Below are 243793 nucleotides of genomic sequence, written 5' to 3'. Positions count from 1 at the left end.
TAGGAAGCCAAGTGGGATGAACTTCCGGTTTCCTTGGGCCTTGAGGTACTCCACTTACCTCTCCTTGACAAACACAGAGAAAACCTGCAACACCCAGGCCAGGCCCCTACTCCTCAGTTCTTCCCAAAACTCCCCTGCTCAGCCGCCTATCTGGTTTCCGGCTACCCCCCACCCCTCCACCCCCGCAACTCCTGCAGGGGCAGTCCCCCAGCCTCCTTTCTGGTCCATCTTGGCTCTCCCAGCCCCCATCTCCTGGTGCAGTGTTGTTCCTTCATGCTATTCCATCTCCCACCCACCTTGCATGTGAGTAAAGAGATGAAATAAAGCTAAGGCTGATGCTCGTTCAGCTGCGGGACCCCTCCTCAGCATTCTCAGGACCATTCAAGCCCCCTGCACTCCAGTGGCTGGCACGCCAGCTGGGAGAGTGCCATTGGTGTTCCTCACAGGGCACAAGAGGGGTCTTCCCTTAGTCCCCACTGGAAAGTCACCCTTGGGTCAGGCGCAGGGGAGTAGGGCCTGGAGCCCACACCTTACCCCACTGCCCCCTGGTGTCACCACGCACCCCTCCGTGCTCGAGCCTGGCGTCGGCTCTTGACCTGCGCCCAACAGAACACAATCAATTTCTTCCAGGGCAGTGGCCCAAGGTCAACGTCACCCTCCTTCCAAAGCAAACAAAACAACCAAACCACAAAGCAAATGGTACAATTTTAATTCATCCACAAGTCAAATAGAAAGAAGGTAGAAGAGTGTTTTGCACAAACACAAGGGAGGGGTGAGGCCGATGGGAAAGTGGTGGGTGGGGGCGGGGGATTGGGTGGGGGGGGGTTGAGGTGGGGGAGAGAAGGGGAAGTAAGAAAAGAGGGAGAGAAGGAAGGGGCCAAGTCAGGGAAGAGAGAAAGGGCACAGGGAAGAGAGCAGATTGTGGTCCGAGTCCTGTTTTGGCCTCGTCTCTCCCCTTCCCCCGCAACGCTTGGCGTGTAGACCACACAGCGTCTTGTGCCCAGACTCCCAATAGCTTGTTCCTGGACTGGGTCCCAGGTCCCCCCTCAGAGGGGGCACATGGCTGTTAGTCCAGTCCACACTCACATTAAATAAATTCCAATATACACTGTACAAGAAAGCCAGGCCCATCCCTCATCTCGCAAGCCGCCCAGCCCCAAAGGAAAGCCCCTCCCGAGTCCCTCGGTCCATCCGTCCATCCGAGGACCTCCGTGGGCGGAACAAGAAGGAATAGCTTGGCTCCAATAGACCTGCCATGTCCTTGCAGAAAGCCATCGTGACCACTAGGGGCACCAGTGTGACCACAGCGGAGCAGGTGGGTGTGAGGAGGGAGTGGCCAGCCGCAGCAGGGCTCCCTCTGAGCCCTCTTGGTCACACACCCCTGCCCCGCCCCTCCGGCATCTAGAGCCCTGAGTCCCCTCTGTCCAGCTGCAGCCTGAGCAGCACAGTCTGGGGTTGGGTGGGGGGAGGGGGTCGTGCAAAGTGGCAAGGGGAGGCCTCCCCACAGCCTTCCCCCAGAAGACCCACATTACCGAAGGCAAGGCGGGGGCCAGGGGGAGGCAGGGGAGGGAACACTACAGGCAGGGGCAGAAGATGCAGGCAGGTGGCGCCCACCCTCCATCACTCTGCGGGCGGGTGGGCCAGATTGGCCAGAACTTTGGCCTGGTCTACTGCATCCAGCAGGTTCTTGGCGTCCACGGCCAGAGTGTGGGAGGCCGTGAGCATCTGCCGCTTGCACTCCTCACTCAGGGAGGTCACGGCGTTTTGCTGGGCCAGGCGCATCTTATTGATGAGCTCTGCTAGGTCCTTGTTGAGCAGTTTCTGGGTCCCCTCGATCTGTAAGAAAAGAATGCTTGAGAGGCTGGAAGCCTGAGCTGCGGTGACGTTTAAGCTTGGAGAGTAGGGAAGCCATGCAAGTATCCTGTTTGGGCTTGGCCGAGGCAGTCACAAGCTTTCTGGGGGACAAGTTTGATCCAAGGCCCTATGTGACCTGGAGACAGACATTGCAGATGCCCCAGACCCTAGCCCACTCCATCCTAGCTCTGCCTGACACAGCCCCACAGACTGTCCCTTCACTGCTGTACCCCCTCCTGCTGACCCAAGGGTAGAGTGAACGTCGGACAACAGGTGCCCTTATTCATTAGTTAGCTGTCTACCTTCAACTCAAGAGCCCGGGGACCGTGGCTTGAGCTGTAGGGTTTGGCTTACCACCACTTCCCAGTGCCTAGCACACTGCTAAGAGCGCAGATTCAGCACCCAAGGTACTCCCCAGTGCAATGAATGACGGAGCCATCACCTGGAGGGGAAGGACCTCTAACAGGGAAGGGACAGCACCAGCTGGGGCTCCTCTATGGGCTGCTACTGTCACCCAGAGGAAGGCTGGGAAATGCCCAGGTCCTCCTGCATCCTGTCTCGGACAGTCACATGTGGGGACAGTGATGTCATGCGGCCATCCCCCCTGAGCTGTGTCGCTGGGAGTCGGTGGCTGACACAGCCTGGCGGGAGGGCGTGGGTTCTGCTGAGCCCCATGATTGGTTTCCCAGGCAGACAACCAACCCATGTTCCGAGATGCTAGTGTTCAGCTTTTGACTATGGTCAGAGTCTCCTATGGCTGTGGTAACAGCCCATGACCAGTGCGGTGGCTCAAAACAACACAAATTAGTCTCTTCTGCTCCTGGAGGTCAGAAGGCTGGAAATGGGTCCTATGGGGTTAAAGTCAAGGGGATGGCTGGGCCACGCTCCTCCTACACTCAAGGGGGGAATCTGTTCCCTGCCATTTCTAGCTTCTAAAGGTAGCTGCCTTCCTTGGCTTGTGGATCCTTCCAGCAGCGATGTTATCCCAACCTCTGCTTCTGTCATTCCATCTCCTTCTCTGACTCTTAAAGGATGTCCGCTTCTGACACCCTCTTACAAGGACTCTTGGGCCTCATTGCACCCACATGGATAAGGCAGCATAATCCGATTGCCCCATCTCAGGATCCTTAAATTAATCCCTCCTGCAAAGTGCAGGACCCCAGTTCTGTAGACACTTAGCCTTAGTGTGGCAGGTGATAAGATAAAGGGTCATGGGAAGGGAAAAGGTAAAGGGAAGATCTGTCCTCCCTTGCACACCCTCGTGCGTTACGGAATCACGGCAACTGTCTAAGACTTAAAGAGGGAGACTCCCCCTAGGAGGCTGGCTGGGTTCCTGGGCACCGGCTCTGCACCCTTCCCTCTCCCCCGCCCTCCTCGTGGTCCAGATTTGCTGGGCAGAGCCACGTGTACGGAAGGTGGGGAGACAGACAGGAGGCCGCCCTGGGGTCCTCCTGAGTGTTCTGTGTGAAACGCAGCTGGCGCAGGTGAAGGTGAAGGGCAGAAGTGACATCCGACAACGCTGTCTGGAAGAAGCACACCCACCTCTGTCCGAGAGGATGACGGCAAGGAGGGCAGGAGATCATCCACGCTCCCAATGAGCTTCCGCAGGGTCAGGCCCACGTTCTGTGGGAGAGAGGGGTGGGGGTACTATCACCTCTTGTTTTCGGAGAAAGCTGTGTTTCCCCAGGGAGAAGCCCTCCTGGGACGGCAGCTGCCCCCGTCAACTCCCTGGCACTAAATTCCCACCAGCCACTTTGCATTAAAGGGAGACTTTCTGGGAAAGGCACCTGCAGGGCAGACAAGGGAGCCCAGCGCCACCCCCTCCCATTCAGGGCCAGAAGGGGCAGCCTCCACCCGCCCTGTCCACGACTGTCACCTTCACCACCACCACATAGCCCTCAGGAGGCAGCTGACAGAGCTCGTTCTTGAGGTCCAGCACAGCCCGCACTAGCTCCATGACATTGAGGTACACCAGATCATCGGTCCGGTCCAGGTTGGCTGTGGGCTGGATGGACTGGGGGGAGGGGAAAGCAAGGGGCCAGAGGGGAGGGTCGTGAGTCTGGGGGACACTGAGATTCTTTCTTGGGCAGACACTACTGGTGCCAACACAGCCACCAGCTCAATCTGAAAAGACTCTTCTCTGAAATAATGATGCCCTGTCCTGCAGGGGGTGGGGGGTGCATCCCTCCCTTCTGCATTCAGGGCAGTGGTTCTCAGACAAGTCAGCCAGAAAGCCTTGAAATGGTACCAGTGGCTGGTCTCACACCAGACCAATGAGACCATCACCTGGGTTCCTGAGTTCGGGGGCCAGGCGGTTTTCGAAGCCTCTTGGATGATTCTAATGGGAGCCCACGCTCACAACCACTGTTCCAGAGTAAGAAAAGCCAGCACCTGGTCCCAGGCTACTGCAAGAACAGTGTGGGTGCAGGAATCCAAGGGGGCAGCCTGAGACAGGAAGGGAGTCCAGACTTCCTGCTCCTAGGGCTGGGTCAGTGAGGTTTCTTCCAGGTCAGGGAGGGGACACAGGAGATGAGGAGACTGGGCTTCCCCTTGCCTTTTCACGAATTCACTATATGCCCTTAAACAAGGTATTTCTATCTGGCCTCAGCTATGTATTGTGGGTGCTGGACTGGATTATTTCTTAGGGCCTCTGAAATCTTCACAGCCCCTGGCCTTGTGTCTTGGGGAGCCCTGGTTCAAAGTCATTACCAGCTTTGGCCCCGCCAACACATACCTGCGCGCCCAGCCGTGGTGGCTTCTGTGGGGGGCCCGTGAACTCCGCTGCAAGGGGAGGGAGAGTGAGTGTGGCGGGGAGGTCTGGGCACCCAGGCCCTTTTCTTCCTGCCCGCTGATAACCAAACCAACCCCTTCTCCTAAGTTACCAGGAGACCCAGGGAAACCAAGTTTAAAGGTGTTTCCGGAAAATAACCTCTGGGCTCCCTGCCCTCCCCGCCCCCACAGTTAAGCACTGCCGTCCATCTGATAGACAAAAAAAGCCACAGTTGCAGTGGAGATGGGATGATTACAGGAGGTGCTCCAGCTTCTGCAGGGTTCATAGTGGCCCCCAAGCACACACTCTGGCCTTGACACTGGTGAAGGAACTTCACCGGTGCCAGAGCAGCTAAGGGGGCTGATGGTCCACTTGGAGCATCTGGGGGTCCGGGAAGTGAAACAGCAGAGAAGCCATGCTATTCACTCCACATTTTGAAAAGCAAAGGCACGTGCAAGCCCTGTGGAGTTGCTGGAAGACTGAGCGGGAATGGAAGCCGGAAGACTGGTTCGACTTTCTAACCTTCTGCCACCAGACAGCCGTGTGACCTGGGGCAGCTCACTTACACTCCCTGGCCCACCCTTTTCATCTGTTAAACAGCAGGGTTCACTCAGAAGGGACCCTAGAACCAGAAGGCCTGGGCTCTAATCACAGCTCTGTTCTTTTCTAGCTGTGTGACTTTGGATTAGTTACTTGACCTTTCTGTGCCTTAGTTTCACGTCCTTTGTAAAATGGACATGATTCATTGTATCTACCCGATCAAGTTGCCGTGAGGTTGGAGCTGACATTTGCAAGCAACCTGGGCCCATGCTTGTCTAGTGTTCAGTTTCCTGTGACTGTTGTCACTGTCACTGGCCACTGTTCTTGTCATCACTGTCATCATCCCCATCGCCAACATCATCAGCTGCACCCTCCCTACAGGGAGGGTGGTGAGCCTGGCTCACCGCTGGCTTTTCCTGCTCCCCCTTTAGCAGCAGTTTCTGGAAAGGCCCTGTGGTCTCAGCTGCCCCTGCCTGCCCTCTCTCCCCCATCCCCGGGGCATAGGGAAGACAGGCCCTGGGAGAGGCGGGTGGAGCTACTGTCCCCCACAGACGGCCTTCGACAGAGGGAGGGAGGACAGGAAGGAAGAGCCACCAAGGTCTCCAAAGGCAACAGGAGATACACTTAAGCAAAGGCTGCAGACCCGGCAAGAGGGAGAGATGAGAGATAGGTGGAGGGAGCGAGAGGACGGGGTTGGCAGACGGAGCAGAGGGTAGCTATCCTTTCCCAAAAGGGCCCTCCCTGCACCCTCTGAACTGGAACAGGCAGTTTCTGAAAACGGCTAACAGACGCTGCAGCCTCTGTGATGGGCAATGAGTGAGCTCCGCAGGAGAGGTCAAGGGGAAGCTCCCGCCAAAAGGGAGGGCACAGACACTTACTGTAGCCGGCCTCCTTCTCTGGGGTCTGGAAGGCAGGAAAGAGAACTTGTCACCAGCCCGCCCCTGGAGGCACCCCGCTCCCCACCCTGACCTGATCCCCGAGAGTTCAGCTGCGCACTCGGAGGTCAGGGGGCCAGTGGGGCACCCCGTCTCAGAGCCTGAAGGGCCCTGTGGCAGAGGGGGCATGCACTATGGGTGGAGATCCAGCGGGAGCTCAGGAACCAGGAGCGGAGCTTCGTGGAGCTCAAAGTAAAAGGAGAAGTCTAGCTCCCGGGGGAGAGGCAAAAAGGGAAGGAATGGGCGGGCAGGTCGCCCAGTGCAAGGGTCCTGCTGTCTCCAACGCCTTCCCAGGCCTTGACTTTAAGGCAGAGGTCTTTCCCGATGACTTACCAGCGGGGACTTGTCATTCATGTACAGCATGGGGTCCTGCAGGGGAGGAAATTGAAGCAAATGGCTTAGCATTCTAGAACTGAAAACCTTAAGGACGCACGGAGAGCATTCCCTCTCATCATCTGGGGACACAAGAGGACACAGTGGTGTGGACATCTCTCCCATTCAAGCACTTTTACCACACAGTGCTGGGCAGCGCTGCAGAGTGGGGTCCCCTCGTACCCAAGGGCTCAGGGCTGCTCACCAAGGATTTCTCCTCCTGCCTCAGCCACTGGTAATCTTCCACCATCTGCTTCTGCTGCTTGTCCAGGATCTGCCGCATCTTGAGCCTCTCGGCCTCCCACAGCTGCTGGGCCTCCTCTCGGCTGCTGGGTCGGATGAAGTCCTCCTCCTGAGAGGACCACGGGGAGAGAGAAGAGGGCACGATGAGTCCAGGGCCCAGATCCTGGTGGGCACTCCTCTAAAGAGGCTGGGGAGCCATGGGCCTCGGCCTCCATGGGCCGCTTGGTTTCTCGCGAGGTTTGTTCCAAAATTCGCAGCCCTGTACACAGATGGTTACGGAGTCCCCCAGCCCTGAGCACGTGGCTATGCTGCACTGTCGTGTCAAACCCGAGAGCACAGCATTGAACATGCATCGTATTTAAGCCATTCCAGGATCTGCTCCTACGATTTCATTTTCAAATTCCTGCCCTAACAGTATTTTCTCAGTTGGCACGTCACGGTTATGGTCACTTCATACATTTAAAAATGCAAAGCCAGCCCCCCGGGAAAGCCTGGGGTGTTTATTGCCACCGGAACCCCGCGGTAGGGTGTCTGGGAGCGTTGAGGAGTGCGGTGCTCCCTCTAGCCTCCTGGTGTGCCATCCTGCAGAGCTGTCCACGGAAGGACGGGACACAGGCTGAGGGAAGGGGTGACAGCACGTACCCATGTGATGGAGCCTTTTTATGAAAACGTACTCTTTATTAAGCTAGTAGGAGCTTCCGTGATTGAACCAAAGGCTAAAAGAAAAATGCACAAGCTAAGAGCAGAGTGAAGAATGAAATTTAAAGCCATATGGATCTATAGATGTGCAGTATACACTCGCCTTCCCTTGCTTTATTTAACTTAACCCTCCTTTTAACTCATTTGAAGGGCTCTGGAGCTATAGTTTCCTCTGGGGCGTTCTGAAACAGAAGGTGTTACATGTTTTCTTACTCCTCCTTTCCCTTCAGTCTTCCCCAGAGTTCATTTATATCAGTATCTGCTTGTCCCATCAAACTCTTTGGCTTTTTTTTTCTGCAGCACACGATCATCTTGGCCTCCTGGACTCAAGAGGGATGTTGTCATTCTTTAGATGGCATAAAGCCCTGTGTGACCTTTGTCAGGGGCAGCACCCTTCTGTGACATCCAGACCAGCAGCCTCTTCAGATCCTTGCTTTTAAAATGGGCATTTTATATACAAGTCACTAGCACAGAATGCTAAAAATTATTCTCTCTCTACTTTAGCAAGCCATAATCTCTGCCAAGCCTCTAAAAAAGATTTTCCCCACCAAACCCTTTAAAACACACTTGGCTATAACAACACCGTTCCAAATTAGTTATATTGGGCTGTTTTGCCTAGTGCTCACTGAGCTTCAATCACGGCTCTCGATTTCTAACAATAAACCCCACCCCCCCACCCCCCCACCCCCCGTTAGATTTCTTGCTGAAATATTCTTTGTTACTCTGTTCAACACCTACTTCTTAGCAGCTACCATGTGGCAGGCATAGGGCTGGATGCTGGGAAGGCACTGATGACAAAATAGGCAATATCCCTGTTCTCATGGGGTGAAGAAAGCAACAATTAGACCAGGTTTCTCAGCCTCAGCACCATGAACATGTGGGACCCGATCATTCTGTATTGGGGGAGATGTCCTGTAAATTGTAGGATACTCAGCAGCAGGTCCACAAACAGAGGCTTTTAGTATCTCCCTAGTTGTAACAAATGCCTCCAGACGTCAGCAAATGTCCTCTCTGAGGCAAGATCTTCTCAGCTGAAGGCTACTGAGTTAGATCTCATTAAAAAAAAAAAAAAAAGTTGCAGGACATAAGAGTCTTTTACAACCATAGAATTTATGGAACAAGATATATTTCCCAGAGGCTGATGCTCCAAAATGAGGGCATTTGAGGATTATAAGTATCTGCTGCTGAATGTTGATAACCTCCAAACACAATGGTATGGCTAACCCGGGCTACTGACAAATAGCGACACTCGAGAACTAAGGGTCAAATATTCTGAATACCGAGCTAGGAATCTCCAGGTGAGACTAGACTGGACTGAGAAGATTTAACACTGGTAGAAGAAGTTATTAGACTCAAGAAAACACTGATATGGGGCACCTGGGTGGCTCGGTCATTAAGCATCTGCCTTTGGCTCAGGTCCTGGCCCCAGGGTCCTGGACTCAAGCACCGCATTGGGCTCTTTGCTCGGCAGGAAGCCTGCTACTCCCTCTCCCACTCCCTCCTGCTTGTGTTCCCTCTCTCACTGTCTGTCTCTCTCTCTCTCTCTCTGTCAAATAAATAAGTAAATAAATAAATAAAATCTTTAAAAAAGAAAAGAAAACACTGTCTTGTTTTGTAAGTGTTAAAGGAAAATTCCGGCTACTCAACTGTCTAGGATGCCCCAGGCCCAATCACCATCTCACCAAACCTTTTAACATTTATTGGGTGGGGAATGTTTTCCTATGTCTTACAATTTCATATTAAAACTCAAGGAGAAATTAAGACTTTAAAAAATTGATTACTTTAGGGCTTACTTGTCTACAAGTTACCTCAGATATTCCTATCAGGCAATGGATATTTAGATTGTCGGTCACTTTAAAAAGGAATCGACTTTCTGTGGTGTCTTAAAATGACTCTCGCAAGCTGTGACTCCTTCCATAATTTGAGTATCCCGCTCCCATCTTGCCAGCTCTGTTTCCACCTCCAAATGCATCCTGCTAGCCAAACAGCTCCTACACTTGCCCTGTGGTTTCCTGTCACTCAGTCTTGGCTCCGACTAATGCCTCTGTCTCTTTTATCCCCTACACCCCAGTTTCTTCCTGTCCAAATCTTCCCCATCCTTTGAGGCCCTGCTGAAAAAACAGAAGCTAGAAAGAGCTATTCTTCTCTCTGAACTTCCATCGCACCCTCGCATTACCTCCGTGTGCCACTCACAGCTCTACGGCTTGCACTACAGGTGAGTGCACACCTGCCCTTTTCCTTCTAGCTGCCTGAAGCTCTCTGGAAACAGAACCTCATTGTTCTCTCTTCAGCACCTAGGACAGTGCCCGGGAAAAGCATTCCTGCACAAGGTCATTCACTAAATTTTATTATTATTTTAAAACTCAGTTGTGAGGTCTTCAAGAGGGAGATTGCTGTCATCCTGACTCTTGTGTGGAATGCAGATTCCCAGATGAGTCAGGCAAGAGAGTCAGTCAGTAGAAAAATTGTTTTTGCGGGGAAACCATTTCTGATTTTTGTTAAATGCTTTCAAATGCTTTGTAGGAAGCCTATTATACCTCTCCTCAGCATTTTACCTGAAAGAGGTTTTCTCAGTCTTTCTGATGTACATCATAAAATGGATTTTATATTTTTTTTTTACCATTTTTTTGTTTACTTAAAGAAACATTCATTATATTCTTTTAGGCAGGCCTTCCTTACGACAAGTACTTCTAAATCCCTGACACAAAAGATCCTTTTTTCCTGCTGCACAGTATGTCTTTATGGAACTGAACAAAGTCTTATGGTGAAGCAGGGATTAGACAAAGGCAGTGCCACCCTGGAATTGTGCAAAATTGCTTTTTTTCTAAAAGGACACATTTTAAAGCAAAACTCACTAAAACTCAATTATGAACAGAGTCAAAGACAGGAAGGTGGAGGAAGTGCACGTTGCCTAAATTATAGTGCGTCCTTTACAATGCAGTTTTATTATTGTTAAGTATATGTTAAGATATAAATTGGTTAAATTAATTTGAAAGAGGAAAATGAACTAGGTTAGGGGAAATTTTAGCCCACAATAGATCTCACTGCCTAGAATTCTAAGTTACCTTACACATTTCAAAATTTTGCTAAATTAAAAATAATGGTACAGAATATATCAACACAACTTTCCCATATTTTCCAAATCTATTATAATACACATGGAGTTTTTCCAAAAGCTTTTAGAGTCCTGTATACTGAGCCTGAAATATCATGCATATATACTAGAGTTAGTATATTAGAGTTATATATATTTATATATAAATATATATTATATATTTAGAGTTAGAACTAAAATAATGCCTTTGGTTTGTTTTGGCACATATTAAGACTCAGTTTAGTAAAGTATATCAGATATTCATGCCAGATGACCACTGCTCCATTGAAAGAGAAGATGGGTGCTGAGAAGTGACAAGTGGGCAACTCTTTTACAAGAAAAGCTGCCTTTTTTCTCCCCCCATAAAACTTGACAATGAGAAGCTAGTCCATGAAGTACTCAGGGCCTCACTGGCAGTTACGCAAAGACATGACTGGGAAGAGTGGCTTAGCCCCACACTAGCCCCAAAGCTACTTCCCACACAACATCAGCTTTTACAATAGCAGCAGGAGTCCAGACACAAGGAAACCTTTCCTTTGACTGTGGAGGCATTTAGCAACTGAAACAATCAGGCAGGAAGGGAAGAACTGGGCAGAGCCTCCAGGATCTATTATTCTCTGGCACCATCAAGCTTGGATGCCCTCTGCCCACAAGCTGCCACATTACCTGCCCAGGGTTCAGGAAACATAGGACCAAAGTATGGACAGGGAAGGTCCAGGTCCAACCAATGTCCTTGGGAGCACAGCCTGACATGGCCCCCAACTTCCAGTGGGTTTGCAAAGGAGAGGAAGTTACAGAGCCTCCTAATGGGCTGATTGGTGTATTAAAGCATGAAGGGTCCCTCCTGAGCTGGAGGATGTGGGGTTCCTGGTGTCCCAGACACCTCCCTCTAGCAGCCTTCTGAGTTCGGGCTAGGACCCAGCATGCAGAGCCCTCTTACCCGCATGCTGTGGCGCTTGAAGACATTGTGCCGGTGGAGAGGTGGGGTGTGCAGCGAATTTACAGGAGATGGATACTCCATAGGGCTGGTGAGCGTAGGTGAGCTGGCACACAGACCCTCGGGGACCTATTCAGGAGAAGCAAAGAAGCACCAGCACAGGGACAAGACAAGAAGGTGGACAATTAGCTGCCACAAACATGAGCACAGAGAAACAATAATGGGCACCACTGGAGACATTGCACTTGCTCTTCAGGAGCTCACAAAGAATGTGATGTGGGTGTTTCATTGGTCTTGTTTGGGAGACACAGCAGAGAGACACACATGACTCTTGGCTGGGAGTCAGAGCAGCCCCTGTAGGGGCCTGTGGGTCCTGTGGCCTCTCATTCATCTGACAGCCAGCCAGATGAAGCTCTGCATACAATGGGGTCCACATAGGTTACTGACTCACTGAGTCCATGTCTCCTCCGTCAGGACTCTTCAGAAAGGAGTTCCATGTCATAAGCATATTGCAAACTGACAGATATGATTAGCCCACAGAAATATGGGTGTGTTTGTATTTAATCACTGTTTTAAACATCACAGAAAGGTATGATTCTTCTTAGGAATATTGCTTCTATCTTCTGCATCAAGGTTTTCTTCTTCACACACACAAGGATTTAGCTCTTAGTTCTTGATTATCCTTATTTTGGTACTGGAGCATTTCCTTGAGAAATATATGACCATGGGACACCACCTTTCTGTAAGGAGTACCAGATGAACAGATATTGTGTCTGTTGGTTGAGATGCTCCACTGTTGAACACTGACTCTGAGCTGAGGGTTGTAAGGGAAAAGAGATGGGCCTTGGCTCCCTATGATTGAGACATAGGACAGAAACACATGACAGAGACGTTCTCAGAGAGGGACCAACATCTTGGGAAGATCCCATGGTTGGTAACGATGGAGGCACAAGGAAAGCTCTGATGGAAACTTGTTTTCAGCTTCTGGCCAGCTGGGTCCTGCCTAAAGTCTCCATGGGGAGCAGCTCTATTCTCTGGAGAACATCAACTGTCCCCAACTGCCTGAAATTCCTTCTCAGAAAGTTCTGCTCTTGGTAGGGGGCCAGGAAGACCTTTGGCATAGAGAAGTAGCTATAGGCAGGCACACGGAGCAACAAACACTATGGACAGATGGACTGAGCTTAAGGTGAGTCTTAGCTGAGGACAGCCTGGTAGATTACATTTTGTTTCTTTCGCTCTCTGGGCACTCTGAGTTCAAATTCTCTTGTAGGTACCAAGAAAGAGTCAATGTAGACCATCTCCATAAGCCAAGCAGGTCATTGCTAGTCCTCAAAGGCACAAGAATGGAAATTCAGGAAGGTCTGAGATGAGGAATGGCCCCAAACTTTCCCAGCCCTCTGGTCACATGTTTACCTGGAACTGCAGCTTGGGAGCCAGAAGGTTGGTCTGTGGAGGGGGTCTGTACTTGGGCCGGCTGGGCTGAAGAGAAAACACAGAGATGAGTCAGGCCATGCCTCTCTCCTTGAGTGAGCATAGCTCACCAAGGGGAATCCTTGGTTGGACACAGGTCAGGCTTATTCAGAATGAAGGAGAGAGGAGGGGCAAAGTGATCATTGAAATCATTTGCATTCACTTACTGAGCACCCATTATATGCTGAGTGATGAGAAGGTACAGGAAGCCAGTCTCTCTGGCTTCCAGAGGGACATCATCAATGGAGGGGTTTACTGGTCTTTGGTGTGTAACCTCTTTAGATACGGGAACACCTGTCAAATCAGCTGTCAAGAGCCACATACTTCCAGAGGTAACAAGTCACCGAGGGCTCAGGCACGTGTAGAGGTTTCGTGGAGGAGGTGAAAACTGAGGTGGGCCCTGACTGAGGGAAGGATCGGGGCATGCCAAGCAAGGAGAGACAGTGAGAAAAGGCCTTGGAGAAGATAGGAATTTGTTATGAACTGTCTTTGTACTCCCACCTCCCAAATTTGTACGTTGAAGCTCCAACTCTTATTAGTATGATGGCATATGGAGGTAGGACCTTCCTTCGCCAGATCATTAGGGTTAGATGAGGTCATGGGGCTGGGGTCCTCATCATGGGATTAGTGTCCTTATAAGAAGAGACACCAGAGCTCTTGCTCTCTCTGCTGTTCTAAGACACAGTTGGAAGGTGGCCATCTGCAAGCCAAGAAGAGAGTCCTCCCAGACAATGAATCTGCCAGTGCCTTGATCTTGGTCTTCCAAGCCTCCACACTCAGTCTATGGGATTTTGCTATGGCAGTCTGAGCTGCCTAATATGGATATGGTCCCACCCACCTAATGGCATGGTAGCAGGGCACTGGATTCTGAGTCCAGAGATGCCAGGGAGGGTGTGGACATAGAGGCTGGGCATAAGAGATTGTGAGACACTCCCCATTCATGTGCCCTCAGGGACATCTAATTTGTTCGTGAAAAATACCAGAAAGAAAAGTGTTCCAGATCCTTAAGGGAAGAGTTTTCAGGGTGATTCCCTGCCCTAGCTGCCATCTAGGGTCTGCTCTCTTGGGGCCTCAGATCACACCTGCCAGAGCACCCAGGTGATAGGGCCTGAATTCAGTGCTGAAGGACAGTTGGGTTGAGGGCCAAGAGGACCACAGGAACACATCCTGCCTATGCTGGAGGAAGAGGGAGGAGTTCCATAGTCCGGCCGGGAGGGGGCCACATGGAGGCCCAGCTCTGTTTGACTCATAGGATCCTTGAGACCAGGGGTTGGCTTACCTTGGGTGGGGGTTCCTGGTAGGCTGTGGGCTCCAAGATTTTGGGAGGTCGATAGCGAGCATTCCTCTCCTGCTCTATGGCGATGTCCTTCTCCATCTGATAAATGTCACTGCCAAGGAGTCAGGTCAGGAACAAAGTTAAAGATGCTCCTGGAGCCTCTTTTCTGTACTCCTTCCTCTGAAGCCTGGAGAGGCCCAAAGAAGGACCGCTGGGTCCCATTTCTGTCTCCTCGGAAGAGTGGCTGGAAAGACTCCCCTGAGAGGCTAAAAGATGGACCCTGAGGCTGCTTCCCCAACAGTAAAGTTGGGAGAATCACAGGAATGGATGTATGGTGGGGAAAAAGTCCTTGGAGAGTTAGTCCTACAGGGTAGTGTAAGTGTGTCCCCCACCACCTCCCCATGCATCTTGCCTTCCTGCACCTGCTATTGGCACCATCCCCCTATGGAGATAACTGAAATCCCAGCCAACTTCATGACCAAGGCCTGTGTTCTGCATCTCCTATTTTTCATTAAACCACCCACCAACACACTCCTCATGTGTACTAATGAGTAATGGTTGTGGATTCAACTCCCGGGTTAGCTATGTTTGTGCTTCTTGCCTTTCTTATTCAACCCAATGTTTCCCACCTTGGGAATCACAGACCCTAGAGAACTCTGGAATGATCACAGGAGGTCCCTGAATTCACTTATTCATAGTCTATATTTATTCATTGTCTGTGTATTCATTGTGTATTCATTGTCTGTGTATTCACTGTGTATTCATTGTCACATGTATTCATTGTCTGTGGACCGAGTATTTTATGCTACCAAACATACGATATTTGTGTTGGATTTTCAAGTGCACATGAATTACACTGTACATCATATAAAAAAGTCACTATATAGCTTAATATATTTTGCCAGTCAATAAATTCTGAAAAGGTAACTATTGTTACAGGGAGGAATTTTCAAAGTTTGATATTAAAAGGGCCCTTCTTTTGCCTACATGATTAGGAAATACTCATCAAATCCTGTCTTAGCTCTAATGGAGGACTGCCAGGCTGTAGCTTGAGGGGGATATCCTGGGCTCCTTGGGGGTCTTTGGATATTTTTACAATTACACAGAAAGCCTGCTCCTAACTCCATCCATGGTGGGGGCTGGTCTGGTCCCTCTAAAGGGTCATCCTTCTCAGCCCACAGACAAGCATCTGTCACAACTCCCCATGTTTCTTAAGCCCCTTGAATGAATTAAGGTCCCCCCTCTTCCCCTTAGCACCCCAGAGCTTTGGCCCTTTCAAATTACATCTTTCAAATACTTTTCCTGGAACCCTTTGGCTTCTCAAATTTCCCATACGAAGGACCAAAGATGAGACTAGAGTTAATCGGGGGCCAACAAAGGGATAGACAGGAACAGAAAGGTCTTCTAAGCTGGAAGCCTTGCAGATTGTGTTGGAACCCTGGCTCCACAAGCACATTCAGTATTATTCTCACTGCCCCAGCGTGGTCAGTTCCAGCTTGCCCCTTGGGGTACCTCCTGCAAAGCAGTTGCCAGGGACTCTTTTCTTTCTTTAAAAAAATGCTAACACATTGACTGCAGTGTTTAAAGTCAGTGTTTTTAACATTAAATAAGCACTCGGTTCCCTAATGCAGGGGTCAGTCAACTATTGCCCACAGGCCAAATCCAGCCTCCCGCCTATTTTTATGTGGCTCCAAACTAGGAGTATTTTTTTTTTGCATTTTCTTAACGATTGAAGAAAATGAAAAGAAGAAATTTCATGACATGTGAACATTATAAAAATTCAAATTCTATTGCCCCCAATAGTCCTAAATAGTCCTACTGAAACCCAGCAACACACACATTGGTTGACGCATTGTCTATGGATATTTCTTAACTTGTACAGCAGAGTTGAGTCGTTTTAACAAGAGACCATATATGGCTTGCAAAACCCCAAATATTTACTAGCGGCCCTTTACAGAAAAAGTTTGTTGATTCCTGCCCTAAAGGAGGCCAAAAGAAAGTCAGACTACCCGAGGAGGAGCTGTTGGCACGCAAGCCACCAAGGAAACAGGGGGACTGTCTAAAATGTGATCTGACAGTACCCAGGAGAGAACAATGGCTCTTGGATGAAACATCAGAACTTCAGGCTGCCTATGTTTCATTCAGAAGGAAGAGGTGGCCCCTGGGTCGCTGTCTTAATGGTCAAACATCAATCACCCTTTCCCTGCTATCTGGGAGAAGGATCAAAGAAAGGCACAGAGGCTCAAGGGTCCTGCTGGGAATTCGGGTCCCATGCCCGAGCTGGCCATCCTGTAAGGCACACCCCCAATCTCTGTGGAAAGAGCACAGGCACATCGGTGAAAGTCTGCTTTAGACTTTGGGCTCTAACCTAAAAAATATTTCTGGAGTGCATACTAGGAGCAACACTTCAAGCTCTGGGTTGACAGATACCAAGATGGTGAGGCTTACGCAGGCTCACTGTATGTTCTTATGTGACAGTGAGCTCGGTTTTAATCCCCTGTCTTCTGACCGAGCCACTGAGCCTCTGTGACATGCAGGGTACCGTGCTTCTGCTCGGAGGACCAGCCAGTTCCACTGGGACACATGGCTCTGTGTTGGTCAGAGGGGAGGTCCCGGTGCAAGGCCCATCCCCCCACCCCGTCACAGCCACAGCTCTGAGCCTGAATTCTCCCATCGCTATGGTGGCCACGAGGACACCAACTGCATCCCTTTCAGGGATGTACACTTGTTGTAAGCCCCTAAGAGCAGTGGGAGAAGAGACTTGCTGCCTGGGGTCTTGGTGCCGGCAGCCCCCCACCCCTGCTCCATGGTCACCTGAGGTTGCACACGAGCTCAGTGAAGCGGGGCCGCTCACTGGGGTCGTAGTCCCAACAGCGAGTCATGAGGGTGTAGAGGATAGGTGGGCAGAGGTCGGGCTTGGGCAGCCGGTCCCCCTTCTCCAGCACCCCAATGACGTCCTTGTTCTCCAGCCAGAAGAAGGGCTGCTTGCCAAAGCTCAGGATCTCCCACATGCAGACAGCTGAGGGCAGGAAGAGAGGGCTCAGGACCTGCACTGGGGAGGACACCTGCGTGGAGACGCCAGCCCACCCTCCCTGGTGAAAACCCTGCCAGGAACCTCTCGAGTTCTCCAGCCTTCACCCCTACCGTCCCTGGGGACTTGCCCACTTCAGTGGGGGCGGGGGGGGAGCGGTCCACCAAGGGACTCATCACCTGCATCTACAAGTGAATGGAGGTTCCCCTCCCTAGACCTCTTCCACATGGAGCTGTTAGGTTTTGTGCAATGAGGAGGAGGGGGCTGTCAAAGGCATGTTGTTGGGACCACCAGGGCCTTCCCTCAAGAGGGGGTGAAGACCATGGGAAAGCTGGGGTTTGAAGCCTAGCACCAACAACTTGCTGCCTACACAAGCCCCTGGCTTGCCAGAGCCTCAGTGTCCTTATCTGGAAAATGGGCGTAATAATAATGAGTTTTTATTGGGCTGGCTGTGGAGAACAGAAGGGTGTAATCTACATGGCTGTGTGCTCTATAAGGGGCTGTCCATCTATTACTTGTCATCTATTCCTATGCCTCCTTCTCAGAACCAACCTCAGAGTTTGATCCCCTCTAGGGCGGGGGACCCCACATCAGTCCCCGGGACTGGTTGCTGGAATGCATGCCCCCCTCAGGAGCCTTTGCTGGGAAGATTAACCAATACTGCTCTGGCGGGCCCTTAGCCCATGTTGTCCCCAACTCACCACCAGCCCCCCTACTTCTGGGACTGCTCAGTGGCTAGAGCAAAACAGAACACTTGCCACCAAGGGGTGGGTTCCAGAATCAGAACCCTTTCCCATGCTCTCGGGAAACTCCACTCACCAAACATCCAGACGTCACTGGCTGTCGTAAAGCGGCGGAAGTTGATGGACTCAGGGGACATCCACTTGATGGGGAGACGGGTGACAGAGGCTTAGGGTGGGCAAAGAGATTTACAGGGGTTATTTAGCGAAGAAAGATCCAGAATTATGCAGAATTACAGCCTATTCTCCAGAGACTTTTGGCCTGAACTTGACCAACTGTAGTGTTTTCTTCTTTCTTTGTGGGAGTGGGGTGAGGCTGCAGTGACCCCTCCAGGGACAGGTCCTCGGCTGAACATCCCTCACCTTTGTAATACTCTTCATCCTCAATGTACCGGGAAAGGCCAAAGTCCCCTAACTTCACACACTCAGAGGAGGCCACCAGGATGTTTCGGACAGCGATGTCCCTGGGAGAGAAATGAGAAGGTTCAGAATGTTTTGTTCTGGCAGACAAATGGACAGAGAAATAAAGAAGAAGAGTGCTGGCCAGGGCCCCAGGAGGCTGGGCTGGCCGTCTAGGTCTCCCTACCCCAGGCCCTCGGCCACCTTCTTGCACCTTCCTGGGGAGCTCTATCTCCCATCACCCCTTCTCCAATGTGAAGCCAACTTCAGGTTCCCAGGACTCATTCCACATGCTTGCCCTGTGGGCTGTATCCTCCCCTCTGCCAGGCATGCTGTCACCCTGCCGATTCTTCAAGGGACAGCCCCAACAACTTTCCCAGTCACTATTCTTGCCTGCTTCTGCAACTCCACTGGACTGTAGGCTTCTGTCATGGCCAAGAGCAACAGCTCCCAGAAACCCTCCAGGGGGCACTAGGATGGTCAGGATCACCCAAATACCTTACACACTCTGCCTTGTGACATGAGAGACCCTCAGTCTCCCACAGAAGAGGAGACGGGAGCACAGAGAACTGAAGGAGATTGTCCAGTAGGTTTCCCTGGGGTGGGGACGGGGGTTGGGGTCAACCCAGGCAGCCTAAATCCAGAGCTGAGCTCTCACTCCTCTCTGGGGAAGTGCTCACTGACTCAGTTTACCTCATGTTCCTGGCATCATTTCTAACACCAGGCTCGTCAGCTCGCTTCTCACAGGCAGGTTCCATTCCCTATCATTTGTCTTTATTACTGAAAAAGCTGACTTCAGAGCAAGACAACTTTACCCAAACAGATAAGAGAAACAGATTATCCAACCACCTTCTCCTCATGACTGTTTATATCTTGAATTTTACCCCGATGCTTGAAATAAGCTCCATAAGGAAAGGGTGTTTGGGTCTGTTTTGACTACGACTTGATCCCAGAGCCGAGGACAGCACTTGGAAACACAGGATAGAAGTTCCAGATGTGCTGACTGAGTGACTGGGACGAATGAATGAACATTTATATCCCCACCCACGGCTTTGCTAGTATCGCCCACAAGGCTACATAACCAATGTCCCTGGTGCTGGATGGAAGCATTCACCCGTCACCCCAATATTCTGGGAGCACCCCTTTGTCTCCTCCAGGGGATCCCATTCCTTGTGGCTGGAACCTTCTTTCAAGGGAACAAAGCCAGGTGGAGAAGGGGCCCACTCCACAGCCAGGGGGAAGAGAGGATTTGAGAGTTCAGGGGTGCTGGGGACAAGTGGGGGGCCAGCTGCTCACGCCGGGAAGGGCCCAGCTCCCAGGATGTTCCCGGCACACCCCAGTCCAGTCCGCCAGCCTGGGCTGTGTGCCACCAAATGGGTGAGCCTGAGGAGAGCCAGGTCCGTGAAAATGGGGGACCCCACTGCGAAGCAGGCTGGACCGCCCTGGGCTACAATCAGATGCCCCACACTTTGGATTTAGTTTTAATAACAGCGCCGTGAGGTATGTATGGCGAGTCCACCTTTCAGATGAAGCAATGGGCTCCTAGCAGGTGCTCGAGTGGTCACAGGAGCCAGGACCAACGCTAGGGTCTCAACACTCGTCTGTGCCACTCTGAGACCTGCACGATCCCAGCCTCTGCATGGTCAGGGTCAGCTCAAGGAGCCCAGCGTCCTCCCCAGCCCCACCTGTGGACACAGTTGATGCTCTCCAGGTAGGCCATGGCCTTGCAGATCTGCAGCGAGTACAGGACGAGAGTGAGCACCTTCAAGGAGTTCTTGTTTCTCTCCAGGTAGTGGCCCAGCTGCAAGAAGGGGGAAGATGCCTTCAAGACCCTGGCATGGCTCCTGCAGGCAGCTGCCAAGCCCTTCCCGGCAAACTCAGGTTGGCAAGATGTTCCAGAAATATCCCCCACGACCGATCTCGGGATTGTTTGGGCTGAATACAGGGGGCGGGAAGCTGGGAGTTAAGGGCCCATGCTCTGAAGTCATCCCAGCCAGAGGCCCTGCTCAACCGTGGCCTAGCTGCCGCCACGGGGCTCCCCTTCTGCCGTCCCCAGCTTACCTCGCCATAGGGATACAATTCCATGATGATCCATGTGGGCTCCTCTTCGATGATGCCGATCAGCTTCACGATATGCGGGTGGTCGAGATTCTTCATGATCACTGAAATTGGGGGCAAGAGGGAGGCAGGCCCAAGTGGCTCTAAGGTCCAACATGGGGGAAACAGGCTGGGCTGTCCCCCGTGGGAGAGACATGGAGGGAAACCCCTTCTCCTGACGGGGCTCCCTGCGCTGTTGGCACCCTCCCATCCCGGCGTCCAAACCCCTCTCCCATCTCGGAGGTCCGTGTCGTCCCGGGGGGTCTTCTCCCACTCACAGAGGCCGGGTCCCTTCCCAGGGGCCACGCACCTGCCTCACTCAGGAACTTCTCCTTGTTGTCCAGAGTGCAGTCCTTCTTACAGGTCTTTACGGCGACGTTGAATTTCTCCCCTTTCTGCAACGAAAGTCTCTTCAGAGCCCCTGGGGCCAGCCCGGGGCTCAAAAGAAAGGGTCCCCTGGCTGGCATTGCCACGGTCACCCCACAGGCGTGGCTCACAGTTGAGGGAAGACAGGCGACATCTGGGCCTCCTGGTCTCTACAAGGCACCTCCCGCCCTTTCCTCCTACTTTCCCCCACTCTTTCTCCACTCCTCTCTGGCTCCTGATTTCACTGTTTTTTTCTTTTTCTTTTTTAAAAAAAAAGATTTATTTATTTATTTTAGACAGAAAGAGAGAGAGTGCGCATGAGCAGGAGGAGCAGAGGGAGAGCAAGAGAGAATCTCAAGCAGACTCCACGCTGGGTGCACAGCCCAACACAGGCCTTGTGTGGAGCCGAAACCAAGAGTTGAGACACTGAACCGACTGTGCCACCCAGGCGCCCCCTGTCTCTATTGCTTCTTGACTGGGGTATGTCAGGACCAGAAGGGACCTTTGCGACGAAAGCCTCTGGCCTTCCAGATCGGGACACTGAGGCTCGGGGCCTGTGCTCTCTGCCCATTGTTCGTGGACATGGCGGAGTGGGTGCAAAGGCATCCAACGCGGCGTTCTGGTCTCTTTCTCTCTTTTTATTATTGTCCTCCGTTTTTACTGTTGGCTTTTACATTTTTGCTGCCTCTTTTCTCCGGCTCTACCCTTTCTGTGGGTCCTGCCCCTACTGGGGCCTCAAAACCCGTCCCTGCCCCAGATCCTGCTCATCCTCATCTCAGAGCTGCATTTTCTCACACTTCTCCGCGTTCCTGCCCTCCAAGATTCAGCCAGCCCTTCCCCAGGTCCTGCCTCTATTTTACTCCCTGGGCTCGCTAGCCTTCCGGGCAATAATTCGTGCTTCCGTCACTCCCTGGGTATTTCATAAATACCGCAAATGCCAAGTGGGGGAAGAGCCACTTATCATGGTGGCTGCTTCAAACCCAGAATATATGAACTCCCCTTTTGTCCTATGGAAAAGCAGGAGAGGAATTTCCGCGAAGAGTCTGGAACTCACGTGATTGGTGTAGACACCTTCATAGACCTCCCCAAAAAAGCCTTCACCAAGAATCCGATTCAGGACCACATCTCCCCGTGCGACGCCATACTGTGGGCCTGGGCAGATGGAGAGAGCGGATAGTCTCAGGGCACAGAAGCCACTGCTGCCCCTGAGCATCTGGGTATTTGCATGCCCCAGTGCTAGGCTCTGCTCCCCTCCTGCCCAGGCACCACCAGACCCCTCAACAACATCTCAGCTAAAATCTAAGTGTTGGCCTGGAGAAGAGGTTCTAGAAGTTTCCATCATCTCAGACCTGGGGGAAAACCATCACCCTCTTCCCTCGGAAGGCCGGGCCTCATATCCAAACTCTTAGGATCCCCCCCACAACACAGGCACACAAAAGGTCCATAGTGTGGGGATAAAAGAATGGTCTCAGCTTTCAAATCAAAGGTGGTTTGCTTCGGGTTGTCCCTGTCTGAGGCACACATGGGAGAGGACGAAGGAAGGCAACAAAGTCTCCCCAGGGTGTCACAGGTGTCCCCACAATGTCACTTCATAGGGCCTTAGCTGTGGCCATCGTGGTGGGGCCAGAGGTCTACCTCCGGGCCTTCGCAGGGTCTCATCGGGAATCTCAGCATAGATGTCTGATTCTGGAATGACAGAAAGAGAACATCCTATGGGTAAGATGCCTCAGTGGGCACTTCTAGGAACTGGGAATGGGGCTCCCACATGTAGGCCAGCAAAACCAAGCCTGATGTCCTGGGGAGGGGAGTGGGGGTGCGGGGGAGCCAGGCAAGAACAGGGTTCCCATCCCACGTTCTGGCGTGGCCACAGAGCCTAGGGCACCTTGACTGGAATTCCTGCTTACTACCTCCTGGTTGCATCATTTAGGGCAAGTTCCTTAGTCTCCCTTAACCTCAGTTTTTCTTTCTGTGAAGTGAATGTTTCCAGGGAATGTCATAAAGATCAAATAAAAGAATTCCTATTATATATCTGACCCTGCTGTGGACTGAATGTTTGTATCTCCCCCATATTCCTATGTGGAAATCCCAGCCCCCCCATTCCCCTCCCTCCTGTGGGAAGGTATCTGGAGGCCTGTCCTCTGGGGGTACCTGATTAGGGTTAGATGAGGTCAGGAGTAGGGCGCCCCCTGGCTGTGGTGTTTGTTAGGGTGGCCCAAGCTCAGATAAACATGGCGCCCAGCATTACAACTGGCGAATACACGTTAGCTATTAGGATTAATGACGCTTTAAGCTGTCACAGCCAAGCCACAGGGGAAATCTGTCTTTGCGTAGCTTTGAGGGCATCCTTGACAACGGCACAAGAGCGGGCAGAAAGGAGACTCTGGACACGGGCAGGCTTACCTATGCTGCAGCTCTCTGAGAGGTGGGGCCGCTGGGCCTCTAGGTTGCTGTAGAAGGAGATGAAAGGGCAGGAGCCTGGTGAACTCAGAACCTGGCAGTGTGGCCCCGAGATGCCTTGGCAGCCCACCCTCTCCCACCCGCCTCTCCCGGAGGCCAGCTGCCCTGGTACCCCTGCCTGCCCCAGGGAGGAGCAGACAGTCCCGATGATACCAGCCTGGGAGCATAGCCCACGCTGCCAGGGGGCAGGGAAGAGTGGACATCAGCCATTCTCCCTAAGATGAGGCCAGATGGCATTAGGACACCGGACTGCCCTTGCAGGAACTGATGGGGTGAAAGTTACTGGTGAGAAATTGCCACTTGTGAAATGCCAGTGTTCCCGTGTTCTCCCCGGGGAGCCTGGAAACCAGGAACCATGGTGGTGGGGTTCCCTATTCATTCTGTCTCCTCCCAGGAAGACATAGGCTGAGTGCAGTCCTTGTTCCCCGTCTTCCCGCTGTACTCACAGCATGGGGATCTGGGGCAGGCTGTTCCGCTTCTCACCATCTGGGGAGAGAGCAGAAAGAGGGGGATCTGGAGCCAGGGGACACAGAGTCCTGGATGGATGGCTGACCTCACACCTCCTGCGAGCCAACACAAGGGAGACCCCCTTCCCGCTATGTATCCTCTGAAATACGGAGTGGAAGCTGGCCTGAATTAGAGTCCTCTCAGTGGAAGAAATTCTCAAGTTTCTTTTTGCTACCACCCACGTGTTCCAACCTGGACCTCTGCTTCCTGATCCCATCATGTTAACAGGAAGGACCAGTTGTGTTCTAGCACTAGCTTTGCTCTTCCTGGGGCTACAAACACCACCACTCCAGAAGCCAGCTCCCCCAGCTGCCTTCAGCCAAGGCCTGCAGTGAAGGACCCAGGACAGGTCCCCAAGGAGTACCCAAGAAAGGCTGGGCAAGCACCTGGTCCCACTTCCAGAGCCTCTTCCTTTCCATCTCGGTCAATGGTTTCGCTTCTTCCGCTCGGCCTCTGGGGGCTTGTGCCACATCTGCCCATTGGGACCGTGTGCCTTTAAATGGAAACTCACCTTTCTTGGGATGAATGATGAGAGAGCCTTTGTGCTCCCCCTGCAGCCGGCAGTAACCGTCCACCAGGTCAGCCATGTTCTCGGCCTCTGCCAGAGAGGAGGTTTTGATGGACAAGGACTGCAGAGAAGAGACCAGCCAAGGATGAGACCCAAGAGCCTTGGCTAGAGTCTGCCCCACAAGACCTGAGAAGAAACTGCCTCAGAAGGGGCTGACATCGCCACCCATCCCCACCCTGGAATCCATCAGCTCCTGTCCTGGGGCTTGGCTTGCCTTCCCCCACGACCACCAGGGGGCGCACTTGTCATCCCTCCCCGCTGGCGACCCTAAACCCTAGGAAGGCCAGTTTCTGCTGGGACTTATTTTGGTCTCTGAGTGTATAGCACAATGCCTTGTACCTCACAGGTGCCCCATAGGTAAGAGCAGAAACTAGGAGAAGAGGCAGTGCTCAGGGGACAGACAGATAAAAGGGGAGAGAGACAATCGGTTTCTGTCTGAGTGCTATCTGATTCTTCCACCTACAAAAAGCCCACCCAGGTCCCCAGAGATCCTGTTACTGAGTCATTATTCACTTGTTCAAAGCTAGACCTCTCCTATGTACCTTGAATCAAGGGCACTTCACTCACCCTAAAAACACCCCCCAACTTATTTCTTGACATTTTTAAACAGCTTTGCTTCCTGATGCATTTCCCTTACAATTTTATTGTCAACCCGGTACCTTGTCTGAGAAATAGGTGCAGTTTTCTTAGCAAGATCCCCAAAGCCAGGCTGGCCTAAGCAAGAAAGACTGTCCTTTGGTGGGCTGGCTGTTTCCGAGCTCCCAGGTGCCCAGAGATGCTCACCTGGGGGGCGCCTTCGATGCCCAGCTGCAAAACCGCCTGGCCCTCCTCCAGGGGCAGGCACCGAATGGACCTGATCTGCTTGAATTCGGCCAGGCAGGTGGGCTGTAAGAAAGGAGGGGGCCCTTCAGACATTCCCACTCCTGGAGTGGGGTCGTGAAGATTGGTCAGTCTGGGGTTGCAAGGAAGCACCGACAGCCTCTCCGTGGGAGGAAGACAGAATCAAAGACAGTGAAGACTGAAAGCATCGTCTGGTCTAAGCTCCTCACTTTGCAGAAGATAAGATGAGTCTAGGAATGGGGACTGGCCCGAAGTCATATGCCACAATGGTGACAGAGCCAGGACTCGACCCAGGTCTTCTGACTCCCAGGGGAATGATTGCCCCATCTTGCCATTACAAGAGCAACAATTTTATCTAAGCCAGAAGTGCAGTGATAGTGTCCTGTCTTCTCTCTCCACCCCAACTCCCCAGCCTCTGTGGAGGGGATCGCCACAGGAAAGTAAAGAACCATCTGCCCCAGGCTCCAAAAACTCTCTCCACGGCTTCTCATACTAAGGGCCTCTCTGCTCTCAGCAAGGGGCAGGAGCAACTGAAACACAGGGAAAGGTAGGAGGCAGCAGAGAGAGGAAGACTGCTTAGCCCGGGGCTGGGTGCAGCCTGCCCCCTGCCTCCCTCTACCTTGGCATCTTGACTCGTCAGCTGGCGGATGCCCTTAGGGCCGATGACTAGGTCCACAGTAATGTTCCATCCTTGCTGGAATAAAAGGAGAGAGAAGATTGCTGCTTCAGTTCTGTCTCCCTCCTATTTCAGAAATCTGCAAACAGCTCACTGAGTCAGACACAGGCCAGTGTTTCCTGGGTCCTCCAGCTCCTTCAGTCTTAAAACCCTACCAACAGATTACCCTCCTCCCTGCCTACCCTGCCTACTCTGCCCACCTCCAAGATCTGTGGCCAAGATTTCCACTCCCTGCCTCCGGCAAGTAGGTCAACATTGGTTGTGTTTGATGGTATGTTGGTGAGGCCCAGCTGCCTGAGGAGCTTGGCTTATGTGGGCTGCTATAAGCAAGCACACCCCTCCCAGCCCCCCATGTTGGCCTCATGGGTCCGTTCCCTGAAAGGCCTGGAATTCGGGTCAGGGAGAGAATAAAAAGGACGTGTCATTACAATGAGTTCACAGCGATAGGTCTCCTGGTCGATGTTGGCAAAGCCCGCGAGGGTGTTGAAGAACTTCATGACGCACTCCTCCTCCTTAAGCGAGGCGTACTGCTGGAATGTCTGCTGGATCATCTTCCGGAACTGCTTGGGCTGCGGGAGGGGGGCGGGGATGGCCGGTGATGAGCAGGCCCTGCTCGTCCAGGTTCTGATGCCTTCCCTGATCTCACCAAGAGCCTGTCTGCTGCTAGAGGATGGTCCTCAGGCCTTTGCCATGAGAGCAGCAGCGATCTATGACTAAGACACACACCTGCTGTGTCAAGGGAGGCTCACCGTAGCCCTGGCAGGGAAGCATGGGAAGTAGATCCCCAGGCCACAAAGCTAATTAGCCTCGGATGTGGAAACAGAGCCCGGTTTCCTAATGGCCAGCCACAGAAAGGACCCACTAGGTGCTTTTAGTGGCCCTATGCCCAGATGGCCCAAGACAGCCCAGATACCCTGGCTTTCCCAAGTACCCCCAGTCTGGTGCCATTGGCTCCAGTTCTGGAGGCCAACACAAAGGGGGTTGCTCTGGGCCCCTTGTCCAGTGGTTGCCTCACCTTTAAGTTCTCCTGCATCTGCTTTGGGAAAAACAGGTCCAGCCCCACTTCTTTCCTGAAAGAAGGAGGGAAAAGGTGACATCTGACTCCCCCTCACCCCCAACTCAGGACTTTAGTCCAATCAGGAAGAGGCAAGATGGCTTGAAGACCAGGGAGATGGGTCCTGCTTGGTCTGGTCTGGGGATGAACAAGGTAGGGATTGAACAGGAAGAGCAGGGCAGCAAGGAAGGAAGACAAGAGAGGCAAGGGCCAATGTCCAACTTACTCCAAGAGCTCGAAGTTGGACTTTTTGTCAAGTGCATTGTGCGGCATGTCCTTGAAGAACCGCCTGGAGAGAGAGAAGTCATAAATAGGTTGATGGCTGGAGTACAAGGCCATCCAATGCCACACATTGGTTCTAGAAGCTCTCTTTCCCCTGCCAAATGTGGTAAACAATGGGAAGGAGAATATTATGAGAATAAAAAAAATGTTATTTACTAAATCATGAAGAAAAGGAAAACCCACAAATTCCATTCCTAAGAAGAGACATGTCTCCTAAGAAGGGCTCCTGCCTTATGTTTTGGGAGACCCAGCTCTGGGACTGCCCAGTTTTGGGGCAGAGGAGGAAGATGGCAGTTCTATCTGTGTCCTCTAAAAATAAATGACCCAAGGCAGCCAACACTGATTGTTGGAATGTCTAGCATTCAGTGGCTCGGGTATATGGCCCAGTTCAGTGGTCCTCAACCAGGAGCAATTTGACACCTCCCTCTCCAGCCTGGAAGCCTTTGGCAATGTCTGGAAATCTTTGGTTGTCACATCTGCTTAGGAGGAGGATGGTCCCACCAGCATCTAGTGTGTAGAGGCCAGGAATGCTGTTAAATATATTATAATTCACAGGATGGCCCCCCAACCAAAGAATTATCCAGCCCCAAATGTCCCTAGTGCTAAGATGGAGAAATCCTGCAAACTTTAAACAAGGAGAGAAATATTTGGCACCTATTTCATTCTGTATTATAAGCAACCGTGGACACACCTGTCACTTCCTGGACCAGACCCAGAAGTCTGAGGGCACCTCTGCATGGCTTGCTAATTCTATACATATTTATCAGTGCTTACTGCCACTGAGGTCATAGCAGTGAACAACACAGATGGAAACCCAACATTAGAATATCTCCCAGGACCTTGCCTAGTGCTCAAAGAAACATTTACTGAATCACTGGAATGGCAGATAGATGGAAGAAACAGGCAGCCTGGAGGCAAGAGCAGTGGCAGCCAAAGGAAGCAGGGGACCCTGACCAGAGATGGGACTGGCCCTTCTATTCTAAGGACAAGACAGTGAGCACTTTACCCTATGTCAGCCACCATTTGTCACCCCACCCCCATGTACCCACTCTTGTTTCCCAAACTGGATGTAAGACAAAGATGGCCAAGAACTCCAGTCCCTGGGGGATCCTTGAGGCCACATACCTGAGCTCCAGGCAGCCTAGCTGCAGGGCCATGCCCTCACTGACCTTGCTGGCATAGCGTTGCATGTAGTCATTCCGTAGCTGGTGAGGGGAAAGGCCAAAGTTGAGAGTTATGCTCTCCTTCCCTGTTTCCCTGAACAGAGACCCCAGGAGATGGTGGGGGCTTTGAATACAATCCTGCAGTCCCAAGTTGTCACTCTCTCTCTCACACCGCCCCCTCCACCATGCACAAATGTGTAGCCTCTGCATCCCTCCAGAGCCCTCCAGAATCATGCCCCCACAGGCCAAGGCCTTCTGATTTTTGAAAGCATTTCCAGACACATGCTCTCATGACTTTATGAGGCTGGAGTTCAAATTCTCCTCTCCACTCTTAACTTTAGAGATAAAGAAACTGGAATTCAGGCATGAGCCAATCATTTATTCCAGGACTTGTTGGTAAATAGTGACAGATGTCATCCACTCTACAATCAGGGTCTGGCTTTGTGTCCAGCAAACTAGGGACCAGACAGACGACGGTGGCAGCAGGCTCACACATCCTCAGTGCTCACTGTGACCCGTCCTGTGCTAGGCACGCTACCTGCATTATTACAGGCAGTGGCATGTTACAGCAGCTCCAAACAGCCCATGAAAGCCAGGTATTAAAGCTTCTGAAGTTTTGCAAGCTGTATGATCATACCGGTAGCTTCAAAATGCCACCCATGGTGGGGCAATATTTGTACCATGGAAATTGGCACGTGCTATAAATCAGAGATTCTTTTCTGCAAAGAACTGGTACACTAGCACCCTGATAATGATACCATTTGGCCCTCCCCACAACCCTATAAAGCAAATGTTATTCTTATCACCTCCATTTTCTAGAAAAGGAAACAGCTTCAGGCAGGTAAGTTAAACCCTCGGAGGATCCTGGGTTAGTAGATGGCAGAACTGGGCTAGAAGCCAGGTGTGCGAGAGTCTGCGTTCTAAGACTACCCCTTCTCTTTGGACCTACACTGTCTGCTCACCACCAGGTCTCCTGGGCAGTAAATAATGACCATCAAAGTCCAAAAGGAGCTGTGCACATGGGGAGGGGTAAGCCAGCCCTCAAGGAGCCATGAGAGAACTAGGGTTGGAACTGCTGACCAGGGACCAAGGCATGTATGTCTCCACGAGAAGTTTCCTAGACTGGGACCTCCCAAATCTGTGCTTTGTTCTTCTATCTCCCGAAGAGATGATGAGATAGGACCCTAGGAGCAAAAAGATAAAATACTTCTACCTGTTGGTAAAAATAAAGTAGCGTTGTCCTGTCTTCTTTTAGGCTTTCCATGAAGTCCTCTGGCAAGTAGCGGATTTGTAGGTCATACCTGGGACGGGAAGTTCAGACTCTCTGGTTGACACAGGGAAGCTGGTCATGTATGGGTCTGCCCATGAGGCTGATGGCCACCCATTCAGGACTTGCTTCTTCTTTCACTCCTCTGTGGTTGGGTGGAGGAGCGTGGAGGACCATGGAGCCCAGCAGGTGGTAGTCAATGCTAGTCCTGACTCTCCAACTCTTCCCCCTCGTGGCAATTATTTTCCTTAGGTTTGCAGATCAGCACTTGACCTGGTTCTCTATCCTCCCTGCCCTACTGCTCCTCCTTCTCCATAGTTCCAAGAGCATCCTGCCTGGGGTTGTTCCTGATACCTGCCCGGTAAGTGCTATGAGTCTATGTTAGGCCTTGGCCAATACATGCATTGGAGGCTGCAAGAGGACTAGGCCTAAAATGCCACTCAGATTTTCTAGAAGATTCTTAGAGGTTGGGAAGTGCTCTGAGGAAGGACTTCCCAGGGCCTCCCCACTCTGTACTCCTCTTTCCCCATTTGAGAACCCAGGGCTCTTCTCCTACCTCCATTCGGCTTCCACGTGCAGACACTCGTACTTGTCCTGCACCTCCCCCACTGTCATCTGCGGGTGCAGCCAATGGATCTCATCTGACTTCATGTGCTTTAGCCTTAGCCCATAGCACTCAGCCAGCTGGATGTTGGGCCCGATCCGTCCGCTCATCAGGATGGAGGCGATGACATCCTGGGGAGGAGAACAGAGAGACATGATTCAGGGATGCCCCCTGCTAGGTTCCCACAGTCCTCATGCAGTCCCCGGAAGTATGATTCTCTAGGGTGGGAGAAAATGCAGCTGAGGCAAAGAGCACAGACTCTGTGCTTCTGCAGCCCACTCCAACCAAACTGATGATTAATTAATGAGTATCTGCCATGTAAAATCACCCTCAGAATGGCTTCCGATTTAGCCAGCATAATTGAGGGTCTGTGGTAGGTACTCCAGACCTCTTGCATACATTATTGTTTCATGAAATCCCATACAACACAGGGAAGTAGGTGTTACATCTCCATTTGGCTGATGATCAAACCAATGTGGGTTACACAGCTCATGGAATTAACCTGGGGTTTTGAACCCAGGGCCAGTGGACTCTGAGGATTTCTACTAAGCCAGGCTGCTTCACGGGGTGCTGGGGCTGGGCAAGCCAGAACATGAGACTCCCATTAATGGATTAAGTGGCCCAGTTTACACATAAGAAGCATGGCCACAGGAAACAGAGTGTTGGGAAGAAATTGGGAAGCCTACTATTCTTGCTTTCCTGTTGGTAGAAGTCAGCCTGCCCATAGCCTGAGGCCATCATTTCCTGGCCTCAACACAGAGCTGGATCAAGAAGAAGCCCACTGGGCAGCCGCCCAGAAGCCCATCTATAAGGTCCCGCCTCATTCTGAAATCACATTAGTTTCAGTTTAATTCAGGTTTCTCGTATGGTTGCACATGTAACTGGTGAATTGAGCCCATTCCCAATGGAGCAGAAAGTACCATCAAAGGCAGATTTTTTAAAAACTCTTCGAATTTTCACTAATAAAATGTTAAACTCATATTTAAATAGTACTGTTTTGAAGGAATGACAAATTATTAGTCTGATTGGGCACCAACATGCCTTGGTCCTGCCAGCCCTCTTCAACTTTATGCAGTGGTAAAGCTAAATGACCCCAAGCTAAAAGATCCCTTCCCCATTAGGGAAACAAATGACCATCAGAGCAGTCAGCTCTTACTCTGTGGGATAGATAAGGAAACTGAGTCACAGAAAGCACACGGTAACAGTTATTACAAGTCAGTGCAGGAATCAGAACTGTGGTCTTGGGATGGGGAAGAAGGCTGTGATCAATGGGACCTATAGCAAGAGAGACAAAGGCAAAGAGCTCACAGATGGAAAGTTGACCATTTTGTCATTACTTCCACCTGTTTCTCCTGCCATTCACCCTCTGTACTGCTCTGTCCACTCATATGGTTATATTATCCAGAGCCTCTATGTCATTCCCGAGCCCAACCTGGAGTCCCAACCTCTGCTGTTTTTAAATGTAGAGCCTTCCCTGCCCCACATGAAACTTACTGGCCTATGTCTAATTTCTCCAGGACTGGGAACCCCTGCAATTATTGGAAATTTTAAGTATACTGAAGTCGAAAGAAAAGTATAATAAATCTCAATGTACACAACACCCAGCTTCAACAATTATCAACATTCAACCATTCTTGCTTCATCTATTCCACCTCTGACACCCAACCGCCAGTCAACTATTACCACTTTTTACAGTTCTTTTAAGGTAAAATTTATGGACATTAAAATGCACACATGTCAATTATACAGTTTATGTGTAATCCACATGCCAGTAATTAAGATACAGACCTTTCCAAGACACCGAGAAAGTTCCCTCTTATCCCTTCTCAGTCACTCTCATGCCCATGCCCACCCCAATTCCAGGCAACCAATTTTCCTCCAGGTTTTGCCTATTCTAGAACTTCATATGATGGAAACATTTAGTATATATAATTCATTCCTCTGTTTCTAGATACTGGGGCTATTTCTTATTTTTTGCTACTGTGAATGAAAGTGCTATGAACATTATTATACAGGATTTTTGGTGTACGTTTGCTGTCATCTCCTCTGGATAAATACCTAGAAGTATAAATTACTGTGTCAAAGGTAGATGTATGTTTAACATTCTAAGAAGCTGCTATGATCATTCTGTTCAATATTCATTACACAAAATCCTCACCAACATTTGGTGTTGGATGTCTTTTTAATATTAGTCACCTTGATGGTTATGTATGGTATCTCATTGTTCTTTTAATTTTCATCTCCCTGATGACTAATGATATTGAACACGTTTTCATCAGGCCATTCATGTATCTTCTTTTGTGAAGTGTTTGTTCCAAACCTTTGTCCATTTTTCTGTGTTGTCTTTTTATTATTGAGTTGTAGGTGATTCTTATAGATTCTACATCAAAGTACTTTGTATGTGTTTCATAAATATTTTTTCCAGGTCTGTATTGTGCCTATTATTAACTTCTTTGTCACTTTCTTTTGGTAAAGTCTTATCAAAATTTTCTTCAATGGTCAGTGCTTTCTGCATATTGTCTAAGAAATCTTTGCTTGCCTCTAAATCATGAAGCTATTCTCCTATTTTTTTAATGAACTTTATAGTTTTCACTTTTCCTTTTAGGTCTGTGATCCATCTTGAATTAATTTTTATATGTGGTGTGAGGTAGGGGTCAACATTTATTTTTTCCTTAAAGATCTATGATTGTTCAGCAGTGGTTGTTGACTTTCATTTTCCAATCAAATTGTTTTGCTGCCTTTGTCAAAACCAGCTGGCCATATAAGTTTAGATTTATTTCTAGACCCTCACTCCTGATCTACTAATCTTTGTTTTTACTCTGCCACTACCAGACTGCCTGCATTACTGTAGCTTTAGAGGATATCTTAAAGTCAAATAGCACAAAACTTTTATGATCTCCTCTACCAGATTATTGTGCTATTCTGGGTCTCTGCACTTCCATATACATTTTTTAATCAGTTTGTCACTTTCTATTTAAAATGCCTGCTGAGGGGTGCCTGGGTGGCTCAGTGGGTTAAAGCCTCTGCTTTCAGCTCAGGTCATGATCCCAGGGTCCTGGGATTGAGCCCCACATCAGGCTCTCTGTTCAGCAGGGAGCCTGCTTCCCCCCTCTCTCTCTGCCTGCCTCTCTGTCTACTAGTGAGCTCTCGCTGTCAAATAAATAAATAAAATCTTAAAAAAATAAAATAAAATGCCTGCTGAATCATGATTGAGATTGTGTTAAATCTATAGCTTAACAGGGAAGAACTGACATCTTAGAGTAGAGTCTTCCAAACCACAAACATGGTATACCTCTCCACTTAATTTTACTCTTCTTTAATTTTTCTCAGCAGCGTTTTGCACTTTTCAGTGTATAGTTTTGCAGGTCTTTTGTTACATTTATTTCTAAATAGTTTGTGTATTTTGATATTTTTGAAAATTTTAAAAATTAAAATTAATTTTCTATTTCAGGGTTCACTCCTTTGGCGGCTCCCTCGTCTCCAGGAATTTCCTACATCCTCTGGTTGCTCAGTCAGCCCTAAATTATATCCTCTGATGCCTCAAGCCCATAAGGCTGAAGCTTTCTGCCCTCCCAACCCTCCCAGACTGGAAAGTGCCCTCAGGCAAAAAGCCAGACATTCTGCTCTCAAGAGCAGTCTTCCCTCTAGTCTCAGCTGGTTATGGTCACTTTTCAGGGCTTTCAAGATCATTGCCTTGTTATTTTGTCCAGATTTCATCATTGTCATCTTCAGGAATATCAGTCCAGTCAAGTGCTTCCACCATTTTTGAAGTATCCGTACAAAATAGTGAATAAATGAATACCATAAAATAAATGAATTTAAAAAATCAAATGAATGAATAAATCTGTATTTTCTGCAAACAAAAGAGAGTTAGGAGGCAGAGAGCTCCCTTTAGACCTCCACTGGTGATTCTGGTGCTTTTGTAAAGACAAAGAAAGCTTTAAAGAACAAAGCCCTGATGTCCTCTTCTACTTTTTTGTCTCTTTTACTTTTTCCTCCTCTTGGAACACATGGTATGACCAAGGCCAAAGTCAAGAGGCAGAGGGGCTGGCAGTGGCTACAAAGCCAGGAACAGAGTAAAGGAGGAGGTGGAGCCAGGGGAAGAGATGCTGGTGCAGTGAAGATCATGTTTACCTATAGGGGGATCCAGCAAAAGAGTAAATATATTAAAGATAATGGGAAACGGACTTCTTAATGTTGGAGAAAGTACTTCAAATATGGAGAGGAGAAGGCTAAAGTGGACCATTTCAATTGGAATTGAAAGGCTTGGTGAGGACTCACGGTTTTAGAGGGCTGGAGACAGAGAGCACGTGAGCATGCACTATTCAGAGTCTTATGTGTACTGAAAGGGCTTGAAGTCAATGACACCCAGATGGTCATTTGCAGACCAAACTTTGAGTCTTAGTTTCCAAATACCCTTCTCCACTACAATGACAGTGAAGGTGTGGGGGCTCTTGGGAGCTTGGTTGGTTAAGCATCTGACTCTGTATCTTGCCTCAGGTCATGATCTCAGGGTCTGGAGCTGGAACCAAGTGTCAGGCTCTGCACTCAGTGAGGGGTGTGCCCCTCCCCTCTGTGTGCATTCTCTCCTTCCCTCTCTCTCAAATAAATTAATAAATGTTTAAAAAAATAAAAAGAAGATCCAGGTATCCTTGGAGAAATGGCTGATTCCAGGGCTGAGGCAAAGAAAGTACAAAATAAGCCTGGAATATCTTTTTGTTCTAGAAAAAAGGGAAGTATTTAGAGAATGTTGGGATATTTAACAAGGAAACAGTATTAACTTAAAGGGGCTGGCATAGGACAGATCTGGGACACCTAAGTATAAAAATATCTAATGATAGGAATACAAAGGAAACAAACTGAAGGCTGTTGGAGGGGAATGGGGTAACTGGGTGATGGATGTTAAGGAGGGCATGTGATGTCATGAACACTGGGTGTTATATAAGATTGACGAATCACTGAACTCTACCTCTGAAACTAATAGTACACTATATGTTAATTAATTGAATTTAAATAAAGAACAGTAAAAAAATAAAACTAAAACCAAAAATATATAGTATAATATAATATAATATAATATAATATAATATAATGATAGGAATGGATTACATCCCACTGAATAAAACAGAATCTGAGGCAGACAAATAAATAAATGAGGCAGAAGGGACTATTCTTCATTAAAGTAGAATGCCAACTACTAAAAATGTAGTAGAAGAAAGGATGGAAATGGGAAATCACCATTTGACCACAAATAGTGTTGGTTGGTTTAGGCATGATTCATTAATGTATGACAGAGCTGGAGGGTGGAGATCTGATGATGAATAGGATATTGACATAGTCTCGGTGTATCTTCCCTCAGACTCTAGTCACACACACACACACACACACACACACACACACACACACCTGGAAGATGCAAATGACCAGGTTATCAAGGTTAACATCATTGGTAGGACAGGTAAACAAAGCATGCCTCCCACCCTGATGCACCAAGAAGAGTGCAGAATCATTTCTGAGATTCCTGACAAGGGTTCCTGGCCAAGTCTAGTTATACGACCCGAGGTAAGGGGTCTTCCCGTCTTCCCAGAGACCTCTAGAATAAAAAGTCTGTATTTTTTTTTGGTAACTGTTACCTTTTTTTTCCCTGAGGTGTAATTGACATAACACTATATTAGTTTCAGGCATATAGATGATTCAGTATTTGTTCACACTGCAAAATAATCACCACAAAAGTGGTGTTACCACATATAGTTACCACAATATCACAGATCATCAAGAATTTTTTTTCTCGTGATCAGAATTTTTAAGATTTAATCTCTTAGTGACTTTCAAACATACAATACTATATTATGGACTATAATCATCATGCTGTATCTTATATCCTATGACTTATTTATTTTATAGCTGGAAGTTTGTACCTTTTGACCCCCTTCACCCATTCTGCCCACTCTCCACTGCATCTCCCCTCTGGAAACCATCAGTCCGTTCTCTGTATCTATAAGCTTGACCTTTTGTTTTGGTTTGGTTTGTTAGATTTGTTAGATTCTACATATGAGAGAAACCACATAGTATTTGTCTTTCTCTGACTTATTTCACTCAACCCAATACACTCCAGGTCCATCCAGGTCATTGCAAATGGCAAGATTTCATTTTTTACAGCTAAGTAATATTCCATTGTATATATATACCACAATATTCTTCATCCATTCATCTATGGACAGACACTTGGGTTGCTTCCATATCTTGACTATTGTAAATCATGCTGCCATGAACATGGGGATGAATATATCTTTTTGAGTTAGTGTTTTCATTTCCTTCTGATAAATGCCCAGAAGTGGAATTGCTGGATCATAGGGTAGTTCTATTTTTAACTTTTTGAGGAAGCTCCATATTGTTTTCTCCAGAATGGCTGCACCGGCTTGCATTCCTGTCAATAGTGCTACGGAGGGCGGGGGGGGTTCCCCTTTGTTCCATCCTCTTGAAAAGGCCTGCCATCTTTCAGACCAAGGAACTCTTTGGCACTGGAGGAGACCACAGAGACGTGACGACTAAATGCGGCGTGTGCTTCTGGGCTAGGTAGGAAAAATGGACACTGGGAGGACAGGTGGTGAAATCTGAACAGATATTCTGATACAAAGGCAAGTATCCCAGCAGTCTTGGCTTTCTCCTTTGGATGGCTGCAGGCTAGTTCTGTGGGAGAGTGTCCTTGTGGGGAAACAAATACTGGGTATTTGGGGTGAGGCAGTAGTGTTGCTGCGACTTGCTTTCAAATAAATCAGAAAAAGAATAACGACAATGGACATGTGTGTGTCGGAAAAGTCAGAGCTACTAAATAAGGCATGTGGTAGATCTGAACTGAGAGAGGACTTCCTTCTTTGTGACTCCAGACTTTTTAATTAAGTCCTTCTTCCCAGCTGATCTGGACCCACAGCCCCCCCCCACCCCCACCCCAGCGTTATCTCTTAACTCAGGCAAAAGACTCTGTGGGCAAAGCATTCTTTGATGGGAAGAGAAACTACCTCCTTTAAGCAATAGGACCTGCCCTGAGCCAGCCAGACCCTTAACTGACCCCACGACAGTGATCCACTTGACCTTCACTGTCTGCCTGCACAGTCCCCACTCACCTTGCACCACATTTTCCTTACATCAACCCCAAAGTATTTTCAGCACTTTGGAGGGCAGTCTGAGAGACGCTAGTCCACTGTCTTCCCAGTGTTGTCCTCCTTGAAATAAAACCCTTCCTCGTTTCGCCACCACTGTTTCTCCACCTTTGGGTACTGTCCGTGGTGGGGAAGGACCAAACCTGGTCTGTGTGGGGCCCCTGGGGCAGGTGCTCCTGCTGCCAGGCATGCCAGCTACACAACTCCTGTGGGAATTTGTGTGAAGGCACTATGGGAGATCTTTGTACTGTTCTTTCAACATTTTTTAAAGTTTGAAATAATTTCAGACTAAACAGAGAAGTTCTGGTGAGGGCGACCCCCAGGCAGACGAGAAGTAAAGGGACCACATCAAATAAATGAGTAAGATTTCTTTCAGCCCAGACAAGGTCTCACGCCTCCTCTTGCACTTACAGTCTCTGAGAGGGGCCGGACTGAATCCTGCTCTTTGCTCTGTGGTGGGTGAAACTCTCCAGGACACAGCATGTCGAGACATTTGCCTACCTTCCTTTCTAAAAAGCAGCAAATTTCTGTTGTAAGGGTGGTGGGGTCATTTTAGGTCCTTGGGGTAGAAATTCACTGAGGCTCTGTCCAACAGATTTTCACAGGAATTTAGATTTCCTCTTGTGGTAAGGAAGAAGTTGGATGTTTTCTAAACATAAAGTGCATTATTTGTGAGGCTGCCTGGTGCTGGCAGATGCCTATGGTGGGAGCAGTTTTCCCGGGGGGCAAACCAGAAGGTCCTAGAGAGAGGCACCTCCATCGACTACCACCATCACCTCCTTGGTTACTAATGAAAGTATGTTAGATAACAAAGAACTTGGCTGATCTTTGTCCCTGTTTCTGGGATTTTCTCAGTGGTAGAGTCTTTGCTGTTCATGGTGGGCCTCTTGGACCACACCTGAGTTTACGCTAATGAGGTGAGTCAAGGGGGGGTGCCTAGATAGTCTCAGGATGGGGACCCGCTTTGCTGGAAGGACCAACTATATGATTAGAGGTTTGGAACTTTGAGCCACATATCAGCCTAGTTTCCAGGGACAAGAGGAGACCTGGAGAGTCCAATTATGGTTCAACCAATCCATCCATCAACTGACTGCCTACGTAACAAAGCCCCAATAAAAACTCCAGTTCACATGAGCTTCCTTCCTGGTTTGTGATGCACATTGACATGCCCGGAGGGTGACGCTTAATCCTAAGGACATGGAAACTTCATGTTTGGGATCCTCTTACAATCCGTCCCATGAATCTCTTCATTTAACCGATCCTGGTTTGCATCTTTTATAATAAAGCTGTCATCATTAGGATAGCAATTTCCTAAGTTCTGCAAGTCATTCTAGCAAATTAACAAACCCGGGGCAGGGTGGGAAGCAGGAACCCCCAAACTGGTAGCCGGTTGGTCCAAAGTGCGGGTGGTCTGGGGAGCCAGGAGCTTGTGACTGGGTTTTGAGGAGGGGTGACGGGTAGGGGCACTGGGCTCTCAACCTGCCAAGTCTGTGCCAGGTCCAGAATTGCCTTGTGTCAAAACTGCACTGCGAAGTGTGCAGATCTGTCAGGCAGGAGAAACACGGCTGCCCACCCTGGGGGGACACAGAGCATGCATTCTGAAGTCACAACAACCCAGTTCTGACATACACTTTCTGGAAGAATGACAAGCTCCCCGAGCCGGTCTCCTTCCTGCTTTTCACTACCCTCGTCATATGAAGCCACAGAATGCTTCCTTCATTCAAACCATCAGCAACTTCCTATAACGTACTCACTTTGCAAAGCATTGTGGGGAGCCCCAGTGCACACACAGAGCACCCTCCAACTCCGGACTCAAGGAGCTTGTTTTTCTTTAGGGTAAGAGGAAGAAAGCAGCTTCACTTGAGGGGACCCAGAGTGGGGGTGGGGAATCAGTGTAAAAGAAGAGTAAACTCAAGTTCTGACATGATCTCACACTGGGGGCCTTTCTATCAGCCCTGCCCTCCCCATTACGGCCTCTCCTCTGCCCTTCACATGGTTTCTCCAGCAAACGGTGGGAGCGGCAAAAGCAACCCTCTGCCCACAGCTCATAAATTGCCCTTAATGAGTCAGTATTTTTTTCTCTATCAATAAATCACTTTTTAGGAACAAGAGTTTGAGATGTTTGCCTAGTCACTAAATTGCCATATGTAACTTAACAGGAAAAAAAAGCTGCCTTAATTTTATCACTTATTATTGATGTAAGCCCAGGATGTATTTATACACACACACACACACACACACACACACACACACACACATATTTTTTTTGAGATAGGGAAAACATTACCTCTGCTCTTCTGAGTGTGACTGAGAAACAAGCCCTCGGACCACCGCTGGCTCACACCTTCTTGCACACAGTGGAATTGCTAAGGCTTTTCTTCCCGCCTGGTTGCCATTGACTTATTTGCTTTATCAAATAGGTGTGAAGACCCCAAATCACCTTTGCCTCTCGATTCTCTGGCATTTCTTCTTATAAGTCATCAACAAAGCAGGGACAGGACTGAATGCTGTCCCATGTCCAGGAGCATTTATATCCCCAGAGAAAAAGTCACCCAAGCAATCGAGTACTCGGACCACTTTCTCTCTTCTTTTTTGGTCCTTGGTCACAATTTTTTTTTTTCTATCTGAAACAGATTTTTGTATATAGTGTGAGGTACACAGCTTGAAGTTAACTTGTTTTCACAAGGGTGTCTAATATTAAGTGGTTGTATGTGCTGGGCTGTTTCTTGTGTCTTTTTCTGTTCCTTTCATCTAAAGGTCTATCTTTATACCTCAGTCACGGTTTTTATTACTTCTTTAGTAGTCCCATGACTTTCTCAGGTTCACCTTTTTCTTTTTTTTTTTTTACACAAAACACCTACTTTTGTTGTTGTTGTTGTTTGAGCTTATTAAATATATTCATGTTAGTGGCTGGGTTTTTAGAAACAACTGAGCAGACAGCCTGGTGCCCCCATCCAAAGCACCCACACCCCATCTGGGGTCACAGCCCTTACTAGGAGCAGCCCATATCTGGTGACTGGTCACTTCAGGGACTTCAAGGCCCTGTCTTTTCATCTGACCACCAGAGCTCCCTGGACGGTGGCCACCTCGCAGCCCATCCTCTCTCCTTCTGCCCAATCCAGTTTCAGTCACTTCCCCAGATGAGTTTCACGAGAGCACACACTGACTCACCTCCTGCGTGCAAGTGCACAAGGCACACTCGGTTTCACGGGACCCCACCTGGGGCCCTGGCCTCCAAGCTGCTTTCCCACCTTGACCTCACTTATTCTCCTTACTCTTTGTTCTAAGGAAGGCACAATGCTCCTCTTTTTTTTTTTTTCCCCTAAATATTTTATTTATTATTTGAGAGAGAGAGAGAGACAGCACAAGCTGGGGGGGGGGGCAAAGGGAGAGGGAGAAGCAGACTCCCACTGAGCAGGGAGCCCAACGTGGGGCTCAATCCCAGGACCCTGGGATCATGACCTGAGCTGAAGGCAGACACTTAACCTACTGAGACACCCAGGCTTTCCTAAGGAAGGCACAGTGTTCCTCTTTTTAAAGATGGCTGAATTTACAGTTTTAATAAATTAAAGCCTTAGTTTGGAAAAATCCTGCTTAAATTCTATTTATAAAGTCTCCACTTTGAGACTGAGGGCAGAGTTTAACAGATGACTTTGGTTTAAAACCAAACTCTTTAGCCTGAGGCATAGAAGTCTCATCTCGCTCCCTCACCCAGGACATGCTGTCAGCTCCAGTCTCCTTTGCCAAGCACAGCACGCTCTTCCTATCTGGAGGACCCCTTACTCCCCTGTCTCCGTGTCTCCTCCCGGCAAGCTTTTGGGGACAGCCAGCACTGTGAGGTCTTCCCTGACTTGCATTGATAGGGCTTGTTTCCTTCCCTGGGTCCTCAAAGAACTGTGCACACACATATAGTCAGATACTGTTACAGGTTGAATTGTGTGGCCCCCAAAAGATATGTTGAAATCCTAACCACCATACCTTAGAATGTGACTTTATTTGAAAATAGGGTCTTTACAGACTGACCAAGTTTAAAATGAGGTCATTCGGGTGAGCCCTAATCCAACAGGACTGGTGTCTTTATAAGAAGGTGAATTTTGGACAGAGAGGGAGGCATGCGCACAGGGAGACGGGTCATATGAAGGGGGAGGATTTGAGTGATATGTCTATGGGCCAAGGAATGCCAGAAGATGGCCCACAAACCACTAGGAACTAAAAAGAGGAACATGCAAGTTTCAGAGGGAGCATGGCTCTGCCAGCATCTTGACTGTGGACTTCTAGCCTCCAAAACTGTAAGATGATGACTTTTTGATGTTTTAGGTCACCACACTTGTGGGACTTCATTATGGCAGTCCTAAGAAACTGACACCGACATTTACTAGTTACAACTCAAACACTTGTCCATGTTGGCCTTCCTAGCCTTTCAAGTCCAAGGTCAGAAGCCAAATCTGACATGCAATCTCATCCCCTGCTTTGAGCCCATTGCTTGGCACAGATAGTTGAAGAAAGGACGGATGAGTAAATGAACAGGAGTCAGCTTTCTGGATAACAACCTGGGGTTACAAAGGACAGTGACCCATGGTTAAAAATGTTTGAGAGATCAGGAGCATGGTCTGGATCAGGCCATGGATCCCGCCATGGCTGTGTGGTCTTAACCAGGTCGCCTAACCTCATTTCCTCATCTGTAAAATGGGAAAGTACCCCTTCCATTGGGATTTTGGGTGGGACTAGATAAGATAGAAAGTGGTATAAATAAAAAGAGCAGATATTAAATTATAAGCATGCTAACTGTCCCTTCCTTCCTCTTCTAAGGGGTTTCTGTGCATCACCCAACTCTTGCACCTTTGTAGCATAAACTTGGTGATGGGGAGGGTAAAAGTGAAGAGTCAATCCATTTGGATTTGACTTACACTGAAAGAAGCAGAGAATGACTGAAGGAAGAACAAGAACAGATCTTGAAATGAACAACAAAGGGGAGGAAGAGAAGAGCCTGCATGGGTCAGAATTCAGGAATCCGAAAATGCAAGTAAAGGTATTTCTGGACAGCAGACAACCAAATGGATATTAAGAAATAAGTGTTAGAATTTTAAGAAATTTTGCTATCTTGAAGTTGAAACCCCAGTGATTTCTCTCCTGAAGAGAATAAAATTTTTACTTGATTTTCAATTCTTTTCAGAGGACAGACTAATATTGTTTGGAATGTGACACTGCACTGAGCCTGGCCTCAAGGAAAAAGCAAGCTGGCCAGCTTTATGTGGATTAAAGAGCTTGGCAGAGCGGTTGGCACATAGTAGGTCTTAATAGATGGTGACCATGATCATGATGGGCAGGCAAAGGAGAAGGGAGAGGCATGGGATCAGAAGAGGCAAGCCAACCTGGAGAGTTGGGTTACTGAACTCAGGAAGTCTGTAACTGAGATATAAATTGGAGAGCCTGAACTGGAGTCCAAAGATGCATGGGTCAGAGGCTCCTCAGATCCCCCCTGCCTGAATGGGAACTGGGACCTCCGGAAACCCACCTCCACGGTAATGGCGGAGGGAAGAGAAGGATGCCATGGTTGCCACTATGCCAACAGTGATTGAGCTCTGTACAAGGAGCACAGGTGACTGAAGAAAGTCATTTCTGGAAAAGGGACCTGATTCTTTTTCCAAGCCGAAGCCAGTATTAGCAGCAGCCAGAGGCTGATGTGTGATAAATGAGCCTTGAAGGATGTCAGGTCATGGCCATGAAGAAGTTGGCTGGGAAGAAGTAATACAGAGAAAAATGACTTCCTTCTGCTTGGAGCAAGAAAGCCACGGACCGTTTTACATTTCCAGGGGTGAGAGCTCACTACAGCGGGCTCCTTCCTTTTCCCTGCCTGCTCCATGTAGAGCCGGAAGTAAAGCTCTGGGGAAGTGCACAGAACAGGTCAAAAGGGCAACTAGAGACCTTCTCTTTAAATGACTTGAACAGAACATAAGAGGTGTCTCTGAGCAATGAAAACATTCTGTTAAAAAGAAGACTGTTGGGTCAAATGTTTGGATTTACTAATAAGCCACAAGGGAGGAAGGGCTCTTGGTGCCCAGCTGAGGTCCAGGAGGAGTGAAGAGCGTGACAGGAAAGGACCAGGAGTACTTCATGTACTTCCCCAAAAACATCCCCCTTAAAATGCCTCTTTAAGGAATGATTTACGATTCACGTCTGTGGCATGTAGTGTCACGCAGGTCACTTCAGCATGACTGATGACATTTTACTTCTCACACAGGGGGACGGGCCCCAGGCGTTCACGTCACCGTAATGCCTCATAGCTCACATCCGTGAGTCTCAGCGGGCGCAGCTGGCCCTCGGGCCGGGATGGTTCTGGGCGGTTGTGGTACCATTCATCACCCGTGGCTGCCTCCCAGCGCACGCCTCCCTACCATGGCCCGGACATCCTGACAATGATGACAGTGTGACACTCCAAAAAGGATTCTGTTCCTGAAAACCCTCATGAATGAGATGAATGCCCTTAAAGAGACAAAAGGGAGACAAGATCTCTCTATCTCTCTCTGGCATGTAAGGACGCAGCAAGACAATGGCCTTCCGCAGGTCTGGAAGAGGGCCCTCAGGAGAGCCCAACCACAGGCTTGGACTTCCAGCGTCCAGAACTGTGAGAAATGAAGTTCCAGTTGTTTAAGCCTCCCAGTCTGTGGTATTTTGTTACTGTAGCTAGAGCAGATCAGGACAAACCAGGTACTGAAGACATGACTCAAAATACAAAAAAACCCTGGGCGCCTGGGTGGCTCAGTGGGTTAAGCCGCTGCCTTCGGCTCAGGTCATGATCTCGGAGTCCTGGGATTGAGTCCCGCATCGGGCTCTCTGCTCAGCGGAGAGCCTGCTTCCCTCTCTCTCTCTCTGCCTGCCTCTCCATCTACTTGTGATTTCTCTCTGTCAAATAAATAAATAAAAATCTTTAAAAAAAAATACAGAAAAACCCTGTTGCACCAAGAAACTCACTGTGGACATTTTTTAAGTAGCAAAATCCTCCCAGCGAGCAGCCAGTGGAAATAATTTAAAAGAGCTCTGGAAATAATGGGAGGACCACAGAGGGTTTATTTGCTGGTTTTCAAAATTGTCTAAGGAGGGTCACCTGAGTGGCTCAGATGTTAAGCGTCTGCCTTCAGCTCAGGTCATGATCCCAGAGTCCTGTGTGGGGTTCCCTGCTTGGCAGGAAGGCTGCTTATCCCTCTCCCACACCCCCTGCTTGTGTTCCTGCTCTCGCTGTGTCTCTCTCTGTCAAGTAAATAAATAAAATCTTTAAAAGAATTGTCTAAAGAGCTTGGAAAACTTTTGGAAAATGTTTCCATTGTAATAAAAGGGAGGTCTAAGATATGAAATCACATACAAAGAATGGTAGCAGCTAGAAACTAAAATAAATTCAGAATGAGGTACATCAAAATGTGAACAGTGCTGTCTTGGGGTGAGACATATCAGCATGTCCATACGTATGTTTTTATTCTTCCAGGTTTCCTGTGTTTGAACTTTTGTATGCAATGTAGTGGTTCAGAGGATGGCCTTAGGAGTGTCAGAAACTGTTTCATTTCTGACTCGCTTTGCTACTTTGGACAAATTAATTTCTTTGCTCTGGATTCCCATTTGTAAAATGTAAACATTTTCCTGTCTCTTGGAGTTTTTGTGAGGATTAAACAAGGCAATATATATGAAAAGTTTAGCGTAGTGCCTGTGCATGGTAGTGTTAAATAAAAAGCTATTATTAATATTGGATGAATGTGCATTCACTTTATAAATTGTTGGATTCCATCTGTGAACATTTTGTTGAAAATGTTTGCATTTATGTTCATGAGAGGTGCTGGTCAGTGGCTTTCATTTCATATATATTGTTCGAAAATTCATTATAGAGTTGTAAAAAAAGTCTCTTAAAAAATAAATGTTTTAGTTCCACTATTATAATAGACTTGGTCGTGCAGATTAGGCATAACAAAGTCCTACTTAATTGGTGAGAGCAAACATCATCTTCTAGCCTGAGACAAATGCCGCAGTGTATACCTATGTGCTTGGCACATGCATTACCAAGTGGAGACCTCATGCCCTATGTATAAACTCTTGTAAAATATAAAACTCTAAAATTAAAATGCTGGCTAGACAGTAAATGCCACAGAGCCAGACTGAAGAAGAATGACCAAAATTCACTCAGGGCTTGATGAAAATGAATTTGAATAGGTATTTTGGCTTCTAGATCCTAGAAAGCAGACCTCACTGATGTAGCCACAAAAATATAATGTCCAATTATATAGACACTCAAACGTTGAAATGATGATTAAGCTTATAAATCTTACGCTGGAACTCTGCAGCCGTAGGCAATTTAGAGATCACTTATTTTGTGTATAAATGAAGAAAGTGAGACATAGAGAGGTCAAGAGACTTGCCCAAGATGATACAGGGAAGCCAGCTGAAATTCTATTACCCCTCCTACACATTACTATTTACGAATGCCAATCTTCCTTCTAGTCTACTTCCTACTTGGTCTCTATGTCAAGTGATCTGGAAGATTATGGATCTCATCTGAGTACTCTCTAGGCATTAGTTCATTCGTTCCTTCCTTCATTCATTCCACAAACAATTACTTTGTATTAGGCTCTGTTTAGGCACTGGGGATAAAATGGTGAATAAGGCATAGTCCCTGCTCTTCAAGAGGCTACCTTTCCTTAGGGATGGACAAGAGGCAGTTACTATATAGCCTGTCAAGTGTGGATAGAGGAAATGGGTGCTTTGGGGCCACCTCCAGCCACCTGATGCGCACTCACCGGCTTTCTCTTCTCTTTTGCCCCACCCAGCTGTCTCCTGTCACTCTTTCATAGACCCTTCAACACGCTGAGTATCTCATGAATTCTCAAACCCTGTAACATGACCTCATACCCTGGGGCTCACCACCATCCAAGTGATTTTGATAATCCTCCTTTAGGGAATGAGAGCAAGATGGGTATTCTGCTGGCAGAGGTCCTCTGAGGCTGTGGCCAGTCCCAGTACCCCAAGATTCTAATTCAGTGAATTTGGGATGGGATTTGGAAAACTGGTACTTAAAAACTCCCTTGTGACTCAGATCATCTCTCACGTAGGAAGATCGTGGTAGTGGTTATATAAACCAGACTTCCAGCCCTATTTACAGGACCTCTTGGGCATTTACTGCCACAGACCAAAGACATTACCCCCTGTAGATACCAGATCAATGAGAAACTCTCTCTCCTCTGCTGGAATTTGGAAGTGAGATGTGGAATTCTAGCCAGTAAATCTCTGTTGGCTTTATAACTGGAATCCATCATCCATCCATCCACACATCCATCCATCCATTGTTAAACAACTACACATTAATTAATTCTATTTGGGGAAACAAAAGCAAGTCCCCCTCTCCTGGAGCTTATTTTCTACTGGGGGGGCAGTGTTAAACAAAAAGTACATATAATAATATCTCAGATTCTACTAAGTGCTAAGAAGACAGACAGCAGATACAGGCACCAGAATGAGAGGGGGCTGCTATTTTACCTGGGGATGGCCAGCAAAGCCCTCTTTGATAAAGAGCATTTGAATGATCCCCAAAGGAAATAAGAGAGAGAGAGGGGTGGCCCGAGAAACCATACCACATGGAGCCTCCCTAAGGTGTGCAGCCCCAGAGTGCTTTGCATTTGAGGAACTGTGAAGAGGCGAGGAGGCTGGGGTGAAGAGGCCCGAAGAAAGTGACAGGAGGAAAGGCCTGAGAGAGCGAGGCCAGGTCTTGGCAAACCTTTTCTGTTCAAGTCCAGGTTGTAAATATTTTAGGCTTGAGGGCTACGTGGTCTCTATCGCACCTTCTCAACTCTGCTGTTGTAGCTCAAAAGCTGTAGACACTATGTAAACAAGTGAGTGTGGCTGTGTCCCGATAATACTTTATTTACAAAAATGGGTGGTGGGCCCTATTTGGCCTGCAGGTCGTCACCTGCCAACATCTGTTGTAGGCTGATGTAAGACTATGGATTCTACTATGAGCGAGAAGGTAAAGTTGGAGAGCCCAGGGACTGGACAGTTTAAGGGAGAGCGGTGGGGGGACCCGGTGGCTCAGTTGGTTAAGCACCGGACTCATGATTTTGACTCCGGTCATGATTTCCGGGTTATAAGATCGATTCCCCCATCAGGCTCTGCACTCAGCAGGGAATCTGCTTGACATTCTCTCCCTCCTGCTCTGGTCTCCCCTCCCCCCACACATGCTTTCACTCTCTCTCTCTCTCAAAAAGAAACAAATCTTTAAAGGAGAGCGGTGGGAAAAAAATTAAGGAGAGCAGTGAAGATGGTCTAACTTAGATCTCAAATATATCTCTCTAGCTGAGCGATGTTTTAAAGACTCCCCGCTGTCACTCTTGGCAGAATGGACCACAACGGGCTACGGGCAGAAGCAGACAGGAGCCAAGTGTGTCACTCCAGGTGACAGGTGTTGGGAAGGAAGTGGTCGGAGCCGGATGTGTTTTGATAGCAGGGTTGACAGGACTTCCTGATGGACTAAATACAGAGGGTGAGACAAAGAAAGAATTCAAGAATGACTCTGAGATCTACAGCCCGAGACACGGTCAACTAAGAGAACAGAGTAGCAGTTACAGGGGCTGGGAATGACAGGAAGGGAAGCAGAGTTTGAGGAGGAGATTATGAGTGTGAGCCTCCACACGGGAGTCAGCTGTCTGGGGAGACAGCAAGGAGCCAGGTGGATACTGTGCTGGAGGCACAGGAGGAGGTCATGGAGCTAGTGCTACAAAGTTGGTCCCCAATTTCAAGTTATGTGACTGGGTGAGATCTGGGGGAGGGACAGACCAGCCTGTGGTGTCACATAGCCTGACAGTGTCACAGGAAATATCCCACCAGGGCACAGGCTGGCCACAGGGTGCCCAGAGATTGAGGACCCCGGACAGCAGTGGGGACAGGTGGCATCAGTCCATGTTCTGTGTCATTTCCTGACAACTAGCCTTGCTTCTGCATGGGTGTGCATATGCGTGCTAAGTGCTCTCAGTCAACAACGTACTGTACACATGGGTCAGAGGTACCAGTGACAGACATTATGATCCTACCTGATGCATAAGGTTGAATGATGACCCCCCAAAAGATATGTCCCTGCTCTGCTCCCCAGAACCTGGGAATGGAACCTCATTTGGAAAAGAGGGGCTTTGCAGAGGTACTTAAGTTAAGGATCTCAAGAGGAGACCATTCTAGACTCTCTGGGTGGCTCCTAAATTCAATGACAGGTGTCCTTCTAAAAGGCACACAGTTGAGAAGCACACAGAGAGGAGAGCAGAAGGATAAAGGCCAGAGCAGGCACTGGAGTGCTCTAGCCCCAAGCCAAGGAAGCCTGGAGCCCCAGAATCTCCAATAGGCGAGGGAAGGGTCTGCCTTCGAGTCCCACCAACCCTTTGATATGGGCCTTCCTGCCTCCAGAGAGAGAATACATTTCTGTTGTTTAAAGCCCCCCAGAGTTTGCGGTGATCTGTTGCCTAGGCCCTTGGGAACAAATACAATAGCTCTACAAGTCCCAAGTTCTCAATACACCTAAGGGATAATTTTAAAAGAGGGACTGAAGAACAAAATAACGAAAGTTAGCATTACTTATCACTCTGAGAGCGTTCATTCTGATGCGATAAAAGCCTCTCTCTAACAGGGACATTCAGCAGCACAACTGCAGATTAAAAATAGAAACGTAAGCACAGGCACCTGCCTGCTAATTTGTCGATATAATGAATGTAGGCCTGCGGATAAATACAGAGAGGCTGAGAACTCCGTGTGTTGGCCCGGCGCTCACTTCTGCAGGCATCTGTGGGTGGGGGGGCGGGCCGCCGGTAGGCCTGCTGCACAGGAAATGGGGAGGGGGTGCACAGAGGGGGGGGGCTTGTCCAACTGCCTTCTTTCTTCCTTTTTTTTTTTTTTTTTATAAAAGAGGCAAATTTGTTCTTTCTTCTTCTTCTTCTTTTTTTTTTTTTTTAAGATTTTATTTTTTTATTTGACAGAGAGAGAAAGAGCACAAGCAGGGGGAGTAGTGGAGGGAGAGCAAGTAGCAGGCTCCCTGTCGAGCAGGGAGCCCGATATGGGACTTGATCCTAGGACCCTGGGATCAAGACCTGAACCAAAGGCAGAGGCTTAACCATCTGAGCCACTCAGGTGTCCCCTGCCTTCTTTCTTATAGCACCATGAGTGGCTCTGTGGGAAGCATCTGTGGTCTCCCAGCTGAACTCCTTCCCCTCAGGTTTTCAGGGACAGTCCTCACACGTGACAGGCTCGCCTTGCATGGCTTCATTCCTTCTTCTTAGGGCAACCTTTCTTTGAGAAATGGCAACTTCCCAGGACAGGTAATCATGCCTTCCCTTCCTCTCTCATGTCAACTTTGTGGTCTTGCCTCTAGAGACATCTGAAGGAGGGCAGCAGGGATTGTTCTGGAAACGAAGAACCGAGACCATGAGCTTTCGGCTGCATGGAGCGGCTGGCTCCGTGTGGTAGTCATTGTGGGCTGATGTCACCGAGTGCTGTAGACCACAGACATTTAGGTCTCACAGTTCCAGGGGCTGGAAGTCCAAGATCAAGGTGTGAGCAGATTTGGTTCTTGGTGAGAGCTCTCTTCCTGGTTCGAAGACGGAGGGCAGAATCCTCACATGGTGGGCAGAGCTCTGCCCTCTTCCAGTTCTTGATCTCATCCTGGAGCCCCACCTTCCTGACTTCATCTGAACCTAATCACCTCCCCAGGGCCTCATCTCCTAATATCACCCTGCTGGAGGTAAGGGCTTCCACATATGGATGTGTGGAGGGCAGCGGAGCCCAAACATTCAGTCCACAACACTGCGTGTCTGGTTAAAGGATGGGTTTAAACTTGAAACTAACAAGTGTCAGCGGGGACAATGGGTCTCAATATCTGAAATGTGCCTTTCTGGGAATATTCTTGAATGTATCATATATACGATGACCGCTGTTGGGGTGCCTGGGTGGCTCAGTTGGTTAAGCATCTGCTCAGGGCATGATCCTAGGGTCCTGGGATCAAGCCCCACAGGGGGTTCGCTGCTCAGTGGGGAGCCTGCTTCTCTCTCTGCCTCTGCCCCTCCTCCCCCTGCTTATGTACACACACATTCTCTCCCTCTCAAATAAATAAAATCTTAAAAAAAAATGAGTCCTGGATTTCTAGCAGAGGTCAGTGAGTACAAGTGTGTGCAGAGCAGGCTGCACTTGGGGTTGGATTCTGCCTTGCTCACACACCAGGCAAGAAGCACCACCGGCTGACTCAACAGCCCGGAAGCCTTGCTTTGAAGAGACAAGACTCAGCCGGACCAGGTGCAAAGGGCAGGGCAAAGGTTGCCTCAGGCTCTCTCCTTCCTGGGGATGTCAATGTGAATTCTGAGTAGAGGGACATTTCAGGACAGAACAAGGATGAAACTTGAACATGGCTTTTCAGCAGGATGAAGTCCAGCTGAGGAAGAGGGTTTTGGATGTGGGGTTCTCTTCCCCCCAACACTCTTAAACACACCCCATCACAGACTAGTGCCCAATTCTCTGCTTGAGGCCCTCTTGTGTGAGACACAGAAATCCCAGGATGAGTAGATAGCCCATGAACAGAATGGGTCAGCTGACATCAGCCAGAGAGAGAAAAACACCATGAGCCAGCAAGTCAGGATGTCGGGCAAAGAGAGGAGGGAATATGGCACCTATAAGTAGGTGACCATGTAATTTATCCTCTGAATCATGATGCTCTTAAGATTGGCAGGGGAACGGTCCTTAATCATCTCTGGACAGGGTGTGTAAACCAGGACTATCTGACAAATCAGCATGTAAGGTCAACCTACACAGAAAAGAATGAGGGGGGGGGGAGGAGAATGGGGAAGGGAAGGGGAGAGCAGAGAAGAGAGAGAGAGAGGGAGAGGGAGAGGGAGAATGGGAATGAAGGAGAAGCTATTAAGAGTCAAAGAGAGACGCCCTGTGTGGGCACGTCTGGGTGGCACTCTGCTAAGTTGTTTACGAAGTGTTATCTTAACCTCTTTCCCAGACAAGCAAATTAGCATGTTAGAGAAGGATATAATGATATAAGCCTCCACTTGCAACAGAGATTCAGAGCTCCCAAACAAACACAATTTCCTATGAATATCAAACAAAAGGGAAATGGAAAATCAAGAAGAGCAAAATACATTTCTCATCCAGCACTTGCTCAGTTCCCTTCAACATCTGCCTGATTTCTGTGGGATCCTCGGCCCAAGGGCCAGTGTTCTTTACAGGGCTTTTAACAGCCTGGAGAACACATCACAAGGCAATTACAGTCTCAGAGAAAGCCGTTGAGAATAAGAAGGAAAACATGAAATCAGCAAGTGCCCATGCAGTAACTCCGTTTGGGAGGGGTGTTACCATCTCTGGACTGTGCCAGAGTGATTCTCCGTTGCTTCTCCTGAATCAGACACAGCTAAGTGGGGGGTGTCGGCGTTTCAGACGTGTTCTTATAGAAGGACAAGTGCTTGGCTAGCTGAGCACAGGGAGGCTGGTGTAAGAAGAAGGAGCTGGAAGTAGAAAAACCCTTCAAAGCACAAAGACCCGCTAGGGAAGGAGGGTGCAGGAAGGAGTCGGAGCAGAGGGTAGAGGGGCCCAAGAGTCTCAGGCAGGAAAGCTGGGTCTGGACCTGTATGCAGCTGGAAACAGAGTCCACAAACGGGCCTTGAAGAGCAAGGCTGTTCCTGGACGTCTAGACCAAACTGTTCTGTATTTTATGCTCTCCCAGGCCCTCCTTCTTCCTGTCAGAGCACTTGCCTCTTGTAAAGGTTCATTCATTAGTGTGAGTCAATGTTAAGCTTATTCTGTTTTGAGTATGATGATAACCCCAGGCCATACCCAGCATGGTGCCAGGTACATGGGGAACTCCACAAATATTTGTGGAATGGACCATGACATTATTCGGGATGCTGAATTAATGATCTCACCCATAGCTGGGGCTCCAACCCCCACCCAGAGGCTGACCATACTCAAATGTCCATCTCCATCCCTGTTCTCTCTTCCAGAATTGTGTATCAAGAAGTCTACTCCATGTTTTCAAGTAAAAATGTTAGAGCATCTCCACTGTACTTGACAGGTCCAAAACTGAACTTGTGAACTACCCCCTCTGCAACTGGTTTTTCCTCAAATATTCTTCATCTTAGGGAGTGAGACCCTGTTTGACTGACCAGGGCTGCCCAGTTCTTGACACCTCCCTCCTCTTCATTCCTGCATCTCCAGTCCATCAGCAAAACCTTTCATTTACACCTCCCAAATTCTCTGGATTATAATCATTCTGTCCATTGATCATGATGGTTAGGAGAACAGGCTCTGAAGGTGGGGTGACTGGGTTTGAATATAGCTTCCACTACGTACTAGCAATTTGATGAACTACTTGGCACCTTGTTTCCTTAAATACAAGCTGGAGATAATTTAGTATGTGCTTCCTAGAGTCCTTTTGAGAAGTCACTGACATAGTACATGTGATGTGCTTTCAAAAGTTCTAGCTGCTATCACTACCACCATTCATCATCACCACCACCACCATCATCATCATTATCATTACCACCACCATCATCATCATCAGTCCTCTCTGTCACCACCACCCTCACCATTGATACCATCACCACCATCATCATCAATCCTCCCTGTCACCAGCACCATCACCATCAATACCATCATCACTGTCATCATCAACCCTCACTGTCATCACCACCATCACCATCAATGCCATCACCACCATCATCATCAGTCCTCACCATCACCACCATCATCACCATCAATATCATCATCACTATCATCATTATCACTATCAACACTACCGTCACCACCACCACTGTCATCATCAATCCTATCATCTCCATTATCATTACCACCACCCTCCTCACCACCAATCTCAGCACCAATACTATTACAAACATCACCACCACTACCAACACTATCATCACCATCACCACCACCATCATCGTCATCATTACCACCACCGTCATCATCAATCCTCACCATCACCACCACCCTCACCATTGATACCATCACCACTATCATCATCAATCCTCACTGTCACCACCACCATCATCATCACTATCAACACTACCATCACCGCCATCACTGTCATCATCAATCCTATCATCTCCATTATCATTGTCACCACCATTATCATCAATCCTCACCCTCACCACCACTCTCAGCACTAATACTATCACAAACATCACAACCACTATCAACACTACCTTCATCACCACCACCATCATCATTGTCATTACCACCACCATCATCATCAGTCCTCACCATCACCACCACCCTCACCATTGATACCATCACCACCACCATCATAAATCCTCATTGTCACCAGCACCATCAATATCACTGTCACCGTCATCACCATCAACACATCATCGCTAAGATCATCATTATCATTACCTTCATGTCTAAGTTACCATCATCTCTTATCTGGATCACCACAACAGCCACCTAACATCTCTCCACAATCATTCTAGCCTTCTTCTAAACTATTTTCCACTCTGTAGCTCAAGTGATCTTTTAAAAATGCAGTCTCATGTCACTCATATGTTTAAACTATGTCACTGGCTTCCCACAAAAGATGGGATAAAACCAAAAATTTTTAGCTTAGTTTAAATAGCCAACTTTGGCATCTCTTGGTTATCTACCTATATATTCCTTTGCTGTTCCCTCTGCCGCTAACACTGTTCCTCTTGCCTTCTCTTCTTTCCTTCCCTTTATGATCAAAACCTCTCTGGAGTGTTGGTTATACTCTCCATCTCCACTGTCCAACCAACTTTACAATGGCTTCTGTCCCCCTCCCCCATCTTTTCACTGAAATTGTTCAGCAAAAGATCATGGCACCTGTTACTGAAGCCAATGAACCTATTTTTAGCCTTATCTCACTTGACCTTTCTGAGTGTCTGACACTACTAACCACCCTTACCTCAAAATTTCCTCTGCCGTTGTGTCGCTGCCTATTCTCTTGGTTCTTTTCATCTTTCCCTGGATAATTCTTCTTTTTCTTTCATCCGCCCCTTTTTCTCTATCATCCTTTTAGAAGATGCTTTCCCAGGGTTTCCAAACTGCAACTCCTTTTCATTTGCTCTATTCATGCTTCTATGGGTGATCCCATCCATTCACATGGTATCCATTGTATAATGGCTCCAAATCCTTCTCACTGGGTCCTTCCTCCCTTCTGAGCTCCAGGCTTATGCGCCTCCAAGGTGGTGTTTCACAAACACTTCAAACACAACACTTGTAAAGCTGAAATCTCACAACGCCCTTCCTGTCTCTGTTGGTATCTCAGTGAGTGGCCCCAAACCCAGACAGTTACCCCAGCAAAAGCTTGAGTCATTCTTGTCTCCTTCCTTTCTCTCCCTCCCTACCTCCAGTTAATCATCAAATTCTCTTAACTCTGCCTCCTTAGATGCACTCAGATGTGTTGACTTGTCTTTGTTCCAATGCCACTCCCTTAGTTCAGGCCCTCATCATTTCCCGCCTGCACTATGGCCACAGCTCCCTAATCCATCTCCTGTCTCCAGCCTTTCCTCTCTCCTGCCCTTTCTGTACAGCTATCAGAGTTTAGGGAAAACAGAGTCTTGAATGATTTTCCAGAGGACTAGTGGTCCACCTTTCAAAAGAAGGGTTTCTTAGGCAAATAAGAAACGGCTTAGTTCTGAAAACATCCCCTTTGTAGCCCTTTCTTAGTGATCCCCCACACATATCAGCATATTTAAGGCTCTGAGAAGTCTTGTCATAAAGGATCTGTATGGAATTGTTTAAGCACGTATTTCCCAAACTCCTTGACCCTAAAACCCATTCTCCTGGACATGCTTCTTAATATCTTGCAGAACATTATATACTGTTTGAAAACTCCAGTCTGATCATCTTACTGCTCTATTTGAAAATAGGACAGATATGTGGTTAAACACTAATGGAAGACAATTTGAACTTTATTCTATGAGCAATGAAAAATCCTTGGAGATTCCTAAGTGGGGAAATGACCCAGCATTCAGGCAATCAATAGATTTCAATGATCCAGCTCCTACGATCAGCTAGGTGCTTCTCACCTCTAACCCTTACAACATGGCTACGGGTGGGCATAATCCCCAAGTGAGGGGACTGAAGCCAGGGTGGTCAAATATTGGTCTTACAGTCATGTAGCCAATGAGGGTAGAGCAGTATCCAGCTCAAGGTCTAGGTGACTCTAGAGCCATGGCTGTTTGCCTGCAGGACAGATAGGAAGTAGGAAAGTCTAAGGCTTGGACATAAATTCTTAGAAGGCTATCATTTCTTTTTTTGTTCTTCTTCACCTTTGTTCTCATGCCCAGATAATGCCTTGAGTATAGCCATTCTTCCTAAGCTTGGGTCTCATTGCCTTTTCTGGAGGCCCACTGTATTTTTTCCCCCTTATGCATTGAGCAAGTCATCAGTTCCAGAAAAGCCTCTCTCCTGCTTAAAAACTATGTCTTTCCCAAGTGCCTGTCCAGGGCCAAATTTCTTAACTTAATCTTCTAGGCCTTCTCCTATCTGCCCTCAACGTTCCCTTCTGACCTTGACGTTGAGGCTTCTCTAAATATTACTCATATTACCCCACCTGAACTACTCAGCATTTAAGCAGCCTCCCTTCTTTTGTTCCTGCTGTTCCCCCCTCTTGGAAAGGACCTATCCTTTAGGGTCCCTTCACACTGTAATTCCGTTGAACAACTCCTGATCTGGACCAAGCGCATGCTCGCAGGTTTTTAGCAGAAAAGGTCAGGGAGGTGCCACCAAACTTGGAAAGCAGGTTAACTTCTGAAAATGAAACTAGTAAAACCCACAGTGGATGGCATCAGCTATCTGTGAAGATGATACACTCGAAGTCAGTCTCAAGAAGAAGAGAGCTAAGAAGATATGAAAACACCTCCCTGGAAGGGAGGAAGAAGGTGTCCAGAGCTCACCCTCAGGGCACAACTCTACCTACACATCTGGAACCATAAGATACACAAATAAGACCCTTATCAAATCAGTGACAGGAAACAGAGGGAGTAACCAAACCATGATCAATTGTGATGACCGGCCAAGGCGGTGACATAACCAACAACATTCTGCTCTGGTGTACTGAATGAAGCCCAGCATGCACTCTAATAGATGGAAGACGGCTAAGGAGACAAATGGACAGGTGGAGAGGCTGCTGCCAGCACCAACTAGAAGAGACACTCACTCAGTTTGAGGAATACTGACTTTTGGGACAGGGGAAGGATCGGTGATGAAGGGATTGGAAATGGTTCATCCAGCTTTCTCAAATGTGGTGAGTTTTCCCAAAAGTCCCCTCCTTCTTTGTCCAAATGAAAAAGCCACCCTTTGAAATCCAGTTTGGGTTTCTTGGACATCATCAGAAAGGGATACTCTGGGCAGTGGAAAAGGATATCCTCATTGTATCTATCTCATGGGGCTGTTGGGAGGAGTCAAGGAGGTAATGTGTGCTGAGGGATGGATCTAGGCTATACAGAGTAATTGTTCAAGAAGTGTTTAAAATCAATCAGTATAGCAGCGCCTGGGCAGCTCAGTCGGTTAAGCGTCTGCCTTCAGCTCAGGTCATGATCTCAGGGTCCTGGGATTGAGCCCCATGTTGGACTCCCTGCTCTACAGGGAGTCTGCTTGTCTCTCTCCCTCTGTTCCTCCCTCCCACCCATGCTCTCTCTCTCTCTCAAATAAATAATAATAAAAATAATCAGTGTATTGTAACTCTGCTTTTAATGGCAAGCTCTTACACAACTGCTTAAAGTGAACTGGCTTCCTGGTGTCTGGGTGCTGGGATGATACTGACCACCCAAACCTACAAAACAGATTCCATAGTCTTGGACGAGAAAAAGGCAATGGAAGTATTGCCTCATAAAGGACTTGGCGACCATCCACCTGGTCTAGGGCATCTCTAGTTCATTATCATCTTCCCACCTCCTTTCTCTAAGTACCAAGCACATGTCTTACAGCATTTTTTGCGCTGTTTTCCATGCAATGACTTGTATTTATCTCGAATCCCAATTCTATCAGAGCATATACTCCTTGAGGGTGAAGGCTCTTTCATCCCTCATGGAGCTCCAAAGGCCATAAATCTTTAATGAGATGAAATGAATTGAATCCAAGACAAAGCAAATGATCTGGGGTTCACATGAAGCCCCTAAAATCTGTCCCTCCCCCCACCCTCTAGGAGGTTGGTTGCAGAGCCCTGGAGAGGAGGCCTGGCCCAGCAGGCTGAGAACACCTTCCCAGGAGTCCCCAGCCCAGGGAGGGGCTACAGGAGAACCTGGTGGGCTGAAGGAGGGCTGCTCAGCTGCCCAGGAAGGAGAGGGAGAGACAAACACATGAAGAGAGCAGGTCCTGCCTGCCACACTCACCTGGATCTCTGTCTGCACAGTGCATTTAACCAGTTTAAAGTTCTTCCCAGGGTTGAAGCTGTTGCTGTAGAAGCAGACCTTGAGGATCCGCACGTCTTCCTTTTCCACATCTACCGGCACCACCACCATGGGCTCTGGGGGGCCTTCAGGCCGACGTAACGTGCCCACCTTCACTCGGCTCAGGGGCTCGGACACCCCAGACATCCTCTCGGGCGGCAGCTAGGACCGGCACATCGCAGTCCTGTGGAGACAGCAGAGAGATAGCCCAGAAATGAGTCCGAGGAGGCCCACATGCCTCGTGCCCCAGGGACGGCTCCCACTGAGCTCCAGGACCTAGCAAACCACATATCCCCCCATTCTCAAAAACTCCCCTTCAAGGCATCCAGCTTTATGGACTGGGAGAAGCAGAAACACAAAGGAGCAGTTCGTATAAACATCCGGGTCTGAAACCCGGCCCTCGAGCTCCCAGGCTGTGAGCTTTCTCTTCTAGAAGCCCCCTCTCTCCATCACATTTCTCCTCCCACACTGGGCTCCGAGGCAAGAGGCCCACACTTTGCAAAGGCAGCTGTGAGAGGGGGCGGCCGCAGCATGGTTCCAAGGCACAGCTGAGCAGAAAAAGTGAAGAGTTAGACACTAGAAAATAGCAGGAGAGAAACAGGGACAAGGGAAGAAGCAGAAGGGGAGAATGGGTGGCCTGGAGGGAGCTGGAACAGACAAGGCAGGAAAGGGCCCAGGTGGGGGGCCAGTCCATCAGCTGATGGTTTTGTCTGCCCCCACCTGCCGCTGCCAGCCCTAACTTTTGGGTAGGAGGCCTCAGTCACACAGGAACTCATCATATGGCACATTGTTCATGGTGCACAGGAGAATTCGAGAAGAACAGCACTCTCACAGCCCAGTTGGGAGGTCTTTCTGCCAGGTGGGAGAGGGCTGGGCTGGGCCCCTAGAACACCCAGCCCAGTTTGGATGACAGTTTGATCGACACTCACATAGACTCTAAGAATCCCAGGAGACTTCAGTTCTCCTTGAGTCTCCACAAATTGGGTCCCGTCTTCTTGATCCAACACAACCCCATTTACTTCCCACTGGTCTGAAGCAGGAGCACCCCAAGGAAACAGCAGGAAGTTTTATCTGATGACTTGTGGTGTCAACCTTGGCTCCACTAGAACCCCCTGGGAAGCTTTTAAGAAAGCATAAATCTAGGCCCTGTGCCAAGAGATGGCCTCTGACTTGGCCTATGGGGAGGCTTGGTATTGGTATTTTTAAGTTTCCAAGGATTTTTCTAACATACAGCCATGGCCTGGGGGCCACCTTTCTAGGCTAACCTTATCTCTCATTCTGAGTCCATTCTTACAGGAAAATGATCTCCTTTCTTCTTCTTTTTTTTTTTTTATAAACATATATTTTTATCCCCAGGGGTACAGGTCTGTGAATCACCAGGTTTACACACTTCACAGCACTCACCAAAGCACATACCCTCCCCAATGTCCATAATCCCACCTCCTTCTCCCATACCCCCTCCCCCCAGCAACCCTCAGTTTGTTTTGTGAGATTAAGAGTCACTTATGGTTTGTCTCCCTCCCAATCCCATCTTGTTTCATTGATTCTTCTCGTACCCACTTAAGCCCCCATGTTGCATCACCACTTCCTCATATCAGGGAGATCATATGATAGTTGTCTTTCTCTGCTTGACTTATTTCGCTAAGCATGATACGCTCTAGTTCCATCCATGTTGTCGCAAATGGCAAGATTTCATTTCTTTTGATGGCTGCATAGTATTCCATTGTGTATATATACCACATCTTCTTGATCCATTCATCTGTTGATGGACATCTAGGTTCTTTCCATAGTTTGGCTATTGTGGACATTGCTGCTATAAACATTCGAGTACACGTGCCCCTTTGGATCACTACGTTTGTATCTTTAGGGTAAATACCCAATAGTGCAATTGCTGGGTCATAGGGCAGTTCTATTTTCAACATTTTGAGGAACCTCCATGCTGTTTTCCAGAGTGGCTGCACCAGCTTGCATTCCCACCAACAGTGTAGGAGGGTTCCCCTTTCTCCGCATCCTCGCCAGCATCTGTCATTTCCTGACTTGTTTATTTTAGCCATTCTGACTGGTGTGAGGTGATATCTCATTGTGGTTTTGATTTGCATTTCCCTGATGCCGAGTGATATGGAGCACTTTTTCATGTGTCTGTTGGTCATCTGGATGTCTTCTTTGCAGAAATGTCTGTTCATGTCCTCTGCCCATTTCTTGATTGGATTATTTGTAAATGATCTCCTTTCTAACAAGAGGCTCAGATTCTAGGGGCCACTGTTAGACCAGGAGTTGGGAGCAAAAAGGATGGAACTGGCTATTATAGAGGCAAATATTTTAGAAGTGGAACCAAAGTTACGTTTACCCATTCACACTGTGCTGGACACTAGAAGGGAAGATGGAGACAGTCATTGGCCTAAAGGAGCTGTTCCTTTTCTAGAAGCAGTATGTATTAAGAGGGCAAGAAGGAAATGCTGTGAGGGCCAGGGAAGGAGCAAGCCCCTTCCATCAGGGGCAGGCAGACAAGGGGCACAGCACCAGTCTGAGTCCAGAATTTGGGACAAGACAGATGGAGAAAAGAATATCTAGCTTGCTTTAGTTTAGAGGCTAATATGTATATTCTAGAAGCATCCATGCCATTTTCCCATAAATATCACCTGAACATGTCCCGTGCGCCAATACTCTGCTATGTGCTGAGCGCTTACCTCAGTTTCCCCACACCTTCAAAAAGGAGTCTAGAGGAAAGAGCTTGAGAAGCAAGCCCAGGAAGCCCAGCGAGGGAGGGGGAGATGTGTGATGGGGAAGGGAAGACAGCCTAAGGAGGGGTATCAATAGACTTATTGCTTGGGCAGCTATAGGGCCATCCTGCTGGGAACTCTGGGAATCAGGATGTGCTGCGTGCCAGGGTATTTACACAGCCCCTCTTACAGCCACCATTCCCAGCACTACGCACAAAGGCAGACTGGACTCAGGAGCCAGGGAAAGTCCTCAGGCACAAAGATGATGATTCTGGTAGGTAGAAATAAGCAGGAGAATATTGGAATGTTAAGGCCCCAAGGGTAATGGATGGGACAATGACAGATCTGCTATAGGATATGAATGAAGATGAGGGTAGGGTGTCTTACTCCTAAATAGTATACACTCCGGTGTAGAGATAGGCATGCATGCACACACACACACACACACACACACACACTCGTGTGTGTGTGTGGGCATTGCACCAGTCATACACATAAATTGGTCCCAGATTTAGGAATTGCTGTGTCTATTGAGCCAAGGGTCCATGACCCCTGGGGATATGTTGGTATAAACTAGTTTTCAGGCAGGGGATTCATGAAACAGTTTTATAAACAGGTGTTGGGGTAGGAAGGAAATGGAGTAGCACATGACATCTGTCCCCATATATCAGATGGAAGTCACAGGGCCCATCATTCCAAAGGCATGTAGAAACCAGGGGCACAATCGGTGTTGTCATGCTGACCAGCGGGGATGTGGACTCAGAGCTGGGAAGAAGAGCTATGCCCACATCTATAGGTTACATCACATGGCTTCTGGGCATCCATGATGAAGGGGATGGGGTGAAATGCTGCCCACCCAGACTGCGTTCTCATCCGAAGGTGAGCACACACGGGACGCCCCACACACACTGGGGAAGAGTTTGAAAGAGAAGAGTTAAGTAGAAATGACATGTCAATAAAAGTTAAAAGATCTGGGGCAACCCAAGAGCCCTCATCTGCCCAAATTCTGTGTGCCATTGGCTGAAGTTAGGAGTGAAGCAGGTAAGCCCTTTCTGGCAGGCAGAGCAAGGGACAGAGATAGAGCAGGTGAGTTAAAAATCTTTGCTGGGGACAGAGACCAGGGCCAAGTCTGGCAGGGGGAAAGGAATTAGGTCCCCATGGTACTTTCAGCAGCTTCAGCTGGTGGCACCACGAAACGTGGCGCTTTCAGATTTGAGCAGCCAAGAGGATGTAAGCACGTGATGAGGACACGGAGCGAGAGGAACTCTCGTTCATTGTTGGTGCAAACTTTGGAAGACAGTTGGACGGTTTCTTACAAAACGAGACATATTCTTACCATACGATCCAGCAATAGTGCTCCTTCGTATTTACCCAAAGGAGCTGAAAACTTATGTCCACACAAAAACCTACACATGGATGTTTATAGCAGCTTTATTCATAACACCAAAACTTAGAAGCAACCAAGATGTCCTTCAGTAGGTGAATGGGTAAATAATCTGTGGTACATCCAGACGACAGAATATTATTCAGTGCTAAAAAGATATGCTCTATCAAGCCACGAAAAGACGGGGAGGAAACTTAAATGCATCTAACTGAAAGAAGCCAATCTGAAAAGGCAACACACGATATGGTTCCAACTACATGACATTCCGGAAAAACTACAGAGACGGTAGAAATATCAGTGGTTTCCAAGCACTGGGGGGGGGGGGGGGGGGGAAGAAGTGACAAATAGGCAGAGCACAGAGGACTTTTAGGGCACTGTAATTGCTCCCTATATAATATTATACTGATGGATACCTGTCATTACACATTTGTCCAAATTCATGGAGGGTATAACATCAAGACTGAACACTAACGTTAACTATGGATTCTGGGTGATAGCGATGTGAAATGTAGGTTCATAGTAAATATACCACTCTGATGGGGGGAGGTGTCCCAGTGTGGGGGGGCATGCATGTGGGCGGGTGGGAGTATATGGGAAAGCTCCAGACTTTCCTCTGGATTTTGCTGTGAACAGAACACTGAGCCAAAAAATAAAGTCTATTAAGAAAAAAAAATAACATAATAAAAAATAATAATTAAAAAAAAAAAGAAAAAAATGTAATGAGAAACCACAGTGGGATCATCGATCCCCTCTCCAGCCCACTCAGGAACTCAGGAGCCAGCACCCACCTCTACCCTGGGCAAATAAAGCATTCATAATCTACGTCAGGTAGAGAACAGCCCAGCCAAACTGATGCATTGGCCATTGTCAACATGCCTGGCAGACGCTGGTTTCTTATCTTCATCAGTTTTTCTAGGCCCTTGGTTCGGGGACCATTATTCCTAGTGGTCAACATGACCAACTCCAGTTGAAATATTTTTGCAAAACCATTTTGCTCACTCAGGATCTACTTTTTTTTCTTTTTTCTTTTTTTATTTTTTATTTTTTTTTAAGATTTTATTTATTTATTTATTTGACAGAGAGAAATCACAAGTAGACGGAGAGGCAGGCAGAGAGAGAGAGAGAGAGGGAAGCAGGCTTCCCCGCTGAGCAGAGAGCCCAATGCGGGACTCGATCCCAGGACCCTGAGATCATGACCTGAGCCGAAGGCAGCGGCTTAACCCATTGAGCCACCCAGGCGCACTTTTTTTTTTTTTCTTTTTTAAAGATTTATTTATTTCCTTTAGAGAGAGAGAGAAAAAGTGCATGTGTGGGGGTGGGGGTGGGGAGAGCAGAAAGAGAGAGAGACTCTTAAGCAGGTTCCATGCTGAGTGTGGAGCCCAACAGAAGGCTCGATCTCATGACCCTGAGATGACAACATGAGTCAAAGCCAATTGTTGGTTGCTTAATGAACTGCACCACCCAGGCACCCCAGCTAGACTTCCACCTTCAGCCTGAGGTAAGACCTGTAGATCTGTCTTTAATCCTTTGCAGCAGTAACCTCTGGCTATTTATTCCAAAAACCTAAGTGCTTTGTACCACCATCCTTGGAGATGGGCAGGGATGAGTATGCCCATTATACAGATGAGAAAACAAGGTTTAAGCCATCTGGTCAAGGATTCCTGCTTGTCGAGTAGTCAGCTTGGATCCCAGAGCAGATCTGAATCCAAGTGCCAAGTTTTTCCCACTTTCCCATCTGCCTTCAAAGAAGGTGGTATCTCTTGATACTACTGACATAGACTCTGCGGAAGGAGGAAAATGTCAACTTGGCATTGACTGTCCCCAGTCTGTGAAGAATCCTAAGATCTTCTGGTTTAGGGAGTGTGACTCTCTCCATGCTAAGACTTGGTCATGGGAGGGAGGGTGCTGGTGGGGAGGGATTCATGTGTTTGATTAAAAGATGAGGGCCCACCAAAGACAAGGGCCCAGAAAGGTAGGCTGTTGGATACATAGCAACTTCCTCAAGGGCACTCCCAAACTCCCACCTGTCAGCACTGGTCTGCCATGGACTGCCAAGGGATTCCCCTCCCCCCAACTCTCTGGAGCAGAGTAACTGAAAGGTGTGATGTAAGGAGTACACAGCCCTTGACCTCACTCACAGGCTTCTCTCACTGTCCCTCTGCCAGCTCATTTTCTGACTAGCTCTAAAACCTTGGGCCAGTTACTTAACCTCTGTTGGCCTCATCTGCCTCACCTATAAAATAGGGGTAATGATACTTGCCCTGTTTTCCTTATAGAAGGTTTGTGAGGATGAAGGGCAAAAATGCAAGTGAAAATTCATTGTAAGCAATAAAGCTGAACACCAACAAAAGGCTTTATCATCATGGTTAGCACTTGCTTATTTTCCAAAATCTTGTCTGACCATCTATAGTCCCCATATCTTGTGCCCCCTGCCAGTGGCCCTCTGGAGGAGGGGGTGGGGCAGGGGAAGGTCGGATTTGCAGCATTTGCCAATTTCTGTGGTGTAAATGTTCCCACTATGGCTGATTTCAAACTGCCAACACCCATCACTGAACACAGAGACAGGCGGATAGGGGAACAATCTGCTGCCTCTAGCTCCTCTTTCTGACAACAGAACTTGTCTGTTTCTCCATATTTTGCTGGATGACTTGATTTTCTCATCACTGGCTTGTCTCTGTATTTTGATGATCCCTAAATCTTTTGACTCTCAACCTGTGAGTCAAGTGTACTGCCCCTTTTTCCAGTCAAGACCATGACTCCTAGCCCAGGGATCCCTCCCTACATCCCAGCATGCACCAGCCCCTTCGAACAGTGTCAGAGGAGAGAAGGTCTCACAGCGCCAGTGGAAATCCTGGCCCTGAGCCATCGTGGGCTCCAGCTTGCTTCCCAATCCAGGTCTGCCCAAGTCCAAATCAAAGAACAACAAACACAAGGAAATGGGCTTAAATTAAAACAGGAAGAGTTTTGATTGGCTATAAGAATGTCTCAGCCAAAACCTGGAAAGGGTAATAAGGGAGGTTGTACAATCTCGGAGTCCCTGAGGTCTTCAGGAAGAAAATAAATGACACTCTTCCTGAATGGCAAGATGTTCACCTGCTGAAAGGAGGGGGCCCTAAAACAGAATTAAGGCCCATTCGGATCCTCTGGGTTACCACTGGGCCTAGGGCTGGGTTCCCGGCAGAGGAAGATTACAGGGTCACGGGCGTCGACATCACAGAAAAGTACAATCTTGCACTTGAAGACAATGTCGGGTAATGTTATGTCTTAACGGAACACATCCTTTGTGTCAGGAATTTGCGTAAGCAATTGCCAAAGACAAGGTGGCTGGTGATGTGTCCTGCCACCATGCTTAGGGGCTCGTGCCGAGTTCTGCCATCAACCGGCTCTGAGGCCTAGAGACATCGGGCCAGGCGGGTCAGAGCTCCCCAACAGCGGCTGGTATGTGGATGATGGCGTCTGATATTTTCCAGTGACTGCGGCAAAATGGGAAAAATACAGACGCTACAGGGAATTTGTCATTAAGCTCAATGTATTCTTTTTGAAGGGCAGGCTTTTACTCTAACATTATGTCTTTCGACCTTGGTTGGTTTTCCAGCACTCATTTGTTTATCAAGCGACAATGACTGTCTTTGGCAAATGACCTTGAAGCTGGGCCTCTGGGAGAGTCAGATGTGGAAGCGGAGGTGGGCATCCTGGGCATAAAACACACTGTCTCGAGGGCTGAAAGTTCCACCCATGATCTGAGGGAGCCTGGGGAGGGACCATTACTCAGAGAGGTGGCACTGTCAGGGAGAAGGTGCGCTCACCTGAGTGACGAGGTCAGTCACCTGACTCATCAAACCCAGGTTTCAAACCGTGTCCTCGGGCTGCCCTGTCACGTAAGTCTGGGGCCTTCCCCACCGTGCGCTTCAGGGTCAGGCAACGTGGTGGCCTTCAAGCCTCGGCCGCTGACTGTTCGTGTGACCTGGACAAGTTCACCGTGCTAAGCTTCAGGTTCCTCTCTCAGGAGACTGGGGCTAACATTATCTAGCCTGCAGATTTTTCTGGAGAATCAGAGATTACTTCTGTAAACTCCCTGGCACATGTATTTTTTAAGTGCCTGTGACTTGGCAGAAGAAAGAACCAGGAACTCCCTACCAGTCCCTACTTGCCAAACATTAGACCGGCCCAGTGAGTCCGGGATTGGCTCCTTCCGTCCCCGCTTCTCTGATGCCACCTTTGGGCCCACACCCACCTTCCTCCACCCGCCTGCCCACCGGGAAAGCTCAGCCCTATCTCCCACTCTGGACACACACAGACACAGGGCCATCATCTGTCCTGAGAATATCACAGAAGCATGGAAGGAAGCCTCACGCGAGACAGCCACAATATAAGCCCTTTGGATCTAGCAGAAGCCGGCATGTCACGAGACACGCGCTTTATTTCCACTCTGTCTCTGACTCACTTCCTCTTGCCGTTTCCACACCAACGAAATGGGGAACACATGCCTTTCCTCTGCAAAGGCCTGCTGGGAGCAGCCACTTAACTAATTGGCAGTGACTGCCGTCTCAGGGAGCCAGGCCCGTGTTTCTGGGCGAGCTGTGCCCTGCTGGGGTCACGCGGTGTACCCCACCCCCCAGCCCAAGCCTTCTCAGCCCCAGTTCCCATAGGGCCAGCATGGTGCCCGCCCCAGGCCCCCCAGTCCATCACTGGGTTAATCCCTCCCCATTACCTCTGGAAGGAAGGAACCAGAAAGGTGGTGATTATCCCCCAGCCAGAATTCAATGTAATTCAAAAAGCATTTATTGAGGCTCTAGCACATTTTCAGCTCGCCACGCCCACACACATCACCCACTCAGGATCATTCTTTTGCCAGCACCTACCAACCCGGAGGCCGGCTGACATGGGGCTGGCTGGCGGGGGGGGGGGGGGGGAAGCAACGTAGATGTGTGAGCCCGTTCTTCCTTGTTCCTCTTCTCGCTAGTTCAAGGACTTTGATTACTAGAGCTAGGCAGACTTCCTGCGTGCCCTCTGGGCTGCACTGTTCCCCCAACCCTTGAACAAACCCCCGGAACCTTGCTCCCTATTTGCCAGTTCATGAGTGATTTCTGCTAACCTGCTTTTTCCCCTCCTTCCTCCCTTCTTTCCCAGCTCTCCTTCCTTCCTCCTCCCCTCCCCTGTTCTTCCCTTCTTCTCCTTCCCGCGCCCCTGCCTTTCTGACTTCTTCTGTTTCAGGAGGCATGCCAGACTCCAGAGATAGGCAGCTAAACAGAAGAGGGAAGAGGGTCCCTGTCCAGCAGAGACTCATAATTCAGTCAAGAAGAAGAAGATGAGGGGCACCTGGGTGGCTCAGTTGGTTGAGCATCTGTTTTTGGCTCGGGTCATGGTCTCTAGGGTCCTGGGATTAAGCCCCACATCAGGCTCCCAGCTCGGCATGGAGTCTGTTTCTCCCTCTTCCTCTGCCTCTCCCCCTGCTTGTGCGCTCTCTCTCTCAAATGGATGAATAAAATCTTTAAAAAAAAAAAAAAAAGAGAGAGAGAGGAAAAAGATGAACGTAATCTAGCCACAGCATGAGATGAGATCTAACAGGGGTCCACGCTTGGTGCTTGAGGAGCATGGAAGAGCACTGATGTAGGGGGCCCCAGAATCTCAGGAGAAGGTGACACAGCAAGATCAGAAACCACATGACGTGGCATGAGGCTGGTGAGGAGGGTGGTGAGGGGTGTTGGGCAATGAGAAGACAGTGGCAACACACTAAGGAATTTGAACATCACCCTGTGGGGAAGCAGATTTTCATTTAAAAGATATAATTCGGGGCACCTGGGTGGTTCAGTGGTTGGGCATCTGCCTTCGGCTCAGGTCATGATCCCAGCGTCCTGGGATCGAGCCCCACATCAGGCTTCTTGCTCAGCAGCAAGCCACCTTCTCCCTCTCCCTACCACTCCCCCTACTTGTGCTTTTTCTCTCTGACAAATAAATAAATAAAATCTTAAAACAAAAACAAACAAAAAAAACGATCTAATTCAGGCTAGAGGACAGATCGCAGGTGTGAGCTGGGAGGCTCCGGGGCAGTTCTGATGATGCAGTTCCTGGGCCGTGACCCCCAACTGGTGACGCAGGGGAAGGGGGACCCGATTCGCAGGCTTTGCTAATGCTGGTGTAAATGCTTCCAAGGCTGATTTCAAGCTACCGATGTGACTTTGCTGAAAGTGCCTTTGGGGGAGAAAGGGCTGCCATCAGCTTGTGAGAGCTGGTTGGGCAGGGGCTGGGAGGGCACATTTCTGAGGACCTGCCTCCAGCCCGGCTCTGACCTGACCCTCAACCCTCCACATCTGGCCCTGCAGGCTTCCCCCACCCACATCCAGCACTTGAAGATGGCAACATACAAGGTGCCCAGAAGCCTGGAGTTTTAAGATGTGCTTCTCCCTCCAAGGAGCTTCTGTTATTCTCTAATCTCCTAAAGGTTGTAATTTTCAAAACCACATTCTTTGTCATCTCTAACCCCAAACTAAATTCTTTCCCAGCTTCTCTACTTTTGAGTCATGATCTCAACTCATTCCTTTTCTCCCAGCCTATGACTCCAGCTAATCTCATTTCCCTGGCTGGGTGCATTACAGAGTTGGTTGTTGAGCAGGGAAATTTGGTGCCGTGACGAATCGATGCTTCAGTTATAGGCATTTGACTGAGTTCTTCCCCATTTTCTTGAGAGGTTAATGAGGGGGGCAGATGACAAGCAGCTGAATTCATAAGCGGTTTCTCCATCGACTGCTGATCGAGTGTTTGTATTCACTTGGGGACTGACTGCTATTTTAATTGGCCTTTGTTCAAACCTGTTAATTTGGCATTAAAGAGTTTGTGGTTATCAGGTGAGAAGCTCCAAGTGAAGCACAGGATGGGGAGAGACCATGACTACAAATGCTGGCCACAAAAGACTCCTGAAATCTGCAACAGGTTGGTAAGACACGCCAAGTGTAACAAAACACAAGTGGCGAAATGGGATAAACGTGAGGTTCTTTACGTAGATTAAAAAAAAAAAAACCATAAAACTTCCCCAATCTGGGGTGAGGAAGATGTGGTTTAGCAACGGCATGGGTTAAACAAAAATGGGGTTTAAGCTGTCTGTGAGCTCATGGTTAGTCACTATGATACATACGGCTGCCAGAAAGATCAATGCAATTTTGGGGCTACTAGAAAAACCCCTAAAATAGGGACGGTGATTTTCCCCGGGGCTCTGCATAGACATGACCACATCAACAGCACTACTGGCCCAGAGACCCTGAGGTTTGACAGGCTGCCACATTCTAGAAGGAGGACATTCAGAGTCCTGGGAGCCTGGGAATTCTGTCTCATGACACAGGAGGGGCAGGGGAGAGAAGTCCTGGGAAGTGAGGACAGGACTGCTGGTTTCAAATGGTTGTAGGGCTGCCAGAGCAAAAGAGGGACCCCACTCTTTTATCCAAGTCAAGGATTAAAAAACGTGCAACAGAGAGACAGGAGGGAAAAGGGTCTTTGTGTGTGCAGAGGACATACTTTCCAGGGTATTTGCACTCTTGCTATCTTGTTGACATCTCGCAAGGCAGAAGTCATTCCCATTCTGAGGATGAGGAAAAGCGACTGGGCAGCTTGCCTCGGCTCACCCTTATTAAGTGGCAAAGGCAGGACCAGATCTCGGATTTCCCATTTTAACCCAACAAATGCAAGTTGGCGCTGACAGCTCCAATCCCACCTGGGAGCCCACCCTCCCCCAACCCCACTCTGGCGTTGTCTCCTCACATCCAGGGTATTTCTGTGCCAGAGAGGACAGCTCCAATGAACCCTGCTTTTCTGTGTGACCCAAACAGAAACTTACATGTAAGCTTATCACCTTCTAGCCAGGCAGCACTAAAAGGAACACCAGCATTTGATATATTAATATGTGTAATAATGATGGTGACATCCACTTTTATTTTTAAGTTATCTCTTAGGACCCATTTAATAAACAGGAAAAAAAAATCGACCATAAACATCGATAATAAAAAAAATTGACATTATTTTCCAGTGGGAAAGTACAAAGTCAGTGCTAACAGTTGGCCCCCTCGTCTAGTACCACCTTGAGAACAGCTAAAACATCCTTTTGAAAAAGCTTCCCCACCTGCCAATCCCCGATCTTCCCCTCTTCGCAAATCTGGGACACAAATTTGCTTTATGTAAACAGATATCAAAGCCATTAAACATGACACGGGCCCCCACATGCACCCTGCAGCCATCAGCTTTCGTTTTAATGCGGATTGGATGAAACGGCAATTTAGACGCCCCGTCAAGCAAACAGGATGCCACCTGTGTGTGAGGCTCTAGGAAATTAAAAATAGATGGAAAAATCCTCAGCAGTGAAAAACGCTAATGACAACAACTTTGAGGCACCACTACAAATCGTCTATATAAGCCAAGAAGCCAAGAGAAAAAGAATAAAATCTTATGCTTACGGCCTTGAAAGGAAACCGGGACAATTGCCAGGTGATTCAGAACTGGCTTTCTAAAGGCAAGCTGGTTAAAATATAAAGCAAGTCCCATGTACGGACCTGGTCCCCCAACTTGGGGAAACACCCCATACCTCCAACGGGGGAAAGCATGGATCATGTGCACAAAGATGTTCACACCTGTACTATTTATAGCAGGGAGATCCTAAAATCAGAACAAAATCATCAGAGCGCTGCCTGGGGGGTGCAGGGATTCCAGGCACTATCGATAATGATAAACTCGATTAAAATATGAGCACTGGTTACATGAAAACATTTGTATAAAGATGCGAAGTGACAAGGAACGAAGTTCACATCCTGATTACAACGACATAAAAACGCATCTACATTTAGAATGACATACAGATAAAGGATCCTAAGTTCTTCGACCTTTCAATTGGTTAACTATATGAAAAAAATCAGTGACTTCCACAGGAGAGGGGCCAGCCCTCTCTCCGTTGTCCACCTCAACCTGCCTTTGTGACACAACCCTCCTTTCTGGGCTCTGCATGTAGCCCCGAAGGAGGGGCCAATCCCTGGCCTCAAAAGCAAGACTAGAGAGAGCAAACAGGCCCTGGAAATCCAGATTTCTGGATCTTCTCTACACTCAGGATCAGGGGTGAATAGGGAGGAGAGGTAGCCCAGTATGATCTGCAGAGAGCCCCAGGACTAGACAGTTCTCTGTGACTGCAGACAGTCCTCTGAGAAAGCAGAGCGTGGGCAGCACGGCAGGGAGCCCCATGCCCCTGGGACCCTGACTGCGTGTCCTCTTCCTTCCTCCACCGCTGCATGCACACCAAGGGGCTCATTTCCTAGAACGAATAGCATTTCCTTAGGTTGACCCTAGGCCCACACCTCACATGCACAGTGAGCCCATTCGGTGCTCATAACACACTGCTATACATTCATAACATACTGTGTCATCTATCCCACGGATGAAGGAGGTGAGGCTGAGCTGAGTGACTTCTGGAAGGCCACAGAGCAAGTAGAGAGCAGAGCTGGGCTCTTTACCCCCACACCCTGCAGAGATGCAGGGCCCTGGGCTGCCCGTGAAGGCAGCCGTGCTCGGCCCACAGACACCTCCTGGTACTGTCCTTTGGGTTCTATATCCTAAATCGTGACAAGGCCAGACTGCTGGACCTATAATACCAATACGGTCTCAGACAGCACCTGGTCCCACAGCTGCGTCACCCTGGCTCTGTGCACACGTGTCAGTATACATACTGTACACTGACAGACTCTCTCCTTGACCACATTTCAGCCGGCTTCCTTTAAGCCCTCCGCTCGGCCAGCCCCGAGCTTCAGCTTCCGTCTCTGTCCTCATGGAGTCGGTCTTCAGCAAGACTCCTGCTAGGTGGCCTTAACCAGAATCCCCCACCTTCCACAGCTGATTTTTCTTGATATCTGGTTCAATTTCCCACCGCCCCCCTTCCATCCGCATCGCCTAGGTAATATCAGATTGCCCTGGCCCGCCTTCAGCAGCAATCCTATTACGTTCCTTCAGAAAAGAATTACCCTACACTCTTAGCAATTTTTCCATCCACGGATTCCCTACCCTGCTTCTTAGCTATCAATCCCTACTCTTCCTCGTTTTATTTTCATGACTTTCCCCTCCAGCAAAACCCCATTGCTCTATCCTCCCAAATAAAGTCCTCCTTACCATCTTTAACAAGGATCTGAATAATTTTTTGGTAACAATGTAGACATAAACAGATGGACACATTGCAAGGCTCCGTCCCTAGTGAGTGGAGACCTCTGGGGCTGGATCCAGCCACGTGTACATTTTACTGGCATCCCAGGTGACTCTGATACTCACCCACAGGCAGCAGAGGTGCAGGTGGGGCAGCGGTTTTGGCCCTTGTCTCGGAAGGGAGAGCTGAGTTTCAAAGAGGCTGACACATGAGGACTCTTGGCTGGGACCGTGGTCTCCTGATTCCCTGTCTGGAGGCCTCTCATTACCAGGCCAGGTCCTATCGTTAGAACTCGTTCTCAAACATGCGAACTTCCTGGGTGTCTCTGAGCCTTTACTTCAGAGCACAGGAGCGGTTTCTGTTTCAGTCTCTTGTTACCCAAGCCCATTATTGGGAAATGGACAGAAAGAGAAGAAATAGGTGGTTTTGGTTATTCAGAGCTCAGAAAATTTGAGGGAACCCTGGTCTTTTAAAACTCCAGTCATAGTTGGGAATGCCGAGTGCGGCGGTGAGAAAAACCCCCAGCCTAGAGTCATCTTCCCAAACACTACTCCAACTGGGGGAGGATCTTTTTCTTCCCTGGTTAGAAGAACAAAATAAAACACAAAGGGAAAAACCCAACCCCAAATTTTCTGAGCCCAAAGGAAGGCAAAATTACCATTACCTTTTTTAAAGGGCTATGGAAGGGAAAGATCTCATGGATCCATGTCAGGCATAGAAACTAAGCCAGGTGTCCTGGCTAGGCCAAGAAAGAACTGACCCATAGGGTCTGCTGTGGGACACTGTTTTTGAATACGAGGCTCTGAGAATGGGGGTTTATGGGCTCAGCAATGTGTCATCAAAAAAAAAAAAAATAGACACCTGCTCAGTTGGTTAAGTAAGTGTCTGCTGCCTCGGGTTAGGGTCATGATCCCAGGGTTCTGGGATGGAGCCCCACATGGGGCTCCCAGCTCGGCGGGAGCCCTCCACCTGCTGCTCCCCCTGCTTGTGCTCTGTCTCTCTCTCTGACAAATAAACAAATCTTTAAAAAGGAAAAAAAAAAAAAGGAATAGAAAGAGAAAAGAAATGCAGGGTGTTTCCCCATAGCTCTGTCCTTCTCACAGAGGTACAGAGCTGCACTCATTCATTGACTCCTGTCTGCCCGGAAAGGTAACTGATAAGGAGCCCACTTAGGCTTCTGCAATCAAGGTCGTATTAAAAACTCGAAAGACTATACACATACCCACTATACAAACATGCTGTCATGGTTGCAAGGAGGTTGTAGGCAGAAAGGGAGACACGGAGAAAATGCACTAGCTGTTCTGGAAAGGTAATTGAGTTTTCCTTTTTAATGGGTTTGGCCTCAATGATGAATAGTTCTTAAAGAAATCACTTGGGCTATCTGTATAGCTATACTGGAGCCACGACTGAAAAGAGTGAGGTGCCCACCTCCTACTTCCAGCCCCAGGTGACTTCCCTAGCAGCCCGGTGGGGAGCCCAGGGGCTACAGTCCTGGGCTCTGGTCTGTGAAAATCACAAATCTGCCCCCCCACCCCCCATGCCAGGGATAAGTCTATGTTTGACATAACAGTCCTTGGCCCTTTCTGCCTTTAGCTCTTATTTCATTGAGATTTCCGAAGCACACAGGAAGTCAGAAAAAAGAACAGCAACCTACTTCTCCACAGCTTCACCACAGACTTGAAGCGGGAGGGAGAGAGAGCACAGCAGAACCCAGAAAGTGCTCTGTGGCAGGGGGTGAGAGGAGCCAGCCCTGGGGCCCTTCCCCTCACGGTGGCTGTTCTGTCCACACTGAGGTCTTCAAGAGCCTCCAGTGCTCCCCCACCACCCCTCATTCTATTCTTTCCTTCTGTTGACTGAGAATTTTCTCATCCTTTACATGCACACACAAAAAACAATAATGTTTAAGTCTTTTGAATCACATTCAACTTCAGCGCCAGAATGATCCTTTGATAATGTGGCCAACTCACCTCACCTGTGGAGACCTCAGGCTTCTCATCAGAGAAAGTGAAGAGATTAGGGGACAGGAACATGTTTCCAACAAAGTCTAAAGCATGAATATTTCAAACTGTTAAAAGTGATAGCCCGATTCCTGAGACGGTTTAACTCCTCACTGTCTGGCGGAAAATGCTTCAGTGTTGGCGGAACCCCCAAAATACTTCTCAGGGGCCCTGAACTCCAGGGTAAAGCTGCAGGATCAGATTAGATGCTTCTCAAAGTGCCCTCTTGGATCTAAAATTCTGAGAGCTAAAATCATTACCTACAGGAAATCTCCTAGGATTTTTCAGGAGAAATGCTTGCCTGAGAAAAAAAAATGTGAGGGGTGGGAAAATAGAGAGACAAAAAAAAAAAAAAAAAAAAAAGAGTAATGACTTGGGATATTGATATCAGGGAAAACAGATCAACTAAAATGATAAACTCACCAGTGATGAGAATCAGCTCTGAAGGGCCTTATAACTAATTGGGTTTTTACCTCCTTTGTTTTGTAGATGAGGCCAGAGATGATGAGTGACTTCCCCAAAGACACAGAGCTGGACTCTTGATTGTGGGAACAAGCACAGAGGCCCTCTGAAGGGTAAAACCACTGAAACCTTTGTTGGGAGGCCCCTGTCACCGGGGTGAATGCCCTGGCAAGTACAAGAGACCAAGCGATCCCTTACAGACCAACCATGCAGATGACACCAGCCAGGTCAGGTACAGAGTCACACAGGGGTGGAAGCTTTTGTTCTCTAGAACCTTCCACAACCATACCCAATACCTCTCTGATGGTTACCTCACCCTGCCCACCATGAGGGAGAAGCTTCTTCCAACCCGAGCCTAGGTGCTTGCCTGCCCAGAATGAGGTAGACAGGGCATTTAATTTCAAAGGTGACCTTACACAGGGACTTTTTCCTCACACACAGAGGACTGAGTGGCAGTTCACAAAGCACTTGCCCAGTCTCCTTTCTCTTCTCTCTAGAGGGGATGCTGGCTCCGAAAAGGTGCAGGCCCACACTCAACAGAATGCAGAAAAAGGGTCAGAACAATGGCCTCCCAACTGGCAGCCAAAGGAGGTTTCCAGGAGGGGCAGGTTTGTGCCACATTAGGGAGCAGAAGAAGCACAACTTCCAGGTCTCCCCTGCCTAGTCAACACATCTGGAACAAATCCTGTTACCAACCTGAACCTCAGCAAGCTCACCCACCCAAGCTGGACGTGAGAACACGATCTTCCCTAGAACTGTTATGAATATTAACAAATAACGTATAGAACCACACTTGGTGAACCTGGAACCCCTGATGTCAAGGGTTGGTCACAATCACAACTCATCTGTGTTCCTCTGGTTCAAGCGTCTACGCAAACATTTCGAAGGCAGAGACTCAGTCTTGTCAAAGGCAACCCGCTGGTTCCAGTTTGGGGCTGTTTTTAGTACCGGAGAGTCCCTTTCTATGATGTGGTCAAGGAATTTTCCTACAGCTGTTCCTGGGAGGTGCCGGCGCTGCCTGGGGAGCTGCCTCACCTGAGCCGCGCTGCCTCCCTTCTTTGCACGGCCAGTCCTGGTTCTCAACACAGGACTGCAGACACATGACAATTTGAGGTAGGGTGGGCTGTTCCTAGATCATTTCATACCAAGACTGCCTGCTGTCCATACACATTTTAATGCCCACCTCAATGGATGAGTTTGGACAAGCCAGGCTGACATCAGTGATGGCAAGCAGACACCCCCAGAGGCCACTCAGTCTTTCGGCAGGGGCACTGGGTAGGGGGGCAGTCAAGCTGGCCAGGTCGGCCCTGAAGTTCCCAGCTCTCTGGCTCTGGTCTCAGGTTCCTCGGACTTTAGAGCTGTACACAGGCTTTGAAGAAGCATCCCCTAAGATGTTCTCCCAGAGTCTTCTAATCACCACTGTGCCTCCTGTTTGGCCACTGAGTCTACTCTGACCTCTAGTCCCTGCTCATCCCTGTGCTAAGCTGGCTGGTCCCCATAGTGTGGGCGGAGCAGACTAACATCCCACTCCGGGGTTCTATTCTCAGCTCTCAACATCACTGCCATCAGCATCGCCATTGTTTGTCATGTGTCTAATTGCACATGGCCGTGTGCCAGGTGAGGGGAATGTACCCCAAACACAGGCTGCCCCGCTCACTGCCATGGCCCACGGCCCTGCTGGGAACCAACAGGTCATATGGGTAGAACACGGCCCTGGATGTGGATGGGCATGGTACACTCAGTAAATGCAGGGCTCACCCATGGTGGGGAGCAGCGCTGAGTGCATCCCATGGAGTGGGGGAGAAGAGGCCCACTAGGGGAGAGGTATGAGGAGCAGAGGAAAGAATGCCGCCCCACCAGGCAGGCTTCCAGGCTTTGCATGTTCAAGTTCCAACTCCCAAGGCCACAGAATTGACTGCATTTGGAGATAGGACCTTTAAAGAGGTGATTCAGGTCAATGGAGGCCTTGTAAAAAGAGGAAATCTGGACTCACAGAGAAACATCAGCTGTCTACAGAGAAAAGACCGGGGTGAGGACACAGTGAGAGGACCGCCATCTGTGCACCAAGAGAAAGGCCTCTTGAGAAACCAACCCTATGGACATCTTGATCTTGCACTTCCAGTTTCTGGAACAGTGAGAAACAAAGGTCTGCTGTTGAAGTCACTGAGGTGGTAGTATCTTGTCAGGAGATCTGGCTTCTGGTTCCTCCTCTCCCCTAACTGGTAGCTGTGAACTCCGAGAAGTCATTTCTGCTCCACTGCCTCCCCGGTATGACCCCACAGGGACCAGCCCAGAGGATCAGGATGGTGTGGGATCTTGCGTTGGAGGGGGTCTAGGAGATCTCCCAGTCTGGTGGTTTCCAAACCCTGGTTGCTTTACAGGGGTATGCAAATACAGGAGGCCTATTTGAGATCTACCCATCAGAATAAATGATGAGTGTGTTGGGGCAGTGAGGGCACAATGGAACAGGAATCTTCATTCCAGCAGGAAGGGTGTTATATTGCAGTTTGAGAAGGAATGCATCACAGCCAATGAGGCTGATGCCAGGAGGGAAATGAGCTGCTCAAGTCCGATGCTCCGTGCCAGGCAGACAAAGCTGGGACTGAGCTGTGGTGTCTTTGTCCAGGCTGCTTCTGGCTCTAAGTCTTCCTTGTGCATCTGGGGCAGGGTACGGGGAACCAGGAGAACTGACCCGGTAGGGACTGCAGTGCTCCCCTCTTTTCACTATCCCCAATGGAACCCCAATGATGCAGGCCATGTCACCCTGTCCTGGATGCTCAGAATGAAGACTCAGCCTGCTTCTTCCAGCCCCTTCCTCCTCACAGGACAGCCATGCTCCACTAACCCTGAGACTGTTAACAAATTTGCTCACCTCTCTGAGCCTAGAGTCCCCTATATACAGACAGAGAGAAAGCCTGGACTCTCAGGGTGTTTCTGGCTGGAGGTGCTGACCATAGCACCTTGGGGCTGGAAGGCCATGGAAACTTCTTCCTGGTGCACCTGAAGAAAAGGATCCCCTCAGGACTTGTGGGCTGGGCCTTGTCCTAACCATGTTTCCTAGTTTCTGTGCTTGGCGCTTTGACCTCTGGGGCCCTGCTGACTCTGGAAGGATTTGTGCTAGCCAGTTCTCCAGAGCATGCCTTTCATTCATAAACCAACCAATCTGGAGCTCCACCACCCATCACCTCGTTTATTGGACTCTCACTCCTTGGGCCAAGCCACCTGCTCTAATCACCCCGGGGACAGGTAGCACACAACTAGGGACAGTCCCTGTGCCCCCAGAGCCTGCTGAAATTACTCTAACCAGCTAATAATTCTAGACCTGCTTGCCCTGCTTCACCATCCCTTCCCAAGGAAAACACCTGAGAGGCTCATGGCCACATTTCTCCCCTCTCCCTGTGCCCCCTGACTTACACTGGGGCTTCTCAATGGGATCCCTCTGCTTGGCATACTCTGCCTCCTGTTTCTTGGGACTAGTGAGTATAAACTTCCTCCAAGAATCATTTCGTGTCTTCCCGCTGTACCAAACAAATTCTGCTTAAAATAAATCCTGAGTCTCCTCAAATTGGATCTGCCGTGGTCTTTACCTCCAGGCCCGGGGGCCACCCCTTCTGGGGTTCACATCCCCGGCAGTCTATCTCCCATGTAAGATACAGATATGTTCATTGTCTATGTGTACCTCCCACAGGAAAGGTTTGGAACCCCTGACCTGGTCAACTTCCAGTCTGGCAAAGGAATGCCCCTCAAGATCCCCATGGCCCCCTCAGCCCATGGGGTCTTACTGCCTTAGGCACCAGTCTTCTCTGCTTCTAAGGAGCTAGAAAAGTCTGTGTTATGCTCACCACAAACCTGACTTCTCTCAGCTATTGGCCCCTGGTTGGAATATTGGCCTCTGGGGACATTCAAAATGAGCTCAGACCTTCCTTCTTCAATATGACAACCCTTCAGCTATTTTCAAAGCAGTTCTCAATTCCCTTAGGGGCATGTCTTCTCCTGTCTAAACACTTCCAGTTCCTTCCTTGTGCCCCAGAAGTCGAGAATTAAGCTTTTTGCGATTCCATGGCTCTAGCAGATCTCATTTAAGGCCCATCTCTGACAGTCAAGCTTGAAGAAGATAGGACCTGGACCTAAAAAGATGCCTGAACTCCATGTGACCACTTCTAGTTCTTCAGGAGATTTTGAATCTCAGAAAGGTGAAATCTCAGAAAGGTGAGCCTTGGTCACAGTCTTGGGGTTAGTGGAGCATGGCTGTCCTGTGAGGGGGAAGGGGCTGGAGGAGCAGGCTGAGTCTTCATTCTAAGTGTCCAGGACAGGGTGACATGGTCTAAGAAGTGCCTCCCTCGCTGGAGGGGAATGAGTTTTCCTACCAGGACTCAAGGCACCTCTGCTGATGGTTGCCATGGAAAAATGGATGCCTGAGCCCCACAGGCCCGCTTCTAGTGTTTCATGAGAAGCTGGATATTCAGATTTCTTATGTGAACTTTTTAACCTTTAAATGTTGGCATAAATTTACAAAACATTGTGTAAACTAACAAAGACGTGTCTTTGGAATGGCTTGAGCCCCGGGACAACTATTTGCATTCCATCAGGAGGGCCAACCCCAGCCAGGGTTCCTCTCCCCTTCAGGATAGGGTGGTCACTCAGTACCCTGGCAACCCAAGGGCTTTCTCAGCTATAGCATTCTGTAGCCATGGCTCCCTGTGCTACTTAATTTTATGTGTCAGCTAGACTGGGCTATGGGATGTCCAGATATTTGGTCAAAGATTATTTTGGGTGTTTCTGTAAAGTTTTTGGATTAGATTAACATTTGAGTTAGTACATTGAGTAAAGCAGATTGCTCTCTCTAATGTGGGTGGGCCTCATGCAATCAGGTGAAAGTCTTCTAGAATTAAAAAGGTTCACCTCCTTCTGAACATGAAAGAGTTCTTTTTTAAAAAAAGATTTTATTTTATTTATTTATTTTTTAAAATTTATTTATTTGACAGACAGAGATCACAAGTAGGCAGAGAGGCAGGCAGAGAGAGGAGGAAGCAGGCTCCCCGATGAGCAGAGAGCCTGATCTGGGGCTCGATCCCAGGACCCTGGGATCATGATCTGAGCCAAAGGCAGAGGCTTTAACCCACTGAGCCACCCAGGCACCCCGAAAGAGTTCTTCTTGCCTGCCACCCTTTCAAGTGCGGCATTGAACAGATTCCTGCCTTTTGAACTCAAATGTAAACTTCAGCTCTTCCTGAGTCTTAGGCCTGTTGGCCTTCATTCTGGAACTATCCTGTGGATAGTTCTGGGTCTCCAGCTTGCTGTTGCTGATCCATATATACTATTGGTTCTGTTTCTTCAGGAGAGTAAGACACTCTCTTTAACCGAAAGAAAAGACAGCTACAAATCTCAGGAAGAAACTAAACACTGTATTATATGAAAACCACTTTTTTTGTTCTTGCTTGATCATTTATACCATATTTCCAGTGTTGAATGTAATAACAATAACAACTACCATTTATCAAGCACTTTTTGTGTTTCAAGCATGGCCCACCAGGGGGCCTGGGTGGCTCAGTCTGTTAAGCATCTGCCTTTGGCTCAGGTCATGATCTCAGGGTCCTGGGATCAAGCCCCACTTCTCCCTCTACCTCTGCCTCTCTCACCCCTGTTCCTGCTCTCTCTTTCATTCTGCTCTCTCTCTCAAATAAAAAAATATTTAAAAAAAGAAAAATAGTGTACATAAATTTTTATATATTTTTATTTATATTTGTTTATATATTATTTATATATATGAAAATTGCATAAATTTATATGTTCTTATATATAACATAACACAAATATATGTATTAATAAATATTCAACATATATTTATAAATTTTATATATTTATATATAAGTTCATTAAAATATACTTGAAATTATTTATATTTATATATATATTTTTAAAAATGTTTTTCCCTATATAATCGATATACCAGAAGACATGAGTGTCATGAGGACAGAGGCCTTCCCACCACTATAGTTTGTACCAGGTCCAGTGTTTACAAAGAGGAGGTGTTCAGTAATTTATACCTTGAATTAAGGAATGAATTTTTTTTAAATAGATCTATTAATAGCCCCTTGTTACACATGAGGAAATGGAATCTCCATGGCACTAAATCAGCAGCCCAAGGTCACAGGATGAGGAAATGGTGGAGCTGAGACACAACCCCAAGTTCACTTCAGCTCAAAACCCAAATTCCTGATCCTTGGGCCCCTCTAACTACACATGGAAGACACAGGACCCTCTCCAGTGCTTGACTTTGACCTTCGCACCACAGCTCCTCTCAACCCACAGGGATGCCCCCGAGGGCAGCTCCTTCATGGCCCAGTACCCCTCACCCAGCCCCACACTGACAGCTTTGCCACCAAGCCATCCACCAAGGTTTCTAAAAACTAATTTGAGAGTCTAACCACAGCTTCGTCTTTAAAAATAAAGACAAAAGCAAGAGAGGAAACCTGCTGCAGCAGTCTTGGTTCACTCGGTTTTCCCCAGGGCTGCTTCAGGTAACACAACACACGGGCTGGTCTGGCACCTACACAGCGAGGCCAGTGGAACGGAGGTGAGGCTGACCGCTCTGCACCCTGAGTAGGAAGAACTTCGGAGGAGACCTGTACAATTTGCAGAGACTACCACCTCCTTAGGGTCTGTCTCTGTAACCCCATGTGGTCAAACCCCACATAGCGGGCCAACAGATAAATGCAGGTGGTGAAGGAAGCGCTCCAGACAGACCAAAACGAGGCCAGAGCTCGCACAATCATGGGGGCGCTGTCAGACCCACTCGGCTGGAAAGCACAGCAACAGACAATGAGTAACTTGGCCTCGAATGGGGCCACATACACAAATCTCTTCATCTGCTCCTTAACAACCAGACCCTCCCAAACCCAAGTAACTGGAAAACATCCCTGATTGCTTGCTCCCTCATGGAAGCCATTTCAGTCCAAAAAATACACAAGGGAACCCCTACATCTGTTTTGTCCAAAATCAACAATATCTGACTTCTCCTGTCCCTAAAGCACCAAGCTCCCTTGTCAATGACCATAGTACAACACAACCATCCGCACCACAACACATTAAGGTAAGCGGAAGGGTGCACGGTCAGCATGTTCCAGCTCCTTCCTTGAGCCCCAGGATCTCTGAGACCCAGAGCACAGCACATCCCCGGTGAGGACCTCAGTTGCTCCAGCAAAACCCTGAAGGCTGGATCAGCTCTTATGCTCTTTGGAGGAAGTCCCTACTCTACGAACTCTGTGTTGCTTGACATTGAGTTCTTGGCAGGCCCTACAGCCCCTGAGCCTCACACAGAGACTGGGGAGAACAGGGGCCCCTATGTGCTTGGGAGGGGACATGTGATTACAAGATTGCAGTATGGAAGCTACAGGGCAGGGAGTGAGAGGCAAGGGGTCTTAGGGCAGGGCCTTTGAGAAGAGGGAAGTGCAGGTTGGAAACCACTGAGAAGAGGGAGGGCGTAAAGAGAAGTTACTCCGTTCTTCTTTTATCCCAATATCACAGCTCTGTTTATTCTGAGAAGCAACCAGCTGCAGCTCCAAAATAGATATGCTGAGAACCGCCTCTAATGACAGAGAGTGCTTCTGCAGGAACCAAGGTTAGAACAGTCCTTTCCAAGGGAAAAGAGCAGAGCCTAGAAGGGAGACACTCCCGGGGGCCTTTCTCCTGCTGCCCTGCTAGCTCCCCTCCTCCCTCCCAGCCAGAGGCAGTAGTGGCTCCTTCCAGAATCCCCAGGACATAATACACAGCTGACCAGCTGCAGAGCAAAGAGAGGGGTCCCTCAGTCACTTTCAGCCCCAGGGACCGTGTTCAACTCTTTCCTGACAGGGGGTCCCATGGCCAGGGGTGACTGATGGCTCTCTTGTCCCCAGACCTGAACAGCCTTTCCCAGCAGCTTCTCTGAGCACAGGAGAGATAATGAAACAACCCAACAGAACAAATGCAGATTGGTTACGTATGCTCTGTTAAGAGTTTGCATGTATACAGGTGCGGTCACAAAGAAAAGCAATGGAGCAGATGTTGCTGACCCAATAAGGAAGACTTTATCCACTGCAATGGGGAGAGAGTGTAGACTCATCTCCAGACCTAGCAGGGCCAGCTGGGGATTTATAGCCAAGGGGCAAGGTGAGGGAATCAGTGGATGGAAAGCAGGAGGTTGGTTGGGTGTCAAGGATAGGTGATTCCTGCGGAACGGAGCATGGCAGACCAAGGGCAAAAGGCTAAGAGTGAAGCCTCATTGCGAAGCGGGCTCAGTGGGAAGGGAGCAGAGAGACAAGCAGTTTGGGGAAAAAGCTCTTCCCCTCCATTACCTCCCTTGGAAAGAAGTCAACATGGGCATTAGCCCTCAAAATAACCACCAGAGTGAGACTATGCTCCCCAGCTCCCTAGAACCAGTAATGAGAACAGTGTGAGTTTGGGCCCACAGAAAGGTCAATCCCACCTACAAAGTAGGCCTGACCGGGGCCTGACTCCACCACGTCCCATTCAGTAGGACTTGCTTTTGTCCCCTCTCTTCAGAGGAGAACTCAATAAGACTCTGATGAGAGATTCCCCACCAATGCCTACAGCACGTGTCGGGGTGAGTGTTCCTGCCTAGCTAGATCTTTGGCCGAGCAGGGACACCCAGACAAGCCCAGACACTCACAAGGTTGATTTGTCCCGTGCCTCCCCATCTCCACCTTCCAGGGTACATGCTCTGCACTTCGTAACTGCCCAGAATTACGGGACCTCCACCTGTCTCCCCTCGCTCCCTCCGAAGGGGAGGGCGATCTCTCAGGGAGGGCTGGGCCACTTCCAAAGCCAAGAGGGCCTCTGGGCTCAGGCCACACAGGATAAACAGCCCCTGATATTACTTCCAAATAGTCCATTCTTGAAGTCCCTCTGTGTGTGTGTGTGTGTGTGTGTGTGTGTGTGTGTGTGTGCATGCTCGTGCATACATGTGTGTCTAAAACTAATAATTAGTGAAGGTAAATACTTAAAATACATCCAGATATTTGTTGCCTTATTTTGATATTTCTTCTCTTTTAACCCAGAGAACCTCCAAAAATGGGAAAGGCCCAGACCTTTCTAGAATTTTGGAGAACTTGTTTTCAGCAAACTCCTACCTCTTTGAGCTGAGGCTTCAAATGGCAGTAAGCCCGCATCCAGCCTCCCCTTTCCTCTCCTCTGCACCCAGTGTCACTTCTTAGGTTGCCGCCTGCCAGTCCCCTGGGCACAGTCCCTGACCTCCCTTCCTGCCCAGCAGTATCCCTTCCTCTCCACAAACTCAGACCCACAAACACCAAAGCCCTGACAGACTAGAGCTGGAGCCCCCAAGCTGGCAAGATCTTCTCCTGGCCTCAGCTCTACAAACTGAGAAGTTTAAAATGGGGACTTCCTGACTGCCCAAGGGACCCGGGCTCAGTCACAAGCTATTTGCATATTGCATAGGCTGAATGGCACAAGAACCCCACTGAGGAACTCTCTCCCCAGGAGTGTGATTAGGTAACCTAGAGGAAATGCAGGAGCTAGAAACCTCTGCCTCCTCTGATCTTGACCTAGAATGATCTAACGAACCCTGCAGGATTTCTGGCAGATCCTGGTCTAGGCAGCCAAAAGACTTCCTCAGCTTAACTAGGCAAGGACTGGCCCACCACCTTGAGACCCGGGGCACCCAAATCTAGAAGTCGGATGTTGTCTGCAGAGACTGTTAACTTTACTAGGAAATAAACTAGATTAGCATAAAACTTGCAAGCTGGGAAGGAGGAGGCGTGGGAATTCGTCCAAAGCCCTGGACAAAGCAGACAGCCTCCCCACTGAGGGCAGGTGACTTGCACTGGGGGCACACTGGATTGGTGTTTCAGTCTGGTAGGGATGCTCTAATGAAATCCAACGACTGGGTGGCTTATAAATGACAGACATTTATTTCTCACTGAAGGCTGGAAGTCTGAGATTGGGGTGCCACCACAGTTAGTGAGGGCCCCCTTCCAGGGGTACAGATTTCTTACTGTGTCTTACGTTATGGAGGGGAGCCTGCTCGCCTGTCTTTTGTAAGAGCACTGATCCCATTCTCGAGGGTTTGTTATTGTGACCTAGTCACCTCCCAAAGGGCCCCCCATCCTAACACCATCACCCTGGTGGGGGCAGGGTTTCAGCATATGAGTTCATGGGGGTACATATTCAGATTGTGGCAGATGGAGAGATTGATGGGGTAGAAGGTGCTGAGAGGGGGCCTGTCCTCAGGCAGGTTGAACTAAGCCTCGGGTCAGGGATGGGATGGAGTACCCCGAGATATTCTAGAATAGGATTCGGGTCATCGTAAGACTCAAGTACCTAGTCTTGACTTGCCTTTGGGTTCCACATTTTCTGTGGATCGTAGGAAGTGGGTATCAGGTGGGTCACTGTTGTATTTGAAAAAGCATTTGAGAAGCTCTGTCGGTACGTCTGGAATGTGGCAGTGTAAGGAAGACATACGGGAAGTATTGCTGGGACTGAGGGCCAGACTTCTCATACTTCTGGGGCAGGATCAATGGGAGGTGCTGTAAAAATGGAAGGCATGTTTGGGGTGGTTGTTTGGGATCTGTCTCTCTGGACTCCGCAGTCTCTCATTACCTTTTCCCATATTTCAACCCTCCAGGGGTTTGTTTGGTGGCCTTGGACAGGAAGGTCGATTTCCAACCACTCTGCCCAACAGTCCCCATCCTGAGCGGCATCTCTGGCCTCCCTCATTCAAAGATGTGTTTCTTGCCTTCGGGGAGGCACAGACTACTACTAGTGATAACTTTAAAATAACAGACATCTATTAGGACTTTTTAATCTGCCAGCCACAAATAGGAACTTAATTCTCAAAACAAAGCAGAAAGGTTGGAACTACCGTCCTCCTGCCGTGTTATATGTGGGGTAACGGAGGCACACAGAGGTTACAATCACTCTCTCGATGACATAGAGCTAGGGCACGGCAGCTCCGTCTCCTTCCCAAACCAGTACACCACACCAACTTTCACGGAAGCATATAGGACTTCGTTACATTGAGGAGAAATCCACCCGGGCTTCTGCTGGTCCCTGCTCTTGGAAAACTGTTTTATTTCCTTTCCCCCATAGACAGTGTGTGCTTTTCCACACCAGGGGCCAGTTCTGTGCGCAGCTGCTTTCCCAGGGTCTCCTCTGGTCTCCCTCGGCCTGGGGCTGGGCCCCAGGAACTGTGATTGTCATCAGTCAGCAAAGATCATGGAGTGCCTGCCGCGTGGGCAGACAGGACAGAGAATAGAAAGGCAAGCGAAGTGTGAGGCAGGAACTTAACGACCTAGTTGGACAGGCAGACGCGTCTGTGGATGAATTCCACAGGGTGGAGTGTAGTAAGTGCTACAAGAGAGGCACAGATCAAATCAGACTCGGGAGCGGCCAAAGAGAAAGGGGTACCCTCACCTGACCGGGGAGGGCAGCGTGGGTGTTGGATAGCTCTGTTTGTATGCTTGTTTTAAGATTTTATTTATTTATTTGAGGGAGAGAGAGAGAATGAATTGGCAGGGGGAGGGGGCAGGGGAAGAGGGAAAAGCAGGCTTCCCGCTGTGCAGGGAGCCAGACCCAGGAACCTGGGATCATGACCTGAGCCCGAAGCAGAAGCTTAACAGGATGAGCCACCCAGGCAACAAAGGAGGTGGGCGGGGAGCGTGCTCAGCAAAACTCACAAGGAATGCAGGCGAACAGCTAAAAAGTGAAGTCTTGCTCAGGATTGAGAGAGAGTGCCAAGGTTTATAAAGGTGACTCTACCCGACAGTTGTGCAGAGACAGACCTGGGGGCAGCCACTGGGAGGCTGATGCATCCATTAGGGTAAGAAGAAGTAGAGTCTCGCCCAGGACGGGAAGTAACAATGAAGGGAGATAAAAGGAGATTTCAGAAGCAGAATCCACAGGGAATTGGTAGCCACTGGAAAGGGAACCTGTGTCGCCTGCAACCTTCTCCAGGCAACGGGAGCCTGCTGGGGCTATTCATCTAGTTGAAAGATGAGAAGGTTGGGCTGGAGAGTTCTATTTGGGACTGGGGCCATGCCTGGATGGGTAGAGTTAGTGGGAGGGCTAATCACGCTTGCTTAACAATAGCTCAAGAATTTATGGGCTCAATTCCGTTTGATGCTTATGGCATGGAATGCAATGATTCTCATCTCCATGTTCCCCGTGTCTGCCTCTCTGAGGCTCTTTTTTGCAAAGCCCCATTCCAGTTCCATCTCTGCCATAAAGTTTCCTTCTCATCCCTCAATAGGACGAGCTCTTCCTCCCTAAGGCACGTCTTGTTTCTTATGACCATGCTATGCTCCCTCTTTTGGACTGTAGGTTTCTTGTAGACTGGGAATAGTACCTTATACACTCCCCCCTGCCCTGGGCCCGGGTGTATCTAGCACAGGACTGGACTATAAGGAGTTGACCATCATTCACCTAGGAGCATGGAACTGAAAGGCCATGGGGCAGTCCCTCAGGTTATACACTCTGCAGCTACACAGGGCCCCTCCTTGCATGCCTGTGGGATGCCCCTTGAAGCTCACAGTGGAAGAGCTACAGGATGGCTCTGCCCCTTCCTAGTGTGTCACAGACACTGTTCTCAGCAAAGGAAACTGAAGGACTCCACAAAAATCTCCCCTTTGCTCCATTTCCTGCTCCTATTCTTGTTAGGACATGCTCCCCCACTTTATACATGCCTCATAATGCAAACAGTGTATGTCGTCCTTGTAAGAGAGGACAAGAGTTAACGATTTCTCTAGGACAGAGAGCATCTAAGGAAGGACCAAGGGAGAATGACCAGAAGAAGCCATCATATGCCTGTTCCAGACGACTGGCACAGATGTCTCAACACCAAGACCACCACGCTCCAAGGAATAACCCCTGGGCCCTTGTCTTTGCTCGAACTGGTTCTGGAGGCCTGAGAAGGTGTGGACACCGGACCACAATCCTCAGTAAAAATCCCAGACTCCAAAGATGAGACTCCCTCTGTCCTTTCTGAGTCTCCCGGCCACCCCGTACCTGCGTTCTCTCTCTCTCCTCTCAGTCAACTCTGCTCTCACCTCCTGCTGGCTCGAGTTTGGTTTCTATCCTTTGCATAGCCACTGGGAACTCTTGCCTGGTTCTGCGGGAACCCCTGTGGGTCCTTGGACCCAGCCTGCCAGCATTAGTTACAGCGATTCTGCGCCTTGGCTTCCTCCTCTGTAAAATGGGACAATGATGGGCAGCTATTTGAGTTGCCTGAAGGATTCAGCTCGAGGCCACCCGTCTGGGGACGTGGGACTGGCTCCCAGACGCTCCATGCCTGGGAACAGGAAGGCAGCCTCTGGGTCTAATCTTTGCCCTGCAGTGGCGTGGGTATTTCCTTACTTCCTCCTCCACAGCACGAGGGAGAGTAATCTTGACCTGCAGGACTGGGGGTGGGTGGAGGGACCAGTAAGAGTCCACAGAAACATGTAACAGAAACACTTCCCCAGTGGCTGTACCAGCTCAGCATGTGGTAGAAGTTTCTGGAACTCCTTTTTTTTTTTTTTTTTTTTTTTAAGATTTCAAGTGATCTCTACACCCAACATGAGTCTCAAACTCACAGCCCTGAGATCAAGAGTCTCACGCTCTTCTGACTGAGCCAGCCAGGCATCCCTTTGGGTGTGTGATGAGAAAGGTGAAGATGTGCTCCGGGAACACTATGGCCTTGGGAGAGAGGGCAGCACTCACTGGGAATCAGAGACTCCACAGGCTTAGTTGGTGGGGGAAGAGCTGTCAGAGGCCAGGGGGGTCCAGACTTGAGCAGTGTGCAGGAGAGGCCCTCTCGGCCACTTTCTGCCTGAATTCTTTAGTGATAAGGCACTCGCTACCTCAGAATGCTAGCAGCCTGCTCCATTGCACAGAGCTCCAATTATAAGAAAGCCTTTTATATTCAGCCCCAATACACTCTGTAATGTTCTGGGACTGCCTTCTGACACACAAATAACAAAATACCTCTCTCTTTCACCTGAGAGCCCCTCAATGTGAGGAAACAGCTTTGCTGCTCCTTCTTGTTTTTTCCAACTCTAAAGCGTGTCAGCCCTTCAAACAGTTCTCACAAGACAAAATCTTCCGATCTTTCACTCCCTAGATACTTCCAGCAAGGTTTGTCCCACTAGTTCAAGACAGGGTGCTCAGAGTGGGGTCCGAGCCCACAGGAGGACCATGGTCTGACGGGATGAGCTGGCCCTTATCCAGTCCCTACCCCAGCAGGGAGGTCTCCCAGGGCCAGCGCGGTACTCTGTACTTTTCCCCATTTGCCACCACTAGGGGAGCAGGAGAGGCTGCTACCTATCCTTGGATGAGTTGCCTCAGCAGCTGATATCACAAAGATTCCCAGCCAAACTCTGGCCATGCGGGCATTGTGGGTGTGTTGTCACAAAGAAGTGGGTCAGTGCCGGCACTTACTGAACCTCATTTCCACCTAGAGGTTCTAGATTTCACAAGGGGATGGCTCTGCTTGCCACTGGTCTGACAGAGAAACACTGACCTGGATGGCAGTGATGTGGGGCCCTTGCAAAGTGGGTCCCTCCTGCCTCAGCCCAGGGCCCAGCCTCCTCCCACCAGGCTCCCCAGGGAGGGGCAGGTTGCCGCAAAGGGGTGACCTGCAAGGCCAAAGCATCCTATGGAAGCATTGATGGTGGGGGAGGGGGGAGGGGAGGGCAGAACCGTTCTGGGGGACAGTGGTGGGGTGGAAAAAAAACAGGACAACACAGGCAGCCCGAGGCTCCAGCTCCTCCCAAATCTCTCTGAAGACACAGACCGCCTCCCACAGGTGATACATCCACCCAACAACAAACCCCTAATGGGATGCTGCAGTGGGCTCGAGGGTCCAACCCTCTCAGTCACACGGCTGAAAGAGGGGGTGCATTGCAAGTCTGGGTCTCCCCAGCATAAGGAAATGACACATACCTACCATGCTGACAGGGAGCCGAGGGTGAATCACGCCCAGGAAGTGGAGAGGAGAGATCAGGTGGGCCCAGAGGAGGGTGGAAGAGGGGGAGGAGGGACAAGACCCTGGGAAAGGCAAGCTCCCAGCCCGGCCACAGGCTCTGACTTCCCAACTCCACGGGCCCTGCCTCCAGGATGATGAGCTGGGTCAGTGAATCCACAGGAGGCTCAGGGCCTGACCTGGATGAGAACAGGACTGCCAGGCACTGGACAGCAATCCATGTCCATAAAAGGAAGTTCCAAAGAGAGACCAGGGCCTCCCCTTTGCCACCCCCTCCCACCCCGGCAGGTTAGTGAATTTTTGTGAGCAGAGACTGCATTTTCTTGGCACAACTGGGCAGAGCTGGCTACAGAGATGGATGTGAGGAGGAGGAGGAGAATTCTGAGGGAGGGTGCTGGATTCTGGGTATTATCAGTGGCAGGAAGTGGGAGTGGGGGGTGGGGAGGTGAAGAGGGGGCTGCTCCAAAGCCCCAGGAATCTGGGTATGGAGGCCCAAGGGACTATAGCTCATTGGGAACCCTGGAAATGCAGGGGAGCTGGGGCCTCATCAGCAGCCCATCTCCCCTGGGGAGCCCATTTTAGAGGCCAGAGATAGAAGGGTCCCTTAAAGCAACCTCCTAATTTTACAGAGCAAGGGCCTGTCTACCCCACGCCCCTTACGCACAGTCCCACGGGGCAATGGGAGACAGAGAGGGCACCCCGGCCCTCCCAGCCCAGGGCTCCTCCCTTAAATAGCCCAATCCTCATCACCCTTCCCTTCATCCCTCCACTGGCTATGAGAACGACCAGAAGTTTTATCTAGGGAATAAGCAAGGACCCTTTTTCCTGGTTATCATCTGGAAGAAGAAATCCCCAGCTCTAGACCCAGAGGGCAAAAGAAACACAGTTCTGACCTTTTTTTCCTCCCTCCTTCCTGCTAGTCCAAATATACCAGACACGATGGTCTTCACACAAGTTTTTCACATCCTTTTTTTTCTTGTCATTCACAGCATATATGGCACAATTTTGAGGTAGTTCCCAGCACTTTAGGACACCTTGCCAGGGGAAATCCTGCCCCTACCACCCCCCTCCCATTTACCCCCACCTCTGTAGCCTGTACCTGTAGGGTTTAATCACCCTGAGCTCCTGCCACCCGTCAGAGAGAAAGTGGACTCCCAGATCACCCGATGACACAGCAATGGCAGGGCAGGGGGTTTAGGGAGGGCCCTCGGGACAACCTTGCGCCTTGCACTGAACTCCTCCTTAGGCTGTTTTCTGGCCTTTGTGATATCTTGGCTTCTTCTTTCCTTACCGCTGGCAGTCAGGCCCCCCGGAGCTTCCACTGCCTTAGAACAACGTGCCTGTCCTTAGCAACATCTGCCAGAACTGCACATTTACATGGACTCCTTAGATCACCTGATTTAAGTCAGCCTAGCTCTTTGGATGCTAAGTTCTGGGAGGGCAGGGAAGATGGAGTTTCTTCACTCAGCCCTGTGGCCCTGGACTTGATGACATCTGCTGATGGATAAAGTGTTGGCCGGCCACCTGTGTAGGAAGGTGTGAGCATGTGGTTTACAGTAACTGTGAGAAACAGACCTAATGTGGTGAGGCCCATCCCACTCCAAATCCAGTGATGCTGGATAAAATGTATCAAATGGGATCTCACCAAAGCTGAAAAGAAGAAATTGGCAGGTATCAGAAATAGAGGGGGCTCATGTCCAGAGCATTGAGGGGAAACTGAGGCTGTGGACACCTCAGGAGCTGGGGCGGAGTGGGGGATGGGGTTGATGTTTGCGTGAGTGGTGTCATCACACTGCAGAGGCTGGAAGGTGGGGACTGAGCACAGAGAATGAACAGCTGCTTTAATGATTTGACGATGAGAGAGGCACCAGAAACTGCTCACCAGGGCGCCTGGGTGGCTCAGTGGGTTAAGCCGCTGCCTTCGGCTCAGGTCATGATCTCAGGGTCCTGGGATCGAGTCCCGCATCGGGCTCTCTGCTCGGCAGGGAGCCTGCTTCCTCCTCTCCTCTCTCTGCCTGCCTCTCTGCCTACTTGTGATCTCTCTCTCTCTCTGTCAAATAAATAAATAAAAAATCTTAAAAAAAAAAAAAAAAGAAAAGAAAAGAAACTGCTCACCAGCCCGCGGAGGTGAGAGAGCTTGACTTCTGCCTGGGCCCGGTTAAAGAAAGAAAGAAACGAAAAATCCCCAAACCTGTGCCATTCTACCTAAGTGGGATGCGAAGTCCAATCCAAGGAATTAAACTAAAAACAAAGCCAGAAGTGGTGACGAGTGATTCAGATGTTTCCTCTGAAAAAGCATACCTCTGCAGGACCCTTGCGGAATCAGAAATACACAGGACTCCCTTCCCCACTCACACACACACACACACACACACACACACCAAACAGATAAGCTATGCAGGCAGACAACCAACACTGAGGGAGGCTCAGCAGATGCAAATTATGGCCTAGACAATCAAGACTGTAGTTAATAGAAAAATTCAGGACTATACGGAGTATACTTGAAATCTTTAAATAGGAAAAAAAATATTATGACAAGTCCAAGTGAATGAGCCTAATGGCCACATCGGGAAGGAGGACATTGAAAAGCTGGAAACACGAAAACATGAGTTAACAGTAGTTTGGAAAATGGAAGGAAAAAGATTACAGTCAGAGCCTCATAAGGTCTTTCCACTTTGGGGAGAAGGGCAGCAATATTGGCCAATGGGAGATTTTCAAGTCATGTGCCAAAAGTGAGCAAAACAATTAGGATAATTGAATTGTAATATGTAACTTCTAAATCAGGATGGTGAAAAAGAAGGGATTAAAAGAAACACTGTCAATCTTCTGAGAGGCAATAAGGTAGGAAAAAAAGCAAATGTGAAATAATACAGCAGAAATGTCTTAGTAAACAGAGCTCTTAACAAATTTTAAAAAGCCTGAATTGACTCTTAAAAGACAAAGACCTTCAGACTCAATTAAAAAAAAAAAAAATCCAGCTCTACGTAGTTCACAAAAGACAAACCTAAAACATTAAGACACAGAACAGTTGAAAATAAGGGGGTAGAAAAGTATCAACCAGACAATCACTAAATCAAAGTGAGTTGATGCAGAGATAGAAAACAAACTCAATTTGAAAGAAAAAAATTAAAAAATACAATTATAGGGAAATGACTCTAAAAAGGAAAAATTAACCCAAATGGAAAGAATTCAAAATATAAAGCAAAAGATTAACAGAAGCAAGCAAGAAGTTTCTCTTTCCCAACTTCACTTGGCCTGCACTCCACAGAATTGTAGAGTAAATTCAATTCAACTGAAACTACAAGACTGAGCTATGCCTACAGTCCTAGGAGGGCCTGGTGGGACTCAGTCCCTATAGAATGTGAGCAAAGAGGGAGAACAGTGAGAACTAATGCAAAAACTGAAAGCCCACTGCATTTAAGATCTTGTGCTATGCACTTACACACATCTTATGCAACCTCACAGAAATCCAAAGAGGTTGGATTAGTAACGCAATCTACAGAAGAAAAACTCAAAATTCAGACACATTTAGGAATTTTTCAGAGGTCACAAGACTAGTGAGTGATAGAGATTGAGTTCAGACTGTTGATATAATCTCTGTGAAGCCAGGGACCCTTCTTCACCCTGTCAACCCAATACATCAAACCAGGCCTAGCATAGATTGGGTACTTGATAAATGTACTCTAGACTGAATGTTTGAGTTCCCTTCCAACCAATTCATGCATTGAAATCCTAACCCCCAATGTGAAGGTATTATGAGGTGGGGCCTTTGGGAATGATCGGGTCACAAAGGTGGAGCCCTCATGAATGGGGTTAGTGCTCTTATAGAGAAGACCCCAGAGAGCTCCCTCAGCCCTTCCACCCCACGAGGATGCAGCCAAATAAGATTGTCTATGAACCAGGAAGTAGGCTCTTCCCAGACACAGAATTTTCTGGAGCCTTGTTCTTGGACTTCCAGTCTCCAGCATTGTGAGAGATAAATGTCTGTTGTTTAAGCCATGTGTCTGGTATTTTGGTTACAGCAGCCTGAAGAGACAAAGACACGTGCTGATTGAGTGAATGAATTCAGATACTCCTGGCCTATGTGTTCTGATTAGGGCCAGAGCACCTACTCTACCAATTCCCTTAATCTTGGCGATCTCTCTTCACTCCACCCTGAGATCCCCTCCAAAAAAGCCTCCTCCTTTCTCCAGCCTGTTCACTGGCCAGCTCCCCCTTTCTCATCCAGAGTTGGCAAAAGAGAGAAAAGAAAGCCAGGCTCTCACAACATATCCAGATTGTCTCACAAACATGGACAATTTCCTCACAGGCTGGTGGTTGGGAAGTGATGTTCCTGACAGTTGCTGAGGGAGAAGGCAGGCACAGGGTGGTCCAAGGCACTGGAGATTTGGGGGAGAATCGTCTGCTGTCAGTGACTTGCTTTACCTCCCTATACCACGTGGCCACTACAGGTGTCTAGAATGCTGGGGACAACTGAGGTCTTCAAACACCAATTGAAGTTGACCTGGAACTATTGAATGGTGAAAAAATTCCTGGGGACAAAAAAGTGTCATCAGGCAGAGGAATTTTTGTCTGTGGCTATTTTAACTTCTTATTTTGAAATAATTATAAGCTCATAGGAAGTTGCGAAAATAGCACACAGAGTGCCCTGTGCTCTTGACCCACCATTCCCTAGTGGTACCGTGTAATATCAAAATCAGGAAACTGACATCCCTATAATACTGGGACGAGATGGCACACCTAAGTCCATTTTCACCATCTTTTACATGGACGTGTGTGTGTGTGTGTGTGTGTAGTCCTATGCCATCTTACCTCATCTTACCTCCACATTTAAGATACAGAATAGTTCCATCACAACGAAAGAAGCCTTTGATAGTCACAAAGATAGTCACAAGGACCCCCACCTCTGCAACCACTAATGTGTTCCTCATCTCTGTAGTTTTGCTTTATGAATATTAGTTTTTAATTTTTAAATTATTAACATATAATGTGTTATTTGTTTCAGGGTACAGGTCTGTGAATCATCGGTCTTACACAATTCACAGCACTCACCATAGCATATACCCTCCCCAATGTCCATAACCCAACCACCCTATCCCTACCCCCTACCCCTCAGCAACCCTCAGTTTATTTTGTGAGATTAAGAGTCTCTTATGGTTTGTCTTCCTCCTGATCCCATCTTGTTTCATTTTTTCCTTCACTATCCCCCAAGCTCCCCACGCTGCCGCTCAGATTCCTCATATCAGAGAGATCATATGATAATTGTCTTTCTCTGATTCACTTATTTCGCTTAGCATAGTACCCTCTAGTTCCATCCACGTCTTTGCAAATGGCAAGATTTCATTTCTTGTGATAGCTGCATAGTATTCCATTGTGTGTGTGTGTATACATATATATGTATATGTATATATATATATATATATATATATATATATATATATATCACATCACATCTTCTTTATCCATTCATCTGTTGATGGACATCCAGGTTTTTTCCATAGTTTGGCTATTGTGGACATTGCTGCTATAAACATTCAGGTGCACCTGCCCCTTTGGATCACTACGTTTGTATCTTTAGGGTACATGCCCAGTAGTGCAATTTCTGGGTCGCAGAGTAGCTCTATTTTCAACTTTTTGAGGAACCGCCATGCTGTTTTCCAGAGTGGCTGCACCAGCTTGCATTCCCACCAACAGTGTAGGTGGATTCTCCTTTCTCCGCATCCTCGCCAACATCTGTCATTTCCTGACTTAATTTTAGCCCAAGAATGTTATTTAATAGATGGAAACCTTCTGAGACTGACTTTTTTTCACGACGCATAATGCCCTTGAGAACCATCCATCCATAGTCTGTTCCTTTTTATCGCCGAGTAATATTTCATTGTATGGATATACCAGTCCCTCACTGCAGGACATCTGGGTTGTTTCCAGTTCTTGGCTGTTGATTATAGCTCTTTCACAAGAGGGTGGCTAGACCTTCAGAATTCCTGGTGAGCACCAGGCTCTACCTCCACTTTCAGTGATGTGCCTGCCCAGATTGGGGGAAGAGCTGCATTCCATGAATTGGTTCTTCTGCCATGGCTCATTCCTACTGATCCTTCAAGTTTTAAGTGGAACATCACCTTTTCTGAAAAGTTTTTGTGTTGAAAACCATCTCCTGGGCCAGGCTCCTGCAGCTCTCCAAAAGCCCTATGTGTCCTTTGCCTCTGTACCCTCAGCTGTGGCTCAGGACCAGCATGCTCAAAGAGCATTGTTGAATCAGTAGATTGACCGCAAGGCTATCACCATGGTCTGTTCCTTCCTTCCTTCCTCCCTCCCTCCCTTTTTTCCCTTTCCTTCTTTCTTTCTTCTTTTTTTTTTTTTTTTTTTTTTTTTTTTGGTCTTTATTCACAACTATGGTCATTTTCTAACACAGGCCAGCCCTTCTTGTGATTGCAACATATTCCTGAAACTACAACACAAAGGAGGACGGTCATCACCGGGTGGGCCGTATTCCTCACTCAAACACTGTTGAACCGTAGTAAAGACAAGGCCACCAGAAGGGCCCTCAGGTAGTTCCAAGGTTTCGCTACTAGAGATAATCCTGTAATGGACATCTTAATATGTAAGGACATTTCTGCATATCTGATCATTTCATCAGAGACAATCCTAAAAGTAGAATGGCTGAGTCAGAAGGCATCAACTCTTTTCTATTTCTCAGTGCATGCTGCCAAATTGCTTTCCAGAAAGGTAGTTGTGTTAAGTTCCCTATTGCTGCTGTAACAAATGACCAGAGACTTAGTGGCTTAAAATAACACAAATGTATCCTATAGTTCAGGAGGTCAGAAGACTTAGTGGCTTAAAATAACACAAATGTATCCTATAGTTCAGGAGGTCAGAAGGCCTAAGGTATGAGCAGGGCTATGTTCCTTCAGGATGCTCTAGGGAAGAATACTTTTCCTTGTCTTTTGCAGCTTCTAGAAACTGCATTCATCAGCTCCTGGTCTCTTCTTCTGCCTTCAAAGTGAGCAGCATAGCACTTTCAACTCTTTTTCTCTTTCTGACTTTCTGCTTCTCTGGACACATTTCCTTCTGTTGTCACATCACCTCTCCAGATAATCTGGGAATCTCCCTCTCTCAAGATCCTTACCTTAATCACATTGGCAATGTCTCCTTTGCCCTGTAAGTTAACAGAGTCACAGCTTTTTGGACTAAGACAGGTACATCTCTGGGAGGCCATTACCACGTACCCACCTGCCGAGTATTAAAGCACTGAGACTCTTTTTGAGCAAAAGGATCACCTGTAAAGTGAAGAGGCAGAATAAAAAATAGCCATCTACTCTGAGAACACCATTTACTCAAGAATGAAGGATAAGGCGGGCTTTCAATTTTAGCACACACCGTACAGGAAAAATATCATTCTTGAAAATCAGGGATGATTCTGTGAGAAGATTGCCACTGATGCTGACTTTGCACTCAAGCCCAGGAAAGAAAGAACAACCAGTAACCACATGAACTGGTCTGTTAAATCCTATAGACAGGGCAGCATGACCAGGAAGTCCAGCTCGGTTATCTCCTTCATGTAATAACTGTTGTCAAACAGTCCAGCAGTACAAAAATGATTTACTGACGTGTAATTCATGACCTCGCCACTTCCTCTTTCTGCAAAGTTTTTTTCGTCCTAGCCATAACAAATTATGCCCTGTCAACTCCCAAGCACTATGGATATCACCATTTCCCTCTATTTCTCAAGTTAAATGGTCCTCCCAAAAGCACACCTGCTAGCCACAGAGCACAAGCTGGTACAGGACCAATCCTTGCAAACTGTTTGGTTTACCTGCAATGTCTCTTACCCCTTCTTCAGAGAATTTCACTCACCATCTTTCCAAGGAACTACTCCTTCTTCAACAGCAACTGAATAATGCTAGTGGGGGCTGCCCAGCATGGTAGACCATCTCTTCTATCTTTTCCCCCTGCTCTGGACCACGACATGGAACCCATTATCCAAGCTGGGGCAAACATGGCGCCCTGCCCTCTTGGTCTGGGTCGGGGGGATTGGTCCAAAAATGGACACGAGGTCTTAGCCAAACCAATCTGAGTTCTTTGGCATTGTTTATAAATATTTCTTTTTTTTTTTTTTCTATTAAATTTGCTAATTTTTATAGTAATAACAATCTAGAATTCTATAAACATATATTTTTATCCCCAGGGGTACAGGTCTGTGAATCACCAGGTTTACACACTTCACAGCACTCACCAAAGCACATACCCTCCCCAATGTCCATAATCCCACCCCCTTCTCCCAAACCCCCTCCCCCCGGCAACCCTCAGTTTGTTTTGTGAGATAAACAATGCAACATGGAGGCATTGTTTAAACGTTAGCCTAAGGAAACAGGCTTTCTCCTGTGGGTAAGAAGGCTGTAGGTGAGAGCCTGGATGCCATTAGTAGCTAAGTCCCCTGACTTTTGAAGAAGTTGTTCTGAAAGAATGAAGCCAATGTGCAGTGAGAGCCTGAAAGGTAGAAGGGCAGACCCAGAGACACTCAGCCGTGTCTGTGTTCCCAGTTCTGGTTGTTCCTGAGTTCAGCTGCTTCCTGATTCTTCCTTACGATGCCTATGTGAGCCAGCGTATCCCCTCCTTGACTTTCGGTCGCCCACAATGACAAGAGCACTAGGACAAGAACAGGTGGGTGACCCCTTCCTCTTTTTATTTCCTTCTCAATGATAGGCTCTCTTCTGCTGCTGCTGCTGCTTTCTCTCGCTCTGGAGAAACATCTTCCAGAGCCACACTTAGTGGGGCGTAAGTGACTGAAGATTTGATAAATGGGCACTTCCAGGCTATTCTTCATTAGGCAGCTGCCAAGTGGGAAGCCACGCCCCCCCCAGCAGCCTCCCCTCCCCTCAGAACAATCCCATCACTATGGTGCCTCGTTTGTTTCAGCACTGGTCTTGGTCTGATCTGCCATCATACAGGGCATGTGTTGTGGCAACCAAAGTATGATCATGTGTGTGTGTGTGTGTGTGTGTGTGTGTGCACATGTTCGTGTGTGTGTTTATGTTCATGTGGCAGGAGATGGGGAGAATGAGGGAGAGGGGGCGTTTGTGAGTGAATGAGTTAGGAGCTCTGTCACTCATATGCATAGGTCAACATGTATAGCTAGGTCAAATTGGGTCCTTCTATCCCATGAGAGGAAAGGAGGAGGGAGAAAAATCCTAGAGCAGGTTGGCAAGCAATAGGCATTGCATCTGAGGTGTCCTGGCAAAAGCACCACTTTCTTGGATGGGGCGTACCACCCTCTAAACTAAGGGTGACTCACTAGCTTGACGTGGTGACTTTCCATCTGCCCCACTGCGTTTATCTTTGGCATCTTCTAGAACACAGCCTCCAACATTAACGATCCCATTGATGTGTAGCCCATAGCAAATTTGTGCTCTAGACCTCTAGGCCTCTTTTGTAGTGCTCAGTAAGTATTTCTGGAATCCAATCCTACTTAATCCTGAGACTAGATCGGTAATCCCAGGAGCAAACAGTTCTCTGCTTCTCCATCTCCTTGAGGTGGCTGTGGCTTCTGTTGGCTTAGGGGAAGGAGACTCCATGCTTCTTATTCAATACTTTCTGTTGTTCTTGTTATAGAAAACGCTGGGGTCATTTTATTATCTCTTTGAATAATGTGCATCCAAAGAAATCCAAGCTCCCATCTTGATGTTTAAGCCAAAACTGGTTCACAAGTGTGGGCTGGCCCAGACGATCCATCCCTTGTACACATGAAGTATACAATATTCTTGCTCTACCAAGCATTTATTTAAAAGATTTTATTTATCTGACAGAGAGAGACCCAGTGAGAGAGGGAACACAAGCAGAGGGAGTGAGAGAGGGAGAAGCAGGCTCCCCGCTGAGCAGAAAGCCCAATGCAGGGCTTGATCCCAGAACCCTGGAATCCTGACCTGAGCCAAAGGCAGACACTTAACAACTGAGCCACCCAGGCACCCCTCCAACAAGCATTTAGAGGAGGAGAAGCCTTTCCTGTCTTTTGTTTTTGTTGTTCATGGGGAGCACATTCTGACCTTTAGGTGGCCTTCTGTGCTTCATGCCTATGTGGAGACCACAAATTCTATGGATGAGTGGGTGGGTAAAAAGAGCCCTTCGGCAGTTTGTCAAGATAAGTGTATGGCACTTCTTTAAAAAGAATAGGGCAGTGGGAAGCCACCACCCATATTCATTGCAAGCTGGGAAGGGTCAGGGATCTCAGTCTCAGAAAAGCAGAGGGAGCGTGGTCAGCCAAGGGGAGACAGGCGGCTGGACCAATCGGGGCCCAAGCAGGTCCCCTGAGTCACCCATGATGGGCACAGCTCAGCGCTGCTGTCAGCTCCCTGCCCAGGGGAAGTGGGGCCCAAACAGCACACTGAGTCATATTTATTGAAGAGACCACAGGAACAAAAGCTGTACACAGGAACCTCTGCGGGGTATGACATTCACACTGCTTTTACCACTCCATTAACAGCGTTTCTCTTTCCTCTAGTACATGGGCTACGTGGGATGTGGGTTAAGAAAATCAAACACGGGTTCCATTTTCACATTATCCTTCAGCAGGCGGTTTTAACTCTCTAGAACCAGGTGTGTTTTGAGAGACTGGCTTACAACTGACATTTTATTTTTAGCATTCCCCAGAGAATAGGTCTAGGTTTAATTAAGAGAATAGTGTTCATGAAATCATCCTGGAAATTGTAAAATACTGATCATTTAGAGTTAAGTGTTAAATGGTGAAGACTGATAAACAGCATGATTGCATTCTTACTGCAAGAGATCTTTTCCGAAACCTGGTCCTAGCCTCGGATACCATGTCCAGGGGACAAGCAGAGGACAAAGAACAAATGGATCTGGGAGTGAGGCAAGTTCTGTCTCTCTGTGGCTTCAGGACCTTAGGCAAGTCACGTTCCTGTTTTCTTATGGCATATTTTTACTTGAAAAGGAAAAGAAACAATCAAGAAAATAACAACCACCCACATGTCCACAATTCCAAATCAACCACTGTTAACAGGTTGCAGATTGTTTTCTCATTTGTTAACCAACTGGTTTGACTGAGCGATAGCTGAGGTCCCTCTGGCTTAACATTCTCTGATTCTGTGACTAGTTAGTCCATGGGTCCAGACATAACGTAGATCAAATCTGCCTCCCAGTGTCCCCCCACCAAATACCTATGTTTTTAAGAAGTTGGTGATGTGCTTAACCATGGACACTTGTCTTAGAGCTGACCTCTTGCAACTTCATTATGAAGCAGGAATTTCCAACTTTTTAACAGATAATAAAAGGCTCTATTCATCTTTCCCTGGAACTCATGGGATTGGAGGATGGGTAACAGCGGAGTGAAGGTGCACCCTTCTCCCCACAGGGCACAGGAAATAGATCTTCTAAGCAAAGCCAGAGCCTTGAGAGCTACATCGGCCATCTTTCCTGTTGGCATCCCCTTTAGAGGGAGACCTTCTAATGGCCTAGAGGAGTCTCACTGAAAGCAGTGCCAATGTGTATGAACGGTTTCATAACTGTAACAGTAACATCCAAACTTTATTTGTTGGTCACACTTTCACTTAGTGTACTTGTGAAGTCCTAACGTTACACACTCCAATAGCTCTTGCTTCAGCTATCCTCTGTTTGCAAATCCAGCTCTTTTCCAGGCTACCATTAAACACACACGCACCATCGACGTACCCATGACATAAAGTTCAAACACCTACACCAGTGATTGCTTCCCCAGCACCTCTATCACGCCTTGGGCAAGTTCTGACTCACTTGTTTTCTTTACTGAAAGGACAGAGCTATATACATTCCCAAGTCAGAACTAGAAGAAGGCTCTAGAACATTCCTGGGCTGGGGTTTTTGACAAGGTGATGAGCAGCCATCTTGGTCATAGGGCCCCAGGGATAAGGGAGTGGCAATATTAGGGCAATGTATTCTTACAGCCATAAGACACATAGTCTCTCTGAAAAAGGATTATGTTCTGTCCACTGAGAACTTTGGAGGGCAAGTGACTGTCATATTTCAGTTTGCTACAATTTTAGGACATCAAGGGGGTTTTAGACATTTTGAAATTGAACTCCTTTCTTTTATAGGGGAAGAAATAGAACCAGTTTTGTCCAAGATAATTCTCTCTCTCTTTTTTTTAAGATTTTATTTATCTGTTTGACAGAGAGAGACACAGCGAGAGAGGGAACTTAAGCAAGGGGAATAGTAGAGGGAGAAGCAGATTCCCTGCAGGGGGCTTGATCCCAGGACCCTGGGATCATGACCCAAGCCGAAGGCAGACGCTTAACCAAATGAGCCACCTAGGCACCCCCAAGGTAATTTTTATGCCTATGATTTGTAAACCACCTTGAAATGTGTAAAAGATACTGACACATAGTTTCTACTTTGAGCTTTACCACAACTCTGTGCATTAGACAGAGCCGGGGTTCCTAGCTCTATTTTACAGGTGAACAAAAGAAACTTTAGGTCTGTGGAGTGCAGGACCCAAGACCAGAGGTACTGAGTGCCTAGTCTTCTTGTCACTGCAGGCCACTGCTTCTTGAGAATCTAACGGGCACCCTGGTTCTCACTTGAGGAAGAAGCAGGTCTAGAAGGAAGAATGAAGTTAGACTGTAGACCTAGAAGGCTCCTAGAAGCATTCCATCTACATGTTACGCATCTCATTGGGTTCTTTCTATTGGTTATTCATGTAATTGCCATAATCGCCCAGTGAGGCAAATATTCCAGTCCCCATAGGAAATACTTAGATGAAAGAAACTTTCCCTAGATCCCATTAAAAAAAAAAAAAATAGGGATCTGGGATATATGACTTCAGACTACAGACTTTCTCACCTTCTCTACCGTTTCGTGTTCCGTGACACCCGGGGATTCCAAGTCACAATCATACAGTTTCTGGTCAGGACACCAGTTGAGAGCAGGAGGTTGGCCTCAGTCCACTTGTGTGGCCTGTGGCCCAGTGGTCTATGACTGGGATGAAAGGAATGGAAAGGCCTGAGGTGAGGCAGAGACATGGCCCATCTGAGGAGCTGGCGCTGTCCAGCAGCACAGAGGAGCATCTGAAAGGCCGAGGGCCCAGGAACTGGAAGAACAAGAGGGCAAAGTGGGGAGGGGTGGGCAGGACAGTGCCAGAACACCAAAGAACAACCCTCAAATGGAAGAGACTGCAGGGACGGTAGTGGCTGGGAGGATGCAGGCTTGGTGCAGGGCAGGGCTGCGTGGGAGCAGAGAGGATTCTGCAAGCTGCCCTGCCTGCATCACAGGCATCCTGAGAACAAGTGCAAGCAGAGAGATCCGGCCCTTCCAGAACCACCTACCCAGCCGCCCCCACGAAGACATTACCCAATGCCAAGTAAAAGCTAAGCAGCAACCAATTTGGGCCCCCAGATGATGAGCCAATATCTCTGCAGCATCATGCTGGCCACCCCTGACAGTTACCCTCCTAGGTGGCAGAAAGAAGCCAGGGAACTGTTTGTATTGTCTACAGTGCTCCACGGACAGTGCTGGGAGGTGTGATCACACTTCCCTTCCCCGTTGCTAAGCAACAGCATTAAGCCAATGTACGAGGCTGAAGCTCTGGGAGGTGTGTGTGGTGGAGTGTGTGCGTGGCGCACTTGCGAAGAGCTGTAGAGTGGAGTGGAAAGAAACGCAGCTTTGTTGATTTTGTTTGGACTGAGACACCTCAGCAGGTGAGGTTAAGAAGAACCCCGTCCTGCAGAGGGAACAAGGAGGAGACAGCAGTATTCCCGAACTGTGGGGAGAAAGGGAGGAAACAGCTGAGTATTTACAACAGCGGAAGAGGATCAAGTTCGGTTTCAAACTGTTCCCCAGGAACAGTACCTGGGAGTACACAGGTTTCAGGCATCTATCTAGTTTCACTAGTTTCCAACTTCCGGGATATTGCGGGCTTCCCCCTCCCCGCCCTTGTGCTACTCAGGGCTCATTTTATCTAGAGATAATTTGATTTATCTGGAGATCATTTTATCTGAAATGAAAGGGAAATCGCCTTTGGTGTGTGTGTGTGACACCTGGGGCCTTTCTAGGTCCACATTGCTAGGTGGAATGCTATCGAAGCAAGCAGAAGGGGCTCGCTTGGGAGAAAGGAAATTCTCCATCTCTGTGGGGGTCTAAACTGGACTGGACAACAAGGCAGCAAGAAAGCTTCCTGGAAGAATGACCTCAAAAGAGAAGGAGGATGAAGCAGGGCAAGAGGCAGTGGGAACGAAGGCATGAAAGATGAAAGTAAAGGGAGGGTTCTGAGAAGATGAGGTAAAATCAGCTTTACTACATGATGATATGATAGAATGTTATGGGCTGAGTGGTGTTCCCCCCAAATCCATATGCTGATGTCCTAACTCCCACTACCTCAAAATGTGACTGGATTTGGAGGCACATAAAGTAAGGTTATTAGGGTGAACCCTAGTCTAATATGACTAGTGACCTTACAAGGAGAGGAAATGAGCACAGACATGAAGAGAGCACATGAGAACACAGAGAGAAGAGGGCCATCTACAAGCCAAGGAGAGAGGCCTTTGAAGAGGCCAACCTCGTCCACACTTTGATCTTGGACTTCGGGCCTCCAGAACGGTGAGAAAAATAAATGTCTGCTGTTGAAGTCACCAGTCAGTGGTATCTGTTACAGCAGCCTGAGAGGAGGAACACAAGAAAAATGAGAACCAAGGCGGGGGGTTGGGGGGAGACCAGAGACACAATGCAGAGGAATCCTAGAACTACAAGGGCCAAGCTGAGGAACTCAAACTTCAAGGCATCTGTAGATGGATTTTACATAGTAATTTTGACTAGCAAAATCTTTCTCAACAAAAGGCCCATCTGGAGAGGGGAGAGATAGGAGCCCATGGTGATGAAGAAGGTAGGGACTGCAGCTGAGGGGCCTAGTTTCTTGTGGAATGTTATGTCTACGGCTGGCCGTGACATTTGAAGATGGTGACAAAAACCACTGATGGAGAAGTAGAGGGCCAGAGGGGCAGAGCACCTGAAAACCATGTCACGCAAGGAAGAGGGAACACTGGTCTTTATGTTGAGCCGGGATCAGAAAATAATGGTTAGGTGGTCCCTCTCTCAGGGCTATCATACTGAAAACCAGTCATTATTCTGGGCTGTTCCAGAAGGCATTTCTAGCATCAGTGGATGAGTTTCTGACAGGATTCAAAGCTCAGCTCAGTGAAAGGAAGAACCTTTTGGCAATTAAAGTTTTCCAACAATGATGGGTTCTCCATGCAAGACATGGTTCACAGGTGCCCAAAGAAGACCTTTCTCCATAAGCAGTTTGGACTAGATCACTTCTGGTGTCCACCCTCTCCTCCTCCCCCAAGTCATTCTCTGTTCATGAGGTGTATCTGATCCTTTGGGACACTCCACTTTTCTGTGACTCACGGAGACTTCCCATTCACTCTTCCGTTACTCAAGCAGCAAGGTCAGTAGAGAGCAAGTAGTTCTATGAGAATAGAATAAAAATAAGGATCCACAGAACCTCTTTCTTGGGTTCTTTCTTCCCCATCTGCAAATGCAAATGACCTGCAGCACCTGCCACAGTCTTGAACAGCCACACTTGTTGCTGAACCAAGTTCTCCTCTGCTTCTGGACTGTAGTGAGTCCTTAATGGCACGTTTAATAGATTTTTAAAGATGACTTACCACATGCCAGAGACCGCCTGCGCCAATGGCTAGGGTTGAGAGTGGGGAAGACTATCTCACAGGGCTCACTGAGAGGTGGGAGGAGGAGGGCGCCCACTGTCACCCACGTGGTATGCTGGGACAGCAGCAAGAACAGGAGCCCTCACTCCCACTACAGGCAAGAGCGGATCAGGAAGGCCTCACAAAGGTCGAGCACTGAATGCTGAGGAGGGTCTCAGGGGAAGAACAAAAACATGAAGAGGCAAGAGGGAAGGAAGAACCTCTGAGTGGAAAAACACAGCTCTCTTGGCAAAGGTGTGAGAGGCGAACCTCATTTTCGGGGGAGAGGAGTCTGGACACCTTTGGCATGTGACAGACCAGTCACGTTGCAGCCATTGGTATGAGCCTCTCCTGGTTCTCCAACTTGGTTCCTGGAACCCAGACCCCTCACCGTGCCCCCAGGCTCACGAGCTCCCAGTCTCCTCCACGGGACCAGGGGATGGGTTTCCACTTGATTCATCTTCCCACATGTGTGTCAACCCTGTCATAGGTTCTGCTTGTTTTTCACGGCTAAAGCTACTGCGTGTGATAGAATCTGTCCACCTCTCCTCGTTGGGTCAGAAAGTGAGGTCTGCAGTTTGGAAAGCAACGGATTCCCTTACAAGCAGTAAAAAACCCAGCCCTGGCACAGTTTGCCTTTGCAGGGAAATGGGAGTCTGTTCCCATAGACCTTGTATTCCAAGCCATCCAAACCCTCATGCAGAACAGCCTCAGTCCCCTCAGTGGTAGGCAGCTCTCCACTTTCTCCACACTACTCAATTTCAGGCTTACCCCCATATCAACACGGGCAATCCTATCCCCAGGAGGGAGTCTCTTTCCTGAAACACGTGTGGAAGATGATGGGGGTTTCTATTCCCTTAGGAAGATGGGGTTTCTATTCCCCAGAATTCCTCCAGGAAGAACACTGTATTTGGTTAGGACTATGTCTGCTATGTTCTGAATGTCTGTGTTCTTCCCCAAATTCATGTGTGGAAATACTAAGCCCCAAGGGGATGGTATTAGGAGGTGGGCCCTGAGGAGGTGATTCAGTCATGACGGCGGAGCTCTTATGAATGGGGTTACTATCCTTATAAAAGAGACCCCGCCCCTTCAGAGTCCCTCTCTCCTTCTACCATATGAGGACACAGCCCGAGAAGACTGGCCATGAACCAGGAAGTGAGTCCTCACCAGACACTGAATCTGCCGGTGCCTGGATCTTGGACTTTCGGCCACCAGAACCATGAGGAATACAATTCTGTTGTTTTTAAGTCACCCAGTCTCTGGTATTTGGTCAGCATAGCCCAAGTGAGCCAGGCTAATACTCTGGTGACAAGCAATGAGGCTCCAGGAGCCCAGGAAGGTATTTGCTCATTGTTTTGGAAAAGGAAGGGGAAAAGGACAGGAAGCAGGATGGGGAGGAGACCAGAGGATAAGTGGAATGCTGCAGGATTGGACCCTCTTCATAACACTCTTCTTCCTCCCTCCATTTCTGCCATGAACGTTCTGTGGGGTTAGACTTCTCAGGGTAATTGGTGAAGGAGCTGAGTTGTGTGCCTTGGGGTGACGTGATCAAGCAAGATCTGGCAGCACAAGGAAGGGAGTCTAGAATCTGGCCCTAGCTTGGCACAGGACCTTGGGCCACTTGCCACGGGCTGTGGAGTGGGGTCCTGGCCAAGCCTGACTAGAAGGCAAGGGGGCAGGGGCCCCATGTGAAATTGCAGTTAACATATACTTCTGTCCTGATAATAGCTGGTGAATGTACTGAGTGCTCATTATGTGCGAGGCACCAATGCCAAGTGCTTTATATACATGAATATACAATCTCTTTGTAATCGTGACGGTGTCTCTTTAAGGAAGGCACTAGGGTTGCTGCCATTTGGCACGTGGTAGAGGGGTTAAGAATGTGCTCATGGCCAGGCCGCTGGGAAGTAAGGAGCCACACCTTGAGTTTCAGTGCCGGCTCCCAACCATTAGGAACACTGCCCGCTGATAGATTGTGATGTGAGTTGTTTGTGTGCAGGCCGGATGTTCCTCTGCCTCCACCAGGAGACTGGACTGCCCTGTCGTCAAAGGAGCAATCGTATCAGGCCCAAGCTTGTGAAGGGAGGAGAGAAGTGGGTGAAGGAAGGATAAGGAGTTGGGGGACAGCACCTGAAAAAGCTGAGGTGGTCACCATTTTCCTGGAAAGTGAAAGGCGGGATCAAGAACCGAGTCCTGAGGTCCTTTCTCCAACCTTGGGGATCATCCTTTGGTAATAGGACTCAGGGGAACACATACACACAAGGAAGAGAGCTAGAAGGCAGGCAAGATTCATGATTATGGTAAGGGCTGGATTATGGTAAGGGCTGGGGAAGATAAGCTGTGACCTGTTCAAGGCCCATCAGGGAGCTGCAGCTCTCCTCCAGGGTGACCCTGTCATTAAATAGCTATAAATAAATGGCAAAGGATGGGAGTTCCCAGTACCTGGGTCCCTTGGGGTTTCTATGAGAACACCATCAGCCTGGTGGTTTCACTGGACAGATATGAGGTTAAAAGCAAGAACTAAAAGACAGTCTTGGGGCCGGGAGAAGAAACTACATTTGGAAATCATTTGAGTGTTGAAGAGGGCAGAATCCAAGCTTAGCTGTGCATCAGCTGAGAGGTCTGGGAGGAACCGAATCTGGAAGAAGTACAGGAAGAAGAAGAAGTACAGGAAGAAGAAGAAGGAGAAGAAGAAAAAAAAGAAGAAGAAGAAGAAGAAGAAGAAGAAGGAGGAGGAGGAGGAGGAGGAGGAGGAGGAGGAGGAGGAGGAGGAGGAGGAGAAGGAGAAGGAGAAGGAGAAGGAGAAGGAGAAGGAGAAGGAGAAGAAGAAGAAGAGGAGGAAGAGGAGGAGGAAGAGGAGGAGGAGGAGGAAGAAAGGGGAATCAATCATAAAATGAAATTCCCGAGTCCAGCTTGGATGCCAAAGGCAGCACATTTTCTGCCTGAGGAAAACATTCTTAATACAGCTCTGGGGGTGGTAGTTCCCTGAGTGATACAGATTAGTAATCAAATTATTTTCAAGGCTGAGGAGCCCATGACAGCTCTGGCACCTTGCCACATCACCCATGGATGGGGTTTAGCAAATGCCTTTTCTTCTCCAGCTCCTCGGCCTTTGTACACAGGTTTCAAGAACTGGAGGCTGGGAAGAGCCAAAGGTTTTGGTTTGTTTTGCTTTTTCATACATTCACTGATCCTGTAGACCCTGATTGAATACCTCCCCCACAACACCCAATGAGGGGGCACTCAGTGACCTCCAAGATGATAATAGGACAATAGGACGATGTCTAGAGAAAGGGCCTTTATGGAAGTAATTAGGCTTAGATGAGGTCATAGTGGACCTGACCCGATAGATTATAGTGTCGTTATGAGAAAAGCAAGAGCAACCAGAGCTCTCTTTCTCTCCTTGCGTACACACGTCGAGGAAAGGCCATGAGGGGACACCACAAGATCACGGCAGTCTACAAACCAGGAAGAGGACCCTCACCAGTAACGCACCATGCTGGCACCCTGGTCTAACAATTCCAGCCTCCAAGACCTGATAGAAAGTAAGTATCTGTCGTGTGAGCTCCCCAGGCTACGGTATTTTGTTATGGCAGTCTGCACTGATGAAGGCAGAGGACACACATATTATCAATGAGAGCGCAAGGCAGAAGGAAAGTCAGCAAGAGGGTTGTGGGAACAGACAAGGAGGAAGGTAAAGCCAGACTGAGGGCCCTGGGGAGAAGGGCCTGGCAGGGGTGGTGCTCAGGTTGGAGCCCAAGAGATGGGAGTTCGGCAAGGCCAGGAGAGGCAGTCCTGACTGAAAGAACACGACAGACAAAAGTTAGAGACTGGCAAAGTCCGCCAAGCTCTCAAGGAGCCTTGGGCACATGAAAGGGCGGGCTCTTGGTGGAGCCCATGGAGACATGATGGGTATTTCCTCCAGGATGAGCATGAAACCATTTTTGTACTGTTAAGAACAAAGCAAAGCAAAACCTAAAGAGGAAGAAACAGCGGCCCGACTTTGACTGCGGACAGAAGCTGGTGCTAACAGACGCCCCTCGGTGACAAAAGTGGCATCACACTAGTGGTTGTCGAAGTGGGGTCCCTGGGCCCCCAGCATTTATGGTGCTTGTGAGACTGTCCGAACTGCAAATTCTTGGGCCCCACCCCAGGCATGCTGCATCAGAGACTGTAGAGCTGGAGCCTTGTGGTCTGCGTTTTCAAAAGCCCTCCAGGGGATTCTGATGACAAAGGTGCTCGAGGAGCACAACTCTGTGCAGCCCGGAGGAGCGAGGCTGCTGCTTCTTGGAGTGTTCTCCAAAGCGTGTTTGTTCTGGGATCAGGAAGTCCTCTGCCCACTCATCTCGAAGCAGCTGCTGAGATTTTGACCATTTTGCTTTCATTTGAATCCCTCTGCTGCCCCTCATCTCCACAGTTTTTGGACAGCATCTCTAAATTAGCAATTTTTCTTCCAAAACCCACTCAGATCCGAACAAATGTTTCCTGCGTACAGGTTTCATATCCTGGCTTTTGCTGGAATGTGACCGGAGACAGAGCCACAAGACAAGGTCTCTGCCTTCCACCATTCCATTAGCGAGGCATGTACTTGTGAAAAATAAATTTATCTCGAGATAACATGTGCCTGGCAGACACGGATGGTACAGCCAAGAACTCCGGAGGAGGGGTGCCCAGGGGGGGTGGAATGCGTACTTCTGTCCTATGCCCAATTCCTTTCCCTCCATCAGCCTTTTCTGGTCCTGAGTATCCTACCTGCTCCATAATTCCTGTGAAATACCCTTTCTACGCCATTGGGGCAAAAACCGATGTCTGTCTGCCCCGTTGCCTTCCAAGTGGGTGTCCATTCTTGCAGACTGAGCACCACCACATCCTCTGAACCACCCCCCCCCCCCCCCGCCGCCAGGCTAAGTTGGTTCCTGCTCATCTGGCCAAGCCTCTCTCTATACACAGTGCCCCACTCATTCTCCGCACCGAGAAGTAAGGAGAAGCAAGTGGGAAGTGGGCTGTTCCTGAGGGCCAACCCTCCCAGCACCCACTCCAGCCACCAGCAGTGTGGACAGATGTGACAGCCAAGCCTACAGCAGAAACTCTAGGCCATGTCACCATGTCAACACCTCCCTTCACTGTCCTTCGCTTCCCGACCCCAATTCCAACCACACTCACTTCAGAGTAAGTATCATAGGGATCTGCCTTTCTGTGGCTGCTATGGAGGTCCTCTTTTTTTTTTTTTTTTTAAGATTTTATTTATTTATTAGAGAGAGAGAGTGTACGGGTAGGAGATGGAGCAGAGGGAGAGGGACTAGCAGGCTCCTCACTGAGCAGGGAGCCTGACCGGGGCTCGATCTCAGACTCTGAGATGATCATGACCTGAGTCGAAACCAAGAGTTAGATGCTCAACCGACTGTGCCACCAAAGTGTCCCCATGAAGGTCTTTCTAAAGAGCAGTATCATCTGTAACTTACTTCCCCTCTGCAGGGTCTGAGTCTTTAAAAGCCATCTCTCCAGGCTTCATCCATCTCCGTCACTTCTTCATAGGTCTAGCCACAACGTCCATTCTGTTCTTGTTCTGCTGGCTGCTGTTCTTCCTCTTTCCATGCCTCACACTTACCCCAAACCCCAGAGTAGTCCTTTCCAGTTCACAATGTCTTCTCGAGAGGGGACCAAAGGGGAAGGATGGAAGGGGCAGTCTCTCTCTGTGGAATTAGCTGGTGAATCACTAGGGAGTGTGGTTCATGGTCGGTTCCATCCCGGAGACTGGGCAAGGCACAAAGCTTCCAGGGTCAGGCCCATGCCTGAGGCCACAGCAACCCTGAAGGCCTCATGCTGGTGGGAAGAGCAGTGGAGGACTCCAGAACTGAAGAAATCCTGCCATATACAATCATCTCCCTAAAGGTACTGCTCCAGTGACTTATGGCCCCGAATCATATCCCGCAGTCACTTTACAAGATCTTTGGGGTTCTCAACCACGTCCAGGACACTGGGCAGACTCAGGTTCTCCCATCGTAAAGGATGTCAATAAAGACATTCCAGGCTACAGAAAATACAGTGTCTTCTTTCCAGCTTGTAACTGCAAGCCTGTTTTTTCACTTATTTTATATACAGTTCTAGGTAGTATAAATTTAAGACCAGTGCTGGTTTTCTCAACAGAAGTTAAGTGAGGATAAAGAGGGACGGATTGGTGTGGCTGCTTGATCACTAGCGTACTGTCCGTCTTTTGTCCATTCGTTCATTCTTTTTTTAAAACAATATTTTATTTATTTATTTGACAGACAGAGATCACAAGTAGGCAGAGAGGCAGACAGAGAGAGAGAGAGGAAATGAAGCAGGCTCCCTGCTGAGCAGAGAGCCTGATGCGGGGCTCAGTCCCAGGACCCTGGGATCATGACCTGAGCCAAAGGCAGAGGCTTTAACCCACTGAGCCACCCAGGCGCCCCCCATTAATTCATTCTTAAAGTCATTGTTCATCCATCCATCTATTTTTATACATCTATTTTCATATATTGTACAGGCTTGAATACAAGGTAAAGCTCTTCCCTTCCCCAAATTATCTGTCAGAAAAGAGGAAGTATATATTCTAGCCCTTAGAGAACTTTTCATAGTATGGACTGCTCTCTCAGTTACCCTATTTTAAACAAAAATGCACTGTTTGGGAAAAAGTATTAGCCTGTTACCATTTCAATCAGTGCCTCCAAAAGGAGGCTCACAAAGGTAACCTGATAGATGTTTTCTTCAGTAATCTCAGTATCAAAATATAGATTTGGTAACTTTTCTTGAGGGTACAGCCCCACTTTACAAGAGCTGAATTTTGCTATTAAAAAAATTTTTTTAAAGATCTTTTTTAAAAAGCAATACAGGAAATGGTTTTATCGTGAACATCAAAAACAAACAAAAACCTTCTAAAAGATTTGATTAAACTTTTCTCCAAAGAAGGCACACAAATAACCAATACGTACATGAAAAGATGCTCAACACCATTAGCCATTAAGGAAACACAAGTGAAAACCACGAGACAGCAGTTCACACCCACTAGAAAAGCTAACATAAAAATTACAGACAGTAACAAGTGTTGATGAGAATCAGGAGAAATTAGAGTCATTATATGTTCCTGATGGGAAAGTAAGACAGTCGAGCTGCTGCGGAAATCTGTTTGGCAGTTCCTCACAATGTTAAACATAGATTATATGACCCAGGATTCCACACCTAGATAACTAAGACAAATAAAAACACATCCACACAAAAACCTGTACACATATGTTCCATAGCAGCATTACTTCCAATGATCAAAAAATGGAGACAACTCAGACGTCTAACAACTAATGAATGGATAGGGACTCCTGGGTGACTCAGTCATTAAGCATCTGCCTTCCACTCAGGTTATGATCCCAGGTTCCTGGGATCGAGCCCCAAATAGGGCTTTCTCCTCAGCCAGAGCCTGCTTCTCCCTCACCCACGCCCCTGCTTATGTTACCTCTCTCACTGTGTCTCTGTCAAATAAATAAATAAAAGCTAAAAAAAAAAAAAAACAACTAATGAATGGATAAACAAAATGCAGCATATCCATACACCGGAATATTATTTGGCAGCAAAAAAAGGAATGAAGGACTCACGCATGCTACAACGTAGATGAGCCTTGAAAACACGATGCTATGTGAAAGAAGCCAGTAAAGTATGTCATGGTGTTGCATGATTCTGTTTAGACGAAATGTCCAGAATAGGGAAATTCATAAAAACAGAGAGCAGATTAGTGGTTGCTGGGCCTGGGGCAGAGAAGAAGGAGGAATGACTGCTGATGGTATGAGCTTTCTTATGGGGTGATATAAATGTTTTGTAATTAGGTGCACCTGGGTGGCTCAGTGGGTTAAGCATCTGCCTTTGGCTCAGGTCATGATCTCAGGGTCCTGGGATCAAGCCTCCCTTAGAGGACATGCTCCCTGCTCATTGGGGAATCTGCTTCTCCCTATCCCTCTGCCCCTCCCCTGCTCATGCGTGCTCACTTTCTCTCTCAAATAAATAAATACAATCTTTAAAAAAAAATGTTTTGCAATTAGATAGGGGTGTCTGTTGTACAAGTTGTGAATATACTAAGGTCATTAAATGTACATTTTAAAAGGATGAATTTTATGGTACGTGAATTAGGTCTCAAGAAAGGTACTATTCAAAAATAAATATTAAGAAGAACTAACCACCTCTCTTTAGACTGTAGGGACAATGATAAAGGCTAGAATGTGGGTAGGGTTCCAGTGGCAAAAGGACACTGATGTCAAAGATGGGAGTGAAGCATTGAATGTTTTGTAACAGGGACGGGGGAGGGGGGAGTTGGGGGAAAAAAACCATCATTTTAATTTAATGTGTTATTTTATACAGTATGTCATTTGAAACATGTCACTAACATACTATATTAAATATTACCCTAAAACATTCACATATTCCCATCACCTTTTTTTTTTTTTTTTTTTAAACAACCTTCCTTGGTGGGACGCACACATATGGTCAGTTTCAGGCACACATCGCGCGTATCAAATGCCGACTGTGTGTCAGGCACCAGCTTCGTCCTCGTCCTCGGGAGAGAGCCCTGACTCTCAGTGCTGACATGGTTCTGACCTCAACAGAGCTTCTGGCCTCGTTCATCCGAATTAAAATGGAGCTCAATGTTGATGTAATTTCTATGAAAAGTTTGTAAAACTCATTATAAAAGCTTGTGGGTCATTCCTAATATTTTGGGGTGCCATCAGTTCCTGAGACCTAGATGAAAATTCTGTACTTTTTCCCCATAATCATGTGCATTTGCTCAGAGGGGACAATTCTGCACCTTGTCTCAGGCTGTTCATGCATACAGTACCCTGCCACCCCGCGCACACACATGCGACGCTCCAGGCTGGATTCCTTACTTTGAGATTATTCTGTATAGAATCTACTTGAATCTGTACCCATTCTCTGGACGCCAAAACACATAAAAATCAGGACCTCAAAAACTGGAGGCCTGGAAAGGATCCAAGATGATCCGAGCTCCAAGAAATGCAGGGAGGGCCCCAGGACCGCTGTGCAAGAGGGTTGAGGAGGCAACAGGCACATGCCTCCCCACTTTGACTCCAGAGGGTCTACTTTTACCCGGTTTAACATGGGGCTTCTGCCTGAGATCCATTCTGAAGAAAGCTTTTCAGCAGATAATAAGTCCCCAAATCTCCTTATTGTATGAGCAAATGAGAAGCCTAAAACTCTTCAGGTTGGCCCAGGTGACTCACCCAGGATCATGTGGCTAGACAGTGACCAGGCAGACAGGGACCAGACCCAGGTCTCCCCGTCCCAGGGCAAGGCTCCCTCTGTCGTCCCTCATGACTCTTCCAGGGAGGGAACACAGGCTGGGAGGGGTTTTCTACACAGAGAGTCAGGTAGAGAAAGAGCAGAGGGCTCAGAGGTACATCCAGACCAATGGAGGGAGGGTCACTCTCTGGAGATAAAGGAGCCGGTGTGTACTAAGTGTTTTCCAACTGCAGGATTCAGAAAGCTCTGAGAGCAGTTACCATGGCAAGCCCTATGCCTGTGCACAGCGAGGTCGAAGTCACGGGTTGCTAAAAATTGCCAACCTCTGCCTTGCAAATCTCTCTTCCATATTCCCACAACAATTTTTCCCTTGACCAAGGCTCCCTGCCTTTTCCCCCACACCTTGTCTTCTCCTGTCGTTCAGTCTGGCCTACAGGAGCTCAATACACAGGAGGATAAGGGAGAAAGGCAAGGCAAGGATCCACGGATTAGAGAGACATGGGAGCCACTTATAAAGAGATTACTGAGCTCCTGATCTAAATCCCCGGGCTTCCTCTCCCTAGGCTCTAGGAAACCTCCACATTTAGAAGAGGCTAGGAGCGCATCCTGACCCCTGGGGAGAATGCGGTGTCTGCTGCTAAAACTGACTATCGTGATGCCAGCACAGGGAATAAGGAAGACCCCCCCTGGCCCAGAGAGCCTGGCATGGGTGTGCAGGGAAGGAGGGAAATGGAATCTCCTATCATGGGCATCTGAGGTAGTTAAGAAGAACAAAAGGCAAAGCACCTCCCTGGCCCAGCATTTCACGCTGGGATGAGTTGATAAATTCTAGAGGATCAGGGAGTGCAAAGAAGCACTGAGACAGCGAAGGGGGTGGTGGGGGAGCAACAGGTTTCCCGAGGGCTGGGTTGAGCATGGAGCTTCTGGGAGGACTTGGGCTGGGGAAGGTGGACAGGACCACGGGCAGGAACACAGGAACTGAGCAAAGGTTTGATGGGGCCCAGTGAGCAAATCATGCTAGCGAGGGTGAAGGGCTTACTTGGAAAGTACACGGGGGTTGATTGAGAAGGGTAGACAGAGGTCAGATTATAGATGGCATCAAAATTGAAGGGACTGGGGTTTGTCTAGAGGCATGGGAGCTTCCAAAGGAACTGGAGGAAGGGGAGAGGCTTCTAGGTAATCTTAGAGGGTATCAGGAGGGTATCTGGAGGCTTCTAGGTAATATTAGAGGGCTGATTATTATAATATTAGAGATATTATATAATATATAAAATATTAATAAGATATATAATATTATAATGTTAGAGAAGCTGATTAGCTTCACCTGGGCTTGAGTGAACCCTCGGGAGAAGGGAAGAGAGGAATGAGAGGCATGAAGAAGGAGTCTGTAGGACTAGTGATAAGTAAGATATGAGCAGAGAAAAGCAGAGAAGAGGAGAAAGGGAAGAGAACATCAGGGTTTCTGGCCCGGGTGTCTAGGAGAATGACAACTGCGTGAACGAAAGGGTTGCCTGGAGGAAGAGATGGTTTGGTGTGAGAAACTGATGAATTTGGTTTTCCACATGTAGCACTTAAGGTGAATTACTCGAGTGGAAATGTCTGATAGACTCTTGGAAGTGGGGGGCTGAAGGGAGGAGGTTCTGGCTGGAGGCAGAGACCAGGTCATGGGAAGTGATGAGGGCGGAGGGGGACAGCAGATCTAAGGGCATGCTGCCCCGATTCTGCAGGGGGCTGCCGTGTAGAGAGTGTCATTAGGCCTGGAGACAGGCTAACATTTAGTGCATACCTAGCAAAGATAAGTCTGCGGGTGGGGGTGGGGGGGGTCAGCTTATCTCTGAATCAATGACCCGGAGAAAGGAAAGGATTAAGGAGAATGGCAAATTATAGATATTCCCATAAACCCTACATCTACTTTTTTTTTTGTAGATTTATTTCCTTATTTCAGAGGGAGAGAGAGAGAGAGCACGAGCATAAGGGGCAGAGGTTGAGAGAATCTCAAGCAGACTCCATGTTCAGCAAGGAGCCCGACACCGGGCTTGATCTCACGACGGGGAGATCACCACCTGAGCCGAAACCAAGAGCCGGACGCTTACCTGACTGCACCACAACCCTACATCTTTTCAATTCAGCTAAAGACCAATCTCCACTCAGAATGGAGAAGCCTCCTGTGAACTAGCAGATATCTCTAGGACCCCCAAATCATCCTGAATTACATAATGTATCCAAACTCTCAAGACATGAGCCGTTGTAACATGTCTTTCCTGCTCCTCCTGAAATGTCAAGCCCTCTTTTCTCGGATCCACTTTACTTGCTTCTGCCCAAATTTGATCAGCGCCCCCACCCCTTCATTCTCCCCATCTCTCTGCAGCCTTCAGAATAAAGTCCAAACTCTTCAGCGGCCAAGTCAAGCCTTATCCCACTTTCTTCCCTTTATCTTTATGGTCCTTGGACACCCTCAGCTCCACCCAAAATGATTCATTCGAAGGAGCCCTTCCCACCTCCCTGCTTTTATTTACACTCTTCTGTGACCACAAGCACCATCCCAGGTTTCCACGGTCATCCCTACCCATCCTTTCAGACCTTTTCCAAATGCCACTTCCTCCAGGAAGCATCCCCAGACTCCCCAGACAGAAATACCCTCTCCAATCCTCTGACATCATCACACTTGACGGGTGTGTCTTTTATGGCACTGCAAGTCCCCATCTCATCTTACAGTTCAATATGTTTACTTATTACCTCCCCAACCAGCTGTGGACTTACTGAGAACAGATAAAGTCCTTCTCACGTCAAGGAAGACTGACCCCAAGAGTGAAGGAGGTGAAGAGGGGAGAAAGCACACACAAATCTCCAGAACGAGTTACAAATGAGAAAACTAGGGCTCTGGGGGGCAACGTCACCCAGATAGAAAGTGACCGAGTCAAGGCTCAAACCCGCATCTCTTTAACCCGCCACTCCTCATCTCCAGGAATGGTGCGTGGGGTGCTTTCCGGGACATTTTCACATATGTCCAGGATTTCTCTCAAGGACCTCATCAGGGATGCTATCCTTTTTCTTCATTTTCGAGTGAGAAAAAAAGAGGTCTGGAAGAGTCGAGCAACCTGTCTAAATCACACCGCTAGCGAGTGGCCGCATCGATACTGGGGCCATGTCTTCTGATTCCTGATCGCGTTTCCACTAACCCAGGCTCCCAATGTGCCTGCACTGGGGGCTTCAGAACCCAAGCCTGGGACAGCCCCTCAGGACTGCCTAGAGGGGCATCACTGTACATCAGTGCCCCATGTTCCTGTAAATAGTGGAGGGAAGGTGACCGGCTGCTAGTAAGGGCGCCTTCTGAGTGTCAGATCTCCGGGAACCTGCCTGGAGCAGGAGCCAGGGGTGGGAAGAGTAGAAACCTGCATAAGAGAGAGAAGCTAGGGTCCCACTGCAAATGCACCTGGAGAACGCATCTCCGTTCTCCAGGTGCATTTGCGGTGGGACTGCTTGAGGCTGGGGAGGAAGTAGGGGGCGGGGTCAACTACATGATTTAGAAACCAGGTAAAGACATGATGTGTCAGGGGCCAGGACCAGAGGAGGGGCTGTTTTCTTACAGGTGGGAAATGGATTCCTGCCCCTTGACGTCCCCCAGGAGCAAAGCCCAAACTCAGAGCAGAACTCCCAGAAGGACTTAGAGGAGGCGCCTGGACCCTTGGGTGTCCCAGTAAGGATGCAGCAGCTGGGGGAGTCTGAGCGAGCCAGGTGGTGGGCAGACCCTCAGAGAAAGAAGGGGCACAGGGAGGGGTCGGTCCTATGCCCTCAAAGTTGTTGAGAGAATCAACCTAACCAAAAGGGAGACAACAATTAAACCCAATGCCAAGTTCTAAACAATGGGTATGGTGTGTTCCTGTGAACCCCCCAGCTAGTGAGCCATGTGGCCAGATTCTTTGCAATGGATTTTGAGAAAGAAAAGGCAAGAAGGGCACTTCAGAGGAGGAAAATGTTGGTGAACTTGATGCCGAGAGAGGAAAGTGGGGAAGGATCAGCCTTCCATGGATGTTGGAGTGGTTTATCTTAGCTTTAATCATGTTGCCCAGCTGCCTTATGAAAGCAGCAGTTCCCTTAGTGCTAGGCAAAGGGAAGGGCTGGGTGAGAAGGTCTTGGGAAGCAGAGGACAGTCCTTTCCTGCCGCCCACCCATAGTCTACCTGGAAAACAAATCCTACATTCCCACCCACCTGCCATCCTGTCTAGGTAAAAAGGACATTGGAATTTGCAGCCTCCAGCCTGCTCTCTTAATCAAACTGTCATCGTGAGTAATAATTATCCCTTGGGAAATAGCACAGTGACTCAAAAAGTGGTCCCCTCCCCTATCGCCACCCCCTCGCACAGCTCAGAGCTTTGTTTAGGGTGCCGAGAACCCCAGAGAGCAAAGCCACCAGCTCGTGAAAACTGTCCCCTTAAGTGATCATTCAGACTCCAGGGATGGGCAGTCGCAGAAAGTCTCTTTGGCCAAAGAGCTCATTAGGGCTGGCTGTTCATCAAATCCAGTAGACGTGGGTGCGGTGCGGGGCAAGAAGCAAATACTGCTGGAGACCTGATGCCTGTCAGTGAGACAGAAGCTAGGAGGGCTACTCCTCATAGGATGGCCTTTTTCCTCAGGGGCTTCCTTCCCACCGACTCAGATTAATCCTAAGCATAAAAATACAACGATAAGGAGAGCCACACTTATTCAATGCCGACCAAGTGCCTGTTGTTTGAAGGACCAAATCTGGGGGCACAGTCAAGGATATTAGGAAGCTGGTGCATAAGACCATCTGGGACGTTAAAACAGTGAAACAGGCCATGCGGGTAGGGTACAGGCCTGTTACTGGGCCCCTGACTGTCTGCCCCTTCTGTCACCTTTGCCTTCCGGATGAGGACGACCAGGCCAAGGGACTTGCCTCACGTCAAGCAGTAAGTCTGAGAGCTCGAGTTGGAACTCTGGCTGACTGACTCCAAGCTTTTGTACTTGACCACCAGCCTACTAGCCCTGTTCACGTTTTAGGCCACTGCCCCCTTCCCTGCTCTTCCCCCTTTATCCTAGAACCCATGCAGAGTCTAAAAGAAACCCTCAGTCACCAAGCCAGCAAGAACTTCTCTTAATTATCATATGTACATAATTACCATATGACAGCCCTTGGGTATCTCCAGCCACTGGTGTGTGACCACCTCAGAGCTCCATTCATCCAGGAGGCCAGGGCCATGTGGTCCAGAGCCCATGACTCCTGGGCAGGAGGAGAGCTAGGGGCTGACAGAGACCTACCACTCAAGATCTACCCTAGAGCATGCTCTCTCCCTTTCCTTCCCTCACCATCGGTGTGCTTGCCTTAGCAGTACTGAGGACATATGGAGCAATGGCTATCACCACGGATGGCCACTTGCTGAGAGACATCCTCTTCCCAGGCTCTTCTGACCTATGAGAAATGGGCGTAAGCTGCTACGGGAAGGTTTTGGCTGACACGGGTAGGGGTTTGTGTCCATGGGGGAGATGTGATGCTGGGAGAGCTGTGCACCAGCACTCAGTCCGCAGAGATCCTCTGTGAGTTGGACACTGCTGAGTCTAGGATCAATTAGATCTCTCCTGGTTAGAGTTAGGGAATGAACAATGTCCTCTGAAAGACCTGCTTGGTCCCAGAACTGTGCCCACATCAACAGTCACTAGATAGGAAATGCTATTTCCTTTGAGACAATAATAGGTTCCCCAATAGCCGCCCCCCCCCCACCCTTCCAGGGTTCTAGGGTCAAATTCACAGAACGCTAGAGGACCCAGGGATACAGAAGTTTTTTCTGCAGGACCTTGACTGTACAAAGACACATGACAACTCTCCGAGAGCCAGCTCATCTGAACATTTCTCCAAGGGAACACCCATAACTCTCTCATGGCATAGAGTTTCTCTGAACACTGTTTGGCAAATGCTGGTCTAAAGAGCTGGGAACAAAACACTCACCACTGGGGAGGAGGAGATTCAGCCATGGAAAGGGACCATTTTTAACTCCACGGTCCATACAAGGGAACACAATTTCCATTTCCTCTTTCTCTTAACTAATTTTTAACTCCCTCCAGTTCCCTTTTAGGAGGTCCCTAAACTGCTCTCACCAATGCTCTCATTAAAGTCAAAACACGGTTCCCAATGCACCCCTACTTCATCTCTCCCTGCAATGAGTCTGTGTGTCTACGTGTCTACGTGTCTACGTGTTTTTAAGAGTCTAAGGTACTTGTAAAAACAGGAATGACGGCAGTCCAAATTTTGCAGTGCACTTGTTTATGCCAGATACCGTGCTAGCTGTTTTATGTGGGTTCTCTCTTGTAATTCATTCACATTTTCCTTCCGTTAATTCTGCCCTGAGCCACCACCTCTTTCCCACCCATTCTCCTCCAAGAGGAGAGCTAGGGATCTCCTCCCCTGGAAGCAGGTGATCTGCAAAAGGAAGGGTAGATCTGAGAAAAACAATTCAGGCTCTCCCTTCTTTGCTCAGGAGCTGGCACACTCTCTTGCTAGAAGCGGGACACCTACCACATTATTTCCCTGGGGAACCTCTGAGTCCTCACTAACTATAAACAGAAATCAATGAGCCCAAGCACTTTGTGGATGCTACTTTGGTCACCCTGGCAAAGGGGTCATAAAAATTAATATCTGCCACTTTTCTTGAGCACTCACTAGAGAATCTATGTGCATTATCATAGATCCTTCCAACAACATGTTATTCCTGTACTCGTTCAGAAAAGAGATTCGGGGGCTTCCAGGAGCCTCACGGTGGGAAAGGGGCCAAGCGGGGTTTGAATCCGGGTCCATTAGCCTCCAAAGCCCAATCTCTTTCTGTATCACAATCTTCAGCTTGTAGATAAACATGAAAACCAAGGAAATTTTTTTTTTTTTAAAGAAATAACATGGTCAGTCAGTGAAGGAGTCCCAAGCTGGCATCTAGGAGAATTGGTGACAAGATAAATATGCCCTGAAGACTGTTCTCCTGGCACAGGAGCATGGTCCATCTTTCATTTCCCAGCCCAGGAGCATCTTCCCCTTCCTTCTAGAAGAGTGTTGCCAGATAAAATACCGGATATGTGTTAAATTTGAATTTCACATAAACAATACATAATGTCTTAGTATAAGTATGTCCCAAATACTGCAGGGCTATACTTATACTTGAAAAATAGTCATGGCTTATCTGAAATTCAAATCGGAGTGTCCTGTGTTTTTATTCGCTAAATCTGGCAACCCCACCCTAGACTCAGAGGCATGCTGGGAAGTCTCCTGCCTGGCTCTGGGTCCCAAGTGTTGCTCCAACGGGAGTTGCCATGGCAGCCTAAGCAGGCCCTTCTGGAGCTGTCTCTACTTACCTCCCCAGCTTCACCTCGCCCCTGCACTCTCCATGCTCCAACCATGCTGCGCTACTTTCAGTTTCCTCAATGTGTCATGCTGCTTCTGGCCCCAGGTCTCGGCACTTGCTGTGTTTTGTGCCTGCCTCCGTCCCTCTCTCCCACTCTCTGGCCACTTTCTATTGATCCTCTGGGTCTCCTGTTGGAGTCATTTCTGCCAGGAAGTCTTACCTGACACCCTGATCCCTGCCCCTTCCCACTGCAGCCCTCAGCATCAGATGTCCACCATCCGGCTCCAGAGAGCAGGGGTGGGGCACAAACATCCTTGTGTCCCCACATGAAGAACCAGCACATAGCCTCAGGTAGGAAGCAGCAGATGCTTATTGAATGAATGAATGGATGGATGGAGACTATCCAGAGCCGCATCTCTTGAATGTGACTACTTCCTTCCTCCCATCCTTACTCACTTTTTCATCTCTGCCTCCTCTCCCTCTCTGAGTTGTGAGAGGCTGGGGCTCAGGTCCTCAAAGGCATGTCCTGGCCTGGACTCTGATGAGGAGAGAGCAGTCAAGACATGGAGAGGTCTCCTTGTGCCCCTTACCAGGTCATGACATATCAGCTGTCCCTGGGGGCTCAAGTTGCGCTACAGGTCAGCGGAAACTTCTCCTTGGCTTCCAAATCCTCCTGGCACATACCCCCTCTGGGGAAAAACTCTGCTCCCCTTCTCCCCCCTGGCCCCTTCAAGGGAACCTAATTGGACTGAGCCCCAAGTTTGGGGTGTAGGGAGATGCCAGTGTCAGATGGCTGAGGGTTAGGGCAGGTGGTGGGGCTCGGTGGGCTCAGAACATCACCCATATGTTCCCTGTTCACCCACCCAAGGCTTTGCCCACGCACAGCCTGACAGCAAGAGAAGGCAGCACAGAACTTAACCCTTTCCTGCAACTGAGAAGGTAGTTTCACAAAGAACCAGTGAGCAGCCAGTGTTAACTTTAACCCCCAGACAGACACACAAAGACACACACACACACACACACACACACACACCCTGGAGTTCTGCCTCTATGGCCCTCGCAGAGCCCTGCTTGCTTTCAGTCCGGGCTTGATTTAGAAAATGCCCTCTGGGGTGCAGGCAGTCCTTGCCAGAGCAGTGGGGTGTGCTGGGAACATGACCAGGGTGGGGGTGCTGAAGGGCACGGGGAGAGGGGAAGGGGGGGAGGGCAGGGAGCGGCTCCGAGGCAGCGCCCGAAGTTGCATTCTGAAAGCCCTGGTCTGTCGCTCTCTGATCCGACCTTTGGAAGCAGGTGGCGATTTTGTGCGTTCTCATCATCCCCCAGCCTCCCCTCCCAGAATACGTTCGGAGGACAAAGAGGGAGAAACACCCCTCAGTCTCAAATTAACTCCCAAAATAGACTCTGCTCTGCCCCGGGGGGAAGGCGAGCCAGCCAGGCGTGCAGCGCCCGGGCGGCTCCGACACCGGAGTCCCTTTTCCAGGAACTCCCGCTCCTGTCCAGGTACCGGCAGTCTCGGAATCACCCCTTTCCCACCCCTACCACCCCGGCCTGCCTCCAACTTGTGGCTGGGCGCTCCGCCCGGATGGCGGGAGGGGACTCACTCGGAGAGAAGCGCCGACTCCGACGGCTCCTTGGCTCAGCCAGGTGAGGCGCGGGCTGCGCGGCCGGCAGGTACAGGTGGGTCCGGGGGGCTGCGGCAGGTAAGGGGTGCGCGGCCGCTCCCGAGGCCTCTGCTGAGTAACAGGGCTGACAGGTTGGTGTTTTCCCCTCTCCTCCTCCTAGTTAACCACACCCCTGCTGCTCTCCTCCTCACTTCCTTAAAGGGTGGGGTGTGTTGTCTGTGGCGCTGAGTGTGTGCCCGCTCCAGCCTCTTACCATAAACCCTGAAATAGACGCCGCCACCAATTCCCTGAGCGGCACGTGCCCACCTGCGGACCCATATCCCGAGCCCCAACGGGGTCTCCTGCCCTGGTCGTCCCTGGGAGCGGCTGACCTCGCCCAACTCCTCCTACCCCTCCCTCCTCCTCCCACTCCGATTGCAGACTTCTGGAGGCTAGGCTTAGAGGTCGGTATTTCCTCTCTAGCCTCAAGGTAGGGCTCAGAGTGGGAGCCAGTTATCTGGCTCCCAGAATCTCAGCATCTCAGACCCTCCAGGTCTCTTTCTGTCCTAAAGTAGCCCCAAGCCCTTGATGGGACACTAGAGATCAGGTGAATATCACCAGGGGCTCTGGTAGAACCGATCCAGGTGCTTGTGCTATGATAGGGCGGGCCCAGAGGGTGACACAAAATTGTCATCAAAGCCCAGCAGCCTTTACCAGCCTCATCTCCATGTCAGCTCACTTTGCTGACCAAAGAGGCTGGTTCACCTCTTTACTCAGGTGAGCAGGGCCTGAAATTCAAGGCAGTGACTCAAGGGAACCTAGAAACCCTTTTCCCCCTTTTGCTGGAAAGATTCTAGACTTTCCCCCTAAGTAGGAGGAGATGAACAGGACTTAGCATAACGTCAGAAAGCTGGTATGTTCTCAATGTCCCTGCACATCCTCAAAGTTCCTCTCTAGAGCCCCTGGCCCAGATTTCTTCATTCTGGGTCCTGTGAAGGGTTGGGACCTCCCACGGTTCTAGAACATGCTGGTCTGTGAGGGTGGCGCCCCCTGGAGTTGTGCTGCCATACATGACCACCCAGCATACATGATGCCACCCACCCCCAGTACCACTGCACCCACTAACCCCAAACTCCATGGAGAACAACAGGAAATACAGCATTTGGTGAGTATGCCTAAATGCCAACCACTATTGCTAAGAACGCATTCAACTGACAGCATTTCATTTAATTTCCCCCATTTTCTGAAAAGAAAACCAAGACTTAAGATTCCTTAATTTGTCCACAAAGCCAGAAATTTTATGTTTCTCAAATTGTGACCAGGGGACTGATGACCTGTAGCTTTTAAAATACAGATACCTGGATGGCACTGCGGGTCTACTGACAGTCAGAATCTCTGAGCCTGGGGCCCACCTGTCCTACCAAGGCAGCTGACAACCCATTGGGTGGGCGCTCATAATCACACCCGCAGGAGCTCCCCCTGGTTTACCCCATTCATCTGTTCATGATGTCCCCAGCACCAGGTAATGTTGGCAACCTGCAGAGCAGTCAGGTGTCAGGGGGACTGTGGGTAGGGCTTGGGGTGATCAGGCAAGAGCGACAGGTAAACTGGAATTCACAGGCTAGGTATGGAGGAAGACTAACAGACCAACTGACAGCCCCACAAGGATATCATCAGAGGGCTTCTGAAAATGGGGGCCCCTTCTGTGTTCTTGTGCACGGAAATGAGGAGATGAATGTTGAGCAGTTGAAGGTTAGATACTTACATTAGCTGTTGAGGGTCTGTGTTGGGCTAGAGGCAGTGGAAACTAAGGAGCAAAATGAATCCAACAGGTTTAAGGAAAGGTGAGTTTGTGTATGCTGCCTCCCTGTGGCCAAATCCATAAACTACAATATCACCAGGCCCTAATTGGAGCAAGGTTTCCAGATTTTCCAAAATTTTCAAGGATGTTGAATCCTTCAGAGATGTTTCTTTAAAGCTCTGAAACCTAGCACCTAGCATCATAGGATAATAGGTCTCTCTCAAGACCTGGGAAAACTGCCTGCGATGGATACTCTCTGCCTGTAGGTCTCCCTATGTTCTGTCCAGTATGGGTCATGAAAAATTCAGGTGACACATGTCAGCCTGTTATGTTAAAAATCCTATCAGAAATGCTTCCAGGATCCTAGGATTCTATGTGAATGGTCTTTAAAAAATCTGTTGATGGCTCATTGTGTGTTCTAAGCTTTGTTTAAGATGGTAGCCAGTGGAGTGGGTTTAGATGCACATGGGAAGGAACCATTCAAGAAGGAAGACGTGACCTTGGGCAAGCAAATCCATCTCTCTGAGTTTGCATTTCCTAATCTAGGAGAGTAGAGGAATAAGTACTACCTTCCCTACCTATTTCACAGGGTATCGTGATGACCCAATTAATTGTAGGTATGAAAATATTCACACTATAGCAATTATTATGGTATTGTGCTATATAACATGCTATGATTTTAGTTTTAGAAATAATAGGAATTAGGGATACCTGGCTGGCTCGGTTGGTAGGACACACGACTCTTGATCTCAGTATCATGAAGTCAAGCCCCACTTTGGCTGTGGAGCCTACTTAAAAAGAAAGAAGAAAGAAAGAAAGAAAGAAAGGGAGGGAGTGAGGAAGGAATAGGGTGGGTTTAGTGGGGAGAGATTATATAGATTATCTGTTATACAGATACAATCTATCAGGTGTTCACTTATGAACGGAATTTTCACCTATCACTTAATGGGTCTTCACAACAATTTATTGAAGTAAATAATAATATTCTTATTATTGTGCTAGGAGGCTTGGAAAAGATAAATAATTTGTCCACAGCCACCCAGGTGGGAAAGAGCAGGGCTGAATATAAACCCATTATTGTTACATAATGATACATCTTTGGAATCTATTATGGGATAATGGAATGAAATCACATATTGTTATTAGAATATATTCCACTTTTGGGCACCTGCATGGCTCAGTTGGCTAAGCATCTGACTCTTGATCTCAGCTCAGGTCATGATCTCATGGTTGTGAGTTCAAGCCCCACATTGGGCTCTGTGCTGGGCATGGAACCTACTTAAAAAATAAGAAAAATAAGAATACATTTCATTTTAAAAGAATAATATAGTTATAAGTGTTCTGAGCAAAAAAAAAAAAAAAGAAATGAACAAAGAAAAAAGTCATGGGCACAAGGATTAAATAACTGAAATCCTTCATCACCAAAGGACATCTACCTCTAAATAAACCAGTTACCACTGGGTTTGCTAAATGGACCACAGTTGAAGCCAACCCCCCCAAAACAACAAAAGAACCCCCAAACTTCAAAACTATGTCCTTGACTTCAAAAGGGCTCTATTCCATTCAGGAAGGCACAGCTGGTTGTCCTTTCTTCCCTTATAATAGAATCCCTGATTTTTAGTTGGTCCTAGGCTGCCCCAAATAAAGACTGCACATCCCAGTCTCCTTTGCAGGTATGGCCAGTGACTAAGTTCTGGGCAATGTTTGGTGAGTGAGCTTTAGGATCATGCCCGTCAAGGCAATGGGCAAGCCTCCAACATTTCCTTTTCCACTTGCACCGAATGATGGAAACTGGAGCCGCCATCCTGGTCTATGGTGTTGAGAAATGAAGTCTGGATCCCTAGTGCCATCAAGCCACAATGCTAGCCCTAGATATGGCCTGGGCCAACTTGAACATTTACATGAGAAATTTACTTAAATTTTTTAGGTTGCTACACTTGGGGCTTCTCTGTCATCATAGCTTCAAGTGTATCCTAACTAATATACTATCAGTCAGTCTATGTTCTTTTGTCTATAAATTAAGGCAGAACCTCAATTTCCTCATCTGTAAAATGGGAATAACTTACCATTGGGTTGTCAGAAGGACTAGAAATAATACATGTAAATTTCCCTGCCAGCACCATGGCTCATAACTGGCAATAAATGGAAGGTATTTTATCCTGTTGCAACTTTTAAAAATATGTTCCTGAAATAAAAATAACGGTTAGTTTAAAATATTCCATCACTGGGACACCTGGGTGGCTCAGTCAGTTGAGTGTACAACTCTTGATTTCAGTTCAGGCCATGATTTCAAGGTCATGAGATTGAGCTCTGTGTTGGGCTCCACACTGGGTGTGGAGCCTACTTCAAAAAAGGTGGGGGAGGATTTACCTAATGTATTTATTTTATATTATTTACCTAAAATACTCCACCATACCCAACCCCCCAAATTGGAGGGGAAAGGTGATACAAAAAAGAAAATTTGATTATTGATGTAAGCTGAATGATGGGTAGGTGGGGGTTAATTAAACTGCTCTCTTTCATTTTGTGTTTGAAAATGTGAAAAAGTTAAAATAAATAAAATCTTTCCATGGAGAGAAAAAAATGGATTCCTGGGCATAATCCCAAGTGAATCTCTTTGGGAAAAATAAAACCATATTAAATCCATTGAGAAATTAATTTGGGGACTCAAGAGGGAGGGCAGATGGAGAAGTCAGTAGAATGTTTTCACTTCCCTTTTAAAAACAATAGGCAGAGTCTCAGTGCCACAGAGGCCTGGCAATTTCCACAGTTCTGGGCACCGCTGTCTGGCCTTGGGTGGCTCCCCAAGATGGCTGCAAGGCAGTGGGTGGCAGGGTGCCCACGCAGAGTGCCTGTGTGGAAATGGAGCCCACCTGCTGCCCGGCCGACTCTGAGTCAGCGCCATGACTCCTGTGACTTTGGCCTTCTTGGCTCTCCATCCCTCACCCACCATGTGAGTGAGCTCGCCAGGTCCCCACACCCTATGGATAAGCTCTGAAGCAATGACAAGGCCCTATGAACCTTGTCTTGCCATTACTAACATCTGCAATTCTAACAAATGTGGCTGGCTCTCTGTGCCTAGCCCACACTAGAAGTATCAAGAGGCATTGCAAGCAGGCTGCTATAGGCAGAATGGTTGTTAGCAGCAAGAAGCACCTCTAAAAAAAGAAAGAAACACCAAGTTCCTAGCAAATGGAAGAACCTTTAAAACATAGGCATCTGTGGCCACTTACAGGGACGAGACAGACAACCTTACATAGTGCACGAACTCGAGGGCACTTTATGATCCAGCGCAGCACAGTAATTATTGTCTAAGTCAGGAAGGAAAGTTCACATTATGTTCTGCATTCTGTATTTTAATACAGAATTGGGATTTTTCCCCCTCTTAAAATACAGAAAAATATATATATATATACACACACATACACATATATATGTGTATATATATACATATTAAAGTCTATTCAAAATATTTGGAATAAAATAATTTGGAGCTTAGAGAGAAATATCAGGAACCTGGAAAATCCACTTGGATTTCATTTTGTCAAGTACCAAGTTGCCTGTCTGTCTTGGAGTATCTTACCACCCTACCTCCTTCACAGTAAGAGCAGCAGTGTGTAACCCTTACTGGGCACATCCAAGCAAAGGGCTGAAAGCCTGGAGGTCCACGGAGGCAAGGCAGGGGAGGTGAGGGAAGCTAGCTGGATGGTGTCTGGGACAAACTGGAGAACAAATGTCCCTTCTACAGGAAGCACCTGCTATTCAGCTCAAAATCTACTGCTGTGTGGAAGAGGAAGCTTCCTATAGCAATGCAGCAAGAGCTTTCTTTTTCTAAAAGCAAACACAGACACTGAACTATCCAAAAAGGAAATTAAGAAAATAACTCTATTTGCAATAGTATCCAGAAGAATAAAATACTTGGGAATGAACTTAATGATGGAGGCAAAAGACCTGGGCCGCTGAACACTATAAAACATGGCTGGAGGAATCACAGAATGCAAGTAAATGGAAAGATGGCCTGTGTTCATGGATTGGAATTCAGCTTTGTTGTTAAGATGTCAATACTATCCAGAATTGTCTACAGGTTTAGTGCAATCTCTATAAAAATCCCAATGATATTTAATGCAATAAGAAAGTCCATCCTAAAATTCATATGGAATCTTAAGGGACCCTGATGGTCAAATAATCTTTACAGAGAACAGAGTTGGAGGTCTCACACTTCTAGATTTCAAAACTTATTACAAAGCTACAGTAATGGAAAAAAATGTGGTACTGACAGAAAGACATATAGACCAATGGAAAAGAACAGAGAGCTCCCAAATAAACTCTTGTGTATGTGGTCGAATGATCTTCAACAAGGGTGCCAAGGCTATTCAATGTAAGAAAGGACAGTCTCTTCAACAAATGATGTCAGGAAAACTGGATATCCACACACAAAAGAGTAAAATTGGACCCCACCCTTACACCATATGTAAAAACTCATTCAAAATGGAGGGGCTCCACAGCGACTCAATCAGTTCAGTGTCCAACTCTTGGTTTCAGCTCAGGTCATGATCCCAGGGTCCTGGGAGCATCTGGCTCCCCGCTCAGAGGGTGCTTCCCCCACCCCTCTTCCTCTGCCCCTCCCCTCCCTGTGTACGCTCTCCCTCAAATAAATCTTTTAAAAAATTAATTTAAAATGGATTGAAGACCTACCCGTAAGACCTAAAACTATAAAACCTTAGGGAAAAAGTTTCATGACATTGGATTTGGCCATGGTATCTTGGATATGTCATCAAAAGGCAACAAAAGTAGCAACTGATCAATTGGATAACATCAAAGTAAATAATTTCTATGCATTGAAATTGACAAAGTGAAAAGGCAAACTACAGAAGGGGAGGAAATATTTGAAAGTTATATATCTGATAAGGGGTTAATACCCAGGAGATAAAAAGAACTCCTACAGGTCAACAACAACAAAATTACCTAATTTAAAAATCAGCAAAGGACTTGAATCAACATTTCTCCAAAGATGATATCCAAATAGCCAACAAGTATATAGAAAGATATTCACAACACCTCTAAGGATTAGGAACACGCAAATGAAAACCACAAGGAGATATCACGTTCTGCCCAGTAGGCTGCCTACAATGAGAAAAGAAAAGAGAAGACAAGAGAAAAGAACAAATGGAGGCCAGGATGTGAAAAAATTGGATCCTGTCTGCATTATTGGTAGGGATGTAAAATGGTGCAGCTACGTGTAAAACAAATATGGCAGTTCTTCAAAACAATTAAGTAGAATTACTATTATTATCCACAGATTCGAATTCTGGGCATATATCCAAATGAATTAAAAGCAGAGTCTCGAAGAGGTGTTTATTCACCTGTGTTTGTAGCAGCATTATTCATAAAAGCCAAAGGTGGGAGCAACCCAAGTGTCCATCGATGGGTAAGGGGATAAACAAAAATGTGTTCTGCCCATACGATGAAATATTATTCAGTTTTAAAGATGGAAGGAGGGCACCTGGGTGGCTGTCTAGTTGGGTGTCTACCTTCACCTCAGGTCGTGGTCCCAGGGTCCTGGGATTGGGCTTTCATTGGGCTTCCTGCTTGGTGGGGAGTCTGCTTCTCCCTCTACCCTCCCCACCAACTCATCCTCACTCCCTCTATCTATAAAAAAATAAATGAAATCTTTAAAAAAAAAAAAAAAGGAAACTCTAACACAGGCTACAACATGGATGAACTCTGATGACATTATATACTAAGTGAAATAACCCAATATGAAAAGACAAATATTGTATGATCTACTGACATGAGGTGCCTAGAACAATCAAATTCATAGAGACAAAAATAGGCTGGTGGTTGCCAGGAGCTGGGGGAAGGAGGGAAAAAGATTTGTTTAATAAATAAGAGTTTCAGTTTTGCAAGATGGAAAAGTTCTGGGTATTGGTTGCACAACAATGGGAGTATACTTAACATTAACTGTAACTTAACATTAACTTAACCATGAACTGTACTCTGAGAAATGCTCAGGATGGTAAATTTTATGTTTATTTTAGCACAATTAAATTTTTTTAATGAAAAAGAGGCAAAGGTAGAAATTTTGACTTTTAATGTAAAATCTAATTTGCAAATGTTGGCAACTGTCCTAAACCTATAGTTGCCTACCTAATGGCAATTCCCCTCTCTTTCATAATAAATAGCCAAGTCCCAAACGTGTCTCAATGAACATCCCTCTACTTCCATGACTCAGGTAAATTCCAACTGGTTCAAGTCAATCATAGACGACTTATTCCCCTTGCCAGTGATGAATTTAGAGGTGGGAGTGTGACCCAGTTCTGACTAATAAGGTGTGAGGAGAAATCTTCTGGAGGGTTTTAGATAAGTTTTCTTGGCTCTGAAGATAAGATACAGTAGAGGGAAATGGGTCTATTCCATTTATGGATTTTGGCTGATGTGAGGTAAGATGCCTAGAACTATTGCTGTAATTTTCCAGCCAAAAGGAAGTCATAGGCAGACTTGCAAATTGGAAAGAATCTGGGGTCTCAGTGTCTTTGTGCTGGATATAGCCTTCTTGCCTCTAGACTTTTTTTTTTTTAATGTTTTTATTAACATATAATGTTTTATTAGCCCCAGGGATACAGGTCTGTGAATCACCAGGCTTATATACTTCACAGCACTCACCACAGCACATGCCTTCCCCAATGTTCATAACCTCACCCCCCTCTCCCTACCCCCCCACAACCCTCATTTTGTTTTGTGAGATTGAGTCTCTTATGGTTTGTCTCCCTCCCGATCCCATCTTGTTGCCTCTAGACTTTTAATGATATGAGATGATCCATTCTCAAGACTCTTAACTATAGAGAACAGAAGGTTGCTGGAGAGGAGTTGGGGGGTGGTGGTGGGCTAAATGGGTGATGGGCATTAAGGAGGGCACTTGTGATGAGCACTGGGTGTTCTATGTAAGTGATGAATCTCTAAACTCTACCCCTGAAACTAATATTGCACTATACCTTGACTAACTGGAATTTAAATAAAAACTTGAAACAAAAAAAAAAAAATTTTCAAAATAAAAGCTTAAGTTTAGAACATCATAAATGATAGGGGGCACCTGGGTGGCTCAGTTGATTAAGTGACTTCCTTCAGATCAGGTCATGATCCTGGAGTCTCAGGATTGAGTCCCACATAGGGCTCTCTGCTCAGCAGGGAGTCTCCTTCTCCCGCTGACCTCTCTCCTCTTATGCTTTCTCTCTCTCTCTTTAATAAATAAATAAAATCTTAAAAAAAAAAAAAGAACATCATAAATGATAAATGATACGGGAGAGGGGGAACACATGGACCAAATAAAAGAAGTCTTCAACCAAATCTGACCCAGGGGCAGGCCATTTACTAGGTGTATCCCTAACCACTTACATTAACACTATTATCTCCCTGCATTATTCAAACCAAATCAGAGCCACTACCCTCTTTTTTCCCCGTGGTTCAGGCTTCAGAGAAGGCTCTGCCCACCTCTATGTCCCACATCAAGCACCAGACTATAGTGATTTCCTTGAAGACTTCCCTAGTTATTTCTGTTGAATAAGCTCCATCATGTTTGCATCCCTGGTTGCCTATTTGGAAGTTGCTCTTGCCATCGCCAGCTCTGCAATGGTTGCACTCTATGGCCATCCCATAGAATATTATCCCTATAATAGTCTTTGATATGAAATCTGCTTTTCAGATATTAGCAGAGCCAACCCAGCTTTGACACCTGTTAGCACGGTATATCTTTTCCTATCCTTTTCACTTATTTGTATGCTTACATTTACATGGGCTCCTTTTAGGCAGCATACAGTTGGGTCTTGCTTTTCTTTTCAAATCTAATACAGTTAATCTAATCTCTGCCTTTTAGTTACACAAGTCACTTTCTAGGATGTTGATCTAAAAAGAAAAGGAAAAAAAAATTCACCCATCTTCTGCACCTAGGAATTTTTTTCTTTAACATAACATTTGAAAAATAGTTGTCATTCCTTACATACATCTTCATGGGTATAGCAGGGTTTTGGAAAGTGGCAGTGCCCAGCAAGAGTGCCTGGGGTCTGGGATGGGGCAAATCAGAAACAGCCAGAATTGTCTGCGGACTTTTGTGTTAGATTAGTACGTCTAACAGAGAGCCTGAACTTCAACGTCCTCTGGAAAAGTTCTTTCTATTGAAAGAAGATATAGAAGTTGGCAACGGATTTCTCTTTTCTGGTGTCTGGGTAAGTATTAGTCACTCTCTTCACTGAAATTATGCAAAGCATAAAAAAAGTTCAGAGTGTCTGGGCTGCTGAGAACTTGGAGCTTTTAGTTGGGTCTTTGCTTTTATGGTTGAGGAAAAGGAAGTCAGAAAAGAGCCCTGGGTCATGCCTCTGGCTAGTGGTGGGGCTTGGCATAACACCGAGTCCTTTCCAGAAAGCCTGGAGAACCTTACTGGTTGAATGCTGACTTCTGTATTCTGCTTAAAGAAAATAAGATCTATTTTCTTATCTGTGAAAAACAACAATGACAAAACAAACAGGAAAATCCCTATAAGAACAGAATGAAATAACAGACAGCAGACAGATTGACAGAGCAGTGGGGCACACAGGTAAGGGAACACTAGGTAAGGGAAGAACTAGAAAACAAGGTTTTCAGGAGGGTGCCTGGAGTGTAGGGTTATTAGCACCATCTTGTGGCCTTTTCAGAGACTGCCTCTAAGGTTGGTTTTTGGATCTGTAACTGTTAACTCCAGATTTGATATAGAACAGGGGGCCTCAAGCTTCAGTGTGCCTGGGAATCACCTGGCTAGCATGTGAAATGCAGATACCTGGGCCGTCCTCTCAGAGAGGCAAGCAGCTCAAACTGGGCCCAGGAGTCTGCTTTTAGAAAGCTCCCCAGATGAGGCAGGAGGACCAGGAACAGCGCTTAAGAAACACTGCAGAAGGCAGTAATTGCTGGTATTCATCCCCTTGGCACTATGGGAAACAGGCTACTCTGAGGAAAAGTTGGGAAGACAACTGTCAAGAACTATAAAAGCACTGAGATTTTGGCCTTTTTGCAAATTAACAAGTTACCCTGGAGCAGGTTGAAGCATGCTGGTAGGTGAGAGTCCTAGATCAGAGACAAAGGGCAGCTCGTTACTAAGGTTGGTAACAATAGCCGGAGAATGAACAGTTGGGCCCCTTTTCTGAGCCCCGATTCCCAGAAGCCTCTGTGACGAGGACCACGGTAGGCTGCCTTCCATTAGAGGACTCAGAAGCTCGGGGAAACCCAATCTCTCATCACGGAGACTAAGTCGGCCAGATCTTTGCCTGGAGGGAGACATTATTTGTTGTCCAAGGCTATTCACCACAGAAACATCCCTGAAGATATTAAAAAAAAAAAAAAAAAAAAAAAAAAAAAAAAAAAAAGGCAGGCAGTGCCTCTGCTCAAATACAGAAAAATGACACATGGAGGGAGAACGGTCTTCCAACAGAAACCGGGAAAAGGACGTGTGTCAGGGGAAAGGAATCCTGCGTCCGGAGGCTGCAAAGTGATCCAACTGAGGCAGGGATGGGGAGGCCGGGAGAGCCAGGCTTGCTACAGCAGGCAGGCCTTCAGCCGCGGCTCGACTTCCACCGCTCAGGTCGCAGCGGTCCTCGCTCGGCTTCAACGCGGGCCGCCTCGCGTAGTGAGCGCTTTCCGGGATTGGTCCCGTTCAGTCCTCGCGTCTCACGCGGACAAGCGACACGATCACCATTTCACTCCGGACCCTCTTCTCTCACCTGGTTCCTCTTTACTCCAGGGCACAGGATTAAGACTGGCCAACCTAAGTGAACAAGAGTGCAAGGGCGGGAGACAGAGGAGACTCAGCCTCTGCTTCGGAACCAGGACCGGGAGAGCTCGCTCTTCTCCGACCTCGCGGGCCTGAAACTCCCAGGGAGGGGCTGAGGAAGAGACGCCTCAGCTTCATTTCGTATTTCAAATCGGAAATAGGTTTCCGATGACAGGGAAGCCGTGCTGCACAACTGGGGCGTTTCCTTTTCCCTAAACCGGGCCAGACCGCAGAGGACCGGCAAGGAGCGGAGAGGACTAGCGGGGACCGGCGGGGACCAGCGGGAGCCGGCGGGGACCGCAGAGCGCAGGGGTCCGCCCCGCTCTTCCGGGGTTTCCTGCGTCGATCGGAACTGAGGCGGAGCCTCCAGAGCGCGCTCCTCGCGATTGGAAGGCGCTGCTGTCGCTCAGCGCTCAGAACGGAAGGGCGCCGCTCTCCGCGGGGTCCCGGAGCCTCCTGGCGGGTGGGAGGGGTGGGGCCGAAGTTGCAGGTTTGGATCCCGCGACTGCGGGTATGGAGTTGGGTCCCGCGGCGTCCCCCGGGCCTTCCCGCTCCTTCAAGGAGGAGCTTCTCTGTGCGGTCTGCTACGACCCCTTCCGCGACGCCGTGACTCTGCGCTGTGGGCACAACTTCTGCCGCGTGTGCGTGACCCGCTGCTGGGAGGTGCAGGTGGCGCCCACCTGCCCGGTGTGCAAGGACCGAGCGGCCCTCGCCGACCTGCGCACCAACCACACCCTCAACAACCTGGTGGAGAAGCTGCTGCGCGAGGAGGCCGAGGGCGCGCGCTGGGAGGGCCACCGCTCCCCACGACTCTGCCGCCCGCACCGTGGCCAGTTCAGCCTCTTCTGCCTCGACGACAAGGAGCTGCTGTGCTGCTCGTGCCAGGCCGACCCCCGGCACCAGGGGCACCGCGTGCAGCCAGTGAAGGACACTGCCCACGACTTTCGGGTAAGAGCGGCAGTGTGCGGGAGGTGGCCGAGCGCGCACGTGGCGGCCGGGTCCCGAAGGCAACTAAGCACCTCTGACCACCCCCCACCCCTGTCCCCCGCCGCTGCAGCCTGCCGGAGCTGTGCGTCCGGGCCAGCCCCTCGTCCTGTGGCCAGGACCCCCTGCGCTCCGATTCGGCTCACCTACAGACGGGTCGACCCAGGGGCCTTGGATGGGTGAAGAGGGGTGTAAACAGGAAGTGTGGGAACTGGAGTTACACGATGCTCCCAAGATGCCCCCCCCCCCCGACTCGCTTCTGAAGGACTTGAGGCTCTGCACCCTCTATGCCGGCAGGGTGTGGCCCGGGCGCGGGTGAGGAGGACAGGTGTGGGTACCGCCCAAGAGTCTTGAAGCTTGGCTCATTCAGGTTAGAGGTGTGGGAGTCCCAGGACCTGGCCAGACATGTGGAGACTCAAGGTCTTCCAAAAGGGGTCACATACTTCCCGGAGCTCGCCCTATGTGTTGTGTAGGAGTGGAGAGGCTTTTGGCTTTGGCTGGCTCGTTTATTCTGGATCCCTCTCAGCACCACAGTGCCTAGCGTTCCTATAGCTATAAAGTGACATCGGAAATACTTTGGTATAGAAGTAACATGGAGACGACTTGGGTATAAGAAGGAAAAATGATCAGAAAATAAGGATTAGCCAACTTAGGAATTTACAGTTTTTGACCTTAGCCCATAGTAAGCCCATGTTTTGACCTTAGCCCATATTTTTTCCATTGTGGTCTGGTATGGTCCTGTGTATGTATCACTTGAAACAAAAGCTCTGTGAAAACGTCTGTTGTACTCTGGCATTTTCTGTTATTTTTATTTATTGTTTTATTTAAAAGATTGCAGAGGGTGTGAAACACGAATTTATTTACTCACCTACTAACACATGGGTCAGACCTCTTGGTTAGCTGGTGGGAAGCTGAGTGTATTGAAAAGGAGGCAGTGTAAGAACCCCTAATGCTTGGTCTTCAGACACTGTTTTTGTTTTGTTTGTTTTGTTTTAAGGACTTTCTTAAGAAATATCGAGAGTTGGTTAGATTTTCATACACATTTAGTCAGAGTTCAGGTGGAGGGGAATGTCATCAGTATGCATGTGTGACTACTATAGTAGCTTGCCAAAAGGATAAGCCTATAACTCCTGTTACCTTATTTAACAGTGGTCCACAGCAATGCTTTTCCCCATTTCCACTGTGGGAGTGCCAGGTCCTGATTTGGGAAAGCTGAAGTAAGTGCTGGCATTCTGGGGGCTGGGGTTGAGGTAAGGGGGGCACCATCGATCAAGTCATGACCAATCAGCATGGGGCTGTCACAAGTACAGATCAGGAAGATGGGTTGGGGTCAAGGCCAGGAGCACTAAGGCAGAACCCCCAGGTCTGGGCTAATCTAGGATTCAAGACAAGTGAGTTGGGTCCCGGGAAGCATATAGGGTCTAATGACAACTTCCTATTCCTTCAGCAGGTGCCTTGTATTGCTGGGTCCCAGGGATACTGCAAGGCATGTGATAAACAACAATTCATACCTTCAAGGAGTTTCAAGCAGAGACCTGAGAGATGAGGAGGTGTTAGTTAGGCAAAGAGAGTAAGAGAGGATGTTTTAGCCAGAGGCAGCAGCATACATAAGGGTCCAGAAGCTGGGAGGCCTGGTTTTCTGGGCCATAAGAGAATTTCCGAGTAGTTAAAATAAGGATGGAAATGCAGAAGAACCCATGAGTCCTGAGGCTTGGCCCTTATGCTAAGGAATATACAGAGCAATAGAAGGGTTTTAAGCAGAGGAATGATGCAATCAGATTGATGGGCACCAGGGTGCTGTACAAGGAGGTAGGGAGTCCAGTCTGGAAAGATCTAAGGAGAGCGCAGCCCAAGTGTGCTCAGTGTCGTGCTCAGTGTCACATCAGTGCGTTAGACAGCTGTGTATCAAGGACTTTTGTGTTGTGTTGTGTTGTGTTCTGGGACCTGTGAGGGGACCTGAGGCCACAGAGTAAGACAGAGCCGTCACCCTGTGGAGCTCACAGCGTATCCAGGCAAGTCAGACAGTCAGTAGACAAGCTGTGCTGGCTGGCTGGGCGCGGAGCAGTCTGGGAGGCAGGAGCTGGGAGAAGAGGCTGAAGGGGCTGCCGTCGTATGCCGTGGGGAGCTCTGAAAGCTTGAAGATGGGGACTTCATGGTGCGATGTGTGCTTAGAAAGATCACTCTGGCAACCACGTAAGAAGTTGAACGAAAGGAGTAACCATGCTAGCCAGCACTTTCGGAGCTCTTACTGTGTGTCATGTGCTCTTGAGTGTTTACACACCACACATTTAATCTTGACAAAACCCCTGTGAGGCTGTGTATTAGTTTCCTATCATTGTGGTAGTACAGTGCCACAAACGTGGCAATTTAAGACAGCACAAATGCATTTTCTCACAGTTTCGGAGGTCAGAAGTCCTAAAATCCAGGTGTTGGAGAAGGGGAGAGAGTTTATTTCCCTGCCTTGCCCAGCTTCTAGAGGCCCCCTCCTCCACCTTTAAAGCACATCATTCCAACTTCTGCTTCAGTTATCCCGTTGTCTTCTCTGACTGACTCTACTAACTTCCTCCTTCTTCTAAGGACCCTTTGATTACATTGAGCCCACCGAGACAGTTCAGGATAATCATCCATCTTAAAATCATAATTTAATAACATCTGTAAAGTCCTCTTTGTCATGTAAATAATACATTCACAGCTTCTAAGTTCTAGGATGTGGACATCTTTATTCAGCTTGCCACAGATACATACTATTCTCCCCATTTTACAGACAGCGACACTGAGTCTCAGGTTAAGTAACTTGTCCAGAGTCCCAGAGCATATTACATGGACTTCACCCTGGGGCCTTGTTCAGCCCCTACTGTGGTCATGGACTTTGAGAGAAACTTCTCTGGTCCCCGGGTACAACTTTCTGAGCTGGCTGTGTATTCTGGGAGCTGTGGGGCAGCGGGTCATGTGTGGATATTTAAGAGGCTTGAGTGGACAAGGACCACTGTCCTGCGTGTGGGTGCCTGCGCTGTGCCAGGCCATGGTGTGTTCGGTAGAGGACTGAGGAGTCCTAGCCCTGGCTTCTTGGAGTCAGAGACTCATGATTGAATACTAATCACAAGGATATTCCTGGGAGGGACAGTACAGCAAGTGACAGGTGGCTGTAGCAAGGCACCTGCTCTTGTGCGGTGGAGAGCAATTTCACAGAGACCTGAAGGCTCCGAAGGTTCACTGAGTGCCGGGGCCCCAAGCAGCACTAGTGGGGCAGAGAGTGTGGTACGTAGGAAGCCAGAGACGTCTGGGCCAGGAATGAGGGCATCCAGGACCGGTCCCAAGGGCCATCCGGGGCATGTGAGAGAGCTGAGATTTTGTCCTAAGGACAGTGGGGTGTCAGGGAAGGAACCGCTGAGATACCAGACAGGCTGGAAATGTTGACACCAGAATGCTGAGGTGCGTGTTGGAGCTTGAAGGGACAGCCTTTGGCCCATGTTTATCAAACTTGAACAAGGAAAGGCTGTTGCAACAATGTGTCTAAGATACATGCCATATATACAAATGCTAAGCTAGCATGAATTCCTCTTGCTTACTGCACATAGAGGCAGTAAAACGACAACAGCAGCGGTTTACCGATAAAGTGCAAAGAAAATCCGTTGAATTCTAGTTGAAATATTTATCACCGGGCCTTCTTTGGCTGAAACGAAAGCACTGCTCTGGGCGGCTGTGAGTCTTGTCTGACAATACTTGTGCCACTCCTTAACCCTCTTCTAAGTGGCTACTTGATGTGCCGGTCTAAATTTCCCTCTTTGCAGATCCGAATCTTTCCTTGTGATACAGCCAGACTTCATTCAGACCTGGCACATCCTTCACCCCATTCAGTGTACTTCTGCTCATTCTATCCTTATGAAGCCAGGACAGTGAAAGTAGTGTAGTTTGACATCAAGTAAATTGTTAACAAATACAGATGCTGGCACTGAAGTTGTAGGAACTGAAAGTGTGTGTCAGCACTGTTTATAAGGTGACTTGAAAAAGGTTTACTGTAGTTTTTTGGGGTGGGGGGTTGTTGGTTATTGAATGAAAACCCTAATTGAAAACTCTTGTGGAAAACTAGCAGATCCCTAAACACAGGCCCAGAGCCATCAGGCACGGTGAAGAAAGGATTCTGTTTTACTAGTGAGAAATCAGAAACTTGGAGAAATGCAGCAGTTCCTGGCATTGGCAGGGAATGGGGAAGGTACGTCTAGGATTAGAACTTAGATTTCCTGACTCCCTGTCCGACGTTTGCTCAGCCTTGCATCATCAAAGCAAGCCTGCCCCAATCTCCTGCCAGGTCCCTGCCTTGTCTAGATCACTTTCTTATCTATCCAGTGGGATTGCCTGAGAGCCGTTCTCTGCCCTCCAGGCTGGCTCCTCCTGCACCAGTCCATTCCCCTTCTGGGGTTCTTCTTAGAATCAGTTTGGCCAAATCTTACTAGGAATGTTCCATGTTGTCCTTAAGTCTACCTCCCCTTACAATTCTTTCCACCCTTTTCCTAACTGTGCCCTCCCATCTGGATCCCCCCCTTATGGGCCAGGCGCTACCATGTCCAAGTTGCGTGGACATTTACTGCCTGCTTGATAAGGCAAGTACCCAGGGTGGGGGGCTTACTGAACACTACTCAGTGAGGGTCCTGAGTCATGGGGCCCTTGCACTAGGCACTGTTGTGGATCCCTGCTTCATGAGGAGGACACAAACACCAAGGGGAAAGGAAGATCAGGAGACTGGGTTGGGGTTAGGTAAGAAAGGGATCTGGGCGAGATCAAGTTGTCTTGGAGGCATTTATGCTATCCGAGTAAGAAACCTGAGGAATTGACAGTAGGAGAGTTAAATAACCCACCCCTGAGTGGCACCTAAGAGTAGTGAGAGTCGACACATGCCTGGCACGCTCTTGGAGAATTTACATTGATTCACTAGTGGAAGCCTCAGAATAGTCCTGCGAGCGAGGTAGTCTCATTCCTCTTGGCCACAGGAGGAGATGGTGCAGAGAAGAGAAGGAATTCGCTCAGAATCATCTGCTGCTAAACGGAGCAGGGATTTGAACTTGAGGGCCCAGTGGCAGAGCTCTTTGCTGCTATGTCTGTCTGCCTGAAAACAAGTGTTTGATATACATGGGGAAAATGACAAGAGCAGAGGCCTAGAAACCTTGGTGATGGACTAGGTAAGCATGGTCAGAAAACTGCATTTCTTCATTTTCACAGTGAAGTTGGAGAGTCTGTAGACGCTTCCAACCTGGCTTGGGCTGGACAGCCCTGGCTGCAGGTGTGTGGTGATGATCGTGGGAAATAGTATTTATTCTTTCTCAATCAGGACTAGAGCCTGATTGCCAATGAGAGAACAAGCTTTTGCCAAAGTCCTCACCAGTGGTTAGTGACAAAGACAAGGGTATAAATCAGGTCTTCTAACTTTCAGTCCAGGAGGCGGTATGGTGTAGTGGAAAGAACATAAGGGTTCAGTGGACTCATTGACTGGGCAGGTTGGTAGCTGAGTGTCCACTTTGTGCTGAACCTGGGGATATGCATGGATAGAACAGTTGCTGCCCTTGCAGGGCAGGTGTCCTTTGCTTCTGTGAAGGTTTATTGAGCATCATTGTGCTGGGCCAGAGGACCTGCCCTTTTTTGGAGCCCACAGCCTTCCTGGGAAAGTGAGGTGATTGATTATCTAGTGGTAATGGGTGGGGTGATAGAGGTGTACCTGGGAGCTATGAGAGCCCGCGGGGTGCACCTGAACTCTACTGGGGAGGTCAGAATGGCTCTCTGGAGGAATTGAAGGGAGCCTGAGCTGCGTTTTCTAAGCCTTGTTGAGATAGTTGGGTGGTGCAGACAGGAATTTTAAGCAACAGCATATATAGGGCCTTGGAAGTCAGAAAACCTGGCTTGGGCTAGACAGCCCTGGCTGCAGGTGTGTGGTGATGATCGTGGGAAATAGTATTTATTCTTTCTCTTACCTGTGCCTTTCCCATTTTCTGTTACACCACACAGCACCTGTGTTAATGGATATTTTGGGCAAAACAATTTTGTAAAATCCTTAGGGTAATAAATACACCCTTGAAATGTGTTGCTTAAGCAAATTGTAGTTTTTTTTAAATAAACGATGTAGACTATAGAATCACATTCTGAATCCTTTAGTGTAAATAGAAAGCTTCCTGTTTTGCATGTTTATAAATAAGTTATCCTGAGTGTTGTAATTTGAAACTAAAATCACAGCTCACTTGCTGTTTTGGGCTTGGGGTCTGGGTAATGCTGTGCATCTGTCCTGAGCCAGTTAGCTCCATCCAGGCTGGGGATGATCTGTATTCGTCCAGACCAGGCTTCACAGCAGAGCCCCCCTCCAGTCAGCGGGCAGCTTCTGCCTGTTCAGCGCACCCTCTGGGCTACATGCAGTCCCTGAATGGTCCGTTTGAGTGGATACACGTATGCTTAGGGTTAAAATCAGAATTATCTAAAGCAAACATGAAAAGTATACTGTTTAGATTCATTTGAATTCATACTGTTTAAATACAGTATTTCCTAGATTAACCACTAAATGCATGGAAAGGGAAAAAGTGGAATAAAACACACATCGTCAATCCCAAAAAAGGGGAAGAGAAGGAAATACTGAACAAGTGGGGCAAGTAGCACAGAACAAGGTGGTGGGTTTAAGTGCAAATGTACCCAGTAATTATGTTAACTCTTCCAGTTAAGTGACAAAAGTCAGCTAGATAAGAAAACAACCCAGTTCTGTGCCGCTTTGATAGGAATCACAAGTAAAACGTACAAGGTGAGGAAGGAGGGAAACTACACTGGCATGATGTGCAGATGATATAATTACATATATCTGCATAGGAATTTCTGTTGCAGAGAATATAAAAAGATGCTACAGATAAATTATGTATATAAATGAGTTTAGAAGAATGCTGGTTGCAAAATCAACTTTATTTATTTATTTATTTATTTTAAAAGATTTTATTTATTTATTTGGCAGAGAGAGATCACAAGCAGGCAGAGAGGCAGGCAGAGAGAGAGGAGGAGGAAGCAGGCTCCCTGCCGAGCAGAGAGCCCGATGCGGGACTCGATCCCAGGACCCTGAGATCATGACCTGAGCCGAAGGCAGCGGCTTAACCCACTGAGCCACCCAGGCGCCTCGCAAAATCAACTTTAAAATCAATTGTATTTCCATATATCAGCAAACATAAAAAAACGCTATAGTATAAAACAATATATATTGTTAATATCTAACAATAAATGTAACAGTGCAGACATCTGACAGAGAAAAATACATAATTTCATTGAGAGATATAAAAGACTAAGTGGCAAAATATACCATATTCATAGATTAAGAGAATCAGTATTTGATGTCCGTTATCTCCAGACTGATCTATAGAGTCAGGGTTGTAATAATCACCACATGACATTTTGTGGAATTTGGCAAGCTGATTCCAGTATTTGTATGAAAACTCAAGAGAGCTGGGCACCTGGTGGCTCACTTGGTTAAGTCTGCCTTCAGCTCAGGTCATAATCCCAGGGTCCTGGGATCAGGTCCCTCACTCAGCTGCCTTCTCGCTCTGCCTGCCAGTCCTCCTGCTTGTGTGCATGCACTCTCTCTCTAAAATAAATAAATAAAATCTTTAAAAAAAAAAAAAAAAAGAAAAGAAAATTCAGCCAGTGATTGCCAGAACATTCTTAGGAGATGTTTAGCTCTTAGTTTATCTTAACAGCTATCAAAGTTAAGACTGTGTGATGTTGGCAGAAGACAGTGGGTCAGGGGAAGAGACTAGAAAACTGAATACATCTGTTTGATGTATGGAAAGATGGCCTGTACATCAGTGGGGAAGGCTTAGTACTCTAAATAATGGTTCTGAGGCAGCGAGCGCCCGGGTCACATCGTTCATGGGGTAAACCACAGGTTATCCACATTGGACCTAAATGAGAAAGAAAGCCGGAAAGCTTAAATAATACAGGAGATAATCTTTGTGACCTCAGGATATGGAGGGTTTTATTTTTTTGTTTTTGTTTGTTTGTTTGGCTTGTTTTTTTAAGCAGTTTGGGAAGGGAGGAGGTATTTTTAAAACAAACCAAAGAGCCCTAATTCTAAAGGAAAAAAAATGATAAATTTGACCATATTGAAATTAAGAAATATAAATGATACAATAGAGTGTACTTATTATACATCTAACCCATGGAAGACATATATTGCACATTTATAATAAATTGCTTCAAACCAGTAGGTAAATAACAGGCATCTCCATTGAAAAATGGTCAAAAGGTTTGAACAGCTATTTAAGAAATAAAGACCCAAATGGTTAATAAACATTTTTCATTGGTATCACGTGTGTGGTATAAACTGGTGCAGTTGCTTTAGAAAACAGTTCGGCATGATCTTTTAAAGTTGAAGATACACATGTTTGTGGCCCATTCCTGTCCCCAGGAATATTTTGCACAGAGACATGTTTTTGTGTGGGCCAGGAGATGTATCTAAGATGGTTCATGCTATCTGTGTTACTTGAAGATTGTAAATGGCCCAGCTCTCCATGAACACCAGAATGGGTAAATGATTGTGGTGTGTTCATACAGTGGCATACAGTGCAACAATGAATGATAAACTCAGATGCAATGCCTGGGTGGCTCAGTTGGTTGGGCAGCTGCCTTTGGCTCAGGTCGTGATCTCGGCGTCCTGGGATCGAGTCCCGCATCCGGCTCCTTGCTCTGCGAGGAACCTGCTTCTCCCTCTGACTCTGCCTGCCACTCTGTCTGCCTGTGCTTGCTCTCACTCTCTCTCTCTCTGACAAATAAATAAATAAAATCTAAAAAAAAAAAAAAAAAGTTTGAATCCTACAAACCTTAATGTCAAGGTAAAGGAAACAAGACACAAAAGAATGCATACAGAATGGCTCCATTAATACAAAGTTAAAAACCGCACAAAATTAAAGTTTACTGTTCAGATTAGGGATGTGTACATGGGTGATAGAACTCTGAAGAAAGGCAGGGAAATGCTATACAAACTTGGACCTTTGTTTCCTCTGACAGGAAGAAGGGGATAAGATTGAGAAGGGACAGGTCCTGACTGTGATTAAAAGGTGTTCTGTTTATAACTACTTAAGGCACATTTGCGTATATTTGAGGCACATTTATGTTTTATGCCAAAGCAAATGCCAAAAATAAGAGATTGAAAGGTGAAAAACAACTCATTGAACCTGAGAGAAATTGAAGGGATTTCATTGAGGAAGGAACGCTCTAGGTAAGTGACAAGAAAAGGCTAAAACTTCTAAAGTTTTCATTTTATAGGTTTTAAGATCTTTGAGGTATAATAGATAACAATAAGAGGCAGGGATCGTAACTGTTCCATTTGAAAAGTTGTAAGCATTACACTAACACTGTACTTGCCTCCCCAAAGGATATACAGAACATTCCTGTCACCTTGGAGAGCTCCCTTCTTCCCAGCCAGTCCACCAGGAGGCAACCCACCTTCTGATTTCTGTCACCATATATTAGCGCTGCTGTTCTTGAACTTCATGTAAATGGAACGATACCATGTATACTCTTGTATCTGACTTCGTTCTGGCAAAACTTATATATATATTTATATATATTTACATATATGTAAACTTATGTCAATATGTATATGCACATACGTATAAACATGTTAATATATACAAGTACATGTATGTATATATTTATATATATAAGTATGTAAATTCATATATATATATATACAAACTTGTCCATGTTATATGTGTCACTAGTTCTTTTGTATTGCTAAGTAGTTTTCTATTATATGAATATACCATAATTTATCCATTTTCAATGGATATTTGGTTAGTTTCCAGTTTGGGAGTAGCCATTAGTCTTTAAAATATGTTGTTTAGTTTGACATTTATGGGAAGAAACTCATTAACATGCTAGGTTATTGAAGGAATTGGGCAAAGTATTGACAGAATTATAAACTTACTCTAGAACTAAAAACTGACAACACATTTGGGAATAAGATGACACTTTCAGAAACATTAAGGGTAGGCAGACAAACATAGTACCAGCTCTCCTCATGAGATAGGATGTGTCTTGTGGCTAAGAACATGGCCTTTATTGTTGGGTACAAATCCTGGCTCTGCTGAAGTCTAACTGTATAATTTTGGCAAGTTACTCAACAACTCTGGGTCCTCTTTTCTCCTCTGTGTAAGAAGCGAGTAGTGCCTGCCTCACAGGAATGTAAGAATTCAGTAACATCTCTCCTGAGTGCTTAATTTAGTGCTGGATGGCATAGCACATGTGCAGTAGTAACTGCTTGTTACTAATGGAATCAGTGGTGGATCTCATCAACTCGCCTCAGAGAAGGGTCATTTGGGGGTTGGTCTTTGCTGCATTACACCAGAACTGTCCAGGTACTTCAAGAATTTGGGAGAGGACAGGGACTGTCCCCCTACCCCTGCCCCCTGCACCACCACTGTCTTCATCTGCCTGTAGATCCCTAGCTGTCAGGGTTGAAGGCAGAGGGCTGGGCTGCATTGTTTTGGGGCCAGCATACCCCCTGGGTAATATGTGTGGGCAGTTGCTTCACTCCTTTCATCCATGCTTATTTGGCAAATCAAAATTGTTTAGAAATTTATTATATGACTTTGTAACAGAACATCTTTTCCCACAAAACATAAGGATGATATTTCACTGGCCTTGTGGGATATTCATACCGATTTTATTTTGCTTTGAGGAGACACTTTAGAGATGTCATACTACAGAAAACAAAAAGATCTTTTATGTATATTCAAGAAGATCATGAAAGTGGCCAGAATGAGTAGAAAAGAAGAAACCTGCAGAAGATAGAGATCGTTATTTTCTGGAGTACGGCAGTTAAAAGAATGGGCTGCGGAGCAGGACAGACAGCCTCGTTATTGCTGCAAAACAAATTATCTCCAAAAATAGTGGTTTAAAACAAATAACTATTACTTCATGGTTTTTGTGGGTCGAGAATCTGGGCAAGACATAGTTGGGCGTATCTGCCTCATACCTCTCCCGATGCTCTGGTCTCATCTGAAGGTTCAAGTAGGCCAAGGTTACCATTCGAGCTCACTCAGTCGAGTGGCTGCTGGTTGGAGGCCATCCTCAGTTCCTAGCCCTGTGGGCCACTCCACAGGCCGGATCACAATGTGGCAGGTGGCTTCCATCCAGCTGAGCAAGCAGTGGGTGGGTGAGAAAGGATGTGCACAGGCTTTTAGTCACCTCGTCTCAGGCGATATCCCTTTGCTGCTTTTGCCACATTGTGCTGGTTTGAAGCAGCTCAGCACATCCAGCCCATGGGGAGCAGATTCCACTGGGGCATGAATCCCCAGAGGTGGGGACCACTGGAGCCATTCTAGAGGCTGCCTCCTTCAATCTGCCCTCTGTTCCCCAATGGTTCCTTTTCCCCTAGCATGCAGAATACACTCACTCCTTCCCAAGATCCCCAGTTTCTTACCCTGTGACAACATTAGCTCCTGATTCTTGTCATCTGAATCAGGACCAGGTGGGGATGAGGCTTTTGAGGACAAATCTCTGTTACCTATTGCTGTATAACAAATGTCCCCCAAATTTGGAATCTTAAAGCAGTAGACATTCCTATCTTACAGGAGGGAAGGATCCTGGAGGCTGCCTACCACCACTGTCTAGGTTCATGTCCTTATCCTGCCACACACTAGCTGTGTGCTCAAGGGCGAGTCACTTCCTTTTGTGTGCTTTTGGGGTGTGTTTTTTTTTAATTTATAAAATGAGGCTAATCATATTACTACCTAATATGGATAGTGTGATGATTAAGTGACGTAATTTGTTAAGTAATTAGCACATTCCCTGGCAGATAGTAAATGCTCAATAAATGCTAGTCACTTGTAATTCATGCCACTAGAATTGTTACTGTTTTTCCAAAGAAAAACTTGGTAAGCTTTCTCAGAATTATGAGAGAAAAGGATAAGGATGGAGAGAAATGGATAGGCCTTGAATACAAAAGGGAGGAATCCAATCTCAAACTGGTAGTGGTTCTTCAAGGAGTCCAAGGAGATCAGAGCACTAACAGTTAAGTTTAAAAAAACAAAACTACTAAACCAAAAGGATTTGATTAAAGCATATTTTTTGTGTCCCGTGCACTGATGGAATATTGCAATAAGATAGGGAAGTGGGGAGACAGGTAGTTTAGATAAGGCCCTGTAGGAGTAACTGATCGACCTGGAATCAGACCTGTCCAGTTTAGAAAGTCATCAAGAGAACCTGTGAGCACATGGTCTGTATAGTGGCAACAGCTCAAGGGTTCATGGACAGCCTGGACTAGCTGTAGGCTGGAGCGGGATGCCTTTCTGAGCTGTACTGTGGCTAGCTTGAGAGGGAATGGGTCATTTACCTCCTCCACCATGTCTCCCCATCTGTACCAGGTATAAAGCAAAGGGGCCAGTTAGAAGGGTTTGAGAGCCTTCAAGCTAAAAACCAGAGTCAAGGTTAGGGTTACGCCCTGCAGCCTGTGGATGGACGGGTTGAGTAAATGTGGTTGAGCTGTACCCACACTGAAGTGGGACTCCAGTTGTAAATGGAGTATGTCCTCCCCCTGCCTGGCCTCCAGCCTTAATGTTGCTCCTTCTCATTCCTCATGGCAGGCCAAGTGCAGGAACATGGAGCACGCGCTACGGGAAAAAGCCAAGGCCTTCTGGGCCATGAGGCGCTCCTACGAGGCCATAGCCAAGCACAATCAGGTGAGTGCTCTGGCTGGGCTGGGAGATGAGGGATACCTGGGGCAGCGGGGGAATTGGTGGGGGGGAAGGCTAGGGTGGGCGGGCCCTGGCTGTGGCTCTTGACACAGAATCAGCCTTCTCTAACCCTGAGGATCTAGCATAGTCCTATCCTAGATAGCTGATTGTGGTGGCACTGCCATGGCCTGAGTGGCTGGGTGTGACCTACCATCAGCTGTGGGAAGGGGGAACTTTGCACGTGCTGCACTTGACCATCTACCCAATTGCTCATGCCAGTGACGACCTGGGGCTCTTTAGTTACTCGTCTTCCCCTCTTCCTCCCTGGGTCCTCTCCCTCAGCAGTCCTGGCCTCTCTAACTGAAAATACATCACGTCTGCTGGACGCTCTGTTTCCCCTGCCACCCTCAGTCTTGGATGTGTCTCCATTGTTCCTCACCTGGCCTCCTACTTGGGCCCCAGGCTTTCACTCTTGTTCTGCAGTCCATCTCCACAGAGTGGACTGATCTTTCTGAAAAATACATGGATTGCATCACTCCTTTGCCTAAAACTGTCAAGAGGCTTCATCACCCTTGCAGTCCAGACTCCTCACTGTGGCCTCCAGGGCCCTCGTCCAACCCCTGCCTGGCCCTCAGCTTCATCTCCTCCCACGCTTGGCTCCAGCCACATTGGCCTTCTTTCTGTCCCTCCAGGAAATTACATCTTCTCAGATCCTCCCATAAGGAGCAGCTTGGCATTAAGATCTCTGTTCAGACATCCCTTGGGTGAAGTGTTCCCTGATCTCCCTCCCCAAGTAATTCTCCGCTTTACTTGCACTCATGTCTCCCTGTTTTTGATTTCTTCAGAATATTTCGTTACCTGCAGTTAACTTTATGTTACTTATTTTTTTATTTGCTTCCAATAGAATATAATGAAGGCTACATTAATATGTGGAGAGTTCTTGGCTCATAGTAGGTGATCAATAAATGTTTGTAAATTGAATGAAGGAACTGTCTCCCCTCTTTCCCCACCCTCCTTGTTTATACCGTATCATCCTCTCGCCCTCTGAGTGCTGTGTGCATCGGCAGCTGGGTTTCCGTCGGGTTGTACTGGCTTTGCTCTGTCACTCCCTGGGTGAGTGTTTCTACTAAGTACTGCTCAGCTAAGAGCCCCCACCCCCACCCCCGGCCTGGGCTGCCTGGCGCTCCCCGCCTGTGCCCATGTGCCCATGGGAGGGGACCAGGCTCGGAAGGTGCCTCACTAATCTCTGGCCAGTGACTGTCCCCTGAGCTGCAGAGCTGGTGGAACAGCAGAAGGATTGTGAAATGTGGGTGACCAGGGCAGTAACTGCAAAGCAGAACTGCTTTCAAAGCCAGACCCCAGTCTCCAGGCCCATCCCCACCCCCTCTAAGCTAATCCCTCCATCTGTAAAAAGAGGACGATTCTGTCATACTAGGAAGTTTATGAACATTCATTTGGGATAATGCATGTGCAGTGCCCAACAGAGAAAAGCTCTTCACCATTTTTCATGTCTTATGGACCATCGAACTGTGAGCGGCGGTTTTCACTTTTTCAGTGAAACCTTACGGTACATTGTCAGAGCCATTGCACCGTTGAGCTCCTGGTCCAGACACTTAGCTACTGGCCTCCGCATGGCAAGTTGCTTTACCTGCAGGCGCCGTGGAATCATGGAGCTTCACCTCTGTCACTCGAGTTCCTTTTGTGGTCAGCCCTGTTCCCCTGGCTGGCCTTGTGCTGGACTGCGGTGGTGGTGCCTGGGGCATGTCCTTATGGCCAGGTGATGGCCCCTGTCTGCCTGGCCCAGGCACTGTGGCACTCTGATGTGGCCCCAGGTGAGGATTCCAGGGTTTCCAGGTGAGCCCTGCTTTTCCCCTAAACCCAGTCAGTGCAGGTTGATGAGGGAAGTGGAGGATTTGAGATTTGCCCTTTTGATGGGAGGTTCCAGATTGCCAGCAGGAAGGGTGGCTGAACTTGACTTTGCACTGGTAAGGTTTTCCTGCCTGCTGGTCTTTATCTTCCTGTGCGACAGAAATCATCCTGGATTTCACTGCCTCCCACCGTACACAATCAGTCTCTTGAGCCTGGTATTTCGACAGTGCCATCTCTTCTCATTTGAATCTCTTTGTTAGTTTGTACACTGTTTTACAAGTACAAAACCATTTGTGTTTCTTCTGTGAATGTTTTTTTTGTTTTGTTTTTTTAATATCTGTCTTTTCCCTTGGTGGATTTGTAAGAGTGCTTTGTATGTTAAGAAGAAAAACAGTCTGTTACATGTTACTTACACATATTTTTCCCAGTTTGTCATTTCTTTTCCAGTGAATCATTTTTACTTTTTTGGGGTCAGTTTCATTTTTTCAGTGACTATTTTGTCATCACACTGTGAGAGCCGTGAACATAAATTGAACTTTCAGTCTGGAGATGAGATTTGTGATTGTTACAGCACAGATTTTTTTTTTTAAGATTTTATTTATTTATTTGACAGACAGAGATCACAAGTAGGCAGAGAGGGAGGCAGAGAGAGAGGAGGAAGCAGGCTCCCCGCTGAGCAGAGAGCCCAATGTGGGGCTCGATCCCAGGACCCTGGGTTCATGACCTGAGCCGAAGGCAGAGGCTTTAACCCACTGAGCCACCCAGGTGCCCCTACAGCACAGATTTTGAGTTGTTTTTCCAGTGGTCCTCTTGGAATTGTATTTATGTATTTAACTTTATTGGTAGTCTCTTACCATTTCAAAACTACTTCTGTTAATGTCTATTCAGTGATCTCATTTTTCTTTGAGGCTTCTCAGTTTTGTTTCTTTTTTAAAAAGATTTTATTTATTTATTTGACACAGAGAGGGAGCACAAGCAGGGGGAGTAGGAGAGGGAGAAGTAGGCTTCCCGCTGAGCAGGGAGCTGGATGCAGGGCTTGATCCTAGGACCCTGGAAACATGACCTGAGCCAAAAGCAGATGCTTAGCCGACTAAACCACCCAGGCGCCCCACAGTTTCTCAGTTTTTTATTAGAAAAGGTCTTTTTCATTCCAAGATGAGTACTATTTCTCTGCTTTTTCTTTGAGTCCATTTATGGTTTTGTTTTAACTTTAAAAAAAAATTTCTTAATAAAAAATTATTTGAGAGAAAGAGAGGGAATGAATGAGAAAGCATGAGTGGGGAGAGGGAGAAGCAGACTCCCTTTTGAGCAGGGAGCCCCGTGTGGGGCTCGATCCAGGACCCTGGCATCATGTCCTGAGCCAAAGGCAGATGCTTAACTAACTGAGCCATCCCTGTTACAACTTCTTTTTTTAAAGGTTTTTGTAGTTATGATAGGGGTACGCATATTGGGAATGATTCCGCTTTAAAATAAATACTTCTTCTCTTCTTTTGGTAAGTCTCTGGATCAGACAGTTTTGAAGTCCCAAGATGGGAAGGCAGATAATTGTTAAAAGTCATTGTTATTTGCAACAGTTCATTTCTGTGATTCAGGATTTCCCTTGCTATGGTGCATAGAACCAAGGTACAGAATGTTGTGTGCTGAAGATCTAGACAACATGTGTCATCGATAAGCAGATTTGATTGATTTTCTTAATTTATCGAGACAATCTCATTACGCTGTGTGACTTTAAACTTACAGATTTATGCTAATAAAACTGCATCTGTATGTTACCTGTTGGGGTTTCACCCCTGGTTTCTGTTGAAAAGAGAGCTCCATTGTTTGAATCCTGAGAGCCCGGAGGCCACATGCTGCCTGAGAGGGTCCCTCCGAGCCTGAGCCTGGGCCCGTCCTGCTCTGTGCTGTAGGTGGAGGCTGCCTGGCTGGAAGGGCGAATCCGGCAGGAGTTTGACAAACTCCGTGAGTTCCTGCGCGTGGAGGAGCAAGCCATCCTGGACGCCATGGCTGAGGAGGCGAGGCAGAAGCAGCGTCTGGTGGAGGAGAAGATGAAGCGGCTGGCGGAAGACACAGAAGCTCTGGCCCAGGAGATCGAGCGGCTGCAGGTGGAGATGAAGGAGGATGATGTTTCTTTTCTCATGGTGAGGGGCTTGCCGTCTGGCTTCAGGGACAGTGGGCAGGTGTTTGGGAACCCATGGGGAGCTGGAGGCCACCAGCCCCCACCTCCGCCACCCCCTAGTCTTCCCGCAGGGTTGGGGTGCTGGGCTGGAAGAGTACCCGGAGGAGGTACCCTGCTTGTCAGGAGGCCAAGGGGACTTTCAGCAGAGCGGACGGAGTTCCTAGGGGCCTTCTCGCTTCTTTCTGCCCCTCTCCTTTCCTTGTCCCTCTCCCTGCCTCCCGTACTCTTGCTCGCTCTCTCTCTGTTTCTTCTTTCTCTGAAACCTCAGTACAGCCGAGTACCTTGTAAACAAGGTGGAAAAGTTGCAGAGGTAATGCTGGAGACCTCTGGGTCCTCCCACAATTAACACCTTGTATCACCTCCTGGCACGTTTGTCCGTAGCAACCCGACCTTGGTGCATTATAATGAGCTAAACTCCAGACTTATTTAGAGCCCATCAGTTTTTGTATTACTATCCTCCTGCTCCAGGATCCAGTCCAGGGACCCACATCGCACTTAGTCGTCCCATGCCCCAGTGTCCACTGGTCTGTGACAGTGTCTTACTCTTGTTTTTCATAACCTTGGCAGGCCTGAGGAGTGCTGATCAGGTAGCCCGTAGACTCTTCTCTCACTCTGGTTTGCCTGATGTTTTGTTCATGATTAGATGGGGGTTAACGGATTTTACAAAGAAGACAAACTAGAGGGGCACCTGGGTGGCTCAGTGGCTTAAAGCCTCTGCCTTCGGCTCAGGTCATGATCCCAGGGTCCTGGGATCGAGCCCCGAGTCAGGCTCTCTGCTCGTCAGGGAGCCTGCTTCCTCCTCTCTCTCTGCCTGCCTTTCTGCCTACTTGTGATCTCTCTGTCAAATAAAATAAATTAAAAAAAAAAAAAAACAAACAAACTAGAATATTCTAAAATTATACAATTATTTTAATTCTTAATTTAAATATGTTTTTATGTTCTCTATTGCTCTCTTAAGAAAAGGATGACTCTATTCTCTCTTTTTAAACTTATATGTTTAGTTCATTTTCTTTTTCTCTTTTTATGTTTCTCACACCTGTGCCCCCCTCCTGCCCACCCCCCACCCATGAGTCTTATAGGAGATATGTCTGTAACTGGAAAGCTAGTTTGGAAATCAGTCAGGATAGTGAACTATCTTTTTCACTTAGAGAACAGCTGAACTCTCTGGAAAGGAGAGACTTTGTAGAGTGGATTGAGAAGGGACAGATAACAGCCTGCATTCGGGCCAGTTGTCACATCCTGGCTGGTGACTCCTGTGGGTTTTCTGCCTCACACAAAGCTTTGAATCCTGGTATCTCCTGTCTCCAAAATGCCCCTGATCATAAAATCATTTGGTGGGTTCTAAAAGCTGATTATCTGCTGTTTCTGTTTAGGAAATTGGGAGCGGCCAGGACCCACTGTGCTTTCAGGGATGCTTTTATGACTTTTTAAAAATAATATAACAGCTTTATTGAGATACAATTCTCACACTGTATAATTCACTCACTTAAACTGTACAGTCCAGTGCTTTTTGCTCTGTTCATAGAGTTGTGCAGCCATTACCATGATCAACTGTAGCACATTTCATCTCCAGAAACACAAACCTCATACCCTTAAGCTATTGCCCTCCTGTGCCTGGCCCCCCCACCCCCCTACCCCCCACCATTAGCCCTCAGCAAATGCTGATTTCCTTTCTGCCTCTAAGGATTTGCCTTGTCTGGACACTTCTGTAAACGATTTCCATCAGTAGAATCGGATCGCAGCCCTTTTGTGACTGGCTCCTTTCACTCAGCATGTTTTGAAACTCCATCCTGTCGGAGTGTTTATCAGGCATGGCTGAGTAATACTCCCTTGTACGGATATATTACGCTTTATGTGTACATTCATCAACTGATGGACGTTTGAGTCGTTTTTCTGAGCTGTTACAAATCACACCACCGTAAACATGCATGTGCAAGTTTTTTTGTAGACACAGGTTTTCCTTTCTCTTGGGTATGTGCCTAAGAATAGATTCACTGAATCACATGGTAACTAATAAGTGTTACTGTTTGAGGAATTGCCACATGGCTTTCCAGGCGACTCCACTGGTGTTTATAGTCCCTGAGCAGTGGATGAGGACTAAATTTCTCCTCATCATTGCCAACACTGGCCTTTTTTTCTTTTTTCTTTCTTTCTTTCTTTTTTTTTTTTTACTAGCCATTGCAGGGTGTGAAGTGGTATCTCATTGTGGTTTTAATTTGCATTTCTTTGATGGCAATGCTGTTGAGCATCTTTTTGGGGACTTGTTGGCCATCTGTATATCTTTGGGGAACTGTGCATTCCAGCCCTGTGGCCATTTTTAAAATTGGATTGCTTGTCATTTTGTTGTTGAATTATATGAGTTTTTACATATTCTGCATACTAGACCTTTATCAGATACATGATTTATAAATAGTTTCTCCCATTCTTTGGGTTGTTATTGTTGGTAGCTTCATTGAAGTACAGAAGCTTTTCACTGTGATGGAGTGAAACACAGATTAGCTGTGTTTTATTTCCTGTTGGTGCTTTTCGTGTCATGTCTAAGAAACCATAGTGTAATCCAAGGTTGTGAGTTTTATAGGCTTAGCTCCACATTTAAGGTTTTGAGTTAATTTAAAAAATTTTTTGTATATGGTGGAAGGTGGAAATCCCAGGTTCATTCTTTTGCATGTGGATATCGAGTTGTCCCAACATCATTTGCCAAAGACCATTCTTCATCGAATGACCTTGGCACCCTATAGAAAACCAGTTGACAGTAAATATAAGGGTTTAACTTCTTCCAGTGTCTTTCCTTATGTTAATACTACACTGTCTTGACTACTATTGCTTTTAATACATTTTGGATTCAGGACATGTGAACCACCAACTTTGTTCTTGTCCAAGACAGTTCTGGCTATTCTGGGTTCCTAGAATTTCCATATGGATTTCAGGATCAGCTTGTCACTGTCTGCAAAGAAGCCAGCTAGAATTTTGGTAGGAACTTTATTGACTCTGTAGATCTGTTTGGGGAGTTTTGCCATCTTAACAATGTTAAATCAGAAATCTCCTGATCCATGAACATGGGATATAGGACTCATTTTGAGGTCAGAAACTTATGTGTACATGTGGTTTTGTTTTGTTTTGTTTTGTTCCCTGTATTTATGTCTCTGTCTTTTTTTCTCTGTTAGAAACACAAAAGCCGAAAACGCCGGTAAGTTGCCAAGACTGGTGGAGGGGAGGGGAAGAGCAGGCAGAAATCCCAGGGGTGCCAGCCAGCTCCAGTGGCTCCAGGGCCAGGCAGGTAATGAAGCCAGCTGGGTGTAATACAGTGGGAGTGGGGGGGGGGGGACTGGCCAGGGTGAAAGAGCCCTCTTTCAAGGCCTTCCACTTGGATTGGCACTGGTGAAGTGTTGTTCTCCTGAGTGTGGAAAATGACCACCCACTATGTGGGGAGAAACTGTGTCATCCTGCACACTGCTTGTGTTTCTCAGTGGGTCCTCCCAACACCTAGGTTTATCTCTTGATTAGCCCCTACCTCCGAGAGTCTCAGCACACACCGGTTTCTGTTGTTGTCTTTTGGGTTCATGGTGATAAACTCCATCCCAGTCAGAGCTGCACAAAGATGGAAGAGAATGTTTAGGAGAGTAGTGAGTCCTGTCACTGGAGGTGTTGAAGCAAAGGCCAGTGATACCTCCAGACATTGGGACTAGAGGACCCTTAAGGTCCCTTCTGCCTCAGACATCCAATGAGCAGATTCTGCCCACAAGGATGGGCCCTGTGTCTGAGAACCTCCTATCCTATTTATATTTATCCCAGCGGGGGCAGGTTGGGCCTGCCTTTTCAATCCTGAGGAGCCGTGAGCAGCCTGGTTGGCCTCTGGCTCCTCTCCTGTCAGAGCCCAGCCTAGGTCTGTCTTGGGTAGAGTGACCAGGAATGAGCCCTGTTGCCTGTTTCCGGCTGACCCTGTTAGGCCCAGGATGCATGGCTCTGGCCCTGCCCACCTGGCCCAACTCTCCTTTCCCAGCCTCTTCTGCACCATGGAGCCGGAGCCTGTGCAGCCTGGCATGCTCATTGACATCTGCAAGTATCTGGACTCCCTGCAATACCGTGTCTGGCGGAAGATGGTCACGTCTGTAGAATCTGGTGAGTGGGGCGTGTGGACAGGGGTTCCAGACTGGGGCGGTACTTCCTACAAGCCTCGTTTCTCCCAGCTTCCCACCCCATTGGAGCTTCTCTAGCCCCTTTCACACACAGTTCCCTTGGTGCCCCACCTCTCCCTGCCCCACCGCTCAAGCTCTCCTGGTACACCCCTTCCTCTTTTTGGGTCCTGACACTCGGCCACCTCTGGAGAAAGAGGAGCTGGCTGCCATCTCTCTCCAGAACTGTAATCATATTGGATGACAAAAGTGCTGAGCGTTTGTGTCCCCTTCTAATTCATATGTTGAAACCCTAACCTCTGATGTGATGGCATTTGGAGATGATGGGGGCCTTTGGAAGGTGATGAGGTCACAAGTGTGGAGCCCCAGGATGCGGTCAGTGCCTTGATGAGGAGAGGCACCAGAGAGCTGGCTTTCTCTCCCTCCCTCCCCTTTATGAGGACACAGCAGGAAGGTGGCCATCTGTGAGCCACGAAGAGGGCCTCACCAGAACACAACTGTGCTGCACCCCAGTCTCAGACTTTGGTCTCCAAAACTGTGGGAAAGACGTGTCTGTTGTTTGAGCCTGTAGTCTGTACTATTTTTGTGCAGCAACCCAAGCTGACGGAGACCTCAGGATTTTTAGAGCTGTTAGTGACCCAGAGGAATGTTACATGCTTCTCTCAGTCATTGAGGGAGTTGTGTGAGCACCGGGGTCCCTGCTTCTGTGAGTTTCCCTGGCTGCCGTAACAAAGGACTGCACGCTGGAGGACTTTGGGGAGAATGGAGGCACCGCTGGCATGGCAGAAGGGCAGCCTATGAGATTTGCTGATTTTTTCCCACTTCTGCCTCTGCTCTCAGTGCCTTTCAGCTTCGATCCCAACACCGCAGCCGGCTGGCTATCTGTGTCCGATGACCTCACCAGCGTCACCAACCATGGCTACCGAATGCAGGTGGAGAACCCGGAGCGCTTCTCCTCAGCGCCCTGCCTGCTGGGCTCCTGCGTCTTCTCCCAGGGCTCCCACACCTGGGAGGTGGACCTGGGGGGGCTGCCAAGCTGGCGGGTGGGTGTGGTGCGGCTGCGCCAGGACACTGGCGCTGAGGGCCACTCACACAGTTGCTACCACGACACCCGCTCGGGCTTCTGGTACGTGTGCCGCACACAGGGGGTGGATGGGGACCACTGCATGACCTCGGACCCAGCCACGTCACCCCTGGTCCCGGCCATCCCTCGCCGCCTGCGTGTGGAGCTGGAGTGTGAGGAGGGCGAGCTGTCCTTCTACGATGCTGAGAGCCACTGCCACCTCTACACCTTCCACGCCCGCTTCGGGGAGGTGCGGCCCTACTTCTACCTGGGGGGCGCACGGGGGGATGGCCCCCTTGAGCCTTTGCGCATATGTCCCCTACGCATCACCATCAGGGAGGAACTGGATGGCTGAGGCCGACCAGGAGCCTGGCCACTGCTGCCAGGGACTTGCGTCGTGGTCCTGTTTTCTTTCTGTCCCTCCCTCTCAAGCTGCGCTCACTTCTGTACCTCTGAACCGTTGGCCTCCTTGTCAGGATCTTCCCTGCTGATCAGTCTTGTCCTCCTGTAGCTCCAGGCCCCAAGCTTCCTCCTTCATTTCTGAAGTCATCCAGGGGACACCTCATTCCCCAGAGCTTTGGCACCTTCCGGGTGTGGATTTTCTAAACCCAAATGCCAGGATGTCTGGGGATAACACTGACTTCTATGGATGGGCCTGTTTTAACATGTGGGTCTTAGTATCTGGGTATGGTGAGGCCAGCAGACCAGGAGAGCCTACCGTGGGAAAGAGTTTGTTATTTACAGTTCCCAAGAAGCACCAGAGCCACTGAGGAGGCAGAGAGAGTTGAGGGAGCACGAGGTGGGAGACTTTGTTACAGTTTTAGTGACAAGAACAGGCTTGGCAGGGGCTCTGAGTAGACAGGTTTGGGATCTGCTAGTTGGAATAATTTTGACAGGCTCTGGGGCGTAGGGGCCACCCCCAGTTGTTGGGGGACGATGGGACTGGGGGACTGGGGGCCATCTGGAGAGGAAGCAGTGGCCCTGCGGGTTAGAGTCCTATGAGAGCCAGGTAAAGGAAGTGGGTTGGGGGTTTAGTGGTCGGTTTGCATATGAAAGACGTGCTCCAAGTAGTTGGTTGTTCTCTCCAGAAATTGGCTAGGGCCAGAAGGAGCAGTTTCCCTGTGGTCAGAGTTTCTACAATACAGATAAAATCTGGTTCATACAGCACTGCTGCTGTGGCTTTGGAGCAGGGCCGGGGCCCCAAACTTGTCTGTCACTTTATACCAGTATGTTCAGACCTCTCCACAGAGTCCCCTCGCATCCCCCAGGGCAGAGGCAAGGCTGCCTGCAGGTCAGCTCTGATTTATCTGTTGACCCTTCTTGGACTATTTCCAAATAGTGACTGTTTGGACTATTTCAAACGCGTTTTTAAAAACTGCAGTTTAGACCCATTCCTGCTATGGGCCTCCGTTTCCTCAGCTATAGAGGAGATAGGAGGACTGGAAAATTACGTCCTATAGATGCTATGAAAGAAACAGCTCAGATTCATTCTTATAAAGTAAAGAGAATGGAAGGAAAGAGGGGTCATTTTCAGTGAAGACGTAGGAAAGGGAGGAGATGGTCCTGGGGAGTGGTGGTGGTGGGGGGTCCCTCGCTTAGCCTTGCTGGCCTCCGCCTGCTCCTTGCTCTATTCCCCTGTGTGTTTTCATCCTGATTTCTTCTACCCCCACCCTACCATGCCTCCGGACCTCCACCTCCACCTCTTCTTCCTCGCATCTGCCTGCAGAGGATTTTAATTGTCAGCCATCCCGTCCCAGGAAACAGCACAGTGAAAGGAACTGGCCTGTAGGGGTGATGGTGTTCTCCTGGGGGCATGTTCCCATCCGGAGGGCTCATGTTCTTTTTCTCCTGTCTGTGCCCAGGTTCACAGAAAAGGGCATTTTAAACAGAAAGGACAATTCAAAACTGTGATATGTGCAATTGGTAGGGGCCACAGGGAGGGGCGCAGTAGGAGATGCCACCGGGTGGGGGTACCAGGTTGGAATGTTGGTAGACTGGTGTGCACAGGTCCTGTCTGAAGGCACTCGGGCTAAGGGTGCTCAAGGCACTTTGGCGGCCAATGTGTCTGAGACCAGTGTGCATTCTCTAAATATTTATCTAGCCCATCAAATACAATCTCTAGGATAATCCTGATCTGAAATTATTTTGTTAGTTATTATAAACTTTTAAAAAAGTTTTTTATTTCCAACTTAGATATTGGAAGGAGGTTTCTGAAAAGGATAATTTGGATAGCCTGGAGCTCTTTTTTTAAAAAAATAAAAATGATATTTGAGCTAAAACCCACTTTTTCTCTGGACATTTTCCTTTCCGTGTTCTCGTAAGCAAAAGTTGATCCATGACAAAGGTTCATCCAGGTTGCAACATGTATGTGACCTTATTCCCTTTTATGATCAGGTACCATGCCATTGTGTGGACATATAACGTTTTAGTTATCCATTCTTCAGCTTATGGGCATTTACATTGTTTCCATTTTTGGCCATTACAAATAATGTGTGGACGGATGTTTTGTGTGGATGTATGTTTGCCATTCTCTTTGGTATCTATCTACCTAGGAGTGGGTTTGGTGGTGCATGCATGAAATCTGTTTAACCTTTGAGGAGCTGCTAGGCTGTTTTTCAGGGGAGCTGTGCCATCTTGTATTTTCATCAGAGGTGCACAAAGATTGCATTGTTCCATATCCTTGTCCACACTTGTTACTGTCTTTCAGCCATCCTTATGATGGTGAAGTGATACCTCCTTGTGGTTTTGATTTGCATTTCCCTGATGACTGATGATACAGAGCATCTTTTCATGTGCTTGTTTACCATTTTTGTATCTTCTTAGGAGAACTGCCTTTAGATCCTTTGCCCATTTTTGAATGGGTTACTTGTCTTTGTGTCATTGAGTATAAAAGTTCTTTATACATTTAAAATACCAGTCCCTTTTCAAATACATCATATACAATTTTTTTTTTCTCCCATTCTGTGGGTTGTCTTTTCACTTTCTTGGTGATGGCCTTTGAAACACAAAAGTTGTTAAACTTTGATGATGTCTAGTCTTATTTTTTCTCTTGTTACTGTACATCCTAGAAATCTCCTTCCCTTAAACCCAGGTATCTCAGTTTGGGGGTTTTGGCTCAGGAATGAGGCAGTTCGCCTGTTGACAGAGAGCCCTAGTACACAAGCATCCTCTTCTGTTGAACCCTCTCCCTCCCTTGCCTTTTGCTTTTGCTCATCCCCATGTCAGTCTCCTCCGTTTACTATAAACAGGCTGAAGACAGCAGTCCACTAGGCAGCCTCCCCTTCTCTGGCTTCTCTCACCTTCGGTCCATCTTGTGTGTTGATGCCGGAAGCGCCATCCTTCAGTCTCGCCTCTCACCCAGGTGATACCCCCCTCTAACCTGCCCCAGGCCCTTTCTCCAGGGCGCAGTTAGGACCTCATTACCCAGCTCTGCCTTTGTTACCTGGAGTTCCGACCTTTACACACATGTAGCTCCTGCCAGCCCAGGCTTCTTGTGACATCTTCAGCCCACTGCCTGGCTTCACACAGCTGGCTGGGTCGGTTGGTTGGTTGATTTGTGTTTCAGCTGGCCATTTTAGCTGGAATGTCCTGGCATCTGTTAAGCTGCCAATTTTGGTTACATTGTCCCTACCGTGTACGTTCTGTGTCTCCTCGGGCACACACTTTACTTTCCTGAGCTCATGTCCTCATCTGTAAATATGGGCATCATCCCCACCTCAGGGCTGTCCCACCGTGAGCACTTGGGGATGGCAACCGCTGGAAGCGTGCTTACCAACACCGAAGGAGCTAACCTGAGGTCCCCTGGTTGCTCTGCCTGGCTTCCTGTCCCTGCCATGTCAGCCACTGATTATTTTTAGGTCATGATGTTATATTTAGTCACATTGGCCCCCTCCTTCCTTCCGCTAGTGGAGGATGAAATTTGTCTCAACAGAGTTTCATCATCTGTGTGTGGATCAAATAGTGGAAGTCTGTTACAACCCCCGTGGTTCGTGGAGTGTCCGTGCCAGGGTACTCGGCACAGAGTGACTGTCATTCAGGGCTTTTCCCAGCTCCTCAGAGTGATGTCTCAGAGCCCTCCGTGACAGCTTTTGCCCCCTCTGCTGCCCCTTTCCTCCCAGACTGCCCAGATTTCCCAGGCCCCCCGTGGACTTGTATGTCCCTGGGAGCCGCTTCCAATGTTTCCTCAGCCCATAGGGCCTGTTGCCCTCCTTCATTTACCTTCAGTCATCCTGAGCTCCTTGCTACCTTCTGAGACCTGCCCAGGGCTTCCCTGGCTGCCACCACATGTCAGGGTAACCAGGATCATTGGATGTGGACACTGGAGCTCAGGGAAGCTGTCCGGGACAGCTCCACATGGCTAGCAGCATCTTTTGGCCTGGCACCCGGAATCTAGGCTCCCAGATCCCAGTACCAACTGTGGGATTTCTTAGCTCTCCGAACATTTTGAACACGGCACTCTCATCTAAAATGAGGATTAGGGTATCTACTTCAGACTGTCATGGAGATAAATTAGGTAATTTTGGAGGGTACAAATGCCATGTGTTCTGTCCTAAACATAGGACAGCCCTAATACACGTTGGCCAATTCTTCAGGAAGTGGGAGATTCTAAATGTTGACGTAATGATGCGCATCAATGAATCCCCGAAGAAATGGAGAAATACAACTTCTGGGTCTTGGGAGTGCTCAAATTTCGTGAGATTTCTTAATGAGGATCTGTACATACAGGCTGTAGGCTTATGAAGAATTTCAAGACTGTGGGAAAATGGTTATGTTGTAGTGACCAAGAAAATAGGGTTCGGAGTTAGACATACAGACCTGCAACACCCACAAAAAGACCAGCAGGATCTTGTCTATAATTCGTGTGTATTGTTTTGAGTAGATAAATCATTTAATGGCTGTAAATTTCAAAGTACAAGATACTTAGAACAGTCTCCCACTTCTGCCCACATACTCAGCTCCCCTCCTGTGGACAATCCATATTACCATTAAAAAAAAAAATCCTCCCAAGGAAATTTAATGCATAGCATATGTTCTGTTCATGAGTATATTCTGGTTCCCCCACTATACTGCAGATTGGTATCCCTAAGCAACCCAACCAAGAGGAGAATACTCAAAGGATGTTATTAAAGTAATTTTGTGTTGTCAAGGGGGAGGTATGCCTTGGCTATTTTCATGCAGTCACCCTAACTGGTGGATTAGCCTTCCACTCGTGTTTACGTATTTCACGCTAGGTTTTAAAGCGGGGAACACTATGGAATGTTGATACTCCTGACATCAGAAAATCAACTCGAGACCTCGACATATATTTTCAAAATTTAAATTCTCACAAAGGTCTCTAGGGACCTAAATAGCCTAGTGGTCACCAGGTTGGGATATGGGGTTGGACAACCTGATTCAAAGTGTGACCTATCCACTGTGCGACCTTGAGATAGTTACTTGACTTCTCTGTGCCTTAGCATCATCATGTGAAAAATGGAGATTATAAAATACCTTAAGGGCGCCAGGCTGGTGCATTCAGTAGGGTGTGTGACTCCTGATCCCGGAGTTGTGAGTTGGAGCCCCTCACTGGGTGTAGCAATCACTTAAAAAGATAAAATCTTTACAAAAAAAAAAGATGCCTTAAGATAAATGGAGATCATAAGTCACCTCATAAGGTGGTTATGGGACTACAGGAGCAAATGTGTAAAAGGCTTTGGATAGGTCTGGCATGTGCTCGGAGGTTGAGCGTTTATTGTTGTTTCACCTGGTTCTGCCACTAAATCACTGTGAGACTTTAGAGAATACCATTCAACTGGTGTTCTGCAGGAAGGGAAACTGGGACACTTGCATAATTGTTTTCAAGGCCTTTTCCTATTCTAATGTCCTGTGATTCACAATCTGTGTCAGCAGAAGCCTAGTGTCCTGCACGTGGTAGAAACTGCCGCTGCAGGTGAAGTATTTAGGGACAAGGAACTCTGCCTGCGTTTCCAGTCGAGAGAAAGAGGACTAGAGTCATAATGTTGGAAGCATAATCAAGGTTATTCCAGAGAGGGGCAGGTCTGGAAAAATTATTGCTACAGTAATAGTAATCAGTCCTGCACAACAAAACGACTGTCCCGTCCCAGAGATGGCTGGTGTGCTTGACGATATTAAGTACAGACTCACATCCACTGTGTGGTCTTAGTGGTGGCGGAGCTGGTTGGATCCGACACAAGATGACCGTCCCTGGTGGGGATTGTGGCATCTGCCCTCAGGGACTCCAAAAATGCAGCACACTGGCCTGTGCCGCCCTTCCCTTTCTCCAGCGACAGCTGGAGGACTGGGCAGGATGGTTTGAGCAATCGGATGGCTAATGCCTGATGCCCCAGGGCAGAGGGAAGCTTCCCTGCTCTGGACGTTCTTTGTCCTTGTTCGTGGTTGTCATTTGGGTGGGATCATTTTGCTAGGGAACAGCCTGAGGAAGATGGGAGATTCTGGTTACTATGGATACTGGGCTAGCTGGGATTTGCATAATGTATTTGAGAGAACAGTCCGTCTGGGAACAATGTGGACCCAGGAGGAACATAAAGGCACACAGAAATGGGAAGTCAAGCTCCGTTTCAGCCCTCGTCCAGGAAGGGGAGCCTGGGATCCACCCCACATGATGGAGAGGAACCAGTAGGGGCCCTGAAGATCCAGGGCAGTGTTGTGTGCACAGAGCCCCACAGGCACAGTCTGTACTGTGGGTTCAACAAACGTCCCTCTTCTTGGGCTCCCCATTTATCTCAGCTCTTGCCTGAAGGGGTCCTTGAGTAACTGTACCTAGCCTGTGGGAGTGCCCTTGTTATTTACAGAACATCTGGGATGCGTCCTCACTGGAATCCTGGCTGCCACGTGGGACCAGCTCAGGGGTCACGGATTCTGTGACTTGTCAGGAGCAGAGGCGGACCTCAGTCCCGGGTCTGGTTCCCGTTCCCAGATCCCCATATAGCTCGGGTTTGTGGCAGTAAATGTGGCATAACTGAGGCAACTAAGTTTGTGAATGGAGGGTTGGGGGGCAGTGGGGAAAGGCAGGAATGGGCCTTAGACATGCTGGAGGAGGCAGGATGGCCAGGCAGCGGCGAGGAGGAATGCAGCAGGTCACGCAGGTCGGGAGTGACCAGTGCTGCCAGTTTCGGGCTTGCTGGAGTGTAGTCACGGGGGCGGGGCGAGGGGTACAGTGGGTTCAGTGTGGTGGGACGGGACACGGGGTGGAAGCAGAGAGGCGGCCATCAGAGGGCGCTCTAGCTCAGGCTGTATGTGGGAAAGACGGAGTCCGGAGTTCTGGCCCAGGCGTCGGGTGGGAGCTGCTGGAGGCTGAGCTCTCGCACGTGGACTGTCTATAATGAAAGGGGAGGCCAGGGGCAGAATTCCGGGGAGTACTGACACTTTCTGAGGTGGGCCCAGGTGTCCGGGTAGACATACGAGGAGTGCACGCAGAAGCGAACCAGGGGAAGGTGGTGAGACAGAAACAAAAGATATAGAAGGGAACGACCAAGTGTTCAAAAACCCAGAGTCTGGTAACGTAACAATGGAAAGTAATTCTCCAACTCCAGTTTACTCATGGCGCCTGGCAGAGCATCTCCCAGTATCCGTGAGAACAGAAGAGAAGATGAAAACTCACCTCATCAACACCCTGTTGGCAGAAGTCAGGAGGAATGCCCCCTAACTCCCGAGCAAGGGCAGTGGGGTTTTTAGCACCCACCCAGACTACCTCTTGAAATACCCAAGAAACCTCAAAAGCTACTTTGTCTCTCCCTTTGTTTCTCCCCTATCCATACTGCGAGGACCAGACACTATGAAGGTTTGGGTGTTAGGCTTTGGGGTTCAGATGAGGTGCTAATGTAGGAGCTACAAGGTCATGTTCCTGAGCCCCTCTTGCTTTACTTTTTAATTTTTTTTCCTCCTTGCTTTCTTAGCTTTTGCTCTCCGTGAACCTGGTCTCAGCTGTGGGAATTAAAGGAGGAATACCATGCTGTGGGTCCATGAGGGACAGCACAGCAGTGACCGGGGAGCTTACTGTAATTAATAGCTGTTGAGCAAATAAATGCATAAAGGAATGAATCAATACCCAAGGGGAAAGTCAGTTTGGGAGACAAGACTTGAGATGGTGAGATCCAGCCATTCCCCTCGCCTGGAAATCACGACTTTCACTGTTGAGGATGAGGATCAGGACATTATTTTAACCAAGGGACTTCTCTTACACATCCTAACCCTCTACCGTTCCCAAGCTGTTCTTTGAAGTGGCCAGAGATACTGTTTTCTTCTGTCCTTCATCCTGCCATACCCATTCAGTGACTGTACAGCCCAGAAAATTAGCAGGAGGAAAGGAGGTGGGGAGGGGTTGCAGCATTGTGTGGCCAGGGAGGTGTCCCTACAAAACTGGGAGTGTGGGACTGCAGAGGGCGCCCTACCAGGGTGCACGCAGCTCTGTAGTTGCTGTGTTCCTGTTTGTATTAGTACACTTTCCCATAGTCTCTGGAGAGCTGCAGGCCCAGAAGATCCCACCTCCTCACAACAGAGCCCCCCCCACCCCCCCCACCTGCCGAAGCTGGCAGGTGCTGGGAGCTGGGCCACAGGATGGCTCTCAGTTGTGCACACATTCTTGCCTGAGAGAACCTTGGGTGGGGTCGAGGGAATCCACATGTCTAGTTAGATACAATCTTCCTGAGGATGAGTTTATTGATTCAAAGCAACAGGGGGCATGAGGAAATACCACAGAACAAAGGAAAAGAGTCATCCTGACTCAGTGGGAGCACATACTCCTTTCAAAGGCTATCTGCAACATCCAAGAGAAACCTGTGGCATCTCCACAAGGAGTCTTGTCTGGGTAACAGGAACAGAGGGAACAGGAGGGGAGCAAGCGACCCTGGAGTGGGAGAGGGTGGGGGGGGGGGGGCAGATTTGCAGGAAAACTGAAAAGCTGATTGCAGCCCAGAGAACAGAGAGCAAAGACTAGAGTTGTAACTAAGATGGACTTGGAAACCCTGCCAGAAGATAGAGGTAAGGGTTTGTTTTTTTTTTTTAAATAAAGATAGGGAGGATAGAAAACAGGAATCCCACATAAGAATTACAGGAAAAAATCAGAACCAATAATAACAAAATGACTGGCATAACTGGAGACCGAAAGTGTGTATCACATTCTGGATAAATTCATGGCAAATACTTTGACTTAAAGGACATAAAATCAACGCTTTTAATATCCATGACACCAAAGGAAAACAACACAACAAACACCCAGTTATGTACAAAGGAATTAAAATCAGCTCATATTTCCAAGACAATGGAGGCATGTCTATAGAATCTTGAGCAAATTCTGAATTGTCTGAGAATTTTAAACCCACACACGTTGCATGAAGGTAAAAAATGACATTTTCAAAAACATAAGGATACAGAAAATCTACGATCCATAAACCCTGCTTGCTTGGTTACTTAATTGTGCTAAAGTTGGAGTAGGCTGCAAATGTCAAAAATTATTCCTGGAGGAGATAATATATAATATTACTTAACAACAATAATCTGGTTATATAACTCCAGGTTATACCAGTCAATACCAGGAAATTTGGAGCTAAGAGAAGTAAGTTTCTTAAATTCCTCACATGAGGAAAAAGAACTGGAAAGAAAAATTAAAATAATACATTGTTCCATTCTGCGCTTTTGATATTGAAATAAGTATGTATTGGAAGCTTGCTGAAACACTAGGAGACTTTTAAAACAGTGCATATTCCTTCCAAAACATGAACAAAGAGGAAAGAAAAAAAGTGCATGCAGCAAAAAAGAAAACAAAGGGAATGAGAAGCCATAAAATTCAACAGCATAGTCAACAAATAAGATTTTGAAAACCTGCAATCAAATGCTTATTAAAAACACATCTTAGATGAAATGAGAAAATGAACCACTGGTTTCTAACCACACACCCCAATAAAAAGAAAACAAGACTGGCACCAAAAATTGCACGTAGAGATTCAGAGGAAAAGACAAAGTGAGCTTTGAAGAGCTATTTCACACTGACAAAAGCATCGACCTTTATGACAAGTCGTTGGGCATACACTGTAAGTTTGCTGCTGGTCATAATTGCCTACAAACCCAAGAAAATCAATGAAAAGCCGAAGTACTGAGAGATGTGGTAAGGTGAATCCAAATGATGTTAGCTTATAAAAACCAACACCTTTTTTATGCCACCTCAGGAATATGGTAGCTATAAGAAGCCACTTCACAAAATCAGCAAAATGTAAAACCACCTCTTGAATTGAATTTTAAAACAGAACTAGAAAACTTGACAAATAAGCAATCATAAATAAGAATACCTATGATTTGGTTCTGGAATGAGACCAAGTGATTTTTATTTAATTTGGAATAACAAGAAAGGTTAATCAAAATATTTTGGGGCAAAAGAAATCTTTAAAGTGGTCATATCCCTAAGATTGTATCCCGAGGAAATTACTCAGATATTGACATAAGAAATTATAAAGACTCCTTGTTCACAGAATTATTTAAAATATGGAATAGTGGAAGTAAATTAAATATACAGAATGGGCATAGAAATAAGTTATTCCAAATGCTGGAACACCATGAAGCCACTAAAAAAAAACACCAAAAAATGTATCTCCCTTTCTCTCCACCCCCAACAATATTTAGACATGAGGCTATGCTACATGATAAAAGACAAAGTTTTAAAAAAAGAAAAAAGCAAATTATAATCAGCAATTCCAAACTTGTCAATCTATCGTATTTCTGACACGAATACCTGGTATTGTGAACAATGGGTATCTTTGGATGATGTGTTTACATGTGACTTTTGCTTTCTTCCTTCTCCCTCATTCCTCTTCCTCCTTTGTTTTCTAAAAAGAGAAAGCATTACACTTAAAATCGGAAAAGGGGACATTAAGAAAATAAGATTCTGTTAGGTAGAGGCGACAATTCGGTGGCAGCGGGCGCCCCGGACGCAGGGTTTTATTTGCAGGACTGTGAGGCTAGGAAGGGGCACCCTGAACAGACAAGAGAGCGGGAGCACAAACGCTGGACTGGGTCCCCAGAGAGAAGATGAGGGACAACATGGGGACAAACAGAAGCAACCGCAGAGGCTCCTGGTGAATCCTGGATTATCTTCCGCAGGACGCAGGGATAAACAGGCTGCAGACGTGTCCAAAAAACAAAAGTGAAGGCAGGGCTTCACTTCACTGCGAAGGGCTGCCCCGCGTGGCGCGCGCCCACACCGGGGACCGCGCAGGAGGCCCCGGTCCTCAGGGCGGGTGGAAATCCCAGCCCTTCTCACTACGGCATCCGGGACCTGGGAAACTTCCCAAGCAGGAAGCTGCTATTGGCTCCTGCTGCCGGCATGATGTCACCATCAACCAATCCAAAGTCAGTAGATCATCTTCCCCCCCCACCCCCTCGGCTAAGGAGTTAATTAAGAAGTGAATTAACTCTTGGTAGACGGATGGAGCCCACAAAACCAGTAAGCCTGCTATTTTTGGCTGCTCTTTGTCAGGATAGGGGACTGAGGAAGTGGAGTTAGAAATACACAGTAAGAACAGAAGTTCCAGGTTTGTAGAGAAAGGCATATATATATATATATATATATATATATATATATATATATATAACATGTTTCTTCAGAAAATTGTAGAAAGAATCAGCACAGATTCCACCATATTTTAAACATTTCGATGTAGTTTCTTTCTGTACTTTTAAATTCAAAAGTGTGAGATCTTGTAGAAATTAAGTCATGCTACATTTTCTTTGTAACTCTTAAAATTCACTTGCTGTGAAAGCTGGTGCAACCTCTCTGGAAAACAGCATGGAGGTTCCTCAAAATGTTGAAAATAGAACTGCCCTATGACCCAGCAATTGCACTATTGGGTATTTACCCTAAAGATACAAATGTAGTGATCCAAAGGGGCACATGCACCCGAATGTTTATAGCAGCAATGTCTACAATAGCCAAACTATGGAAAGAACCTAGATGTCCATCAACAGATGAATGGATCAAGAAGATGTGGTATATATACACAATGGAATACTATGCAGCCATCAAAAGAAATGAAATCTTGCCATTTGCGACAACATGGATGGAACTAGAGCGTATCATGCTTAGCGAAATAAGTCAAGCAGAGAAAGACAACTATCATATGATCTCCCTGATATGAGGAAGTGGTGATGCAACATGGGGGCTTAAGTGGGTACGAGAAGAATAAATGAAACAAGATGGGATTGGGAGGGAGACAAACCATAAGTGACTCTTAATCTCACAAAACAAACTGAGGGTTGCTGGGGGGAGGAGGTTAGGGAGAAGGGGGTGGGATTATGGACATTGGGGAGGGTATGTGCTTTGGTGAGTGCTGTGAAGTGTGTAAACCTGGTGATTCACAGACCTGTACCCCTGGGGATAAAAATATATGTTTATAAAAAATAAAAAATTAAAAAAAAATTCACTTGCTGTGAGACTTTTCCTTTGTTATTAAATAATCTTCAAATGCATAGTATTTAATAGCTGCAAAACTTTTCAACTAAATGGACATTCCATAAGTAGACCGGTATATAAATCTGTGCTATCATTTTTTTTTTAAACTGGCTGCAAGGAATTGTATTGTATGGATATATCATAATTTATTTTGAAAGTGTCCAGGCCACTATTGGAAATAATGCTGCAGTGAACACTATTGTATATACATTGTATTGTAGGACGCTTGTCCAATGAGTTTCTTAGGATAAATTCCTAGAAGTGAAATTCCTGTGTCTAATATTAAAATACATGTTCTCAGATTGCTCTCCAGAAATGTAAACAGTCTATAGGAGTGTCTAGTTCTTTACACCCTTAACAAACTGGGATGTTTCCAATGTCTTACATCTTTGATAACCTAGTACAAAATGATAGCTCATGAGTCTTTTAATTCATTTCCTTCATTATTAGTGATGTTGACCATGTTTTCACATATTCAGTGGTCTTTTATATTTCTTTTCTGAATTATCTATCTTCTTTGCCTATTTTTATATCAGGATGTTTGTCTTTTTCTAATCTATTTGCAAGATCTCTAATTTCAAGTTGACAGTATTTTCTTGAATCTTTTCTCATAGGGACCTGGGGGGTGTATAGTATTTTCTTATTATGGTATTTTCTCAGGCTTTTGTTTCAATGTCCAGGTACTTTTGCAGTGCATCTGGACAACTTTTCTGTTTTACCTGTGCTGTGGAATAGATTGTATATTATGTTTCTGGAAAGTTTAAAGAACCAAAGCCATTACTGGATGTAATTCTTTAACTGCTTTAAAATATCTTACATAATTCTTAGCCAATTCAATTAATCTGTTCTTAATTAAATTTTTATTGTTTTAGTTCAATTAAAGTATTAAATAAAACTGCATCAAATTTTTTTTTATCAGAAATTTAAAAATCAGTAGTGTTCACTTGGGTACAAATGCAAAATTCAAAAGGAAGAGGATTCAATTTAAGTCTCTCTGTTTTCTCTGCCCCAACCATCTACGTCCTCTTCCTATAGACAAGCACTATTACTAGGTTTATTGTAGATCTTTCCAGAGGCATACTACTATAACAAAAGCAATCCTTTTGTTTTAAGCCACAAAATAGTCACAGACTGTAAATATCTTCATCTTGCTTTTTAAAAACATATTTTGAAGATTTTATCTTATATAGCACATTAAGAGTTACCTCGTTCTTGTTAAGAACTGTCCCATTGTATGGAACTTATAATTTACTTTCTCACATCATTTTTGAAAAAAAAATGAAGTTACTTCTAATACTTGCTTTTACAAATGATGCTACAGTAACTATCCTTTCATGTAGCTATCGACTTTGTGAGTTGCTTCCCTTTATTAAGCAAGGTTAGGCCATTTGTAACACTTGGCATAACAGATAAGCTTAGATTTAACTCTGTCATCAAATTTGTATTATGATTTCTGTTTTTATTGCTTCTGAATTTTTATCATTTTTATGATTTTGTATTTTATGATTTTAAAAATTTTGTAATTTTAATATTTTACTATGTATCTGTATCTATATGCATATTTATGTTTCTTTTTATAATTTGGAAGTACTTTATCTTAGGTCATCTCTCTAATTATAAACTTTATTTAAGCTGTTTTTATTCTTTTAATTTTAATTTTTTTTTTAAGATTTTATTTATTTATTTGACAGACAGAGATCACAAGTAGGCAGAGAGGCAGGCAGAGAGAGAGAGGAGGAAGCCGGCTCCCTGCTGAGCAGAGAACCCGATGCGGGGCTCGATCCCAGGACCCTGAGATCATGACCTGAGCCGAAGGCAGGGGCTTAACTCACTGAGCCACCCAGGCGTCCCTCTTTTATTTTTTTTTTAAATATTTTATAAATTTTATTTATTTATTTGACAGACAGAGATCATAAACAGGCAGAGGCAGGCAGAGAGAGAGAGAAGCAGGCTCCCTGCTGAGCAGGGAGCCCGATGCTGGGCCTGATTCCAGGACCTTGAGATCATGACCTGAGCCAAAGGCAGAGGCTTAACCCACTGAGCCACCCAGGTGCCCCAAGCTGTTTTTTTTTTTTTTTTTTTCTTTCAGTTAAAGAAAATGGGGCCTGTATAATTTCTGCTGTTTGTTATTGTTGATGCTTTCTTTGTAGTTTTGTGGATAGCCATTTGTAAAATTATTCTGTGCTCCATGTAGTGATTTTTAAAATGTTTCACAAATTCTCTGATGCTCCTCCTTTGAGAGAAGGGACCTAATTCTCCTGTCCTTAAGTGTATCCCAAACTCAGTAACTCAATTCTGAAGCAGAAATAATGGTGTGCAACTTTGAAAGATAAAGTATATAAAAGCACTGTGACCTCCATCTAGTCGCCCTCTCCCTGTTGAGTCACTTGCTCTGTTGTGTCTCTAGTACATTCATGGAAGTAGATCCTCCAGACCCAGTCAAACCTTCAGATGCCTGCAGCCCTGGCTCACACCTTACCTGCAGCCCCTCAAGAGACCTAGAGCCAGAACCACCCCACTAAGCCACTCCTGGGCTACTACTCTTGGAAACTGTCAGATAACAAATGTTTGTCATTTTAAGTTTTGAAGTAATATTTTTCACAATAGGTAACTAGCTCGCTCTATTCATGCGTCCCATTGAATTCTATTTTATCTGACATAATATTGCTGCTCTCATTTTATTTTTGTGTACATTTGTCTAGTATACATTGGTTCATTCTTTCAGTTTTAACTTTGTCATTTTTAAAAGATATATTTGCAGTGAAATAGTAAGATGAGACTTATTTTTCTAGATTTTTTTAAAAGATTTTATTTATTTATTTGGCAGAGATATCACAAGTAGGCAGAGAGGTAGTCAGAGAGAGAGAGGGAAGCAGGCTTCCCGCTGAACAGGGAGCCCGATGTGGGGCTCGATCCCAGGATCCTGGGATCATGACTTGAGCCGAAGGCAGAGGCTTTAACCCACTGAGTCACCCAGGCGCCCCTAGATGTGGTTTTTAATAGAAAAATCTAAAATTTATTTTTATTGTCACTCTGTCTTATGTGTTTTACACTTCTTTTATTTTCTTCCCCTATTTTGCTGTGTACAGTATATTTTCTTTGCTTTTTTTTTTTTTTTTGGTCTAGGAATTTGGTAAGTGCTGATATTATTTGTAGTTTTAGTAGCTCTCTTCAGCTCTTCTTTTTTAAAGATTTATTTTATTCAATTAAATAATCTCTACATCCAGTGGGGCTTGAGCTTACAATCCCAAGATGAAAAGTCACACTCTCCACCCACTGAAATAGGCACATGTCCTGCTATCTTCAGTTCTATTAGAAAACATAACTAGCACTCCCACTCATTTTATGAAATTAGCGTTAGAGATCAACACCTGAAAGAGACATTATAGACCAAAATCATTTATAACCAAAGATCCCAAACAAAATTTTTAAACAAATAGTGAAATCTCATCTAAAAACAGTGTTTATGTATATGTATATATATATATATATATATATATATATATATATATACACACACACATTAACAAGGAAAAAAGTATATGATCATCTCAGTAGATGTGGAAAAATCATCTGATAAAATTCAACAGCTAGTTATTTAAACATTCTTTGAAAACTGGGAACAGAAAAAAAAATTCTCACTCTAATAATGGGTATATGCGAAAACTTAGAGGAAACGCATACTTAATGATGAAATGTTAAAAGCTTTTTTCTTGAAGTCAAGAACAAGACGAAGATGTCCACAGTCACCACTTTTTTTTTTTTTTTTAATTTTATTTATTTAGTTGAGAGAGCACGAGCAGGAGAGTGGCAGAGGGAGAGAGAGAAGTGGATTCCTTCCTGAGCAGGGAGCCCTACTCCAGGACCAATCCTGGACTCCAGGATCATGACATGAGCTGAAGGCTGACACTTATCTGACTGAGCCACCCATGTGCCTCACAGTCACTTCTATTCAGCAATTTTTGGAGGCCCTAGGCAGTGGGACAAGGCAGGGTAAAGAAATAAAAGGCATGAGGATTGAAAAGAAAAAATACAACTTAGTATTTGTAGATGGTACAATTATTTGTGTAGGTAAATCAAAGCAATTTACACATAAATTATTAATAAATAATTGAGTCTAACAAGAAACTAGAATATGAAATTTAGCAAATGGCATTTTCAACAAAAGTTTTTTTCAGTCATATTGAAAAATTAAATATTTAGAAATAATACTTAGAAATAAATAAAACAAAGTACATTGAAGACTCCACACAGAAAATGATAAAACATTTTGAGACTTGAAAAAATAAATAAATCCTTATGACTAGAAAAAAAAGCATTTTGAAAAAAATTGAAGAAGATTTAAATAAATAACAAATATACCATGTTCATGGATTGTAATATTCAATCAATATTGTTAGGACGTCAGTTCCCTGCCAGTTGTTCTAAAGAAGCAACACAACCTCAGTAAAAATTCCACATGATTTATAGAAATACAATTTGTAGATTGTAAAGTCAAATGCAAAAAGCAAGTAATGCTTTCAAATGTGAAAGATCTAATAAGTAAATATTTTTCAGGCCTTGATGTAGGGAAATAAACAAGGCACACAGAAATATTTAACTATAATTAAGAGGTTGATGAAACTGACTACATTAAGAAGTTCTGTTCATCAAAAGAAATCATTAAGAAAGTTATCATTCAAGCCAAAGAGTAAGAGAAGATATTTGTAAAACATATAATCTAACAAAGGGCTTGAATTCAGAATATATGAATAAGTAAAGATGGGCTCTAGTATAGTTCTCTGTCTAAAACCCAGGCCAAAATGGGAGGACAAAAGAAATAATTTCATTTGCCATATGTATTCGTTCCCAGTCCAGAGAACCAAAAGCCTGGGGTGAGATGGTTAGGAGGGAACCAGAACCCTCGTTTGTCACAACTAGAATTTTGCTTCTGCACTGGTGCCGTTGCTCAGTGTTTTGTGCAACTGGCCCATCAGGAACAAGTGTGGCAGCTCACCAGTCTCTAGGGTGGTGCACTGCTCTCTGCTCTACTAAGGTAACTGGGAGCAAGAATTATACATAATTCAGGATGCCTGGGTGGCTCAGTAGGTTAAGTGCCTCTGATCAGGTCATGATCCCAGTGTCCTGGGATTGAGCCCCACATCGGGCTCCCTGCTCATTGGGGAACCTGCTTCTCCCTCTGCCTATTGCTTCCTCTGCTTATGCTCTCTCTCTGTGACAAATAAATGAATAAAATCTTTTAAAAAAGAATTATAAATGATTTTAATTTTGTAAATCCATTTTTTAAAAAATGCTATAATGAACATGTATTATTTTTAAAATTAGAAAACAAAATCCTGAGCCTTAGAATAAAAAAATGCAGAGCAGCAGGGTGGCCTGTACAATAATGTAAAATGAGGACGACAGTACCACCCCACCTGCACTCACAATGTCTCATCTATGTTCATACTTCCGTTTCTGAAATTGTACCATGTGCTATCATTGAAGAATTCCACTCTCCCCATGGGTTCCCCTTTAAAAATTCTAGATTCCTATTCAGCTCTCCGGTTAGATGTTCTAAATTGTTGTCTCTATCAGGTGCTTTGGGAAGCCCAGGGGTGAAAACAACTGTTCCCTGAGTCAAAGAAAGCCTCCCAGAAGGGATGACAAGTGTGCTGGGATTTAAAAGACAGATAGGAGCTAGCTAGACAGAGAGATGGTGGGAAGTCACCCCAGCCACGAGGAAGGACAGTGTATTCAAAGGCGAGTGGCTGGAAATTGTGTGGCACCTTTGGGGAGCCAGTTGTACTTTGTTGCAGCTTGAAAGGAGCTCAGTGTGTAGGGTGTGTGTGTGTGTGTGTGTGTGTGTGTGCATGTGCACACGTGTGTCAGGGGCAAAAGGCAGGAGGTGAGAGTGGTGTGCATGGAAAGCCTTGGGGATATGTGGAGAGGTTTGGACTTTGTCCTGTAGGTGCTGGGGAGCTACTGAAGGTTTTAAAGGAGGGACAAGGTACACTCAAGAGCAGGTTTCCCCTTTTGTCTTCCCCCAGCCACTAGCCCCTTGAGGTTATTCTCTGTATGAGGACAGAATGATAATAATGGCTTGACTTCCACAGCCATGATCCTCATTACTTAAAGAATTATAGCCCTTCACGGGCCTTGGAGTCAACCCTGGGGAGCTGAGGGCATCTCTGGAGTCCTCAGACTCTCAGCAGCCAGGATGATGTCATGCTTTCTGTGACTTGAGTCCTCCTTCCTCCAGGGACAGCATTCACTGGGTCCCTTACAAGTAAGCCTCTCCCCAGGTGGACAGTGCATGCCCAAGGGCTGAAGAAGGCCCAAGATGGTGAGCTGAGGATCAGTGAGGAAAATACCAAGACGTGGCTTGTGATGTTTTTTGAACGTTAAACATGGTGTTATCTGTGGCTTCTGATCTCTCCATTTCTAGATTAGCTCTCTTTGGGAAATGGAGAAGTGACACGATGGTGATGAGTCCTTCTGTGCAAGACCTCTGAAATGGGTCCTATTCCCTTTGGCCTGTCAGACTCCCCTGTGTAGTCCTCTGTAGTCTTCCTTACAATCCATGAAGGCAGACCTTAAATTCTGACAGATCCAACAGTCCATCTGGAGGATGGTTGTTCAGAATTTGAAACACATAACCCTTAACATAGTGGAAGTTTGCTTCTGTTGCCTTAGAATGAATCCATCTACAGCCTCTGTCCCCAAAAGCTTCCTCCTTCTCTGTTTCCCTCTTCCTGGGACATTCCTGGTACATCCTGGGCTCTCAGCCTGCTAGATTGATCCCCAATACCTGTACCTGTGTTTTGTTGGAATGTACCACCCAGTCAAAGGAAAGAAGGGAGCAGACACAGGGTACTGTCTTCCTTCTTTCTTCTCTCTGGACTCCTTAAGAGTGAGAGGTACCTGGGTGGCTCAGTGGTTTCAGTGATGCTTGATTTCAACTCAGGTCATGATCTCAGGGTCTTGGAATTAAGCCCCCCATAGGCTCTGTACTCAGCACGGAGTCTGCTTGTTGCTCTCCCTCTGCTCCTCCTTCCCCTGCTCATTCAAATAAATAAACAAAATATTTAAAAAAAAAAAAAAAAAAAAAAAGAGCCACAGCAATAACCCTGGGAAGGAGTCTTAGATGTGACCCAGCTCATCCCCATCATCTTATAGGCTGGGAGCTTGAATCTCCACTTCCTTTCTCCCTCCCAGAGAAACCTACAAATCCCTTACATCAAGTGCTGGGGCCAAGTTCTTGGGCAAAGATCGGGATTCTGAGGACAACCCTTGTCATTTGTTCGCCATTTATCCATGCCTTCCTTAATACCGTAGCTTTTGAGACTCTGGCAGGCAGTGAGACCCACCGAGGATAACATGTTCATCAGTCCTTGCCCTCAAGAAGCTCACAGCCTGGGGTGCCTGGGTGGCTCAGTGGGTTAAGCCTCTGCCTTCGGCTCGGGTCATGATCTCAGGGTCCTGGGATCGAGCCCCGCATCAGGCTCTCTGCTCAGCAGGGAGCCTGCTTCCCCTCTCTCTCTGCCTGCCTCTCTGCCTACTTGTGATCTCTCTCTCTCTGTCAAATAAATAAATAAAATCTTAAAAAAAAAAAAAAAAAAGAAGCTCACAGTCTAAGGCAGAGACAGGGAAGGAAAACACATTGTGGACATTTAGTGTCAACATTCTGCTGGAGGCCAGAGAGGAGTCAGGAGGATGGGGGAGGAGGGGGTGGGGGTCTTAAGGGGGCTGGAAGGATGAGCAGGGTGGAAGGGTGGCCTGGAAGAATGGGGTCATTACCTGCACTATCTGGATTGTAAGCTACTTGAAGCCTTTTGGATTTGTGGATTTTATTTCCATAATATCAACCAACACAAAACACTTGGTGCAGCACAGAGTGTTGGAACCAGAAGACCTTGGCTCCTCATCTGGCTCCTGTATGTAGCCATGGGATCTTGGCTAAGTTTGTTACCATCCTTTAGGTTCCGTTTCTTTATCTGTAAAATAATCATAGCCATTTCTGCCCTATAGATTTATTCTGAAAATTAAATGAGATAACCTGCGGCAAGAACCTGGCAGGGTATCAGACCCATGTAGAATCAGTACGTAGCAGTGTCGCTGGTATTGTTTCAGGCTGGGGTCCCAAGAAAATAGGGCCAAACACTCTGGCATTCTAAGGTGAGGGGTGGACCCAAATGAAAGTTAAAGTCCAGGGGACCCACACCTTGTTTTGCCATCCTCCGCTCGCCACCCTCTTTCAACCTGTAGGAGAAGCTGGGAAACCAAAGGATGGTGCAGAGTTATAGAGAGAGGATTTCTTTGAGGAGTGTTGTTGGGATGCTGTGGCTTCCATCCTGCCTTCCAATTCCTCCAGCTCCCCTCCCCAACATGCTTCCACCACCAAGGACAATGACGGATGTGCCTTTCTCTTAACCCAAGACCAAGTAAAGGAACTTCTCGGGGACCACCTAGAATATTTCTTACGGTGGGCTGGTGTCTCAGTAATGGTTGCAGAGTCAGCCTGGGATGGTCAGCACCTGGTGGCTGCCTCTGAGGGCAGAGGAGAGAAGCCACTGCATCAGGGACAGCCTGAACCCACAGGATTGTCAGAACAAAGGGCAGGCCAGAAGGTTTGAGCTCCTGTTAAGGCCTGTGTGATGAGCTTCCTGGAGTTATCTTAGATTCTACCCAAGGGGGTGGCCTTGAGCGGAGAGGGACCCTAACACAGAGAAGCAGGTGTGTACCTCCCTGCCTCGGGGCTGCTAGAACAATGCAAACAAGGAAGGACAGAAATGGGAGTGGGGGCTCTTTGAGGAACCCTTCAGAATGCTCCAAGGGAAAAAGTCAGCTCTGAACACCTGCAAGGCTCAGAGGAGACCCACGCAATTTATCGTCATGACTGAGGCATCCTCAGAAGACCCTTCTCCTCACACCCCCAACCCGCATTCTGGCAGGAGAGGAAGAAAGGAAGGCAGAGCTCTGGAGAGGAGCTCACCCCAGCCCCAAACACCCCCAGGATGGATAGAGACAGAGCTGGTAACTTCTAAAAAGTTGGAAATCTTTGGGGGAAATATTAATTTAATTTTATTTTTTTTTAAGTAGGCTCCACAACCGGCATAGAGCCCAACACTGGGCCCAAACTCACAACCCTCAGATCAAGACCTGAGCTGAGATCAAGAGTCAGTTGCTTAACCAACTGAGCTACCCAGGTGACCCGGGACACACTAAGTCTTGAGTTGAGGCTGCTTTAGGAACTGAGAAGAGTGAGAAGAAATAAGGAAGTCCTGGGTTTTCATCAGGAATATTGGTTGCCTGTTATAAATTGTGTTTGTTCAACTGCATTTTGATTTTACTATTAGAGTTCTCCGAATACACCACTCAGGAAAGCCAGGGCCTTAACCGTGTTGATCTCTTAACCTAGAGTGCCATCCCCACCCCTGTTCCTGTTCCCTCATCCAAACACAAGCCCATCACCATCTCCTTCAGAGAGTCTCTCTTGCCCCTCCCTGTCCCTACTTTCCTTTGCAGAGAGAGAAGGGGCACACCTGTTTGGTGGCAGGAGGGCAGACCTCCAGTGCAATGTCCCAGCTTCGGGGAAAGATGCTATTATTTATAATAACTCTTCTTGCCATTACTGCACAGTGTTATTATTGTTGTTTAATCAGATTTATTGAGGTATGATTTACCAACAATAATATAAACTCATTTTAAGTTCAGGGAGTTTTGACAAATATATAAACCCACGCCCATCACTATCACAATTAAGATATGGACTATCTCTGTCACCCCAAATTTCCCTTGTCCCTTCCCCAGATCAACCCCACCCTTGCCCAGCCCCAGGCAACCCGCTCTGCCTTCTATCTCTTTGGATGAGATTTGTTTTTCCTAGAGCTTTATATAAATGAATTTGTACATGACAATTCAAGTTTAATCAAGAGAAATCTGTCTACATAAGAAAAAGCCAGTTTCTTTCTAGAGAATAAGAAAGTCAGTTTAAAATGGGGGATGTTTCCGAACCAATATTTATTCTCTCTGGAAAGTAAACACATTGAAATATAATTTTTCTGATTATATTTTCTGATTAGCTCAAAATCTCTATCCTCCTTCTCTAATTTATGTTTCCATTTTCCTTTGATGTCTTATTTATTTTGCTAGAATATAAAAATGTTATTGGCATTCTGCTTATGGGTATTTCAGATTTCCTTGGATTTGGATACAAATTGATTTTTCATGGGCTCATACATCTTCAAGATTACTTTGCTTGAGTTTGGACTATTCATTGATCAACTATATTTTTGGAGACATTGAACAGATTCTAAACTACATGAATGAAATTTACCATGGCTTTTTGTTATTGTGGCAGGATTGTAGGTATTTTTTTCCTTTTCTGCCTTTCTTTTGGACCTACCTTTAGAGCCTTCCAAGTCCCTACTGTTCCTTAAACCTAAATTCTGTAGAGGAGATAGGAGCTGCCCACCCACCCTCCCAGCTCCCGTTCTCTCTGCATTCTTGAAGGAGAGCCAGGAGGAAATCTGCCAAAATGACCCCAGAGGTGATTCCCTCTCCTGGTTCCAGTACCTTCCATGTACAGATAAGAATGCAGCAGACGAAACTGGATGAGTGATTGCTGTAGCCCCTGGTCTCCCAGCCCCCAGCCCATCTGACAGCCCGCGTTAGAGGTGCATCTCTTGGTTCCCTGCTGTGATGGCAGAGGAGGCGTCCCTGTCCCTCTGAGGTGTTGGGGGGGGGGGTGTCCTGAGAGTCCTGCATTGGGGGAGGAAATAGCTCTAGTTCTAGGGAGGGGCATTGAAATGCAAAAAGCAAATATTCTCTTGTCCCCAGCTTTTTTTCTTCTTTGCCTAATCCAATGTAAGTGTTCTGCCATTGCCAGTTACCTTTTTTTTTTTTTTTTTTTTAAAGATTTTGTTCATTAATTTGACAGAAACACAGAGAGAGAAGGAACACAAACAGGGGGAGTTGGAGAAGGAAAAGCAGGCTTCCCACTGAGCAGGGAGCCCAATGTGGGACTCAATCCCAGGACCCTGGGATCATGACCTGAGCCAAAGGCAGATGCTTAACAACTGAGCCACCCAGTTGCCCCTGCCAGTTACCTTTTTGTTCAAAGCCCTTTTTGCACTGAGCACAATGTTGCTGTTATGATTGGTCGCTAACCCCAGCCGAGTCCCCTTGTGGAACGTCTGCTCAGCTCCTGGCAATGCCATGCGCCAAGAACAGAGCCCAGGCAGAGTCATACCGTGCAGCCCAGCCCCCAGCCCGCCCTTGACACCAGACAAGCACACCTGATTGAAACTGGGCTAGCTGGATTCTCTTGCCTGGGTATTTGAAACTGGGATTCAAAGAGGGGTTCGTCCATCTCTCACCTTAAGAAACACGGGATGGCCAGTGCTTGGAAGGCAGAGTCTGTCATGGAGATGGAAGGAAATATCCTTGTAGATGGATGCAGATGGGGGCCTGTGTGAGCACAGGGTGATGGGGGCTGGAGGCACAGCCACATACAGAAAGGGGAGGCAGGGAGAGAGGGATGGAGACACAGAGGGAGGGTGAGAGGGAGAGAAAAAGGAGGGAGAAGGGGGAGGGGGAGAAGGAGAGAGAAGGAAAGGGAAGGGGAGAGAGAGGGAGAGGAGGAGAGGGACACAGAGAGAGAGAGAGAGAAGATGCAGGAGGCTGCTCAGATTTTGTTGGCTTCCAGTTCCAAGTTCCAGCCCAGCTGTCCCTTTGTGTTGGTTTCCATGTGATATTCCTATAAACTTGAATGAACTTCCTGTTTATTCATGAGGTGACTTGGAGTAGTTTCCTATTCATTTGCAACCAAAAGACTGAACAAGATGCAACCTGGTATCTGAGAAACAAAACTGCGCACACACACCACCAAAGTGGGCCTTCGCAGGGCTTGGAAACAATGAGGATCCCACCACCCCGGGACAGGGGAGGAATATTAGTGGAGCATAGACTGAAGTAGCTGGTGATGTTAGTGTCACCGTTTTGGGGACTTGGACAATTTTCCTCCTTAGGCTGAGGCTTGAGCAGGCTTGAAAGGCCAGGTTGAAGGCTGTCCAACTGTGCTGGCTCGTCTCTGGGACCTCGATAAGGGACATGGAGATGTGACCTAGTGCGTGGTTGTCCCACTTACAGTGGAGGGGGGAAACAGGTCAGTTAGGCACCTGTGCTCCAGGGAGTCCTTTCTGCTGATGGGATAGGAGCTGAGAGCCCTTGAGTTGGCTCCAGAAGTGGACTTTCTGAGCTGTAGCCCTAACACTCCGCAGTGACAGACATCCACAACTAAAGGCGGTACACTGATTTTGAAACAGTGAGGTCTTAGCACTTGGAATGAGGACACCTGGGACATGCCAGGGGCGTTAGGGTTCCAGCAAGAGAGGGAACACAAGCAAGGGGAGTGGGAGAGGGAAAAGCAGGCTTCCCCTGGGCAGGGAGCCTGATGAGGGACTTGGTCCCAAGACCCTGGGATCATGACTTGAGTCCAAGGCACATGCTTAACGACTGAGCCACCCAGGCTTTAAAGGCATTATGCTGCCAGGAAAACCTCACAGGGTCTTTAGAGCAACACAAATCTATTCCTCAGGGCTTCTCAGTCCCTGAGGCAAGCCCAGGTCCAGCTCAGAGGCTGCTGGCTCCATTCAGAAGGTTTTCATGCCCCACAGCCAGGTCATCCCCATTCTCCCCCCAGGGGTGCTTCTAACAGGGCCCCTGACAAGGCATGTCCCTAAGGGGCAGAACGTGGAGTGGTCCAACTGGAAAACCAGGGGCCTGCAGGAGTCAGCACGGGATGGCCATCTGCAAAGCATACCAGCTCCACCAGAAGGCAGTGGGGCCCTTCATGGCTGTGAGGCAGTCACAGGCATGGAATAGTAGAGACAGTAGTCTACAAAGAAAGAAGCGGCATTTCTGAGATGGGAGAGAGATGGAGACAGAGATAGAGAAAATAATTCTAGATCAGGAAGAAGTTGCCAGGGTGGTACAGAGAAGTCCTACGAAGCCCTCACTGTTGCCCTCATGGTTACAATTTACATAACTGTAGCACAACATCAAAGCAGGAATTTGACGTTGCTATAATGTGTGCCATTTTATCACATGTGTAGGTTTGCGATCAAGATACAGAGCTAGTCCATCCATAAGCATCTACTCACTGCCAACCTTATGTAGTCATCCTTCCTCCCACTGTTCCTCTTCCCCCAAAGCTACCGGTCTGTCCTTCACCCCTTGTAGTTTTGTCATTGGGAGAATATTCTACCAGTGGAGTCATACGGTCTTTTGAGAGTGGCTTTCTTTTACTCAGCATAATTCTTTGGGATGCATCCAAATCATTATGTATCAATTGTTCATCAATTGTTATTGCCGGTGAGTATTCCATGGCTGGTGTACTACTTCTGTTTAACCCGTCAGCTCTCCAGGGACATTTGGGTTGTTTACAGTTTGGGATTATTACAAATAAAACTGCAACGAACATTTGTGTACTACCCGTTATTTTGTAAACGTGTTTTCGTTTCTCCGGAAATAATGCCTGGGAGTGAAATTGCTGAGTTGTATGGTGAGTGTGTGTTTTGTTTTTGTTTTTAAAGAAATTAACAGAATCCTTTCTGGAGTGGCCGTGCCATTTTGCATTCACATCAGCTATGCATGAGAGTTCCAGTTTCTCTTCATCATCACCAGCATTTGATAGTGTCATTTTTTATTTTACTTGTTCTAATGTCATTGTGTTCTTCTCCCTTATCACTGGCGGTGAACATTTTTGCATGTGTATAGTCACTGTTTGTATATTTTCACTGATACAATGTCTCTTCATAACTTTTGCCTATTTCCTTTTTTTTCCCTTGGCAATCATGCATTTATTACTATTCCGAAATTTCAACAACCATCTCATTAAGCTTGTCTGTGAAACACTGACCTATGGGGGGGGGGGTTAGTGTGGGGAGGGAAGGCTACCACTTCCTTCTTCCATGTCTGCAGAGAAAGCTCTTTTGGATGACAATCCCCTTTGCAGGTCTGAGCATAAGCTCATTGATTGTTAATCTTAGCAATAAGTTAGTTAAAAAAAAAAAAAACTCATCTTTTTAAAAAAGATTTATTTATTTTGAGAGCACCTATGTGTGCGTTGGCATGCATGTGGGTGGAGGGGCAGAGGCGGAGGCAGAGAAGCTCAAATAGACTCCCCCCTGAGCTCAGAGTCTCAACTTGGGGATTCACTGCAGGACCCTGAGCTCATGACCTGAGCCAAAACTAAAAGTTGAGGCTTAACTGACTGAGCCACCCAGAGGCCCCCAGAAGAAGTCATTTTTAAATGATTTTACTGTCTGTACCATAGTCACATTTAAGTTGGCAGAACCGCCTCCGGACAGACAAGGCAGAGACCTGTTATGCAAGGCAAATTAAACGAGGGTTTTTTAAAGCTTGCGGAGAGAAAAGTGTCATGGTCATACAAAGATGGCTACAGGAGTCTCAGAGGATGGTGCCAGGGCGCGCGTGCGGGCAGGGGTGCTGCAATGGTAGTTGGTGGACGTGTGTTGCCCCGAGGCCACTGTTGTTTCTCAAGGGCAATCTCATGTGCCTGGAAGCAGGTCACTTGAAACCCAGATGTACGTGGAGTGGGGTAAAACTTGCACAGGATAAATTCTACAAGTTCCCTGGGCAAGTTCTACGAATCTCTTCTGTGACAAATGGTAGCGGAGTTATGATTCTGCGAAGGGAATCCCATAAATGGACACCAGGGGAATCTTTCCAACCTGTGAAATTCCTAGCCCAAATCAGTAAAGAACTATCCATACCTCGGCAAGTTTAGCTGCTCATGCAAGGACATCTGAATGAAGCAGAGCAGGAAAGACTATCTGAACAGAAGAGTTCTGTGCTTCTCTCCAGCCAGCCCATCAGTGGGCTCCCTCGCCCCTCCAGCCACCCTCCGCTGTGCCAAGTCCTGCTCAGATTTTTCCTGGAGAATCTTTTCCTTCTTCTGTGTTTTCTTTAACCTCTAGAAGTCTTGTTGTCTCTTATCCAGCTCTGTGATGCTACAGGCAAGGGCGTGTCCAGTCTGGGGAAGGTTGTCATGTTCGATGGGGTTTACACGCCTGTTGGTTATCTTAACAGCTTCATCCAAAGTAGCAAAGGAAGTCCGCTTCGAAGCTGCTCCTACTGCTTGGGCATTATTCCTCTTTAATTCAGACGCATGGTCCCCACTTCTGGCTAAACCAGTCAGTTTGTAACTGTCAGTTCCTTCATGGTGATGTTCAAATACAAAGTTATCACCTGTGGCATTATCCTCATGGGAACTTCACTCAGGCTTCACTTACACTGTGGATAACTGTGGGTGCCCAAGCCCCTTGGACTGTGAACGTGGCCTCGGCAAGTAAGGACAGCTTCTCTCTTTACATTTTGATCTCTGCCCTCTTCTTGAGGGTCTGGTGAAACCAGGGTGTTAAGGCATCACATTGTCTCTCTGGGAAGTTTTGACCTGTCTTGCTCCATTTAATCGAGACTTCCAGATGGAATGTGCCATCTGTGAGGGAGAGGTCTCCCCTGGGACTTTGTCCACTTTCTGAAGGTGACTGTTTGGCTCAGGTCTCCTGCAGCCGTCTCAGCCACAGTGCCTTCCTCCAGGAGGAGACTGCTTGTCGTGCCCATCCTCTAATGGGTGTGTATTCAGTTTTGATGTAAATGCTCATGTTTTGTTAAGTTCGAGACCAACTTCTGTTTACTTGCAGACTCATGGGTAGTCTACTTTTGAATTCAACTGAAGTAAAAGCTAACATTTATTGAACACATACTTTGCATTGGGCACTGTTCTAAGTGACTTACAGGTTGTAGCTCCCTTGAGATATATGTGTGTGTGTGTGTGTGTGTGTGTGTGTATATGTGTGTGTATATTATGTATATATATTATTATATATATTATGTATTATATATAATGTATATATATTATGTATAATATATATTATATATTATGTATTATATATATATAATTTTAAAATTTTTATTTGACTAAGAGAGGGCAGCAAGAGAGAGGGAACACAAGCAGGGGGAGTGGGAGAGGAAGAAGCAGGCTTTGCTGAGCAGGGACTCTGATGCAGGGCTGGATCCCAGGACCCTGGGATCATGACCTGAGCTAAAGGCAGACGCTTAATGACTGAGCCACCCAGGCGCCCTTCCCCCCTTGATACATGTTTTCATAAACATCCCTATATGTTGTTGTTCTAAATATGAACCATCCTCATAATTTAGTTTGCAAATCTAATTATCAGCATAAAGAAACAGGTTCAGCAATCCAACATTGCCTAGATTCGAACTGGCTGTTTTATTTGCGTTTGGTTGATTGAAATAAATCCAAGCTATTGGTGTGATGAGTGTGCTTGAATCATGGGAGCCACTATTCAAGGGAAACAACATTGCTCACATTTTTAAAAGTTACATAGTACACTCGTTTGTATTTGTTTTAAGTAAATACCCGATAGTATTCAATTCAATACATTCTATAGAAGAGATCTCCCAAACTTTAGTCTCACTCCTAAAATAAAGGCCCCCCTTAACCTCCTGACTTTGACCTTGGTGATTGCATGCCTCACTCTTTAACCTTTGGACTCCATGCTTGATGCTTTTCCATAAAATAACTGTATTTCTTTCTCTGTTCCATCACTCTGGTCTTATGCCATCTTGGGGAAGCTTTGGGACACTGGCATCTGGTTAGACTGGGTAGGCAGAGCTCTATGTGGCTTGCCTACTCTCCCTCTTCCTGATATCAGGCCCAATCAATTCAAATCTAGGTCTCATCCCTTAATGGGAGGCTGTGCGCAAGTTACCACTTGACTCTGTTTCTTGTAGAAATGGGGTGGTGAGTCCCCTTCTCACAGGGCTGTAGTGAGATTTACTGATTATACACACACACACACACATACACACACACACACACACAGTCCATCACTGCGTAGTACTCAAATAGTAACTAAATAACTCTGAAAATAAGGCAGCTTTCTGCATTTCCCCCACCTTGGTCTCTGCTCTCAGGTTGTGATGTCCTATCCTCTGCCCCAGCCCCCCTCTCCTATTAGTCGGTAAAGGGGACTCAGACAGAGTGCTCCCCTCCCCTAGGAGCAGAGAATCTCTCATTGGTTGCCATCACCATGGCAACTCACTGTCTCCTCCCTCCACCCCACTCCCTTTCCAGAGCAGCAGATTGTGGAGTTCCAGACTTCTCAGTGCTGGGAGGGAGGAGGAAAGAGAAGCCAGGGGAGAAGGGAGAGGGGAGAGGCTCCCTTGACTGCAAAGCGTCCCCATGGTTCAGGTTCACTTGGATTCCTGATACTGGTCTGGCAGGCAGTGTGACCTCTGCTCTCTCTGCACATTCAGGCAACCATTTCGATATCCCTAGGCATTCCTGATTGCCTTTGAATTGGGCCAGTTCGGGACCAGAGGGTCTTGGTTTCTTGGCATGTGGCATACATGATAAGCATGTTATTCCTGCAGAAGAAGGGTTTTCGTCCCGTTGCCTTTGCTGTTTGCTGGGGGTTACATGACCGGACCAGTGAGAGTGAGCTTGGTGGACTCCAAAGGCTGTCAGGGGTCATTCATTATTCTGGTCATCCCCTCCCCCCACCCTGTGGGGTTGCCCAGAGCTGGGCAACTAACGGGTGCTTTCCTTTCCTGGTGAGGGGGGTGGGAGTTGGAAGATAGAAGTCCACATGGGGCCCCTGGAGAGGAGCACAGGGCACTGGACAGTGAGTGGCCAACCAGTGGTTCCCAACTGTGGGGTGCATGCCAAGGCCCAAGAACCTGCTTCCTCCCTGATGTGAGACGCTTGCAGAATAGGTACACAGCATGGCTTCTGTACGCACAAGTGGGGATATGCAGATGCTCTTTGGTGCTCTTGCAATTCAAAAACGATTTAAGAGCATGGGCTGAACAAAGGTGACTTTTGTCTGTTCTCAGTCAGCAGGGCAGTGGAGGTAGAAGGTAAGGGTCAGTGACATTGACTGTGGTAGAATAGACCCTCCCCTGGAAGGCTGAGGGGAGGACATCCTGATACCCGCTACCATGTAGATGAGCCTTGAGGACATGATGCTAAGTGACACAAGCCAGAAAGAAAAGGACAAATACTGTATGAGCCCAATTACATGAGGTAATATATGAGGTAATGAATTTGCTAGAATAGGCACATTCAGTGGAATAAAAAGTAGATTAGAGGTCACCAGGAGCCGGGGGGGGGGGGGAGGAGTTAGTGTTTAATGGGGACAGAGTTTCAATTTGGGAAGATGAAAGAGTTCTGGAGCTGGATGGTGCTGACGGCTGCTCAACATCGTGGATGTGCTTAATGCCATCGACGTGTATGCAGAGAAATGGTTAAAATGGTTAAGTTTTGTGTCATGTGCCTTTTACCACAGTAAAAGAAATCCACCCCCTTCAAAAATGGAGGTGAGGTGAGGCAGAGTGCTGGAGCACGGCCATGGGAGTGTGGGGATGGGAGAAGACATTCAGTGAGGCTTTGAACAGAGAGGCATTCTAGAGAAGGGGTCTTGTTCCACAGGATGCCTGGCCCTGCTACTTCCGGTGGACCAGCAGGCTGAGAAGGTGACATCAGGGGCTCCCTGTCCTCATTTCCTGAGGGAACTAGGGAAGCCACCATGGTTGACCCCACCTCTCCCCTCAGGGGTCCATCTGTTTGAGGAGGTACCTGGGTAGTGATGCTCCTCAGTGTCAGTCATGGTCTTCTTACCTCTGGAAGGTCCAGGGGGAGGGGAGGGTTGGGTGGACTGTGAGGACCCACCAGTGCTAGTCACGTTGCCACAGAAGAGGCGTGGCCAATATCACAGCCAGGTGGCAAAAGGGAAACCCTGCTCTCCTGGGACCCACATGCCATGCCCTCACGAGCTCCCAGGCCTGGGTGTCTGTAGCCCCCTTTCTTGCATTCTGAGTCACCGCTCAAACCCACCAGCCCTTCTGACAGAGCTGGAAACAGGCACCGAGCCCTCTAGAAGCTATTTTTAGGGTTCATCTGTTCTTTCTGATTTCTCCTCTAGATTTCATATTTTCCCACCCCCAGATCTGAAAGAGCTAAAGATTCTGGACATCATTCATCATTCCCCCCTCCAGGTGCTCTCCCTCGCTGGACAGCTCAGCTTGCAAGCTGGGCCTCCACCCCCACCTTCCTGTACCACTCCCTCCTTCTCTTCTGGATCCCCACCCTCACCCTGCCCCCCCGCCCCTACACCCCGGCTCTGGCTCTGTAGGCAGCATGGAAAGCAGGCTATTTGTCTGACATCATCTTCCATTCCCTGGCCTGCTAAGAGTTACTCACTCAGGCAATCCCTGCTCCGCCAGAGACTGTCCAATTGCCAAGCAACCCACTGTCGACCAATCACCGAGCTCAGAGGTGATGTCATGGCGAGAGCGAGCAGTGGTGCTGATGTGGAGAGAAGCCCAGGGTACCACTAATTGAGGGAGTGAGGAAGGGAGCAGCTCGCTTCGAACAGGACTCCAGGTAAGTAGGAATGAAATGCAAATTATTTGAGGCTTTTCAGACAAAAGAAAAAATTAGCAGCGGCAGAGAGGAGAAGCAAGAGATCTGGCACTATTGTGCTGCCTTTGGTTTCACTTCATCAATTCAACTTTGTCAAATCCTGGGGGAAATGGGGTGATGTGTGAAAAGAATGGGTCTACCCCAGGGGTAAGGGCATGGCTAGAGGCAGTCCTTCTATTCCAGAGCTCAGGAGAGAGAGGGTGGGCGGGAATTGCCAGCGTTTCTTTTGGGTCAGATGTCCATGGTGAGTTTTTTCCTGCATAAAAATGTTCTGTTGCACAGGCAGAATGGTTTTGTTGAGTCTGTCTTCCCCTGAGCTGGCTCTGATGCCTAGACCTGCTTCAAGCTAGCAGCTGCTCTGGGTTTTACATTTCCTTTCTCAGCCACAGTTTTTCTTGGCTCCCTTTCCCCGTGTGTTTCATCCTTTTCTTTCTCCTCTATCTGCACTGGGTTACTTTTTGCTCCTGTATTCTCAGGATACAATGAGATCACCACCTCTTCCTTGCCCCGCCCCGCCCTGAGGTCAACCTGCTCCTACCTGGGCAGGGCCAGCGGGCTGTCAGGCAGCAAACTGCGGGAACCCACAACTGCCACGCCCTGGTCCCCGCTAGTGGCCGAGCCGGCCCCTCCTTGCTCAGCCCACTGCCGTCGCCAGGAGTTTAGGCATTGCTCTCTTCTCATCCAGGGGACCAGGACTAGGGATTTGCTGTCCAGTGGCCAGCTCCGTCCCCACGTGGCGTGCTGTCTTTGTCTCATTCCTCCCAGGAAGATACAGTTAGGTGTGGAGCAGTCCCATTGTCCTGGGGGAAAAAAAAATCAAACAAAAACAGGTCCCCTGAACCCCTTGGGAGGAGGTTCAGAAATATTGAGGCAGCCCAGGTCCGAACCCTCTGGGCAGGGATACATCCGTGTCCCAAGACCAAGAGAACACATTGGGAAGGGATGTCCAGCGGTGGACTATTGGAGTTCTGCCGGGTGGGTGGCAGGTTGAGAGGAATGTGGGAGAATCTGTCTCTACTGAGGCTGAGGCCCCCTCTAGGGGGAGGAAACCTCTCCCACAGGCAGGGAGTCAGGGTGCCAGGGGGAATGAGATCATCCACCAGATGAGGAGATAATCATAGTGCTGGAGCGAGAGGTGAGGAGGCAGAGGGGCAAAGTCTGATTAGCAGCTCCACTGAATGAAGCTAGAGCCTCCAGAGACCCTGCCCTGTCCTCTAGGGCCAGCCAGCACTCTCTCCTCAGCTTGTCCCAAGCCCCCACCTTGCTGCTAGGAAATGTGCTTGCATCCTCCTTAAAATCCACTTACCAGCATTGCCGGAGCACCTGTCAGCAGGTCCCTGTCCTGGGATCACGAGCTCCACCCAGGCCACTCCTGGAATAGATCTGGATTGGACAAGGATCTTTATTGCTAGATGGATCCACCAAAAGCATTGTAGAGAGTGAGCTCCCCACCACCGAGGGCATTCAAGCAGATGTTAGTTGACCATCCACAGGGTAGCTATAGAGATTTCTGCCTTGTGTTGGGGACTGGATCTAGGTTAGTGTTTTTCAAACTGCAGACTGAGATCCAATAGTGTATTGTGAAGTCTGATTTATGGGTTGTAACTGGTATTTTTTTTTTTTCAAATAAAATGAGATAAGTGAGAATGGAAAAAATGTCAAAACATATTCCATATAATAGAGTAAATATTTTCAATCACGATTTCTTAATTATGTATTTTCAGTTATGTAAATATTTATAAATATAAATAATGTTTATCTTTATAAACATATTTTAGAAATATTACTATAGTTAAAAATGAATAAGCACGTATTTACATATTTATGTTTATAGTTCAGTTATGTGTACACTTCTGTGTATGTATTTGTATCAGTGACTATAGGTATGTATGTCTGTCAGCGTTAAGGCAGGTATATCCTGGGTCATGATACAAAAATGCAGTTCTTTGTTGTTGGTCCCAGTAAGAAAAAAACACAAGCTCAGTGACCCTTATGACCTTTTCTAAGACTGTAAGCCTGTGGATAACTCCTACCAGACTATGAATTCTTTAAAAAAATTTTTAATTTTGGTAAAATACACATGACACGAAATTTACCATATTAAACATTTTATGGTATCCAGTCCAGTGGTGTTAACTATATTCACATTGTTGGGCAACCATCACCACCATCCAGCCCCAGAAATTTTTTCATCTCTCCAAACTGAAACTCTGTCCCTGTAAAATACTAACTCTCCATTCCTTCTCCCCCTGCCCTAGCCCCTGGGAACACCCATTCTATTTTCGGTCTCTATGAATTTGATTACTCTAGGTACCTTATGAAATCTTGTAGCTTTTGTGTTTTTATGACTGGCTTCTTTCACTTGGTATAGCGTCCTCAAGATTCATCCATATCATAGACTGTGAACTTCTTGCAAGAACTGTCTTGCTCAAACACGTCCCAGTGACCATGTATCAAATAGGTGTCTAACATCCAAGTACTGTGTTAAGTGGAAAACTGTTTCTGTAGGGGGATAGTCCATTCTAAAGGGTATATCAAAAATTGAGAAGTCTGGTCTAATATAGTTCTTCCTGAGCAGAGGGTTGAACAGACACACTATTGGCCAGTGGGGTGGTGGGAGTGTCTTGCAATTTTTTTTGCTTAACATTTAGATTTCACTTTGGCTCAATAAAAGAAATCCCAGGGCCAACCAAGTTTGGCTGCCTTCCCTCATCCAACTAGGCCATTTAAACCACATTTGCCTGATGGGACATAAGTGTGCTGACAGATACGACTTCAAGTAGAGCAATAAAGATTGATAAACTGAGATCTGGAGAGTAAGGTGTGACAGGAAAGAAGGCAGAGAAGGAAGGTAAGAGGAAGGTAAAGCGAGAAGGACAGTGTCTGCATTAAACCAACCATACAGAAAGAACGGGAAAATTCAGATCTGTTTGTACTGTTGATTTTAAATAATGGGATGTTTTCAAAATCAATATCATAATCCAAGAAAAGCTTAATTTTTCCTGAAGTCTTAAGATCTGTTCTGCAGACCCCCTTGATCTCTTTATATTATTTCTCACTTAACTGGAGACTATCATTTGGAGGTACAGAATTTCCAGAGGTTTTGAAATCATAGGTAGGTAGAAATGAGCCATTTATTTGGGGAGGGGGATAGAAATTTGGGAAAAACTATAAAATATTCAAAATGTAATTTTGTATGCTCTGTAGAGAAATAAACTCTATTTCTACCCCCCCCCCCTCTTTTTTTGGCTTGGCTAATAAACACTCTTCATGTATAATTTAATTTGCTTACTAAGTTAGAATTTGTTATATTTAGAGATGTGACAGTCTGGAAAAAGGTTATTTTTTTTCTTTTCTTTCTTTCTTTTTTTTTTTAGGAAGAGTATGGACAAAAAAAAATATCTTCTGATACTTTAAAAAGCATTTTGCAGGTTTTTACATCTTTAGTTCCACCAGGAAGACAGGCAAATACACAGATAAAGGTCCACTACCCCTGCTTCCCCATACACACCTACACGTCCCCCTTCCTCGCCTATGCTCTCTGGTCTTTTCTATCCATTCAAACTGATGGTTGCCGTGTGTCCATGCCCTTAGGGTCCTTCTTTCAGAGGTAGGTTGTTGGAAGCAAGAGGACATAACAGATGGGAAAGGGTGGAGCTCTGGGATGATTGGCCTAATTTATGGTGGAGAACAGGCATCCCGGGAGTTCAGAGAACCAATCAGGGAATGTGAATCCGGAGAAGGGAGCTGAGTGCAGACTACAGGGTGAGAGAGGGGGTGGGGCAGGGTGTAGAGTTCCAGGGGATCGTTTGGGGGTCAATGCCCAGGTAGAAAGCAAGGTTGAAACCGAGAATGAGGAAGCAGGTCATAGATTCCATTAGCTAATAGCACTAACACAACTTACCTGACTGTTGATCCTGGGACAGACGCATCTGTCTTCATCACTTGCCACCAAACAGATAAGTAAGGACTCAATAAATATTCCATGAACCCTGCTTGAAGAATGTATTAGCCCAGAAGTAGTCTAGCTAACCAAAACTTTTTATCAAATTAAAGAACTTGGGTACAAAACAGATATGGTATTGATAATGGTGAAAGAAAATACTAGAATTTAGATGGTTTGTCTAATTATTTTTCTTGTCTAATTATTTTCTTTATTGGTGAGGGAGCTGGGGAGAGGGGCAGAGGAAGAGGGAGAGAGAGAGAATCTTCAGGAGGCTCTCACAACCCTGAGATCACAACCTGAGCCAAAATTAAGAGTCAGATGTTGAACCGAGCCACCTGCGTTTCCCGAGTCTTTGTCTAATATAATCAACATATTTATAGAGCTGAATGTGAAATATGTGAAGGCTAAGGAACATGTCTATTAAATTTATCATTATATTACTTCTAAGCACCTTCCTAATGTGATATGTATAGTCAATTCTCAGTAAATATGTGTTGAATAAGTAATTTAAGAAAGAAATCAATAATAGTAATCCAGAACTGAAATTACAGATCCCTGTGACAAAATCAGAAGGTTTGTAGTGAAAGGAAATAAAAGCATGCAAAAGCTTTCATCTTTCACAAAGAAAACCATTAGATACTGTTTTCTTCTTAATATAATAAAACATAGATATAAATGATTTTTAACTTGGAGATTAAAACAAGATGTAAAACTTACAAAACACTGGGGAAGAATGAAAGAATAAAGAAAACAAGAATAATATTGTAAAAGATGAGAATCTCTCTTGATTGTAGCTAAATGTGGACTGGAAACCTGGCTCTGCCCCTCCTACTTAGTATTGGGAAAGGCACCAACACTCTTGGGCCCTCTGTCTCTTCATCTGAAAAGCGTGGGAAATGAAGATGCTAGAGATCACCATGGCTCCTCCCATCTATGGGCAGAGAGCTTGACCTTTCACATCTCTGCTGATGTGAAAATGATTTAATTGATTACACTTGGTAGGGCGTGTATATGCTTTTGAACAGGACTTTCTGAGGCAATGCCTGTTGTAGAAGAGAACTCAGTGGTGAAAACTTTAAGCCCTCAGTCTGCCCATGGTTGGGGTGGGCAAACCTTTGTGCACCCTTCATCCACATGCCCTATGCAGTCATCCACCCTACTTACATTTACACTTGGTCTTGGATATGAGGAAGGACCATGGAACCTTGAAGACATTCGTTCAAATCCCATCTATATCATTTTCTGCTTTCTGCTTGTAAGATTTTGGGCAAATCAAGTCACTTGACTGAATTAGTCATCAGTAAAATGGGTATAATAGACCTATTTTATAGGATTTGGAGAGAATGTAATGATAAAATATATATGCCCAATTTACAACTATCTAGAAATCATGAACATTAGGAAGAAAAAAAAAAAAACTAGAAAGAAATGCCAACAGCAAAAAGCAGCGAGATGACAGGGATTTCTTTTCTGAAATAGGATATTAATATGTTTGTAATTAAAACATTACATATAAAATGTATATATGCACATACATGCACTTGAAAGTGCCTGGTAAACTGCAAAGCACTCCAAAATATTGCTACTGTTGTGACTAGGACTCCGATTACAGGGCTTGTTCCATACTCCATGCTCCCAAGTACTCTGAGTCCAGCATCTCCCACGGTACCGGGTTCTCAATGCCTTGCCCTCCATCCAGCAACCCTGCATGGAAGTCCATGCCCTGGAATTTTGCTTCCAATATGTTGATTCTTCCGTATGTATTAAATGGAAAATACGAGCAGCCCAGAAAGTGCCATCACTGTAGATTATTTGGGGCTGTCATTTTTTTAGACTCAATTTTCCTTCTTTGGCTGGCCTCCCTGTTGGGAGGAAGGACCATGGGTTGTCAGAGGAGCCTCAAGGGGATCAGGCATGCACCTAGTAAATGGTCATGATGATAGAGCATCAGAGAGCTTGGTGTGCATCTCTATGGGCTCCTGGGCATCAACCACATTACAAGGAGGAGGGGCTCCCTAGACTCTGTGCTTGCCAACAGGTGACTCCTCTTTATTTCCTAGAAATACGACAGAAGCTGCATTCCTGAGCCTGTTAGATACTGTCTGGAAGTTGCCTCTGACACTGGTTCCCACCATCTCATTTTCCGGAAGCCCTTAGAAGCAACCCCTGCGGGCGTGGTGATTGGACAACACTAGCTCTCCAAAGCCAGTCAATCACACGCTATTGCGCTTTACCGCGTTGCCTTCTGTGGGTCTCACTGGTCCGGTCTTGGCCTGTGTTCTACTGGCTGCTCCTTCTCCCTTTATAACATGGTCCATGCTATATAATTCTCTGCTGGAGAATTGCCGTGGACCCGCAGGGCATCTGCAAAACTTTCCCAGACTCCAAATTCGCACCCTGGGGACCTGTTTCACATTTTCATCCCCCAAAACACCTGTGGTCATTTTAGGACCCAGCTGGGGGCTTGGCACAGAATTAAATATTCAATAAGTATCGTGGAAAGAGCCACATTCATGAAAAAATAATTTATATCCCTTTTTTTAATCTCAGATAAGATGTAAAGTTTTCAGTCAAAGTCCTTTGATCGGCACAAAATAACCACGGTTACTGTGCTGAGATAGGATTCCATGACATTTAGGTCACATGTACGGCCGATTTCAGGCACATGCGTAACTTCAACAGGACTAGTAATTGGCATAGACCTAAAACGCCACCTCCCTGTACCGAACATGTTTAGACGTCCCAGATCAGAGCTCACTGTGTCCATGCCCTGATTCCATGCCAGAGTCCCTCTATTTTCTCCAGACACCCTCACCAGGGACCACTCTAGTCAAACCACTGGCATGTGCATTAATTTTTCACCCTTCAAAAATAGTCCACATAGGATTTGGCATATCCTGAAAGCCTTATGTGGCCATTCCTTGCAGTGACAAATAAAACAGTCTTACTTGGGGAGTGTGGGTTGTCAGAGGAGCCTCAAGGGGATCAGGCATGCACCTAGTAAATGGTCATGATGATAGAGCATCAGAGAGCTTGGTGTGCATCTCTATGGGCTCCTGGGCATCAACCACATTACAGAACACCTGGGAGCATGGGGTGCCATTTCTGGTCATGTAAAAAGTCCTTTAAATCCCCATCTTTTCATGCAGCTCAGGTGGGCCCCACATGGGTTTTCCCCTCATGTCCTGGTGTGTGGGAGGAGTGAAGGGATCAAGAAGAAGGGTAAGGGTGCTGGAATTCAAAGGTTTGGACCCTGGTCCCATCTCAGGGTGACCTTAGGATCTTTGATCCCCGGGGAGGAGTGTATTAGCACTTTGGAAAGGACAACTGTTGGTTGTGTGGGATGGATATGTGCTGTTCAGTGTTTAGTTTATCCAGCTGTTGCCCACTGAAGGCATGGAGCACCTCTAGTCTAGTGACTATCAAATAGTCCCACGTTTATTCCTGGGAGTGAGGCTGACCTAGTTGGGAACTTCTGGTCAGAAATTTACTCCACTCCGCAGCTGATATTCTGATGTTCAAGGGGAAAACGGGGGGCTCTGACCTCTTTGTTTTAGACATCTTTCCCCCCACCATGCCACACGAGATCCCCCTTCAGTCAACAGCCTTAATTTCCAGACCTTCTCTCTCAGCCACCGTGTCTGCCAATCAAAACATACTCATTCTGCATCTCGTGTTTTTATGGCCTGGGTCTCTTCTCGTTTGGGTTATTGCTAACCAACTACTTCTACCAATTATGCTAATGGTTCCATCTATCAATAAAAATATGTGATACTTTCTTTTCTATACATAGACTTAGATGCTGGAGCTGGAGTAAATGTATAGATTGGCTTGCAGGAAAACGGTACTGGTTGGGATGCAAACAGTCGAGGGCTTGTTCTAGGTGGGTCCTCGTCACTTTGTGCCTCGTCCTGGCTTCCAAACTTCCTCTCCTTATTTTTTTCCCAAGGCTGATGCTGTCAGAAGAATCTTTTTGCTTGAGTAGCAACTAATGACAGAAATGGCTTTAGAATGAACACCCCAGGTCTGCCTTTCCTACTTGTAGGCTTTTGTATCATTAAACTCACTCCGCTGAGCTTCAAGTTCCTTCTTACAAATAACCTCAGAGAACAAATTGGAATAATGCTTGTGAATTTTCTGGTACCAAGCAGGTGTTCATGATGTGGTAGCTATTCCTTTGGCTATTATCATCAGCATCACCATGTTCTCTCTCCTCCTTTAGTCCAAAGATGTCAGCGCCTTCCTGCTGAATAGAATATAAAGAGCAAATGCTTTCCCTAGTCTGCTGGTTCCTCATCTTCTTATTGCTGGTCTACCAGTTGGTCCCAATGAGCCTTGCATGCAGCCCACTGGGCCTTCTCTGTTTCCCATTAAATCCAGTCCACATGCTCACACACTGTCAAGTTCCAAAGCCATGGCAGGGATAGAGGCACCTGCAGAATCTGTTTCTTCACATGAAGATTAATTGGGATCATGTAGGTGACAGGAGTCGTAATCTGTGCTCCATGAGTAGAGGGTCTTAATTGTCCTGCCCAGGTCTGGTTGAAGGGCATGGTCCCTCATTCCAGGTACCTACTCCTACATAAGAAGTCCAGCTCAGTCCCCTTTCTTTCTTAGAGTATCCTTCTCTGCCTCACTTCACTTACTTGGACCTCCAGCTTTAGATCCATTACCTAGGTTAAGTCCAATGCCATGCCCTCTCCTGCAAGGGCCCGCTGGCCCAGCCAGTCACCTCATTAATCAACTTGGCTATGAGCCAAAATTGTGTGGAATGGAGCCTTGTGACCAGGGATGGCACATCCAGGCCCTGTTCAGGGACCCACTGGTACAATCAGGATCAGCTTGGCTCAGAGGAAAGAGGCCCATTGTGCTGCATAGCAAGCGGGGTGGGGCCTGGCAAAAAACACAAAGGCTTCAGGGAGGTGCACTTCAAGGCCAGTCGACCTGGCTTTAAATCTCTGCTTTTATACCTCTCTAACCTCATGACCCCGAGTAAGCCACATAAACCTTCTGGGCCTCTGGTTCCTCATCTGCAAATGGAGATTACAGTCCTTAATTGCCGAGCTGGTGAGGACCAGGGCAGGGACTCTGAAGCAGGGATGTGGGTGGTGGCTACCCTGATGGAAAAGGCAGAGAAAGGGAAATTCACATTCATTAAGTACCTCCTTTTTGCTGGATGCTGTAATATGCTTTTCTCACGTCAATTGTGCAATGTGGTGCAGAATTAAGATGGAGAAAGCAAATTGGACATGTGAGTGACAGCTAGTAAGTGAGATCAAGTCTGAGTCTGACTCTGCATTGGTCTGGTCCTAAAGCTGAGCCCCCTGCCTTCCCCTCCTGCCCCCCGTGGCTCCCCCACTCATCCGCTGCTCATCCATAGCTAGTACAGACCCCAGTTGCCAGAGGGAAAACACCTCATTAAGGAAGGAAAGGGGCTCTACATCAGTCTCAGAGTCCTTCCCCTTGTGAGCTGCAGGCAGTGAAGCTGTTGGCTCATACCAACCTGTGCTGGCACGGTGACCACCGAGGGTGATTGCATTAGTTGGCATTCTCCAGAGAAACAGAACCAATAGGATGCATACAGAAAGAGATTTATTATGATGGATTAGCTCATGTGGTTAGGGAGGCTGAGAAATCCCACAATCAGTCACCTGCAAGCTGGAGACCCAGGAGAGCTGGTGGCGTAATTCCAGTCCAAGTCTGAAGGCCAGAGAACCAGAGCTCTCATATCTGAGGGCTGGAGAAGATGGATGTCCATCTCAAGCAGAGAGAGTGAATTCATTCTTTCTCTACCTTTTGTTCTTTTAAGGCCCTCAACAGATTGGGTGAGGCCCACCCACATTGGGGACAGTCATCTTTTCTCAGCCTATCCACTCAAATTTTAACCTGTCCATGGGACACCCTCACAGACACCTTCAGAAATAATGTTCACCAGTTATCTGGGCATCCCTTAGTCCCGTCAAGTTGATACAAAAATTAACCACCACAGTGACCAAAGATCAAGTGGTCCCCATGATGACTGTTTACCACTGGCTATTCCTCAGTTCACTGGCTAGCAGCCTTCAGTGGGGCCCTGTCACCTACTATTTCATCTCTCCCTCCTCCTTTACACTCTCAGGTCCATCATCAACCACAGACACAGAGCTTTCTCACGCCCCACCCCCACCTTGCTTGTGTTCCTTCCTTGGCACAATGCCCTCCCTGCTTAATTCCAATCATCATTTAAGACTCGGTTCAGGTACTGCTAACACCAGGACCCCTGCCTGGCTCCCCAGGGTCTCCCAGGTGCTGAGTATGAAGCCCCAACTTTGTGCTCCCACAATGATCCTGCATGCTGATTTCCAACTCTGCACCAACCACATTATGATGACATTATTCTATAACAATGTTTTTTTTTTTTTTTCTCTCATAGTCCAGGGTTATGTTAATTGGGGTCAAGGAGTGCTTAAGACAAGAGGTTCTTGGTGGGTAGTGAGTGAGGGGCCATCTGGAGTAGTATTTTGACATCCTCTGTCCAATTCCTTCTGATCTCCTATCAGAACAGGCTGGGCAGGGAGGTCTGAGGGTGGGAATAGGGAGAAATTCAGGATACAGAGTTATTTTTTGAAAACCTCCCAAGTGATTCTGAATTAGGATTTGTCTCTCACCCTAGCCTTTGTTTTGGGCCAGCCATTAAGCTTTACAGAGAGAGAAATGAACACCTCTTGACACATACAGTTTTGGGAAATCTGTGTCTGATACTCAGGGAGACTTGAGACTAGAAAGCCAATTATGAAACTATCATTAGTACATGGAAACTGAACTTGACTGTGGTGATGTTGAAGAGAGGATCTGGGTTGGGAAAGGGAGAGTGGGTGTGTAGAGTTCCTGGTGGTGGGAGCAGACCAGGTGCCTTCTGGGATTCCCTCCCCAATTTTATAAAGAAATTCCGTATGCAAATAACATGTCAGTGGTAGAATACTCTCTTTCTCAGATTTGTGACGGCATCCTGAGTTGGTGACAGACCTACTTTGGGACTTTGAGCCAGATTCAGCCCTCACCATCCAGAAAACATGACCCTCGCTGGTAGGTACAAAAACTCTTTCTGTGATGGGGCACCACAGCATAGGGTATTTCTGTACACACATATATGTACTTACATAGGCACAAAGAAGGATAAAAGACTGACAAGAAGTAGACCTAAGGGTTAAGGAAGTTATCTCTAGAAGATGGGTGGGATCACTATTGAGCTTTTCCTCCTTTTACTCATCTGTGTGTGTTTTTAAGAAGTTTTTACAATGCACATATATTATTTTGCGCTTAATTATGTTTTCAATTTGTAAAAAATGAGAATTTTTTCTCATTGAGAAATGAGAAATGAGGAGGAAAGTGCTTAAGCACTACATTGGGTTTAGCTGAGAACAGAGAGAGTCTGAACATAGTGGAGCTTAAAACCAGAAGCATTGGCCCTAGGGTGGTAGGGGTACAGGCAGGAGCACACGCCAGGGCCAGGGGAGGGGTGGGCTGGACTTCACCGTATCAGCTCTAGCCTGTGACCTCCTGGTTTTCAAATCCACTTCTGACACAAAGAGGCTAGGCAGTGGTGGGGCTACTCCTTCAGCCCTCATGGACACCAGCATGTTTGGCTTTGACCACTGCCCTGGGAAGGTCAGAGAAGACTCACATCCTGACCTTGCCTCTCAGTGAGGGGCAAGACTAGAGTGATGATGGTGTGGCTTCTTTACCTTTCAGAGATGCACTGCTGAGTACCTTGAGTAATATGGAGTGTAGATTTCCTGTATCTTGGAGCAAAGTAAATGAACTATTCTGGCAAATGTGAGGAAAAAGAGAACTAGGTCCAGGGTGCCAGGCAGGGGCAAAGGCACTAGTGCTTGTGTTTTACCTGAAGGCATTTTGCATTCAGTGCTAAGAAGGGAAACAATGCACTGAGGAGAAGATGGGATCATCTGGGTGCTCTGGAAGGCTCAGGTTCTGATAAGATGAACAGAAGTGGACATAACGAACATAGGACACACACGAAAATCCTAAACCAGGCTGCTCAGGGCAAAGGAGGCTGGACCCTCAGCCAAGGCGTAGGTCTGGATGGTTTAGATACCTCTGTGGAGCCTGGTCACCCCTGGGTGCTCGGGTATACAGAGTCACAAGAAGGCTGACTTCTGAGTCTAGGAGGGGGTCACCATGTTGTCCTACTGGTGTTTCTGCAGCCTACAAAGAGAAGATGAAGGAGCTTCCACTGGTATCCTTGTTCTGCTCCTGTTTTCTGGCCGATCCCCTGAATAAATCATCCTATAAATATGAAGGTAAGTGAGGGCCGCCGCTGAGAGAATAGCTTGTGGAGGGTGTCTGGGCTCGTATCCATGAATACCACACTCCTGTCCCAGTTTCATGAAACTCTCCTTCCCATGTCACATTCTCTTTCCCAGAGCAAGTAAAACCTCCACAGCTTATTCTGAGGGTCTAAACACCATGAGAGGGCAGGTGTGGGGCTGCTACTGGGGGATTAGACAGCAGGTGAAAATCTGAATCAGACCCTCTGCAGAGCAATCTTGATCTTAGCTTTTCTTCCTTCATTTAACAAATGGATGCTGTGGAGAATACAGAAGTGAAGCAGACAGAGATTCTACTCTTGGAGAGCACCTAGAATAGAAGACAAGATGCAGTATGAATCACTAGATTCCACGGTTGACAGGCCTCCTCTGGGAATGGTGGAGAATGTTCTGAGAGTCCAGAAGTAGAGAGAGGGCTTCTACCTGCAGTCACCCAATGAGGGTAACCATGCTGACAAGGACCTGTGACAGGTTCCAGGACACTGGCAAGAAGCACTGAATGCCCATGTTCTGACCAGAGAGGGGCAGGGAACAGGACACCTTTTAATTTTCCAGGGATTAAAAGGAAGGGACAGATTTGTTCTGGAAATGAGAGATGAGAGTGCTTGGGTTACCTGAGATTGTTCTTTCTGTCTAGGCTGGTGTGGGAGACAGTGTAGGAGGAAAGATCAAAGCCAGCGGAAAGACAGTGCTGACTGGAGAGAAAGAAGAGAGCAGGGTAGGAGGGAGCAGGGGAGAGGTGGCAACAGGCTGAGCCATCAGATTGGTAGTGGGACAAGGAGTGGGGTGGTGGGTGGTGGGCAAATACACCACTGTTGGCCACCACTGAGGACAATTTGAGCAAGAGCTCAAGTATGGGAGAAGCCTTGTGGCAAAAGCAAAATCATTTGCTATAGCCATTATTAGAAGCCACAAACCCTGGGGCACCTACTCTTGGAGCCTGGGCCCTTGCTGTGGCTACCAATTCCTTGAGCCCCATTGAAGCCCACTGACTATTAGGTACCAGGTTCAGGGCCAACCCAGAACCCTGGTCATTGATTTGCATTGGGGACCCCAGATCTCCCATATATGTATGCATGTGTGCATGCTTTTGGAGGGCCAATCTAGTCTACAGAGAGTAAGTAGCACGTTTCTTGCTCTCTTCAGCAGATACAGTGGACCTGAACTGGTGTGTAATTTCTGACATGGAAGTCATTGAACTGAACAAATGTACCTCGGGCCAGTCCTTTGAAGTCATCCTGAAGCCACCCTCCTTTGATGGGGTTCCAGAGTTCAATGCCTCCTTACCCAGGCGGCGAGACCCATCACTGGAAGAGATCCAGAAGAAACTAGAAGCAGCTGAGGAACGAAGGAAGGTAAGTGCCGTCCTTTCTTTCTTCCAACTCAGCATGACAGGAGGGAGCTGGACAAGATAAGAGGTGGCTCTGAGCTGGGGTCAGGTCACCACCAACCTACAAATATTTAAGTAGCACCTCCTATATACAGGGAAGATTATGAGGAACCATTGAGGGAAACAAAGAAGTAAAGGTCCCTGGTCTCTAGGAGCTTACAGCTTGGTTAGAGGGGTAAGGCATTGCATGACTATGTCCATGAGGTGCACACTAACAGGAGGAAGACATTGACAAACACTAAAGATTTCTATAAAGGCTAGACAATCAAGGAAAGGGCTCCTTAACTGGGGGAAGGTGAAGGTCATGGTGTTGTATTCTTTCATCCCTTTGTGTGCCCTCTGTTTCCTAGTGATTCTTATGTCCCAACTCCGGTGCCATCTTTATGTAAGCTTTCCATCTTTGAAGCAGAAAATAATCTTCTTTCACTTGGATTTAATGGCATTTCCTTTCTACCTTTTAAGGCATATGTCACATGCTAGTCTGGATTAGAGTCATACACACACACACACACACACACACACACACACATATATATCTCCTCTATGAGACTTTTTTTCTTTCCCAAGTTGCTAGGATAGTACTTGGCGCATGGTATATAGTCACCTAATATTGGTGAATCAATGAAGGAAGGAGGGAGTGAATGAAGGCATTGAGGAAAATCAAAAAACAAACAACAACAACAACTGAGGGAATGGTGGGAGAATCCAGAAAGTGTCCTTGTTTCTTGCCAATGGGACAGGGACCAGGCTCAGGGAGGTATGTGTTCTGGGTATAGAACTCTTACGTTTTGGTGGTGAAAACACACCGTGGCATGTTCACCTTCAAGGGTCTCTTTCTCCCTTTGTGCTGCCTCAGTATCAGGAAGCTGAGCTCCTGAAGCACCTGGCAGAGAAACGAGAACACGAGCGAGAGGTGATCCAAAAAGCCATTGAGGAAAACAACAACTTCATCAAGATGGCTAAGGAGAAACTGGCTCAGAAGATGGAATCGAATAAGGAGAACCGGGAGGCCCACCTTGCTGCCATGTTGGAACGGCTGCAAGAGAAGGTAAGTGTTCTTGGTGAGAGAGGAGACTCCTGGAACACTCTCTTCCTTCCAAGGCAAGTATAAAGGACCTACATATTATTTCAGGTAGCAAACAGCCTCAGGTAGGAAAGGGGGTATTTCTGTTAGGCTGGATCTTTACAGAGTTTCAAGGGATGTTTTGGGAAGTCATAGGTAAGAAACATGAGCTGAGCTCTGGAATTCCTTGGGGGATATTATGCGCAGTTACACAATTGAAATTTCTCATTGTCTTAGGGAGATTAGACCTCTTATCTCTAGAGAAAGCCTGCCTAATGCAAGAGAGTAAGGACGAACTAGCCGTTGTACATTCCTGGCTTCATCCTTGAATAGACCGATTCAATTTAATGAAAGATGATGACTTGGGCTCTTGGCTCTAAGCCAAGGACTTGATAAGCTGAGTTGACCATTGAGCAGGAAACATGATTCTCTCCAAAACTCTTGATTGGGACTGAGTGAGTCACGGTTCTTTCCAATATTCTGCCCTTTGTCAATAAACCTAATGGTATCACCTATATAAGAGAAACGTGAGAGACTGGGATTGGTCCCACGTGTCAGCAGAATAACAGCCCGTTCTGCTGAGAACACGTTGGCCTCATTTCCTGAGTCTCAAGGCTGCCCCAGTTTCTCCTGCAGCTCCTGGGAGAGCTCCAGCTCTGTGTTTTATTTCCAGGAGCCGCCTGCTGCGCGGTGACTCCCGGGACCCGATCGGTGGCCTCGTCCCATGGTGAGCAGCGTGGTCCCCACTCCTTCCTGCCCATCCACCTAGAGTCTCAGGCACTTGGCAACAGTTGCTAGAAAGACTGGTTTCTTTACAGGGGATCTGAATGTTGCATAGACCTTGCAGCTAGCCAGCATGTGGCAGCCCTTTCACTCTCACACTCTGCCCTAATAGGGGCAGTAAGGCCTCCACCAAGTATCATATGGGAGGGAAGTGATCTGGGTCTCACTTCAGTCTTCCCCAGTTGTTGATGGATGGCTAGGAACAAACTCTTGCAAGAAAAAAGAAAAAAATCTGGGATTGCCATAAAGTGGGGGATGGGCACTCAGGACAAACCCAGAAGAAATACTAGAGGCTAGAGCCACGATATGGTATTTTAAAAAATGGCAAAAACAGTTTTACTTCTTCCTACTCCCATCCTAACAACAAATCCATGAAGTAAGCAGAACAACGTTATCCTTATTTAATTGATGGGGAAACTATGTCAGAGAACGTCGAATAACTTGGCCAGGGTCACACAGCCCTTAAGCAGTGCAGCTGGGACTAGAACCCAATTCTCTGGCTGTGTAATCCAGGGGACTCTTTCAACCCTGTTTCAGGGGGACCAGCCTACAATGGTCCCATTAGCCTTTTGCCAGAGAGGGGACAATCAGAGACCAAAGAAAACCCAGAAATCTAGAGTTGGTACTTCTTCACCAAGTACCAAGTGAAGAAGTACCTCCTTACCTGAATGGAGGTCAATTCCAAGGAGAAGAGTTTGAGATATGCCCCCCATCTGAAGTAATAGCTATGGAGGTGGAGTAAGACTCAAAGAAGCAAGATGTTAGAGTCAGAATCTGAGTGGGCATCACTCCTTGGGGACTGTGACCCTTGGGCACCGAGGAAGGTGGGAGGTGTGGTAACAGATAGGTATGTGGCTTCTGCCTGCTCCAAGTCAATGTTTTCTGTGTCAGTATCTGCATGAGTCACTGACCATCCACATCAGATTCACCGGGTATAGAGTTTAAAACTACAGATCCTTGGGAGCCTACTGGTCTACCATCACTGGCTCTCTAGGGATGGTTCCTGAGGATCCAGCAGTTTAACCAATTCCCTAGATTTTGCTGATAATGCATAGCAAGGTTTAGAAACATTATCCTAGACACACCACTACCCACACTCTCCCCAGGGCAGTGGAAAGTTCTAGGGTCTTCTCAGGGATGGATTCATGGTTTTCAGTCTATCCTGGGCTCCTGGTCTGCCTCAGTAGGCCTACTCCAGGCTGACTTTTGATATCTGAATATGATGCTATTTGGGTGATTGCCAGGGTCTGGCAGAGATGATATTTATCAAGCACCTGCTGAGTGCAAAGTACCATAGGGGGAACTGGGAAATATAAAGGAGAAAAAGGCGTGTTCCCTGCCTCCAGGGAAGTCACCATCCAATAGAGGACCTAGACAGATGCACAATGAGCAGTGATGTAAGGCAGACCATAATGTGTCCTAGAGGGGAAAGCTAAAATCACAGAATTCTGGAGGTAAAAAGAACTTCTGGTTTAGGCCCTGTCTTTAAACACCAGAGAGCCAAGTTCTGACTGATGAAGTGGTTGGTCAAGGTCACACAGCTGATGGGTCTTTGAGGTCAGATCCCATCTTTTGGTTTGATTATGCTGTCCGGCGAAGACTGTTCTCATACACCACTTATGAGAGAGTCCACTTTTTGGAGTTGGGTGACATTTCCAAAAGTTCCCCAGTCAATTTATATTTAAGAGCCCTCATCTTTCACCATGGGGCTGAAGAAAACAACTGAGGGGATGGACAGAAGTGAAAGCAGCGGTCACGCTGCAAGTGTGTGTAGGGGACATTTGTAATGAGGCCTGTCTGTTCCACCTGCTCCTCCGGTGTAGCTGCACTGAGCTGCTCCTTACAATAAGTCAACCCATGCACTCAGTGCAAGCCCAGGAGGGCCAGGTGAAGGAGGGGGAGGCTGGTGGAGTCTGAGGTTGCTGTGAGGTGGGTCCCCCTGGGGAGGTTGGCCCCAGTCAATGAGCTCCCTGGGGCCGCACCAGTCAGCTCACTCATCTGCCTCCTACCAGTCTTGCCCCTTCTCAGGACATCTTTGCAGACCTTCCTCATCACTTCCTGCAGCTGCAATTCTTACTTTGGGTTCTCTTGCCCCTCGGCTTCCTTTTTATCCCTGGGGAAGCCTGTGTGACCTGCCCTTTTCACTCCCTTCCTTCTCAGGACAAGCACGCAGAGGAGGTGCGGAAAAACAAGGAGCTGAAGGAAGAGGCCTCCAGGTAAAGCCCAGAGGCCAAAGAAGTTTCCAGAACAGCCGGACAGCTCCAGCAGCTCCGCAGTTCCCAAGGCAGCCTCGTCCGCCGTCGGCTGCTCTCCCAGCACTGGGGTTTGGGGGGAGGGGGGTGGCCAGGGGTGTTTCCTCTGCTTTTGGTGTTTGTACATGTAAAGAATTGACCAGTGAAGCCATCCTATTTGTTTCTGGGGAACAGTGATGGGGTGGGAGAGGGGAGAGAAGGAGAGAATTTGGGAAAGGAGGTAGAGAAGAACTCATGGACATTGCAACCCTGCCCACCGCAGACTCAGGTCAAGTCCTTGGCTTTTCTTCACAGTGAACATCCAGGCACCCTGTCGAGGGAAGCTACAAATGGGGCAGTAGAAGTACCAAGTGAAGGGTGGGGTCTTGGGTGATGGTGTGGCTGCAGGGCATGGAAGGAGAAGCCCAGGGAGTGGGTGGGGGGCCCGGAGGTCTTGCTTCCGCCCTGCAACAGGTGGGATGAGGTCTGAGTGTGTGTGTGTGTATTAACCATCATCTTTTGATCATCATGACCAATGAAATATTTACTCCAGGTCTCCTGTTCTTTATTTTCTGAATTTGTCCTTTGAGTGTTGGACAGAGTATTCTTGGGTTTCTACCCCTAGGGTGACTGAGGTCCCTTTTTTTCCTTAGTTGGACCATCAGAGCAACTGAGAGGTGCTAGGTGAGGTGGGTTAAACATGGCAGCCTTCGGCATAATGGAAAAATTTGCTTTTGCTTTTCTTCTTCTTCATTTTTTTAAACCCCCTTTGTGGGTTGTCCATTATTGGATTGAGTTCACTGAATTGATGAGGAAAGAAATTCCAGCCTGCCTTCTGTGGATTGGCATTCCAATCGTCCTCAACACACACAGTAAGAAGGTTCCCATTCCTTTGCGAGTGTGGGATTCTAGGTGGTCATAAAAGTTAGCAAGGAAATAAAATGTTTGTTAATGGAATGCAGAGGGATCATTTCAGACCCACCTTATCCAAAACACTAAACCATGACTGGGAAAGGAGTTTCCTTCTTCTTCCTTGCAAACAGGGCCACAGCCTGCAAGAGCAAGGGGCCTACCCCTGGCCCACACTCTTTGTAGCTTTGGACAGCTTTATAAATAAACCTTTTGGTAAATATCCCCACCCCAACCCACCAGTGGTACTGCATTTGGCTTCTTCATTTTAGGAGGGGATGACAGGAGGTTCATTGATGATGAGGATGAGCCAAGGAGGAAGAAGATAATGGCAGTTAACACTTCAGCAGTACTTACTAGATGCCCAGCAGTTTTCTGGGTATATATCTATGTCTATCTCTACATCTATCACTTCATCCTCACAACAACACTACCCAGTAGTACTCTTATCCCATTTTGCAGACTAGGAAACTGAGGCATACAAAGGTTAAGTAACTTGATCAGGATCATTCAGGCAATATATAGGTGAATTGGGACTTGAATTCTGGCCATTTGCTCCCAGAGTCCAAGCCCTTGGTGGCTGTACTCTGCTGTTTCTCAACACTTCCAAACTAGAATGTAAGTTCCAGGAGAGTATTTCTCAAAGTGCCAGTTGTGGCTCATTAGACTGTGATATCAACTTAGTGGGTGCCGCCTAACCTTATTATTTTTTTTTTTTCAATGGAATAGACTAGGAAACAAAACATCAAAGTGACTGCAGGCAACAATGGAGATAGTGTTTTGGAGAAGTTGTGTTTCAGTTTTACATTTGCACATGTGTGTTCTAGGTCACAGCATAAGATGTATTTCTTTCTGGGAGTTGCAATCCAAGCTCCTTGAAAGTCACTGCTCTCCAGTGAATGTGGAGATCAGACTTATAGCCCCAGGGGCTTTAGAAGCTACTGTGCTTGAGAAAGTGAGAGGCTTGGGGCCATGCCATCTAGAACTGTCTGCCTCTGAGTAAAAGGAGACAAGAATGGCTTAAGGATCTATTCCCACAAATCTACCCCACTAGCATCTCCATCCTGCCATGGGAAAACCCAAGACTGGGAGGAAGCTTCATTCCCACTATTCTCTTTCACCAAACACTTGTACTTAGCATTCATACCTTGTTCAACCCTATGAATCCACCTTGCCATCCTTTGCAAAGGCAATTCTCTTACTTGGGTTGCTCTTCCCTGCCTTGCTGAATATTAATTGTTAATCATTCTTTAAAGTCAACTCAGATATTAAGTTCCCTGACTTCATCAATATTTGGTACCTTTTACATGGTTTGATTACTATGTAATTATTTGTTTACCTATCTCTCTCATCTATTAGACTTGAAGTTTCTTGAAATCAGGAACCAGTTTTATTATTCTCTGTGTCCTAGGCACTGGTTGCGCCAGAATTTCTTCATAGGATGGGATTATGGGCAGCAATCTAGTTAAAAGAAAGGCCAGGCCACTTGTCTTGAGGCTTCATTGGTATAGCATTTTACTGAAGCACTGTATATAAGACCCAGAAAACACACTCAATTGCATATCAAAGAATATGGCTGATCTAGATCAGGCAGAAAACTACAATCTGTCAACAAGATACCCCTGGGTCCCACTAATCCTCGGTGCCTGACGTTGAAAAGTGAAAACTCCAATTATGTGCTTAGCATGGAGCTAGCTTCCAAGCATTAAAAAGGATTCCTACATTGAAAGGTTTACACACCACTTGGGATGCAAATGAAATGTCCAACGTGGCAGATCTTAATTTTTTAGTTTATATCAAAATATCTCTGAGAGCTTGTTAAAATGTACATTACCAAGTACGTTACAAACAGTGGGTGTTTATAAATGAAAATAATTGATCAGGCTTACTGAAATACTACCTTTTTGAGGAGCTTGCTTTGGAATCGATGTTTTAAAAAGCCATTTCCCAGCTTTTTAGGTGCCAATCCTGACTACAGCTTGAGGAGTTCCTTAAGATTGAGAACTAAGCCTTAGGCAGTATATCCGAAGGTAAGAGGGAGAGAGAAGCCTTCACAGAGTGGGCAGCACTCAAGGGTGAGCTGACTTTGAACAGAGAGGATGAGGCAGATATGGGAAGGGAGAGTTGTACAAGTGAGGTGGGAACCATGAACAGTGGGAGGGAGTTGCTGCCGCAAAAGTGAATAAATTCATCATCCAGGAAGAGTGTACAAAGAAAAGGGCTCTTGGGATTGTGGCAAGATGTTGTGGCAGGATGAGGAACTGGGGCCACGGAAGAGAGGCATATTTTAAATCCTGAGATCCCAAACCAGGTTTTCAATGGAGGCCATAATGCCCCCTAGAGGGCATTTTGGAAATGTGCAGCTGCAAATTTGGTAAACAAATAGCAGGCTTAGCGCTTCCTTTGGGGGGAGGGGGGGCGGGGGGGACGAAGGATGCTTGGCTGCACTGAGAAAATGTCCCACATCACACTGGACTTCTGAATGAAAAGGAGAAACCTGTTTATGATCATCTCAGCCCAGACCCTAGCTCAGTTTTATAAATAAACACACTCCGTTCCCCCTCCCCCCATGACAATTTAAATATTTGCTGACTTTTACAGGAATGCAACTTCTCAGGTCTGCCCGTCTCTGGTCTTTGTCCCTTGATGGCGCTCATTCCTCCTGCTCTTTTCTGTCTCCTGCCTCTTAGTCCTGTCCATTCACTCTGTCCTTGGACTTGATTCTTCTTTCCCACTCAGCACCTTCTCAAAGACAAAAGCTAATCTGAACCCACACTGAGAACACTAAAAAGCAAACCTTGAGGGGTGCCTGGGTGGCCCAGTCGGTTGAGCGGCGAACTCTGGATTTCTGCTCCGTCATGATTTCAGGGTCATGAGATGGAGGCTCCTGTCAGGGCACAGAGTCTGCTTGAGATTCTTCCTCTGCCTCTGTCTGCATTCTGCATCCACCCCCCCCCCCCCCCGCCCCGCTCCTGCTCTATTTCTCACAATAAACAAATAATAAATAAATAAATACATAAATAAGTAAATAAGATCTTAAGAAAGAAGCAAGTCTTGAAAGAATCATACTGCTTTCAAGTAAAGTTAAGTCATGCCAGAATGAAGTCCCAATCAATTTAAAGGAATCCAACAAAACCCAGGACCAACAATGTAGACTTCAAAATGTCTAGCATTCAATAAAACTTTGTCAGGCATACAAAGACATGAGAAAATACAACATTTAGTCGAGAGGAAAATCTATAGGTGCAAGTATAGAAATGACAAAAATGATGGAATTAACCAAGACGTTAAGACTTCTAGAAATTCACTCCAGATATTCAAGAAACTAGTGGAAAGCATAGAAGAAATGGAAGATATAAAAAAGACCCAAATGCAACTTCTAGAATGAAAAATACAATTGGGAAAAAATACCCTGGTGGTATTAATGGCTGGTTAGTTACAGTAAAGGAAAGCTTGAAGGTAAAGACAAAACAATAAGGGCGCCTGGTGGCTCAGTTGGTTGGGTGACTGCCTTCGGCTCAGGTCATCATCCTGGAGTCCCAGGATCGAGTCTTGCACTGGGCTCCCTGCTGGGCGAGGAGTCCGTTTCTCCCTCTGACCTTCCCCTCTTGTGCTCTCTCTCTTTCATTCTTTCCCTCTCAAATAAATAAATAAAATCTTAAAAGAAAGACAAAACAATAAAGACTATCTAAAACTAAGCATAGGACGAAAAGTACTAAAGAAATGAAGAAGATAGCAATGACCCATGGAGCAAGATAAATATTTTATCATATGTAAAATTTGAGTCTCAGAAAGACAGGAGAATGCTGGGGTAGTGAGGGAACAGAAAATATATGCAGAAATAATGGCTGACATATTTGAGATTTTATAAGAAGTGTAAGCATCAGATTTAAAAATTGCAACAAACTTCAAAAAGGATAAATATAGGAAAACCATACCAATATATATCCTGATCAAATTGTTGAAAAAAGTGATAAAGAGGGGTGCCTGGGTGGCACAGTCAGTTAAGTGCCTGACTCTTGGTTTTGGATCAGATCATGATCTCAGGGTCTTGGGATAGAGTCCTCCATCAGGCTCTGTGCTCAGTGCAGAATCTGCCTGGAGTTTCTCTCTCCCTCTCCTTCTGCCCCTCTGCATGTGTACTCAACTTTCTCAAATGAATAAATAAATCTTTTTTTAAAAAAGTGGTAAAGAGAAAAATCTTAAAAGCAGCTGGGGAGAAAAGGCATTGGATACAGTGAATCAGAGCTAAGAGTGATATCACACTCTTCTCAGAAAACAGTTGTTACGGGCTGAACATGCACTCCCCAAATTCCCATGTTGAAGACCTAACTCCCAGCACTCCCAGTGATTGTATTTGGAGATAGGTCTTTCAAGAGGTAATCAGATGAGATTGTATGGTGGGCCCTAACCCAATGTGACTGGTATCTTTATAAGAAGAGGAGGTAAGGACACAAACATACAGAGGAAAGACACAGCAAGGCAAAGCAAGAAGGTGGCCATCTGGGAGAGAAGGAGAGAAGCCTCAGGAGAAACCAACCTGGCCAACACCTTGATCGTGGACTTCTAGCCTCTAGAACTATGAGTCTGTTGTTTACGCCACCCAGTCTCTGGTAGTTTGCATGGCAGCCCTAAAAAAACTAATAAAATAATGGAGCAAAATCTTTAAAGTTCTAGAAGGAAGAAATCTGGCAGTTTAAAATTATATTCACACCAAAAATATCCTTTAAGAATGAAGGAGAAGTAAACACTTTTTTCAGATCATCAACATCAGAGAGAATTCATTGCCAGCAGACCTGAACTAAAAGAAATGATAAACTTTCCTCAGGCAGCAGGAACATGCTATCAGATTTATTAAAAGACTATAGAGTATCAAGAATCATAAATATGGGGGTGACTGAATAGCTCAGTCAGTTACATGTCCGCTTTTGGCTCAGGTCATGATCCCAGGGTCCTGGGATCAAGTCCCACTTTGGGCCCCCTGCTCAGTGAGGAGTCTGCTTCTCCCTCTGCCCATCTCTCTGCTTGTGCTCTCTCTCTCTCTCAAATAAATAAATAAATAAATAAATATTTTTAAAAGAATCGTAAATATGTGGGTAGGCATAAAAACATTTTTTTCCTCACTTAAAAAAGTTTAAAGCAAAATTAATGACAATGTATTGAGGGCTTTATCACATAGAAAGGTGAAATGTATCAAAGAAGGCATGGGAGACTGGAGGTGGGAAATGAAGGCATCCTGCGGTGAGGATTTTGTACTGTAGGTGAGGGAGTATGATGTTGTTTGATGAGAGACTGAAGTAGGTTGAGGATGTGTGTTGTAAGTCTTAGAACAACAATGAAAACAGCATTGCCAATAAAAAGAAAGATGAGAACCGGAAAAACGGAGAGGTGTAGCTCATAAGCCAAGACCAGAGATAAAATGGAATATTAAAAAAATTCCAACCCAAAACAAGACAAGAGAAAAGAAACAAAGACCAAATCGGGCAAATGTAAAGCAAATAGCAAGGTAGTATATTTACATCTAACCACATGAAGATTTTTTCATTCATTTTCTTCATTTTTATTGAGATGTAATTGACATACAGCACAGAAAAAGTTTACCGTGTATATACCGCATAGTGATTTACATCTATTGAGAAACGATTACAATAAGTTAAGGTAGCATCCATCATCTCCTATAGATCCACAAAAAAGAGGAAAATAATGGCTTTTTCCTTCTGATGAGAACTCAGAATTTACTCTCTTAACAACTGTCAAATATACCATATTGATAATCATATTAAATTTAAAAGTTCTAAACTCTCCTATTGAGATGCATAGACTGTCATACTGAACCAAAAAGCGAGATGCAGCTATTTGCTAGACAAAGGTAACCCACTCTAACTATAATTACAAACACAGGTTAAAAGGGAAAGTATGATAAAGATGTATCATGCAATACGCAAAGGTGTATTACCCAATCAAAAGACAGCTGGAGTGGCCACATTCATACCAGACAAAGTAGATCTCAGAACAAGGATTATTGCCAGACACAAAGAAAGAAAATTGATCATAACAAAAGGAATCAATTTACCAAGAGAAAATAATAATTCTGGATATATGTGTATCTGTTAACTAGAGCTTCAAAATACACAAGACCTGATGGAACTGAAAGGAAAAACCAACTAAAACATTATATCCCACAACAGCAGAATGTACATTCTTTTCTGAGTTTACATGGAATTTATCAAGAAGGACTATATTCAGGACCATAAAACAAGTGTCAACAACATTTAAGATGATGGAAACAACACAAAATAAATTCTTTGGCCATGATAGAATGAAAGTAGAAAACAGCAATAGAGAGAGGTGGAAATCTCCAAATATTTAGGAATTAAACATCACACTCTAAATAACCTGTGGGTGAATGCACAAATCACAAGGAAAATTAGAAATATTTTAAACTGAATGAAAACAAAAATGTATTAAAAATTATAGGAAGCAGCTATTGAAATGCCTAGACAGAAATTTATATCTTCATATACTTTTGTTAGAAACAGATCTAAATCCACCTTAAGAATTCAGAAAGGGAAGAACAGATTAAACCAAAAGTAGCCAAAAGGAAAGCCTAAAGATACCATCAATGGAATTAAAAACAGAAAGACAATAACCAATTGTTACTCTGGATGAAGATACAGAAATGGCAGTGCCCCATGGATAATGTTGCATTTGGTTTCCTTGGAAGAGTGGTGCAGAGCAATGCTTCTCAAACTGAGCACAACACATGCAGGGATATGCAAAGCTACAGATAAAATTGCACATGCTCCTAGAGGATCATTTTTATTGGAAAGTTGGGAGCGGGACATCTTGCTATGGTAAATATCAAATCTGATACAAAAATGTACCTAGATTTTTAAATTGCAGTAAAAGCACATAATGTAAAATTTACCATTTTAACCATTTTAGGTGTACATGTTAGCAGTGTTAAGTATAATCACATTGCTGTGAAACAGATTCACAGAAACTTTTCATGTTGCAAAACTGAAACCCCATACCCATTAAACAGCTCCATTCACCTTCCCCTTGGCCGCTGGTAGCCACCATTCTATTTTCTGATGCTATGAATTTGACTACCTTAGATATGGCATATAAGTGGAATTGGATGATATTTATCTTTTTGTGATTGGCTTATTTCAGTTAGCATAATGTCTTTAAGTTTCAGCCATATTGTAACATGCGACAGTATTTCCATTCCTCTAAAGAATTCTATGAATTCCATTGTACAAACATACCATTTTGTTTATCCATTTACCCACTGGTGGACATCTGAGTTACTTTCTCATTTTGCCCAATGTGAATGATGATGGTGATGATATGTACGTATAGACACAATAGAGAGTTAGCTCTGTCCACTCAATTCCACAAATCCCAAGGGTCCCCTTTCATTCTTCTCTACCATTAGGTTTACTTTGGTGGAAAAGAATGGGAACTCCTGGTGTAGTGGTGAAAAACATGGTCTTTAAAATCAGTGCACTTGGATTTATGAATACTAGATCTGCTATCAGTTACCTCTGTGATTCTGGGTAAGTGACTAAAACGTTCAGAGTCTTACTTACCCATCTGTAAAATGAAGTCAGTAATTACATATCTACAATGCTTAGCCCAGTGCCTGACACACAGCTAATGCTCAATCAGTAGTAGCTAGTGCTATTCTATCGTTTTCTGTAAATGACACCAAAGTGTTTCCTCTTCCTCATGGTAACCTTATCATAATATTGTACTCATGTTTAGCAAGTATCATGGCCTACACTCACTTCTCTTTTCAGAGAAGCATCCTATTTGAACAACTATCCTCTCCTATCTTCACCCTTATTACCTAGGTCCCATGTGTCTCCAATAATCACTTGCATGGGATGTTTGCAAATTCCTCAAATTTCTTTCCTCCTGCTATAGGTGCTTTATAGTTGGCTTATAGCTCTTTAAATGTGATGCTTACTTTCAGGTACTGCTTTTGTGAATCCAAATGGGTTTGGGCATTTTAGTAAGCCATTTGGCAATATGTAACATGGTCCTTAAAAATGTCCATCCCCCCAAAATAAGTCCATACTCACTGACTTAGTTATATTCTTTCTAAAAATCTAATCTAAAGAAATATTCTAAAATACAAAGCTTCATGAACATTAATACTCATCAAAGCATTAAAGATAAAAATGCAAATAATGTAAATGTCTAGCAATAGGGAAATACTTTAAAAAGTAGGGAATTGTTATATAATAGATGCTTATTAAAATTTTTATTGTTATAGGGAGGTTGGCAGGATTCCTCATGTGGCCAGGATGGTTGGGAATTAACCAGTGTGGGCTTGATCCTGTGAGTGTTATGGAGGATTTAAGGCAAGAGAACAACACACTTGTAATCTGGAAGGTCATTCTGACAGCAGTGAGGAGGGGGCTGTAACTAGAAGTGGGAGTCTGGTAGGAAAAGTGCAGGAGAAGAACAGGCAGGGTGAGAGCCTGCACATCAAGAACCTGATGGTGAGGGCATAGAGGGAGGGACTGAAACAGGAGGCATCTACAGAACTTGGTGACTGTACAGAGAGATTTCCATGCTTCTGGCTTGAGCAGGTGGGCAGATGGTGGTGCCATCATTAAGATGAGAGCACAGGAGGAGGGGAAGGATTTGGTTTGGGGTATGGTGACTTTCAGATGTGATTTCTTTAAGTAATATCACTAAGCTGATTTCTTGATTACAATTAAGTTACCTACTTTGCTTATGAACCATTATTCATTAACATCGTCAGGGAGTAATGGGGGGCCCTGTTTAACAACCAAAGCTGGGGGAACAATTCTGGCACGATCAGACGTGGGCAATCTCAGAAGCAGAGACTGCAGTAATATCCCATTACATGGTTAAGTTTAAATCCTAGCTATAAATACATGTGAAAATATATGCATGAATGTAGAGTAATTAATGCTAAACGTGTTGCACATTTTAACTTGCCTTGAGCATAACTTCAAATTATCATAAGTCATTGCAGTTGCAGGGATTCTGTTTCATAAGTACGTGTTTAGTTTGCATAATGAAACTTCAGATAACTACACTCTATAGTTCCCAACCTGCCTTATTACTAGGTGTCAGTTTATAAATTTCTGATCAGGAAATGGAAATGGAACATATGATTTCCAGGAACTGTTTTTTTTTTTTTTTAAGATTTTATTATTATTTATTTGTTTGAGAGAGAGAGACAGCAAGCGAGCATATGTGCATGCACAAGTAGGGGGAAGGGGTAGAGAGAGAGGGAGAGACAGAATCTCAAGCAGACATCATGCCGAACACAGAGTTGGAGACACAGGTCTTGATCTCATGACCCCGAGATAATGACCTGAGCCAAAATCAAGAGTTGGACAATTAACCAACTGAGCCACTCAGGTGCCCCTCCAGGAAATGTTTTTAATTGGAGAAATGTGCCCTTTTTCTTTCCTTTCCTATCTCCTGCTGGATTGAATGTGGGTGGGATGACTGGAACTGGGGCAACCATTTTGGATCCTGAGGTGGAAATGAGAAAAGAGGTATGCTTTGGGGCATAACGGGGTGGGCAGAAGCCTGGGTCCCTAACACCTGGGAACCAAACATACTTCAGGCATATGAAAGAGAAATAAACCCTTTCTTTTTCTGGTTTTTTTTTTTTTTTCCTTCCTGTCAATAACAATGGGATCTAATCATATTGAATTTAATTTCCATTTTCAGGGGCAATTACCTGGCTCAGAGCCTATAGAGCGAACGATTCTTGATCTCAGGGTCACGAGTTCAAGCCCCATTTTGGGCATGGAGCCTACTTAAAAAAATGTTAAAAAATAAAAACAAGATAATTTATTTTTTCATTAGTAAAATTTACATATAGTTTTTGTCCTCCCTGTGCCCTGAGATTGTAATGACACATTGAAAGCACGGGGATGATGGATATGAATAAAAGGAGTATAAAACTTGTGTTCTATTGGGGAAGAGTCACACACCACCAACTACCACAAACTACAGGTGATAGGTCCCATTGTTGTTTGCTGGAGGCACAGAAGAGGGAGTCATTAGCTCAGATAGAGTGAAAATGAGTGACATTTGAGCTGAACACTCTATGTAAGGAGGCAGGTATGGAAACAATGGGGGGAGAGGGCATTTCAAGGATCATACAGCAAGGGGTAAAGGCAATGGGTATGTGCAACTAATGGAAATGTTGTCTGGAAGGAGAGTGGATTTAGGGAACAGTCTGTTATCCAGAAAGACCAGAATGCCATTGCAATGAGACTGACAGAAGACGAACCTAGGAAGGAACCCTAATTTCAAACTAAGTAATTCGTACCTAATCTACAGGTAATTAAGAGCTATCTAATAATCTGCAAACATACAAAGTCCAGCACAGCCTGCCATGGCAATTATCACACAGTTCCATTTTTCAGATCATCTATCTGTGGACAGCAAAATAGTGAAGGGGCTTTCTATAGAAATACAATATAATTACAATTTATTCCCAAGGAATCAAATAATTTTTCAGACAAGAACTGGGAGTTGAGGGAAGGAAGAGCGGGAGGGAGGGGAACCCCCCCTCCCCCACACACAATGTGTATGTACATGTGCATGTTTAATAGAAGCTCCAGTTGGTAGATAAGAGAGAGAGAAGAAAGCCTGAAGACTTGAATCAGAAAAGATTTTAAAGGAATGGAAGGAAGAATGAAGATGAATTTTGAGAAGTTTAATTAAGAGCATGGGATGTTTTGCCTTAGGGAAGGAGAAAACTGTCTCTAAATTTATTTATAATGAGATCTTCACACTTTCTTCCTTGGTCTATTTTTGTGGCTTTTTTTGCAGGTTAATGGTAATAGATGTTAAATGCCTTTTTAATTCAGTTTCTAGAAATGTTTCATGCAATACTTACTTAATTTCAGGATTTTTTTTTTTTATAAATACCCAAGGGAAATTTTATAATTTTAAAATTAAGTTTCGCACTGGAAACAGGAGAAGAAAATGGACATGACATGCATGCCATGTGCCTAGACAATGGCTGGTGCTTAGTCTACCTCACCTCATTTGGTTTACCCATCACCATAACCCTAAGAAGTAGCTTTTTAAAAAATATTTTAGTTATTTACTTGAGAGAGAGAGAAAGAGAGAGAGCGCGCAAGCACAAACTGGGTGAGAGGGAGAGGAAGAAGCACACTCCCCACTGAGAAGGGAGCCCTGTAAGGGACTTCATCCCAGGACCCTGGGATCATGACCTGAGCCAAAGGCCGACCCTTAACTGACTGAGTCACCCAGGCGCCCCCAGAGGTAGTAGACATGATTGCATCCATTTTACAGAGGGAGCTGATGGTCTTAGAGAATGCCCAAGCAGCAGAACCAGGATTGGAATTCTAATCAGCTTGACTGTAGAGTCTTTGTTCTTTCTAAACCCGAAGAACATCATGGCCTGCCTCCCACCAGCTGAGAGAACTAGGGCTTTGTTGTACGGCTGTAATGAGGTGAACGAAGCTATGTCCTGAATTCCCAAAGGCGATGCTTCTGAGAACCCTGAAATGTGGTGTACTCGTGATTCCAGGTTAAGTTTCTCATGGCAAGAAAATAGAGCACTCATCGATGACTTCCTGTTGGCAGTTTTATTTGGGTCCTTTCCATCTATGAAGAAAAGCCTTTTAAAGCCTGTTAGGATGCTCTGGCCCTAGTGAGACAGGAGGGATAGCTGAGCAACTCTAAGCCACCTTGAATCACTGCCTCTCTTCACACATAAACTATATGCTTCACTGAGAGGTGATGAGTATAAGGCTCTTGAACCATATGGGAAGCTATAGGAACATGGGACTGCCTTGTTATGTGCTATTTTTAGTCTGTTTCATAAGCCTCGAATATCTCAAATCAAACAGGATATTGATCTGTTTTTCAACTTCCAAAATTCAAGAAAAGTATTTGAACCTTCATGGTAATGGGCGTTTAGTTTTCTTACTTCCCTGCCTCCATGGTGATTTCATGGAATTGTCACATCTGTGAAGGTAGAAATACGGTATTACGAGTCTAAAGTTCTTTCATTAGACTGTGGGACCCTGATGTAGAGATGGGAAATGACTGGAAAGTGAAACACCTTGGATTGCCCTCAAGACCAGAAGTCAAGTGTTCACATATTCTGGCATTTATCTTTCCAATCCTAACCCTTGGTATTTCTTTTTGGCAAAGCCCCTTTGCCTGTCAGCACAATGCTTATCATGAAATACGTATTTCCAACTCTGTGCCTTCCAGCATGCTTGGAATGTGCTTCTCTTTCATCTGTTCACCTCTGGCTGCTCTTCTTCCATGGAAGAGTGCAAATCTCAGCTTTACCAGGAAGCTTTAGTGGCTCTTACAGTCTGCCCTTCCCTTGGAACTTCAAAGTCTGCTGCTTTCACGTCTTTTTAATCCCCTACCTTAATTTATTTGCTTCTGATTAAATTATTTGAGAATATCGCCAGCACTTAATGGGTGCTTAGGACGTGAGGATGGAGGATTGATGGGTTCCGGGTCAAAAGCCTACCCTTTCAGCTGCGTGGCAGGTAACGAGGAGTGCAGCACGACTCTCAAAACCTCCATCTCCTCAGGGAACTCCTGGTGACCCAGCTCTGCTCTCAACATTCTCATTCCAGTGTTCCCTACTCTACTACCCGAGGTCTCCTGTTTGTTCGCACATTGCCAACCATTGTCTTCTGGGGCTCAGCTCTCAGATCCTCACAGTTCTTGATGCTGGCTTTCTACCATTGCCTTGTCTGCAGAGCTGGGATGCCCTGCGTGGGTCTCAGGAACACCAGGACACGCAGCTTCTCTGAAGGACTGACAGTTACCCCAACGCCTATACCTCATCTGTGAGATGAGAGTAATAATACTTCATTTAGTCATGAGAAATGACTAAAACAGCGTCTGAAGCTTTATTATGGTACAAGAAATATAATAAAAACTTAAAACATGAGATCTTATTAGCTTCCTCTCTACTCCTACGCTTTCTCGCACCTGGGATTTACTTGTTCTAACCTCACGGTTTCATGTCTAGCCTCTTTTTTCCATTCTGTCTGCACCTAAGGAAGGAAATATTTCAGTCCTTTAAAAATCTCTAGCATCATCTTTCCACTTGCATACTTTCTGATGAGAAGTTGTCTTTTATTCTTATCTTTGTTTCTCTGTATGTGTCTTTCTTCTTTGGCTGACTTCAGGATTTTTTTTGCCTTATCTGCTTCAGGTTTTCTGAGCTTTTTGGATCTGTGGTTTGATTTTCTTTATTATTTTGGGAAAAGTTTCAATTTATTATTTCTTAATCCTGTATGCTGCCTTTAAGCAAGACACTTTAAATATAAAGACACAAAGCATTTAAAGTAAAAAAAGAAAAAAAGAAAGAAAGAAACAGATGCATGTTAACACAAATCCAAACAAAGCTGGACTGGCCTTCTTGTAGCACATAACTGAGTTCTGTCTTTCTGCTCAATCTAACTATTTCCACCTTTTCACTGGAGTGTTTAGATGATTTTATATTTCTAAATAACAGGTTTTCAGGTCACCTGGGTGGCTCAGTTGTTAAGCATCTGCCTTCGGCTCAGGTCATGATCCCAGAGTCTTGAGATTGAGTCTCTGCTTGTCGGGAAGCCTGCTTCTCCCTCTCCCATTCCCCCTGCTTGTGCTCCCTTTCTCACTGTGTCTCCCTCTGTCAAACAAATAAATAAGTAAAATCTTTAAAAATAAATAAAAATAAATAAATAAATAGATACAGCTTTTCTGGATATATGGAATGTGTCTTTTTTTTTTTTTTTTCCTCTCTGATTTAAAAAAAAAATCAACCTTTAGTTGTGGTAAAAACTTGATGATCACTGCCATTTTTAACTGCACAGTTCAGTAGTGTTAAGTAGTCTCACAGTGTTGAGTAACAGATCTCCAGGACTTCTTTATTTGTCAAAATGGAGTCCCCACAACCACTGAACAAGAAGTGCCCATCTCCCCCTCTTCCCAGCTCCTGGTAACCGCCATTCTACTTTCTATTTCTATAAATCTGACAACTTTACATACCTTATATAAGTGGAATTGGGCAGTATTTGTCCTTTTGTGAGTGGTTAATTTGATTTCAATTAATTTTCTCAAGGTTCATCTATGTTATAACACATGACAAAATTTCCTTTCTTTTTAACGTTGTTTCATGGTCTGCGTATACCATATTTTGTTTATCCATTCATCGGTCGATGGACCTCTGGAGAACTCCCTGCTCTTGTCTATTGTGAATAACGTGTCTATGAACATGAATGTGAAACTACAACTTCAGGACCCTGCTTTCAATTATTTTGGCTAAAACCCAGAAGTGGAATTGCCAGGACATATGGTAATTCTGTTTTTACTTTTTTGAAGAACTGCCATACTATTTTTTACAATGGTTGCCCCATTTTACAATTTTCCCAACAGTGTACAAGGATTCTAATTTCTCCACATCCTTGTCAACACTTGTTATTATTATTTTTTATATTAGCCATCTTAATGGCTGTGAGGTGATTATCTCATTGTGTTTTTGACTTTCATTCTGGTGATGATTAGTGACATTAAGCATCTCTTCATAAGCTTGTTGGCTATTTATATATTATCTTTGGAGAAATGTACTCAAATTCTTTACCTGTTTTTAAATCAGGTTTTTTGTTGTTGCTGTTGAGTTGTATGAGTTCTTATATATTCTGGATGTTATCAGATATAACTTGCAAATATTTTCTCCCATTCTGTAGATTGCCTTTAACTTTGTTTTCTTTGTTGCCTTTGTTTTCTTTGCTATGCATAGCTTTTTAGTTTGATACAATCCCATTTATCTATCTTCGCTTTTGTTGCCTGTGGGCGTGTGTTTTAATAAATTGTTTTTCTCTTTATTTACTTATTTTTAATTTAAATTCAATTAATTAACATAACATACTATTAGTTTCAGAAATAGAGGTCAGTGATTTATCAGTCTTTCTTTTTTTTCACTCTTTAATTTAATTTAATTTTTTCAGTGTTCCAGGAGCACTGGGTGTGGTGCATAAACAATGAATCTTGGAACACTGTTGCTTGTGCTTTTAGTGTCATCTCCAAAACATCATTGCCTAGACCAGTATCAGGAAGCTTTCCCCCTGCGTTTTCTTCTAGTAGCTTTATGGTTTCCCGTAGTTTATGGTTTCTGGTCTAGCTTAAGTCTTTATTTTGAGCTAATTTTTGTATATGGTGTGAAATAAGGATCCAATTTAATTCTTCTGTGTATGGATATCCAGTTTTCCCAGCACCACGTATTGAAGAGATTGTCCTTTCTACATTTTGTATTTTTGACATCTTTATCAAAGATCAGTTGACTCTATGTGTATGGTTGTATTTCTGGGCTCTCTATTCTGTTCTATTGGCCTATGTCTGTTTTTATGCCTGTACCAGGCTATTTTTGATTACTGGAACATTGTAATACAGAGAGTTTGATTCCTCCAGCTGTGCTTTTCTTTCTCAAGATTTCTTTGGCTATTTGGGATCTTTTATAATTCCATGCAAATGTTAGGGTTTTTTTTTTTTTTTTTTTAATTCCTGTAAAGAATGTCATTGAAATTTTGATGGGGATTGCATTTCCTCTATAGATCACTTTGCATAGTATGGACATTTTAACAATACAAATTCTTCCAATTCATGAACAAATTATGTTCATTTATTATACTAACTTCAATCACTGGAACTAACCTTAGGCTCTGGGTCTCTGTGTTAAGAAGGATTCTGAAACCCCATCCAGATTGAGACCAAGAACTCTATGATAGATTGGAGATGTCTGACATGGGTGCGGGAGAAGGAGGTAATGAAAAGCTTACCATGCATTTGATTTCCCTGATTTAGGCAAAAACATTACTGAAACTTAGCATTATTGAAAAACTATAAGCTTTATCTTTGCATTAAAATTCTAGCTCTAAAAATAAGTACCTGTATGACATTGTGCAAATTAATTCTAAGCTATCTTCATCTGTAAAGTAGAAATACCATCTCAAGGAATTTTGCTACCTCTACTGTTGATATGACCAGACTGAAGGCAGGGATGAGGGTTTATTTGAAGCTCCTTCCCTAAGAAATCTGCAGAACTCCAGGAATAGAGCAGAGGAGATCCTAGAAGAAACCCACTAACACACAATATGTTCATTTTCTATTGCTGAGAAAACTTATCAGCATAAAACAACACCCACTTATTAGCTCATAGTTCTGTCGGCCAGAAATCCAGTATGGGCTCTGCTGGGTTCTCTGTTCAGGGTTTCCTACTGCTGAAACCAAGGTGTTGGCCGGGTTGGATCTTAACTACAGATTATGGAAAATAATTTTATGCTTATTGAAGTTGTCAAAATCCAGTTCCTCCTGATTATAGATCTGAAGTCCCCATTTCTTTGCTAGTTGCAGATCTGAGTGTTTCATCTCCTTGATAGTTGCAGCTAGGGTCTGTTCTCTGTTTCTAGAGGCTACTCACATTCTTCTCATGTGTGGCCTCCATCTTCAAGCTGGCGAGGACACGTAAAATCCATCATATGCTTGAAACTCCTCTGACTTCCCTTTTGTTTTAAAGGGTTCATATTGAGGACTTCTGGGGAAGATGGTAGAGTAGGAGGCTCCAAAGCTCACCTTGTCCCACAGATAGAACTAGATAACACCCACATCAGTGTGAATAACTCAGAAAATGACCCAAGGACTGGCACGACAGAGTCTTCACAGCGAAGTGTAGAGAAGAGGCCATATTGAAGAGAATAGGTAAGGTGGATATGCAGTTGGGAGTTTAAGGGACCCATAGGACTGCTTTTGGTAGGGAGGATTAATGATATCAGGGTGAGGGGAGATAGACCCTCCTACCAGGCACCTCAGGTATAGAGGTGCCTTAGAAAGACAAATCCTTGGGTGCGTGGGTGGCTCAGTTGTTTAAGTGTCTGACTCTCGGTTTCGGCTCAGGTCAAGATCTCACAGTCGTACACTCAGTGCACAGTCTGCTTCAGGTTCTTTCTCCTTCCCCTTCTGCCTCTCCTCATTTGTTCCCTCTCTCTTAAATAAATAAGTAAAATTAAAAGCAAGCAAGCAAGCAAGCAAGCAAATCCCTGTAACATTTGGCTTTGAAAACCAGAGGGGCCCAATTTCTTGAGTTTTTACAGTGGGGCTTAACCCCTGGAACATTGAGAATCAGTGGGCTTGGCTTTGGGAGAGCCCAGAAAGTGACAGAAAACTGGGTCCCTACCTTAGGGAGATAGCACAACAAACAGCCCCAAGGAGACAGCATAGAAACAGCAGCTTCAAAAACTCCTGGGGAGGGGCACCTGGGTGGCTCAGTGGGCTAAGCCGCTGCCTTCGGCTCACGTTATGATCTCAGGGTCCTGGGATCGAGTCCCGCATCGGGCTCTCTGCTCAGTAGGGAGCCTGCTTCCCTCTCTCTCTCTCTCTGCCAGCCTCTCTACCTACCTGTGATCTCTCTCTGTCAAATAAATAAATAAAATCTTTAAAACAAAAACAAAAACAAACTCCTGGGGAATACAGGAGGGACAATTGTTTTTATTAATCCCAGAGCCTGTATTAGAAGAGTAGGGATCATTGGGAGACTTCACCAAGAACAAAGGAGCTGGTGGCCACCACTTCCCTCTTCATGTCCGTCCTAGACACCCAGACACATGTGGGAACCAGCAGGGCAACAACACTTGCTACCTAACTTGGTAACAGCACCGCCTGCCCCTGAGTTCTCCTGTGGACATGCCCTCTCCAGCTATGTCCCAAGTCCAGGTCCCATCCTATACCAGATCTGAGGAAATCTTGCTAAGATTGTGTGCCCTGCCCCCGCATTCTCCAGTGGACCTGCCCCCTTGAAGCCACCCTTAGCTGGAGCCATCCAAAGTGGTGCCACAAACCTGGCAGTGTGTAAGGTCTCCGACAGGGGCAGGAACCACTCCATAGTGACTCCTGGCCCAGGGAGAAGGGAAAATAACCACAAATACCTGTATGACTGTGGCCCCAGATGTGGGCTGGGGCAGACATCTGGTCTGACTACAGGTCTCATCCACCAATGAGAGTTTCTCAGGGGGCAATCACAGGGAAAGCACCCTGTAGTTCGGTGCTACTGTATCTCTGGCAAACCCTGGGCAAACTCAAGCCCAAAGTGGAAGTGGCCCCAAACTGGCACACTAACAGCACAAAGACCAAACCCTGCCCACAACAGACCAAGAGAGCCATGGCAGATGACTGGACTGAAGGCAGAAGTGGCTCAGCCACAACAGCAGGGAGCACACAACACATATAGGAGACCTCCCTGAAGTGCCAGGTTCTGGTGAACAGGGGACATTGCCCTGCAGGGCACTCCAGGGCCTCTTCTTCATAAGGCCACTACTTTTTTTTTTTTTTAAATTTTTTTTCAGCATAACAGAATTCATTGTTTTTGCAGCACACCCAGTGCTCCATGCAATCCATGCCCTCTCTAGTACCTACCACCTGGTTCCTCCAACTTCCCACCCCCCGCCCCTTCAAAACCCTCAGATTGTTTTTCAGAGTCCATAGTCTCTCATGGTTCACCTCCCCTTCCAATTTCCCTCAGCTCCCTTTTCCTCTCCATCACCCCTTGTCCTCCATGTTATTTGTTATGCTCCACAAATAAGTGAAACCATATGATAATTGACTCTCTCTGCTTGACTTATTTCACTCAGCATCATCTCTTCCAGTCCCGTCCATGTTGCTACAAAAGTTGGGTATTCATCCTTTCTGATGGAGGCATAATATTCCATAGTGTATATGGACCACATCTTCCTTATCCATTTGTCCGTTGAAGGGCATCTTGGTTCTTTCCACCGTTTGGCGACTGTGGCCATTGCTGCTATAAACATTGGGGTACAGATGGCCCTTCTTTTCACTACATCTGTATCTTTGGGGTAAACACCCAGTAGTACAATTGCAGGATCATAGGGAAACTCTATTTTTAATTTCCTGAGGAATCTCCACACTGTTTTCCAAAGTGGCTGCACCAACTTGCATTCCCACCAACAGTGTAAGAGGGTTCCCCTTTCTCCACATCCCCTCCAACACATGTTGTTTCCTGTCTTGCTAATTTTGGCCATTCTAATTGGTATAAGGTGGTATCTCAGTGTGGTTTTAATTTGAATCTCCCTGATAGGACCACTACTTTTAAGAGTAGGAGATGTAGTTGGTATTCCTAACAGACACCATGAATTAGACAAACTGAAAAGACAGAGGAATATGTCCTAAATGAAAGAACAGGACAAAATCATAGCAAGAGACCTAAGTGGAGTGGAGATAAGTAATATGTCTGATAAGGAATTTAAGATAATGATCATAAAGATACTCACTGGACTTAGAAAAGAGTGGAGGACCTTAGTGAGATCCTTAATAAAGAGACAGAAAACAAAAAAGAACCAATCAGAGATGAAGAACTCAATAAATGAAATTAAAATGCACTAGATGGAAGAAAGAGTAGACTCGAAGGAGCAGAAGAATGGATGGGTGACCGGGAGGACGGTAATGGGAGGCAATCAAGCTGAACAGGAGAGAGAAAAAAATAAAAAATAAAAATAGACTTAAGGAAAGCCACTGACACCATCAAGCATAATAAACCTTCCCATTATAGGGATCCCAGAAAAAGAGAAGATAGAAAAATGGACAGAAAACTTATTTGGAAAAATAATAGCTGAAAATTTCCTGAATTTGGGAAAGGAAACAGAAATCCAGATGCAGGAGGCACAGAGTGTCCCCAGCAAGATCAACCCAAGGAGATCCACACCAAGACACATAGTATTTAAAATGGCGAAAAGTAGTGATAAAGAGAGAATCTTAAAAGCAGCAAGAGAAAAAGAGACCAGCAATGACTTGGACCAACAATCAAAGAACTACCAACAGATAAAAGAACAGGACCAAACAGGTTCACAGGTGAATTCTATCAAACATTTAAAGAGTCAATACTCATTTTTTTCAAGTTATTCTAAAAAATAGAAGGGGAAGGAAATTCACTCTATGAGGCCACAAAATCTACATAAAAAAGAGAATGATAGGCCAATATCGTTGATGAACAGGATGCAAAAATCTTTAATAAATTATTAGTTAAGTGAATCCAACATATGTTAAAAAAAAAAATCACCCACCATGATCAAGTGGGATGTATTCCTGGGATGTAAGGAATAAATGGGCCAATATTTGCAATTAGTACAATATTTGCAAATCAACCAACATGATAGATGCCATCAGCAAAAGAAAGGGTAAAAACCAAATGATCTCTTCAATAGATTCAAAAAACCTTTTTAATAAAGCACAGCAAACATTCATGATAAAAACCCTCAACAAAGTAGGTTTAGAGGGAACATACGTCAACATAATAAAGGTCATATGTGAAAAACCTGCAGCTAACATCACACTCAATGGTAAAAACTGAGTTTCCCCTATGGTCAAGAACAAGACAAGGATATCCACCCTCACCACTTTTATTCAGCGTAGTACTGGAAATCTTAGCCACAGCAATCAGACAACAAAAAGGAATAAAAGACATCGAAACTGGTAAAGAAATAAAACTTAAACTATTTGCAGATGACATGATAGTCTATCTAGAAAACCCTAAAGACTCCACCAAAAACCTACTAGAACTGATAAATGAATTTAGTAAAATAGTAAGATACAAAATCAATTGGGAATATACAGAAATCTGTTGCGTTTCTATACACTAATAATGAAGTAGCAGGAAGTCAAATTAAGAAAATAGCCCCATTTACTGTTGCACCAAAAATAATAAAATACTTAAGAATAAACTTAACCAAGGAGATGAAAGATCTGTACTCTGAGAACTATAAAACACTGACAAAAGAAATTCAAGATGATATAAAGAAATGGAAAGACATCCCACGTTCAGGAGCTGGAAGAACAAATATGGGTAAAATGTCTATACTATTCAAAGCAATCTATAGATTTAATGCAATCCCTGTCAAACACCTCCAGCATGTTTCATAGAACTACAACCAACTATCTTAAAAATTGTATGGAACCACAAAAGACCGCAAATAGCCAAAGCAATCTTGAAAAACCAAAACGAAACTGGAAGCATCACAATTCCAGATTTCAAGCTATATTACAAAGTGGTAGTGAATAAAACAGTATAGTACTGGCATAAAAATAGACACATAGATCAATGGAATAGAATAGAAAATCCAGAAGTAAACCCACAATTCATGGTCAATTAATCTTTGACAAAGGAGGGATGAATATACAATGGGAAAAAGATAGTTTCTTCAACAAATGGTGTTGGGAAAACTGGTCGGCTACATGCAAAAAAAAAAAAAAAATGAAACTGGACCACTTTCTTTCACCATACACACAAATAAACTGAAAATGGATTAAAGACCTAAATGTGATACCTGAAACCATAAAAACCCTTGAACAGAGCACAGACAGTAATATCTCTGGCATTAGATGTGACATTTTTCTAGACATGTCTCTTGAGGGAAGGGAAATAAAAGCAAAAATAAGCTACTGGGACTACATCAAAATCAAAAGTTTCTGCACAGTGAAGGAAACAACCAACAAAACCAAGAGGCAAACTACTGAATAGGAGAAGATATTTGTAAATGACATATCTGGTGTAAGGTTAGTATCCAAATTATACAAAGAACTGATCAACTCAATACCCCAAAACAAATAATCCAACTAAAAAATGGGCAGAGAACGTGAACAGACATTTCTCCAAAGACATCCAGAGGGACTACAGACAAAGGACGCTCAACATCACTCATTATCAGGGAGATGCAAATCAAAACTACATGAACTATAACTTCCTTCCTTTTAAAAAACTTTTTTAGAATTTAAATTCAAGTAGCCATTATATAAGATTATTTTCAGATGTAGTTTTCGATAATTTATCAGTTACGTATAACACCCAGTGCTCATCACATTATCTGCTCTGCTCAATGCCCATCACCCAATTATTCCATCCTCCCACCGACCTTCCCTCCAGTAACCCTCAGTTTGTTTCCTATAGTTAAGTGTAGCTGAGGGTTTATCTGCCTCTCTGTTGACCTTCCATTCAGATTTCCTTCCCTTCCTCTATGATCCTCTGGGCTATTTCTTCTATTCCACATATGAGTAAAACCATATGGTACTTGCCTTTCTCTCAATGACTTATTTTGCTCAGCACAATACCCTCCAGTTCCATCCACCTCAATGTAAACAGTGGGCATTCATCCTTTCTGATGGCTGAGGATTATTCTGCTGTATAGATGTACCATATCTTCTTTATCCATTCGTCTGTCCATGGACATCTGGGCTCTTTCCACAGCCTGGCTATTGTATCACCTCACTCCTATCAGAATGTTTAAAATCAAAAACACAAGAAACAGCAAGTGTTGGTGAGGATGTGGAGGAGAAGGAACCCTTGAGAACTGCTGGTGGGAATGCGAACTGGTAGTCACTGTGGAAAGCATGATGAAGTTTCCTCAGAAGATTGGAAATAGAACTACCCTATGACCTAGTATTTGTACTACTGGATATTTACCCAAAGAATACAAAAATACTAATTTGAAAAGATAGATGAATGCCTATGCTTATTGTAGAGTTATTTATAATAGCCGAATTACGTAAGCAGCCTAAGTGTCCATGGAGGATGAATGGATAAAGAAGATGTGGCATATATACATACAGCGGGATATTACTCCGCCATAAAAAAGAATGCAATCTTGCCATTTGCAACAATGTGGATGGAACTGGAGGATATTATGCCAAGTGAAATGAGTCAGTCAGAGAAAGACAAATACCATGTGTTTTCACTCATGTGGAATTTAAAGAACAAAACAAGTGAGCAAAGAAAAAAGAGACAAACCAAAAAACAGACTCCTAATTACAGGGAACAAACAGATGGTTACTGGGGGGAGGGGTCCTGGTGGGGAGAATGGGGATAAGAGGTGAAGCGTATTAAAAGTATACTTACCTTGATGAGCACTGAGTAAACTATGGGATTGTTGAATCGCTATATAGCACACCTGAAACTAATATAACATGATGTGTTAATCATACTGGAACTAAAAATCAAATAAATAAATAAACAAACAAACAAACAAACAAATAAATAAATAAAAGGATTCGTGTTTTTAGGCGAGGCGTATCTGGGTAGTCTTCCTATCTTAAGGTCAACGGATTTGGGACTTTAACATCTACCAAATGTCTTTGCAGCAGCACCTACATTAGTGTTTGACTGAAGAAACCCATTTCTGGGATATGGAAATCTTGGGATCCGTCTGAAGGGACCAGAATTCTGCCTATGACACACCCTCATTGAAAGGGTCAAAAGATACGCACAACAGCCTGCTGAGGAACACTAGGGGCCACGTGCCTCTGGGGATTCCTCCTGCCCTCAAAGAGCAACATAGTCAGAAAGCAGTGGAGGGACGGGGAGGCCAAGGTCTCTGCGGTGCTCTGTTAGGGCAGAAAGCCAGGGGGGCCTTAGGGCTTCCCAGACCCAGACACAGCTCCTCCAGGGTGAGAACCTGCAATAGCCACCTGGAAACTGTGGCGTGAGATCACAACAAAGATGAGATTTAATGGAGAAAGCTGCTCGTTCACTCTGCCATTACACCAAAACAAGGAGAAGAAACTGCACCAGGGTAATTTTGCCTCCTGGGGCTCCCCAAGGATTTTTCTCTTGTTCCCTTAGACTGTTGTATCATCAAGTCCTCACATAGATTATTGCCAACCGGCCTTCCAGTTTATGATCTGTGATAAGGCATTTCCATAAACGGAAACACATTGAAAAGGCCCTGGGAGAACTGATCAATTCCAGAGCCAGATAGAATTGTCCTTGCTCAAGGACATATAAATAGGGCAAAACCAATCTGAGACTGTGTATATGAATGCTTCGGATTGTTTTGAGAAGTATTATCATAGAAAAGAGAAGTGAATTTCACAGTGTTTTCTTTATCTTTCAATAAAATTCCAGAAGATATGGAACAAATCAAAGACAAAAGATTAATGAGAGAAGAACCAAGAAGAGAAAGAAAGAAACATGGAGATGCCTATGATACTGAGAAGCCTTGAAGAAAAATAAAAATGCATACCGCAATTGAGTTCTACATTAGCGTCAGTCAAACAAACAAATAAATAACTCACCATGAATAGATTATTTAAGCCAAGCGTCATACACACTTGAAAAGTTCTCCCAGAAGGCAGGGAAAAGAGAAATACAGTTTTTAAAGTGAACAAACCATAAATAGAATGTAGTATGTGTTGATATGCATTATTTTGGGTACAGGTAATAGAAATTCATCTCAAACAGATTGAAGCATCAAAGGGAATTTATGGGCTTCCATGACTGCGAGGGCTCACAGTGCTTTTGGCTTCGAGTGTGTCTCGCCTGCTGTTCTGTAATTGTGAACCCTAAAATATTACTACATTGAGCTAAACATTCATTATAAAGGAGGTATTTATCCATTGACAGTACTGAATTCATTTAAAGTCGATCTCAACAAAGAGTCTATGGAGAGACAGATTTTCCAGAAATTAACAGAAAAACCAAATGTGCTTCTATTTCCACAAGCTAGTTCCTAATTCCTGTCTTGGCTACCTCTTATGTTTTAAGAACCTGCCAGTGGGCTTGGGACTTTTGTTTTCATTGATGTAGGAATGGAAACGTATTACTGGGCAAGCTCTGTCTGATCAAGATGCATTTCTTTCTGGAAATCAGGAGGGTAACTTGCAGCACATAGTTGGTTTTTTGTTTGTTTGTTTGTTTGTTTTTAACAATAATCTTTTATTATTTGTCTATGGATATATTTCTTTTTTCTTTTTAAAAAATTTTTTTGTTTCTTTTCAGGGTAACAGTATCATTGTTTTTGCACCACACCCAGTGCTCCATGTCATCTGTGCCCTCCCTAATACCCACCACGTGGTTCCCCCAACCTCCCAACCTCTGCCCCTTCAAAACCCTCAGGTTGTTTTTCAGAGTCCAGAGACTTTCATGGTTCACCTCCCCTTCCAATTTCCCTCAACTCCCTTCTCCTCTCCATCTCCCCTTGTCCTCCCTGTTATTTGTTATGCTCCACAAATAACTTGCAGCGCACGCTGAGAAGAGTCGGCCTGGAGCGCGCAGGAGAGAGTGATGACCACCAGGTGGCGCGCCTGGTTCTTGTTGTTTTCGTTCTGGGTGCTCCAGCAATAGTTGTGCAAAACCGTAGACTTGCAGAAAAGACATTGCTATTCCAGAGCTCACACAATTGGTAATTAGGGATAGGGTTGCTATGGTGATGAGGGGGATGTCTTGGGATGTTTATGGCTTTGTAAGCGCCAATGCTTTGTGAGCTATCAGACTGCTTCCTTTGATGATAATGGCTGGTATAACAAGGTCATGAAAATCCCCTAAGATTGTGCAAGCTGCAGTGGCCGCTATTCTTTCTAGGTTCTTCTGTGTTTGGAGGGCTATAACCAGGGTGTCGAGAGTGACAGAATGTACTCTTTTTAACATGTTTCTTATTCCACATTGGATTTTTTATTCTTCCGTATTTGTTTTCTCTCCATCCCCAACATTTCTCAATGTTTTTTTTTTTTTTTTTTCGTAAAAGTACTCCAAGAGGAAAGTCTTCGAGGTCTAACAGGTTTGGAAAGGACTATGATGCTATTGCTCTTGGAGATTCACAATATACATTGGCATATTAGAATCAATGCAAAGTCCCATTCATTTCCAAAAAGTCAAATGACAACTGAATCCATCTTAGTGGAATATTCACAAACACTTAGGGAATCTACCCTCATTTTGTTGCTAAGATATTAATGAATATTCTGTTAAAAATGGATTCAGTTGTAATTGATCATGTTTATGTAGGTTTCCCCAATGAGGTGTTGGGTTCTTTCCTGTGGCACAGGCCCAGGAGAGGCTAGGTGTCCCTCACTCAGTGCAGAATGGAGGTTCAATAAATGTTAATTGTTGTTTATGGGCTCCTAAGAAATGTTCTTGAACTGATATCTGTCCACAGATACTACTGATTGCAGTTATTCTTCATAAATGATCTTCAGCTCTCAGTTTTAGTGGGGAAATGAATTCAACACCGAGACATAGCTAACAGTGTCAGGGATAAGTCATCTGTAACTTCGCATCAAATTATGACCACATTCTCATGAAAGGGCAAAGGATCGAAGCACTTTTGCCTCTACACACCATTTATTTTCCATTTTAGTGCATCTTCTCAATGTTTTAAGATCAATATGTTACTAACAATTTTTCAGGGAGATGCCATTCCCTTCGTGAATAATAATTTGTGATTGATCATAAAACATAGCTCCAAAAAAAACACAGACATGCAAAACACTGCGTATTTGCTCAAACCTGCTTTATCTCACCAAGGGAGTCATCCTCACTAATATTTTATTGTGTGTTTCTCCTATGCCTCTTGCCTTTTTTGGAAGCACCTTCATGTGTGAACTGACTCTCGCTAGCAGAAAAGGAACAATAGCCATTGCACACAAGGGGGGATGGTCTTTGTTGAAACCTGTATTAGGACACCAGGCAGATGGTCCCCTCACTCCTTTCTTCTGGTGGACTCTTTGCTGCTTCCATTGTGGGGCTTTTTTCTCTAAATAATGAAGCCTCTGCTAGATTTGAACTTTGAACAGATCTAGGCTCCAAAATAATTTTCTACTTGTAAGTTGTGCAAGATTGGGGCTGTGTATAACCTCTGAGCCTTCATTTGCTTATCTGTGAAATGGGGGTAATGAAATCCACCAAATGGGTTACTTTGAGGATACAATGTGGTAAGGTATATGATGAAGAAGTAAGGTGTTTGTCAGACAGGTAGGCACTCAATAAATGTTACTTCTTCCTTCACCTTCTTAAGATTTCTATTGCTTTCTTTCTTTCTTTCTTTTTTTTTTTTTAAAGATTTATTTACTTGTTTTAGAGAGAGAGAGGGAGAGTGTATAAGTGCATGCATGGTGGGGGCTGCAGAGAGAGAGGGAGAGAGAGTATCTCAAGCAGACTCCTTGCTGAGCCCCGAGCCCAGAGCCGGCCTCAGGGCTCGATCCCATGGCCCTGAGATCATGACCTGAGCTGATACCAAGAGTTGGATGCTTAACAGACTGAGCCACCCATTGTTTTCTTTCTTCCGGCATTGTGGCGATAAAAACTGATGAAATCTAAGAGTTGGGGTGGGGATAATATTGGAAGACACTGCCCTGGTCTAAATGTTTGTGTCCCCCACATTTTATAAGTTGAAAATCTAATGCCCGAGACGATGGTATTACAAGGTCGGACTTTTATGAGGTGGAGGCAGAGACCTCATTAAGGGGATTAATGCTTTTAGAAATGAGGTTCCAGAAGACTAGCTCATTCTTTGCACGGTGTGAGGAAACAGGGAGAAGTTGGCAGTCTGCAACCCAGAGGCGGGCTCTCACCAGGACCCCACCATGCTTGAAACAGCCCAATCTTGGACTTCAAGCCTCCACAACAGAAATAAAGTCCTGTTGTTTAGAAGCCACTCAGTCTGTGGTGTTCTGTTTCAGCAGCCTGAATGGACAGACAGAAAATCGGTGCCAAGAGTAGGGTGCTGCTGTAACCATTGTAGACACCTAAAAATGTGGGTTTGGCTTTGGAACTGGCTAGTAGGGAGATGCTGCAACAGGTGCGTGCTAGAAAAGCCTGTGTTGTCATGAACTGACTGTCACGGTAGCTCTCTTGATGGCTCATGGGTGGAGGTGAGCTGTAGAGAAAGCCCAGTCCTCTGACAAAATACTGAAGTCGTCAGAAACAGAATGTTGGTTGACACGTGTTCCAGTGAGGTGTTGGACAGAAATGGGGAACATACCACTGGAAACTGAAGAAAGGTGATCCTTACTCTAAAGTTCGGAGTCTGGAGGAGCTGTGTTTTGTGTCTTGGTGTTCTGTGGAAGGTAGAGCTTGCAAGCAATGGAACTGGAGATTTGGCTGAACATGTTTCCAAGCCAAGCATCCAAGAAGCAGCCTGTTTTCCTTTTGAGTGCTTCAAATGCAAGAAAGGAGACATGACTTAAAGATAGAATTGTTCATCAAAAGGGAAGTAGAACGGAACAGTTTAGGAAATTCTCCACCTATCCATATTGAACGAAAAGTAAGAAAATGTGTTTGGAAGAAAAACATGGGTGTGGCCAAACCAGGCTTTGATGGTATTAGTCAGCTGGGACTTGCTATCCAAGACCATGGAAGAGTAACCCCAAAGGCATTTTGGAGATCATGGGAGAGTCAGAAGGGCTGACTCATCCATCACAAGCCCAGAGTGAAGGGCCTGGCGAGTGCAGTGGTTTCCAGGAGAGGCCCTCACTTCTTAGCGTCTGCTCCCCAAATTTCAGTCCACATGCTCTTTGCACTGCTCTGGGGGGCATGGTGCCCCATGCGGTACATTTTGGCTCCCTCCATCTAGAGTCACAGGTGCATGACCCAAAGAGAGAGAAACCCCAGGGCAGAGATATTGTAGAAAGTCACCCCTAGGGCAGTGGCTGGCAAAGCCATGGGGGCAGGCCATCCCTGTGACCCCCGACCAGTAGAGCCCACCACTGGTGAGCGAGTGAGCCCATTCTGTGTGAACCGAGTCCTAGGCTGCACCCAGCAAAGTTGCAGGGGTGGGCCCAGGGGAGTCTTGGGGGCTTGAATTTGCTTAGGACCTGTTCCTTCTTTTTTCTTTTCTATTTCTCCTTTTTGGAATGGGAATGTCTATCCTATGCTGTCCCATCCTTGTATTTTAGAAGCCCACAACTTGTATGATTTCTCAGGTTCACAATCAGAATCTCAGCCCTGATTTAAATGATATTTAGATGAGATTGTGGATTTAGAATTTTGAGCTAGTGATATGTGAGAAGGACATGAGTTTGGGGGGTCTGGATGGGGGGGCACTATGGTCTGAATGTCTGTGTCTCTCCCAAACTCATATGTTGAAACAAGCTAGTCAGAAAAAGATGAATATCATAGGATTTCACTCACATGTGGAATTTAAGAAACAAAAGAGATGAACATGGAGGGGGGCGGTGGAAAGAAAGAGACAAATTGTAAGAGACTCTTAACTATAGAGAATAAACTGAGGGTTATGAGAGGGGAGGGGGATGAGTTAAACAAGCTGTTGGGGATTGAGGAGGGCACTGGTTGTGATGAGCGCTGGGTGTTGTGTATAAGTGATGGGCTACTAAATTCTACACCTGAAACTCATATTACACTCTATGTTAACTAACTGGAATTTAAATATCATAGCCAATGAGGTTTATCCGAGGCGCGATTATTGCTAATTGAAAAAAGAAGAAGAAAAAGAAGAAGAACAAGAAGGAGAAGGAGGAAAGAAAACCAGTGGAAGTAGTTCTCTTATGAAAGGTGTCCCAGAGAATTAGCTTGTCCCTTCCACCATGTGAGGACACAGCCAGAAGTCCACAGTTGGTAACTGGGAAGAGAGCCTTCGCCAGAACCTGAACCCACAGCCACCCTGATCTTGGACTTTCAGCCTCCAGAGCTGTGAGAAAGACAAATTCTGTGCAAAAAGAATAAGACAGACACCCACATCTGGAGTTACACCTAAATACTTCACTTTTCGGTCTCAACTCTTTCAAGTTCCGTTGGATAAATCTTTAGACATGATGAGCCCTGCCACCTCCTTCAACTTGCTTTATGTCTTTTATTTCCAGCACTGACAAGTGTCGGTATCTTAGATTCACAAAACTCTTTGAAGGTAGCAGGGGAAGTCAGCGGGCAAGGCCCCTAGGGGCATAGGTCCAGGCTTATTTCAGCACAAAATAGGAACATTCTCGCTTGTATATCCCAGCTGGTGCTCACTAGCCAGTTTTTGCTAGGTGATTAATTTCCACGTGTACTTGTCTTCAGGCTAGCTCTGGTCTCCCATTCCTTTGCATTCATTCACTGAGTTACTATTTTGCTTTGCTGGCTTTTTGTCAGGTAGGTTTTTGACTGGTACTTGTCTATCAGTAGTGTTTTGTATGGTTTTATTTTAAAGGTTTGTTCTAAATTTATAGATTTGGGATGCCTGGGTGGCTCAGTCAGTTAAGCATCTACCTTCAGCTCAGGTCATAATCCCATGGTCATCTGGCACCTTGCTCAGCAGGGAGCCTACTTCTCCTTCTGTCTGCTGCTCCCCCTGCTTGTCCTCGCTCGCTCTCTTTGACAAATAACTAAATAAAATTAAAAAAAATATACACGTTAATTTTGATCAAACCTCCAAGGTTTTTTTTTTTTTTTTTTCTGAGGTTTGACAATTGGTTTCTATTTAGGATGTTTTAATTACATATGAGTGTTTTTCTGAGATTTCACTGATGACCAACACAGAACTCTTTTTTATACTTCATAGATCAGTTAATGACTTTAATGACCAGCTTAAAAACGAATCAGTGACCCACACATTTAGCTATTCTAGCAGTTTATTTGATTATAAGAAGAATTAATTGTATAATGGATTTTTTTCCCCAAAGTCATTAACATTTAGTTTTATAAAACATAATCCTTTACATATGTATTATAAATTTTATACAAATAATTCCCCTCAAAAGTCAGGGAAAAATATAACTGAGATCAAATTCAGTTAGCTGTTTCAACTTCAGAAACAAATTTACTGCAGCTGGAAAGAATTTGGAGAAAAATCCTATAAAGAAATTTGATTTATACAGATTCATGTTATTCGGTTCTGACTTGCCTTTAATCTTTAGTAGGAGGAATTTTACGCCCTTCATTTCGTTTCGTAATTAGATAGGTTACTCCAGGAGCTCATTTTATATCCCGATGCCCCGCCCATGTTGTTGCACCTGCAGTAAACATTAATGGAATGAATCAATCCATTCATCTGTTACATTCATGTAACCATTTGTTACAAGTTCCTATTTGCTGTCTAAGGCTGGAGATGTAGCGCTGTTGGGTCCTGGGAAAGGAAAGATCTCTCTAGACTTCCTTTGTTCCTCCGGCCCAATCTCTCACTCAGTAATACTCGGGATCTGCTCACTGACGCGGAGCCCGTCTTTGGCCCCTCCCCACATAGAATCCATTCAGTTACTATACTTGCAGCTTCTCTCCACCCCTCCTCTCTTAAAGTTGCCTCAGGTCCTCCAACTTTCTCAGGTCTTCTATGTTTTTCCTCTCAGAGTCTACCATCCAACAACTGTTCCTGAATGACCAGATGCCTTGTCAGGGAGTCGCTTATCCATTCACCACCTTCCTGCCATTGCTTGGCTTTGGAAAACATTATGTAGGCGTCAACAAAATTATTGTTATTTTCTTTATCTAGGACACAATTCCCTCCTCTATGATGTGGAGATGATAAAGAATTTTCCTTTGCAAAATGATAATAAGCATTAATCACATAATGTCCGCAAAGCTCTTAATGCATTTTGAGAGACATTACTGGTAATCCTGGAATGTTCATTTTCTTCCACTCTTCTATCCTTCTTTCCTTCTTCCTTCCATTTCTTTTCTTCCTCCTCCTTGTCTTTCTGTGTCCTTCCCTTTCTTTCTTTCTTTCTTTCTTTCTTTCTTTCTTTCTTTCTTTCTTTCTTTTCTTCCCTTTGACTCTAAATGGGTCTCTTGACTATTTCTGGAAATTATGCCTTACTTGTCCCTCTTTCATGTCTTAGAAGAGGAGAGAGAGAAGGGAGTGAGTCACAGATTTTTCTAAGTACTGGAGAATCAGATAAAATCATTGCCCTTAGTAGCATTAGGGGGCGCTCAAGGCTTTCTCCTCTGTCCTATCTTCCCTAGCTCTTTAATTTTTTTTTTTTTTTTTTTTTTTTTTTTTTTTTTTTTTAGTATAGTTGACATGCAATGTTACATTAGTTTTGGGTGTACAACATAGTGATCTGAATTCTCCATGCATTATGCTATGCTCACTATGGTATGGCTACAATCTCTTGCCATATAATGCGATCACAATATCATTGATCATATTCCCTATCCTGTGCCTTTTTATTCCTGTGAGTTAAATTTATTCTGTAACTGGAAGCCTGTATCTCTCACTTCCCTTCACCCATTTTGCCCGTCCCCCCCTACCCACTCCCTTCTGACAACTATCAGCTGTTTGTATTTATAAATCCGATTCTGTTTTTTGCTTGTTTATTCATGTGTTGATTTTTAGATTCCACATAATGAGTGAAACCACATGGTATTTGTCTCTCTCAGTCTGACTTATTTCACTTGGCATAACACCGTCTAGGTTCACCTGTGTTTTTCATGCGCCAAGACCTCATCCCTTTTTGGGGCATAAAATTTTTCTGTGTGTGTCCCATATCTTTTCCATACCCATTCATTCCTACTTACAGTTGCTTCTGTATCTTGGCTATCTACCCTTCTTCTCTTACTGAAAGCTAGAAGCCTCATCAGGAGCAAACGGACACACTTGAGCCTCTGAGTAAGGACTTGATGCTTTTGAAAGGGGAAAATCACGAAGTCAAAAATTGCTCCTACTTGTTTTTCTTGAGTCCATTTCCCCTCTTTGTGGAGGACTGTTTTTCTTTGTCATTCTTCTCTAATTTGGCTAATGTAAGATGGCTTGGTACCACTTCCTACTTTTAGAAAGACTATACTCAATGACCCCCTCTATCTCTTGCCAGGCAAAGTAGCAACCAACGTGGTGCCCAGAGGAAGGGAGTCTTGAGGCAGTCTATTTAGGTTTATTAATTAGGTAAAAAATAATTTTCCCAAATGTGGTCCAGATTAACTCAGTATGATATGGAAATATAAAAAGTGTTTAAGCCAAAGTTCCAACATGGATTACCTTTTTCCAAATATCCTCACATGTTTTACTATAAATAAATAGTATATAAATACAAATGTTTTACTATCTTAGATGTATGTAGCTATGAAGAATGCTAGTTCAGAACTAAGTTCATGATTCTCTTTTGCCTCATACAAGAACTATTATTTGGGGAAAGAATTTAGCAGACCGAGGGGATTGTTATCAAAGCAGTATGGGTCTGATCACTGGGAAGAAGAATCACATAGGTAACCAAAAGATGGACAATAACTGTAAATAATATGATGTCTCAAATGAGTGATCATGATTTATGCAGTAAGTGATGCTCTCAAACTGATATTAGTAAAATGATACATTTTATTCTCTCCCTCAGAGGGTCTCCAGTTGAGGGTACAGTGTCATGGAATTGGGAATTAGGGAATTTCCTAGGATTTTGTTATGGTTATTCAGGTTATGGGGTTAATAATACTTACAATAATAGGGATATAGAAGTGAATAAAAAAGTAGATAAAAATCAGATATGTCACATAAACAAATTAGACTATTGGTGTAACAAATCATTTTAATAAAATATGTTTATGGGTGCCCACGTGGCTTAGTCAGTAAAGTGTTTGACTCTTGATTTTTGCTCAGACTGTGATCTCAGGGTTATGAGATTGAGCCTTGTACTGGGCTCGAACTGGGCATGGAGCCTGCTATAAATTTTCTCTATGTGTGTGTGTGTGTGTGTGTGAGAGAGAGAGAGAGGAAGCACAGAGGGAGAGGGATGGGAGAAGCAGGCTCCCTGCTGAGCAGAGAGCCCCATGTAAGGCCTGACCCCAGGACCCTGAGATCATGACCTGAGCCAAAGGCAGACATTTAACCAACAGGGTTTCCCCGGTGCCCCCAAATCCCACATGTTTAAAAGTTAGTTTGAGGGGTGCCTTGGTGGCTCAGTAGGTTAAGCCTCTGCCTTCAGCTCAGGTCATGATCTTAGGATCCTGGGATCGAGCCCCACATTGGGCTCTTTGCTCAGCAAGAAGCCTGCTTCTCCCTTCTCTCTCTGCCTGCCTCTCCGCCTGCTTGTGGTCTCTGTCTGTCAAATAAATAAATAAAATCTTAAAAAAAAAAAGTTAGTTTGATAGTATACGGTAAAGTGAGACACTGCAAAAATCAGAGGCTGGAGTTTAAGAGAATAAATGTGATTGCCATTTTCGTAGACGCTAAGGGCTAAGAGCTATCAGAGAGAGGAACCATCGGATGATAAAATTCTTGGCTATAAAACTCACAAAGAAATAAATTGATAAAGCAAGTTTATGAGAATTAATGTGTTTAAGCTATGGCAGAAACCAGGAAGTTACACTTAATAAGAAGAACAAGGGGATAATAGTATCATGGTGAGTGAAACAGGGGAATTTAAAGCCAGGGTGAACCTTCACACTGGAAACAATAAGAATACTTCCATAAAAATATACCTATAAAGACACTGGAGAGCTAATGGAATCGTGAAGATTTCCACTTTTGGTCAAGATGGAGGAATATAGATCAGATTTATCCTTCAGTCTTGAGACAACTAAAAAATTGGACAAAATATATGGTTTTTAGGCATTGGAAACCAGGCAATACAAGACAGTGGACCCCAAGACAGTAAGGGGAAATATAAATGAGCCTGACAATTTCCCTGGACTGGGGAGAGTTTCCAGACTGCAGGGTAGAGAGGAAAAACTCATTCAGAGCCCAGAGGTCTCTCTAGGTTAGTGAGAAAGTGAGAGAGATGAATATGCCTAATCAGCTAGGTTTGCACTGCTGAGTACTAAAGGGAGGGGTATGTATAGGGAGAGCTTCAGTAAGTTCGTTTTGGATAGTAAGTTGACTATTGATCTCCGCATGCATGTGAAGACACTACCCAACAGTGGGAAAATATCCAATCCAAAAGAATACAATGATACTCTTTGAATTCTTAAACATCTGAGAATAGTTCATGTTCTCACCAGCCAGAGTGGAAACCCTTGTAATTCATTGCCTGTCAAATACCCAGGAAAATATTGCCTCAATAGTGAGACAAAATCAGCCCCAGACAAGAGACTGCTCTGATCCCACATAACAAAGTTTGATATCAAGTCTTGAAAAAAATCTATTTCCAAGTAACCTGACTATATGACAAAATAAAGATCAAGAATATTTATAGGGGTGGCTGGGTTATGGACATTGGGGAAGGTATGTGCTACGGTGAGTGCTGTGAAGTGTGTAAACCTGGCGATTCACAGACCTATACCCCTGGGGCTAATAATACATTATATGTTAATAAAAAAAATTAAAAAATAAATAAAGTCTTAAAAAAAATGAATAGTTATAGGAATACAAAAACATCCAGCAGGCAACAGGAAAAAATTTACAGTAATTAACATGTAATAAAAATTACTGGGTATGAAAATAGGGAAAGGAGAAAAGACAATCCATAGAAAAAGACCAAGGAGTGACAGAGATGATAGAATTAGTAGATAAGGATAATAAGACAGTTACTAAACCACATTTGATATGTTGAAAAATGTAGAGAAAAATGGA

General features: G+C 46.3%; 3 protein-coding genes and 1 pseudogene across 9 annotated transcripts; 2 read left to right on the top strand and 2 right to left on the bottom strand.

Annotated features, from left to right (window-relative positions):
- Window positions 1-686: 686 nt before the first annotated feature.
- Window positions 687-123713, bottom strand: PTK2B (protein tyrosine kinase 2 beta). Of its 4 annotated transcripts, XM_059176410.1 has the most exons (32): window positions 123409-123713; window positions 122264-122345; window positions 57762-58002; window positions 30194-30372; window positions 29584-29671; window positions 28333-28412; window positions 27152-27214; window positions 26887-26941; window positions 26300-26440; window positions 25815-25889; window positions 25139-25240; window positions 24299-24416; window positions 23727-23766; window positions 23224-23270; window positions 22459-22509; window positions 21878-21975; window positions 20768-20852; window positions 20422-20522; window positions 20046-20161; window positions 18325-18425; window positions 18041-18130; window positions 17005-17209; window positions 14194-14302; window positions 12858-12923; window positions 11448-11573; window positions 6677-6823; window positions 6433-6468; window positions 6043-6067; window positions 4589-4635; window positions 3731-3868; window positions 3397-3477; window positions 687-1836 (listed from the first exon to the last, which is right to left on the bottom strand). In XM_059176410.1, the coding sequence occupies exons 3-32, from the start codon at window positions 57963-57965 to the stop codon at window positions 1621-1623; spliced, it is 3030 nt and encodes a 1009-aa protein (XP_059032393.1). In that variant the 5' UTR covers window positions 57966-58002; window positions 122264-122345; window positions 123409-123713; the 3' UTR covers window positions 687-1620. The 4 variants fall into 4 exon arrangements, with proteins under 4 accessions (XP_059032393.1, XP_059032388.1, XP_059032389.1 ...); XM_059176405.1 differs by lacking the exon at window positions 122264-122345 and having other exon boundaries at window positions 123409-123712; XM_059176406.1 differs by lacking the exons at window positions 122264-122345; window positions 123409-123713 and adding an exon at window positions 72213-72400.
- An 11730-nt stretch (window positions 123714-135443) lies between these two features.
- TRIM35 (tripartite motif containing 35) lies at window positions 135444-160198 on the top strand. Its single transcript, XM_059176404.1, has 6 exons — window positions 135444-135950; window positions 148589-148684; window positions 152455-152685; window positions 155888-155910; window positions 156724-156842; window positions 157697-160198. Exons 1-6 carry the CDS (start codon window positions 135516-135518, stop codon window positions 158272-158274), a joined length of 1482 nt encoding a protein of 493 aa, XP_059032387.1. The 5' UTR covers window positions 135444-135515; the 3' UTR covers window positions 158275-160198.
- Window positions 160199-185215: 25017 nt separating this feature from the next.
- LOC131826719 (V-type proton ATPase subunit D-like) lies at window positions 185216-193827 on the bottom strand (annotated as a pseudogene).
- STMN4 (stathmin 4) lies at window positions 189735-208183 on the top strand. Of its 4 annotated transcripts, XM_059176392.1 has the most exons (8): window positions 189735-189856; window positions 200815-200906; window positions 202046-202141; window positions 202806-202886; window positions 203315-203523; window positions 204415-204606; window positions 205295-205348; window positions 207565-208183. In XM_059176392.1, exons 2-7 carry the CDS (start codon window positions 200894-200896, stop codon window positions 205313-205315), a joined length of 612 nt encoding a protein of 203 aa, XP_059032375.1. In that variant the 5' UTR covers window positions 189735-189856; window positions 200815-200893; the 3' UTR covers window positions 205316-205348; window positions 207565-208183. The 4 variants fall into 4 exon arrangements, with proteins under 4 accessions (XP_059032375.1, XP_059032384.1, XP_059032370.1 ...); XM_059176401.1 differs by lacking the exon at window positions 202806-202886; XM_059176387.1 differs by lacking the exon at window positions 205295-205348.
- The last annotated feature ends 35610 nt before the right edge of the window (window positions 208184-243793 follow it).

Source organism: Mustela lutreola, chromosome 1 (genome assembly GCF_030435805.1).
Source record: "Mustela lutreola isolate mMusLut2 chromosome 1, mMusLut2.pri, whole genome shotgun sequence".
NCBI classification, from domain to species: domain Eukaryota; kingdom Metazoa; phylum Chordata; class Mammalia; order Carnivora; family Mustelidae; genus Mustela; species Mustela lutreola.
Note: the sequence above shows the minus strand (reverse complement) of the source record. Positions and strands in the feature narration are given on the sequence as shown.

Coding starts and splice junctions, on each gene's coding strand:
- PTK2B (XM_059176410.1), bottom strand. CDS start 57,965: ATGTCTGGGGTGTCCGAGCCCCTGAGCCGAGTGAAGGTGGGCACGTTA. Junction 25,241..25,814: donor TGACGAGTCAAGATGCCAAG/GTAGAGGGAGGC, acceptor CCTTTCTTACAG/CCCACCTGCCTGGCCGAATT. Junction 18,426..20,045: donor AGCATCAACTGTGTCCACAG/GTGGGGCTGGGG, acceptor TTTCTCTCCCAG/GGACATCGCTGTCCGAAACA.
- TRIM35 (XM_059176404.1), top strand. CDS start 135,516: ATGGAGTTGGGTCCCGCGGCGTCCCCCGGGCCTTCCCGCTCCTTCAAG. Junction 135,951..148,588: donor ACACTGCCCACGACTTTCGG/GTAAGAGCGGCA, acceptor TCCTCATGGCAG/GCCAAGTGCAGGAACATGGA. Junction 148,685..152,454: donor CCATAGCCAAGCACAATCAG/GTGAGTGCTCTG, acceptor TCTGTGCTGTAG/GTGGAGGCTGCCTGGCTGGA.
- STMN4 (XM_059176387.1), top strand. Junction 203,524..204,414: donor CAGCTGAGGAACGAAGGAAG/GTAAGTGCCGTC, acceptor GTGCTGCCTCAG/TATCAGGAAGCTGAGCTCCT. Junction 204,607..207,564: donor TGGAACGGCTGCAAGAGAAG/GTAAGTGTTCTT, acceptor CTTCCTTCTCAG/GACAAGCACGCAGAGGAGGT.